The 203,869-nt window shown below is 44.4% G+C and overlaps 5 protein-coding genes across 8 annotated transcripts; 3 read left to right on the top strand and 2 right to left on the bottom strand.

The window, feature by feature from the left end:
* Positions 1–2,181: 2,181 nt before the first annotated feature.
* STK11IP (serine/threonine kinase 11 interacting protein) lies at positions 2,182–21,386 on the bottom strand. 2 transcript variants are annotated; one of them, XM_014888037.2, is made up of 24 exons: positions 21,215–21,386; positions 20,913–21,115; positions 18,813–18,887; positions 18,494–18,589; positions 17,465–17,572; positions 17,183–17,254; positions 16,088–16,217; positions 15,815–15,918; positions 14,938–15,027; positions 13,845–13,886; positions 13,175–13,342; positions 12,792–12,873; positions 12,330–12,683; positions 11,956–12,146; positions 10,888–10,998; positions 9,968–10,163; positions 8,086–8,574; positions 6,526–6,641; positions 6,237–6,334; positions 5,878–6,056; positions 5,545–5,629; positions 5,050–5,132; positions 3,318–3,544; positions 2,182–3,018 (listed from the first exon to the last, which is right to left on the bottom strand). In XM_014888037.2, exons 1-24 carry the CDS (start codon positions 21,267–21,269, stop codon positions 2,878–2,880), a joined length of 3,495 nt encoding a protein of 1,164 aa, XP_014743523.2. In that variant the 5' UTR covers positions 21,270–21,386; the 3' UTR covers positions 2,182–2,877. The 2 variants fall into 2 exon arrangements, 1 of the variants encoding a protein (XP_014743523.2); XR_015804895.1 differs by lacking the exons at positions 2,182–3,018; positions 3,318–3,544; positions 5,050–5,132 and having other exon boundaries at positions 5,563–5,629; positions 5,878–5,988; positions 21,215–21,363.
* Positions 21,387–21,637: 251 nt separating this feature from the next.
* Positions 21,638–55,256, top strand: SLC4A3 (solute carrier family 4 member 3). 2 transcript variants are annotated; one of them, XM_088168152.1, is made up of 23 exons: positions 21,638–21,705; positions 26,593–26,733; positions 27,941–28,097; positions 31,641–31,972; positions 32,392–32,534; positions 33,102–33,313; positions 39,148–39,299; positions 39,878–40,058; positions 40,607–40,742; positions 40,845–41,019; positions 41,432–41,528; positions 43,231–43,415; positions 44,968–45,181; positions 45,491–45,712; positions 46,049–46,197; positions 47,555–47,749; positions 48,192–48,398; positions 49,017–49,106; positions 50,686–50,852; positions 51,234–51,487; positions 51,737–51,906; positions 52,375–52,548; positions 53,265–55,256. In XM_088168152.1, the coding sequence occupies exons 2-23, from the start codon at positions 26,680–26,682 to the stop codon at positions 53,340–53,342; spliced, it is 3,744 nt and encodes a 1,247-aa protein (XP_088024278.1). In that variant the 5' UTR covers positions 21,638–21,705; positions 26,593–26,679; the 3' UTR covers positions 53,343–55,256. The 2 variants fall into 2 exon arrangements, with proteins under 2 accessions (XP_088024278.1, XP_088024279.1); XM_088168153.1 differs by lacking the exons at positions 44,968–45,181; positions 45,491–45,712; positions 46,049–46,197.
* A 9,419-nt stretch (positions 55,257–64,675) lies between these two features.
* LOC148223215 (unconventional myosin-X-like) lies at positions 64,676–92,780 on the top strand. The gene is made up of 6 exons (XM_088168151.1): positions 64,676–64,772; positions 78,743–78,841; positions 84,269–84,427; positions 88,055–88,242; positions 88,484–88,618; positions 92,611–92,780. Exons 1-6 carry the CDS (start codon positions 64,752–64,754, stop codon positions 92,768–92,770), a joined length of 762 nt encoding a protein of 253 aa, XP_088024277.1. The 5' UTR covers positions 64,676–64,751; the 3' UTR covers positions 92,771–92,780.
* Positions 92,781–93,918: 1,138 nt separating this feature from the next.
* Positions 93,919–154,563, top strand: LOC106855880 (unconventional myosin-X-like). 2 transcript variants are annotated; one of them, XM_014880862.2, is made up of 35 exons: positions 93,919–94,057; positions 94,653–94,737; positions 96,213–96,316; positions 97,644–97,773; positions 98,619–98,737; positions 102,312–102,458; positions 103,161–103,261; positions 105,133–105,199; positions 105,657–105,749; positions 109,372–109,440; positions 110,307–110,389; positions 111,946–112,054; positions 112,749–112,829; positions 113,757–113,881; positions 114,682–114,796; positions 120,550–120,656; positions 124,910–125,215; positions 129,158–129,197; positions 130,665–131,456; positions 133,431–133,554; positions 134,029–134,272; positions 135,067–135,162; positions 136,797–136,890; positions 137,504–137,559; positions 139,197–139,339; positions 140,715–140,909; positions 142,612–142,769; positions 143,955–144,078; positions 145,830–146,127; positions 147,462–147,669; positions 148,428–148,564; positions 148,735–148,858; positions 150,347–150,796; positions 151,571–151,762; positions 152,260–154,563. In XM_014880862.2, the coding sequence occupies exons 3-35, from the start codon at positions 96,299–96,301 to the stop codon at positions 152,371–152,373; spliced, it is 5,259 nt and encodes a 1,752-aa protein (XP_014736348.2). In that variant the 5' UTR covers positions 93,919–94,057; positions 94,653–94,737; positions 96,213–96,298; the 3' UTR covers positions 152,374–154,563. The 2 variants fall into 2 exon arrangements, with proteins under 2 accessions (XP_014736348.2, XP_088024276.1); XM_088168150.1 differs by lacking the exon at positions 93,919–94,057 and having other exon boundaries at positions 94,222–94,737.
* Positions 154,564–159,412: 4,849 nt separating this feature from the next.
* On the bottom strand, positions 159,413–203,029 carry LY75 (lymphocyte antigen 75). The gene is made up of 35 exons (XM_014880863.2): positions 202,883–203,029; positions 200,319–200,693; positions 199,298–199,471; positions 198,912–199,076; positions 198,246–198,356; positions 196,437–196,577; positions 194,716–194,904; positions 193,828–193,985; positions 192,870–192,980; positions 191,578–191,666; positions 191,060–191,232; positions 190,686–190,882; positions 189,542–189,684; positions 183,966–184,047; positions 183,303–183,374; positions 181,792–181,915; positions 180,897–180,932; positions 180,454–180,629; positions 179,814–179,878; positions 178,911–178,987; positions 177,655–177,791; positions 176,513–176,618; positions 174,506–174,666; positions 173,991–174,120; positions 171,389–171,615; positions 169,539–169,707; positions 168,333–168,494; positions 167,305–167,427; positions 166,671–166,865; positions 166,085–166,305; positions 164,865–165,039; positions 164,219–164,386; positions 162,878–163,000; positions 162,254–162,421; positions 159,413–161,279 (listed from the first exon to the last, which is right to left on the bottom strand). Exons 1-35 carry the CDS (start codon positions 202,962–202,964, stop codon positions 161,095–161,097), a joined length of 5,190 nt encoding a protein of 1,729 aa, XP_014736349.2. The 5' UTR covers positions 202,965–203,029; the 3' UTR covers positions 159,413–161,094.
* Between the last annotated feature and the right edge of the window lie 840 nt (positions 203,030–203,869).

The following is a 203,869-nucleotide window of genomic DNA, read 5'->3' as shown; positions in this document are numbered from 1 at the left end:
CAGCTGAGTGCTGGACCCAAGTGCACCCAGAAAAGGAAAAGAAGAAGGGGCAAAATCCAGATTGTTCAATAGCACAGCTAGGGGACTGCATAATCAAAACTGAGACAGGCAGAAGATATCTGAAGCTGGTTCAATATATATTGCATCTTTCTGCAAACCCCAGCTGTCCTATACAGCCCCAGCTCCCACACAGTCATCAGTGGGATGCCTGCAGTTCTGGATGGTGGAGTGTGTCAGGGGAGCCCTTGCACACAGCCAGCTGATGCAAGGAGACCAGTTAATGTAATCACTGCACCAGGTGCAAGAGGCCCTACAGCAAAGCATTTGTGATCATGGAGTAACCAAAAAAGGGTTAATCTGTAATAACCAGGAGAAAATGCTAAGCGAAAACAAAGCAAGTGTTTCATGAAGAGGCAGGGGACAGGTTGTGGCGGTGCATGTGAGCTTTCCCATCAGTGCAGCAGCCAAAGGAATGCAGAAAAGCAGGGAGATGCTAACGGGACCCAGAGGCTGGTGCTGAGCTGGGAGCACAGACCAGCACAGACATGGCAAAGAAGAGAAGCGAATGAGTAGTCACCTCTGATATAAAAAGCAGGAAGCGCTTGAGAAGAGCTGTGGAAAAGGCACACAACCAGAACCTTTGGTTCTGGCAGTCCACACTTTGTCAGGCCCCTCAACACATACCCAGACAAGTTCCAGGGATGAGTTTTCTCAGAGAATCAGCTTGAGCAGAAGAGACATCAATGAACTGGTCCAGTAACTCCAAATTTGACTCTTGCCTTTTGTGAAAAATGCAGCTACAGAAAGCGAAGACCGAACTTGCACAAGCTCCTTAAATGGCAAGATATAAAACCCTACTGGTGTTTACTGGCTCAACTCTCTCAGAGTCCTTCTCCCAGACAAAGCTGGAGACTGAGCTCACTCCCACTTAAGATGTGAGATCCCCAAAAGAACAGAGAGCAGCAGCCATATGCTGATGGAGGAAGAGGAGAGAAAGTGGAATGAATTGTGGCATCTGCCCCCAGACAGTACAGATCTTATCAATCGAGTCTATAGAAGGCTAGATAAAAATATCAGCCACTGTGGGCCTTCAGCAACTCAACTGCCTCTAGAAGTGACAGAAGAACATCCAATAGTACAGTGACCCCAAGAAAGAGTGGCCTTCAGACTCAGGATGGAAACTGAACTTCCTGCTCTCCTAAGGCTCTAAGGATGGCATAGATGGGTTTGAGCAGGAACGGAAACTTTATTGCATCTTTTCAGGGAAGCAGAAGGATGCAATGGGGCCAAGTCCCTGCTGTTTTCTCGATGACAGAAACTGAAGCCACAGACACCAATTTTGGGCATGTGGAAAGTTTAAATGTCATAGAGACTACTGTGAATAGCTGCCATATTCAGTATCCAAAGAAAGCAAGGCATCAGGTCACTGAATGTCAAATGCATGTCTTTATAAAAATGAAGATCACATCAATATAAAATACAGATTTGTCACTAAGGATTGAACAGTCAGAAAGCTTGAAGCTGTGAACATTCATAGGAAAACAGAGATGCTGTCCTGGGAAAAGTTACCATCAGTAAAGGTCCCTACTTAGGGTATCAGCTCCATTTCTGCCCATCCCCACAGAGAGCTCCAACCGCATCAAAATACCGCACATAGTATCTATCTTTGCTCTTCACTGGGCAGGGGCAGACACTATGACATAGCAAAGCCCTGGCCAGGCAGCAACATTTTTTGAGCTTTTTTTTAACTCTGTGCAGGAGAGACTGAGACAAGATAAAACCTGGTACAGGGAAGAACTTAGAGGCAGGCACTCCCAACATCCACAACAGCTCCTGAGAGAGACAAGCCTCTGAGGGTCTGTGCAGCCAGTGAGCAGTGTGCTGGGCTGGAAGGCCACAGGTGCCCACCTAAGGGCAACTGTCAAAGGAGAACACCCCAATCAGTATCTGGTGTCAGTATAATCCTGTTGAAACCTTGTTTCTTCGTTGCTGCTTGGGAGCCAGGAAAGTGAAGAAAATTAGCCCAGCAGCCCATTCGCACCCACCCTGAACAGGAAGGGGAGAATGGCTTGAACCCAGTGAGATGTTAGGGAACCCCTGAGGCAGCAGCAAAGCTAGCATGGAAGCCCTTAGAAAGACATTCCAGCACTGCAAAAGGATGAAACAAGGAAAACATGACAATTCAATAAATATAAGCTTTTATTACAATAGAAAATAGTAAAACTCATGTTAAAATAGACTCTTGCTTTTGGACTGCTCAGAAAAAGCCTAAGCCTCGCTTATACCTGCTGGTGCCCATAAAGGCCCTGACCCTAAGCAATGAGCAACACATTTCTGTGCTGAGAAACTCGAGGCTTCTTCCTCCCAGTGACAGTGAAAGACTACAGCAGCAGATTGAGCCATGCCCCACCAGGCAGACAGGTAAGGGCTCTCTGTGGGGTTGTGTACAACATGCTTCATCCCCTTGTGCAATCAGGCTCCTGTTTGAAACAGGTAGCTTGAGGGAAACCATGGACAAGAAGGAGGGAGAGGAAAAAAAATCATCAGCATATAATGATAGCTGTCCTGAGACAGCTAAGAAGGCAGCAAATGCATCTGCCAGAAATGGCACCTGACTGCCTTTGGGTAGCTTACGTACTATTACACAGAACACTCTCCACCTTCTCCTTCAGTGGCCAGTCCAGTGCAAATAAATGACTGTACAGTCTGAACTATCATGTGCTCCCCTCTTACTCACCAGAAAGGGCCAGGGGCAAGAGTAGAGTGGAAAGCAGAGGCCACAGAACAGCAAGGTCAGATGGGAGTGGGAAACACTTGTGCACCATTGCTGGCACAGCAGCACTTGACTCCAAGTCCTGCCTGCTTCAGTCACCAGGCTCACTCCAGTGCCTCATACACAACCTTCTGGAGCTCGATTGAGAACATCTCCTCCCAGGGCCCACGGATCCACTCCACTAGCTCTGCCAGGAGCTCAGGGCACTCTGTGCGGATGTGCCAAGTGCTCTCCAGCTTCAGTACCTGGCAGAGAGGAAAGGGAGGAAGACAAATGAGCAGACTAGCCTGACAGACACTGATCAGCCCTGAGTCACCATCCCCCAGCACAGCTGCCAGCTCCTCCTAATTCCTCTGTGACCTCCTCCTCTCCCTTTGCTGCCAGCAGTCGAGTGTCCCTTGCATGACTTGCATGCTCCCCTGATTCTGTGGTACAAGGCCCTAGGTTAGGATGGGAGATGACAGTCCCAAGACACTCTTGCAGGAACAGGATCTGAGCACAGTCAGCCCCCAGCATCCTGACCCCATGACCACCTCCTGGTTACCTCATCATAAAGCATCAGCTTGATGTCACAAGGACAGAGGCGATAGGTTATGATATTGCTAATACTGGTGATTGGCTGCTTCTCCTTCAACTGGATGTTGCTCCTAGGAAGCATTTCTGCCTCATGGTCTTCATCCAAGGAGGGCTGCACCTGCCACTGGTGACTCTCCTCCAGCAGAAATAGCATGCTTCGGGTACTCAGCAGGGTCACAGGGAAAGCAGATGTCCCTAAAAGGATATGAGGGAATAAGAAAGGCTTTGCTGAGAGCCTGAGTCACCACAGAACAAGCTTTGCTCTCCATTCCTCCTCTAGGGAAATCCTGTATAACAGCAGTAACTTGGGTGAACAATCTTATCCAGCTTCCTGACTGAAGAGGGGACCAGGCTACTGAAATGTGGCTGGGCTTGCCCAGCTTATCCAAGCTTGTTGTGGGAGCATGCATATGAGAGACCACTGCCCAGCAAGGCTTGTCCAGCTCATACCCTCAAGCGAGTTACTTGAGTCCTTTGACCTCTTAAACATTTTACTACTCCTTAGTTAAAATTTGGCAGCTGTAGCTCAAAGGCTGCCTTTTTTGGCCTGAATTTGTCTGGCTGCAGATATCTGATGGGTGGAACAAAGAGCACACACAAAGTTTAATACCGAGCTGGGATGCATCATAAATATGACAGGAAGGAAAGTAGTTTTGATAATCATTAGAGAACATAAATATAATTCAGAATTAAATATAATTTCAGTAGATGCAAATTAAAAGCACTAGAACTTGGGAGTAAGTTAGATGTGCAGTAATAGGGAACCATTAGCAAAACTGGCTGAGGTCACAGGGGATCACAAGCTGATGCAGCAGTATGTTGCTTTTCTCATCACATCTCACTCTTGGGAATTAGGAGACTAACAGAAAGGGGATGTTTAATTAATCTTGTCTGCTTGGTAAAGAGATCTCAGCTGGAACTGTGTCCAGTTTTGGGCATCATACTCTAAAAGAGGAGAAAACTGTAAAGTAAGGAAAATGCACTGTAAGTTCTCCCTCCCACATACTATTTGTTCAGCTTGAGGATACCAAAAAACATACTTCCCACAGATTCCTTCTGATCCTCACTCTCATACCTCCCCAATGGTCAATGGTGACCAGGGGTGCAAAAGCTTAGCAAATTGGTCAGAATATGATTAAGAGCTAGGTTGCTTTTTTCAGTGCCCCAAGATATGACGACACTGGAATTGTTCACTGAAGACTCAAACCCCAAGTTTAACACCTTTGTCCCTCAGCAAGACCTGGAACAAAACTTGAAGGGCTCCAGCAGGCTCCTCCTGTACTATCACCTCAGGTTCTGGACACCTACTACCGTTTTACCAAATGAAGAAGCCTTTCAGCAACTCACACAAACCAGCTGGTTTTATGACTCTGCATCTTTCCCTCATATCAGGGTAATGATCGAGTCCTCAGATAATCTCTAGCTTCTCGAGTTGTCACCAAAACTGGTGTGCAAAACCAGCTGCTCCCTAGAGCCTAGACTTCCATGTAGAAAGGACCGAGAGATTTGCTGGATGTACAGAAGCATGCTGCTATCCTACACAACCCAACACTAGAAAAGAGCCCTCACCCACGCCCCCACCCTATTTCACTGCTGGACAAAGGGCGCAGCTCTTTTCCCCCAGGCCGTACATTAAAATCACAAGCATGTAAGCAGACAGCACAACGTGTGGGACATCTGGCTACTGAGATCTACTGTACCTTGGATTAGGTAGGCCAGCAGGTAGAAGAAACAACTGTCACCTGCAGCTGCAGAATCTGTGGTCTTGGAGTCCAGCAGAGGCCTGGAGGAGACACAACAGTGGGCTGATAAGGAAGCACTCTGTTTCCAGTCTAGGTTTGCCATGAACTAGCTACTGTTCCCAGTTTTCTGGCGAAGGGAACACACACATCTCTTCCAGATAATGCAAAGTCCTCCCTCTCCTGGTCCTCTCACTACCACCTTGCCATCCAGGAGCCAAATGCTTTTTCAAGTAAAAAGGCCGCCCTTTGCCTCTCGCTTTTTCTCCTTCCATTATACGCTGCTCAGGGTCCTCCAGAAGAGCTGAAGTTGCCCCACCTGGCTCAGCCCATGACTCCTTTGCCTGTTCACCCTCTGTGCAGCAGGCACTGTTTCCAGCACCCTGCCTTCCACGGTCTTCTGGATAAGCAGACATCTGTTTCTACCTGAAATCCCAACCTCTCACAGGCTCTTACCATAGCCAGTGTTGGGGATTCATTTCCACAGTGGGGATTTCCTTCACCTTACTCCTGTGCTTAGCAGGCAGTTCTTGCATGAGATCTAAAGAGGGAGAGAAGGCAGGTGTCTTTTACTACAAACCCAAGGGCAGGACATAACAGTTCAGGACAATTCTCTACTGTTCAGAGAGGTGTTGCAAGTTATGATGTCAGTCAGAGTCTCTCCCAGCTTTTTTTCTGAGCTGTCAAGAAGGTAATTTCCAACATATATCCAACAATAGCTGTCCTGATAGTTCTCCAAGAACAAATCTTTCAAATCCTCTCCCGCACCCCCTACAGCTCTACTCTTACCTGTCAGGGTCTGCAAGAACTGGTCACAGCAGCTCTGGTTCCGGATCAGCAGATTGTAGGAAGTTTTTGGATTCTCAAACTCCATTCGCAAGCTCTGGTGGCAGAGTCCCACTTCCAGATGAGAAATATCAGACAGGTAGTGTGAGTCATTCTTCTTCAGCCAGTCTGCAGGTTGTCCCCTAATCACAGGACACAGCCCTCAGCTGCAGTAGGCTGCCCCATCTCCTCTCCCATGTCACACTGCAGCAGGGGATTTGCCAGAAGAGCCTGTGCATATCACCACCCCCCAGGGTCAGGGAAGCAAGGCTAGCCCAGGCTGGCACTACCCAGCAGTCACAGACTTGCTGCAGGGTCCTCACCTGATAGCTCTGGTGACTTCCAGCACATAAATTTTGACATCAGAAGCAACCAGGATTGAGAGGAACTCTCCTTGCCGACCAAACTTCACCATGACCACCTAAAGCACACAGAGGGTGGGTCATAGCCTTGGCCTGCCCCTTGACAGCACATCCACAGAAAGGCCAGCCTCAAAGACACTTCAGCTCCCTTCATACCCCACAGCCTTTGAGATGCCACCTCAGTGCAGAACTTGCAGGGTGGCAAGAGGGACAGCCGAAGAGTTGTAGGAGTGGTGCTGTGGGAGCTTACCTTGAGGAAGCACTGGAACTCCTCAGCATTCTCCTCAAAAACTTCCATGTCCAGGTACAGCTTCAGGCGATGATCCACTGCTCGGAAGTCCCTTGTGTTCAGGACGCTGTTTACAGCTGAGGAGAGCAAAGGGCAGCAGTGACACTCTGCCCACTGACCAGGGGCTGCCCAGGCATGCAGACAGGCACCAGGGCAGCAGTGTCACCCCCTCTGCACACCTGCTTCCATCAAGTCTCTCCTCAAGACAAAGGACCAAACACAGAGCTTTACAGGCCACAGGTCTCCATGTGCAGATAAAAGAGGACTCAATTGCTTCAACACTTGCTTTTTTTTCAGATATACAAAGCTTTGGTCTAAGCCAGCTTCAAACTGTGCTTGGCTGTTTAGTCACAGAAGGACACTGCTTTGCTGCTGGATTTGGCAGGAGGGCAATTCTTTATCACAAAGCCAGAAAGATATTTCTTATTTCAGCTGGTGTCAGCTCAGGTCAACTTTTTAAATCTCACTTTGATCGTGGCAAGGTTAAAGGGGCCTGAGGAAGACACCAATAAAATTGCTAACGAGTATAATTAGGTTTGTCATGAAATTGTATAACCAAATAATTTATACAACAGCCACAGTACCACCCAAGAGTTTGCACTTCCCAGTCGAGCCTGTTCTCCACCAGAAACACTACACTAGTCAACCACTCCTCAGCAGGAACTTTCCATAGGCTCAGTTTTAAATTGGGACCTTGAAATTTGACCCTAGAAAGGAGATTGCTTTATTTCTCATATTTCAACTGTACAAGACTGAACATAGCAACCTTAAAACTGTGATTCTACACTGACTCTTGAGGCACGGCAGTCTTGAAGAACTGGGGGAGACCTCTGTAGATCAAGAAACCAATAGGTTTACAAATCAGAATTACACTCAGCTGCAGTAGAGTCACTTGCTGGGCTAGACCAGCTAACCTCCACAGCTCCTCTCCAACTTGTTATTCTGTAAATCACAAGCTGATACCCAGGCAAAGGCAGTCTGCTAAATCAGAAATCCAAAGTCCTTCAGAAAAATCATTTGTGGACCTTCAGTCTTGCATGACTGCCCTCACAAGCCAGCATGCAGTCTCTTGGACAGGTTTTGTCATCTCAAGCTCACAAAATAAGTGAGGAAAGCACAAGCAACTGTAGATCCACAAACCAGAACCTCCTACTAGCACACCAGCCTCACACTGCACTTAAGCCAAAGAATAAATACAGAGAAGTTGTGCATATTGCTCTCCAAAGGTAATACTCCAGCTGGCAGCTCATGGATGCCACAGGAACCCAGTGTGACCCTATTACTCAGAGTCTAAGCAATGACAGGTATTAGGAGCTGACTCACTTTTCCTACCTTCAGGCATGGGGATTTAACAGAGAGGGGAATGAAAATCTCTACTCATAAGAACCGTAAGTTTATGGCTGCTCATACTTCATGTCCCCCTTCCCCATTCAACAGGAGGAAGTGTACCCTCCAAGCACCAGTGATAAAACCAACAAGCTCTCAACACCCTTAAACCCTGCAGAGCTTCCTCATACTCACAAGGACTGAGATTCCATGTTTCCTCGGACTCAGAGTTCAAAGAGAGCGGGGAAGGAGTGGGCCCCCGAGAAACACTATAATGGTAGCTTCCCATCAGGCTGCCCCCGTTGGTGTCTGTGTGGCTGAGGGACAAGTACTGGCTCTTCACACTCTGCTCTTTCCCACAGCCACCATCTGATCCATGGGGGGTGTGATAAAGGGTGCTGTCAGGCTCAGCGCTCAGCTCCGGGGTCCTGGTGCTGTTGCTGGTGTCTATCTCCGAGCTTTCCTCCCCACCAATGTAGAACTTCCCACTCTCACTGGCCAGGACAGATGTTTCCTCTGGGCAGTCCTGCTGGCTGCCTCCCTCCAGCACAGAGTCTGACAGGTCCTCACTCGTGCTGTCGGCACCAGGAGGCAAAGGTGTGCTGCAGCACTCCTCTGAAGGCAGAATGACCACATGGTCACTGGAACAACTGGGACAGGCTATGGGCTCACCAGCTGCAGGACCTGTGAAAGATTTTGTCAGGCATAAAGAAAAGCCAGAACACCTCCCCCCAGCAAGATTTTACTTCGTCCCACCTCCTCTGCAAACCATGAACCCTCCCTTTCAAGGTAGAGAATAGTTACAGTCTGACTTGAGCAGCTTGTTGAGCAACTTGTCCAGAAGCATATCCTACATACTTCCCCTCACAAATCAACCAGAAGTTCTGGATCAGGGCCACATGAAATAGTTCTGCTCAGATTTAGGGTGCCCATTGTGTGCTGTGGTTGCAACTGAGCCTGCATCAGGGCTTGGCTCACGACTTTCCTCCACTTCACATCTGCAAGTGCTCACACAACCTCTGAAGCCCAAGCTCATGACTAGTCAATCCAATCTTCCTTAGCCACCTCCATCTCCAGCATGCTGTGTCCCTTCCCCAGCTGTCCTCATCCCTTCTGACCCTGGCTCCCTTCACCCACACCAGAACAGACTCCAGCTGGATCACAGAACTCCCATTACTCTGGCAGGGAGAAGAAAGTGTCCTGGCGTGGAGAAAAGTGCTGCAGCCAGGACAGCACTTCTGTGTTCACTACAGTACTTCAGTCCCAAGATACTTTGTCAAACAGCATCTTCTCAGCTAAGGCACTCCCCACTTCAAATATAAGCTGAGCTTCAAAAAACACAGCAGTCAGAAGATGCCTATTCAAGACTAGCTACATCTCAGCTGAAATACCACATCTAGTTTTAAAAAGCCAAAGAAAAATGTGGACAAACGGGAGAAAGTACAAAGACCAGCAAGAAACTGAATGTACGAGATATGACTGACAAGTAAATTATCTAGAGACTTAAGCTTATTTAGTCTAGAGGACAGAAACCAGGAAAAGTTGCCGGGGTAGAACAATGGCTCTCAAGTACAAAGAAAGGAGTAAATTGCTCCTCCAAAGTGACAGCAAGAGTGGGCTTAAGGCCACAGACAGGGAGACTTAGACATCAGAAAAACAACCAGAACCCTAACCTAACAGCCAAAGTTTTACCTGAAATACTGGCACAGATTCCCTGGAAGCTTCTGTTAGCAAAAACTCTTTAGAACAAATAAAGTCTCTGTGGCAGAACTGACTACATGACCTTTAAGTCCTCTCCCACACTTCAGTTTCCAGCAGCCCTGTGTTCCCCCAGGCCACCCAGAATAGGAGTGCTGTATGCTTAACCTTAAACCAGTGCCTTATTCCTGCTAGGAAACAAGGCAGGCTCTTCCCAATCCAAGTAGGCCAAGTGAGAGTTCATCCCACAATAGGTCTTAAATTCCAATACAGCCAACTCATCTCCTATACATTCCATGCTCTGCACCACAGCTGCCACTCTGGAAATCTGCCTGGGCATTAATTAGCAAACATCCTTCTTCTGGGCACTACAGCCTACCTTGATCTGAGGCAACTAGGGTCTCCAGAATTTTGCTGTCTCCAAGCTCTGAAGGATAGGAACCTTGATGCCAGGAGGCCAGGGACTGTGAAAACTCCTGCTTGCATTTCAGGCACTGGAGTTTCATGGATCCTTTCTCTTGGTGCTGATTTCGCCGATTCTCCTCAACAACTGGGGACAATACTTCAAGGATGCACTAAAAGTAGCAGCACAAGGAAAAGGATGCTATCAGGTAGCTATGATTGCCCTAATAAAATCAAGCTTCTGACACTAGCAAATCTTTTCACATGCCTCACTATAGCATTTCAGAGAGTACAGGGTGCATTTCCCAGCTGTGCAAGACTTGCCAAGGGCATGGAGCTTCACTGCAGAAGACCAAGACAACCTTGTTTTTGCATGTCTGTGCCTGATAGCTACATACTGACAGGGTCCCTCTAGAACTCTGATCTCAAAGGTCCCATGTATTTGTGTCTTCCCTCTAATAACTTTTTCGAATGTATTAAACAATATCTTGAGAAAATGACTGGATTAGAGACCAGAGTCCCTACAGCAGCTGTGTGGACATAGCACTAACAGTCACTGTCCAGAGGACCAAGCACATGCCAGCACATCACTCAGCACCTACAAAACGTTACATTGCACACACATGCACACAATGATCACTAGCTTGACAACTTTTAATCTCAAGAGGGAGAAAACTGCAACACTCTCTCCTTAAGAGCACCGTTTATGCTACAGGAGCTCCACTGTGCATGGCCATGCTCACAAGGCCCTCCACAGGTCATCTGTGCAGAAGAAGAAATCCCAACAAGCCAGACATGGGCAGCAGGTGCTCATGTGCTCTGAGAACAGCAGCCCTATGCTGGCTGGAAGAATTCAGTGTCTTGCAGCAACCCTGCCCCCTCCACAAGCCTCCCCACCTGCAGACACTGCTCTGGGCAGTCATCAAGCACCACATATTTGCGCTTCTGCCGGTCCTTGCGAATGTAGCTGAAGTGCAATGTGAGGACAGGGAAAACTCGCTCCAGGTCCTGCAGGAGACAGAAAACACTTGTTCTAGGATGAGAGAGAAGCTTTCGCAGACTACATCTGCTAGTAAACAGATGTAGTTGAAACACGGCCATACAAGCACTTAATTTAGTGTGTCCTAAGCATCCCTCCACAGCTGATAGCATTTGGGAGTCTGGTAAAATGAGCAGAAATAAATAAACAAATATAAAGCTAATGAGCACTGACAACACTTACGCTGAGTGCTTGAAAAATTGCATGAGTGCTTGAAACTTACAACAGTAACTTTCAGGCCTAAAGCAAAGCATTTCAATTAAAACACCTTTTCATGAAGGTATTTCAGAAGAGTATCAAGCCACAAACATTCAAAAAAGCATAAGGGCAGGGTTTAAAAATGAGTTGGAGCTTTTACTGAAAACAGTATTAGAGAAACCTGTGAACATGTCCGTATACAGACTGAATATAAAAATCCTACCACAAGGAAAGGAGATTTCCAAACTCCCTTTCTAAAGAACCGAAAAAGACAAAAAGGGCTGGTAATGCTAAAGTGTGCACCTAGAGCAGACGGCAAACTGCCCACTGAGCTGCCAGGAGCTTTTTAAACATCACACTAGGCTCTGTGCTGCTCTAGAAACAATGCAATACACAAAGAATCCTCCAAGGCCAGGAATGGATGGGAAGGAGATCTCAATTTCATTTAAGTTCCTCTTGAGAAGTCTCTCATTCCTCCACACTGGAACAAGTCTTCAAATTCCAGCTTTGGAATAGATTTGATGGTGGCTTCTGGTGCATTATTGCAGGTAGTCTAAGCAATACAGATACAGCCATTAGATACACATGCATTGGGTTGAAGAGATGCTCAATCAGGCTTTGTAGGAGCTAGGAAAAGACCTGCAGGATTCTTGACAGGAGCCCAAATCCAGAATGCTGACATACATAGGGAGTAAGATGACAAAGGCTCACAGAGAAGTGTAACTCACCATCCTCTTCCAGGTCAACTCAGAGGTTTCCACATTCTTCAGGCATTTCAGCTCCAGCTTGTGGAGGACTCTGGCAGCCTTCAGTTCCACCTCAATCACATGCTTAGCTGTGACTCGCAGGAAGATCCAGTCTGGCTCTGGGTCCCCTTCACCTTCTATTTGGCTCACCAGCACTGGCTGGCACAGGTCCACTGCCAAAAAAGACACAATACAGGTCAGTACATGCAGCAGGCCTTCAGTCCTGCTAGATGCAGATCCTTAACATTCCCACAATACTGGGCATCATGATACAGCTTCAGATATAAATCACATTTGATTAATCTATTTTGTTGTCATCCAAGCTCTTAAACACAGTGGGGAAAGGACCTGTTTACCTTCTACCTTCTCCTCTTCTTCCTCTCCAAGCATTAGCTCATCTGCCTCCTCTTCTCCTCTCTGTTCTCCTTCCACAGGCTCATCCAGCTGTACTTCAGGTTCTTCCTCCTTTACAGTGTCATCCAAAGGAGGAGAGGATCCTTGGGGCTTTTCTTGCTCTGGGTCAGAGCTCTCATTCTGCAAGTCCATGACAGCAGGTCTGCCTGTGATCTCATCTGCAGAACGGCTGCGGGACATGACGGGTACTTGGTCATGCTCCTCCAGGTGTCTCTTGTACTGTAGCCAGTCAGCACCAAAGCGGTCTCTGAAGCTGGCCAAGCGCTTCATCTCCTTCTGATGCTCCAGGACCAGACCTGCAGAGAGAAAACTTGGTAAGTATGAAAGTAGTCACCAGCCGAGAGCACTACTCTTACTGTGGGCAGTTTAGCTGCTATGTTATTAAGGAAGATAACAAGCCTCACCAGCAGAGAGGGGTAATGCCTGGGGCTCGTGTTCTGTGTCACTTGGTTCTGAAATACTTGCCCTGCGCACTTTGACTTTTCCCTGGAAAAAACGGGATAAAAGTAGTTGTGAGGAACTAGAACAATGAAAACAGCACCTGATGAGGGGCTCTGACAAGCTGAAGGGTTTATAGCTATTACAGTGTTGAGACACACCATTAAACACTTGTCAGGATATATGATGACTGATATTAAAGCCCCTTAGCAACACACAGCAGTGCAGAGGCTCACTAACCATGCAGTCAGTGCCAGACCACACCTCACTGCAGGAAGCTTTCACGTCAAGGCATCCCCTTCACCCAACATGCCAGCTACATGGCTAAGAAGCTGTGTCAGTCTCAGACCTTGCTTTTCTTTCGAGGGACCCTGATGGCCACATTCTCTGATGGGGACTGACTGTCACTGAAGTCTGCAGCACAGGAGCTCTCCAGTGCACTGCGGTCCAGTGCAGTCTTCTCTGAGGTAGAGGTGTGGATGGACTGGGACACACTTTGCACACGTCTTGGAAGGTGCTAAAGCAAGAAGAAGGGAGTATTGCCAGCTGAGTGCAAAGGGAAGACAAGGTAACCCAGCCACAAGTCAGGCTGACAGCTTTCCTGCTCCTCACCCCAAACTTCCACCATTTCAGTCAAAGCACTGACAACAGATCCCGCCTGGTTGATTGGATTGTTTATCACAAATACTCTGATTTAACTCAATCTCTGCCTTTCTTAAAAATAGCAGATGGGAAACTGATAACTATTTTGCTGACATGTAGTTCAAGTGTCAAGTACCATACAGTACCTGAAGAGGAAACAGGCAAGGCTCCCAGTCCTGCAGGGCTACATAAGCCAGAATAAATTACACTGGCCAGTTCCAACAATTATTAGGAATCAGCATGAACTGAGACAAAATGATCTGTGTCAAAGTCAAGGTAGCCCATAAAGATTTAATAGAACACATGACAATGCAAAAAAACTGTCAGAGTTCCCAGTCCCAAAGCCAGTAAGATCAGTTTTTAACAATTATACTTACCATTAGGTCTGAGGAAGAGAGTGGCTCCCCGTCCAAGAAGAACTGTAATTAGAGACCCATTTGCAGTCAGATTCCATTTGGCTGGCACATACTCAGGACAACTTCTGCTGACTCCTACTCCCCTTCAGGCCACCCTAGGGTTGGGATCCCTGGCAAAAAAACTGCAAAGAAACAACCCTGTTCCTGCCTATCCACCACTCCTTTAGTTGCAGCTACCTGACCTAATAGCATGTAAGGCCAGAAGGGACTGTTGTGGTTTTCCTGTTTACAGACTTTACAACTTCCAGAAACGTTTCCAAGACAGTTTGCGGAAGAGGTACAATAGATTATTCTACAACAACTCAAATTGTTTTGAAAGGTACTCACTTTCACCTCAAAGCCTCTATCCTACTTCTAGCCTGATTCCACATAGCTTCCAGTAACTTGAGCTTAGTGAAAGCTTTTGCCAAGACGCAATTTGAAGACAATGAATCCAGCCATTTGCCACTAATATGAAGGGCAGACCAGCTCTGGAACACCTTTGACCCTTAGCAAGTAAGTTTAATTTACTAAATTGCCAGAACACTGGCTTTGCTGGCTTATTTATTTGAAATCAGATTACCAAGAACTGACCTAAGCATTGGAGTGTAAGGGAACAGTGATGACACCTGGCTGAGAGCAGAGTGAAGGAGACAAAGAGGTGGCCATGGCTGCGAAAGTAGTACATACTTAGGTAAGATGGGCCAAAACTGTGAGTTCCTTCTTTGCACAATCCATCTACATCATTACTATCTAGCAGGAACAGAGTTAAGTTCCATCAGTGAGCAAAACTGAAGAAGTAGACAGTGAAGACATATTAAGATCTGAGGTGGTATAAACCTGAGATCAGTATTCAAAGCTGTGCTGGCCAGCACGCATCACACAAAATTTAAGGTTAAATTACTTTACCACAGGTAAAAAAGAAAAAAAAAAAAAAGGAAGCAACCACAAAACAATCACCACTGTAACACAGCTGGAATAAATCTCCAAGTTTCTTTTCCCTCATTAGCCCCTGACTGTTAGAATACTCTATAACTTCAACAGCAGAGGCAGAAGGTAGGTGGCTAATACTCACATTGGCGAAGGCTGCCCTGGGAGACACATGGACAAGGGCTGCAGATCGATGATGTTGATGGAACCATATTGGGTTTCCCTCCAAATGCAGCTGGGTGAGGGAAACAGACAAGTAGTTACTAGAAGCAATATTCTCTACCCCAGTCTGTCCTGCCTGCAGGCTCCAGTCTTAATCTCTGCTTCAAGAAATATTCTTGCAGTGGAACAGTTATCAAGCCAGGAGAGGACGAGGCTTTTACAATGCTTCCTGAAATTACTTCAGCAAATAGAGAAGGAGATTGAAGTACCTCCTAGTCATGACCTAAATCATTATAAGCTTTTTCAGTATTTACTCTGAGAAGTGTTGAAAGAACAGTCCTTTGCAGGCCCAGAGAAGGGCCCCATTCCTAGGGGTGTTCAAGACCAGACTGGATGTGGCTTTAAGCAACCTGGTCTAGTGGGAGATGTGTCCCTGCCCATGGCAGGAGTGTTGGAACAAGATCTTTAAGGTCCCTACCAACCAAAACCATTCTCTGATTCCATGATCTTCTTTCACAAGCACTATAGTGACTGCCTTGCTCCTTCAGACCTCTCTGAACACACAAATGCACCACAGGATTATGGGAAGATCTTTACTGAATTTGACAGTGTTAAAATCAGAAAGGATAAGCAAGGAAGTGGGGATGAATATAAAAAAGGTTAGCTTGAGGAAGGGTCACTAAAAACAAAGGCTGAAACACAGGTGTCTGTCTAAGGCTCCCCCATCAATTTCCTGCAATAAAATTAAATGTTCGAGTTTAACTTATCTGTCAAAACTCTCTGGTTACCACAAAGTCTCTATCTTGCACATCTTGACCATGAAATCCCTAATCTACCAACCTATCAGGCTTTATGCTCACTTTTTTTAAATAGTGCAGAGTGGACAATGGTGCCAGCTGGGCATGTTCCAGAAGCAGGTTATAGGCCACATCTAGGTGCTGCAGATTCACAAGCTGTTCCACCCCTGTGAACAAAGCAAGAAGCCATCAGCATGCTAGAAGACATAACTCAGGAACTTCCCCCAAAACTGGACCCTAGTAAAAATTGTTGTGCCCAAGATTTCAAGTTCTGTTCATTCTCAAGAACAACAGGAAGGCTTCAAACTCAGAAATGCTCCTCCCTTGTGGGCTCACCATTAATACTGTCGAGCTCATTGTTGCGCAGGATCAGAGTCACCAGCTTGGATCGGCTGAAGATGCCAAGGTTTGGCACCTTGGACAGGAAGTTGTATGCCAGATTGAGGTATTCTAGCTCTGTAAGGGCCTGTTCAGAGAGAAGAGCAGCACTGGATCAATTGAGACCTTATCTGAAAGCCTGGCACTGAACTCAGGACAGGGCACTAGCTTCTACCTTTTTTTTCATCCCAACAAGGTTAACCAACAAAGTGAGTTTCTTGAGACTGTTTCTGCAGGAAGAGTTCAATGTTTACATCGGGAGTGGTTTGCTTAGGGGTGCTCAGCATCATCTAACTGCTTTACACAATTTGCCAGGAGCACCTTTCTTTTTCCTCGCCAACTTCAATGGAGCACAAGAAAGGACTGGAAATTCTGCCTCAGCAAAAGGAGTGAACTACCAACAGAAACCCTTTCTTACCTTTGTAAAGATGATGGGGAATGATACCTTGTGAACTCCACCAACTCCATAAAAAGCTGTTTCATAAATTTGCTTCAAGGAAGCAGACCTAGCCCAGCAAAGCATGGATTTCATTGCAGTTCCCCAGAAACACACATGCCTTTGTGATGGACTGCCCCTTTTCTAGAGTGACTGACTGGCTTCTGAGAGCAGGAAGTAAATGCTACTGGCAGCTTGAACAAACTGAACAGTAAGCTTCTACAGCCCCATGCCTGGCTACGTAATTCTCACCTGCTGCACAGATTAGAGCAAAGTCTTGGCCACAGTGGAGTGCCCACTCTGTGAGGGGCTGTACACAGAGTGCCCTGTGTGTTTCAGTGCATTTACCACTCGGCCATGCTGGACTGCCAAGTGACAACTAGAGCTAACTCTCTGTCTTAGAGGTGAGGAACACTGCCTTCTCTGCCTCAGTGGTACTTGGACGGCACATACAGGACAATGGTTTTCAGGCTGCAAGCACTAGCTCTAAGCCACACCACATCTGTGATTTCTTTTATTATACCTCACCTAGTAGGAACATGATGTCAATGACTACAGAATTTTAGCAGCATCCTCTGCACAGGAGGAAACTCTGCTGGTCAGCCCAAAATACTCACCGTTAAATAGTGCTCACAATCCTGGATCTTGTTGTGACTCAAATCCAAGACCCTCAGAGCATTCAGTAATTGCTGAGGGACAAAAAGATATTAGATCAGATCCTACAATTGTCTCTGTTACAGCATGAAAAGCTTCTCCTGCTGGGAGAGGCCAGCAAAATTAACACTGCTTGTTTCCTCCCACCCAGATCTAGCAGCATCACTAACAGAGGGCCTGGCTCTTGGCTGTGATCATGTCCTCTCTTCTCAGCCAGGCTCCTGCAGGAAGGATGCCCCACTCACCAGTGAGTCATCCAAGGTAGTAATTGAATTATAGCTGAAGTTCATAGTCTGCAGTTCCAACCACGGGAGAGCACAGCTCAGATCTCCACCACATGCTGAAATTATTTCCTAGGAAGAAGAGAGGAGACATTCCTTGGTGAATGCTAGCTGTTACAGTAAAAGCAGATGAACATAGGAGAACAGTCTAGAAGGTGGCTGACATACTGTGTTTTACAGACCTTGTCTTGCTTAGCGAGGCAGTGAATTTTCTGTCCCTAATTCAAGTATTTGGAGGTGGTGGAAATCCCATGGCCATATATTTGGAAAGAAGGGGAGATGCTTTTGTTTTCTACACTGAAGTGGCAATAGTTAACCTAATCTGTTAGATTTCTTAGGCTCAGGACACTGAGAACAAAAACTCATGTTAATAAAGTAATTTTCAGACCTCCCTCAAACAAAAGCAAGATACACAATTGCATCCTGACAGATTAAAAAAAAACTCTCAAAGCACTCCCTACCCTCAGCCCCTGTTCTCCAGCAGGCATCTGCTTCTATGTCCCAGAGAGAAGCCCAGAGGCCCATGGCCAACACAGCCCATGCTACTCAGTTCTCCATGGCTGAAGCTAGCCTTCATGTCTCAGAAATGTGCTGGGCAGCAGTGCAGGTAAGACACTGGGGCACAGCATTTCTTCTAACAATAAGCTCTAAAAGGGCTGCTGAGGTACAGTGAAATAAACCTTGACCAGCTGCAGGCCTTGAATGTGGAAACAGACAGATACACAGAGTTGTCCTAGCTGACACAAATGCTGTCTAGAGCCAGAAATTCTCAAGAAGCTAAAAAAAGACTACAGAGCACATGTGCTTGCAAGCGGGGAATCCTTCAAGTGCTTGACACAGGAGTAGGAGCAGGGAAGGGAGATGAAGCCATACACAATATGAATGAATAAAAGGGCTAACGCTGTCTCCTACATCTTCCCTGTGTGAAGGGCTGTGGGATCAAGACAGCCTTTCTCTTGCAATTTACCCCACAAGCTGTGTAGAGACACTCACCTCCAGTGTACTGATACATTTGCAACAGGTGAGAGATTCCAGCTGAGAATAGACAAATCGAAGTCCCCGAAGGCAGTGTGGAGGGACAGACCTCAACTGCAGCAGTGATGACAAAGAACAACATACATCAAACTATTACAGCAGAGGAGCAGATCCAAGTTTTACCCCAAGCAAGTGTTACAAGAGTTTAGTCTTAGCCTTCTAGGGAAGCCACAAAAGCCTACCCAGTTTTTAGGAGTAGAGGCATTCTGCAACCACAAAACTAGTCAAGAAAACCCAAACAGCAAGACTCAAAACCACTTTTGCCATCTATACTTACTTCCAGATGCCGGAGGGACTTGAAAGGGAAGATCTTCACAGCAGATTGCAAAACACAGTTTGGAACATGAACAAGCTAGAGAAATGACAAAATAAGTCTCATGTCAAGCTTGATTTGTGCTGCATTACCATCTTCTTGATGCACCAACTGCAGCACCTTGAACAGGCTGTCCCTCCAGCTCGGGTGATCCCTTAAAAGCTCTCTCCCAGTGCTGGTAGTGGCACCGTTTCCCCAGATTAATAGTACAGTAGAGGTGACAGAGAATAGCATATCAGCAAGTGTGGTCTACCAGCCCAGGGAGCTCCTCTTCATCTCCCCTGCTCGCATGGCTTCACCACTTTCAGCACCACTGGCAGACCTGACAGCTAGATTCCTCATCAGCCACAACCAGCAAATCTACTAAAGACAAAACTAACTGCTAGAGGTATGTTTATCAAGCAACTGAGTAGAACTAGCACGCTGGTGGGAGGTGTGCATGTGCATTTCACCACAAGAGGCCAAATAAGGCCCTGTTAGTGTTAGACTGAGGTGCCTGCAAACCTTTTCTTTGTATTGTGTAGAATAGCCACAGGCCCTTTCAGCGCAGGGCAGTTAGGCTGTGTTCTTGTACCATAAAGCAGCTTACTAAAACCACCTTCTTATGCTTTCTATGGACAGTGCATAAACAGTATTTCTGGCTGCTATTGAAAGTAATGAAGTAGTTACCACTTCCACTGCAGACAGCAAAGTACAACCAGAAAGGTCACCTCTGCCAGTTACATAGACATTCACAAAGAAGTGACTCATCAGGTGCAGAACAGACATCTCAAGACCTCATCACCACTACTGCTTCCACAGCTACAGCCCTGCCAGGAATGAATCACTGCCCACTGCCTGCCAGCACTAATGCTGCATGTTGAACAAGAGCATTTGCAAGGGGAGCTTGCACTAGCAAGCTCTAATGATCAGTTCTAGCAAAATTTATTTCAGATGCCATTCATGCTGTGGGTCTTGATCATCTTCTCTCCCTCCACTGGCTTAAAAATCTGCCAGGCTGATATAAATTATTAGTTTCACCAAGTAAACCAGTTAGTAGACATCAATGGGCAGCTTCTCCTTCTTTACAGATTTGTTGCAGAGAGAGCACATTTTCTAGTGAACAGGAGCACTCACCACAACATCCTCCTGATTGCAGTGTCCCCCCCTGCCTTCTCCTGCTGGGAGACCCATCTTTCTCCACAGATTCTGGGCCCCACTCCAACCTCCTCACTCACTACGCTATTAAAAAAATCCTCCCAATAACATTCTGATACCACTTCACTCTCACAAGGAAAACACGTTTTTAAAGACATCATAGATTTTACTGCTTAGCCACAATACATTTTGAACTCCGCTGTGGAACACAAAACAGCTGCTAATGCCTCTTCCCCTTTTAAGCTCCTTTCACCTCTACTACCCTCCCAGCGTGTCCCAGTGCTGAGCAGAATCATGTGTAGTACTGTAGCACATGCCACGTTTCAAAAACCTCTCTGAAGAATTCCTTGATCTGTAGTTTTATCTTTATTACAGCCTCTTTACTATAGCCTTTATTGTTAAAATTAATGAGGATATGTAACTAGAAATATCCTGTGCTGTGAAACTGATCAACTAGAACAACTGCTCAGGCTGCTGAAGTAAGCAGCAGCCTCAGAGTGTGTACAATATCTGACCCCTCTGCACAAATTCCCCGGCTCTGCTGCCTTGGACAGATCAATCATCACTCCCGGAGCAGTCAGCTGTGCTCAGGTGCCAGATACTGGCTGAATTGCTCAAACGAAATAATTATCTGCCCAACAATGACAACACCTTACCAAGGTCAGAACATAATTAACTCCTGCTGCCCCTGTTTTTAACTTCAAGAAACTTTCCGTTGAGTTGCAGGGCCGATCCTAGGTAAGCAGCTATAGACTATTGTGCTGAGCGACGACTCCATGCAAGAGTCCTGTGAGAGCCATTGGACCCAGGGAGCCCGCACGGCGGACGGGGGCAATGGGCACCAGAGGATGCTGCTCTGAAGCTGTGCCTGCCACCTCCACTGACCGGCAGCACCCTGCAGCACCCCCGGTCCCGGTATGTACGGACCTTCAGAGAGTGAGTCTTCTGCAGGACGTCGAAGAGGAACTGCGCCTGGAGGATGGCGGCTGTCTCGGCGGGGTGCGAGGGCAGCGCCACGAAGCCCCGGTTCTGGTTGCGGGAACCCAGGTGCTGCTCGAAGACCTCCGTGAGGTGCTGCAGGGTGGAGGTGAGCAGCGTCAGCGTGCTGGAGCCGTCCAGGACGAGGTCCCCTGCAGGAAAGGGGAAGGACGAGCCAGGCCGTGAGTGTCCACACACCGGGGGCACTGACACGACCCGGCCCAGCGAGGCCCACGGCGGCCGCCACTCACCCGCGTCCTGCAGCAGCCGCGCCAGGCCGCGCACCAGCGTCTCCGCCGCCGCCATCTGCAGCGGAGAGGCCGAGGGGACCCCGGACCGGCCCGGTTCGGCACGGCCCGGCACGGCCGGTCCCGCCGCCGCGCCGCCGCTCTTCCGCGTTACCGCCGAGGCGCGCCCTTCCGCCGCACCAGCGAGGCGGCCGCCGCTCACATCCGGTTGCCATGGAGCCCGCCCCAGCGTCCCCCTCCCGCTCGGCGGGGCCCGCGCCCCCCGGCTCCCGCCCCGCCGCAGCCCCGCGCCGCCGCCCCGCAGCCCCCCCGGTAAGCGGCGGCAGCCCGGCAGCGGCGGCGGGCGGTGCGGAGCGGGCCGGGCCGGCGGGAGGCCGGGGAGCAGCGCCGCCCGCCGCCAGCGCGGCGCGGCACGTGTCGGGCGGAGCGTGGCGGCGGGGCCGGGGCGCGGCGCGGCGCGGCGGCGGGCGGCTCTCCTGCTCCGGCGGTGCGAGGTACGGGCCGGAGGGGGGGGGGGGGGGGTGGGTTGTCCGTGCGCTACCCCGGCTGCAGCAGCTCCGCCTGGCTGCCTTGCCCCGGCCCGTCTGCGGGGTGCTCCGGTGCTGCACGGTGCGTGGCGCGGTGCGGGTGGCTGCCGGTGCGGAGCACGGTGCATGGCACGGTGCATGGCATGGCACGGTGCGGGGCGGTGCATGGCACGGGGCACGGCACGGCACGCAGCGCGGTGCTCGGGGCTGGATGCGGCGCGGAGCATCCCGCGCTCCGCACTGTACGGGCTTGCAAGGCACGGCACGGACATGGTGCAGCGACCCCAGTGCCTGTCTGTCTCCCTTTCCTTCCCCGGCTATACGTGTGTCTGTTAGAGCCGTCCGTACGTCCAGTGGAGGGTGGCTCATTGTTACTGTCTGGTGTCGGCACTTCGGTCTGGAGTGAATTTTGTTCCGTGTGTTCGTTTATGTGTCTGTGGACCGTGCAGGCTCCGTCCCGTCTGGTACCCTATGAAGGGCCTGTTGTGAGGGAGAGTCACGGAACAGACGGTGCTTCAGGAGTGAATGGCTGTGATGGTTCGTCCAGGGTAGTTCAGTGGAGAATAGGGTTCATTGAAATATTTAAGCCTTCTAAAGTGCTTGTGTAATAATACAAATTTCAACATAGCCATGTGGCAGGGAGATCCACAGGTTAAAACCTTCGTGCCGGAAAACTTTGTGTGTTTACTGTCTTATGTGTTGCCTTTTCATTCTGGTATGTGTATCTGTTCCTCGGCCATGACAGAGGGGAGGTAGGGGCTGCGCAGCCCACTCCTGTTTTGTTTGGCTTTGAGGCTGTGTCACAGTAGCATCCAAATGCTCTGATGTATGCAACAACACCCCTCCTGCTCCTTCCCTCCGTGGACATGCACACCAGTATTTCTTCCCAGGAAAATCTTCCAAGGCCTCTAATCCTTCTCCTTTGTGAGCTCTTCTCGTCTGTGTCTATCAGCCAGAGTCCCTTCTCCTCCCCTATCCTCAAACCAGCTTTGCCACTGTAGCTTTATCCCTATCTTAACATCCACTCCTAGTCTAGACACTCTACAGCTAAATTATTCTTAGCTGATGGCCAAGGGATTAAGGAAGTGCTGTGGAGATGGATGTGGAACCTGATGGCTGTCTCCATGCAGCCCCTCACCACGGAGCTGGGGCAGCCTGCCTGTAGTGCTACCAACTCATCTTTATGGCAAAGGGACAGCATGAACTGTTCGCCTCGGCCCTCAGAGGTGTGCCAGATTGCATTTTACTCAGCAAAACAGGGAAGCACTGGCACTGTGAAGCAGCCTTTGGGGATGAGGGGGTGCCCCGCTAGAGTCTCTATGTGCAACATGTGGGAGATGCTGTAGCTGCCAGCATTGCAGGGACATGCCTGCTCACTTTCCTTCAGAATCTGTTAAGCTTAGATGGTGAGTACGATGGTCAGTACAAGGTATGGTGATTCATGTGAGCCAGTTCTGTTTACTGATGTGCTTGTGGAGAGAGCAGGGATGTGTGAGTGCACACAGGTTGGCAGGCTGTGGATTTTTCTGGCTTCCCTTCGAATCTGGCCTGCTGGCATGATGCTTCTATTACTGAAAATTACTTCTAGCGGGAATGCTGAATCACGTACTCCCTATAACCAGGAGATACAGTAGGATGAAGGTATCAGTCATTTGCTTTTATTTAGTGGTTTGTTTTTTTAGTTTCCCATTTTGTCTTGTGCTCTTCTTATGGCAACCAAGGCAGTGATGCCAGCAGGCTGAGCACTTCAGCATCGTGCTTATTTGGAGAATTCTCCCTGATACTCCTTTTAAGTTTCTATTTTAAATTTTAACCCATTCTTAAGTCTCTTTATGAAGGGCTGGCTGAAAAAAAAAATCTTTAGTTGTGTTTTACACCCTTGAGATCTTTCCAGACTGCTGGCTTGTCCCCTCCCCATCTTAGTCATCCCATATTTTGCTAGACAAAATTAGCTCCTAACCTTTCCTTGTAAATCAATTCCTCTGGCCTACTGGCAAAATTTTGCTCTTCTCTGAACTCCATCTGTTGATGGTGGTAGAAATGCTAGGCAGGATCCCGGTAGATGGCCATCCTGCCTTCCTCCAGAGGTGGCACAGAGTAAGGGGCAAGTGGCCTCTAGTGGCCGTGGCCAGCCGTGAATGTGCAGAAGGGGAGCACCAGTGCTTTCAGGCAGTGACCTCTCAGTTCTTCAGAAACAGGAGAGCTGGTAGGGTTAGAATTCGAGAACACACCTCTCATCCTCACCTCTGTCTCGTCCCCAAAGCATCAGAGCCTTCCAACAGCTGGATCCCAAGTCCTGCTGCCTTGGGGTGCCCATACATCGCATCCTGCTTTCACAGGGTGATGAGTGGGGCATTGATGGAAGCCCTGTGCATATCTCCCAGTCCCTCTGAAATTTTAAAAGCAAGTCCCCAGGGCTCTCTTACTGCTACTATAACTGTCTGGCTTTTAGCTGTTCAGCCTCATTAGAGTGATGTCTTCAGCATAATTCTGAATGTGCTGCTTTGATGGGTAAAGAAAGACTAAGTGCTGGATTTTCCCTCTCTTTAAACTTCGTTTAGGCAGTCGGGGTGTAGTTTTAAACTCAGTGTAATTAATGTCTTATAAAGCTGGAGTCAGCAGAATATGTTGCACCCAGCAGTTCTCCAGGACGTGGGTTTCTTCCCTCCCAGAGCATAAAATGCCCCTGGAGCCTCTGCCTTGCTTCAGACATACCTAAGGTTGACCTGAAACAAAGCACATTGCTTCAAAGCCCTGCTGATAGATTTTAGTTTACTTTAAAGGCCCCACAAGGCATGTTAGTGACACAGAGGTGAAGCTGAGCATTAGTGTTTCTTTTGTTAAATTAGCTTTACCATTTTGCTAGGTCTTATGATTCTTCCTCTACAGGAGCTGCTGTCCAAAACCCCATTATCTTTTTACTCCCTAAGTTATAGTGCTTGCAACACATTTTTGCATTCACTCTGTAGTTGTGAATATTCTGTTCCTTAAAAGTGTCCAATCCTTTCTTTAACAGTGGTAATGCCATGGCTCTGCAAAATGAGGTTCCCCTGCCAGCTCTTCCCACTGGAATAAAATGTTCCCTGCCTTCAGTTTCAAATGTACTGCTGTTTGTTTTCATGGAATTATACCCTCTTCTTGAATTAAATGGGAAAAAAAAAAAAGGAAAAAAAGGAAAAAGACCCACCATGTATTAATCTTTTCTCTATCATGTCTCCTACTAAAAGGATGGCCTGGATGCTACATTTGCTGTTTAGAGGTCTGTCTTGGCAGCCTATTTCTCTTGAGCTGTTGAGGTCTTACTGAGGATGAAATTAGTGATGCGTCCAATGAGATGTGTTTCAGGGGTTTCTTCCATTATGTTTTGCCTTGTTCCTGATAATTAGGAAGGTGGAGTGAAGGAGCATCCTTCATCAGTGGTCAGATTAGCTCCTCAAAAACTTCTCTTACAGATGACACTGGGATTTTTGGTTTGAATAAGCTCTTCATGTAGGCAGAGTAAGAAGAGTGTAGGCCTTCTGGAGATCTTCAAAGAAAGAAGGTTTGATGAAGTGGCTTTACTGGTTTCATCCTTAGACAATCTTTAATGTTTCAGTCAGCTGTCTTGAACAGTGTCCCATGCTAGGTACTTCAGATCAGATAGTAAGAAACCCCTCAGCAGATAGCCAGGAGACATACTTGTCCAAAGCTTTCATAACTGGAGAATAGCTTGTTGTGAAAGATGAATTTATCTTCTCTTAATTTTCTTTGTCATAGATACAACTCATTACCAGAGACATGGCCAAGCTGTCCTCTGACTTTGCAGGTTTTTGCTCCTTGATGACATCACTGAAAAAAACCATGTTTTGCCAATTTTGAATTCATTTGTGTTCTACCCTTGTAGTTTTAACAAATGTCTCTTTTCTTGTGCTGGGAGCTGAGGACACTTTGCTTCTCCTTATGCCCAAATCTCTGTGTACATCTGCTTACATCTTCTCTATTTCAGATGAGTTTTGGGGGATCAGTGTCTTCCCAGTGTCAGGCTCTGTACCATCTCCAGTTCTTCCTGGGGTGCAGCCCGTGCTGCATAGGCTGTGCTGCTGCTGTAGATGGTTTGACCAGAGATGTTTCTGTGTTAGTCTGTATCCCAGTATCCCAGTCCTTGTCAGTGGCCCCTCCTTGCCTTCTTCACCTGTAGTTGGATATTGAGCAGATTGATCCTTTGTGCTGTCCTCAGGGACTTGTGTGTCCTTTAGCCCTGTCAGTGCTGACAGGGCGCAGATCTGCAGCCTGAAGGTTGGTCTCTTTGCCTGTAACACGTGTTATTTTGTGTGTGGCGTTTGAATGATGAACTGTTTGTCCTTGTGCTATCTCTGTAGTCTGCACAGCTCTCTCTGTGGTTCCTTCTGGCCATTTCTGGGATCTGTCCAGTTAAAGCTAGGTGCCACAGGCCCATTCTGCTGCCTGCTCCTGGTATGTACTCCCAGCACCTGATCTCTCCAGCTTTTTCTTTCCCTGGTGGTCAGTCACACCCCAGCTTTGCACAGGTGTGCTGCTGTAGAGGTGGCTGAGCAGGAAACCTTTCTTTTGCACAGCCCATGCAGGAGCTATGTATAGCTGCTGTCTCCATTGGCCCCTCTGACCTTTCAGAGAAGGACAGGATCCCATCTATCCCTGATCAGCTGGAGCTGGTGGACAAAGCAGCATGGGCTGGGCCACTTGCCTCTGCACACTGCTGGGGACAGGCCTGTTCTAGTGATGCCAGGGAGATTCTCCAAGGGCTGCTGAGGTGACCTCTGGATCAGGAGCGAGGGGCTTGAGGGCACTGGCCGGCAGTCTCCCACGACATTCCCTTGTCCTGCCCTCTCTCCACAGGTTATGCCACTCTCCAGGTTTGCTGGGTGCCTGCCGGTGAAAGAGAAGGGTTGATATTTTGCCCAGGCCCTTAGGTCCTGAACCAAAATGGCAGCTGGAGAGTCCCCTCCCGTAGGAGATGTCTTCATCGACTTGCAGCAGGTGAGGTGGGAATCCAGCAGCAGCGGGGCCGTCTCTTCCCCAGGGCCGTGCTCCTGCCGGCTGAGAGCGGGACTGGTGTCCTGGCAGGTGCTGCATAGGAGACACAGCTGTGTTTACCGGGGACAGGTCTGCACCAAGCGTGCCCCGAGGCTGCCATGTCCCTGTATCCTCTCCACACAGACAGCAAACTGTGGCCCAGAAAAGGCCAGAGATTGCTCTGTGAGGTCTCTGTGCCTTCACATGCCATTGGGTAGGGTACCCAAGTGCCAGGAGGAGCTGAGCAGCTTGAAAATAGACTATCCCCATTTAGACTGGGCTTGGGACACCTGTGCTAAGGTGAGAGGAGAAGCAGTCTTACCCACAGGTACAAAGCTGCTCCTAGTCCACAGCTAAGAACAGGGATGTGAGGAGATGGATCTCTCCGTTAAAGCTGCCTTGCTCCCTCTTTCTGCCTAGCAGATTTGTCACAGTTGGGCCTCCTTCTGTTTCCATGGAAACACGGGAGTCCACAACAGCTCCGCACTGGTATTTCGGCTATATTGATGGAAAATTTTACCAGCTGCAGCTGCTCAGGAGAAAGAAAGAAAGAAAGAAGGAAAGAAAGGCCAAGGGACACCTGGTGATGCTCATCTCAGGGCACTTCCACCAGCAGAAGGCAGAGAAGTTCCCATTGCCTGAAACAGGAGGAAAATGGGCAGAAAAGCCTGAAGAAAGCATTAAAGAGGAACAGAGAGTCCCTAGGTGTGTGGAGGGGAGGTGGAAAGGCACAGGGTGGTCACCGACCCAAGGACAGCTCACCAGAGCAGTGATGCTGTTTCCCAAGGGGAAATACAGAGGAGGTCTAAGAATGAGAGAAATGGCAAACTGGGCAAAGGGAAGACCAAAAGGCAGCAGTTAAATATGAGGAGAGAGAGATTCCAGCCAAGCAAAAGCTATGCATTTCCTCTGATGGGAAAAACAGGCACTGGCAAAATCTTGCCACTCAAGAGAGGTGTGGAGGACCACTAAGGTATCCCTGCAGAGTGCGCTGGTCTGTTCTGGCACTTGGTTTTGAGCAGAGCTGTGCCTCTATGTGAGAAATTGTGCCCCAGGCCTGTTGTACGGAGCCTGTGCTCCTTAGCAAGATGGCGCTATTGGAAGGGCAGGAAGATCCAGAGGGCTTTAGGGGTCTGCCGTGTTTGATTCTTACCTGGCGGTTTCTGTGCAGGGCAGAGATGACGCAGAGAAAGCCTCTCCTGGTGCCGAGGACGATGAGGACTTGGATAAGACTTTGTCAATCGAGAGATTTGGGGACCTGATAAGCAAGTCAGCATCAAGCAATCTGGAGAAGCAAAGTCGCAGCTACAGTGAGAGAGATTTTGAATGTATGTAGGTTTTGAAACATTGTACCCCCTTCCACCCTTACCAGCAGCCCTCACTCAGCCCCATGTGCTCTGCAGCCTTGTGCGGGGACTGCAGATTGTATTAGCCTGCTATTCACTTCCTTCCTCCAGAGTGTTCCCAAGGTGCTATGTACACACAGTTTAGCACCAGTGCCCACGGCCTGTTTCCAGTCTGTTCCTGTTTCCTCTGTCTCCACAGGCATAGCTACTGCACAGCCCACCCAGCAGTGTAGCTCAGCCCGGGGTGTTTGCTCACCTCCTAGACCAGCCTCTGAGACCTCTGCAGCTACTTCCCCAAGTTGAAATTTTCAATTTAAAACAAATTTTCTTCTGCTGCAAAGAAACATACAAATATGACCAGAAGCCAGGCTGTCTTCCCCAGTCTGAAAGCAGATGGCTCCAGTCAGACATGCCTGTGTATTTCTGAATAGCACTCAAGAATGCATTTGAGCTTATCTGATCAAAGAAAGGAGCTGCAAAATAAAAATGGGGTGTGAATTTAAAGTGTTGTAGTTATCTCACCTGAATTCATCTGAGCAGCATATCTATTCCTCTAACTGCTCTTTCATGTTGAAGGCAACTGGTCTGCCCAAAGTCACTTTGGGTGTTAAATGAGAATGTACCAACAAGAGTGGCCATAAGCTATTGCTTGGTGTAGGTGAGTTATGTTACTCTGTAGTAACATCAGTGAAGGGCAGGAAGAGGCCCCTGTCCAGCAGCCTGTTTGTGTGGCACACACGTGGCAATGGTTGGGAGATTTTCCCCGTCTGTGGCTCTCCACAGTCACATAATGCTTCTTTTCCAGCTTGACTTTGATGGGATACAACCTTGGGAACTTTATGTCCCAAGTACATCACCAGGCTGTTTTCTGCTTGGCCACTCATTTCCAATGGCTGTTATAAAAGCTTGCTGGTAAATTACCATAGTGCACCTCAGCTGCTGGTTTTTCACGTGTATCATTTCTCTACAGAGGCTCCATTCAAATAACACTTCCCATCTGGGCTCACAGTCACTCGTGCACATGGCTGCAAGGTGCTGATAGCTTTGCTGTGGGTTAAGTTCCTATCCTGTGCCCATAGGTCCTACCTGCTCAGAAGCTCTGCCTGTGTGCACAGGTGTGCGGGTTGGCTTGGAGGACATGGATAATCTGCTTGAGCATGCATGGCAGAAGCTTTTTGAAAATTTGACTAGAGATTTGTACTGTTTGGGGTTGGGGTATTTTTCCTTATTAATAGGAGAATCATTTTTCTTTTGTTGGAATCAAGCTTGTTTTCCTCTGAACTACTGATTTATTTCTGTTGTCTAGGACTACATCAACCCTGGTTATCAAAAGTTTTATGCAGTTCATATTCATAAAGCTGAAAGGTCTGGTTAGGTCATTAGACTTTCAAAGATAACATACCAGCCCATAGAGGTGAATGTTCTCTAGGCTTAGAAATGTTTCCTGCTCTAGTCGAAGCCAGGAATTCCTAATATGTAGGCTCTTCCTTCTGGGCTCCCTATCCAAATTACTTTTTCATATCTCTTGTATCAAGTTCACCAAGAAATGTAATCAGACATCTGGGACACTAGTTTGGCAGTAACTTTCCATACAGGCAGGCAGTGCAAGAAAGGAAGCAAGGAGGGAGGGTAGGGACTGGATGCACAGGAGGACAAGGAGGAAGAAGAGGGAGGTATGAATCCTTTTGTGTTTGAGAGATGTGTGTTTTTCCCACCTCCAGACCACCTCTGTGGAAATATGATCAGTTGACACGAGGAGGGTTGAGTGCAGGAGTGAAGAGAAGAGCAGTGCTCCTTCTTCTGTGCCAGATCACACCCATCACTGCCCTTCCCTGCAGCTAAGGGAAGTTTCCTCCTGATCCAAAACATAAATGTTTCTGTCTTGGGCTGAGGTGAACAAGCCAGAAAAGAAAAGATGGGCTGTGTCCTCACCAGCAGCTTTGTGCTGTTGAAAGAGCAACGTGTGTATAGTTGTGGTATTCCTTGCTTCTTATATTAGGAATTTGTTCCTGACCTATCTGTGGCATGCTATGGAAGTACAGAAGCAGGACAGGAGGGTCTTTCTGCCACATCTTGTGAGTGAAATAGGGTACACCCAGTTAAGTCAAAGAAAAAACACTTTTCAGAGAAAAGTGTTTATAAAGAGCCCAAACTCGTTCCAATTTGCAGACGTCTGACCATTCTAAATCTCCTCTAATCTTGCCACAAGCTGCTTCTGAACCAGGGGGATGTGTGAAATATCCCTGCTGTTCCCAAGGGGGGAAACAAGGGAGAAAAGACTTGAGAAACCAAAGGAAAGGAAACATGACAGCAGAACAATGAACCTGCCTGGCTCTCCCAGGGAGAAGGTTAAAGCCTACATTGAAAATGTCCTTTGAAGGTATTTTTCACTATAAACAGATTTTGCTGCCATGTCACAGGAAAGCTGGGAAGGAACCAAATCAAAACAGACTGGAAACAATTCCTCAGGAAGAGCTGCTGAGCAACACCCCCATGCCAAGTGGCTAGTGCCCCCCTGATTTCAGCCTCTCCAGGTGCAGCCCCAGGACCTGCGCATCCTGCAGACTGTCCGTGGGAGGCTTTGTGCCTGCAGCTAGCCCTAGCAGCAATGGCTTCTCTTTCTCTTACAGTGGAATGCTGAGCTTACCCTGTTCCCTGCCTGGAGCATTGCCTTTGTTTTGGAGTGAAGGCTCAGAAATGCCCTTAATTTCTTCTCATGCTGTAATTCCCATGACACCCAGGTCAAGCCTGTATGAATTTCTCTTTGTAGATTAGTTTAAAGAAAAGTCCTTCTGCCCTGTTTCTTTACCCTGGTTTTTAAAAGACAGCCTCCTAACTAAACCTGAATTTCAGAGGCTGGTAGACACATGCCCTCAACACAGAGGCTGGTAGACACATGCCTGGGATGTGACTTAGGTTGCATCTACACTGTTGTTCATATAACTGTGTAGAAGGAACTTTCTGTCAAAGCCTGGGGGATAAATAAGCCACATCTGTTCAACTCAAAGAAACATTATGCAGAAATCACTATCATTTAGACTGGAAAAGACCTTTAAGATCATCAAGTCCGATTGTAAACCTTACACCAAGTCCGCTACTATGACATGGCCTAACCACTAAGTAATGTTCGTAGAGAGTTTGTGAAGGGCCCAAATCATGCTTGTTTGAGGATGCAAGGAACATTTCCCCATGTTTAGGAAGGGGATGTTGCCTGTGGCAAGTCACTGCAGCTCTGCACAGCCATGCAAATGGCTTTTGGCAACACGAGGAGAGGAGTGCTGCCTTCCCCAGGGCAGTGCAGCTGTGTTGGGGTGGTTTGGCACTGCACAGGGGCCCTGTCCCTACCTTCCCCAGGCTGGACACAGCCTGCCACATCACTGAAAGAGCTTTGCTATGTCCCTGTGGGCTGGTGGCTCTCCTTGCCCTTCCTGGCCCTTGATCTTCAGACCATGCTGTTTCCTGGAGGGGCGCCTGGCAGGTTCCTCCCAGCCTCTTCCTGCCCCTGACTCTCTTTTTCTCTCTCAGTCCACCGCCAAACCTCGCACCACATCCATCATCCCCTTTCCACTCACCTCCCTTCTGCCCTCAAGTTCCAAAAGAGGCCACCTCGTGCCAGCAGGAGGAAAAAACGGAGGAGGAAAAAGAAGAAAACCTCAATACCTCCCTCAGAGGTAACCCCCACCATCCAGGAAGAGGACGAGGAGGGAGAAGAAGAGGAGGAAGAAGAGGAAGAAGAAGAGGAAGAAGGAGAATCTGAGGCAGAGGAGGTCCAGGAGAAAGAAATCTCTGCAGAGTCTGAGGCTGAAGCTCGTGGGAAGGACACATCCCCTAAGCTGGAGTCCCCAAGCAAACCAAAGGCAAGGCCAGGGCATGCCTGTCTGGATGGGGCTTGGAGTCTGGGGGGAGGTTTTAGGAGGGTGCCAGCAAGTGTGCTGATCAGGGATAAGAACTTGTAGCTGTGCAGTACTGTGGGAAGAGTGTTTTTGTCTGCCTAGCAGAGATGGCCACCAAAGGACAGTGACAGGTAAGTCATTGCTTGATGTGGATGCAGGGGTGGTTGTGCATGGGTGTTTTGGGGCTGTAAGACCCATGGGGGAAGATCAGTATATCTGTCCTTAATGTTTATAGTATAGTGGAGGGCTCAATATGACCAGTCCCAGCGTATGGGGCGTGTGGGGGAAGTCATTGTGGCCCATTCTGGGGAGGATCTGTGTGCCAAGGATTGGGGTGGAGGCTGTCTGCCTGGCTCTTGCTGTCAGGACTGTTGTCTTTGCAGTTCACCGTTGGCAGCGATGAGGAGGAGTCCAGCAGTGCTCTGGCTCCCGCACAGTTCCGTGTGGAGGAGGAGTGTGGCATCCTGTCCCCCATGCCTCGCTTTGCTGACCTGCTGCAGGACAAGGGCCCTGCCTCTCTCCACAGGTAGGTGAGCGGTGCCAAGCTGCCTGCTGCTCTCCCCAGCTCAAGGTCACTGCACAGAGTCTGTCCCCAGGGGTACTGGCTGTGCTTAGCCCGAACTTGCCTTCTGAGTCAGAAGGGACATGGGCCCCAGAGGGAGAGTATCTGTGAGCAAGAGGGCTGCTCTCTGATGGGATGATGATTCCGTGGTACTCCTGCAACCTCCCTGGGTCCATGGGATCCCCATTGTGCAGGGTTATAGGCACTGGGCTGCACACCTGGATTAACCTTCCTCCCAGCTAACTAGTGCTGTCATGCTGGGCTGCAAGCTGGGAAGCCCCAGGAGGGGACCATGAGGCCATCAACTCAGGGGTAGGTTCCCGATACTGGGCACAAGCTGATCCCACTCTGTGGTGGGGAAGAGGAGGAGCAGAAGGAGCATCATTCAGGATTTGCAGGAGATGACTCCTTGCCCTGCTCCTTCTCAGGGACTTGCTGGTCAGGCCTGGGCCATTGGACCCCAACCCCTGAGGGCCACTGCCCATTCTCATTCACCCTACTTACTATTGTCAGTTTTTCTGGTTCCTACAGCCCCCCTGGGCCTCGAGAGCGTCTGTCACGTGGGTGGGAGAAGCGCAAGGCCTGGGGCCAGGTGGCGAGTGGGCAGCGGGTCACGTATGACTTGAAGGAGAGGATGTGCATCGGCAGCATGACCACCCTGGAGAGTGCAGCGTACCAGCGCGTCCCCACAGACGAGGCCGAGGCCCAGATGCTGGCATCTGCTGACTTGGATGGCATGAAAAGTGAGGCTTTTCAACACTACCTGCATGTGTCCCTTTGTCCTGTGCTTCTCTTGCTCTCCCCTAACAGCCACAGCACCTGCTCCTCACCTTCCTGTTCCCCAGATCCTTATTTTCCAGCAATGTCTCATCTCTGTCAGCTTTGCATTGTCCTCAGCACTGATCCTCATATTTTCAGCATCTCTACTCCCACCTACCCCATGGATGCCTGCTCCTCCACCCACTGCCCTGTCCTCTCCAGTTCAGGGTTCCCAGAATTTCCCTGGGACCCAGCTCTCTTCTTTCCTGACACACTTTCCTAGCGATCAGCCCTCTCTGTGACACACTGCAAGCTCTGGTATTGGAGAAAACCTGAGACGAGGAGCCTCCCCTCTCCTCTGCTCTCCTGGCAGAGGCAGCTGCCTCCTCTGGAGCGCCTCAGAGGGGGACTGCCCCTGTGCGTGGCAGGAGGACAGAGAGAAGAGACGTCATGGAAATGCACGCTCCGGCCCGAGGACATGGAGAATTCAATAGGTTGCTCTGCAGGCTGGAGAGGGAGGGAGACACCAGAGGGGAGTGAGGGAGAGAAGCAGTGCTGCACACACAGCCTGGCCATCCCCGGGCCACGGGTGCTGCATGCCCGGGCATCTGGCACAAGACCCCACGGAAAAGCGAGGACCCTGCTCTGGAGGAGCTGGTGGGGCAGCCTCTCACAGAAGCATCCCTGGGTGGAGCCAGTCTTCCTGGAGCCTCATCAGTCCTCGGGGCTGCTGCAGCCGGCACCTTCATGCCCCGTGAGCAGGGGAGCGAGGCACTGGGACCGGCCTCAGGGCTGTGGTGAAGCCCCCCGGGGGGGCAGCTTGCTTTCCACACGTCAGCCTGGCTATCCTGGCTCCTCACCTGAAGGCGTGTCGCTCATGACACCTGACCCCTGACCTTCACAAGGACAAAATGACAGCCCTTCAAGAGAGAGAGGAGCCAGCGAAGGAATCAGAAGGGGGCAGCAGCCCGGAGGTAGTGATAAGCACCTGTATTCGCAACTCACTCGGCTATGAAGACTTTGATGAGTTTGCCTTCAATTTTGAAGACTTTGATTTATGGGAGGCCATCAGAAACCATCTGGGCTACCCAGGCGGGGAGCCCACTTGTAAGTACTAGAGCAGTAACTCCATGGTTGCAGCTGTAGATCAGAGCCCCCAGCTGCAGTGCATAACCCCCTCCTGTTTTTGTTGTCTGTACCCTCTCTATGTCAGGTTAGTCTTCTGGTTTAGAGGAAGTACAGTCAGCCCCACTGTGTGTCTGGGGACACCAGAGGAGCTGCCTGATGTCTGTGTAGCAGTGTCTCTGTGAGGTCTTAGTACCGATCTGTGTTGTAGTGCTGAGGTGCTTTCCTGTGTGCCTCTTGCTCAAGCAGCTCCAGAGGCAGCTGCATCTTGCTGTTGGTGCTTATCAGGATGTGGCCCATGCCGTGGGCAGAGAAAAAGCAGCTGCTCTGAGATGTGTATAAGGACAAAGATATTTCCCCTTCCATTTGTAGCACAAGGTGACAGTGTGCTGCTGCTCTATTTGCTGGAATTTGAGTCGAGGTGCGGATCTGACAGTGGAGGTGGATATCAAGTTCTCAGCTCTGCTCCATACCCTAATTGCCCAGAGAAAGAAAAATAACCTAGTCTTTGTATCTGCGTGCTTGAGCATGGCTGTGAAACTACCTGATGGCAGGCTCACTGGGATGTCTGGAAGGGGGGGAAAGAGGAAGGAAGAAAGCAAGAGTGGGAAAAGCAGAGAAGGAGAGGATAGGAATCATGAGAGTCAAGAATGTCTTCCTGTTCTCTGCATCTGTTTCTGTCACATCCCTTGCAGAGTGATCTCTGAACCATCTCGGAGACCAGGCAGAAAGCAGAGCCTCACTCCCATTTCTCACAGGGGTTCTTCCTTGGTACATGATGCTAAATGTGGCCCACCTTGGTAGTGACACTGTTCATAGCCATGGCTCATGGTTGTCCACATGTCCTCATCTGGATCATGTGTTAATTTTTCAAGGGATTTTAGGAGAGCACATGGGAGGCTGATGTCCCAGACCTAGCCCACTAAACAGCTTTACACTGAAGAGTGGGAAAGCAGTGATTTTAACAGGAGCTCAGGATGCCTCGGTTCGGCTTCTGCCTCTGCCACAGACTGTTTGATCTTGAGCAAAAGACTTAATTTGCCCTTCCTCCCAGTCCCAGCATCATGTTCTCTTTGTCATCTGTTCCATCTTTACAAGCCTTCAGGGAAAAAATGTCTGCCTATGTGCTTCTGCAGGGACCAGCAAGTGGGGATTAGCTTCTGGCTGTTACAGTAACAAGTCTGCTACTTGTTACTGTAAATTGATAGCGCATATAATAGTAGCAAAGTTCAAAATAGAAACCTGGAGCAAATTGATCCCATCAGCTGCCCAGGCTGAATGAACTGTAAATTAAAAGTGTGAAGAAATTGTTCCAGGTTCACCTTGGAAAACATGGCTATTCTTGAGAAGGTAGAAGGGGCAGATCACTCTGCAAGGTGTGATAATGCATCACGTACAAAGTGGGGAAATTTGGCTTTCTAGTAGTTAACACATTCATTGATTGCTACAGCTAATACTGCAGGTGCACTGTACAGTCAACTCTTAATTATTTCTGTATAATGAATCCACATTGTGAATTAATCCTGCAGAGAGGTATGGCAGAGTCAGACATGGCCGAGACACCAGAGTCTGTTTTGTGCAAAGCCAGTTCACTTTCAGCCAGTGCCGCTTGCCCCAGCCATTCATTCCATGGCAATGCCTCTTCCAAGACCGACTCAGATCCAGGAGGAATCCATTTGCTTTTGAACAGAATGGAGTCCTCGGTCTCCTTGCATTCTTTTAAGTGTTTGGAGCATGGGGAGTGCTGGACCTGGACACCTGGTTGGTAGCAGAGATAAGCCATCCCTATCACACTGAACTTAGCATCAACCGGGAGAGATGGGCTCTGTGCAGGACAGGGCAGTTGCTTTTGCCAGAAGCCAGCATAGGGCTATGTCTTACAGGGTGTTGATTAGCATTTCATTTAGTCTAGTTTTAAATATTTTAAGAACCTGAGTTTAAAATCTTTTTACATATTTCAAGAGTCTGAGTTTTAAGTCCCTTTTCTTGCTATAACTTAACCATTGGGGTATATGGGCAGTGTGCATTATCCCTGTGATGCCAGGATAGCAAGTTGTTTTCTAGTACTGATACAAATACTCTGATGCCTCTTTCTGGTCTTCCTTCATGTGGATTGAGGGAAATGAAAGGAGAGGAGCAGGAGCTATGGTGTAAATTGAAGGCAATTGCCTGCTAGCAAAGGCATTCTTGGGGAAGACTTTAACCAGTGCAGTCATATTTGTCATATTCATATTTAAGCTGGTGGAAAAGGAATTTGTTCATCTGAAGGAATCTGACTGTGGGAGCTAATGTGATGAGATTGTCTTCTGGAAGAGACTGTAAGAGATGCTGTGTGGGAGGGTAACATACCAGTTCATTGTAGTGGAGCTACCATATTGCTCTCTGTCCTCTGATGTTGTCACAGTCTTCACACTCAGATCCTGGGGAGCACTGAAGAGGAGCTACAGCAAGAACAGTACTCCCTGGGGAGTTTGGCTTCAAGCAAGGACAGACCTATGCCCTGAGCATATCACCCTTTGGTCTCAGTCTAAGATCCTGTCATGAATAAGGACCTCACATTTTGGTGCTCTATTGAGCTTGACTTTCATTGCGGAGAGCACCAATCTGACAGGACACAGAAAGGGTCTCCGTAGAGCAGCCTGGAGCACTTCAGCTGGGTTCTGTATGGGACTCCTAAACCCAGTAGTTCTCCTACATTAAGACCAGGTGCCCACCCTGCTCCTATGAGTTGTATCCTCCAGCTGGCATATCAATAACCACAAACACTGCTAAGGAAGAGCAGCAAAGCAGATCTCTCCTTAGTCTGCTGTAGGTAGGGCTCTGGAGATGTGCCTTCATCGATGCACTCTGATTCCTGTCGCTGGAGGTGCTGTCAGGAAACGTGGCTCCTTGCTTTTTATCTGTCCTCCAGCCATTTCTGGCTGTACACCTGTGGATGCTTTCTAGGGCTGTTGTTGAAGAGCACTGTGTAATAAGTTGTCATCGCTGTGAGGAAAGCTTGCTGAGCTGTCTTGCTGGGCAGAGTGTACTCTGCCCCCAGTTTTCCAGTGAGAAGGAGACTCAGTGTGCATAGGAGAATCAGAAGCTGCAGGGATTGGAGCAAAGGTGCCAGATACCAAGATCGTCTGCCTGGTGGACTGCTTTTTTATGCATGAGCTCATACTGAGTGTGCTGAAGTGGTTATTGTGCATGTAGGAACTGAGAAATCCGTGTGAAACTCCATGGAAGCCCCACACGTGCCTGGCTCCCAGAAACGTTCGTAGTGGTTATTGGGTAGTTATTGGCTCCTATTGACATTGCAGTGCAGTAAGTGGAGCAGGGAGGAGTCCCACCATCAGTAGGACGTGCATCAGCAGGGCAGCCAATGGGGGAAAATGCCCTGAGGCTCAGTATTGATTTATTTTATATTTAATTTAGCGACCCAGATTTCCAAGGTGCAAGGCCATGGTATGCCTGGCCTGATGCTGGGTGTGTCTCTCCATGCCAGAGGTGTACAGATATTTTTCTGCAATGTCAAAGAGACCATTCAGACTTAAAACCCTGTGCTTTTTACTGTCTCTCATACCCTGAAAGCTGCAGGTCTTGAAGCTAAGTTCAGAAAGATACGTGCAGACAGAACATTCACCCCAGACAATGGAGAGCTGCCCTTGCTCTGCCAGGGAGAAGACCATGGCATTGTCTTACAAGCATGACCAGCAAACCTCAGTGGACCAAAGCTGAGCAGAAACCCTGACTCCATAATCTAGTTGGGCAAGCCTGCCCATCCTGTAAGGAGGCTCTGAGGCTTTCTACATTCCTGTGGGTTCCTGTGGGTTGTCCATACTGAGAAAGATACACTTGCTGTCTCTGGGTAGTGTCCAGGGAAATTCTCCCTGGCAGACTGTTGCCCAGGTGCTATTTCTCTGGCATTGCAGAACATCTGGCATGGTTGTGGCTGCATTTTGGTGGGCACTGGCTAGCCAGCAGCACGGTGATGGGTCTGTAGAGCAGCCTTAACAGGCATTGTTAAGGCTTTTAAGGGAGGCTTTGCCTCAGCCAGACAGTCTCTAACACAGACCTTTCCCAGGGCATTACAGCAGCACTGCGGATCATCCAGAAGCAGCAATAGCTCTGCTTCACTGCCAGCCTCCAAGCCAGCCCCAGGCTGTAGTGTTATCCTACAGTCTCGTCACACAATTAAATAAAACAGACATTGATATTTCCTTATGTCTCCCAGACCAGCAGCTAAATATCCTTCCCTTTCACTGCCCTTTGTCATTGCTGAGCCCCAGGCCTTTGCCTGGTGCAAGAGGTGAGGCCCAGCCAGGTGCCTGCCTTTGCTGTGTGAGCGCAGAACTGTGCAGGCAAGGCTGCGGTTTGCTTTTTCTTGGGGGAATATGGGGAGGATTCCCACACCACTTGTTTGGGTACCATGAGTAAAAGCTTTTGTGATGAAGCCTCAAGTGTTTGCACAGCCTAGGAGGAAGGCTTCTTTGTGAAAAGGTTAGCTCACAGACATCTGGAAAAGATGAAAGTAGGCAGATGAAGCAGGAAGGATCTTCAGAGTTCTGGAGGATGATGGTGAGTTCTCCAGATGTCAGACTTTGGTAGCCTAAGTTAATGAGAGAAGGATGTGCTTGGATGTGTTTCCCTGCCAGACAGTGTATATGCACTAGACAAATTGGTGGCCTTTTTTTCTTTCCTATGTCTTCAGGTCACCGCTTTGAAGATAACCCAGGAGTGAGGAGGCATCTGATGAAAAAGCCATCTCGGAGTCAGATCACCAGGACAAGCAAAAAATTAGCATCAACACCATCTGTCAAGAAAAAGAAGAAGAAGAAGAAGTTGGATAGAAAGCCCCACGAGGTATCCATGTGCTGTCCTCCCACACTTGTTCAGAAGCCATAAATCAGGACTAGAAACATGCAATTTATAAAGTGATAAATGTGTTTCAATATAATTAATTCTTTACATGACCTTGAGGATGATATTTCAAGCTATTACCTGTTATCAGGAGATACAGATCAGGAAAATAGATTTTTTCAATATAAGTGGAGATTTCCCTGAAACCACAAAGCTTTGACCTTAGGAGAAACATTAAAAGTCACAGAAATTGTGATGTTGTTATGGAAGTTGGCAGCACAGTAGCCTCACTATCTTTGGTAAGTGTGGGAAATTTAGGGGGAAACTAAGAATAAGGCAGAGGACAAAATTACTGTAGTTTGGTAGAAAGGCATGCAACATTGCATCATTCTCTCCTTTCTGCCCATACCATGTGACTTGGAGCTTTCTGGTTCTCCATGTGCTGATGGAAGTTCCTGCCATGCTGTCAGTGATATTTATCTTGGCTACTTCTGTGCAGTAAACCTCTGGTTAAACTATGTCAGGTTCGTTCCAGTAGCGTGTCTGTATACATCTCATGTCCTCACTGTAATCCACACTAGGTGTTTGTGGAGCTGAATGAGCTTGTGGTAGATAAGAACCAGGAGATGCACTGGAGGGAGACAGCCCGCTGGATCAAGTTTGAGGAGAATGTGGAAGAGGATACAGCAAGGTGGGGGAAACCCCATGTGGCTTCACTGTCCTTCCGCAGTCTTTTGGAGCTCAGGAAGACTATTGCCCACGGTGAGTGAAGAAGAACAGTCCAAGGTTTGTCTCTTGTTCTAGGACAAGTTTTACTGGCTAGCTTCTGTCACCGTTAGGTCCCTCACTGGGGGCACAAAACAGTGTCTGTGTCCAGGCTTCGTGTAGGGTCTGTGGAGACAGACATCCTGCTGCCTGTTTGGCAGGGTTTGCATTAGCCCAAGGGTGCCTGTGTTGGTGCCACGCTCTGCTTCACTGGTCTCAGGCACATGGAAGCTGCAACACCCAGCTGTGCCTTGGCCAGCAGGTCTTGGACCCATCTTTGGTGTGGAAAGGCAAGTTTCAGGTCAGAGTGGGCGACTGAAATGAAAGGAGATACCAGAACTACCACTGCACCTTGGAGCTTTTGGGCTGTCTTGGGGAAAGGGTTTACAGAAAGGACATGGGGCACTTGGATTTGGGCATTTCTCAGCTGAATCTGTACCCCAACCAAAGCCTGGTTCCTGGTGGAACAGCTGTGTCCTCAGAGTGCGAATGCAATGGGGAGTGTTGCACTCTAGGAGCAGGGCTCTTCCCCTCATTGCTGGCAGGTGCCGTCCTCCTTGACTTGGAGCAGACCACTCTGCCTGGCATTGCTCACCTTATGGTGGAGACCATGATCATCTCTGACCAGATCAGGGCAGAAGATCGAGCCAACGTGCTGCGTGCCCTGCTGCTGAAACACAGGTGGGTGGACACGGATGTGGCCTCCCAGGGCCCAGGGGTTATCTGTGAACCCCAGGTGGCAAGGGAGGCAGGTCCCCTCATGGCCACCACTCTCCCCCTCAGCCATCCCAATGATGAGAAAGAGGGCTTCTTCCCGAGGAACCATTCCAGCTCCAGCATGAACTCCATCGTGGGGAACCACCATCACAACCACACCACAGACACGTGTGTGCCCCTCATGGGGGAGGAGCGCATTGAGATGGCTGACCCCAAGGCCAACGAGACTGAGTGCAAGGAGGTGAGGGTGATCTGGGGGGGTTACCGTGTCTTTTTGCACACTCTGGGGACTGCTACTGGCTGACAGCAGGCCATGGCATCCACCTCTGAGCCCCTTTGTGGGGAAACCTTGTAAGGTGAAGACTGAGCTCCCTGGATCACCTGGAGCGCTGGAAATCAGCCGCTGCATTGTGATTTTGGTACCTCATTTTGCCTATGCACTGTATGCAGATGTCTGCTTGAGCATGTAATGGCAGCAGCAGCCCTGGCACTTGCAGGGTGGCCTTTACTGTGAGGGTGCCTTGCTGTGAAGCAGGCATTGGGTGTGCAGCCAAGGCAAGCCCAGCTGCATTTATGCCAGTGGGATGCAAGGCTATGTAGGAGACCAAAGCATGGGGACTTCACCCTTACTTATTTGTATTCTTTCCTGGCAGAAAAACCCACATCTTCATAACTCCGAGGGCCATCGTAAATACTTGAAGCTGATGGAGAAAATCCCTGAAGATGCAGAGGCCACAGTGGTCCTTGTGGGTAAGAAGTGGCATGTAGAGTCCCCCACTGACTAGTGCAGATGGTGGTGTGGCCCCAGCTGTCTGTGCCCTCACTCCTAAGGGATATTTGGTCATCTCATACAAGCTCAGCTGGAGACTGAGTCTGGTAGACTCCCTCCTTTGGTGATGGTTCATGTTCTGTTTGTCTATAGCAAATATATGGCCTGCCAGGGTAGTTCTTTTCCTAAATTAAAAAAGAGGTTGATAGACGCTGCTGCTGGGAGCTGGGGCCCAACTTAGTGGTGGAAGTCCTGCCAGGCTCACAGAATGTCTGGTTTTGCAACTCAAAAGTACTTGTGTGGTGCCTGAGGGACTGATGGCCAAGCCATCACCCTGCCCTTTGGCCATTGCTGCTCTCTGTCTGGCCTCTTTAACACCTTGCCAGCATCTGGGCTCTGTCCCTGACCAGTGTTGGCTGCTGGCTGTGTGTGCCAGCAAGCTTTGAGTTAACAGAAGCAGGGCCTGGCTGGTGGCAAGGTCTCGGGTATTGACTGTAGCACTACCAGGACATATTTCTCTGTACATGAGGGCTGTGAGCAGGCAGGCTTGGTGCCTTCTGACTGCAAGAGTATTCCTTCTTGGCACTTTGCTGGCATTAACTTCTCAGCAAACCCTGCTATACTACAAGCAAAGTAAATGCCATTGTCTACCCAGTAGATTAAAAGCTCAGGCAAAGAGGCTTGGCAGCTCAACCAAACTATGCTTAATCACGATGAGCTCAAATCACGTTCATAAATGCACTTTTGAGGTCTCAAATAACTAAACATTGGCTTGTTTCTGAGCTAAGGCTATGTCTTGGGATTTGCTTTGACTCTCAGAAGGCCCAGATTTGCCAGCCTGACACAGAACACAGCTCTTTGCTGGACACAGATGGCAGAAAGATCAGTAATATGCCAGAGAAATACCAGCATTCAATAAACATTTGTGTTCAGTATGTGAAGGAAGCTGCTGGTGTGCTGGAGGATGCAATCTGTTAGGAACCAAGGAGACTGCCAAGCACTGATGAGATGCAGACATTGTAAAACAAAATGTGCAGTTTGCACCTATGAGTCTTTAGAGCACTGACTTACTTTTCTTTGAAAAAAAAAGTTTAGGAATACAGGGAACATATAAGGTAACAGAAGAAGCTCGTAGCATCAGTGCTCAAGGAGGGAAGAACAGTGAGCCAGTACCTATAGGCCGTTTAACCTGACATCCTTCTCGGCCAGCATAGTGGCAGAGCTAATATGGGATTCAATTAATAAAGAGCTAAAGAATATGAATGTAATTATTGCCAAGCAGTAAGGTTTATGGGAAATAGGTCATGTCAAGCAAACCTGATTTCATTCTTTGATGAGATTAGAAGTTTGTTTGATAAAAGTAACATGTAACATTTACTTTCCTGAGTGGAAAACAAACTTCCAATTTAAACTTAGCCCCTTATAGTGTAAGTAGAGCCACCTGTAAGGAATTGAGAATGAGCTTAACTGGGAGGCTAAAGACAGTAGCACTGCTTGTGAATGATCAGTGAAGCCCTTGGAGCAGTCCTCAGTATGAAGTTCAGTGCCGTGTTCATGGTCTGGAGAAAGTACATGACTGCAGGGCTGGTAGGAACCTCCAAAAGCCTTGTCTCTGCTTTTAAATGCAGCCCAGTACAGCTCACTCCAGTTATTAACTCTGTTCCAAACATTGCCCCCTGGTAGGTTGTGTGCAGTTTCTGGAGCAGCCAACCATGGCCTTTGTCCGACTAAATGAGGCCGTCTTCCTGGAATCTGTCTTGGAGGTCCCAATTCCTGTCAGATTCATCTTCGTGCTGCTGGGACCTAGCCAGGCCAACATGGACTACCATGAAATTGGCCGCTCAATCTCCACCCTCATGTCTGACAAGGTGAGGAGCCCATGGGCAGTGATGCTGTGAGGGAGCTTTGCTGGCTCCTTAGAAGACACTCCTGAGATGAGAGCTGTGCAAAGACTCAGGTGGGGTAGGCAGGTATGAGCACCTGGGATTTTTAAGATTAGCCTGGCTTGGCCAGGGTAGAATTCTCCAATGCAGAGGAAAGAGTAGGACAGACACTGACTTGGTTGGGACAGACTGGGCTAGGCTGGGTGAGGAAAGGGACCATGTGTAAAAGCAGAAGAAAAAGATGACTCAGGGTTAGAGGAGTGATGTTCAGTCGACATTTCACAGAGAGGTGGGGAGGCTGAGTGATGCCTGTGGCCATGGCACCTGGCCCAGACCACACTGACAAAAAGATCCAGCAGTTTCTGGGGACTGTTTTCAGATGTTTGGAGGAAGCTTTCTAGCTGAGTCCCATGGCTGGGGCATCCATGCAGAGGAGGACATCCATATAGGAAAGATGAGGAGGCAGGAAGGTTTTTCTGCCAAGCAAAAAGTCTGTCTAGATGGCAGTGAAATTTATTATCTTGGTAAGGAATTAAATGCAAAGGAAAGACAATCTGAGCATCTGCTGAAAACATTCAGCACAAGAGCATGAGAGGTTCACAGGTCCTTCCTGCTGGTGCCATGTAACTATAAGCAAGTTACAAACCTTCCTGTACTGCCACTATTGCACAACTTTTACTGAACTAGAGACTAAAAGGCTCGATCAGAAAAAGTGCATTAGAGGCAAGAGCAAGATTGAAATATTCTTTCCCTGAAGTTGTGCAGGGCTCAGCTGAGAATGTGTTTTTAGCCAGAAGAGGTGAGATGTTGTTCCAGCTTCAGTGCTGTGTTTGTGGGCTGACCTCATTCATTTGAGTCTCTGCTCCTCTTGGTGGAAGAACAGAGCCAGCTGCTGCAGCCGAGGCCGGCCACAGCAAGGTTACACAGTCCTGGCGCCGTGGAGAGAGTGCAGTATCATTTACATTGAAGCTGTGGCTCCAGGGAGTCTGTGTGCTGCAGGGACCTTAGCTGTCCCCTACCTCCTTTACAGGCTGTTCACTCATTCATCATCCTCCAGCCTTTTCTCTGGAGACATGTTCCAGAGGCAGTGCAGCACTTCTACCTGTGTGCCAGCACCTCTCTGCCTGGTCTCCTTAGTCCTTCCTTGCTAACCTGCTCTTGCTGTCAGAAATATCTCCCCTTTTCTGCCTAGTTTCCTTTGCATGGCTTTCCTTGTGCTGTAGATGCCTATTTTCTCGCTCTCTTTCTGTCTCCCATGTGGAGATTCCCAAGACTCTCTTATGCCTTCTGCTCAGGTCATGGTTCTTGTGCATTTTAACTGTGGTGCTTTAGGGTTCTACCAGCTTCTCCCTCAGAACAGGAGGTGGGATTCAGGAATGTGGGTCACAGAGTGGCAGTAGTGAGACGAGTAGTGGATGGAGGAGCAGAATGTTACTCTAAAGGTCACAGCAAGCCTTGTCTTTCCAGGCTGTAGGTAGCTGGATGTAGTCTTGATCTGAGCCTTCTCCCTCTCTCTTTTTCCCTGACCCTTTTCCAGCACTTCCATGAGGCTGCATACATGGCAGATGATCGTCAAGACCTCCTCAATGCAATCAACGAATTCTTGGATTGTAGCATTGTCATCCCCCCATCAGAGGTGGAGGGGAAAGACTTGCTCAAATCCATTGCCACCTTCCAGAAGTTGCTGCTGAAGAAGAGGAAGGAGAGGGAGCAGAAGTCCATGAAGGAGGGGACTGCTCAGGAAGCCAAAGGTCTCTCAATTCACGTTTGGGCAAGTTTGTGCCTAGTGCCTTGTGTGCCCCAGTGGGTCCTCTCCTCCCAGAGCCCAGCAGAGGGGTGAGCAGGGCCTGGCTCCTGCAGTGGAGAGTGGGGAGCAGTGCAAGGGGAGCAGGACAGTTACTGTGGACAGTTCTGGTGGCTGGGGACAGCTGGAGGCGGTGGGATGTGCTGTTGCAGGGAGCCCACCAGGCTAGTCCTGCTCTCTCAGGTACTGGGGATAGGGACAGCCCAAGGGCCCAGCTGTGTTCCTTGCTGAAGCCCTACCCTCCATGCACCAACAGAGCTGTGTGAAGTGAAAGCTGAGGAGGAAGAGGAGGAAGCTGAGGACGACCCTTTGAAGCGAACCGGGATATTTTTTGGAGGTCTGGTTCGGGACATAAAGCGCAGGTACCCCAAATACCTCAGTGACATCAGAGACGCCTTGCACAGCCAGTGTCTCGCAGCCGTTCTCTTCATCTACTTTGCTGCTCTCTCTCCTGCCATCACCTTCGGGGGACTCCTAGGTAATGGGCCTGCTTTCTGGTCTGCTCTTTGCACTCTGGGACACTGGCTGTGCCTGTGTGATGCTATTCTGGGGTGGGCTTTGATGCTGTTTGCTCAGGGAGAGTGGTAGTGCTGTGCCTTGGCGGCTGCCTTGTTCCCTCCCTGCCATTTGGCTTCTCCAGCCTCGGCTGCCCAGGCTCCCTCCATGCTCCCTCTATGCTCCCTGCCCAAGACAGGGCACCTCTGACTGATGGGATGGGCACCTGCCTCCTCTGCCTGGAGCTGTGCAGCCTGCTGTCTGTGGTGATGGTACCTATGTCCAGGCTATAACACTCATGCATTGTTCTCTTTCCCAGGAGAGAAAACTGAGGGTCTCATGGGGGTCTCCGAGCTGATAATCTCCACCTCAGTTTTAGGGATCCTCTTCTCCCTGCTTGGAGCCCAGCCACTCCTGGTCATTGGCTTCTCAGGGCCTCTGCTGGTGTTTGAAGAAGCTTTCTACAAGGTACATGTGAGGTAGTGTCTGTGCTTGGCACCTGCCCACTCTGTCCTTGCTCTGGAGAGAGCAGCTGGCATTTCTCAGCTCTACAAAGGGTCTTTGTTAGTGTGAACTCTTTGAGTCCTTCCAGGCTGCTCTCAGTTCAGCCAGAGCTGCCCTTGGCTCTGCTGACCCTTTGCAGTCCCACTACTGGGGCTTCTTCCTTCCGTTGTTGTATCCATTATCCCTTGAGGTATGACACTGATAACAGTACTCCTCTACATGCTGACTCTGAGGAGAGCACTGTCCCCCAGCCCTGTGCTGCAGCTCATTGGCATAATGAGCACTTGTAGCTGCATCCTAAAACTTTGTTGTCCTTTGAAGACCATTTCACCACTTTAACCTGTGTCCAGGTTTCCTTCTATGGGAGCTCAATAACATTCAGTGTACCACCCGTTTGGGATGTGTCATACATTATTCCCACCTCTAAGGATGAACCCAAAGGTGTGTGCAGAGGTATCCTGGCCAGCCAGGATGGATATGTTTCTTTTTCTCAAGTAACATGACCTCTTTGTTCTTGGAAGCATCCCTGTATCACTGTACCTTCAAGTAGTAGATCTAATTCTTCTCCTTTTCTCTGACTCCTAGCATGTCTGTGTCTTTGAAAAAAACATGGTTTTTTCTATAGCTGGATTTTCACCTTGTCAAGAGTTCGGAGCTGGTGATGTTACTGCAGAGTGGCAATCACTCTGCTCTCCTATGACTGCACTTCTCCCTGACCGCTTTTGCTTTGTCCAGTCACTGTGTACAGAGGAGTGCCTCTGCCTGTGGTGGTACTGAGGAAGGCTGCAAAGGGAGGGATGTGATTTGTCCCAGAAATAGTTAGTGTGTGTGGATGAGCAGAGGCAGTGGAGATGGTCTCTGTGGTGGTAGCCTGGGGGCTTTTCTCCACACATATACAACTGTCTATATGCAGGGTGCTGTCTGAGATCGTGGTGGGATGTAGCAGGATGCTCAGGATCTCCTTTGTAGGGAATAGGCTTGTGCTGTAGAGTGCATGGAGCAATGGAGAGCTGTGTTTGAGCAACGGCACCTCCATATGGGTGGGATGGGGAATGTTATGCATGGGCTGGCTTCAGCAGAGCATGAAGGAGGTACTGTACAAAGACTGGAGTGGTAAAGATCTGCTTGGTGTGAGCTGTCAGGTGTTAATACAAAGTCTGAAAATTTACCTGTGATTCTAGCCATGAATTCACTGATTCTGTGCTGGATGCCTGAGCAGATGTAGATGTTTTTTTCCAGGACAGTCTTTGATCTTAATGGGGAGTGGATGCAGGAGGCAGCCTGAGGAGCCATGAGTAACTCCTTCCCCTTTCCGTTTCAGTTCTGCCAGACACAAGGCATTGAGTATCTGACAGGCAGAGTGTGGATTGGTTTGTGGCTCATCGTCTTCATCTTCATTATCGTGGCAGCAGAAGGAAGCTTCTTGGTGCGCTACATCTCGCCCTTCACCCAGGAGATCTTTGCTTTCCTCATCTCCCTCATCTTTATCTATGAGACCTTCTACAAACTGTACAAGGTGAACCTTCCCTGGGGAGATGGGCTGCTGCATTTCTTAATCCCTCAGGAAACTGCTGCTTTAGCACACAGGAGGCGAGGGAACAGGGCCAGCTCAGCCACAGCTTTCCTAGACATTCTGCAGAGCAGTTCTTTGCTGGTCTCATGCCTCAGCCCAGCTGGCTCCTGTGCCACTCCAGAGGGTGGCAGGAAGAGCCCCAGTGTCTCCCTCCCCTTCTCTTCCTGCAGGAGGCATTAAAGAGGGGCCACTTTTCTCTCCCCAACCCTCTCCAGTTGGGTAGGTTGTGAGGCGAGGTGATGGATGCTGGGCTTGTCCGTGCCCACCATCTACTGCCCTCCCCTCTCCACAGAGCAGGACACCTCCTTCCCCTTGCCCCCAGTAGTGACAGTGGCCCCTGCCCCTCCTTGCAGTAACTTGTCTGCTGCTTCTCTCACCTGCTCAGGTGTTTGCAGAACATCCTTTGCTGAAGTTCTACCCACCAAACGTGCAGAGCAGCCTGAATGCCAGCGTGCTCCCTACGGATGCGATGTCTCTGGGAACCAGGATGCAGCCCAACACTGCTCTGCTCTCCCTCATCCTCATGCTAGGCACTTTCTTCATTGCCTTCTTTATGCGCAAGTTCAAGAACAGCCGCTTCTTAGGAGGAAAGGTGAGAACTTTATGGGATTCACATGTTAAGGGACACGCCAAACAAATAATACTTCTGGCTACAGACTTTAATTCTCCAGAACACTTGCACATCCTCCAAAGAAACACCAAAAATCCTTTAAATTTAAGATTTTAAATTTCAACTTAACCTTGCAGGAGGGATGGTAGCCCACCCTAGGGTGCAGACAAGAGCTGACTGTTGATGATGGTATCTGCACTGTCTTGCTCCAGTGAGGCTTGCTGGAAAGTCCTCTGGACCTTGGGAAAGCTTCTTGGACTGGGTACAAGTCTGTTAAACTAGAATATAGAAAGAAGAGCTTTCAAGTTTTTCTCTTTGGGCATCTCTCTACATGCAGGGCATCTGTGTGATACCTGGAGCACTGTCTAAATAGGCCAGCAGGAGCAATTAGCCAGTAATTTAAGAGCATGTTATGTGGGCAGTGGGATGCACAGCCCCATGGGTCAAGGCTGGGTTTCCTTGCCCTGCCCATCACCAGTCTCAGGTTTGGAGTGGTGCTTGGCCCCATATGGGGCTTCTCTTTGCCATAGGCTCCCATAGCAGGATACATGCATGGAGCTGGTCTGTTCCTTTTGCTGATGACAGGTCTGTGTTCTGCAGGCACGGCGGATCATCGGAGACTTTGGGATCCCCATCTCCATCCTGGTCATGGTGCTGGTGGATTACACCATCACTGACACATACACACAGGTAGGTGCCAGCACTGCCCTCAGAGCCTCTCCTGCAGCCCAGCATTAATCCCTGTGGCACTGGGCTGCTCTTGTGCAATGGGGAATTTGTATTTCCTGCCTCTTTAGTCATAACAGCACAAAGCAAACAGAAACATTCTCCTCATCCTCACTCCCACGCTGAAGGGAAGCTCCAAGGGTCTTGCTGAGGCTGAGGCCAGAGCTATGGGGACTGGAGTGCCCGCTATCCCTCTGGTCTTCCAGCTGTTGTAGGGGACGGTTTAGGGGCTTTAGGGAGATCTAGTGCAGTTCATTCCTTGTTGTATCTCTAAACACTTGCAGTCAATCAACAAGACATAAACTGTTAATGCACATTGAAGAAGGTGGCATGTAGAATGATTTTAGTGGGGTATTTGCAATGATTTTAGTACTCAGTGTACTTATTTTTAACTGTAGGATACTGATACTTTGGTTATTTTATCTCAGACACAATTTTTTTCCCAGTTCAAGCGCAAACTCAAGTTTGGTAGCTTCATGTTATTGAACAAACCTATCTCACAGGTTTCATTTTTTCTCCTTTTTCAGTAGATATGGAGTTAGATATTTTTGGTTTGTTTTTTTTTTTTTTTCCCTAAGATTGGAAAGAGGGTGAAAAGTATTTCCTGTTCATCATGCAAGCTTTTTATCAAAACAGCCCAAGGCTTGGTGGAATCCAAATGCATTTTTATTCATTTGAATTTCAATGAAAAATTTCAGTCTCTCAGACGTTAGTAAAATCATGCACTTTGTTACGTTCTTTTCATACCCTTCTACACTTCTACAGTTAATATCAAAAGCATTATCATTTTAGTATTAACTCAGCATATGTACAAAGCTTTCCGAGAAAATGGTACTTAGTTACACAGCTTAACTCAAGGACAAACATTCCAGAAATATTATTCATACTTATGCTGATTAACATAAATGCAAATCATAAACTCTGCCTGCAGTGCAGATAGCAGAAATTGCTGTAGAGCAGCACAGAGCCAAGGGTTCAAATGCTGATGAACGCAGGGTCAGGATGATGTACAGCTAGGAGTCTGTGTGGTCTGATGGGAGAACAAACATGATATTCCTTCTGAACATGGTCACGGTGAGGTCATTTCTACAGAATGTGGCCACTTCTGGGGTTTGCAGTTCAAAAACAATGCTGTAAAATGTCTCAGAAAAGCCTTGGAAAGTCTGGAAGGCCACCTCTGAAAATGGTAGGCAGTTCAGAACACTTAATTTGTCCAAGCAGAGATCAAGGAGCATTTTAACCACGGTCTGCAAAGACTGACATGGGGGTGAGGTTCCTGAGGGAAGATACTTCCTTGGTCTCTTGGAAAAAAATGACGGGAATTTAAGTAGCTGAAAGGAAATGACACAGGCCCATGGTAGGGAACATGGTTTTATTTGCAGTGAAGGGGATTATCCATGAGAAAGTCCTGCTCAGTTCAGGGTGGCTTATCCCATCATCTGCAGCATTCAGACCAGGGAGAGCAGGAGGATCAAAACCATGTGAGGCTATGGGCTTGTTTGTATTAATGAGTAACTGCTGGGTTTTGCACCTACACCACCAGAAGCTGAATGTCCCCTCCGGCCTGTCAGTCACATCCCCTCACAAGCGTGGCTGGTTCATCCACCCCATGGGCAGTAGTGGGACCTTTCCGCTGTGGATGATGTTTGCCTCTGCCATCCCTGCCCTCCTGGTCTTCATCCTTATCTTCATGGAGACACAGATCACTACGTGAGTACCTCCCCCTCCAACCTCAACCTGTACTAACCCCTAGACAGGCAAGGCCAGGATAGGTGCTGATTCACTTGGAGATGCAAGAGGCATCCCAGAGGAACAGCAAGAGCAAGATCCTGGCAATTTCAGACTGTACCTTGGCTTCTCCCATCATTTTTTTGCTCCCCTCTTGGCATATGGTGTGGTGGAGACCTGCCTCAGCCAAGTACAGGAGGAAACTTCAAACCTGAGGCTGACAGCCACCATCCCCCTCCTCAGCCATCTTCTTGTTATCCCCATGTGTGCTGTCTCCAGAGAGCAAGTGTTGTCCCCAGCTGCAGTACTGTCCCTGGGCACTGACCTGGGCCTTGCACTGAGCCAGGTTCTATTTTCTTTCAGGCTGATTGTTAGCAAGAAGGAGAGGAAGTTGCTGAAAGGCTCTGGCTTCCACCTGGACCTTCTGCTCATTGGCACTATGGGGGGGCTTTGCGCTCTGTTCGGGCTGCCCTGGCTGACGGCAGCGACAGTGCGCTCTGTCACCCACGTCAACGCCCTGACTGTCATGAGCAAGGCCATCGCACCCGGGGAGAAGCCCAGGATCGAGGAGGTGAAGGAGCAGCGTGTGACCGGAGTGCTTATTGCCGCCCTTGTCGGTGAGCCTCTGCTCAGGGAACGAGAGGGGGGAGATGTCAGGACCAAGCACTGGAATCTCCTGGCAGTGTCCCTGCCCCGTGGGCCTGTCTGTGCCCTGCCTGCTCACTGCAGGACTGCCCACACCTACCCATTTTGAGCTTCCTTTCCCTTGCACCCCAGGACACAGGAGATGGGAGAGGGACGGAGGCTGAGGTGCATTGCGGAGGGGCTGGTGTGGGACACGCATGCCCTGAGCTCTGTCTGTGCAGGTCTGTCCATTGTGATGGGGAACATGCTGCGGCAGATCCCCCTGGCTGTGCTCTTCGGCATCTTCCTCTACATGGGGGTTACATCGCTCACTGGCATCCAGCTCTACGAGCGCCTGCTCCTGATCTTTATGCCATCCAAGCACCACCCTGACCACATCTACGTTGTCAAGGTGAGCAAAGGCAGGTTGCACAGAACCAAGTAATGAGGAAAAGATGAATAAAAAGCAGGTGAGGGGAGGATGGTATTTTGCTAGAGTGATACTTAGCTTGGTGACCCTGCTTGGCTGCAAGTTTGTGCTAAGAAGTAAGTGCAAGGCATGCGCAGATGTGGTACAATGCTGGTAGGCTGCTCCCAGGAGTGTATTGCCAGGATATCGTATGGATGGACAGACAATTTGTAGGAGTGATGCACTGCTTGAGGGGGTGGAAGGACACTGCAGTGCCAGGGGGATGTGGTGCCAGGTAGCACAGAGGCTGCTGTGTTATGGTGTCCTGCCTGGCTGTAAAGGCAGGTAGACTTTTACAGCAGCAGGTACTTTGCTCTACTATGCTATGCAGAAGAGTTTTGTTTTGCCAGTTGGGTCTTTGTTAATCTGTGTGGAAAGGTAGTGTGTTCTTAGACTAGATTTACCTACTAGGTGAAGACCTGGAGAATGAATCTCTTCACCTGCATTCAACTGGCCTGCATTGTGCTGCTCTGGGTGGTGAAATCTACAGTGGCATCGCTGGCCTTCCCTTTTGTCCTGATCATGACAGTGCCATTGCGACGCTTCGTGCTGCCCCGCTTCTTCCACGACAGGGAGCTCAAAGCGGTGAGTAGACAGCTATCCTCAGTCTAGCTTGTGCTGGAATGAGATTGAAGAGGTTTGGTAGCCTGAAAGGCTGGGGGATCATGGGCCAGCAAAGCCTTGAGGGTCCTTGCTCAACAGCAGTAAGTGGGTGGATGGCTTCCTTGGGTCTTGTAACCCTGAGAGTGCAGTATGAGATGGATGGGCAGCCTGGGGCAAGGAAACAGGTTCCTACCAGGCAGAGGCCTGGAATAAGGATTTCCCCTTCCATCCTGTGGTTCATTCATCAAGAAACACACCAATTCCCCCACTGAACCAGTAGCATATCAGAGCCTATGGCTGTTGGCACTTCAGCATGTAACCACAAGTGCCAGGGTGCTGGCAGCTCTTTAAGAGCTGGCAGCTGCTCTGCTGCTGTCAACATCCTGAGCTTTTGTTGGGAGGAGAGCCTGGAGCAAGACCCAGAAGTAAGTGCTGCCAGCAGGGGGAGAGGAAGGAGCTATAGTGCTGGACCAAAGCCCCAGGCATTAGAATAGAAAGGGCATTGGGCTGGTGGCGCATGGATGGGCATGAGGGTTTAAAGAAGGAGCCTACGGGCGCTGGGGGAAGGAGAAAGAACTTTGCTTATCCCAGCACAGCCCAGCTGACTGTGTTGCTGTGTGCTGGTCCCTCTATGCCCAGCTTAACCCCACACTGGGGGCAGCTGTGGCCTTCATAGCCTGGTCTCTGCCTCTTCCCAGCTGGACTCAGAGGATGCGGAGCCCAATTTCGATGAGGATGGCCGGGACGAGTACAACGAGCTGCACATGCCTGTGTGAGCTGGGAGCTGCCCTCCCTGCTCATGAGACAAGCGGCTCACGCCTGCTCACCCCTCCCAAGAACTAACTGGAGACTTGCTGTGAGTCACACTGTCTCTTGCCTGGACCAATGAATGGCCGTTCCATAACCTTGCAGGATGCAGCCCTGGCTCTGGCTGCCCCATCGCTCGCTCAGCAGAGGCTGTGAGTCTCTCTCCTCTTGGACCTGGTGGGCTGAGAGATGCCTCTCACATCCCAAAGCTGTGTGGGTCCTGAGTGCCCATGGGTCAGGGGTCTGTCCCCTCCCTGCTGGAGGCAGCCTGTGCCTGGTCTCCAGGTGGTGAAGGGAAACCATGCCAGCTGGTGCCACTCCATTCCTCTCCACTACCGTGACACTTGCGTAGCTTGGGTAGCTCAGCGTGTGACACTGAGCACTCACAGGAATGGGCTAGAAGCTGCCTCTTCTCCCAGGCCAGCAATCTCCTTATTCAGCTGGCAGATGCCTTGCTCCTGCTCCCTCTGTGCCCTTCTAGGAGTGCTCACACCAGGCCTCTGCCACAGCTACTGGCCCATGCGGCTGCTGCAACCTGGCAAAGAGGGACTGGCACCCTGGCCCAGTCCTCCAGACCATCTTTTGTCCAGTCACTTTCCCACATGACCATTTTCAGCTCTTGCTTGACGTGGAAGAGGCTGTTTGGCTCCTCTCCCTCTCAGTTTTCCTAGCCTTATCTCCAAAGGCAAACTGCACAGGGAGGGAAGGCTGGAGACAAGCAGGTATCTTGAAACCTTCAGTGCTTGCCCTCTTGCAGAAACTAAGAGGAGTCCTCTGCCATTCTGCACCTCCACAGAGGTTGCAGGAGTAAATACTCATCAAAGGGCTGTATCCCAGTTCCTGATGCCCACATTCCTGTCTTTGAGAACAAACCTTATTTGAAAAGTTATACAAGAAACGTAGTGCTGGAACACAAACCAGTCCTTTGGTCCCCTCCCTTTCCCTGTGCAGTGATCCTCTCAGTCTGGCTCCCTGCAAGCCCACAAAGAAGTCACTGAAACCCCAAACCCAGTTTTGCTGCCATACTGAGATCATGTTTCACATCCAGCAGTGCCCTCCACGTGGGAAGGAGCAGCACTTAGGATGCCCAGCACTCAGCCTCTGGGCAGCTCCACAGAATCACAGAATGGGTCAGGTTGGAAGATACCACAGTGGATCATCTGGTCCAACCTCCCTGCCCAAGCAGAGTCATCCCAGAGCACATGGCACAGGATTGTATCCAGACAGTTCTGCAATATCTCCAGTGAGGGAGACTCCACAACCTTTCTGGGTAACCTGTTCCAGTGCTCACTCACTGCTCAGTAAAGTTCTTCCTCATGTTCAGGTGGGACTTGCTGTGCATCACACCTTTCCACCTGCCAGCTGTTTGCTGGGGTGTCTCCGAGCCTGCAGCCTTTCTTCAGAGGTGGCCCAGAAACTGTTTGATGGTGCCCTTGCTGCCCCTGGAAACTCCAAGTGTAGTGTCAGAAGAGAAAGGCAGCCCAGCCTCTTCCTGATGGTCAGAGCTGGACTGGTCTTCCAGGGGAAGCTAGGATGCTCACTTCATCATTCGATTTGGGAGACGACACTGCCCCCATTCCCACTTACCAGCCTGGCTCCTGCAAGAGATGGTGGGTGCTTCATTACCGGGAGGGTCCAATGCCTTCCTTGGGAGGCTGCAGAAATAATCCATCACAGAAAGAAGCCTCCCCTGCAGCAGGTCCTGCCCACAGCCTGGCCCCCTTACAGGGCCCAGGGTGGAGAGACGAGTGTCTCTGTGTGTCTGTGGCCATATATGTCCTGTCCTCCCTGTGTAGTGTAGGAGGCCTGTTGTTTCTGTGCATTGTGACTCCTCTGACTGTAGTGGAAACAGCTACACCAATAAACTCTTCACAGGAACTGTGCCTACGGCTCTACACTTTCAGTTTTATTGCCAATGGCAATTAACTAAATGTACTGAAATTATCCAGCACAAAACTTCCTTGCCCACCATAGCCAGCAAGGTAGCAAGCCCCAGCTGGAGCAAGGACTGTCACCATGTTAGCCACTACCAGCATGGAGGTGGGCTTTCTATTATCATCATCAACAAGCAGACTGGTTACTGTGGACTCAGCCTCCACATTGGCTGCTGGAAACAGGAGGCTGAGCCCTGTGTTTAACCAGAAATGCATTCTCCTGCCTGCTTGCATCCATGTGTATGTGCATGCTTGTGCCTGTGTGCTTGGCAGCACTCAGTGCCCATCTCCTTGTGCATTCTATAGCCACATGCCAAATGGCAGGCCCATGGGCTGAGCACAGAAGAAACATCTCATTAAACACGTTGTTTCCATGCTTTCTACCCAGGCAAGAACTGAGCCAGGTCCCTGTGAGCTACTGGCTGCCTGTAGCCCACGGTGGTGGATTGGGTGTCCTCCAGTCTTGCTCTCCAGGGTGCTGCTGCTGGGAGTAGGTGGAAGTCCCACCGCCCATGGTCAGTCACTGGCTGCTCCAGGGGCTGGCTGCTGAGGCAGAGGGCTGAGCCTGCCCAGGCATACAGGTGGTAGTCATCCTGTTTCTGAGCTGGGTGTGCTGTGGGGCAGGCAGTGCCTGGCCTTGCAGCACCCTCTCCAGGGCCTGGCAGTGCTGCAGAACCTGCAGGAGAGGAAGCAGTGTGGGTGCCTATCTCCTGAGAATTCGGTTGGGTTGGATGGGAGAATCCATGACCCACAGGCTGCTCTGCCATGTTAGGAAACATTTCCTCTCCCATTCCCCACTCCTCAGCTATCCTTCCTCACATCTGAATGTCTAAACCAGCAGGCCATTGGTTTGGACTGGAGAGATTTTGGCTGTACCTAGTCCCACAAGATTCACATCTCCACCTGGACATGCAGCCCTTCCTGTGCAGTGCCCCCGACTGCAGCAGTGCCCCCACCCACCCTGGTATGCAGACCAGGGAGCACAAGCAGAGCAATTCGTGCCCCTTACTGCATCAACCCTCCAGATGGGGATGGGCCTGACCTCCAGCTCCAGCAGCCAGTCAGGATGCTGTGGTGGTACTCCTCTAGCTCCAGACTCCTCTGCTGCTCCTTGGCCAGGGCAGCCTCACACTGGCAAGCCCTCATACCCATACCTGAGCTCTGCCCCTCGCCCTACTGCTGCAGGCACAGGAGGCAGATGCGCTTGGAAACACGACAGGCCTGAGCACGAAGGGTGGCTGCCCGCTCCCTGCGGTGCAGCAGAGCCAGCAGCTCCTCCTGGCTCTCCTGTAGCTGGGCTCGCAGCCCCCCAGCACTGCTGCCCGTCCCTGAAGGCTGCAGTGGGATCATTGGCTGAGGCAAGCCCAGGGAAGAGTTGGGCTGCTGGGGGGCCCTACTGCATGGAGGAGGCTGTACAGTTCTGGGAGCAAGCCCTGCTCTGCTCCATGGTGGTGGCTGCAGTGGCAGTGATGGTGACAGTGATGCTGATGGTGGCAGGGAGCGGCTGTACCTGCTGCGGTGAAGAGAGACCCACTTCTGGGCGAGATCTCCTGTGGCCAAGCTCTGATGAAAGACATCAGAGACCAGCCTCAAGACCTCGACAAAGGGCCTCACATCAGCAAAGCCAAAGAGGTCATGCAAGCTCTGGGGGCTGAAGACCCTCTGGCTGAGGGTCCCCCCCTGCAGCAGCAGCCCCCAGTTACGCCAGTGGGCAAAGAGCTGTGCGGCCAGGTGGGGGATGGATGCCAGTAGGGACCACTGAGTAGGGCAGGCAGCTGGCTCCTCGTGCGTGTACAAGTTCTAACAGAGAGGGACCATCACCCTGGCATCAAACCTCTCCTTCAGTGTGCTCAGGTGCTGCAGGTAGGAGGCCAGCCAGTCCACGTAGCTGCTGGCCACGACAGGGCTGCCTGAGCCAGGCTGGCAGTGGGCAAGCCTCTGCAGGTGCTGCCAGCTCTCCACCTGCCCCAAGGGGCTCCGTGTCAGCGCCAGCAGCAGCATATGGTACAGGCTGTGCAGATCAAAGCCCTCCTGGCACTGCTGCTTGTGCTTCATGAAGGTGCTGATCTCCCCTTCGAGGGCAGAGTAGAGGGCCTCAATGGGTGGTGACAGTGATGGAGAAGAGTCGACCAGGATCACAGCTCATCCACGTGGTCCTGGGCCCTGGATGTGCTGGAAAACACACTGCACCAGGATGCAATGTAGGCAGGATTGCTGCAGGGGCTCTGGTTTGGGTCACACATGTGGACTCAGCAATCAGTTCTACCAAAGGCTGGTGTGCTGCTCGAAGAGTGGGACATCTGTCCAGCTTGGAGGAGTCAGTCCTGGTTGCTCTGCAAAAGAGAGATAGTAGGTGGATGGAGAAGAGGGCAACAGGGAGGGACTGCAAGGAGTGCACTCCATGGGCTACCCCCACTTTAGTCAGACCAGAGGAGGAGTGAGGGGCTGCTGGGTGCTGGCACACCAGGACCCTCCTGGGTCACAAAATACTGCTGCAGTGCAGAGGGGGAGTAGCTGAGGGGCTGCCTGCAGATTCAGATTCATTCACAAAGCCCTGTGCTGGGGAGAAGACCCCAAATTGGATGTCTGCAGGCTCCCAGTTCTCCCGGGGGTGCTCTGGGATGGGGCAAGTGTTCACTTGCTCCCTGATAGGAGACTCATGCCAGACCAGGACTGCACTCCTACCAGAAGTTTCTCCCTCTTTGAGAAGAGGTTTATCTTTACAAAAGTAAGCCTGTCCAGAGACTTAAAAATAGAAAGTTCATTCCCAAAATTATCAAATTTATTATTTTAAACAACTATATTGTTTAAACAAACTGTTTGGGTTTCTGTTTCTGCCACCTGGGTTCAAGTACACTCAAGTTATCTTCTCCAGTTATTTTTGTTCTCTGCAGGCAGGAGGGGCTGGCACACCTCTGTTGTCAGACACCACTGGCACACATTCACACCGCCCTATGGCTGGGAAGTTAAGGAAACTGCTAGTTAAAACCATTTCTACAACAAAACTGTGAACAAGAGCCAGCAGAGTTTCCCGTTTCCCCTGTGTGTCTGAAAGTTCTTGCAGGAGCTTTTGTGTCTGCTTTTCAGACACTCAAACTTCATTAAAATAAATTGTGAAAAGCTTTTTTCCTCTTCTCCATAAGGAGGGGTTTGTGGGGGGTGTGGCAGGTAATGGCAGGAGACAGCAGCACAGTGCATTCTTCACACTGGCAGGATTGAGAGTGGCTCGGGTTTGCAATCCTTGACACAAGTGGGTTTGTTCAGATGTGAATTGCACCATTTTGGGGAGAGTGGAGCTGATACTGAGTGGGACAATGGTTCAGTGTAAAGCCCCAAGAGCAGCCCCAGCTCAGTGGTGCTGAGGTCCTGCTCGCTGCTGTAGATGCCAAGGACCACTCTGAGCAAGTACTGCTGAATATTGATGGCCTTGCACATCCCTGCCATGGCCCCAGCCCAGTGTTCTCTGTCTCCCGCCCTCCATCCACCTCCCCTTCATGGCACTCAAAAGAAGGGACTCACCAGCCCCAGGAGAAGCATCAGGGAGAGACGAAAGGACTGAGCAGGGCCCTGCTGACCGCCAGGGGAGGAACCTGCCCTCCTCAAACATGGACGCAAACCTCCCTCCCCATGGCAACAGCAGGTTTGGATGTGTCCCTTGTGCTGCAGCCAGCCTTTCCCAGAGCCAGTTGTCAGGCCTGCAGAAATTGCCATGGAACTACAGGGCAGAGATGAAGCTCTGTCCAGCACTTCTCCCTCGCACAGGTCTTAGCAAAGGATGTTTTTCTAGTAGGGATGTCTGAATCTTGGGCACAGGCTTGAACAGCATGTTTCTTCAATACAGGTGGGTACTCCTGTAATTTGTCTGACCTTCACTACTTTGCCCTGGGATGTTTGCTTCCTGCTTCTGCCCTGTGCCCCTGCCCCATCCTTCCCAGCGCATCATCCCCTCAAGGCTCTCCAGCCCTCTGGCTCTCTGAGGTGCCTGTGCTGGGACTGGTCTCCAAAGGGACTCTTCAGAAGTCATTGAGGCACTTCTGGGACAATTTTTCCATGTCTGTGTGAGGTTCCCCCTTCCAGGTGCACGCTTTGGCTGGGATGCACCTGGTGACAAGCTGCTGTGTTATTTTTCTGCAGAGATAGCTCTCATTAACTCCCGTGCAGAGAGGGGGCAATGCCGCTGTGGACAGGGAAGGCTCAGCCTGAGCTCTGAAATGTGACTGCCAAAGCTTCTTCCCTGGCAGGGAGCAGCAAGGAGGTGGGCTGGCACCCGTGAATGTCCTGTGTGGCTCAGAGGGGGCCATGCAGGAGTCAGAGCAAGGAGAAATGCTGAGCATCAGTGCTGCACAACATCCCCCATCTCTCCTATCACTTTGTTCTGTGACCCCCTGGGCTGCCAGATGTGATCTTGTCATTGAGCAAGACGGGAGGCTAATCCTCACGTGATTTCTGCAGAGAAGGGAGGACCTTGTGATCTCTGCTGCAGGAGCCCAGCTGGATGATTTCCTTCATCCATCAGCCCAGTGCCCCTGGAGGATGTCCCCCCCTCCAGCACACAGAGTACAGCAACCTCACAGGGGCTGGGAGAGGCTGGGGCGTGGCTGCCTCCTGCTGTGCCAGGCTCTCTTCCTCAGCAAGGACAGATGGCCAGATGCTGGTGCTCTGAGCTGGGGCTGCACTCACTTTTCAGCCCTGGAGGTGTTAGCACAGCCTCACCAGATTTTTTCCTTCGCTAGTCCAGGAGCACAGCATTTCAGGTTGCCTCCAGGAACTTATAAGGGACAAGCGCAACAAAACAGCAGGGATTGACATCAGTTGGGCTGCAGGTGCACAGCAAAAAGAGCTCTCTCCTTCAGCACAAAAATGATTTTGCAAGCTGAAAATGTGCAGGCAAGATCAGGAAGAGGAAATGTGCATGGATCAGGCTACCAGCACCCATCATCAGAATTCAGCCACAGCCAGGGGTAGTGATAGGACACCCATTTAACTTCCTTGCTCACTTGAGTTGCTGGTTGTGAAGGAGACAAAGAGCTCCCCTGGCAAAACAGCCCAGTCTGGGCATTGCCTACACTACAGCTGCCTGACATACTTTCTACAGCATGAATCACATAGTAATGGTATCTGCAAGCAAAGCCTTGCTTATGCATTTAGTCGAGCAGAATCCACAAAGCTGCTTGTAGCACAATCATCTGTGACCTCCACAGCATTGTGCCATTAATAGCAAGGTTTGGTCTGGGTCAAACAAAAGCAGGGCAGACTTAATAGAAGAGGAAATGAGGTGGATGCACTCGGCTGGCCTCTCCCCACATGCTCGTACTGTAATTATAGCCTGGTGCAGTTCAGCTCCCTCATTCAGAAGTCTCGTCACTGAGACTGCATTTCTCATGGCCAAGGTGTAAAAGCCACACACAGATACGTTGTGGCCCCAAGAAAACCAGCAGCAGCACAAAGGGAGCAGTGGTAGGGAACCTCAGCTTGTCACTGCCAAGAGCTAGATGTGTGGCCTGGGATGTGGAAGGGAAAGGAAGGAAGGGTTGGGCTGAAGGAACAAGGACTGCTATCTGCAGAGAAAGCTGGAGATACCTGATGATGGGTTTGGTTCGTCAACACGGCCAAGTGCTGATGGGCTGATAGAAAGTCCCAGCTGTAGTGCTGGCTCCAGTGATGCAGCTCAGGAGGGTGCTTCAGAGGCCACGGGGTGGCACATGGTCACAGGGGGGTGGATGTGCCCAGCATCCACCCTCTGGGTCCATCTGCTCCAGTGATCTGCTTTTGTGCTCAGGCTGAAAATGAAGACGACATCCTGTTTTCCTGACCTACAGAGAAAGGGCAGCCCTGGAGGGCATTTCTGTGCCTGGATGGGATAAGAAGCTTTTCCCACTGCGGTCAGACTGAGAAAGGGTGTAGCTGCCCTTGGCCTGAGTTCTGTAGTGTGCAGAGGCAGCACTGTGCATTGCAGTGAGACGGGCTCAGTGCTGGTGGCTGAAGTGATACCGAAGCCAGCAGGGTGCCCAGGACAAATAAACCCTCCCCAGCCCACACCATCCTCCCTTAGAAGGAGGACCCCTCCTCATGCTCCTGCTCTCTGGGGAAGCAGGTGCCGCAGTGCTTGGTGTGACCCTGTGAAAACCTCTCCAGACATCCTTAATCACATTCCTCTGGAACAGGGACACATCTGGTACAAACATGATCCTGTCCCCAAGGATCTTGGGCTAATTCCTGTCATAGAGCCTCAGAGCAGCCTCGGGCAGGGAGAGCTTTGATCATCACCATCGTCACTTTGCAGAGGATGGGGCTGGAGGAGGGGTCCACAGCTTAATGAGCTGAGTTCAAGCAGCCCAAGCCTGAGCTGGCCTGGCCAGACTGACCAAGTCTGAGGTGTGGCTGGGCTACCCACAGTCTGGGAATGGGAGAGGGAGGACCTGCCCTTTTCAAGTGTTGATTTATAAGTTGATTTCAAGGAATTGTGAAACTAGAACAAGGAGAGGGCCAGAACTGTGGGATCAGTTTGCACCCTAATGCATGTTCTGTGTGTCCACTTCCTCTTGCATGCATGCAGCCTGAGTTAAGAGAGTGCCTCAGCCTCTGGTGGTCTGCTAGGGTCTGGCAATGGGTGGCATGCCTGATTTTTGGCTGCTGTTCTCAGTAGTTCTCCATCTTTGGTGAACACATTCCTGGCTGTCCCGTGCTTTGGGCAAGGGGGGATTTGGTTGCCTCAGTGAAGCAGCAGGGCCTGGCAGTGGGCCAGGTGATGGTAGCAATGCATAGCAGAGCACAGGTTCCCTGCTTCTCCACCTGTGCCTTCGTCTGGTCCAAAGTATCCTGCCTCTGCTGCTGACTCTCCCAAATGAGATCATCCCAGGAATGACAGTGGAGGAAATCAGCCCTCCACCCTATGACCACAGTTCTGATGAGCCACTGAGGAAGTGGGAGTTGCAGCCAAGGTGGCACAGCTCGACCCCTCGCAGGCAATGGGAGAGCAAGTCTGTCAGATGCTTCCCACCCACAGCAGGGCATGCAGGCTTGCCTGCCTCCCAGCAATGTGCCAGACCCGTGGCAGAAGAGGAAATTAAGATATTGTCTGGGGTCCAAGAGGAATTCCTGCCTCAGCTTGTTTCTGCCAGTCCTCTGCCGACCTTCCCTCGGTGTGGAAAGCCCAGCAGGAAGCTGACTCACTGTCTGCTACTGCCATGGCTGGGTGCGGGGCCCTGCTGCCTGCAGCACCAGAGTTGCTCCTTTCATGGATGCAGGGATAGCTCACTGCTCAGACTCACCAGCACCTGCCTGCCCTGGCTGTCCTCTCCCAGAGCCCAGCACTCTGCTGACAAGCAGAGAACAGCCATGGCATCCTGGTTCTTGTGCTGTCTGCAGCTGGGCTGAGAGCAGGGTTGGAAGCTTGTTGGGTTGCTGACGTTGCTGCCAAACTCACAGTCAGCACTACTGTGCCAGGTCTGGGGAAGGAGGCAGCCCCGAGATTGTAGGGTAAGGAGTGGGGGGCTGATGGACTGGAGAGAGGTCCCAGGCTTCTCCTGCACAGTGGGGCTCATGTGATAGCGAGTCAGCAATCACCTGCTTACCATTCTTCTGTGAAGAAGCAGGTGGTCACAGTCACCCCTTCTCAGGAGCAGCACCTAAAGCCAGCTAGGAAACAGTTCAGATATTGCAGTTTCCAAGTGGGCTGTACAAATGCAGGACTAGTGCTTTAATTAAATGAAAGGAACAAATTTCAGGTGTACGTTTCTTGTCAAGATTCTTGCCACCTTTCCTACTAGGCTGATAGAGTACAGGGCTTACAGCTTCAGTCACTGATGCTCCATTTGGGGAATCCAGTGTTAATTGACTGAGAGATGGAAAATTACTTTGTTCTAAGGACTTGATCAAGGCGCCTTCTACTTCCCTCTTGGAAAGTGTCAGTCAACAATACTGTTAATGCTAAAAACTTTGCCCTTTTGAAATGTAGTATCCTTCCCTTTTACCCTGGATGACAGCAACCATGGCCGAAGTTTCTTGGAGAAATCTGGGAGAGGATGTCTGGTGGTGGAGGCTGCTGGCCGGCAGGCAGGTGGAGGAGAGAGAAGTGTACTCCAACTTTCCCGTGGTTATGAGGAGCTCCACGGCCCCCTGGTGACCAGCCAAAACTGAGAAGCTTAACAGCCAAAATTGTCTGCAGAAACAGTATCAGCAGGAATCCCCTCTCCTCCCGCGAGGAGGAAGCGGTCTGTGGCAGAAACAACCTGGTAATAAATATGTGGCTATAAGGAGGGCTGTCAAGGACACTGTGAGTAGATTTAATCCCTTTCTCTGACACAGTGATTGGCCTGGCGGATAGAAGTATTAGATAGGAGATAAGAACTGCAGTAAGGCTTCTGGCACCGTCTTGCAGGATGTTTTCGTAAAACAGGGAAAGTGGTGTAGATTAAACTAATCCAGCATAAGTAGAAAAGAGCCTGGATAGTCACGCTCAGGACAGCTCTCAATAATTTGGTATCAAAATGGAAGGATACATTGACAGTGACTCATATATCAGGAAACTACTAAAAGGGCCAGATAGTGATGGTGAGAGAGTGGTGGGGGTGGTCATCACAGGTTAGACAGTGGCCTCGGTGTGACTGTACAGTGGTGGATGTCGGACAAGATACTGCCATCTACGTCAGAATCCCCTCTGTGTTTTAAGTAGTTAAAAACTCTTCAATTATTAACCAAAATAATAATAATAATAAACTAAAAAAACTTTCCCCCACAACCCTCCATTAGATTTCCTCTCTTTCAGAATAATTTCTGATGGAAAGAAACACCTTCACAGAGCACTTGTGAACTATGATCTGGCCACACTTGGATGTGTGATCAAGTTCTATCTTTGAACTATGATCTGGAGAAACTTTGCCCAGAGTATTGCTCTTTGCCACCTGTTCCAGATGTCAGAGACATCATTTCGAAGCTCTATCAGGACTCTTGTTAACGGTCTCTCTCACTGCATCATGCTATGATGGTCTGCTGAAGGAACCCCAAACCCGAAATGTTTGCTATTCAGGATGATATCAATTGCCCTTACAAAGGACAGCACTTGGTTACTGTGGCTGTGTACAGCAGTGGTCCCCCGTCCCCGCCGCGTGTCTCTGGATGGCACCGACCGCTCGGGCCTCCCCCACCCCAATCCGTCTCAGCACCCTCCTCTCCAGATGCGCTCCTCTTCCCAGCCAGTCTCATCCCGCTCCTAAACGCTCCGGCATCGGCACAGCCCCGCCGCTGCCGCCGGAGCCGCAGGAGCTGCACTCCCCGCGCCCCGAGGCGGGAGGAGCGGGGCGGAGCGGGCGGCCCGGCCGCTCCCGCTGCCCGCGGCCGGCGAGGCGGAGCCAGCGCGGCGCGGGGCCGGCGAGCCGTGCCCGCCCGGCCGCGGCGATGCGGCGCTGAGAGCCGGCGGCAGCGCTTCCGCGGGCGTCTCCGCCGATGGACGCCTCTCTGCGCCAGGTGGGCAGCGGCGGGACGGGCACGGCAGCGGGGCTGGCCCCTGCTCGGGGCTGAGAGTGGCGGGTGCCGGGCGGAGGAGGCAGGATTGGGTCTCGGGGCGAGACGGGCATCGGGGTGCCGTGCCCCGGGCCAGGAACGCCCCCGGGGCCGTGGGAAGCTGCGCTCCCCGCGGGCCGCGCCGCGGCCCCTCTGCCCCCTCGCCGAGGCGGTCTCGGTTGCACTTTCTGTGGAGCGATGGGATGCGGAGGGTTTTGTCCCCGAGCGCTCCCCAGCCCGGCTCGGCACCGCGCAACCCGTGAGAGGGGTTGAAGGGGCTGCGGGAGCCGGAGCCCGGCCGATGTGCGGTGCCGGCAATGCGGACCGAGGGCTGCTTGCAGGAGGAGAGTGTTTGTCGCATGATAGTTATGGCTGCCCAGAGCCGGCTCCTTAATCCTCTGGAACGACTTCAGGGTCCGGAGCCTGCTCCTGCCTGCGTGTGCGTGTCACAGAGCGGCTGGTCTCCGGGGCACCGGGCCGGTGAGCAGGCGGGCAGCGTGTGGCGGGAGTCCCCTGCCCTCGCTGCCGCTGCCCGGTCACCGTCACGCTGGCGGGCAGAGCGTGCCCGGGGCCGAACCCGTACCTGTTAGCCGCAGGCTCGGGTCCCGGGGTGAGCGCACAGCCCTGCGGGCATGGGGCTGCCATGGGGGGCGAGTGACTGATGGCGCGGGGCACAGCCCAGATGCCCCGAAATTCTCTGTGCCGTTTTTCTTGCCTGATCATACATAGGTTTCCAGCCCAGCTTGGTGATGCCTTTGGTTGTGAGGGGCAGGTGGGCGCAAGGCCGGGGCCGCCCTTTCTGGACCCATGGGTGACAGTGGGTGCCCGTGGCACTGGCAGTGGGCACGGTAGGCACTATGGGGTGACGGGGTCTTCTCGAGGTCTGAAAGCCTCCTGCCTGGGGCATGACACATCTGCCCCCTCCAGCCCCCAGATGCTTTCCAGGCCATTAACCCCGGTGTCTGGCCCTGCGAGTTATGGGTGCAGAAGGGGAGCTAGCAGCGCTCCGGAGCAGCCCGTGGTCGCTGGGCTGGAGCAGCTGATGGGCTTGAGCCTGCCCCCTCCCTGGTGAAGCACACTTTCTTTATCAGAACAGATTGTTTTCCCAGATCTGGCCCCAGAGAGGAAGGAGTGGCTGCCCCCGGGCTGTGCGGCTGGGGCTGCCCCGCAGCATGCGGCAGCGCATCGCCCAGCATCCTTCAGCCATTAACTGATTAACCTGCTGCTCCTGGAAGTCTGGGCCGTCTGTATCTAATCAGATGAAGGCCGGGGTTTCCCAAAGGGCCATTTCACCAGAGCCTTTATGCCCACCCCTCTGTCAGGAGGAGCCTTCTGGCTTCTTGCAACAGGAGCAGCCACTGAGGAGCCTGAAGGAACCGATGGGATGGGAGTGGGAGGCTGGAAAGGGGATACCCAGAAGTGCCCGTCTCAGCAAATAGCACCCATCAGAGAACTGCCTATTTTGTCCAGCTCCACCTGTCCAGGCATGATTCTGCCATTATCTGAAGAAACAGGGATTTCCAGGGAAGGGCTGAGGGGCAGTCCTGGAGCTAGAGTCTCTCTAAGAGTCAAACATCTCTTGTAAACCAGACTTATATCCTGATGAAGCAAGGTAGGCAAGACTGGAGAACTGGGGTGAGCATGTGCAGGAAAGCATCAGACTTTGCTTTGCAGGAAAGGCAGTGGGGGTGGGAGAGAGGGAATGTGGCTTCCCCAGAGCTGGAATGTTTGGCATTTGCTGCACCCCAGCCACTCTTCCTCCTTCTCCATGGGGGGTTCTTGGTGGGAGGGAAAGCCTGAGTAGAGGGAGTTGCTTCGCTTCTTTCTCCAGCAGCAGAAGATGAGCTTGTCCCAGGGGATGCATGTCATGTTTTACAGTGAATAGCTTAAACCCCTGTGCTGTTGGTCTTGCCTTAGCAGGCTCCCATGCTGTGCTTAGCATTTAGATTATCATACTCAGCTATGGGATCCAGTATCTGGGGTTAGGTGGGGATGCCATGAGTCTTCACAACCCCCTTAGTTCTCCCTTTGACATGCTGGAGGACCAAAATGGCTTTGTGAAGGGTTCAACTTACTTGTCATCCTGGTTCTGCCAAGGGAGGAATAGTTTTGGCCATTTGTGCCAGCTTGACACTGTGGAAAGGTTTGCCATGTGCTGTGCCCTCCTCTGCCCATAGACCACAGGGACAGTGAGCTGCTGGGGTGTGTGCTGCTGCTACTGCTCTTCTGCAGCGTCCTAAGCCGGCCAGGTTAGAAAACTTTCATCCTCAGCGAGTGGTACAGCACAAAAATGTGTGTGTGCCTCTGCCATTGGAGGTCTGCTGTGCGGCATGGCTCAGAGATGTGACAGATGATGCCTTTGCTCCAGCCGGATGTGAGTGCAGGAGCCATGTGTGTGTGCTCCACCATCTCCTTGCTTGGCTGCTGCAAGTCCTGTGCCCAGGCAGTGAGGAGGGGCCCCGGAGGCCAGGGCTGTGGCATGGTGACAGATCATGGTTTCCCTGTGTGTCTGGAGTGTGGGCAGGATGTGGGGTTGACACAGAGGATGTGACTCGCTCTCCAATTCTCCCCTTCGGAGCAGGAATGTCATGGACAGAGTTAAAGGAGATACTTCTCCCATCCTGTCCTTCTGCACTCCAGTTGGAGTGACCAGTTAGCATGGTCCCAATAGTCAGTCTGCACTAAGGAGCAGCATCCAGTGGAGTCAGAGATGCTGTTCTCCTCCTCATGTGCCACTGGCCTAGAAATGCTGGCATTTTAAGCGTTAAACAGTTTTCCTCATTGCTCTTGTGATGAAATCCAAAGCTTTTCATCTGTGTTGTAAAATAAATCCCCTGAAGTTCTTAAGCTTTCTGACATGGGGAGAGAAAGGCGGGGTAATTCTGTCTTCATGTCCTGCATGGCTGTGGTGATTGGAATTGTCATCTCTACAGCTGTCACGGTCTTCACTTACTATTCCCCATGTTCCTCATCCTTCCCTGGCCACAGCCCTTCTCTTCTCTGTGGCCTGGGACATCTGCCATGGAGCTAGGGAGAGGATCCATCTCTCCTGGGGGTACATGCAGATCAGGAAGGAGCCTCAGAGCCCAGGCTGTGAAGGAGTACTAAGGCTACTGGAGTTGCCACCATGAATGCACCTGAGCTGCTTTCTTGGCCCCAAACTGAGGTGGGGAGCAAGTACCTCTGCCAGGTTTCTTTTGCTCTGACAGCTTTGCTCTGACTGCTGACTACTTGATGCAAGTGGAAAGTGCCTGACTACTCCACAAAACCATCAGGGAGTCTACAGAGTGTAGCCCTTTACTGGCCACAAGACACTCAGCTGAATTTGCTGTGCTTTGGCCATCTAATGGCTTCTTAGTCCCAGTGTAAAGTCATATGCATAAGCATCTGCTGGGAGGGAACATGGGTAAGGAGAGCAACTGAAAGGACTTGACTGTGAATGCAACTTTGCAGTGTGGAGCTTGCCTGTTTCATGGGTGCAGCAGGTACAGGACTAGCCTGATTTTTGGTTGCACATACAGTTCTCACCAGCTTTGGGCTCTCTGTTGTAGCTGCGTGGATGCATCATCCAGAGATCTGTGTCCCCAGGGACCCCAGGTTCTGCTGGGTGGGAAGGGCTTGTATATGGCTGGATTAGGTTTCTCAATAGCTTGGTTTGCCCTTCCCATGCTCCCTGCAGTTAGGAGAAGGAGGAGTTCCCGTGAGAGGGAAACATGGCCAGATGTCCGGGAGAATCTGTCCAGAGACTCTTGTCTGAGACAAGGAAAATGGTTCAGCTGACGTGGATGATGCTGACCATGAGTGATGTGCTGTCTTTACAGATAACAGTAAGCTGGATGCCCATGTGTTAACAAGCATTGTCTTAAGAAAATGCCATCTTAGAAAGAAAAGGTACTTAGAACATCATCTTCTTTAGCAGTGAGGCTGCTCTTTGAAGGAGTATTCTGGCCAGGCCTCTCTCCAGCTCTCAGGAACATGTGCTTTGCCAGCTTCCCCATATAACCTCCTCTCTGTCTACTGAGAATATTGTGACCTCTCAGAAAGAGGACCTGTAGGGTTTAAGAAGAGACAGCGAAATGCTGACTGTTACATCCATCTTGTATATGTAATGCTCTCTGTGTCAATAGCAAACAGAGCAACCCTTCTCTCTTAGCCTGTGTAGTGCAGCTAAAGACAAGTACCACTGTCCTTGAAGTTATCCATGCAGCATGAATGTTCCTGCACATGGAATCCTCCATCCAAGCTGTGTCTCCCCTAAACCATTCAGAGTGATAAAGAGGCAGATATAGGACAAAAGGGTTCGACTGCTCTGTTTAGGAGCAGCAATTGCAAGGAAGAAAGCTCTTGTGCCAAAGGTGACATGAAGAAGTGTCTGGCGGAAGAGAGGGAGTCCTGCTAGCTCCTTAGGGCATTCATCTGGAGCCAGGCTGCATGAGCTGCGACCTTGTCAGATCCCATCAGCAGCAAGAGGGTAGGCTGGTACAGGCTCTCAATGAGAGCCCCCACATGAAGGGAAGCCAGATTGCCCTGGGCCAGCCTGTAGCTGCCCCATTGTGGCCTCCAAAACCACCTTGTTCTGCTCTGGTTTCACTTCTTGCCACACTGACATTTAACATAATGATCACAAATGTTTTGCAATTTCTTTTTCCCGTTTTGCTTTAAGGAGAATGTGTGAACTATCTAAATGTGATCATTAAGACTGAAACTTGTGAGAGTCTGGATTTCCTGGTTATCTTTCAGTTACTCTAAACTCTGCAGTTCTGCCTCCTCATTTCCGTCTGAGATCACCCACAGTTCATCAGTGCTGTAGAACCAAGTCTTAGGAAAAACACCTATGGAGGGCCTATATGCATCACTTGGCACAGTGCCCAGGGGACTGAGAGGTCCTGTCATACAAGTGCAATAATTATCACAGCAACTGAACTGGTGGTGGGGCTTTAATAAATCCAGTTATCAGTGTATTCGATGAGAAGGTAGAAATTAGGGTTAGGATGAGGGCGGTGTATTAGTGCTGTTTATTCCTGTTACTTGCATCTTGAGCCAATGATGAAGATTTGGCTGAATCACACTTTCTAGAAGGCTTCTTATTTCTGGATTATCTCCTGCTTTTTGCAGTTTCTTCAAGTGGTTACACAACCTTGTTTTAAAATAAATCCTGCTTCATTTCTAAAGTGTCTGGCAGATCCAACCGTTTTCAGGTCCTACTTTTATTCTGCTTCATGAGAGTTGCTTTGTCCCAAATAACTTCTCTGTCTGCAAAGAATTATTTTCTGGCACTGGGTTGCCTCTGGGTTGCTGGCAAAGTTGAGCCAGCAGGTAGCAGAGAGGGGTCTCGGTGCTACTGGCTGCTGTGTCCTGTCAGCAGGGTTGAGCCAGTTGAGGATGCAGGGACAGAGATGAGGTTTGCAGCCCATGCTGGGCCACATGCTGCTCTTCCCCTCACTATCACTGTCTGGGCTAGATAGGTCGGCTCTGGCAAATCTACATAATGACATTAACATCTTCACAAATACTTTTGCACTACAAGGGATCTTTCTGAATAGCAAAAATGACTGAGCCTTTTATGTTGTTTCTGGAAGGCTTCTTTCTCACACCTCAAAGCATAAGTAAGCAGTAAACTTCCTTACTCCTGTTTATACATCCCAGACATGCATCAGCTCTTGTTGCAACCGAATGTCCTGGGAGTTTCTGCTCAGCAATTTGCAATCCTCTTTGGGTCTGTGACTTTCCAGAAGACATTCCTCTGTTTGAAGTACTCCTTGCATTCCTTCTCTCCTGATGATGACCTTTCAGTTCGGCTGTACTTTAATCCTGTTTTGTTCTAACAGGGGGTTGTGGAATCCACACTGCTCTGATGGTCACATCCTTGTGGGTACTTACTTATCTACCAGATGTTGGCATCTGCCAGTACTAGCACTACTTTAGATTTTAGGTCCTTGATGAGACTACAGAATAGTGCTGACCCTGTCACTGTAGACATTTGTTGGAAACTCCCTCAATTAGTAGCGATTTTCCCCATTCAGATCAGCAGTTTTGAGATCTCTTTGCAGCTGTTTGCTTCTCAAGAGCTGACTTTTACTGAAATACTGTGTTCTACATGGGCAATGCCATGAGAGTCAATCATGGTCCTATTTATCTTGTATGCTTAGATGCTAAGGGAGAAGAAGCCTTTTTCACTCGACTTCTTTCTACATGTTAACTGGTACTGGACAACAGTTAAAGCCAGAGTATCCTTAAGATGCAACAGCTGAGAGAAAACCTCTGTATTTTCCCTGGGGTTCTCAGACTAAGCAACCCATGATTATTAGGGATAGTCCTCCCATTTAGATTCTGACTCTTTCTTGGAATTTCCTCAGCATTACCAGACTTATAAAAAAATTAATATCAGCTGTTGAGAAACTTTATTGGGCAGATCTCTGGGAACTCTCAAACCTGTTGATTTGTAAAATATTTTATGTCCTTTCCATTTACTGAAAGCACTTCAGCATCGCAATGTGATGCAAGATGGGTGCTTTCCAGAGATGTTTGTTAAAAACTTCTGTATGTCTCCCTCATCACAGCACCAAGCCTGCCAGAGTTCAGGAAGTGTTTGGACAATACTCTTGCACACATGGTGTGACTCTTGGGGATGGTCCTGTGCAAGGCCAGGAGTTGGACTCGATAATCTTTGCAGATCCCCTCCAACTCAGCATATTCTGTGATAATTCACAGTGCTGCCATCAACATCTAGCAGTTGGATGCTGCTACTAGCACATGCCTTTGTACCCAGTGATTTTAGAAAACAGTGAAACACAGACTCTTCTGTCTTTCCTGTCTCCCAGCTTCTTTCTTGCATGGGTTGTTTGCCCCATTTTCCCCTACTTCCACTCTTATTTCAGATTGACTGACAGTGCATCCCAGCTCAAAGGCATTTCACTTGCTTTCTATGTAGTGTTTGAAGGAAGGACAGTGAGTACGAGCAAACACCAGGAAAATGTTTCACGTGAAGAGTTTAAAAAAAACTGAGATTACTTTATTAGTGAAATGACAAATAGGGGGAGACATGGCAAAAGAGCAGAAAATAATGGATGCGACAGAGAAGGTGGATTGGATTCCTCTGTGCCTCTACCTCTGACTGTAACCAAAAGGGATTTTCATCTTCACAGTGAAGAGACTGGTTTAAAAGTGTACGTTTCTGTATAATGTGTGAGTAGATGGTAGAACTCCACAAGAAGGGAATTATTGAAGTCAAGGATCTGGCGAGATGCAAAAAGGTATTGGACATAATCCCAAATTATGCATAATAAACATTGCAGAAGAAATACTGCTTCGGGGCTCTTGTCTGAGATTTTTACAAAGCACGTGGAACTGTGGCTGCTCAGTGACAGACCACTGTATCATTGTGGCTTCCTGAGGCCCCGAGCTCTATTCTGTGGATCTAGAAGACTTAAATGTCCATCAACCCAGCCTCACCCTTGAAGTCATTGGCTGGATTTGAGAGAGGGAGGGAAGTGCAAGAAAGCCACCTCACTCTATATTTGGTGGCAAGAGGGAGAGGCATCTTTGAGAAGCACTGCCCAAGTTGAGAGCAGGGCAGGAATGCCTTTTACTTGCTCAGTTTGGAGCTGCAAGCTGGTCAGGGAAGGTTTTGCTAGGGCCAGGCTGGGCTTTAGCACATGCCATGTTACCTCTTTTCTTCCAGGGCTACAGAAAAGATGTAGAAAAGCCAGTGTTGCTGTGATGTGACAAGGAATACACATCTGTAGATAGCCATGTGACTAATGTGCTTAGGGAATAAGTTGTTTTAATTCAGTTCCTAATTAAATTTTTAAGCAGGGAAGAGCTTGTAAAGAAGGCATGGAAGTGGTGTTTACTTTTATGAACATAATGAAATTCAGTATGCATTTTCAAGACTGGTGAGAATTTCTCAGATGGTTGCAAACTCTGTAGGACTACTACTTCACCTGAGAAGGAGAGTGGAATTGCAAGGAGCAGCTCATCTTAAACTGAGCTTGGAGGGAGTGTACAGTGAAGTCTGGAAGGATTCACACCTGCCTCCTTTCTGTGTACTTTGTGCTCATGGCAAAGGGCAGCTCTGAAGTATGTGAAAAACAGATGGGGACTCATTCCCTCCATTCCCATGACAAGCAGTTTGTGTGGTTCCTGTAGTGTGTAGTTGCTTCTTTGAGAAGATTAAGAATTACCTCCATGGACCAGGCATTTCCTGGGAGATATTTGAAGCTGGAGATGTTCTGGAGAGTGAGAAGCTGTGCAGCAGCCCAACTGGGGGAGGAGGCAGGAACAGAACAGATGGGAGGGGGAGGCAAAAGGGGAGTGGGAAGCAGTGCACATACATCAGTGACCAGAAGTGACAAACTGCTCTTAGATTATTTAAAATGCACAAACCTTTTCCTGATACTGCTATTCTGCAAAGCTGCTGGCAGACTGAGGGCTCTGCTCCTTAATTAGTGAGGAATGGGGCTGCTAATTGGCAGAATTAGCTTGAGTCATGGGCTCAGCCTAGGCTGCAACGAGCAGCTGGACCCATGGCTGCAGTTTGTGCCCAGCTCTGAGCCCTGCTGGCTTGCAGGGGCTGCCTGAGCTCAGTGAGCTCTGTGTGGGAATTGTAGGACCAGACAGGTACAGTCCAGTCCCTTTTTGCAGTGTGTCTTCCTCGTGCCTTACAAGAAGCAGGCTTTTGTTTAGTGCTGTTGCAGGTATTGTCCCTCTTCCCAGCTACTCCATGCTGGCTGCTGCCAACTGAGCTGTTGCTTGTGTCTCTCTTTCCTGTGACCTCCTGGACTGCCCCTCTTTTCCAGCAGCTGGTCCTAGTTTTGCTGATCACGTACAGCCCATGGCTTCGTTTCAGCCTGCTATCAGAAAAACAGCAAAGTTGCATTCCTTACCATATGGGTCTAGGCTGGCAGGGACTCCCCCTCCCCACCAATCTTACATCCATTAGCTAAAGCTCTTTATATTTGCCCTATCACTTATTCATGATCATCCAGATCAATCTCTTGGAAAGTGCATTTATTGAAACCTGATTCCGGCTTTGTCTGAATTGCAAGGGCCTTTCTAGCCCAGTCTCTGCCTCGTGGTTTGCAACCACAAAGCCCACTGAGGCTGGGAAAAGAGCTGGCTCAGCACTGTGCTGCTAGGAGAGCCTTTTCTAAGCCTAGGAGCATATGGATCCATCGCCAGGAGAAACACAAGGCTTGGATGCCCAGTACCCACCAAACAGCCTCAGTGTGTTAGGAGGACAAAGGTGAGTTACTTAAATAGCATTTGTAGTTGAAAACTTGTGGCACCCACAGAGGTTTTTGTTTCAGACTCTCAGTGCAGGGGTGTACATTTTTGAGACATCCCTGCCCCTTGCAGAATGGCTGATTTGGTATAATTACCTAAATCAAGGAAGGCATTGCAAGAGCCTCTTGTAGTATTGTGTTTTTAGGTAGATCTAGAAGCTGAGACAGCCAAGTTCAATCACAAAGTACTGGAAAAAGCAGACAATTGTGTGCTCCTTTCACACACTGAAAAGTATCTTCCAAGCAAAACCACTTTTCCTCTCTGAATAACCCCTGGAAAACTGATGCAGCCATCCTGGTTTAGTCCCTCCTGATCACGTTACTCCTGGCAGTTGTGTAGGTTTGTGCACAAGAAGGAATGAGATGTCTGAGTGCACTCAGAGAGGCAGCACTGCTGTGTCCTGAAGTTCAGCTGGGGCAGCTCATTCTTGCTTGGGAAGAAGCAGTTTTCAGAAGGCAGAGGACATCCAGGGAAAACGTGGAGATTCAAGGGTAGTCCTGAAAATGCAAGTAAGGAGAACAGAATATGAAGACTTGCTTCTGAAGAGTGACACAGTTGTGGAGTGCTTTCTCATGTCAGTCCTTGAATGTGTTTCCTGCTGGGCTGGGAGGCTCTGGAGAGGCCAAGGGACCTGCAGATGCAAAGTTTTGTGTCCTGTCCTCTGGAGCTTACCTTGCTGCCTTCAACAGCTGGATAACTGATGAGGAGGGTTTAGCTGCTGGCTACACACTCTAATGTGTGGATGCCTTGCTGCTGCAGTAAAGGCTGTGTGCTGCCTGTCTGCCCGTTCCCTGGATGCAGCACACAAGATCTCCCTTATTTTTTCCCTGCTGACACACCATACTCCATCTCCTGAGATGAGATACAAGCATGTGAATGCAAGAGAGAGCTTCCGGTTTCAGTTACTCTAAAAAAAAAAAATAAGCATAGAAGGCCAAAGAAATCTGTGGCTTCAATTGATTTTTTGATATCCTGAATAGCCGGAAATGTTATTTATTTCTGAGTCTAGGATCCCAAAGTGCCATGTGTTATTTGAACTGAGAAATGGCATCTTAGAGTTTACTGTCACAGTAGAAGGCATGATAGTGTGACCATGGGCCAGTACTGATGAAACACTGCTCTTTGTGTGCAAGCAACTTTATTTTCTAAATTACAACCCCATGGTACAGGATCACTTTTCAGGATTGTGCTTTGCTGTGCACTTTGTGGCAAGGCAAGTTCATGGACAGATGGTTACTGAGGCCATAGGAATGAGGATGTTGGTCTCAGAGTTTGTTTAACATCTGAATAACCTGCCCTTGATATAGGGACTGGTACATTATTATTTTATTCTTCCTTTCAGTTCCTGCTGTTGTTCACTTTAAAGCCAAAGCTATAGACCAGCCTAGTACTCCTAGTAAAAGAATAATTGGGAGGGGATAAGCTCATTATATAAGGGGCTTGAGTTAACTGTATGATCAGTATTCAGCCAGCTTTATATGATGGAAAGTGATTACACAAAATCATCACTGCTCTTCCTCCTCTGTCTTTTAAGGTGTTCTCTTCAAATTGGTGATTGCTTGTTGCTTCATTTTGTTAAACTGTTTTGTCTGTGGGTGAGGGTGGACCTTCTACATCCCAGAATGAAAGCTGAAGGATTTTTACTCTTGTCCTAGAAGAGCAGAGTTTTCCCATCATTTGTGGTGCCCTGTGGTAGCTGGGCCCCCCAGAGCTGGCACATTGCTGCTGGGCAGTGCTTGATCCTACTGACCTTGCTTCCCCTATGGAAGTTCAGCCTTGCTGCCTGGCAGTTTTTGGAAGTTTTCTGCTCAATGTAATCCTTTCAACTGATCAATAAGATGTGTGGCATTGGGGGAGAGGGGAGTAAATTGAGGGCAGTCTCCTTGGTGTCACCATCTGCTCCTGTATTTAGTCAAGGCTCCTTGGGGAATTTCATGTTTAGAAAAAAGGAATGGTGGAAGGAGATGCACTAAAACAAACTCTGCCTTTCAGAAATGGGGCTATGGGTATGCTGGGCAGAAGTTACAATAATTATTTACTCTGTGGTTCCTTTTCTGGCTACGTCAGCACAGTATTCCTCTTGGAAACAGCATAACTGGGTGCAGTTATTCTGCTGTGCAGAGGCAATTGCTGCTGTACAAACAGCTACAACGTCAGAGTAAATTGAAGTAAGTCATTCTGGGCAGCTGAAATACCACAGTGCCTGGGAGTTTCAGCCTTCTATTCCTTAGCAGCACACAGAAGGACCTGCCATAAGTTTGTATGGTGTTGTACAAAAGAACCGTGTCTCCTTGGAGGAGTATTTGTTAATACTTTTGCACATGGACTTCTGCTGGGAAAGGAGTCTGAATCAGTGTGGACTTTTAGATAATTTCTATGTGTTGAAGATAGGCAATGAGATAATTCAGCTATCTCCCCTCTTTTCCCTTTTAAGTGGTACCTATTAAGTAACAGTCTTCATGCCTATGGATTGTCTCTTCTGTGTCAGATTATCAACTGCCTGTGGCTTCAAGTTAATTTCTTAGCTCAGGGAGTGGAAAGTCTGTGTCCCCTCTGGTCTTCAGGGACAGACTGTAGGCTGCTGTGATCGTGGCACACTCCCACACACAAGGTGTGTGTGCAGTGGCATTGGGGCACAGTTACATGGCAGGGTGCAGACTTGTCTTCTGATTAAACTGCACTTGCCTCAGGCCCTCATCTCTGCCATCCTGGGTTACCTGTGTCTGAAGGCATTGAAATGCACTCTTGGAGATGTTTACACTAAGTGTCTTATAATAGGCTTTCTTCCACCCCACTGTTTGGAGACACAACCTTCCTGTTTTCTGACTCTTTGCTTTCTACCATGGTGGTAGTAGAAGTCTGGTGAAAGTAGCAAAAAAATCCTTAAACAAATATTGCTGTTCATATGTTTATGCACAATAATCAGAATGTGATTTGGGAAATTGATTTCACAACAGCAATGTCTTGCCCAGATGCCTCAGGACGCTTTATTTCAAGCATCCAGAGTTTTGGAAAACCTAAGAGGGTGTAATAAATCCTCTATATAGTTCCTCAAAATCTGTGTGTGTTGTATTGTTCATACCAGCTCTCTGGGATCTCAAATCTGTAACATAAGATTCCATTTTTTTCTATCACTATTGTTCACTGGACATGAGGATGATCTCTGCAGACCATCCATGGGTTTAGGTGCTGATCAGATGCAATGGTGCTTTTCATTCACTTGGTGAGGGGAGATTAATCTGCTTGGTGCGGAAACTCTAGACCAGAGCATAGCAGTAAAGCTAGAATTATGTACACCATTTTAATGTCATTAAACCCAGTTCTTTTATTGGGAGGACAGGAGGTTGGCCTATAGATGTATCTCCTTGAGTAAGGAAAGCCCAGGGTATCAAAGAGTTTAGAGTGACTTAAGTAGTTTAAAAAAACCCACCTAAACTAAAAACAAATCATTCAAAATAGAATTAGTGTTTCACATTTTGTATAATGTAATATAGAAACATTATTCAATTTCTTCAAACATATTAAGCCTACAAGCAAAAAGCTAATGATGCTGATGGGATTAAGAGGGTAGGAAGGGCTTAAAGCTCACGATCAATAATTTAGGGGCATAAAAAAATTAGGAAGAAAGTCAGTCGATGAAAGGCAGAATGGCCCTAATGTTACTCAACAGTTGAGCACTTTGGATTTTTCTCAATATTTATCTAAGCAGCGTTTATGTGATTTCTGTGGGAAGACATGGAAGTGATTACTTTGCAATAACTGAAATGTGGTGTGACTTCATGCCTAGCCCTGTAACTGCAGGTCATGCTTGCCCTGATCTGCCTTCATGCTCCTGCTCTTTCCCGTGTACCAAGTCCCACAGGCAGACAGGGCAGAAGAGGCCAATTCAGCAAACTTGTTTTCCCTACTATTTTGGTAGGCAAGTTATGAGATCTACCTGTCCTGCAGATCCCTGCATGTGTGTTACCAGAAATCTGGGTTTGTGCTCAGACTTGTCTTGAGGGACACGGAGCAGTTTAAGATGTTGTAATGTATGTGAAACATCACATATATAAACATATATAAACAGCAGTGCATACAAACATCAGACACCAGGACCATCATGTATACATCAGTGTATATATACATCAAAGAAACGCCCAGGTCATGTCATTTACCAAAGGAACTCTTGCCAGAGTTTGCAAACAAAGCTCTGTGAAATCCTCTTTGCTGGTGATTTCTGTAAGCATTTTGACTTACAATGATGCGTGGGTGTATGACATTGTAAACATGCTTTATTTGTATTTTCTATTATTATTATTATAGCATGACTTCTAATGACCAGCTATTCCAAGTTTTAAAATATTTAGATAGTCAAACTAACTATTCTATGTGTTGGTATCTTTCCGTGACAGTTTCTATAAAAATTGGTGTTTCCTTACTTTAGTTTCCGCATGAAGCTCATTAAAACTGCTTTTTCTTCCGCTCATGTTACATTAAGAAAAAAAAAGTTTCTCTGAAAATGTAAGTAGGAGTTACTTAAATATTTTAAGCAGCTGTAGCTTGGAAGTAGTCTCTGAATACTGTAGCTTTCCTTGGGTGTTTGCACCCTGTGTGCAGATCTCAGAGGCAGCAGTTCTTTCTAATGGGATGTCTCCTGGTTTTTGCAGGGTGCCAGAGTATGGCTGCGGGAGGAGGACCAGCTGCAGCCATGCACTGTTGGCTTGTGTGCCAATGGAACTGTTCTCTTCACCTCAGATTATGGCATGGTAAGTGAAGTTTGCATGAGGCTGTAGCCTATGCCAAGCTGTAAGATGGACTTCTTGGTTTTGCATGACCATCATGTTGAAATTTATCAATGGAAATGCTGCAATTCTCTCTGAAAAGTTTGTCTCTGTTACAAACTATGCCAAAGATCTAACAAATGTTAAAAAGAGAAGATTGTTCTTGTTCTTTTAATTTCTCTGCCTACCTCACTTTTCCTGGTTTCCCTTGTACCATATTTGAAGGAGTTGCCTTAACAGCCCATGAAAATCATTATATTGGCTAAATGCTCCTGGAAGAAGGCAGCTCCATCAACCAGGCAGCCCTTCCTGCCAAGATGTGCAAGCTGTGCCACTCTAGGGGTGCTTGCACTCGCCACCAGCCACTTCAGCAGTTCTGCTGTCATCCCTTTGGGCCAGGGGCACGGGGCAGTGGGTTCCCTGTGCTGGTCAGTGTGTAAGGGCAGCAGAGATGCACAGGACAGCTCAGCAAGGCAGCCAAGCTCCCCTGAGAGCAGAGCTCTTCAAAAGCAAAAGAACAAGCTTATTTCCCACCTGATTTCCAGCCCTGTGCTCCTTGTGGTTCCCTGCTGCATCTACTGCAGTACTCATGGAATAATATTGGTAGGAAGGGACCTCTGGGGATCATCCACTCCTCAGTGAGTCAGCTCGCCTGACTGACCCTGGGAAAACTATTCACAGCCTTCACAGAGTTCTTGGTGAGTCAGACTGGTGCCTCGGCTGGGAGGAGGATGGGGAAATGGGCAGGACTGTGCCCTCCAGCAGTGAGCAATTAGACCTGCTCAGCTGTTCTGGGGAATGGGCCCTGCAGGTGGCTGCTTTGTTACAGAAAAATGGACAGGTTTTCTTCAGCCTCTTACCTGGCAAACAAAGGAGGACACAGAGGGAAAGGAGATTTAGGACTCTAGTTTGTGGAGTCAATGGTAGGAATGTATTTTTCAGTATTGCCTTGAAAGGGCTAGATTTGAAGTCATCATTCTTTTATAAAGAGTCTGATTTGTTTCTTAGAGATAGAAATTCCCCTAGCAAACACATTTTTATATGGTTACTGTAGTCTCTCAAACCCCTTCTCGAGGAGTTGATTTGTTTTGGGAGCGCTGGATATCACTAACGCATTTTAAGGGATCACAGATAATGCAACAGCCTCCAGTGGGACAAAAACTGGTGAGTACTTCTGTGACTTTCCCAGATCTGTCTCTTCTGACATGCTGCTGGGGCCTTGTAAAATCTTTCAAACCCACCTGGCACCCCTGAAAGGACACCGGAAATCCCACTTTGGAGCTCCCTGTGTGGGTGCACCCACCTCCAGCCTGTGCCCTGTATGCTGGAAAATATGCTCAGGATAATGCTGGGTGGCTTACAGGTGTGAGAAAAAAAACCCCAACAACAAAAAACAAACAAGCAAAAAAAAAACCCACTGAGTTTGGGTTTTTTTCTTCCATGAAACAAGAAACCACTAGGCTGGAGTGGAGGAGCATGTGCTTTATGGCTTATGCAGTAAAAGCACATGGTGATCATTAATGGGGTTCCTTTATTCAGTGCTACCCACAAGAGCTGTGTGCTTCCCTTACCTGCCACATTCATTACTTCTTACCTGTACCTAACCTGGCAGTCCTAGCCCAGGTGAAAACTCTGATAAATGTCTTCACTTTGGATTGGATGGGGAAGTTGGTTCCTCTGATTTTTAGGACTCCCAAATCTAGTGTCCTCATGTTTGCTGTGGCCCAGCACCCCTGCAGCTCTGAGGTAAGAAGTCCAGTCATGCTTCAAAGCTTTTGTCATTTGTTTTCACTTCCTTAAAAACACTTCAAGCAATAAATCCATCAGAAGTGCGACTTCCTGGGAGGAAAGGAGGAGCTTTGCTTATGAAACACAAGATTGGAAACCACGATCCAGACAAAACAGCCAAATGCTTTATGGATAAATATAACTTGGATGCCAGGTGGGAGCGTTGCTTATGTGCTCAGGATGGCACTAATGGATGGAATTGAGTTTGAAAAGGAATCATTTCTCCCTTGCTGAGCCTGGTGAGCAGCACTGACAAGCCTCATCTTGGCTTGTTTACTGGCCAGATTTTGCTTTATTCCTGACCAATGCAGGGCCTTGGAGAGAGTCATGGTCATTTTTCTCTCACTTTGAGCTAAATCTGAGGCAAATTTAGTGTGTCACTGGTGAGAAAGAAATCTTTGGCTGTGAGGTGCCTGTTAGACGAAAAGCTGATTATTTTTCTTCCCAAAAATAAAGATCTACTTACTAACGCCTCTAATTTCGTGGTTTATTAATTAGCTTGTTAAAAAAGGGATATTCTAGGGGCAACTTTGCTGTGAGATCAGTTTGCCTGAGTTCTTACTTGCTTCAGAAAAAATCAGCTATCACATTCAGCTCAGTAGTGCTGAACATCAGCCTGGCATAACCTTCCTGGAACAGGATGATGGGGGAGGATCATTAAAATTGCTCTCCTGGCAGATTGCTGGAAGCGTCCAGGACTGAGCAGTGGGGCAACAAAAGCATGGGTGAAGGTGGAGTATCATCCTTTTTGTGTCTCAAACCTCTGAATTCCTTGAAGGAGTCATTTTGACAGTCTTGGGACGTGTGTCTGTGTCCAGGAGCAGGGATGATCCTTGCAGCCTGTTGGTGAAACACAGACTGGAAAAGCCACCCTCTTCCCTGGAAGGCAGAGAGCCAATTAAAAAGTCACCTTTCTTCCAGTGCTAGGGAGGACCCAAAAACTCTCCCACATGTCACAAGTGCCTTCCAGAGGCAGAGAGCCATCACCCCCCAAACCTCAGTGGACCTGGAGGCCCCAGCCTCTGCTGAGGAAGGGAGAGCTGCCTAGGCATGCAGTGACGTGCAGATGATCCTCCACATCCTCAGGGACAGGCAGGTGACAACTTGGCCTCGGCTGGGATTGCAATGTGGCATCACACTGCTCCTTCAGGGAGTAAATTTTACCTCTGCAGTGTTTGTGTCCCGAGGGTGCCAGAACAAATACTACAAATAAACCTTTGTTGCTGTCCTGCCAGAGCATCTGCTTAACTCTTTATGGATATTGGACCAGACTTTTTAGAGAGGGATGACTGAATAACAGCAATCAAGTGACTCAAGACAGGTATAACAGGTGACTATCTAAGCCCTACTAATCATTTACCTGTGTATTTAGGACGCCTGTTCCTCAAGGTTCCATTTTCTCCCATGTTGTTTACAGGAGCAAGGAAACAAGCTCTGACCCATCACTTTTTGTGCATAGCAGCCTCTGGGCACAGGTGCTGCCAGCTGCTTGATATCTTTTAGTACACTTTTCCACTCAGCTTTTTATCTAAATGTTTTCTTAATATTTCTCTTCTGGCCCAAATGGCTGCAAGTGCTGACAGAGCAGTAGTAAATGAGTAAGTACCAGGCAGATATAAGGAAAGACCACATCATACTGTTTTTCACTTGTCCTTTTCCAAGTTTTGTGTAAGTCAGCAGACAAGAGAGAACCAGGGTCATTTGTTGCCTCCTGGTTTGAAAGTGCTGTACTGATTTTGTTCCTGAAAGTCCAGTTCATGTTGTGCATCTGGAGCTTGCACTCCCTCCTGAATTTAGTTGTCCATTCTCCCTTTCTGCTCCCTCAGTTCTCTTGTGAACGTGCCTGAGGTCTCTGCTCTGAAGAAGAAGAAGAAAAAAGTGTTTTTATTTATTTAGGGTCATGCTTGCAGAGTAGGAGTCCTGCTGATGGCACCCAGGAGCAGAACTGGTGTGGAGAGGCCTGGAGAGAGCCTTTTTGTTGGACTGGGCTTTGTTTTACACTGATTATGAACTCTGTATTTTTGAAAGCCTCCTGGCTGGTGAAAGAAGTGGGCTGTGAATAAAGTCTGCCCGTGGAAGAGACTGAGTAGTCCTTGCCACACAGGTGTGACTGGTCAGAAATGGGGCAAACACACCTGAGAGACTGAGCCAGCTTCTCCTCCCCATCTCCCTTCCAGAACAGAGCTGCTCTGGTGCTTGTGCATCATGATGATCTTGTAAGGGATGCTGTGCTGGGTTGTTGCTGCCCTGCACTGGCAGGGTGCAGGCTCAGAGCCTGAAGGGGTGAGCACCTGCAATGTGCCGCAGCTGGGAGCCCTGCAAGGGACGGGCAGGGGTGGCTCGCTGGAGGGGGCTGGGTGACCTCATTCTGTCTGCAGCCTGCAGCTGCAGGGATGGCCTCTCCAGCAGTGACAACAGCCTGAGCACTCCAAGGAGATGGGCAGGAGAAACCAGCTAGATCGACACTATAGATTATAGTTTATTCTCTATGGAGCCCATCAATTTCTTGCTGGCACCCAGGAGGGCTGACAAGCAGGGATGGAAATGAGGTAGAGACCAGAGCCCTAGGAGGGGAGGAAAAGCACAAGATTCTTTGGAGGGGCTACTGTGGGACCAGTTTCCTTCTCCAGGATGCTTAAATGAAGTCTCCCATCTGTCTCTCTTTGGGTCTTACCACAGCTTTGGATGCTGGGTGGGAGATGGCACATGGCTGAATCCAAGAGTGGGAAGCAACTTAAATAACTTTTGTGAAATGCCAGCATCGTGCTTGAGGAGGAGGAAAGGAGGGCTGAGATGTGCATGTTGTGGAAGGGGAACAGTCACATAATCTTAGCTGTGTTGAAAGGGGGTGAGGGAGATGACCTGGTAACTGAAGAGTGGATTATTGAGGAGAAGAAAGCTCTGGCAGGAAGAAGGATGCAGCAATTGAGGCAAGATGAGTGCAACTGCACAGAGAGATGAGTACTTCCTAGAGCAATGATAGAAGTTAATAGGTGTCACTGTACAAATATTTTGAAAGCTGTATCATACACATACATGTCATCACACAGAGAGAATGTCACTATATTTGGCTCCTCATGTGCTTTGCTTTCCATTGCACTTGAGATGACAAACTCTTCCAGATGCTCTCTGGCTGCTTCTATGGAGAGTGCAGGGCCAAACTTGGAATGTCAATTAACTTTTCCTCTACTTCCCCAAGGTCAGAGACATGATCTCACCTGTGTTTTTTGTGAAAGACTGTTCCTGGTCTCTTGGGAGCAGCTGCCATCATTATTCACAGTCATGAGTGCAGTGTGCAATACCTATCCAGCCTACCAGCTGGAGGCTGGTGCCCTGCTTCTCTTAAGGGGAAATTAAGTAACCTTGTGTTGATTTGTCCCCATCAGTAGAGAAAATGAGAGATTGACTGTGTAAGCAAAAGAAGGGAATATGCTGTATCGTTTCTGGCCAGAGGGCTCAAATAAGTAGGAGCAGGAACAGAAGGGTGACTATAAAAGGAGGGAGCAGACCTGTGTTTTATTTCCTTTTCCAATGCCAAAGTATGAAGGTGCACATTTCTGATAGGAAATCAGGCCATGTGCCCAGGTGTCGTGAGCTAATTTGTCCTTCTCCCCATTCTTCCAGGTGTTCCAGTACCCCAAGGCCACCCTTTCCAGAGAAAAGGTCTTACCCATGCACCAGACCAGCGTTGATGGGGTAGAAGACATGTCCATGCTGGGAGATCTGCATGAAGCTGCCATCCTGCTTAACCTTCACCAGCGCTACCAACAGGGTAACATCTATGTGAGTGCTCATCCCTTTTGGCTTTGTAGTTTTTGTTTAGCTTCAGGGCTGCCACTTTGCATGTGAAGTACTGATGTTATCCTTGTCTCTTGTGGATAGGAATTGGAGGGGCTTTTTCTTCCTTGCCAGCTCCATCATCCCTGTGAGATCCTACCTTTATCAGGGGGACCTTTTTGCCTCTATGGAGGAAGTCCCAAAACATGAATGTTCACCTCTGAGTTTTGTGGTAATTGCATAGCTCTGTATCCTCCATGGACATCCATGTCTGATGAGCTGTCATTCACATTTCCCAGGTTCCCCATTATGGCTGTTCCATGCTTTATAAGGCCAAGCAGACTGGAAAGTGCAGTGTACACAGGTTGTTGCTGAGTATCCCCCCTGATCTAGACAGACCAAGATGCTGCCTAACAAAACTAGGAATACAATCATGTTGCCTAACTCTTCTGCTTTTACATGCAGTTATGTCTTTTAATTTAATTATTTTATATTTTTTTATTGCTCTGCTCTCCTTGCACAGATGAATACTCATAGCATCTCCTGACTTCCCTCTCGGGAATGAGACAAGTGTTAGGAAAGGGACTTGTGAGAAAAGTACACTTGGGACAAGACATCCCTGAACTGCTGGGGTGGCAGTGCTCAGCTGAGACTTGGAGAGAAAAAGGAAGATAGATTACAAAGACTGTCTTACCTTGCTTTACTCTTACCTTGCTTGTCCATGCTATGTGCACACAGAGTTTTCAGAATATGACAGAAAAAATGTCTCTTGTTGCATAGCAACTGTTATCAAGGCAACCAAACCATATGCACCTGTATTCCAGTAAATTATCAGTAAAGTGACCCTGTTTCTGAACCACCCCCTGCACTGGATGCAGAGGAGACTGTAAATTCTCTTCTTTTCTTTCTTTTTGCTGTAGACACCTTTGTCTGTCAACATAGCCTTGTGACCCTGTGACAGTACCCATGTGCATGCACTATTTTGGTGGCTCCTATCCTTGCTGCTCTTCTTGTCCTGTGTTTGACACATGCTATGTGTCTGTGCAGCTTTTGACCCATTTGGGTATATTCCTCCTGTTTCTTCTTCCTCACACCTTAAAATGTGATGCAGGTTTCTTTTCAGTCTGTGCCTTGTACCAGAAATGCCACAACACCAGCAGTGCCATAGCAGTCATATCTCCTTAAGCCTTTCAGCTAGCTCTGATGTGTCATTCCTTCTCTTATTCAGCATTAGTTCTGTGCCTTCTCTATCCGTGCATAAAGGTGTTAAAGTTTAACACCTTGTTTTGCCTTTGCATAGTGCATGAATCTCAGATGTGCACCTCGGGTCTGAAATTTTTGGAGATGTATGAAGGGGCCTGACCTCTGTAACATGCTCAGCATTGGGAACCCCTCAGTGTAGAATTATTAGCCCCACCATGAGCTCCTAAAGGGGATTGTTTCTGAACAGGAAGTGTAGGTAGCAGTAAATCTAGACTGGTCTGGCACCCACAATTAATTTACTACAGTAATACTGACAAGCTCAACAGTACCTTTTGTTTTCCAGATAAATACTATTCAAGCTCTACCCAGCTGTTGAAGGAAGTTATATTAGCCTGCATCTTCCTTCTTCATTCTTACAATTCCTGTATTCCTTAATAAAAGTAGACCCAACATAATGCGAGTGATGTAGAAATGAGCCAGGGGCTGTACTTCCATGTTTTGTATTGTCCTTAGCAAAGCCATGCCTAACCATCCAAGTAGGATCTATTGTCCTGAGAAGAAGACTTGCCACATGTGGCTTGTCCTGCTCTGGAGAGTTCTTTGGGGGCAATTACTTTGCTGATAGAATAGCTGGTATGTACATGGTTTTACTACTATTAAAAATTACGGATAGAAATTGTCTGTAAGGGAATGCATTTGCTGAGGAGACTGCAATTGGGTGGTGGAAAAGTCTCCTAGGAACACCTTTGAAAGAGATGGCTGTACTGGAAGAAGTTCTGGAAAGGGCTTTCCAGAAGTTCTCTGGAAAGGAGCTCTATTCCTAGTGAAACTACAATGGAAAATGCAAACTGAAACATCTGAGAAGAAAAGATGCTGTGAAGGTCTGGGAGAAGAGTTAGAATGGATGTTTCTGTCTTGTAGTCTCTGGACAATGCCTGTTCCTCAGCTGCTTGTGCAATACTTTTTCCCCAGTTCATGTTTTCTCACTCAGTGCTTTCTTCTCTCTCTCTCTTCCTCTCTGGCCAAAGATCATCTGCTTGCTTATTGCTTTCATTACCAATGAATTATATTTCTGCTCATAAATGTCCATGTCAGAGGGTCCTCAGGACTTGATCCGTGATATATCAGTTTATACTGATAATGTAATTTTGTCTAGTTGTTTTTTCCCTCCCCCAATGATCTTTGACTGATGCTTTAATAAATTAATTTAAAATATTTTGTTGACTACAGCATCTTATCACTCTGACTTCTGGCTTCAGAGCTTGGCATTGCTATAGCATCAGATTTCATTTGGCCTGCTGAGTCTTCCTTGTCACCAAGTGTTTAATTTACAGCTTCTCCAGCAGATACATTCAAATGCTTTTATATCTGCTGGGTGACTTGTAGTTAGTTCATGGCTTGGAAATAATGTTGTCCCTGACCACAAAGCTTGGCACCTCCTGCAGCATTTTACTGGGTGTTTACTGGGTCATGTCTGCTGAGAGTGGGTATTCCTTGAGTAGAGCAGTCCAAGATGTCCCTGTGAGGAAGGCCACCACACCAGCAGCATGGATGTTGACCATATTACAAAGCCTTCATTAGGAGAGAGGTGGCACCACTGCTCTGAACTGCAGCTCTGAGAATAACTGGATTTGAGCTGGTTGGCTGAACCGAAAAACTCATGCCCCAAAAAGCAAAATTAATTTCCTTTTGACTGCACAAAATAATACATTTGAAATTCAATATTGTGCTCTGGATATTTTATTTTAAATCATGCTACCTCTTTTTTTTTTGGATTGTGAGATTTTCAAAATAAATATTTTCAAAATAAAATGTTTAGGAAACATAGAAATGTTTTGATTTGAAATTCAGAGCTTCATCTTCGGCTGTCAATTTTGATTTGGTTTACCAAATTATTTAAGCTGCGCCAAACAGCATTTTTTCACCAGAAGAAAAATTATATGCTTTAGTGGTTCTTTGCACATGTGTGCAAAATGTGTGTGTGTTTGTGTTGTATTTAGGAGGTTCTTGAACCCTGCTAAGCCCCCTTTGCCTAGGACTGTGGATAGGGGCATTGAAGGTATCTCCTGACACTCTTTCAGTGCTGGCTCTGCTATTCAGCTTCAAGCACAGTGCAAAGTAGTTGGGTATGAAGATGGCTTCATAGCTTTTTTAATTGTGTAAGCTTGATTTAACAAAGACAACAGGATAAGAATGTTGTATGGTAAAGCAGCAAAATTCAGAGTCCTCCATCCATACCCAGCTGTACAGCTCCTTCTCTGGAGTTTGACATTCTTTGCCAAACTGTGGAGCTTTCTGCTGAAGCCCAATGTCCTTATTTAGGCTTTCTACTTCACCTTGACTTATTTCATTATCTGGCTTTGTTGTGATTCTTTTTTTCCCCCAGGAGCTTGCTTCATTTCCTTTCTGTGTTTTGTTTTTTCCCCGTAGACAAACATTGGTTCCATCTTGGCATCAGTAAACCCCTACAAACCCATCCCTGGTCTGTACAGTGTGGATGCCATAGAGCTGTACAGACAGCACCGCCTGGGTGAGCTGCCTCCCCACATCTTCGCCACTGCTAACGAGTGCTACTGCTGCTTGTGGAAGCGTCATGACAGCCAGTGTGTTCTGATAAGGTTAGAAATGGAGAACCAGCTACTCCATGGCTGCATCACACGCCTTGCTCCTGCTGTTCCATTTGCACTGACATCTGCCTGAATCCCCACACCATCCTCCCTGCCTGTGCCTGGTCCCTGCTTGTCACAGCGGAGATGTCACATGTTTATTCCTAGAGATCACTTCTATGCCGCGGGTAGGATGGTCATCAGCTCTGTCTGTCCTGGATTTGTCAATGAAATGTATGTTTTTTCTTAACAGTGGAGAAAGTGGAGCTGGAAAGACTGAGAGCACCAAGTTGCTCCTGAAATTCCTGTCAGCCATGAGCCAGACCTCCCTGGGGGCGCCTGTGTCTGAGAAGAGCACTCATGTGGAAGAAGCCATCCTGGAAAGCAGGTACAGTCACCCTGATGGGCACCTGGAGAGCCTGCCTTTGGGGCGCCCTGCCTTCTGGGCAGCCAGACCATGGATGGAGCCAGACCTGGGTAGAGAGGATCCCAGAGCTGGATGGTATCACATCAGGGAAATGTGAAGGTTGTGGTCCTGCCAGGATGCCTCACTCTGGCTGTTCTCCCAGCTGTCCATGGATGGATTAGGCTTTTTCCCAACAGCAATGTGGGATGTGCATGGCAGCTGGAGAATTAATGCTCTAACTCTCGACTATAGCTCTCCTCTCAGTGAGTCTCTGTCCTATTCCTGGTTTCCTCCCTGAGCCCCTGTTCTCCCCCAGCCTCCCTGTGTCTCAGGCTGCTGGTATGTCTTGCCCTCAGGAGTCCCATGGGCCACCTGGCAGCTTTCCTGCTGTCCTGGCAAGTGATTTCATGGAGAGCCATCCATGGGAGCTGGCACTAAGGAACAATCACCACCCACCTAAACCCTGACGAGGCCTGAATCAAATGTGTTTGAGAGAGAAGCTGCAGCATGATGGAATGGGAACATACTCCAGGGAAAATACTTCATGCCAGAAGAGGTCCTGACACCCCTGAGGGACCATAACCCTTGCCAGGGCAGGGAAACCCATGAGTGACCATGGCCCATAGGTGACCTATGCTGGAATAGAGAGATAAGGGAAAAAGTATCCAGAAAACCTGAAGAAGCAAAGTGTGGCTGACGAAAACCAGTAAGAGGCAAAAAACAGCAGAGAAAATGAGGAAGCAAAGAGTGACAGAGAGAAGCAGTCCTGAATGTGACCAAAGGCTCTTGTGCTGTCGTGTTGAGGGAGTTTTGAGGGAGTGGGTGTAACCTGAAGTAAAAAAGAAAGCTGAGGCTAAGAAATGGAGATCAGTAGGTATTTGACATTAGGTAAGCCTGGGGAAGAGGCAGGAAATACACATCCGTATTATTGGTTTTGTCCTTGTTTTCCTTAATACCTGAATGATATTTAATAAATTAGATTAAAATTTCCCAGCACAAGACTGTCTTGCCTGTGACTGACGGACCTTGCTGGGGGTTCTGCAGTTTGGTACTGTCAAGGCTGAGGCTGCAGATTAGTCCCAGATGGAGCCTGTGATAGTTGCAGAAACCTCCAGAGGAGGCAGCTGGGGGAGCATTATGGGTTTTAGGTCCTTATAAGCAGAGCAGCCTTGAGCTGAAGGGCTGCTGCCCTTGGACCTGGCGTTCCAGAGGCTGTTGTTGGATGATTTATTCTTTGCAGGTGTGCAGATCTTAGCAGGCATGGAGACAAATTGGAAAAAGCTCTGAAGAGCAGTACAGTCATGACTCAAGATCTGCAAAATCTGCTTTAAGGCAAGCGGCTTAGAAGGCTCAAGCACTCTCAGCAGTTAAGTGATAACTTGACAGTGATCCAGAGAGCTTATGATGGTCTGTGGGTGATTCCTGAGCCTGCAAGATGCCACAGCTGTGAGCTGGACTGAAGTAAGAGATCACAACCTATTCCGTGTACATCTCTAGTGCTACATGATCTATTGCAATATGAGTGCAAGAGAATCTGATTTGTCACCTCTTCTCTGAAGACAAGAAGCTGAAGGCCTGGCCCAGACCCAGAAGCTGCTGCCACTCCTATGGACCCTATCTCATGTGTTTGGAGTTCAGCTGCACTTGCTCTGACAGTGGCCCTTCTCAGGTTCATTTATGGTGGATTTTCATCCTTTCTCAGCACATACCAAGGAACAATGCTGGATTCTTTCTCAGTTTCAGACAGCATTGCAAACAAAGTGTTCATCAGCTTTCTATCATTTGCTTGTGTTGGAACATTTGTGCTTGGTGTATTTCTCACAAATCAGGCTCTCAAAACTCCTTTGGCACCGTTCATTTTGTCTCTTTTCCTTCTTGAAAATATTCATCAGTTCATTAAAAATTCTGCTAACTTTCAGCTCTTTTTCTTGCTTGCTTCACTCTGAAGCTCTCTTCTCCATGTTAGGTGCCACTGCTGACAGCATAGCTACCTTTCCTGCTATTCATCCCCCATAAGTATTCAAATCCTTTTGTCTTCAACTGTGCATCTGAAGCTTCATCTGGTGCAGTGCTGCTACTGGTTCCCATTATTTTGGATGGTGGAGTGCATCCTGCCCACATCCAGCGAGCAGCCAGCACGACTTTCCTGATGTGCTGCTCCTGCCCCAGGTGCCAGCTGGGATGTGCTGCTGGCCATTGGCTTGGCCCAGGCCCCTGCCCCCTTGCCTGGCTGAACCAGCTCACCACCCCATCCTCTGCCTTGCAGCTGCTCTGACACCCTCCTGCTTATTTCCCCCCTAAGCCTGAAAGTCTTCGCACTCATATGTGTGAGCCCATTGCCAAACTTAACTATAAAGATATTACTTTGTGCTTTTTAAATATAATTTAACATTATTTAGAGCCACAAAGATTGGCTAGCTGGCTCCTGCACCCTCACTGCATCTGTGGTGGTCATATAACATAACCCTGTCCTCCCTTCTTCTGGCTGTCCCCATTAATTTTGTTGATTCTTGGCAGTGGTGTGCTCAGCGGGATATTTCTGTGCAATGTCCTTATTTATGTACTTGTTTCAGAGGTGTAAGTGTTGGAGTTCAAATTCTCCAGGGCAAGGAACTTTCCTGATCTGTGCACCCAGATTTCTCTGGCATTTCTATGGTTGTAGTGTCTTCTAACAGAGGAATTTTCATTTATATCCTTGTTACTTGAAAGCAATTGTTTCAAGAGGTGTTACGAAAATACTGCCTGGATTTTCCTGAAGGTTGTTGTTTCCTTAACCACAACTCTCCCTTAGCTAACACTCGCTGAACCTTTCTGCAAGCTCCAGGGTGTCTCTAGTTATGGTTATTTTCTATGCTGTATTTACTAACTTGTGAATAATCCCATATCTGCCCCAGTCTCCAGTGAGACTGCACAGTAGATCTGTGGAGATAAAAGCCAATATTTCTCAGGGTAATAGCAGCAATAATTTTTGTTTAAAACTATGTATGTTTTAAAGTTAGATATGAAAACATAGAGGCTGTTCTTGTAGCATCTCTGTGATTCCTTGCTTGTCAGCCCTTCAGATTATTTTAGAATTGGCTTAATCGAGAAATGAATATTTAAATCCTGGATTCAGTGTGTCAGTTTAAGTGGTTTAGGCTTTTCCTGTGTACTGTTCTGTGAAGCATGTACCAAGCATTTTAACTTTTTTTTCCTCCGAAGATGGGAAGGTGACCAGCAGGCAAAATTCTTCAATTTATGGCTGCTCTGACATTTGGTGATAGATTTTTTTTGCGCCCTTTTTTTTTGACGTGAAGTGGATGATGTCACTCTCTTAGAATGTAATTTTCAAATTTATACGGTGTGTATAGTCTCTCTACTTGGAAACCATGTGGCTTATACCAGCCTAAGCAAGATTTAGGTAATGAGGGCTTGTGTGTTCCAGTATCAAATTTAAGTACCAAACAAATTGTTTTATTACTGTTAGTTTGTAGATGTTTGCGTGTAATTTTAAGAGATGGTTTATCAAAGGCAGAAGGAAAAAGGGTAGAATGAATATAGAAATATGTGGTTTGAAGCTACAGAGTGTTTGTCATATATGTCTGATGCTTCTGAAAATCCTTGAAAAAATACAGTTGCATTCATGGGATGTGCTGTGTTGGGGACACAACCTGGCTGGGTCTTGCCACCTTTCATTTCCTGAAGCCACACTGGTTAGGAATGCCCTTGACAGTGTGAGCACCAGCTGCCCATACAGACTGGGGACTGATTTAATTAACTGCAATCCCAAAGGTTAAAAATTTATCTAGCAGCGTGTTAAATTGCTCTTGCCATCCTTCCTTCCCCTTGAGCTCTTCCTGCTTGTCCAGGCTGGTGCTCTAACAAATAAATCTCTAATGGCAGAACACAGTGTGCAAATGTCAAAAGACTGGGCACATGCTTTGTTTTAATTGTATCCCATCATTAATCGTATCTTCATTGCCTTGTTTCTACAGCCCCATTCTGGAGGCCTTTGGAAATGCCAAGACAGTTTATAACAACAACTCCAGCCGCTTTGGCAAGTTCATCCAGCTGCACTTCTCTCGACATGGACACATCCAGGGAGGCCGAGTGACTGATTGTATCCTTTTCTGCACTGGACCAGAAATTGATTGAGTGAGCAAAGATGAGGAGGAGCTCAGTGTAGGCCAGGAAATCTCTCATCAAAGTTTTTCAAAGTCAATTTACAACTGTAGGCAAATTTGCACCTTAAAGAGAGAAGTGTTCATTTTGTGACTCTGCAGCACCTAACTCTGGGAACCTTTTGTCTCAGTATTCTATTAGGTAGGGACATAGTTTGACTTTTCACTTTGTTAATCTCAACACTTGGTACTTGAAACCCTAGAATTTTCTACCTTGGAAGATTCTTCCATGTTGATTTCATCCTGTTTGCTCCACATAAAATTGTTCACTTATCTTAGCTCTGCATGACTGAGAAAAGTGAGACCAAACTAAGAATACATATATTCTGCACAATACTTGGGTGCAGAAGAGAATTATGAGTCCCTGTTTTGGGCTGCCATCTTCAATAGACCTTGGAACTCTAGTCATAGAATGACAGACTATCTCAAGTTGGGAAGGACCCATAAGGATCATTAAGTCCAACTCCCTGGTCCTCTCAAGACTACCTAAAATGAAATCATATGACTTATGAGTGTTCTCCAGATGTTCCTTGTACTCTGATGAGCTTGGTGACATGATCACTTCTGTGGGGAGCCTGTTTCAGTGACAATAAGGACAATGAAGACTGGATATAATCAAACTGTGTTGTGCCATGATGACTTTCTTCCCTGTATGGCCAGGTACCCCTCTCCCAAAGGTTTGACATATCTTTTGTCTCTATGAGGCAGGTAAAGCTACCCTGGCTACATTTTTTGATGTATGTTCAAAGCTGCTGCTGACTGCAAACCACACCAATTGCCACTGGAGTAGCAGCCAGATGAATTTACTGCTGTTGTAAATGAGAGGCTTGGATTGTTTGGCCTCTTCTCTTTGTACTGTTATAGATTTAAGATAGTGGTCTCTTGCAGGAGCAATGAGAACTGATGCAAGACTTGCTGTGTGCAATGCAGACTTTCAGATAAGTGTGGCTTCTAATCTTTCTAGGTGTCCCTAATGTGGCTCATCTTTTGTTAGGTTATCTATGTTCTACCTGGCCCTGCCCTTTTAAATATCTCTGGCACATCATACCTCCTTGGACAGTGAATAGAGAAGATGATCTAAGATGATGTTTAAAACCACTCTTTACCTACTTTCCAAAGTGTCAGTTATTTCATGTTTTGTTGCTTGTTGCAGGGTTCATCCCAATGTGTCTAGAACATTTTTTGCCTATCATCAAGAAATCTGTGCTTCTGTCACTTGGATGTTTTTTCCTTAACATGCTGTTCAGATTTACTGGAAAAGGTAGGTACTGAGTGCTGGGTGAGCCCTCTCCTCATAGGAGGTGTGGCAGTGCCAGGTCACCTCCTGGATGAGGCTGTCTCCACTGCAGGGTGTAGACATCAGCTCCTCAGGTGTTACTACTGCACCTGTCCCAGCTGAGGAAGAGGCAGAGGAACAGTGTTTGTTCTGTGTCTATCACAGCCTGTTCTCCCATTTTTGTTAAAGTCTGTGCATTACAGAGAGACTCCAAGAAAGAACTGTTTACTGAGGAGAAAGGGAGAGAGAAGTACCTGGAAACACAGCTCCACAGAAAAGAATATGGGGTACAACTCCAAATGCAGGCATCTGTGATTGGATATAGTTTACTTTGGAGTCAGGAATTCACTGAGGAGCAGGGCCAGAACTGACAAAGTTCAGTTTGTTCATGTGTATGCTCAGTTGCACAGCCACAAAGATCTTGATGTAGAATTTATTTAGACAAAACCATCATTAAATAGCAAGAAGCCCCTCTTTTGCATTGGCACTGGAGATTTATCTGTATCCTGGTCCTCTCTTTGCCTTTGCAACCACAAGTCTGATCTTTTTCTGCTGGCTACTCTTTTATTCTTTGTTTCAGAACAGGGTGGTACATCAGAACCCCGGGGAGCGGAATTACCACATCTTTTATGCTCTGCTAGCTGGTGTGAGTGGGGAGCTGAAAGGTAATTTCATTTTATGGGATATGTCTCTTGTCCTGTTTCTAGTCCAACATGTGAAGCAGGTGTAAGTCAGTTAGAGCATGGTTATTTCAGATACTTGATATGTAGCTTCTTCTTGAAGGCCAGCCACATGGTGATTTTGAGGTGAACAGAAAGGAGAGTTATGAGAAAGAGGCTGAGGATGACAGAAATTCCTTATGAGAAAAGTCTTCAGGCATTCTGTGCTGAAGGAAGAAGTATGTGCAAAGTGATGAGGTAATGGAACTGGCCAGAGGCAGAGAAAGGATAGAGTCTTGATTCAATTGCTGGTGGGAGCTGTTCAAGGAGTTCAAAGGATGAACTGATAGATATATTTTTAGAACAAACCTTCGGTCTAGGTAATAGTACAGAGAAGAATTACAAAGACCAGAGACGTAGTGGAAGTACTAGAGCCAGAATATGTCTTCTGGCTGAAAAAAGGGTTCTGTACTTGGGGAAAGGAGACTTGGGTCTGGGAAAGTGCACACAGAGAAAGTGGCAGCTGTAGCCTGTGGACGAATCCTCTTTGTAGTGCAGCATCCCCCTAACAACATTTGTGTGTATCTGTCCCAGGCAATGCTGAGCAATGATGGTGTTTCTGAAGAAGTTAGATAGGCAGGCAGGATCATGTTACACTTGTACTGTGGTTTGAGGGCCTAGGGATTTTCTTTATGCTTTTGTTCTCTGTATGTTAGGATAATCAGATGGAAGATATGGGCCTGACAGAATAGAAGGGAGTAGCATTTCTGTTTTAGGGGATAGGTGCAGGAATGGCTGCTTAGGTCGATTCAGAGATCAATCTAAAGCAAAGGAAAACAGTGGGGATCATGGTTATTATGAATTGCATAGGGAAAACATACAAAACAGATTCTTTTCTTCAGCAGGTCTCTGCTATTCCTCCCCATCTACTTCTCTGAGCTGATGTCCCAGGCTGCTTCACCTCTCCATCTGTAATGTGGTTTTGGCTCTTGATCATCCTTGCCTCCTTTCTCCATTGATCTTTTAGTTCTCCTATGTTCTTTTCAAAATGGGGGGTCAAATCTGCAGATTGTGTTTACAATGTGGTTGCATAGCAGATATACAGAGACCTAATTCTGGTTTTACATTTAGTTTTGTGAGCTATGTTCAGTTTTTAACTGTTGCTTAGCACTGAATGTCTTTAGAAATCTGACTGTGACTTTCTGAACTCTGTGTCAAGTGATGATATCTAATTTAGAGGTCTTTACCATATGTATATAGTTAAGACTATTTTTCTGTATGTTTTTGGAACTAGAATTAAATTTTTTTTCTTGAGTCACTTCAGTGTCGAGATATTCTTCTGAGACTCTGCAGCTTGGGATTTGACTGTTCTAAATAATTTTGCATACCATCTGCAAGCTTTGTTGCAGCACACCCTTCTCTTCTATGAACTAAAAGACTGGTTGCTAAATAAATTGTTGTCTCTCCCTCTTCTGTTGCAGAGAGCCTCTCCCTCTGTGAGCCAGAGACTTACCGCTACTTGAACCAGTCTGGCTGTGTGACTGATGAGAACCTGAATGATGTAGAGATGTTCAGCAAGGTCATGGTGAGTCCATGAACTAACTAACTCCTCCTGAACTTTTGGGCACAGTCCCGTGGACTAAATATGGTCTGCTGCTGCATGGTCTAGATCTCACAAGCAGAATTGATTTGCCTTAAGCCAAAATTTGGTGTTCAACAAGTCCAAAACTCAACTAAAACAAGACTCCAAAAGTGGCTTTAGTGTACAGAAATGGGGGAAATTGGGAAACAGTCAGTATGAATAATAATTTAGAATTATAGAGAATTTGGGGGAGCAGAACCCCACCCCATAATGATTTGTGGGAGCCTCCTAGATAGCCTGATTCAGGAAAACTCACATTGACCATTAGAAGGGGAACAGTTTGGTCTGAAGGTACTCTTCTACAGAAATATTCCAGTAAAGTTATATCACCTGTGCAAATCACCTATTCTGAAATACAGCAGAGATTCAATGGACACCTGTTTATCCAAGGTTAAGGGATTAGCAGGATGAATGTGCAAATTCGTGTTTTATTTCATAAATGCTTGTTGGCCTGAAAGCTTTAATAATGTAGGTGAAACCAGATAGGCAGGATGAGTAGAGTCAGCTTACGATTTCAGTAGCTTCTAGTTAGGTGTGACTTAGGGGAAGGAAACACCTGTACAGCAGAAGTTTCAATGGCAATATGGCATTTATTCTTCAGCTGAAGAGATACTGGAGGAAAGAAGGGAACTAGAGCCCCAGAGTGCCTCACTGACAGGGGAATGCATGAAGACTAGGTCCTACCTCTCAATGTCAATTTATGCCCCAAGAGCCCTGGCCCACATGCAGGCACTAAGAGGGAATGTGCCACATTTCCTTATTATCTGATAATCTCTTTCCAACCATCTAGCAGTTAATACTGAAAGCCTGGTTTTAAATCTTGCTGCATAAATCTTCTATACTAAGAATGAATTAAGGGGGTTATGTGGATCAGAGTAAATTAAGTATCTTATATGGATCCATCTTCAGGAAAGAAAATATGCGAGAATGTGGAAGCCGTCCAGTAACATCTGCAACCTGTGCTGCCAGTGTTCAGGGTAGGATTTCCTCACACAGGCACAAACTTGTTCTTCCTGTGACAGACTGTCAATGGTGGCAGCAAAATCCATCCTGAGGATGGGCAAATGCCCACCTGCCTCGGGTGGCAATACAGCAAATGTAGGAGAGAATGGAAACAGTAAAGATCATTGACAGAAGTATAGCTCAGATAGGTGTTGTGCCATCCCGTTTCATTTGTATTCATGGTGACTATAATTCTGAGTTTTACATCTTACACACACTGGACCTTGGATGTACATACAGCTAACATTAGCTGCTTGGTTTTGCATAGACTGCCATGAAGGTGGTGGACTTCAGCACTGAAGAAATCAGAGACATCTTCAAACTTCTTTCTGGCACACTTCATTTGGGAAATGTTGAATTCATGACAGCCGGTGGGGCCCAGATTACAACAAAAGCGGGTAAGTAGGACCCTAGAAATTTGGTAGACCATGCAAAGCCCCATGAGGCCCCTAGTAAAGCCCTCTCCCTTTTCCTTTCTCTCTCCATTATGCTGGTCTGTAGTACCTTCACCAGCAGGTTCCCTGTAGTTTAACCATACAAAAACATTGCCACAGAATGCATGGCTCCAAGGTACCAGTGGGATTTAGTTGGTGTGTGGCCCTGTGATCCGTTTGTGCTCCTGGATATTCTCAGAGTCCACAGCCTCACAGTTTCTCTTTTGCATTGAAAGAAATGGAAGAAATAGAATCAGGAAGGAGTTTGAGACAAAAGTGATCTGTTAGAGATTTTCCCCCATCTTCATTTGAAGCAGTTGCTAGTGTGCACTCTGTTACAGTGATCTAATCTGAGCTGGTCTGCAAAGTGAGTCCCAAAACAGAAGCAATAAATATGTATTACAAGTGCATCAGGTCTTAAGTTAATTGCCTCTCTTCTTAACATCCAAGTTTAGCAATCCCATGCTCAGACTGCAGTATTGTGCTTTTACAAAAACTTATCTTCTCATGCAGTGTTTTGCTGGTGCTGAGTTTTGCGCAGGGTTTTGCTCTTCCTGTCCTTCAGCAGGAAGGCTGACTTACATGAGTATCTGACTGTGGTCCATAATGGGGGTGTGAACCTCACACTGGGTATGTGAACCTACAGCTTTGGGTATGCCCAAGAGAATGAAGTAAGGAGGAGTGTGTTTTGTGCTGGTATTTAGTCACTTGCTTTGTAGAAGTCCCTGGGATTTTCTCACCAAGCTGCAAAAATATCCCTATGAGTGATGGGGATTCATGCAGGATAAAAAAGTGTGTCTTCCTTTTAGTGCTGAATGTTGCCAGTGACCTCCTGGGCTTAGATGCCTTTCAGCTTTCTGAAGTACTGACACAGAGGTCCATGATTCTGCGTGGGGAAGAGATCAGCTCCCCTCTCACTGTGGAGCAGGTAAGTGTCCTAGTGTATGCTTGCACTTTGCCACTTCTGCATTTCCAGGCCCTGAGTCTTCCTCCTTTGTCACTCATTCCAGCCTAGAGCCTTCTGTTTACTAAGGTATTTTGCCCTTATTGGTAGCTCAGGTCCCAGTGTTGACTCTGCTTTTCAGGCTTTACAGGGGAGTTCACTTGCAAATGCCAGTGCACAATACTGGTTTTAAGTTATCTTCACTCACCAGGAACTGGTCATACTTGTGTCGTGGAGAGGGTGCATCAGATGCTTTGTGGTAATTGCACGTGTGCATGCTTTAACCTGCAGAACTCCCAGGTTATGCTGTGTTTAGTGGGAAGTAAAAGCTGGCACACAGTTCCCACAAAACATCTGGCAGATGTTAGGCTGTTAGCCCACAGCAGCTTCTTTCTGGATCCATACAACCACAAAGGAGGACTGAATAAACTGATATGTAGCTCTTGTGGTGTTGCTGATCACTTGAGGGCACTCTTGGTGTTTTAGGTCCATGCACAGATAACTGTAGAAAATCCTCTGTCATTAATAAAATGCAAGACACTGGAAGACAAGGAGTATTATTACTAGGATGGAAAAGGCATCATGTTATAGCAAAATGAACATCTGTAATGGAAATCATGTGCTGGCACAGACTGCAGAGGGTTATCAATGCAACGCCTACATTGGCAGAGAAGCCAGAGTTACTAGACTCTCTCTGATGGATGTCTGCCTAACTTTCCTTCAGATTTCCCATGGAAGGAATTTCACAGCATCTTTAAGTATCCTGCTTTAGCTGCAGTGGAGTATGGAGTTGAAAAGATTTTCCTCATATTTAGATTACCTTTGACATCCCAGCTGTCCACCTTACAAGCTTTGGCTTCTGTGAAGTTTTTCATGTGGTATCCTCTTTTCTAAGCTAAACAATCCAGTTCCTTCAGTGCTTCCTTGTAAGTAATTTTCAAAATCTCTTTGTCTTCTGTCTCTGTTTTCCCACATCTTTTAAGAAGTGGAGTGCTTCTAACTGGGCACTGTGTTCAAGCTGAAATCTCAGCAGTGCTCATTACAGTAGAGTAGTTGCTTATTTTCTTGCTGTGGACACACCTGCTAATATGTCACAAACTAAACTTTGCCTTTAAGAAATGGTCTCCATTGTTTGCATAGTCTGTGACCTTTCTTTGCAGTGAAATTGTGTGAAAATTATTTTTCAGCCTGTAGTCTGTAGTAGATATCCTCAGTATCCAACACCACAGTTTTCCTCTCAGCTGTCTGTTCTAAATAAGCTGCGGCTTTCTCTAGCAGTGTGGAAGGCTGGATAACAGATAATTCCAGAGGCACTTCATGCAGTCCACAACAATGGTATGCAGCTGTAGGACTTTCAGTCTCCCTGAACAGAGCCTTCCCTGATGGTATAGCTATTCCTGACATGTGTGTGAATTGGACCCCACACTTACTGCTTCCAGCCCAATGAAGTACCAAGAGCACAAGAAAATTGTGATAGCAAGTGGATGCTGCCATTTAGCTGTCTTCACTAGGTGAGCTTGCACTCAACACTGTTCCTGCCTAAGCCCAAGTGCTGCACCCACCCATTCCTGCTTGAGGTGGGGACAGAATTGCTGGGGATTTCTCATTATGTAATGGGCTCATTACCCATCTGAGCTTTGACATTTCAGTGGGCTGAATGGATGAACTGGCCTAAAGGCAGGCAAAGCTGGGAGGATGAAAGGCGCCTTTGAGAATCTCATTTGAGCCATATTGTGGGGAAAGTGGCTTTGCTTACAGCTGGATGAGGAGGTCCTGTTCCTGGAAAATGTGTCCAACTTACTGTGTAGCCAGATGCACTACGGAGGCATGGCCTTGAGGGCATTCTTAGTCCCAACCAATAAGGCAGATCATCTGATGGGTAGAAGAAATATCCAGAAAAGGCATGTGTGCCCATGCTTTGAAATGTTCTCTTCTGTGGAGAAGGGAGGTTATTCTGTGTTGACTTTGAGCTGCTGAAGAGGAAATAGTACCTAGGGAGAGAAAGGAGGAGAAGACCAGTGTGGTTGGGTGAAGAGGAGGATCTGGCAGGCTGGGCCTCAGAAGTTTGTTAGACACTGGAAAGGATCAGAAACAGTTGGCCTGTGCCATTAGCAAAGAGCTCATGTTATTTAGGGTTGTAAAACTGAAGGGGGCAAGGGTGCATTTAGAAGATCTATCATTGCTGGTCTGGGCTACTGAAGGAATTGCCCTGCTGGTGTCACAGATGAGACAGGGGAAACAATCGTAATCTATTTACTGTGGTTTATTTATGAAATGACAAGATTACAGCTTTCACCCTACTTGATTACTTAATGTACTGGCTCGCTCATCCCTCAGCATTACATTTTGTAGATATCAACTTCTTTTCCCAGTTGGGAGTTTAGACAAGTGGAGCTTGTCCAGGAGGGTTGGGCAAAAACTTTTCTGGTTTATACTGTGCAGTTGCAGTTATCAGTCTCAGTCAGGTACTACCATCCAAGTTCCTTTTCCTGCCCTGACATTTATCTCCATGTCTCCAATTTCCAGGATCTTTCCTCGCTTCCAGCATCTTTCTTCCAGTCATGATCTTTGCCATCTTCTCTCCTGGGTCCTTTTGCTGTCTTCTGAGATCATGTCTTCTTGTTAGGGACCCTTATTTTTGGCCTTTTCTTCTTTCAGAAACCTAAACTCTGGTTTCCCATTCTAAATAGTGTACATGCAGAAGGACAGTACATGATCAGACTCCTAATCTGTGGTTCTGTCTCATGTCTCTTTATTAATTGGAGGATTTAAGGCGTGCTGCTTTTGTTTGTCCAAGCGTTATCAAAATATGCAACCAGTCCATTCCTTGTGCAGCCATCAGGTAGCAGGCTTTTGCTTGAGATATCAAAAGTTTGATTTTGGATGTTCATCCATGCGCTTACACACCCAATTATCTACTGCCTGTTAGTGATCACAATTTAAATTACTTTTTCCACGTATGACACTTGGTTATGATATGGGATGTTGAGTCAACTGCCGGAAAGTTTCAAGCCATGAACTTCTGGGGCATGTATTCTGGCTGTTGGCCAGCCTAACTGGATTCCAGTAGCATAATGCTGTTTGCGGGAATGTTTTGGAAAGGGAATTTTTGAGGGTAACTTGGTGACAGAGCATTCTATTAAATCCTGCCCTACCAGTTTTTGAAAACTGAGCAGACACTCACTTGACAGCTCTACTAGGAGTACTGAACCAAGATATCTTGCCTGTCACTGCAAATGTTGGCTCAGATTATACAAATTACTGCCCTGGGATTGTTGTGAGGTATTTTGCCACCTTCCCTGTACCGGCATTTGTTCCAAAAAATGATTTTGTTACTTCCTTCACCCTCTGAACTGCAGTTACCCAAAAATTTGGGCTTGTCTGTGTGTGGCCTGGCTATTTCAAAACTTGTTACAAATAAATACTGTATCCTACACAGCCAGTACAGAGGCTGAGAAACCTGAAGAGGAGTGGAGGAACCTGAAGTCCCATAGAGATTCGTGTGGCCCTTACGCTTTCTAATCTCTTTGTGACTCATTTTTTCTCTTTGTATTTACAGGCAGCTGACTCCAGGGACTCTCTCTCTATGGCACTCTATTCCCAGTGTTTTTCATGGCTCATTAGCAAGATTAATACAAAGATCAAAGGCAAGGAAAACTTTAAGTCTGTGGGCATCCTGGATATCTTTGGCTTCGAGAACTTTCAGGTCAGGATTTTGTTTTTTGTGGGGTGGGTTGGCTTTGGAGATGTTGATGCATACTGGAAGAAAGTTTGGTGGGTTTGCATCCTGATAAGGATAACAGAGCATTCTGGAATCTCTACCCTGCCACTTTCCCCTGAAAGCAGAAAGATATATTTAGCTGCCCATTTCTGCCAGCCATATTCATACAGGCTGATTTTCAAGGTCTGATTTGTGATACAATACTGATAATATAATATAATACTGATAATACTGAATTTTTGATTTGTAGGAACCAAATATCCAAATCCTACATGTAGATTGTTTGTTTACATCTGCTTTGCATTGTGTAGAGAATCCTGCATGTAATGCTTCTAACTACAGCTGATGTGGGATGTATGTTTAACAGTCATAGAGTGACTGCTCAGACATTTCACAGAAGAGAAAGCCTGGTGACCTAACAGTTAGGAAATTTATTTCTTTCTTCCAGTAAGAGAAACATAATTGCCTTTGGCATGCTTTACTATTAATTAGGTTTACTGAATTATGCTTGCATGGGCTACAAAAGCTGTTCTACTAGACCTCTCCATAATGTCCTCCCCATATCCACCTGACACCACTATGTTCTCTGGCTTTACTCCAGGCCTGGCACCTTCCCTGTTGCTTGTATATATTCTCTTAGAGCTCAGGAACAAGAATGTAAAATTTTATAGTTGTTTCTTCTTGCAGGTGAATCGTTTTGAGCAGTTTAACATTAACTATGCAAATGAGAAACTCCAGGAATATTTCAACAAACACATCTTCTCCTTGGAGCAGCTGGAGTACAACAGGTGACAAACAGTGGGAGTGGGGCCCCACTGCTTTCATGAGTAGTAGGAGGAAGGACATAATTCCTCCTGTGCTGCTCAGTCCCTACCACTGAAGCAGGAGAGACAGCTGGGCCTTAGTACAGCCCTGACTGTGGTTGTGTCTTGTTAAGCATTGTCCATATGCTTTGCCAGCATAAGTCACTTGTCTCCAGGAAAAAGCATTCTCCATTGGAGTGTTTAGAAACTCCAGATTTCCTTCTGTCTCTCAGCTGAATGGAAGGTTCCTAGGCTTTAACCCATCAGAGCACATGGTCACTGGGTGTATTACTGACTTTGGTAATGATTTACCTATGGCAGTGGCAGTGTAATGCAGATGGAATCTTGGTGTGCAAAAAGCAAATTCCCTAAAGATAGACAATTAGAGATATGTGACAGCTCTTTCTGTCCTAGAGTTTCCTGTACTGTGAAAAGGACTCTTATCCTCAGCAAGATTTAGATCAGGCTGTTTCTTGAGCTTGAGGCTTTCTGCACAGCTTTTTCCTCTTCTGTGGGCTTCATATTAGATTGTATTTTGTGAAGTACCTGTGATGTTCTAGAGTATTTCTGCTTCTAGAGAAGGCTGCTAGACAAATACTTGAGTTGTTGCTCTGAAACAGAAGTCTTTATGATTGTGAATGAAGGAATTGAAAGGAGTCAGTGAGGGCAAATGAGAGCAGCCTTGTAAAGGGAGACAGTTGAATAGGCAATTCATTAAATTCTAAAGATTACAAAACTGCAAGGCTATTTATGCGCTCACTTCCCAGGCCTGTTCCACCACTGCAGGAATCTTATTAAAAATGGTACCATCATGACAAATGATTCTTTCCTGATGATTGCATAGAAGTTTAAGTTGTGTGGCTGAACTTTGGAAGGAGTGAGAGGATTTTTTGTTGACTACATATCAAATTATTCCAAGGTAGTGTACCTAAAGCTCATCTTTCACCATATAAGCTCTGCTTCCTCAGGCTTAGTAAATAGATTCATGTATCTCATCTTGATGCTTTGAACCTTAAAGTATGAAGCCTGGGCTGAAGCATTCGGAGGCAACAGCTTCACTATCTTCAAAATGTTAGTCTCCACCTGAAAGGTGTCTATATCAGAATGTCAGTAAGTAGCTTCACACATAACCTCTAGTCTTCCTTGTATTCTTAAGAGTTATTCTAGGCTTCTCTGAATTCTGGAAACAGACATATCCTGTATTATGGGAGTATAAGAAGATGGTAAGGGGGAAAACACTTTCAGCAGATTTACAGAATGCCATGGGTGATTTTCAAAGCACATTATTACACTACTGTACCTACATCAGTTCCTATTTTGAAATATGCAGGGCCACCCTGTAAGCTCCCTGCATGTCAGGCCAAAGCTTATCTGTGTCATCCTCTTCAAAACTCTTCCTGAAAACTCTCTCCAGTCTCTTTTCCTGGTGGACCTGTGAATTGTGGTTCAGTCTTCTGGCAGATGTACTTCAGGCCTGCTTTCCAGATTGATGGGTCAGCAGCTGACTCTTGAAGCTGTGTAGCAAACTGTCCATCATCACCACTGTGTGGGCTGATGCTCATCACTCCAGAAAGAGCACAGTCTTAAAATTCATGTGAAATTTGCTCAATGACTATAAGAAAAGCATCAGTCAAGTCACTGGTATGGATACAAAAGGCTGTCTCTTATTTCCATCTCCTGTTAGCAGTGCAATAGCTGTCCCCTATTCTTTTTCCTTAACCATGGCAAAGCCTAATTCCTGCAAATCACCTTGAGTCCTGGGACAGCTGCCAGGCTCAGTTACTTCTGCTTTCCTACACTCCAGGACATTGGATATCGCATTTCACAACTTTGTTCTGTTTGTTCTTGACTATCAGGGAAGGGATAAACTGGGAAGCCATTGACTGGATGGATAATGCAGAGTGCCTGGACCTTATTGAGAAGGTGAGCAGTTACCTGTGGCAGTTTGTGGGGATCAGTGGGGACTGCTGATTGTCTTGAGAACTTCCCTGGCATTTCCTGGTTTTAAAAGCAGATAGTTGCTAAGATTCTCTTCCCATAGTGATCTGGAAAAAGTATGAGCTGTTCTACTCATAGTCCTGGCTCAAGAAAGAAGATCTTGTCTTATTGTTGAGAGTAAGCTTAGGAAGGGTGTCATAGTTTTAGACAGGGATTAGCATTCAAGTAAAACCTTAATGTGAGTTTTTTATAAATAATCTCCACTTATGTTCTGCTTGCTGAATGCATTAACTGTCCAGACTTCTGCTTTTAGTTTGAGTTTTGCTGGGTATAACTCAAGGGTTATTGCTCAGTGGTCCGTTCAGATCTCCAGTTCTTGGCTTGGTGCTGTGTAGTTAAATCTTTTGCTGACTGTAAAAGCCTGTCTCTTGTTTGGCTGTAGAAACTAGGTCTACTGGCTTTGGTGAATGAAGAGAGTCGATTCCCCAAAGGCACAGACAACACCCTTCTGGAAAAACTTCACAGCCAGCATATGGTAAGTAAGAAAATAACCTGGCAGGCAAATGATCAGTATGTTAGCCCCATCAGCATTTCAAAACCTAAAGTGAAGGTTTTGTTGATGTTGAAATATGTGCTTTGTGCAGGAAATTTAAAATGCCTTGGGCCTGAACCTGCAAGTGTTTAATAGGGCTGCACTGAACAACAGTAATATGTAAAGCAACCTGAGAATGGTCTCCTATGCACATTAGAGAAGAGGGGGTGTGCATTCCACAGGCTGCAGGCAGAGGAGGTTTGAATTTGCAGCATGGGATGGAGTCAGGTTCTGCAGGTCTGCAATGGGACACGAGGCAGCACCCCAGGCACAGGATGTGGCTGCACAGTGTGTGTGGGTTTGTCCTGCCAGCTGACTCACAGCAGTCTGCTCCAGAGCATGTCAAATCTGTCTCCTGGGGCTGGGGACGGCTTTTGCCTCATGACTTTTAATGAAAGCTCTCTTATTGTTCCTAATTAATTAAATTCTTTCATCCTCTTTCTTGTGTTCTGGACACAGTAGTGGAATGGCTTTTCCATGCAGGTCAGAAAGCTGTCCTGGGGACAGAGAAACCCCACTGAGATCACTGTAACAATCCCTTACCATGTCTCTGCTACAGCCAACACTTTGTTCTAAATAGTAAATAGACTGAAAACAAAGCAAATTAAAGCCTGTAGCATGGACTTATGGGATAATTAACTACTTTAGTAAGAACATTGTCAGCAAATACGTTTTCTAGTCTTCTAATTCAGGCTTCATCCAAGCCTGCAAACACACAAATCTATATCCTTTATCTGAATTTTTTAAAATTGGCATAGATGCAGATATTCTCATTTTTCATATTTGCATTGTAACTCTGCTAGTAATACTCATGACTTCAAGTTAGAAGCAATAGCAATGACTTTTGGTTGGCTACTTACAGCTTTGAGGAAATATTTACTTTCTTTAGGCTTAAATCAAGGCCTTCAATTTAGTCTGCTGTGGCTTTGTCTTATAGGTCAAGAAATGTAAGAATGCCTGATTTACTTATTTTTAAAAATTTGTTTTTGGTATTTCTTAATATAGAACTAATGAATATTTTTAATGTATCACCTGTTATGAATTTTCTTTCTCAAATGTCCCAAGCTCTTCAGTTTGTCTCCGAATTGAGACATTTCAAAGCTCTCTTTCTGCTGTTCATTTCTGAATTTGTCTACATATTTTTTTCTCTATTCTTTTCTGAGATAAATAATCAGACCAGAATGCAGTTCCCTTGGTAAGAAGGTACCTGTGGTTTATTGTACAGCAGCATGAGACTGCCAGTATTATTTTGCATTCCTTTATGCCCCACTACATTTTGGCTGCAATTTTTGGTGATTTCTGTGCATTGAGTAGCCTTTTCATTAAGCTGTTCATAGTGTCACCTCTGTCTGCTTTGAGGCAATAGCAGTTAACGTGGAGCCCTAGGAAGCTTGCAAGAGATGGAAGAGGCTGAGTTTTAAGTGCAGGGAGGAACAGTGGAGACTGCTCTAGGATTTGCATTTGCTGAAGGAAAAAGCATTTTTCATACCAGTTAAAGTCTCTAGTGCTGGCTGGAAGAGCATTGGAAGACATCCAGCCAGCATTGCTGGGAAGCTGGAACAAGCCCTCTTCTCTGTATTTTCTGTGGAATGCTGTAGTCTTAAGGAGGAAAAGCAAAAAGCTGGGATTTAAGAGAATATGACCTCTGAAACAATCGAGAGAGGAGCAATAGGGAAGATAGCAGAAGGAACCAAAAGTGTTGTAAGCATGGGTGAAATATAAGGGCTTGGTAGAGAGGGAGAGAACAGGATGCCAATCCACATGAGAGATCCAGTAGCAGTCATGTTTGGAGTGGAAGTTTGTGGTTGTGAAAAGATGACTGTATGGGGGGAAGGGAAGAACAATGAAATGGGATCAATGTGAAAAGAAAAAAAAACATGAAAAAAATTTACAATAGTACTAACAAATTATCAGCATCAGAAGCTGTCCACCTGCTAAATATTGCTAAAAGATCTTGAAGATGAAAGAGCTGAATTACAAACAATGTCGTGCAACATGTTACTTAAAATTTTCTTAGTACTTCTATCTGAGAAAGTCGGGAATGATATTAATTTTTAGAAAGTATTATAGGAAAATATAGACCTGTAGTTCTGATTTCACAATTGTGTAAATTCACAGAACGTAAATGGCCAGTTACCTCAATGAAAGGAGGCCTGTAAGACACTCCCCTACAAGCACTGAGGTTTTCTGCTAACTCACAGGGCAAGGCTGGTCTGAGAGGGGCCTCATGAGATTCATTGTGTTGTAAAGTGAAAATGAAAATGAAAAGCAGTGTAGATAAATGTAAAATGCTGTGCCTGAAGGAAAACAGTCCCAATTTCATCTTTGAAATTATGGACCCCGAACTGACTTCAGGAATGAGACCCAAACAGAGGCTGTGATGAAACTCCATAGAAATACCAGCACAGGGCTCAGCAGTAATAAAAGTCCCCAAAAGAAGTAGTAAAAGCTCCCCAGAAACTACCAGTAAAAGTAGAAAGCATTGTTATGGCATTGTATAGTCTGTAGATCACCTTCACTTTGAACCAGGTACACCACGGAGCCCCTCCACTCAAGGAGGGCTTCTGTCAGGACTGGTAACAGCAGGTCTGGGACAGCTTCAGTGCTGCAGAAAACTGTGTTGAAGGGACCTGCAGGGTGGAGACAAAACAACTTGAGTGGGTGTGATGGGTTTAAAACTCACACGTGCCCTATAGAAGATTAATGGCACTGATGGAAGCCAGGCTTAAATCCAAGCAGCTCTAGTTCCCTATGGAGTTGGTTGAGAGCTCCCTGTGAAAGGACACTCTAGATACAAGAAGTCTGCATGGGTTCACTTGTGGAATGAGCAAGTATTTCAAAGAGAAATCCATTTGGGGTTACTAGTTAGGCAGGCCTCATAGAAATAATTAAGAGTTTGAGGGAATATTAGGATGAAAGTTTTATTTCCTTGCTTTGTACGCTACCCTACATAGCGAGTGCTAGAGCCAGAATACTTAGCTGGATTGATCATTGGTCTGGAGCAGTGTGGCTGCTCTCAAATAGTTAAAATGGTTTTCACAGAACAGGGAAAAGAGGGGGAAAATGAGAGAGTAAAAAGGGAAAAGAAAACTGAATCTTGATTATAGGGGAGGAGAGGTGCAAGGAAAGATAAAATACAGAGGAAGACAGGAAATTGGTATGTTATTTTCTTTGATGAAGAAAAGGTGTGGAGATGTTATGCAAAGCTGCCATCTTCCCTGCATCCTGATCCTGTGTCCTGCACCACATGGTTTGTTTGGAGCTCAGTCTCCTTGGGTGTCAGACACACAAGAATTAACATTTCATCCATGGCATGCCTCCGCAGCCTTGATTCTGCAAGCCCTTGCTCACATGAGAAATGCCTTGAAGGGCTGGATATTTCCATCTTAAATTTGAGTAACGTATTTGTAATGTAGCTGCAGATAGCTGCAGCAGATGTGGTCGGGCTCTGCAAGAGCAAAGGTCCTTGCCCATCTCAGCCTTGTCATAGTCATGGCAGAGTTCCTGACTGGCTATTTATTCTTACACCAGCATTATAAGACAACTTCTTTTTCTTTCATTTCAGAGCAACCCCTACTATGTGAAGCCTCGGGTGACAGACCATCAGTTTGGCATAAGGCATTATGCAGGGGAGGTGGGTGTTTATGATGTGTTTGTGAGATGCGTGGTATATTCTGAACTTGAGGTCCTCAATTCTAGATTCCAAAAACCAAGAATGTCTCTGAGCTGTGTGTTTCCACACAGTTAATGTCCTGTACCAGAGCACAACGAGTGTGATGGGCTTAAAATAGCATGTCTCTCTCCAGTACTACATTCTCCAGCTTGGATGTTTGAGTTTCTCAGGTAACGTTTTGTTTGAGGGATAAACTCCATACTTCTGTTATTCAAGTTGACTTTTCTTGGACATTCACAAACAAACAAAACTCAAAAGAAAAGTCCCTAGGAAAACTTGACTTTTGAGGAGGAGGAGGAGGAGGAAAGGCTGAATATCTTTTGCAAAAAGGAAAAGGTTCCTGAGCCTTCAAGGTTAAACGTTGCTCTTTGTTGTGAACAGATATGAAGCAGATGAAGGTGTGTCAAGGGAGGACACTTGCACATTAAAGAAAGGCTAACCTCCTCCCAGAATAATCTGTTGATCACTTGTGGTTGGGAAGTTGAGGAATGGGTGGCCATTCTCTTCACTGTCCTGAAGTGAATAGAGTACCTCACACCTTGCAGAGGATTTCCACACAGACCCTCTCCTGCCAGGAAAATCTTTGCAGCTGTTTCACTTGGCTCTTGTTTTTGAGAGTTTTTCTGTGGTTTTTAATTGATGGCTAAAAGCCACTTTCTGGCTAGTAACTGCAGAACTCTGTAGCTCTTTGACCCTAGAAATCCAGATCTTGGCACATGCCTGTAGTGTTACTGTGTAGCTCTGCTGGAGGCCTTGTACAATTTTATGTAAATGTGGAAAGACTTAATGATCTGTAGGCTGCTCTAGTGGCTGTGACTGTGTTGCAGGTGCTGTATGATGTGAGAGGCTTTCTGGAGAAGAACAGAGACACCTTTCGTGATGACATTTTAAACATGCTGAAAGACAGCAGGTATGCTTGTCAGGAGGCTACGTGTGTTGGGCAGAACTAAGCCACATTCGTGTAATGAACCAGACCAAGGAAAGCAGTTGCTTTTGCCAGAGCATCAGGCATCATTCTTAATCATTCTTCTCTTTGTGCTGAAGTGTCCTGATAGAAGAAAGGAGAGCTGGACAAGTCAGATGAGGCACAGATTGAATCAGGACTCATGTTGACCTAGTTTTAAAAAGAGCTTTAACAGTATGACAGACATCCCTCCAGGCAATTTGTTTTTTTCCCCTCCTCCTTTCACTTTCCCCTTTCCCCTTCCCTTCCCCCTTTCCTTTTCCTTTTCCTCTTACATCCCTATACCAACAATGGCAAAGTTTTCCCTGAATGAGTCAATGCTCTTTGCCATGCTGTCAATTGCCAGCCTGTGTACAGAGGCTGCTTGTTTTCCAGCCTGCTTGTTAGTGGAAATCATCTTATCCTGAGCCAGACTGAGCTGTTGCTGTGGGACTGAGCATGGACTCTAATGTTATATCCCAGAGCTGCAACATGACCTTAGAGAAATGAGCTAATTTTGATCTTGAGCAAGATCTGGGAAATAGAAGTGGGGCTTAGTAGGAGGGAGCTGTTTAATAACACAGAGGATCCTACAAGTCTTTGAGCAGCAACTCTACCATGTGCCTCTTACCACAGTCCATGTATTGCCTTTGGGCTCCAGCCTGAGGGGCTGTTTCAGAACTGCATCTTCTCTGAAGCTGCTGCAGAATGTGCACTGAGAAGCTTTGAAATAACCTGAGGGAGCTGAGACTATGAGCTGCTCAGAGTTGTCTTAACTTGGACAGTGGCATCTGGGGAGCATTTTACATGAGGCTTGAGGCCAGAATTGTGGTTGTTATTGTCCAGTATAATGGAAGGACTCAGGCTTTTTCAACATGCCAGAAGGGAAACTGGGCCAGAAGCAACCTAACAATAAACTGGCTCAAGCAGCTCTGAAGAGCTTTGTGCAGCTTTGTAAGAACTAGCACCAATGTCTCAGGAGTGTCAAAATGGTGGAAGATTCCCCAGAACTGACCTACATGGAGGGTAGCTCTAGAACTCCTCTGGCCACAGAAGAGCTGGGCTTCCAATTTCGTGATCACGTCGTGGAGGCTAATCCTGAAAGCTGGTTTGGGAGGCATGACAGCATAGGTCCAGCTGGCATTCCTTCAAGGTAGTTTTGCCTGGGGGCATATGCTTGCTCAAGAAAGGTGTCCCTTAAGCTTTCCCTCCTTGCTCAAGGGAGGTGTCCTAGCCAGTGCAGAATGGAGGTTTTCCTTTGTGTAATATCCTGCTTGAAAGTGTGAGATGGGGCTTCTGGCTTTGCAGCTGAGTGTGGCATACAGGGCAGCCCATGGGATCTGGGCAGCTACATGGGAAGTATTAATTTCCTCACTGAAGTGCCCTGCAGAACTGCTTCCTGCAGCCACTGTGGCACAGCAGGTATAAAAATGAGGTGTTTCACAATGGCCAGCTGACAATAAGAACCATCTTTTCACAGGTGGTAGTCTTGCATCCTCTTTAAGTCTTTTCTTCTCCCTTAGGCTGGATTTCATCTATGACCTTTTTGAAAGAGTCTGCAGTCGTTGCAGTGAAGAGACACTGAAGATGGGCACCCAGAGGCGCAGACCGACTGTCAGTTCCCAGTTCAGGGTATGATGTTTTCCAAGAGAGCAGCAGGCTTCTGGGGAGGAGCAGATGGGTAAAGCAAAGCCTGCAGCCAAGAGGAGTCATTCATCCTGTTTTGTGTCCAGCACTGAAAATGTGCAGGAATGTTGCAGTGCTAAAAAAAGACAGTGCCACTGCCCCAAGGATTTCTGTCTGGTATAAAATGTGAGATGATAAGACTGAGCAGGGTGGCAGAGGAAAAGACTACTTTGCTAAGTATATGAAGTTCTTGAGGTTCTTTGATCTTTCATATTGGTTGAGTGTTTCAGCTAAGTGTATGTGTCCTTTTAGGCTACATTTTTACAAGTATAGTGACAATTCCTATAAAACCTTATTAGGAGGACCTTGAAAGTATGAATCTCACACACTTAGATTGCCTGCAGACCTTCTGTTTATTGTACTGTTTTGTTTTCCTGTATGTAAAGTTCAAGAGACTTGTAAAATTAACTCACAAAAGCTATACAGCTCCAAGAACGCGGATGGCCATATAAACAGTCTTAAGAGCAAACTGTGGATATGTTTTGGACAGGAAGAAATCTCATGGGTTGTTGAAATTATGGTAGGCAGAGTCTAAGGACATTAGGAATGGGAGGGCTGCATGAAGACCTTATTGCATCAAATGTCGCCCCTTTCCCTTCTGTAGTGACTGATAGATTGGGTCTCTCCTGCTGGTCTTTAGGATTCTCTCCATTCCCTGATGGCCACACTTAGTACTTCCAACCCATTTTTCATCCGCTGCATCAAACCAAATACAGAAAAGGTAAGTCTGTCTCCCAGCCATATGTGTGCATGTGACACAGGCCTGCATGGGCATGCCCTTGCACAAATGCCTAACAGGTGCCTCAAACTGAGGGTAAGAGCAGTTCTTCCCCAACTTCCCTTTTTCATTCTAGTTATTTTACAGTTGAGAAAAAACACATCCTCCTCCTGGTAATCAGATGGAAAGCTTGCATGCTGAATATGAGATTATATAGCCATTCCCACCTCTTCCAGTGCTCATGAAGCCTGGAGGATTAACCAGGTTTGTGCGGAGTCCAGAGCTGTGGTAGAAGAAGCAATCACTCCTGTTTCTAGTTCCTGTAGCAAAATCAGTTCTGCAATGAAGGGTTTGTGCAGTAGGCACTGTCTCCTGCAGATCCCTGGCTCTGAGGCAGTGGAGGTGGACACATCATGAGCAAGTCACAGTGCTTAGGGACAGGCTGGCCCTCTCTTGTGCTGTGAGCTGTGGCAGGAGCACATGCTGCTAACTAGATTGGGTGGGGAGCTCTAACTGATCCTTTTCTTTGCATGTTTTGAAACCATGAATGATATGGCAGAAGACAGGCTGCTTAGGGGATTTATGCCAGAAAAGAATTCTGTAGTTTGTCTCCAGTTTAACTGAAAAGAGAGACTGCAGAGAGAACTGAGTCAGGATTCTGCACTCTGTAGGTGTTCAGACATTGTATCTTTGCTTTCCTACCATAGTCGAACTGTGAGTGCAGTCTGCAAACTGTTTTTCTTCCAGAACCAGCCCAATTCCCTTCTGTCTATTCTGCACTATGCAGTGTTGTGAAGTTGCTTTTCCCTTGACCCAAACTTCCCCTTTTTTACCTGGCATGCCCAAATATGCAGGCTTGGCTTTCTACATTGAAACAGATATACTGTGACTGCCTCAGTTACTTAGTTTTGATTCTGGATCATTATTTAGGCGCCGAACCTCTTTAATCCAGATGTGGTGCTAAATCAGCTCCGGTACTCAGGGATGCTGGAGACAGTGAAAGTTCGGAGAGCAGGTTTCCCTGTACGCCGCCTTTTCCAGGACTTTCTCAGCAGGTAATTGCTGCCATTGTATTGTATGCTGGAACAGCCCCAAAGTATAGAATTCTATATGACTGTTAACTGCTTCTTCTGGTGTGAAGCATCTGTGGGATGTTTTTCTAACCATGGTCTTAATGCTCATATCATAGACCGATCTGGGAGGCCTTTTGGAGACTTGCCTTTAGGATAAAAGTCAGAATGGAAAAATAGCCAGATGGTCTTTGGTCTTTTTTTCTTTGTCTTTTTTTTCCTTGGTAGCTTTGCCACAGATTTGCTAGTGTGATGCTGTGAAACCCAGCTGGTCATATTATGTAAAAGGAAAATACCATGCCTAAAACCGTTAGGCAGCTGAAGAAAATTCTAATGGACAGTATAGTTGATGATTAATATTGGAAGGAGTGATTATTTCTTTTAGTGAGCTACATCAAAAAGATTTTTTGAAGTTTAAGGCTAGAAGGGACACTGAACATTGCTTCCTTTGTCTCATGGAGCGCTAAATGCCACCCCTATACTGAACAAAATAACTTGTGTCTGATGAAAGCACATGTTTCAAAAAGATAGTTGTTCTTTAATGAAAAATGCTGTTGAGTTTGTATTCTTTTAGTGGGATTGCAACAATAATTGCCAGTGTGGTAGGAACAGATAAAGGTGGGGGGATGGAAATTTCCAAATTGGAAGGCAAACATGAAGAAGGAAGGTCCCAGAGGAAGAAGGACTAATGGGAGGAGGATAATTAAAGTTAAAAGATTGGGAAGAGAGAGGGAGGGGGCAGTTGCTGTCATCCATAATCTGATGAAATTCTGTTTTGTTCTTAGGTACAAGATGCTTGTGAAGGGGCCAAGCCTCCCGGACAACAGCAAAGCTCGATGTGCAAGTTTTCTTCAGATCTATGACAGCAGCAAGAAAGAATGGCAGTTGGGTAAAACCAAGGTACTTCATCAGTGTGGGGAAGGGTGTGGCTTTGCTCCAGCGGCAAGGGAACGTGATTGCATTGGGTCAGATTGCAAGCCACTGCAGTCATGATCCTTTCAAACACTGGCCTATGACACTGACCTCAGCATCTCAAATATTTCCTGTATTATGTAGACACATAGCAGGTTTTTTGGATTTTATCTAAACTCCTAATTGACCGAGCCAGATTGATTTTGTTGTGTCTGATCCAATTTAAAATTCAAGGGGAACAAGCATGGGTCTCATTTTATGTAACTGTAATGTGTGCCATTAACTCTTGCCTCTTGTGCCAGGTATTTCACTCTGCTTGACTAACTGAAATTCTTGCCTGAGGCAGTGAGCTGAATCTTGGTATATATCTAAGCTGTGAATAGCTACATCACCAGATGTATGACAGCTTTCTGTTGGGGAAGCTCAGATGATGCTTTTGCAGCTAGCCCAGATGCTAGCATACATTTTTATGAAGAGGTATCCAAATGCTCTGCCCACTTGCGTAATTCAGATCTTGCTTCTGTTTTGGTGAATGTTTAACACTTCTCTCTTGCCTTGAATAGTCTGGATTTTCATGCAGAAATAGATGTGAACATTTTGAGGTATATTGCTATAGAAATCTGGGAGTGTGAAGCTGTCTCTATCACAACTTTCCACGTATTCCAGTAAATTCTTCAAAGAATATTCCAAGATGGATGGTGTCCAATGCAGGCAGCATTTCTCAATAGTGGATATGCAGTCCATATCTAGAGCAGATGGTAGTACATCAAAGCAACTTCTTGCATTTTTTTGCCCTTAAGCCTTCAGGAAAGTGCTTCAGAATATTTCCAGTGCCACAATGAAAACAGAAGTGATTCTAGTGAACGCGCACATTTAATTTGTCCAGGAGATCAGATAATGACATTTGTTGCTTTGAGCAATTATTTCTCAATAATATTTATCAGAGCAAGATCTCTCTCTCCTCTTCCTTGAGGACTGGTGGTAGTCCGGGTAATAGTCTGGTCTATGAGCTCTATGTGACAATCAAGGAAACCACGGGCCATTGCTGTGAGAAGGACTTGTATTAATCTGGAGCTTGGTTGTTTTGTGTTTTTTTTTTCCCCATGCCTCCACTGATGTTCCAGAAAGAAGATTTTATCACTTAACTGTATTTCTGCTCTGTGATTAAAGTGTTCCCTGCCTTTGATTTTGGAATCAGGAGTCTCCTCACTGGTGCCTGCAAACCAGGAACCATTTTGGTCATTCCTGTTCCTGGCTAATCCACATTGCTTGGGTGACTGCCAGTCTCCCAGCATTTTAGTGTTAAAGCCTATGTGGAGAGTGTGTGTGTGTTGCAGAGCTGTCTGGAAAGCTTTAGAAAATGGTGTTTAGAGCTGGTAAACACAGAATTTGAACTTTTTTCCTAGCATGACAAGAGATGGAAGATTGCTGCACTACAGCAAAAGTGGCAGGATGGAGAACCAAACTCACATGCACATAATCAAATTTTAGAGTATGAAAGGTTATAAGCTATAGAGCTGGATTCCAAGGCCTACAGCAGACTAACAACAAGCAGCAAATCCAGGCTGCTCTGAGCCCCTGGAAGCTATATGTCCCTCTTCTCTTCAGTCCCCATTGTGCATCATAAAGGACTCAGTCCATCTGTCTATTTTCACTCACTCCTTGACGTGCACAAATTGTCTGGAAAGAAAACCAATATGGGTGGTAATTGTGGCAAAGAAAATGTGTGTGTATTTTGTCAAAATTCTGGATATACTCTAATGTATTTATTTTTTAATGATTGTGTCCTGTTATCTAAAACTTGACTGAAGAGCTGTATGTGGCATGTTGGTAAACATGCTTGGGCACTGATTGCTGTGACTCTGAATATTGTGGAAAGAAAGAAATTATTAAGAGAGGCAATTTTTGTATTCTTTATGCCTGAGAAGGAAAACTCACTGGAGCTGGGAAGCAGTTGAGCCATCTTGTTTGGTTGTAGAAGTTACTGTCTATTGGGTATGGTTTGTATTAGGGATGTATGTCCTGGTAGAAGGGAGCAGTTCTATTTATTGAAAGAATGGATTACTCCAAGGCTATTCTGGCATGTTCAACACTTGCTCCATGTTAAATGGCTGGACAGCCCCTGGCTGCTCCAAGGTGCTCTCATTCCAAGGTGTATTACCCTGCCCTCTCTCTCTTCAGATGAGTTGCTTGGCATTGTTTCCCATGCAAAGCCATTTCATTTCTCCCTTGGAGACCACTTTGCAACTGCCTCCAGAAAGCCTGTCCCTGGGAAAGCAGATGCCAAGATGAGGCCTTGCAGAGCAGTGGTGCTCCTGATAATACCTTCCCTGCTGTCTGCATCTAGCTGTTGTGCCTTGGATTACAGACGGCTTTGTCTGCATTCATGTTTCAGCTGGTGCTAGGTAACAAAGGCCTGGAATACTTGGGTTGATGGAGAAAAGAGCTTTAATTTTTCCAGAGTCTTTCAGGTGAAGGTGAAGTAAAGCTACCAGCAAAGGGGAACAGAGCATAGGTCATTGTCCTGAAAAGGAAGTCCTCTTCATGGCCTTACTGCCACTTCTGCTGCTGCAGGTGCAGCTCTGGGTACTCAGGTTGGTATTCCCAGAACTCAGCTTAGTTAGGAGTAGCTACTGAAAAAGGTGTGCCAAGCCTATGGGGATATAACCTAGGAAGAAGTATAAGGGGTGGGTGAAGAGCAAGGCTTATAGAAGGGGGAATACTTCCTGCAAGATGAATGGAAGGATAATTATATCCCTAGCAATTGTTTGAAGGAGGAAGGAAAAGACTCTGTGAATTAGTGCAGGGGATTGTGAAGCTTGGGAAAGGAAACGGAGGAGGAAGGGCAGGATGATCTTTGTGTTTTTCATTAAGAATAGAGCAGCTGCTTTGCTGGCAATTGTCAAATTAATGTTTATAAGAGGTATTAATGTATGCAATGCAGGTTTTATCTGGTGGTATGGCAGAGTTGAGGGCTTGGATGCAAACAAGCAATATGATGATGAAAGAGATTGTGCTAAGTTGCCTTTGCCTTCACTGGGGATGTGCTGGGATGGAGCAGCAGCTTTCATGACCCTTTCTTCAGTGCACCTGGGCCTTCTGCCATCCTTGCCCATACCCACAACACAGATTTCCTACAGTGGTTTAACACAGTGACCTTTGCTATTTGAAGGCATTAGTTTCCACATTTCAACCTGCTGGTTTGCAGGGCCTATTTGCAGGAGAAGGTTTCTGTACACTTTGTCATCCAGGTCACAGTGACCCACTTCCTGCTTTCCCAGTGTTGTCCCCAAGAATCATATGATCCCACTTATGAACACATGGGTGCCCAAGCAGTTTCGTTTGTGTCTGCTGATGTCTGTGAAACCTTAACATGTTCACTATCATAGTGATGGTGCATTGCAGGCTTTGAGGTTGTGTGAGGAACACTGTGGTGATGACTGTGATTTAAAACATGAGTAGGAGCAGAATGATAGACGTAACCTTGTATGTTTTGTTCAATCATTCTTTTCTCAGATGAAAACAATCTCATGTTTTCAGAAAATGACTATGAATAATGACAAAGAAACAGCCACTTTCCAGTTTATTTCTGCAAAGCATCAAAAATACTTCTGGATTTGAAATGCATGTTATTTTTCCTTGTCATCTAGTGGAGTCTGAAAAAACCTCCAAACCTTCAAAATGCCAACAGTTTATAACTAAATATTTTTATGTCTTTTTGAGATTAACCCCTCACTCAAGCATATATAGATTATATAATCCTATAGGATTAGGATTAGGATTGGGTCTCATGGAACTCTGCATGCCCTGAAGTTTCCCCCCTTAACTGGCCTGGCTCAGCAAAGACTGTGCTTGCTAGGGAAATACTGATGGCCTGAGTATTTTTGCAATTTGATGAAGATAATGGACCGAGACAGTGTTTTGCTGGTTGCATTCTTGAAATGGGTGACTGCTGCTTGGTTCTGGAATGTAATGGAAAGAGCAATCCCTGCCTCAGAGAAATCTTTAAAAGATTGTTGAGTTGACAGAGGGAGTGGATGTACCACTTGCAGGGAAGGATGCCAGCTTCATGGTTGGCAGTACCTTGATAATGAAGCTTCTTTTCAGGCTACCCATGGTTACTTAGTCATTACAAAACAGCTCATTTCTTAATGGAAACTGTTCCCCAGGAGAAATTCAAGTCCAGGAAAGGCACTGGCAGTGGGTACTAACTCAAGGAGAGGTGTCAGTACACAATGGCCATTGCAGGGGAAAGAAAGAGCCTTGAGGGATGAGACCAAAAGCAGTGATGGAGGGGAAGGTATAGAGAGACATAAAGGGGAGATAAGTGGGAAAGAGGAGAATCTGTGCAGACTGGATTAAATGACTCTTCAAATCTCTGGCCTCACAGCACAACCACATGGATCCAGTATATTTGTAAGGAGTTTCTACTGATTAATGTGGTTCTGAGTTCTGCAGATTGATGAATATCAGCACACATCCTGTGTACATGGCAGTGCTTTAACAAGTGGGGCTGCACTTCTCTAGTGTAGCCGGTTCTGCTGCTGGTCCTGGCAGGGATTTATCCAGTGCCAGGCTGCAGGTCACACGAGCATGGCCATATGGCACTTGCTGCTGTGACTGCAGCTTGTATGGACATCTCTTACCAGCTTATTCCAGTCTGGGTACTGCTAGCAGTGTACCCACTGCGCCGTGGAGCTCCGTGCAGGCTGCAATCCATCTCAAAAAGCAGTGCATTCATTTCAGGAATTTGTGCTGAATCCTGTGCTAACCTAATTCAAGCCAGCTGATTTAACATTGCTTAGATATGTCAGCACAATTCCTGTAAACATGGCCTTATCTTGCTTGAATCTCAGTTCTTTTTTCTTTAACATAGCGCCTGCATTCTTCACAAGTTTTTAGCACGGAGCAGAAGTTGTAAATACAGGTGATGAAAGATGCTTGAGAATTAAAATACTGGACACTGATGTGCCACTAATAATTGGAGAGTTATATTGTCTGAGCTCAGTTGACCCTAGTGCAAGCTCCACTGTCGAACCTCTTCAGCATGGAAGCATCTCTCCCCAGGGTTTCTGGAGGTCGGTGGAGGGCTTCAGCACCGGTGGGCTGAGAGTACGAGCAGCTTTGTGCCTCGGCTGGGCTTTTGGCTTTCTGCCTGCCTTCCATTAGGATTGCTGTTAAGGTTACTTCCTGGAGTCTAGAAATCTAAAAGTTCCTCCCTTTCCTTGAAACGCGGAGGAGTTTCTCTGCAAAATGTTTAATCACCCAAGCAGGTCCCAGTGCCTGCTGCAGGGAGGTACCGGATTGCGCCGGGAAGGCTGTCAGCTGGGAAAGAGTTAATCACAGGCGCAAACTTGGGCTTTCCTCCTCCCTCCTTCCTCTGCTCCCTCCCTCTCTCTTTTAAGTCTTGACCACAGAGTGAGGGCGGCGGGGGTTGGGCACGGAGTTTGGCTCAGCCGCTGCAGAAGTTTTGGCGGCGCTCGGAGTGCGGGCGCCGCGGGGCAGCGCCGGGGCAGCGCGGGGGCGGCGGCGGCAGAGCCCGGGCACGGAGCGCGGCCGGGCACGGAGCGCGGCCGGGCACGGAGCGCGGCCGGGCACGGAGCGCGGCCGGGCACGGAGCGCGGCCGGGCACGGAGCGCTCTGCCCGCGCCGCTCACCCGGGGATCAAACTGCCCGGCTCTCCCGGGGACTGACTTCTTTCCTCTCTTTGTGTTTGCTGAAACTCCTCCCCGTGGCGTCAGGTTTTCCTGAAGGAAGCTCTTGAGCAGAAGCTGGAGAAGGATCGGGAAGAGGAGTTGAGGAAAGCAGCAATAGTCATCCGGGCCCACGTCTTGGGCTACATGGCAAGGTCAGTGCTGGGGGCTGCCCCACCATCCCTGTGCTTGCGTGCCTGGGTTGCCCCGACACCCTGCTTTGCTTCCTAGTCCCCTAGCATCCGTCCCGTCTTCCCCTCCTATATTCTAAGGGAGAGTTGCAGAATCTGCCCTCCCTGCTAGCATCAGCTCTGCTGAAACCTTCCTGCACCTTTGGCATCTCTTTTTCAGTTATGTGCACGTTTGCACCCTCCCTCGACGCTGCTCAGCAGGCTTCTCGTGGACTTCTGTAGCCGTCGCTTGCCTCTGATGACACCTTTTCCTTGCCTCCAGGGCCCTCCTGGCTGGGCCCCACCTACGCTTTGGGTCCCCTCCTTTTCCTTGTGCCTGTCAACTCTGTTTTCTGCTCCCCCTGCCAATTGCTTCTTCCTCACTTGCAGTTCTGCCTTTGCTCACCCTCTTTCCTCGCCCTGCCTGTTTGCCTCGTGATCTCCCTCTCCTTTTAATTAACTCTTCAGAATTGGTTTTTGGCCAGCTCTGCAACAGTAATCTCCTCTTGCCTCTCCCTTTTGCACCTGACCAGAGAAGGTTTGGGAGAACCAACTGCAGACAAACTGCCCCCCCCCTCTGCCCCTCGAAGTCAGTGCAACAGCTGACTCCTTAATGGCTGTGGTATGCACACTTAATCCCAGTAAGATGCTCTTTCCTGGCTGGTCTTTGCTCCAGACACCTGTCAGTCAGGGTTGTGAGGAGGTGAAATCCCTGGCCAGCAGAGCTGTTTTCAGCAGACACTCTTCTTAGAGCTCCAGTTACACCAGGTAGCTCCTTTTGCGTTAGGAAATGTGTGCCTTGCCAGTGTGGAATATCAGCAAAATACACATTTGGTCTCTGGGACTTTTATTAATTTATTTATTTGCCTCTAGGAAGACAAATGAGCTCGCTCTATTGTTTGTACATGAGATTGCAAGTTCTTTGTGTCAGGGCCTTTGCTCTCTTATTTTGTGTCTAGCATTTGGAGAGAGGGGTTGGGATTAGCACAGGAAAATTGATTTGCTGGGAAACATCACTGCAGGCGTACCAGATTACTGCTTTTCTGAGTCCCTGATGAGGAAGCTGCTGCCCTGCAGGGCTGTGACGGAGACTGTGTGGCAGCAGTGTTCCTCTTGGTTAGAAATCTTGTGGTCCTTCAGCCTCCACACTTATGAATTCCTCATCCCACATATTGCTGTTATGAGTCTCACCCTTAAGGACAAGCTGTGCTTCTGCAGCCGGAGTGTAAATCTTCACGAGCAGCTGGAGGTAACTGGACATCACAGGGGAGGAGAGCAGGGAGTAAAGAAGAGCTGAAAAAGGGGTCTGTAAAATTTTATGTGAAGAGTTTCCAGTTGCACTGCACCTGTACTGAAAAAAGTCCAGCAGGCAGGAGTTCATCTGGGCAAGTGCTGAATGGTCTGTGCAGAGCTATGCAGGAATACCAGCATGTGCTGCCTTAAACTTGATACCATTTCTGTTAGTTTTGCAAGTATAAATGTATTTAAATTCACTTGGTCTCATGCAAAGTAGACTGGCAAAGGAAGGATTTTACTGGTTTCTCCCCCTTTGTGAACTTGTTCTGTGAGCCTGGAGAACCAGATTTTCTTTGCTCTCATTCCCTGCAGCCTATGCAACCTAGTATTTCTGATCACTAAAATGTAAGACAAGAAAATGAAGCCCATTGAAATGACCCCATTCTTATGTAGCTAATCTCTGGAGCTCTGAGATGCAGGTAACAGCTTCACCAGCTAAAAACCACATAATGCAGGATCCATGTAGGAATCTGGCTGTATCCCTGATTTCTTCAGGACTGTATTGCTCATGGGAAGAAGACAGTAGCAAATTGCTCCATAACTATGTGATCTCTAGTCCTTGGAGGTACAACTGCTAACTACAGCTCATTGACACAATGATTAAGTAAATTTCAAATACAGCACTGGAGCCTTGCAGCCTGCCTGCTTTCTCTGGTGTGATACATGGTCAGGAGGTCTCCCAGCTCCTTTGCTTGGTCTACGGGTTGAACTTCTTTGGCCAGCGCAGAAGGGTGAGTGGAAGCTTGAACAAGGGGGATGAAATTCACGGCCTCTGAGCAGCAATTCCAGCTGAAGGGCATCTGCAAGCTTGGCTGTGGTCATGAGGAATGAGGGGGCACTTCAGCCTGGCAGATTAGCAGGCAGAGCTGGCCTGGAGCTGGGCAGGGCTTGGCACATGTTGCACTTGAGAGAGTTTCTGGCAGATGCATTTTGTAGAAGTCAGAGTACTCTTTTTGATGCACTTAGTCTGCCTTGGCAGAGTGTGCATGTGCAGCTGTTCACACTCCGTGTGCAGGACACAGGGTGGACAGAAGGAGTGGGGATGAGGGGACTGCAGCCCAGGAGTAATTAACCTAAAACCACCTACTTCTTATCACCTCTTGCCTTTCCTTTTCTCTGTGCTTCCTCCCTTTGACTTAATACTTAGGGAAAAGAGCGTGACCTCTGCACAGTATCACTTTTAGCATCCCTCTCTGGGCTGATGTATCTGATGTACAGGGAGCTGTCAAGCTTTCAGCATGGGTCTCTGCTGCCATTTGAAGGGAATTTCCTTGTCAGGACAGGGATTTTAAGGTGTGTCTTTTCCTCAGGGTGTTGCAGAAGGTCTCTGGGAAGTTTATGTGAGAATATCATGCTATTTCCAGTGTGCTTCCAGGACTGTAAGACCTCAAAGTTTACTGTAGCCTGTTGGCCCAAGATCCTGTGTAACAGTCCCATAGAACTTCTCTCTGTGCATTTTGGTTTGGATTAAAGAAGTTTTTGATTTCACTAGTACCAGTGGTTGTTTCCCCAGTGCAAGATAGTAAGATGTCTAAATATATTAAATTACTTTATAAAATGTCTGCTTATTTTCAGCCTTAATAGATACCAGCTTCAGGTTGGTTAAATCTTATGGCCCCTGTTGGAAAAATAAAAATGTAGATACTCTAACTGGGGTAAAGCCTTTCCTTAGGCTTTTCTATTTCTTAATCCCTGCATGGAGCAGTTGCTCTCATTCTATAAGCCTGAATTTCTGTTTCCAATCCTTCTTCCTCAGAAATTACTTGAAGGTGTAACATTGTTCTTGAAATGGGGGTGCTAACACAGAACTCAGGATAAAAGCAGTGTTCTATGCAACAATATTTCTGCTTACAAGTATAAAAATGCCAGTAGTATTTTTTCTGTAGTGTTGTGGTGGGAGTTTGCCTTTGTGTGATGATCTGGGGCCCAAAAATCCAGTTTTGACTTGCTGCTTCCCAACATAGTCCCACATCAGTTGTGTTTGGCCTTTGATTCTTCAATACAAGACCTTACGATTGGCTCTTTTGGATTGTTTAATGTTTGCTTGAACCTAGCTTACAAATTGATCCAGATTACTGTGTAATGGTAACTTGTTATTTGCTCAGTTTGTGTATCATGTACAAACTTCTACCAGGAACTTTTTTCACGTCCTTGATAAAAATAGACTTTAATGCAGAAGAAAAACCTGACTTTTCTACAACTTTACTAGACTACAGGAATACTGAATGATGATTGTTGTGCTTTGGGGCCCTATCATGTTCTTAAAGTGCTGTAAAGTTGATTTTGATATCATCGATGATCCTTGTGGGTCCCCTGCAACTCAAGATATTCTATGATTCTTGTTTAGGCAAAATGTTGTGCAATGGAAGTATTTGTTTATGTGAATCTGTTACAATGTTTGATTCGGCCATCAATATTGTGGTATCAGTGTGTTTCCTTCCAGACAGTGTGAAATTTTTGTGACCAAATCTATTTTTGCATTGTTTTTTGCCTTTCCTGGAGTAATTTCCTTTTGACCACTTAAGAGATGCAGCAATATTTGTTCTCATCATAGTAAGGCCATTTGTATGTTGCTATTACAATAAATCCATACTGAGTTATTACGCTCACTGCACAGTGAATGTGTTTATGTGCAATGCAAGGAGACTTTGGGCCAGAGGGCCTTCCCTTTCCATGTGCCAAATGTCTCTCCCTCATCATCTGAGAGTCTTCACAAAAGTAGGTGCCCATTGAAACAAACCAGTGGTAGATTTAGGAGGGAGAAGAGTGAGGTGAATATGATTTACAGATAGTGAGTGGCAGGAGAGGAGCAAAAATCATGTCACCTCTGGATTATGTTTTCCAGAAGGACTTTCCTGTGGATGTGATCAGTACGCAAGGGCACGAGGAACGCAGAGCATGTATGACTTCGTGGTGCATTAAGTGTGTGGTTCTGTTTTTAGGAAGAAGTACCAGAAGGTGCTATCCAGTGTTGTTATCATCCAAAAGAACTACCGAGCATACTTCTGGAAGAAGAGCCTGCTGCGCCTGAAGGCGTCTGCCGTGACCCTGCAGAAGCACTGGCGTGGCCGCCTGGCTCGCAGCCTCTACCAGCACCTGCTGCAGCAGGAACGGCGGCGGAAGCAGGAAGCGGAGGAGAGGAGGAGGCAGGAGGAGGAAGAGCAGATCAGAAGAGAGGAAGAGGAAAGACAATGGCAAGAAGAGGAGGAGCGTAAGAGGAAACAGGAGGAGGAAGAGGTGAAGGAAAGGTACAAGATGGTATCTTGCATTCGGTCTTGGTTTTAGACAATTTATAGGGGAGCATTCTAAAATGGGTTCTCTCCCTTTGGTTTAACCAGTCCCTTTCCACCAGTAAGGAACAAATACAGATAGCTATAAGTGGAAAAGTAACTTTACTAACAAGTGAAACTGCATCAGGCAAAAAACGACAGTAAATAATCACTATATACAAAATTACTGAATCTCACAAACTCCCTGAGAACAAATTGAAACCCAAAACGGTGGAAACACCCCTTTCCAAGATGGCACCTCTGACACAGGAGTCAAAGGGAAAATGGCATCAGGCCCTCCCCCTCAAGATGACGGCCTTTGCAGGTGACTGGTTGGGAGACAAAGGGGAAGGATGGCAGGAAACCCCCATGAGCATGAAGGAGCTTACCCAGCAGTTCTCGTGGCAGATGAGAAGTGCTGCTGTATGTGGGGTCAGCACTGCTGCTTGCTGCACCTGCTGGACTCTGCTGGGTTTGTTATTATATAAATTTCAACATATAATTGTGTGACACTTCACTTTTTAGGAGTAGTTCTTCTAGGCTTTTGTTATGTACTTTCCCAAAAGGAGAACTCATCAGACTGTGTGGGAAGCATCAGAAAATTCTAAGGTTAGAGGCACTCACTTTGAGCCCTGTGTGCAGTTTTGGGCACCAGAATATAAAACAAACATTGAGTTATTAGAGAGTGTCCAAAGGAGAGCAGTGAGGATGGTGAACGTCTGGAGGGGAAGCCATATGTGGAGTGGCTGAGGTCACTTGGTCTGTTCAGCCTGGAGAAGAGGAACAGAAGGAGAGAAGACCTCATTGGGGTCTTCAACATTCTCATGAGGAGAAGAGGAGGAGTAGGCTCTGATCTCTTCAGTCTTGTGCCCAGTGACAGGACTTGAGGAGATGGCAGGAAGCTGAGTTAGGGAAGATTTAGATTCAGTATCAGGAAAAGGTTTTTCACCCAGAGGGTTGTCAGCACTGGAGCAGACTCCCCAAAGAAGTAGTCACAGCACCAAGCCTGACAGAGTTCAGGTAGCATTTGAGCAATACTTTTGGGCACATGGTGTGACTCTTGGGGTGCCATGAACAGGGTCAGGAGTTGGACTCGATGATCATGATGGGTCCCTTCCAACTCAGCATTTGATTCTGTAATACAAGGAAGTTTAGTCTAGTTTATCTGGTCTAGTCTGTCTAGTTTATTTGCTATAGAGTGTTTTTACCCTTTAGTTCCCAGACCATGAGAGATGTGTTCAGCCCAGCATCATGGCAGAGAAGTGTCAGTGTTTCTAGGAATCAGGCAAACTCCTTTTATTTTCATTTTCTAATTAATGTTAAATGGCATCTGAGTGAGTAGCCAGGACAGTACCAGCAGGCCAGCTTGGCTAACTTCTGAACATTCACTTGACCTGAAAAATGAGGTGAAAGTCCACAGAAATTGCAAATCAGCTAATCTACTGAGAATGAGCAAAAAACCCCAACAGAAGTGTAGAGACAAAATCAGAAGGACCTAGGTACAATATGAGCTGTAATGAGCTAGAAGTTGGCATGCAGTTATTGTGCATACACTGTTAGCAGGGGGAAGACATGGAACAATTTGGTCTTTGGAACATTCAACAGGAAGAAAAATAATAAAATTGAGAAAAATTAGGTATTTGATGCTATTTTTATCTTCCCCAAAAGCTTAACTGTTGGATATTAAATACGATTAGGAAGGATATACAAGAATTCAGAACATGTCATGGAAATAAAAGGTTAGAAAATGCTCAGATAAATGAAATTACAAATTATAAAGAAGGTATGGGGATTTGGTGAAAATAATGTTTGGGTACTTCAAGAGCTAGCTAAAGCAGTTTAAAACAGTAGCTATTCTCTTTGTTCTCCTTTGTGGATGAAGGCACCAAACAATTATGACCCTCTTATGGGGAAAGTAAGAATAAGGGAATTGTGGACCAGTCAGCCTGACCTCAGTTTCAGGAAGATAGTGAAACAAATGATCAGTTGTAAATGCTTGATAAAGTAATCCAATCAGTATGGATTTCTGAAGGACAAACAGCATTAGAGTTACCTGTTTCCTTCTGTAGTATCTTATAGCACATCTTATGGACAGGGAAAAGCTGTGGAGGATAGATAGCTTGACTTTGAGTAGGTAAAAGGTAGGTAAGGGCTTTGATATGTTATGATAATACTCTAGGATGCTAAAAGAAATTTGCTTTGGAAAAAAGTATGTGAAGAAAGATTAGTATTTGTGATTTTACTGCATTTAATTAATAAACAATAGTAGGTTTTTTGTTAAATAGAAGAGAACTCTTGAATGGGATTTTTCCATGATCTGTGCTGGATATGGTACTTGTGCAATGTTTTCATAAGAATTTGGATGAGAAAATATGAACATCCATATTAAATTTGTAGATAAAACGATCTGCTGAGGGGCTGTAGGCATTTGGCCTAGGATTACAGTTCAGATAATTTTGGTAAGTTAAAGGATTTGAAAAACAGGATAACTTTTGGTGCAGACATATGCAGATTTACAGTCAGGAATAATCAAATGCACAGGGAGTGGAGGAGAATGCTTAATTCAACAGCAGGAGGAAGGTCTGGAGGCTGAGTTGAGTATGTCACCAGTGTCATGCTGTGTGAGAGGAGAAAGCAAATGTTCCCTATAAACAGAATTGTTTCTGTAAGATGGGGTGATCCTTTGGTACCCTTCTGTTGGAGTACTGTCCCTAGTTATAGGTATCACATTTCAGGAAGAGTGTAGATCAACTGATGATGACTAGAAAGCAGGAAGAAATACCAAAGGTTTAAAAACTGTGAGGAACAGTTGCAGGAATTGGTATGTAGATCATAGGTGGTATTCCTGGTTTGTTTTAAAATGGTTGTGCCTTTGAGCCCTCTTTTCATTTACAGTAGTTACTTAACTCATGATGACTGCTAAGGATCTTTTAGTAGAGCTGGAACCATCTGTATCTCACTTATGTCAGCTTTCGTTTACAAATATTTCCTGGAGTTTTTTTTTAATTTTTTTTTGAGAGAGTGAGCACAAGAGTGAGAGCTTTAAGGACTTTGTGACTTGCAGCTGCAGTTTAGAATTTGTCTGGGAAAATCTGCAAGGCCTAGGAAATAAATATTGTTGCCCTCCTGTTCTCCCAGGGGTTGAATTACAGATTTGAAAATCACCACTAGCAGTGGTAATTTTCTTCCATCCAGCAGCATCTTATTCCTGCTCCCTGAGCATGACCCTGGCATTTTTCTGTTTGCTGGTCCAGTTGCTTGTAGCATACTTGCTCTGGAGAAACTGGCCATGGTGATAGCTTTGTTTTGGAGTATAACCTTTTTGATCTGGGTAGAGCTGCAACATCGTGGGAGGGTTTTTTTTTCTCTCTGCTCATGTTTGCTAACAAACTCTGACTCTTACAGTCTTCACTAATAAACTGGATTTTGCATGCCACTGCGAAGTTATGCGAATTGGGGCTTTAATATAGTAAAAGCAAAGCAAAACAAATCCAGTGCTGGTACTGAATAATTCTGTTCTACAAATATGAACACAGTTTCCTGATATCTATCAATTACACACATACAACCTCAATATTCACAGATTTATAGTTCTTCAGAAGATTCTGTTTACATTTATCGTGAGTCTGCTTTGTCTTTCTGCCACTGTTTCCAATGTCTTTCCTGGTGTGTTCCAACTAATCCAATTTTCTAATTGATCTGAAAGTTAAGTGCGTGGGGAAAATCTGTTACATCCACAAAGGTCATGCCAACCACATTGGATTGGATTTTTACTAAATTGCAAAAGCTTTTAAATCAGTCTTACAGCAAGTGCCTCATTTTAACCTTATCCATGGAGGGATGATGCGTCCATGTAATTCTGAAAACCTCACACAGGAGAACTAGATCTGTCCCTGACTGTTATGTCTTGTTTTTTGACAGAGAAAAGGAGCAGCTGAATGCACTACTGCAGGTGGCCCAGGTGAGTTTAACAGTTGTTCTTTTCACATGTTTTCTTGTGAATATCTGTGAAGAGTCCTTCATTGCCTGCACTTTGATACTGTTATTGTGGCAGCACTATTTAAAAAAATGGGCTTTGTTCACTCAAAGACTGCAGTTGTTTGGCTTTGGCAGAGGTGCACAGACTTAACGAGGTAGGGTTTTTTTCAAGGCTCTTCAGAGCTCTCAATGAGCTTGCATTGGTTCTATTTGAAAATTTCCATATTGAACATGCAGCATCCTATTTTTATCTCTAGGGCTTGAGCTTGTTAGATAACCTTGTGATGTGCTACACTGTGACACAGTCTGTTTTGCTGGATTGTTGCCTGTAACAGCCGAAATGAGAGTGCGGCCAACTGGTGCCATGGCTAAAATAGACCCCTTGTAACTGATCTAATTGTAGGTACTTGACATACCAAAGAGCAGACCACCTACCCTGAGGTGTGTGGAAATGGGTGTGTATCTCACTGGGCTTTTTCCCATACTCCTTGTTCCCCAGTTTCAGACCATCTTTGTTCAGGAGAGATTAGAAGCATAGAAATGTATTAATCCACAAGTTAGAGTCAAGTATAGAACAAGCAACAGGGTAACTAAAGAAAACAAGGATTAAGGCTTAAATGAGCCAATATATTGACTGTATTGTCATAAATCTTATAAGGAAGTACATGAACTCCTATTGGAATTTATTTTTACTTTTTCTCATGTGCATATCTGTTCTCTCATGTGTATTTTTTCAACATCCTCCTGGAGGGGAGGGTGACTTTATCCTAAATATCAGTTAATGTTACCAGTATCTTCCATCTTCCAATTATTATATATCTGCTAGAAATTTCCTGTTACTTCAGTGTGGAGAATAGAGTAAGACAGAGTCTTCAGCAGTCAGCCATCAGCCATCTAGTGATGCCAAAGAATTCCAAGAAATTATGGGTGGAGTTTTGTTGGGCTGTGGTTGGAGTCCTGCTTCATGCAAATACCCCTTCCAGCCCCAGATTCTGATTGTCAGATCCTCATTTCAGGAAACAATGAAATTTCCAGACCTCTTAATGAATTTCTGGGAAATCTTCAGCTCTTGAGTAGTCTGTGCATATATGTATTCATATATAGTTGCTTTCTCCTATATGTATGTGAGTTCAAAGAGAGAATGGACTTTCAGGCTACTTTTATCCAAATTGCAGTGTACAGTGGCCAACAGATAGAGAGGCTTTTCTAACAATTCACTGAAACCAGTGAGCTTCTTTGTATGATTCATAATGGAGGTAGATTGCTAGGAAAAAGGAGGTACCTGAAGATCCAGTAGTTCTACCTTTAGCTTTTACACCATGAATGATTGCAGGATGCTTCTTCCTTCTGTTGATGGTAAGTACAAGGCAAGCACAGGAGACAGGAAGAATGAAAGGTCTAGGCAAGGAACACAGACAGATTGCTTTAACACTGTTCTAAATTCTTTAAGGTGGAAACAGTAAACACTGAGGAGGTGGATATTCCCCTGCAAGAAGAAGAGAGACGTCAGATGGAGGAGATCTTAAGACTGGAGAAGGAGATTGAAAAGTTGCAGCAACAGAAAGAGGATCACATGTCTGTCGTCTCTGAAGACACCAGAAATGAAATCTGTCGGCAGCGAGAAGAAGAGATACAGAGGTTGGAAAAAGAGGCATCAAGGGTTGCCCAGGAATTCTTGGAGCTGCTGGATTTTGGCAATCTGGATGAAAGTGTGCAGAACTTAGAACGTTCACTTTCTAGTGAGGGGACGCTGAATATTGACTGCAGCCTGGTGGCACCACTGGCTGAAGAAGAAGTGGACGAGGGTTTTCATGCTGATGATGAAGGACGGCCAGCTTCCAGTCTGGTGGTCTCAAATCAGCATGGCACAAGAAACAGTGGTCGCTACTCAAAGGAAGTTGCAAACACAAGCCTTTTGTATCTCCAGAGGGAAGTGGGAGAGGTTGCCCCCGCTCCAGGACTGCCTGTGGAAAGAGCCACTAGCCCCAAGGAGCAGAGAGCCCTATCTGACCCAGCAGAAAGTTTTTACAGCGCTGTCTCTGATACACAGAGGAGTAACAGTGGAGAAGCAGGAGAGCCCATTTACACCTCCCCCCCGGATGTGGAGTCTGACTATGACCACGAGGAGTTTGATGGCTATGGAGATGCAGGTAATGCCTCAGCTGAGCCTCTGAATGATGAAGAGGGTCAGAGACACTCCCATGGTACCAGCCTGGACTCCAACCGTGGCAGCCTGGACTCGGTGAGAATCTCTCCCTTCACCTTTCTGGACATTAGTGTGACTTTGTTGATGTTTATAACATTTTTGCCTTCTTACTGTATGCCTGCTACAGTATTGCCTGGGTATAGTTACTGATATGTAACTCTCTCTTATATCAATAATCAGCTTGAAAAAAAAGGGAAGAGTCGTAGATAGGCTGAAGGCCACAGGGCTTGTGATTGTCTGCTGACACACAAGCTAGTACATGTGTACCCATTTTAGATTGTTTCCATTGCCATATGTTAATGTAACACCCTTTAAGAGGAAGGAAAGGAAACAACTTTTACTTTGTAGGCTTAAGTTCTACCTTAGATTTTACAGAAGGGGCCTAATGCTCCAGTGTGCAATGACAAGAGGAAATGGGAAAGGCTGGGATTTGATTTGTCTCCATGACTAAAACTTCTCTTGTTCTAGGTCTATTCAGAGTCAAGGGTTTCTTTTCAGCTGCTATGTACAAGTTAAGTTATTCTAAAGCTGGAAGAAATTACTTTGCTGCTTGGGCTGGGTCTCAGTGCACACAGCCAGGATCACTGGATCTTTTCATTCCTGCTGCAGGGACAATGACTGGGTGGTAAAGCTGGGCTATTGGCCTCACACTTTAGCATCTCAGCTTAGATCCCACACGGGGTCTGAGTGCTCTCAGTCCAGCTGCTTAATAATGCAATGATAAATCCCCTTACAGGACAGGATGTCAAAACCCACATAAGATTGTGAAGAGTTCAGGTGTGAAGCCAATGACAGCCACAAAAATACTTCCAATAAATGATGTCCCTGAGAAGAGATGCTTGAACTACAAAATATCTTTTAAAAAACTATTGAATTTTTATTTTTTTAGGAACTCCATTTATTTTCTTCAGTATGTTTTTCCAGTGACAGATTGTGACCTTTCTTTAAAAAGTTGCATGATTGTTTTGTTTGCATTTCCCTAATGTCAGCTGCCAGCCATCAGAATTTTTTATTGATCTGCTTGAGTAAAGGTACCTTCTCTGTGCAGGTACTCACAGATCACTGTCAGGTAATCTTCAAATCATGAATCATTCTGTCACAGCTTGGGCTGGTTTCTGCCATTCTTCTTAAAATGCACATAGAAGTGGAGGGTTTTGTTGGGGTCATCAGTGAGTAAGACTAATGAAAAAGCCAGTTGATAATTTGTCATAGTGTGAGCCACAGGAAGCGATAACTACAGATGAGTCAGGATTCCAACAATAGCTGCTGTTCCAGGACTGTCGGGTTTTTGGAACTTTAAACCAAGGGAGAAAATGAATGAGTGGACCAAGGATGAGGCTAAAGAAGGTCACAGAGAGAAGACAGAAAGGAAAATGAAGAGAAGCAATATGCATTTGAGGAAGGGAAAGGTCTAAGGAACTGCCTTCATTAGTATTAGGTTAATGAAGCAAATTGAAGGAAATTGTATTTAAGGTGAAGGAAATGATTTTGTGTGTGAAGTACTTTCTTATGGCTGAGGGTCTTTATCTAGTTGGAGAGCAGAGATGAGTAAATTCAATACTATTATTTCAGTAATTCAGATGGGTGTTTTTAGGGTTCAGTTATCCTGAATTTCCTTGCTGGAGTTAAATCACTGTTCCATCTTGTCTGGCATTGTGGCCTTTCTGCCAGAAAAATCAGAAAACTTCTCCAAAATGAAAAATTCTCTCTTAATCCCGTCAAATTAGATTTGGCAAGGTGGGCTCTGCCTTGAAACAGGAAGTTTTGTTGCTGCAGGGAACTGGAGCTTTCTAGCCATGTCCACTGCTCTCCTTTCAGGTATGAAAATTCCATGCTTTTGCTTTAGGCATTAATGGATAAGCCTCTACTTTTACCGTAGTGGTTTTTTGCAAAGGGACTGTGTGTAGTTTTGCACCTTCTGATCATGTTACTTCTCTAACCCTGTTAATGACTCCAGTCTTCCCATGACCAGGAGAACCAAAGTAGCCTATATATCTTCTTTTTCTTCAGTTTCTGGAAAGTGAAGAAGAAGTAGATGTTTACATTGATACAGATGAAGAGTTTTGTAATGGACGAGTCACTATCTTCAATGGCTCAGGGCCGCCCTATTTTCACAGTTACCTCTACATGAAAGGTAAGTGGATTTTGCCAAAACCATAGGTGGATGGGATCCAGCAAAACTGCTTTCCACTTCTCTTTGTCCAGAATCATGATCTTTATTTGCTCTTAGTTCTCAGTTTATTCTCCTTTTTCTTTCTTCCTTTATTTAAAACAAAGAGATAGGAGCCGGGTATCAGGGATATCTTTGCCACCAAGACTTAATTGTGCCTTCTTGGTAAGGGCTTCAACAATTCATTCTCAGCTCCGAAACTGAAGTCAGAACAAAAATACTTGAGTAGTGCATATGTTTCTTTGTGTTGCTTTTGTTTCACTAGTTTGTTCTGTTTTTTCTATGTTTGAAATTAGGCACAACTTTGTTTCTCTCCTTCAGTTCCTTTGTTTGATGTAGGAGCTGAAGTGGCAATGACTCCTGCCCAGGAGCAGGATCAGGATGGAAGCCTGGCCCCTGTTGTGTGTCTGCTGAAATGTTGCTCCCTGGCTTTTGCAGGAGGTCTCATGAACCCGTGGCGGCGGCGCTGGTGTGTCCTGAAGAACGAGGCCTTCATGTGGTTCCGCACCAAGCAGGAGGCCCTGAAGTCAGGCTGGCTCTACAAAAAAGGCGGAGGAATGTCAACGCTCTCCCGCCGCAACTGGAAACGCCGCTGGTTTGTGCTTCGGGAATCCAAGCTCATGTACTTTGAGAATGATAGTGAGGAAAAGTTGAAGGGGACTATTGATATCAGAAGGGCAAAGTGAGTGCAAAAATAAATCCCTTTGATCCCTAGTATTTGCTCTCTAAATCAGCAGGGAAGGGTCCAGTGCTGCTGTTCACTGGCCTGTGTATCTCCCATGGTGCTTGGAGAATCAGAAATAAAGGAAAGGACAATTACAGCATCTAGTTTTACTCTGTAGGGAGTCTGCAATTACTTGATAGTTCTTTTCCCAGTCTTGCATTTCATAATCCAGCAGAAGCTCTTTCCAAGCCATGGATGGAGCCAGACCAGGAGGGGCTAATTAAGTACATACCCCATGCATTCTCTCCTACCCAGACTCCATCTGTTTTCTGGCTTCTCCAGGCATTTCACAGAGGTATTATGAAGCTCACAGCGGGATTTGAATTTGGCAGCATGTACTGTGCCTTTTCCTGAGTCCTGAATGCTCTTTCTGCTGCCATAGTCAATTCCTCAGCTCCCACTCTAAGAAAAGACAGACTGGTCACCTATTAGCATTATGCAGACCTGTAAAGTACCAAAAAGAATGGCACACCCGACTTTATAAACAAAGTCCATATCAGCCTTCCTGTTATCTCTTCTTCCATGTCGTCTGCTGGTGTCTTGAAAATCCACGTAATGCCTTAAGCTTTGGTTTTTAACTGTACAGATCTTTTTAAACATCTTGTGTATTGGCAGAATGTTGTATTTCTGTCGGAGTTACAAGCGATTTCCCTTCTTTGTGGTGAAGGGTATGATGCAAAAGAACCGACCAGATGGAATTCAGACCTGTGGAAGGTTTTTAGCTTTGGCTCTTGTGCTTTCTTGTTTTCCAGAGAGATTGTGGATATTCATGAAAAGGAGAACGCCTTGGACATTGTGACAGAAGACAGAGTTTACCACATTGTTGCAGAGTCACCAGAAGATGCCAGGTACAACAAGGAGTTTTGTTAGGTTTGTTCATTCGGTGCAGGTCTGACCCAGCTACTCATGGGAGAGTTTGAGAAACATAATCAATTCCCTTTTGCTGGAGAAAAGGGGGGATTTGTTCCAGTGTCATTTTGTGCTTCCTGGGATGCATCGCACCTACTTTGGGGACTTGATGTCGCAGCTATCAAGGTTGTGGTTCAGTCTGCATGTCACAGGACTGCCAGCTTCTCATGTGGCTGTGAGCATGCTGAATTCAAGGGTTACTTCAGCAGACACACAAACCTTAATATAAACTGGAACATCTAATAGCTGATTTATTTATTTAATGGAATCTTGAATCAAACAGAAAGTCTATTCATGTTGTCTGTAAATGATTGCGAGAGCAGCTGGTTTTTATCCAGGAGACAGAAAAAAGGCTGCAGCTTATCAGAGTCTGTAGTGTCATCTGATAAAATCTTCCCAGTGCAAAGCAAACAAGTGACTCATGTCCTTCCTTCTCAGCATCCTGGCCAGACAGTGGGAATCAGTTGTTTAAGGGCAGGTTGGACAACCTGTCCTGGCTACGCAAAGCCAAGTTAAGAGGTTACTGTCCCCAGCCACTCCTGTCTTCCCTCTTTGACCAAGGCTTCTGCTCTCTCAGCCCTGTAACAGTGTAACTGTTTCTCTGATCTGCTGATTCTTTGAAGTTATTTAGCATATATTAGTGTTTTGGTGTAAGGAGAGAAAAGGGTAAGCTGCTGGGATACAATTTAACAGAAATAGACTGAAGAACAGCCACATGGACAAGAAACGGGCAAATTTAGGGAGCAGTAGTGGAAGGAACAGTAACTTCCTAACCCAGAACTTCCACAACTGCAGTAGGCATGCCCTGAGATAACACTGCAGAATTGTTAGGATGTGTGTAAACCAAACGTGGCCTCTGTCCATGCCCTATCAGTCTCTGTTCTGAGGAGGAAGAAGAAAGCACCAACACTTGCAGTAGCAAAGGGCAGATTAGCAGATGCCACAGATATCCAGTTTGAGAATCCTCCATGAAGTATGGATGTTTGCTGATCTCACTGGAAGCTGCAGATAAGAATCTGCTTTTTCTGCAACAGCAATTAGCCTCCAGATATGTCTGTAAGAGAAGCTCTTTTGCAGACAAAAACCTTCACTCCAAATTCACTTATAAACAAACCCATGATTAATTGCCAGCCATATGACTTTCAAGTTTATTAGCAGATCAGAGAGAGACTAATCAAGAAGGCTCCCAGGCGTCTCTAGGACTCTAGTCCAGGAAGATTCCCAACTAACTCTGTTTTTACAAGTGCTGTATGCTCTTCTCAGTCTGCTGACATGGGCTCCCTGTAAAGCCACTGCCTACTTAGAGTTCCTTGAATAACAAGTGGAAAACTGGATTTTGCAGGAGCAGCTGTCAGTGGGTTGAAGAACGTGCACAGAATTTTCATGGGTAAATAAGGAGGAAGAAAGACATTGGAATCTGGTATGATCAGCCCAAGAGATATTTTGTGACATAGTAGTCAGGAAATTGTGAATGAAGAAATTTTCCCAGTGGCATCTTTCCAGGTTCCTTGATCATGTTCTCGAGCCAGTTTTACTACTGAAAGTTTAACTCTGATTCTGTTTTGATTGGCAGTGGTTGGTTTAATGTCCTGAGCCGAGTACACAGCGCTACAGCACAGCAGCTGAGGGAAATGCAGGATGAACAGGCCAATCCAAAGAATGCTGTGGTGAGTTACTGTGCAACCAGTCTGTGGGCATGCTTGGAGCCCTCTGTGTTTAACTGTTTGTGCATTTTTTTCCAGCACATGCAGTGCTGTACTTCTTTGGCAGTGTAAGAAAGTTGGACATTTATAATTATAAAGAAACAGCAAAGCTGGTAGCAAAGAGGGCAGGCAGTGGGGAATGTGGTGTTTGTCGTGGGCTGCTCAGCTTGGTCACTGATAGCTCTTTTCAGTTGGAGGAGAAGAGGGAGGCTGCCTCATGCAGATAAAATGTCTTTGGATGAGACTAGTCTGGGTCACGGTTATTCCAGACAGAAGATAGCAGTTGGGAAGAATGGTGTATTTATGTGTTTTGCCAGTACAGAGCTAATAGCTAAGGTTATTTCAGACCTTCATAATACTCTCTGGAAACTTGTAACTGTTTTTCCTCCAGTCCTGTGGAGCCCCTTGCACATCTTATGCTGTTTAGGGAGTGAAGATGACTCACTTATGCCTTTCTCATGTGTTCATTTCTGCTCAAGCTACTGGAATTCAGAGGAATGGTTTCAATTCCAATCCTATTCACAGAGGAGAGCACTTGTTAATCTAAAATGCAATCTGTGTCTTCTTCACTCTGCAGGGAACCCTGGATGTTGGGCTTATTGACTCTGTTTGTGCCTCAGACAATCCTGATAGGTAGGTACAGCAATCTGACCATCTCTTAAATCAGAAACTCCCCACAATTTTTTGTGGGTAGGTCCAGGTTTCCTTTGGGGTTTGTATTTGTTTAAACTCATACATCTTTTTCTCTAAACAAATAAACATAGCTGAAATCTTTAGCTTGTTTCCAGCAATGTCACTTCATAGGCATGAAGTCCATATATGTATTGTCTTCGAGTCGAAGTTTCTCCTGCAGCTCCTAAAAGTGAAAACAGCATAATCTCAATGTCAGAAAATTATGGTTTTATCTATTACCAGCACTGAACAAATACGTCCAGCAAAAGCAGCACTTTCATTTTTTCAACAGAGTAATTTCCAGTTAACTTGTAAATTTACGGGAAAAAAACAGCATTGTGGAAGAATAATGGATGAATTTAGAGATCTGTATTATTCTTGATACCTTTGCAATGCAACAGAGCACAGACCTTCAGTTAGTTAGTTTCAGAGAAGAGATGATGGGACATTTCATATCACTTTATGTTAACTTTTAATTATTCCCCACATATTAACAGGTTCATCTGGGGCAAAGATACTCAGCACAGTGCTGAAGTAAAATGTTAGCTATTAAGTTATTTATCTCTATGGTCTGGGGACAGAGCTCTGGGCTCTGACACACGTTGCTAGGACTTTCTTTTTAGGAGTTTAGAAAATACATTTCAGAAGTGAACTAAGATTTCATTAATGAAAACATTTTAGGCAGTTCTCGGCATTTATGCCTCATAATTAATCTGTGAACCAGTGAAAACCAGGAACAAATAGTAAGCTGAACAGTCAAGATTTGTTTATGTATGTGCTGAGGTATGCTTTTCTGGAATATCAGTGTTTGAAGCAATGTTAAACAAATTCTGAGGAGAATGCTTTTTCTCAACATTTTTATGCAGCTTATTTTTATCTTCCATAGGTTTATGCATTTTTCTACCTGAGCTTGATTGCACCTTTTACTTCAAACTTGCATTCTGCTTTTCAATTTCTCTGTTTTCTCACAGAAATCTGGTTTTGTTTTCAAAGTTTTACGAGTCTATCCTCTTGGAACTGGTCATACTTTTATTTTTCTATTTTCCTGTAAAGCATCAATTCCGTACCAAATTGTGAATATTCTTTTGGTGAGATACAGTTGCAAGAGAAGGACAAAGTCATCCAGGAGCAACACAACAGTTTTTCTTCTATTTTGCCTGGATCAGCTCATCCTTTCTGAAAACCAATCTCTAACATGTTTTAGCTGATCCTACTGAGACCTGTATTTGCTACTGCATCACTGGTTCTAATAAAACGAGGAAAATGGCTGTACCAGCTCAGCCCAGTGGTACAAGCACTGGCTCATTCCACTCAGTCAAAGTCCTTTGCTAATGAACCAAGGACATTTTGCAGCTGCTTATTAGCTAACTAATATTTTCTAGTCTCTGGAAGTAGCTTTTGAAAGATATTTAATTTCATTTAGCTCTACATTATCAGTTGACAGAGCAACTGAACAAGAGATGATCTTAAGTATTTCTGCACTCCTCTGTAGTTTGTGTTCAGAAAGTCTTTCTGTTTATGGGACAGTAAGAAACACGACTTTGGGTGTGCTGTGAGCTATTTGCATGACTAATTTTAATGCTTTTGTTCTGTGGCAGACCAAATTCTTTTGTGATCATCACAGCCAATCGTGTGATTCACTGCAACAGCGACACTCCTGAGGAAATGCATCACTGGATCTCCCTGCTGCAGAAACCCAAAGGCGAATCCAAGGTCGATGGCCAGGAATTCCTTGTGAGAGGTGAAAGGAAATACATGCAATTACATGTGAAACTCATCTTCTGCTTATAATGTGACAGGGAGATTGCTAGCTCAGTCTAAGGTTTAGCTGCTCCCCAAAAATTGTCATTCTCTGCCCCCTCTATCTTCCTGCCTGCTGCTTGCCATGTCATGTGTGTGCTAGCCCTGGCTCCTACCTAATTCCTTGCCAGGTGGAAAAAAATAAGTGCTTCATATGTTTCATTTTCTAATGATTGTTCTAGCCTATTTAAACATGTCTAGCAAATGCCACCAGGGAATAGGAAGGAGCATGGCTGCTGATAGGAGCAGCTGGCTTAGATGGACTATGACATGACACTGTGGCTTTTGTTGGCAGCTCAGTTCCTTCTGACACCTGTCATGTAGAGAGGGAGGGAGAGATCTTTATGGGATTGCTGCTGTCCACAGCTAAACTAACTAACCTGGTTATGGCAGACCTAGTGAGGTGAGAAAAATTTTCTGAGGTTGAGCAAAAGGTTTAAATTACATCTTTAGTCACAACCTAATTGAAGATGGAAAAGCATGAGTAAGGGTCACATATTGTAAAATATTCACCCATTTGTCATAAATATTTTAAATTTTCCTCTATACTTTGACCTCATGGCGTGGTCTTAAATGTTTGAAGACACTCCTGATCTAGTCTATAGAAAGCAAGTGGATGAGCAAATTGCCTTGTATCTTCCAGGAACGTCTGTGAAGGAATAAAGGTCTTAAAGTGGTCATGGCAAGGCAGAAGGAGAGGAAGAAAAGGGTCACCAAAATGTGGGAAAAGACTTCAACCCTAGTCTTAAAAAATATTCAAGGAGATTGAATGATACAAAGGAGTAATAAGGAGTAGGAGTAATTGTTGTATAAGACAACAGTTTGAGTACCTTAACTTCAAAATACTTAACTGCAATACTTTTATCTGGTATTGTTCATTAGTCAAAGAGAAAAAGAAATTATACTTTGCAGAGTATGCTCTGCTCTTCATAAGAAAATGTCTGTGTGACAGCAGAGTAGCCTCAAAGGCGCATATATATATATATATATATATATATATATATACACATATATATATATTCAGGAAGGTTTGTCTCTATCTTTTCTTTATATGGAGCCTCTTGGTTCAGTCCCACATTTTTTGAACATTTTGCCTTGTGGGTGGACATTGCTTTTTACACCTCTGAGTAGAAAATTATCTTTTTGACAGCTTTAGCAATGCAGGCTGTAATTTTTTTCTGTTGAAGTACTGAATTTTCTTAATCTTTTTTTTTTTTCCTTTATTTTGTGACAAATCTAAAATGACAGTGAAATTATTTGTCCTGACCATGGGAGCAAGAGATGCACGTAATGACATGTTTGTGTTTGTGTGCTAGGCTGGCTTCATAAGGAGGTTCAGAGCAGCAACAAGATGTCCTCTCTGAAGATGAAGAAGCGCTGGTTTGTTCTGACAAACACTGCCCTGGACTACTACAAGTCCTCGGAGCGCACGGCTGCCAAGCTCGGGACACTCGTGCTCAACAGCCTCTGCTCCGTCGTGCAGCCTGAGGAGAGGGTCTTCAAAGACACAGGTGAGAGGGAGAAAGTGGCACAGAGCAGGCTCCGGGTGTGCAGCTCCTGCAGGGGGGATGGTGCACGGCTGTAGTGGTGTGTCGTGTTGGGAAGGCAGTCTTGGGGCTTTGTGTCTGGCTGCAAACATCTCTGCCCGTGGAAATCCCGTAAGGGATTTGCAAAGTGTGCAAGTGACTGTAAGTGCCTCACACGTGACAGAGATACACAGAGCTGGTGTTTCTCACTGAGCAGAGTCACTGCTTATCTCAGTGTTCCCCAAGCAGGGTAACAGGTGTGAGTTCCTGTAGCTGACACTAATTATTGGTACATCTCCAGAACTGCCACCTTGTAGCTTGACCTACATTTGTCTCTGGGGTCAGTGTAACTTCTTAAATAGCAGCCATCCCATACACTGTAAGGGATGTACAGTGCATGTGTTACTGCGTCACTCAACTTGATCAAAACAAAAGATGACAAAAGCCTGTGTTTGCTTTCTGTGCACCATGACAGAGTTCTGGGAAGGCAGGATCTGGCATGATCCTCCATTTCTTGCCTTAGGAGTTTGGAAGGAAACCCAGGTTATGGGAAAGAGGATGAATTCCTCATACAAAGATTGTGAACCTCAGAAAAAGACTTGAAAAACTGGACATTTAAGTACTAGAGTTGTTTGGGATACCTTTTAAAAGGGCTGGAAGTATTTCGTAAAGTGAGATGAGAGGAAATTTATTCTGCTCATTCACAAGAAAGTGTCCATATTTTTGGTATCAACAGATGTCCAGGGCTGCCTTCAGCAGATAGAATTGCCATCACCTTGACACATTCTCTCAGGTTGTCAAGCACATATTTTTAAAAGTTCTGAGAGTTGATTTGGCAATCTAACTAGGTGCTGTGTATAGAGTGGTCATTTTCCAAGTGATTAACAAGATGATGTAGTCCAAATGCTGTCTGTGAAAGTGAGCTGCCTGGTTGGCAGGCAAGTAGTCAGGTTACATTGCAAGATACTTGCATCTTGGAAAGCTGTCTTTGTACCAAAATCTGGACTGAGACTTTCCTATTGACAAATGTGTTTGGGGAATGGGGATGTTAATGTCTACCTAGTGGATTTTAACCAGACACACCATATGTTGCTATGAAAATAGCAAGGGTTTTTCATCAGCCACAAGCTACAGGCAAAAAGAGAATCAATGATCTCTTAATAATCAAGTCCAACAATTAGCCTAACATTGTCAAGTCCATCACTAAGCCATGTCCCTAAATGCCACATCTACACATTTTGTAAATGCCTCGAGGAATGGTGATTCAGCCACTTCCCTGGACAGCCTGTTGACAGCCCTTTCCTTCCTTCCTCTTGTCCTGTGGCTTGTTACTCAGGAGAAGGGACAGACCCCCACCTGGTTATATCCTCCTTTCAGGTACTTGTAGATAGTAATAAGGTCCCCCTTACTTTCTCCAAGCTAAACACCCCCAGCTCCCTCAGCCCCTCCTCACAGGACTTGTGCTCCAGACCCTTCCCCAGCTCCATGGCTCTCCTTTGACACCCATGATGATCTGCCCCATAACCTTCTCCGGTATCAAGGATGGACTGACGGACCTGTAGTTCCCCAGATTCTCCTTCTGGCCCTTTTTGTAGGTGGATGTCACATTTGCTAGCCTCTAGTCAGGTGCATAATGTGGAAGCCAGTTTCACCTCCCAGCTTTGTTTCCACCTTTGTTTCTCCACAGGCTACTGGAACATCATAGTCCATGGGCGGAAGCACTCCTACCGGCTGTACACCAAGCTGCTGAACGAAGCCATGCGCTGGGCCTCTGCCATTCAGGGCGTCATCGACAGCAAAGTTCCCATAGAAACACCTACACAGCAGCTCATTCGGGACATCAGGGTAGGTGGCATCCTGCTCATTCCTACATGAGTTGGGAGCAGCCAGACCACCACTGGCCTAACCCAGTCATTGCTGAGAATGTGGCAAGAAATGGGGTTGCTGTCTTAAGGGGAAAATCCAAAAGAGTAAAAAAAAAAAACGTACACCACTGTGCAACAAAAAAAAGTCAAATATTGCAAATTTTATTTTGTTAATTGATCTGCATAAGTCTAGACTACGACTCTGTGCAATTAAAAATTGTGTGCAGGATTACACCATCAAGTGTTTTCAAATCTCTCCTCCATCTTCTCTGCTCCTAATCATCCTCCAGACACAAATACAAAACAATCCATTCCTACCAGCCATCTGACTTCGATGTACCCTGAAGTTCTCTTCATACCTTAGGCCTGTGTGGTTAAATACCAGAGTAAAGGGTGGAAAGAGAATAGCCTTCAAAATAGCATAAATTGTACCACAGGAGTAATTTTTGAGAAGAAACTTGCCAGAAACTTGGGCAAATAAGCCTGGAATCATTTAAGAACACACACTAAAGCAAATTTCAGAAGAAATATGTTTGTGATGAACTCTAAACTTGATGTAATTAGATAGTTCATATTTAAGAAAAAAGATCTGAGAGTGATTGTAGAGAATAATCTTGGAAAATTTCAGCTCAGGGTTCCAGGACAAATGGAACATTCTGTATTGTTAGGGAAGGAGTCTAGGACAAAATGCAGAAGAATGTTATCCAGTGTGTATGGTAGTGACAGGCCCAGATTTTGAACCAGGGAGCATTTTGGTTGTTCATTCTGTAAACACATGTAGTACAACCAGACAAGTTGAGAACAGGCTCATTATTACACACTGAAAATGGTTGACCTGTGCTCAGAAAGTCCATTGACCATGTCCTGTTGAAAGCTTGAAGGACATAGGAGAGAGGGATCATGCCATATTTATTACCATGCTTGAAGGTAAGACTCTGTGCCTGGTGACCTGTGGGATGATGCAGCATGGCTATTCTTGTGTTTAATTTTCAGAAATAACCTACAGGGTAATTTTTAGTTATGGATTATGCTTTGATCACCTAGCCCCCCTAGACACCCCCAGAAATTTAGACAAAGGTTGTTGAGCTTGAACCTAAGTGTTTAAGTACATCCTACAAAGGACTGTGCCTCTTTGAGGATAATTACTTTTTTCTTTCTTTTCCAGGAAAACAGCACAAACTTTGAAGTAGTGGAACAGACTTATAGGAGGAACCCAATCCTGCGCTACACCCAGCACCCCTTGCATTCCCCACTTCTCCCACTGCCATACGGAGATGTCAGTGTCAACTGTAAGTATTTTACCCAAGTGACAGAATCCACTCACATTTTGAGGGTCAGTGAGGAGCCTGAGCTCCACAAAATGGGCCTGCAAGCTCTCTCTGTGCAGATGAAGTCTATTTGGGGCAGTGTAGCCCACAGGGTTCAGGGAGGGAACAGTCCCTTTCTCTCTTCCTTTCTTCTCTGGAGTGTGTTCCATGTCCACTGCCTCTTACCATGTGGGAACACTGAATCTTAAAGTAAATGGGGGCCGATACTTTTATCATCCATCCAGGGGACATGCAGCCTGCCATTCTTTAGCCACAGCTGGGTTGTGAGTGGCTCCAGTGGAAATACTACAACAGGATTACATCACACAGCTGGCAGTGGGGTAGTATTTCTACAGAAGCTGCTGTAAAACCAGGTTAAATTACTACTTTTTTCGAATGTGTCAGAAGCATGAAAGAGCTAGAGTGATGGGCCACCAGAAAGCTGAAGTGATTTGCTGATGATTACAGACTATAAAACTGTTAATAAAACTGAAAGCTGGTGAGGAACTGTAGAAGAATGTCTCATGTGGAATGACTGAGCCACAGAATCTTTTAAGACGTTAAATTCAATCAAAGCAATGTATATGGGAAAAAGAGTTTGCCACACAGGTAATAATCTAGCTGTGCTTAGGAAAGTGAACATCAATTTACATAGCTTTATGAAAATGTCAACTCCAGTGGTGAGTGCAGAAACAAAACAGCTAATGTAAGGTTCTGAAAGCTTAGAAAAGGAAAAATAAAGTCTTTGTGCAGCTGTAGATATATTGTGTACCTTCATCTTGAGATCAGGATACAGTTTTGCCTTCTACATCTCATCAAAAATATAGGAGATGTAAAATCCTACCCAAAGATGCTACAATTAAGTGACTAAATAGAGAGCACGATTCTTCAGCCTCAAAATTAAGTTTCTGGGGCTAGAAGACTGTCATGGAGAAAGTGAAAGGATATTAGGTCTGTCACAGTACAAGGATCCAATTACGTGGCAGATTAAAAGCACAGAAAAAATAAATTCTGAAATACAGAAAAAATTCAGAAGTGCTTACACTGTGAAACTTACTTTTTAGAGTTGTGTCTTTGTATAGTACAGTTAATACATGGCCACTGGGGAAGCAGTGGCTGTACAGGAGATTCAGCAGGACATAAAGCCCCAGAGATGTGCAAAGGAGAATGCAAGCTTGCATCTGAATGGTATCACATGCGTCTGAGCAGTTGAAAAAGCAGACATTTAGGTGCTCAAAAAACTCAAGTTTTGGTTTAAGCATTTTAAATCTAAACAATAGGTAAACAATAGGCATTTGTGGTACAGCAATTTGCTTAAGTTCTATGTCAGCCCAGGGTCAAAGCTAATACAGGCACAATACAGAATTTTGGAATTACACAAGCCAGATTTCAGTGGCCACATTCCATACCTCAGTTGCAGACACTGAAGCCTGAACTAGATTTCAGTGCTCATTTCCCTTAAAAATATTATTCTGCTTTTCTGCACAGTGTATCCAAAATGGATTGGCAGTGGTGACAAATCAGATGTTGGCAAATACTAACCAAAACTACGTTTGAACATTGAGAGAAGAAGCGTTAATGAACTTAAAGTATAAACTTAAGCTCAGAATACTCGCTAGTGCTCAGGTTGTCGTTGTTCCGTGGCAAATGAGTACAGTTGACTGTAGTGCTGCTGGGCCAGTAGAAAATGAGGAAGATGCTCACTTCTTGTCACCTTTGTGATTGTTCCTCAGTGCAACAAGAGAAGGGTTACAGCAGCTTACAGGATGAAGCAGTGAAGATCTTTAACTCCCTTCAGGAAATCGAGACAGTGTCTGACCCCATACCCATTATCCAAGGCATCCTGCAGACCTGCCATGATTTAAAGCCCCTTCGTGATGAAGTGTACTGTCAGCTCATCAAGCAAACCAACCACATGCCACATCCCAACAGTACTGGGAACCTGCACCACTGGCAGCTGATGACCTGTATGAGCTGCACTTTCCTGCCCAGCAGAGGGATCCTGCGCTACCTCAAGTTCCACCTCCGAAGGTAAACGTCTCTCTTGTTTGCAGCTTGTTTCCTTTTACTCTGCTGATCTTCCACTGCCTGTTGTAGTTACCTGTCTCACTCTCTTGCTGTGCAAACATCTTCCTGTGGTGTTCCAGCCTCCTACCTTTGCCCAATTCTTACCACCAGCTGCTCTGTGTATTCAGAGTCCCCCCTCCTTGCCACCCATCTGTTCTGTCAAAAGGATGTGGAATGAATGTAGGTTGCCCAAACATAATACCATGAGACTGTGTTGCAGTAGATTTACAGCTGATGACCTGCTGCTTGCTAATGTACATATAAACATTATCAACCTGCAGGAAAGGTGAGGACTGTACTTTCATACTCATGGAAATATGTACTACCTTGCAGCTGGCACAGGCAAAAAGCATACTGTGAAGTAGGAGAGATACTGTAAATCCAATTTATAATTTTTCAAGATTTGTTTAACTAAGCACATAATGCTTGCAATTAGTATTTTTAATCTGATTTAACCTTCCATTTTCATGAACGAAATAATTTATATTTCTTCTCAAGTTGTCTTCAGCATCTAATGCAGCTTTACAAAGCAGTCTGCACTGGGCCTGATCTGCAGCTGTGTAACCTTGGTCCATTCCTAATGATGAGAAAGATCAGTAAAATCTATTTGATTCCTTCCAAGCTAGGAAAGAGTAAGATATTTGTGTCTTACGTGGTGTAATACACCAAATAGCTACATCCATGGCCTGGGTCTAAGAGATGCAGATACTCCATGTAGCCATTTCGTTGTTTTATCACTGGAGTTGCAAGTAATGTTATGCTTAGACCTGCTGGTCTTGGAAGGAAAAGAACAGTGTACATGCATCTGCTTTCTATCTTCTTAATTCTCAAACGTACTGTAAAAGTTGCTCAAACACAGCCAGCAAATTTTAAAAAAAGCAACCGAACAACAAAAATATTAAGACTAAATGAAAAAAGTTTACATTTGATTTCACAGTTTTTATTCTCAGTTTTGTAAATTGAGATTGTCAATCCTGCTGTCTTCACTAAGCTCCTGAAACTGTTTATTTCATACATTGCTGAGAAATGCCACTGATGTGACTTTCAAATGACTAGTAAATGCAGATTGTATGGTTCAGGAAATTAGCTTTGTTTTTGTGTGGTTGCATTTGATAGCAGTATCTCTACCAAACTCATTACTTGCAGTAGTCTAATTTTTAGGGTAATGTGTCGTTCACTATGTAATGAGTTGTGGTTTTTTTTGTGTTTTTTTTTGTTTTGGTTTGGTTTTTTGTTTGTTTTTGTTTGTTTTTGTTTGTTTTTTGTTTGTTTGTTTTTTTGCTTCTCCTTACAATTAGGGTAAAAGATCTCTTTCCAGACTCAGAAATAGACAGGTATGCACAGTTCATAAGTGATTCCCTGAAGAGAACAAAGACAAGGGAGTTTGTGCCCTCCCAGGAGGAAATACAGGCTCTTCTCACCCGTGAGGAAATGACCACGACAGTGTATTGTCATGGTGGTGGCTCCTGCAAAATAACCATCAACTCCCACACCAGTGCTGGGGAGGTAAGGCATTAGTAGGATTAACCAGATGTGAGCACATCTGTGTCTGGAGAGTGGGTCTGTTGAAGGGATACCCTTTTCCCCTTTACTTCCAATTTCTCTTTTTTTTTTTTTTTTTTTTTTTTTTTTTAATTGGAACCTCTTTTGCTATATCTTTGGGCAAAGCTCAGCTTACTTTTCAAGGCCAGTGCCCAGGTTGTAGAGTATCACTTGAAAATTGTGTTGCAAAATCTAAACATTTCTGGCATTCTATCTTTTGTCTGAAACTTGCTAAACACAGTTTTCTTGACAAGGAGATATTCCAGTTCATAATGGAATCCTTCTGAGAGGGTTAGTCTACCAGTAACTTAATTATTAGCAGGTCATAAGCAGCATTCTAGGTTGCAGTAGTCATTTCTGTGAAAACATTAGTGCCAAACAGAGCAAAAAGTGGAATTGTTACTAGAGGAACTGAGAATGTCGTCATGGCATCTGAATCCATTACGTACCTATATCTTGTGCAGAATTCTAATTCTCCCATCCTCAAAATGGTAGTGAAGATTGAAAAGATTCAGAGAAGAAAAGCAAGGATGATCAACTATAAGTAATGACTTCATTGCAGGGAATGATCTTTTAGGTTAGAATTCTTTAATCTGAAAGCATGGTAATTCAGGGAGAAATGTGGTGGAGATGTATGAAATTATAGGTGTCCTGAAGAGGTACTGATGCTTCATTGTGCAAAGGGGAGTGATGCCTGCTGTGTGACATGTCTGATTTTGCAGGTGGTTGAAAAGCTGATCCGAGGGTTGGCAATGGAGGACAGCCGGAATATGTTTGCCCTCTTTGAACACAACCAGCAGGTTGACCGTGCTGTGGAGAGTCGGGTGATTGTGGCTGATATCTTGGCCAAGTTTGAGAGGTAAAAGAACGTTTCATTAAACCTTAAATCTCTTAATAAAGTTGGATGCAACACTGGATTTCAGAACCCAAGGTTACCTTCATATTGTGATTTGCACTGTGGACGTTCCAGGTACCATGGTACTTCTCCTAAATGTTTTTTCCCTTCTCATTCCCTTTTATATCTTACAGACTTGCTGGCTCTGAAGAAGAGGAGGAGGAAGGACAGTGGCAACTGTATTTTAAGCTTTATTGCTTCTTGGATATTGAGAATGTTCCCAAAGATGGTGTGGAATTTGCCTTCATGTTTGAGCAGGTAAGCTAACTCAGGGAGAATGATTTGGTTTCCTGTGTGGCAAAAGCACACAAGAAGATACAGAAAACTGGTTTACCTTTCATTACAAGTGGGAATGCTGGTTGTAGCAGAAGAATTTAGTCTGTTGGATTTTTGCCAGAATAGACTGTGAAGTTTTCTAGGGAAGATGAGTACTAGAACAAAAGCAAGAAAAATTAGCTAAGACTTTAAAAAAATGAAACACTAATGATAATTATTTTTTTTAAATTTGGCCTGTAATTTTAGAAGGCAGAGAAATTTGGGTAATGATTCAAGAGAATCATTAAAAGTAGATATTTGCAGAACATAAACGTAAAGAAAACTGGAAATTCTATCTGTCTATCTTGCAAGAACATCCTTGGGGTGTTACCAGAACTAAGTATGAAACATCTTTTGGGCAGTTTCCTTTGATTCACAGAGAGATATTAGAAGAGTACTGCAGACAAAGGAAAGGAGAATGTAGTAGACAATATTTATCTGCTGAGTAGTCTGTTATTCTTTTAAGTCACTGTACTCCATAGCACAGTGATGCTGTCAAGATCAGAGATCACACTGGTATGAAGGAGCCTTGCAGCTGGGATGTAAAACTAAACTGAGTGGAGCACCAGCTGTGTGATTCGTCCCATCTGTATTACTTCTAATGAACACTGACCTTGCCTTAGAAAATCACAGCTGTAGAAAATGACTGAATCTGTGTTAATGGCAGTCAGTCATGAGGACTGAAACTCACTGATAGTCAAATGCATGGCATGTACATCATTCAGACCATGGCTCCTTTCTTGAAATGAACATCAAGCATTCTTAGCTAGAGGATGTCTAGAAAACAGTCACAGCACATGGTGCTCTCTGGAACTTCAGTTGTACCAGACTCCCTGTTGACAAGGCTTTCAGTCTACACAGCTTTAGCTGGCAAAGAGAAGTAACAGTAGGAGAGTAGGCGTTACCCAGACATTAGATGGATGTGCAAAACACTCCATTAATAGATTTCATAGAAAAACAGGGAAAGGGAAGCAAGAAGATTGGTGGAGACATCAGGAGAAGGAGGAAGAGGTGGGAGGTGCTTTTGTGTAACGAAACAGATTGAGAATCTTGAATTTATTATATACGACTCTGGTGTTGAATATAATCTTCACACAGGAGCTGTAGCTAGTACAGCACAAAACCAATTTGCCTCAATTCTGGTCTCTCCCATTTGTTCCAGACCTAAAAGGTCCTCATTGTAGGACTTTCTGTACAGGATAGGAGCCCCTCAAAGATCTCTGTCATGTTCAGGCTTGCAGAAAGGAGTGTTCCCTCCCATATCAACCACTTGCAAATTTTGACATACTTATTACAATATCTGCTCTGACCTCCTGAATTATGTCTGTCGTGCTGGGATCAGCAGATGCGACAGGAGTCTGTACATGGACCCAAATGTGAATAAAGTATGCTTTTGCTTTCTAATGAATTTGGGGGCCTTTTTGTTTGTAGGCTCATGAAAGCCTCATAGCTGGTCATTTTCCTGGGCCGGAGGACACTCTGCAGCGCCTGGCAGCTCTGCGGCTGCAGTATCTTCATGGAGATTATTCCAAAATAAGCTGGACCCTTGATGGAATCTACCCAGTTAACAGGCTGAAATCCAAAATACTGAACTCAACAAAGAGCAGCAGCAGTACCAGTCACACTCTGGAGAGAAGACGGACCAGCTTCCTTGAAGGGACATTGAAGCGGAGCTTCAAGACGGGCTCTGTAAAGAAGCAGAAGGTAGAAGAGGAGCAGATGATGGAGATGTGGGTGAAAGAAGAGCTTTCAGCTGCTCGGGCGAGCATAGCACAGAAATGGACCAAGCTGCAGGGGCTCTCTCAGCATCAGGCCATGGTGAAATACATGTCCATTGTAAAGGAGTGGCCAGGTTATGGGTCAACCCTCTTTGATGTTGAGGTGAGTGATTAATAAATTCCTAAAACCACAGCTGAGGAGAGGTATCAGTCTGGAGAAGAGACAGAGCTGTGTGTAACGGAAGGGAATTTTGGGAACTGGATACATTTTGTCTTAATTACCTCAGGGAAAGCCTGCAGTATCAAATACCCAAGAGTTATGATACAGAGAGCACAGAGCAAGCAAGGCAGGGCATCCTGGTAAATGGAGACAATGGATTCCCTCTTTGTTAGAGTAACAGTGGAATGGGGGAGAAGAGAGAAGTTTAAGAAAGTGGTGGCTAATGAAAGTCAAAGTAAAACAAAGCTCTGGTGTTCTTGCCAGCAACAAGTGCAATCCTGTTCTGCAGCAGTACAACAGAAACTATGCAGACTGGGGCATGTACAGTACTGTGCTCAGCCTCCTAGGGTAGGAGGCCACAGCTCAGTTCTGTCAGTTTTGCTGCTGCCTAGGTGGATCACCATTGGAAATTGCTTGCACTTACTCATATCTGTAAATAAGAAGTGGAATATTGACTTGCTACATCACTTTAAAATCTGATGAGAGCTGTTCCCTATTTCAATTATTTATTACTCAACTAGTATTGACTCACAGCTGTGTCACTTCTGAATCTTCACAGCAGAAGTGCCTCCAACATAGTTTCTGCCAAGTATCCTGGTTTGTGTATGGAATTGAAATATCCTATAAGAGCTAGAAACAGAGGGCTTTTTCTTTTAATGGAAAATTATTTGATCCTCCATTGCATTTATGCAAAAGGTCATGTTTCTCTTTGTGCAGTGCAAGGAGGGTGGATTCCCCAATGATCTCTGGCTTGGTGTCAGCACAGAGAATGTGTCTGTCTACAAACGAGGGGATCCTAAACCATTAGAAACCTTCCAGTATGAGCACATTGTTTTCTTTGGAGCACCGCAGCCCAACACCTTCAAAATCACAGTGGATGAGAGAGAAATGTTCTTTGAAACCTCCCAGGTACGTGAAAGCACGCAGCCCTTTCAGTTAAGCGTCAAGGAATAGACAGGTTTCTGTGCAAGAGCTCTTGACTAATGGACTACACAGCCAAGGGAAAAGATGAAGGGAGTTTAAGCCTAAAGGAAATGGTACCTCTTCTTGAATACAGGGATGAAAAAAAAAATAGACTGGTTAGAAAGTGAAGGAGGTTGATTGGTGTTCCAGTGTATCAAGTTTTCAGTTCTGGGTGTTTTTTGCATTCCTTTCCGGTAGATGAAGATGAATGGGGAGTTTCTCAAACTCAAAAAAAAAAAAAAAATAGTATTATAAAGAGTTGCTACAGCAGAGCACAAACTTGTCAAGCCTTTCTCTTCTTACTGTCATTTAGTATTAACATGTAAAATGTATTGTGTCGTGACTTTGGAGAAGGGGAATCTCTTTCAGCAAAACGTCCTGTATGCCTCAGTGCACTGAGGTTTTCAAAGTGCTTATGCTGTGTTGCTGTGTTCTCTCTCCAGGTGGGCGAGATAATAAAGATCATGAAAGCATACATCAACATGATTGTGAAGAAACGCTGCAGTGTCAAATCAGCCACCAGTGTGGACAGTCATGCAAGCGTCTGGACTAGGTGATATGGATGAACTGGCACTAGTTTAGTCATGAGTATTTGCAACTTGCCAGCACAAGTGTAGCAAAGATGTTTTTTAAGAATTCAGCTGACTACTGTATTTAAAACCTGAAGTGACATCTACAGTACCATAGGATTTGCACCTCTACCCAAAGACATTAAACAGTTACAACTGTTAAATACTAATGACCCAAAACTTGTTTTCCCCTTGCTTGTTTGATGAACAATGTACCTTAAAGAAGCAAAGTCAGAAGCATCCTCCTCCTCTATGTCCTTTCTGCTGCTTTCACTATCACCTGTCATACTGGCAGAAAAATTTACAAGGATTATTTCTGCAGGAGAGGAGAGAGACTTAAGCTTCCTTAAGAATTTTGAATATGCAGACATCTGGGATCATGTGATCACAGCATGGTCTGCTAAAAGAATATTTGTTTTATTTATTTTGCAAACAAATCTAAAATACAAATCACTGTGGGTTTGATTTTTGTTCTTCAGGATGTACTAACGATCTGACCTGGTCCTAAAAAGAAAAAGCCTTTGTATAATTGAAGCCAAGTGGTCCCAACAGAGAGGTCAAACCCTACATGAGAGAGCATTAAACAAAGAAACAAATGAAAACACCTAAGGTGGTTGTTCACCTTCCAGTAAAAGTTCACGGGTACATGACTGTAAAAAGTGGCACTTTCAGTTAAACTGCTACATACTCCAGTCTAGGAGAAAACTCTGGGATTAGCACCACTGAAATAGGCCGTAAGGTGCCATTCTGGGCACACTGCAAGCAGTGCCTCTTGCATAAAAAATAATGACTGCTGTTCCCCTGTACAGCCCAGGAGGGAAGATGGTTTTAGTGGCATTTCCAGAAGAGCTGCTTTTCGCAAACTTCAGGTTGGAGGTTGGAGATTTATGGTGAGCAGCTTGTTTGTATTAAGATCCTTCTTTCTTTAGAGGAGATTTTAGGATGACTGGGGTCCCTGAACTTAGTTTTAAGCCAGCTGTTTCCTACTGAGTGAATAGGTGCCTAGATAAATTGTTATAAGCAAGACTTTTATTTCCTCTGTACTACAGTAAGCAAATGCCAAATCCTTCATCCATCTCAACTTTTAACAAGAACTGCTCACAGTTCACACTGCTCACTAAATTCCCAGATCCAGTCTCCTATAGGTACTTAGTCCTCGGCAGAACTTGAAAACAATGCTCTTTTGCCAAAAAAATGCTGCTTGGAGGTTTTTATAGCTACCTGCAATTTGAAGAAGCAGATTTATTTATTTTCCTCCATGAAAGACTACAGTCACGTTCAGTCTCTTGACTTCAAAAAAGTTGATTTAATTGTTTAAACAATATTCAGCATTAGTCTCATCACAAATCAGTTGCATTAACAAACAAGAAACCTGGTGGTGAGCCATTTTCCATGACCCTTGCCAAGTCTTGGGATCCCAGAATGCAAAGGCCCTTTCTGTTTCTTAATGAAACTGCAGAGCTGTATGGAATGTGGGCCTTCTTCCACATTTAAAATTGGTTGTCCCTAGTTTCTGAAGTAGCAGCAGCTAAGGTCTGTTAGCTATGAAACAGAAATTGCATAGAAAAATAAGTCAGTATGCAACAGGTTCCATTCCAATTCATCATCAAATGGTGCCATATCATTAATACTGTGTTGCAGAGCACTCGTTTTGAGGGTGACAGTACAAGAAGAAATACTGTACATAACCCCTGCTCCTCTCTCCTTTCCACTACACTGCAGCCTGTGCAAACATGCTGTGCACTTGCTACACGATCAGCTGAAGAGGGTGGCCACTGCTGTGCATCATCCCTTCAACTGGAGTTTTGCCTTAAATAGTGTCACTGATGGATCCTACAAACACCCCTTTGTTGTCACAAGGAATAAAGAGATGACCAGGTCACAGGTGAGAGAGAACAGGAATGCAGAGGCCACCTGGGAAGCAACACTTTGCATACACTGCATACACTGGCTTGATCTCTAATGTATCAGACTAGGCTTGATTATCCCTGTCCTAACTCTGCACTAGCTCTGTTCTGGCTCTTGGGTTGCTGCAGGCAGCTTGAACCCACCTGAAACAAAACTTCCACTACTATTTGTTGTAATTTTGCTCATTTCTATTACAGAATTCCTTCCTCTGTCTTTTTTAATTTGTAACTGGCTTTACAAGATGAAAGTTTAATAAATTATTGGATTGCACAGGCTGTATTCACTAGCAGGCATTGTGTGCCCATGTTAAGGTGTTTACTCAGAGCTTAACACTCAGAACTTGTAAGTGAAAAACAGGTGTCATTGGCATAAGGACACATCAGGCCTACCTCCCAGAAGCAAATTTTGGGGTCAGTAGAAAATAGTTTGCTGCAACAGTGGGGAACATTTGTTTCCAACTTCTGTTTTTCTCTCGGGCTGAGTCACACCTTTGCTCAGTGGGAGATGTCCCACTGGTTCTGAGACAGCAGAACAAGGAATTAATCATCTCCCAAAGTCCAGTCTGTGGGATCAACTCCATACCTTCTCTTCAGCACTTCAAAGTCACTAATAACAGAAAATCACTTCTGGCTCTAATAGGCTGCCAATTTTTACTTCCCACACAAGTGCATAGTTGGGCCACTGTGCTCACCTAAGAGCTGGTGTCACTGAAGTAAATTGAGACTGGGAGCAGCTGAGCTGTCAGCAACACAGACAAGACTAGCAGACAGAAGTTCCCTCAATCCATACACAAGTATAGAATCCAAGCAGTGAAGCACAATACCCATCATTATGCTCTCCTATATACCTTGGTCAAATGCTCTGAGAGCCTCGGGATCCTGGAGATTGGTCTATGCAATATCACTTCCAGTTGTTCAGAGATTCTTTTTCTCCATTTTTATCCCCTTGCATAGACTTTCCGGATCTTTATTCAAGGCTGCAACTGCCTCTGCTTACTGCCAGCTAGCCAGTCTCCTTTCTGGCCAGCCCTTGAATTTCAGACTGCACTTGATTCATTAAAACATCTCTATAAAGACAACATGCACTGCTGCAGGTCCAGTATGACTGCAACAGACAAATGCATTTACTGAGTGGTAGCCATGAATAACAACCTAAAGTGGCAGCCAACTAAAAGCCTTCTCTGACTCTCTTTTTAAATGTTTGATCACCCTGTCAGTGTGACATGCAGTCCCTCTGGGAGCCCACCAAAGTATTTCTGTAATAGTCAATTCAAGTTTGAATGCTGTTTATTCTATATGAACTAGTTTCGTGACAATTTATAATTAACACCTACACCATAAACACGAAATGGTTTAAACACAAAGACATTGCCTCAGGTAAGCTGTTTCACAAGTTCATGTGTCTAGTTATTATTGGCTGTCAACTTGCAACATTTATTTGTACCTGGTTTTAAAACACACAGCCTCTCCCTCTGTAGGCTGTGTATTCTATTATTACCCGGTGCATTTGCTTCAAAGTAAAATGCTCCCCTTGGGCCTATAAGCAAATCTCACACATGAATTACAGCCCTCTCTGCAAAATATGAACTCCTAAATCAGTGGGATGCAAATTTGCCAGGCTCTTGGCTACTTTTTTTTGACCAGAGATTCCTAATGCACAGCTAGTATACACCTTGCCCCATTCCAGGGTCAGCAGTGAGGTGAAGGCTGGTAGCTGGATTGCCAGTGACAGACACCCCAGTGCCAGCTCAGTGCTGCTCCAGCACAGCTGTGGCACCCAGCTGGGAGGAATCCATCACATGGAGCACCCAGGCTCCACCACCCCATTTAGGTCTGAATGCAACTCAGAGCAAATACATGCAGGTGGCTGATTCCTGGTTCCTGCCAGACATTTGCTACCCAGCACTGGCTTGGGCAGCTCAGCCAGGTACAGAACAGCTCTGGTGCTCCAGAGCCCAGCTCCACCTCCTGCCCACACTGCACCCAGGGACACATCTGGGACGCCTCACAGCCCTCGGGCACTGGCCCCCAGGTCTTCCCTAAAATGCTGTGAGGACTCAGGATTACCAATACAAACATGTTCTTACTGTAAAAGCAAACACTTAAAAATCCTGAGTGACTATCATAGGGAAAGCCTAAGAAGACAGACTCAATTGGCTCTGCACTGGGTTAGACACTGGCATAGTTTTTGCAGGGCCACTAATGAGGCACATACATTAATAAGAGCAATGTACCTGTCTTGTTCCTTTCTCCTGTTGCAGTGTGAGCTTGAAGGCAATTCAGCTGCCTGATAGGGTACAAATGCACTGAAGCTGCATGGGAAGAGAGACTTGGGTTAAAGATGATGTGAAAAGAGTCCCTCTGGACTGGAAGAGAAGTGGCTGCTGTCCACTGCAAATTCCCCATTGTTTTGTCATGAGTACTTGGGCCAGGGTCAAGAAAGCTGTTCTCAGCTTTCTTGCTTGCAGAGGAGGGGGACAGACCTACCCTGCCAAGGTTGTGGTGTCCTGCTGCTACAGGATGTTCCAAATGTTGCAGCCATTTCCCTGCAGACCATGGCAATGTTGTGGGGCTGTTGGCAGTGCTCATCCCATGTGTTTCAGCCTTGTGGCTGCTGGTTTTTAGAGGAAATGGTGCTTTCTGTTCCCTTCTCCTGGCAGCTTGTGGTGGTGTAAGGCTGCCTGGTTGGATCTTGTGTGTGTGGTGGTGTGTTCTCCATCTGGTGGCTTAATAGTGCTGCAAAGCAGGCATGAGAGAGAAGAGGTACAAAGAAGAAGGGTGTCTGCAGGAGACAACAAACGATGCAATTTCAGAAACACAGTCTTCTTCCTCAAAGCAGCTCACGCTGCAAGCCCTGGGCAAATGTGACTTCCCATTATCCACACACATTTATAATTCACACTGTCATTTAACACAGGATGCTCTTCAAATACCCAAATCATGTTTATGAAAAAAAAAAAAGACATTTCAATGAAAGTTCAGTTGCTAATGGTGATGACATTCAATCATGCATATTTGTAAGACCATCTCAACCCACTACTTTTTAAGTTTAATTCAAATATGCATATAAGGCTTGTTAGCTTTAACACAGTGTAAGCACCATGGTTTTGTACAATTACCTGCTCTGAATAATCTCCTGAAAGGGAACATGACACATGGCCTTTGTAAGGAGAAGTTTTATAGAAAGCAGGAGCAGTATTCTTACTATCCGTATGAGTGTCCTAAGACACAGCATTCAGAAAAATATCTCTGTTCCCATTTGTTCTAGCAAAGAATGCATAAGAGGCCAGCATAATTCAGGAAGCACATTTTGAAATAATTATATTGCTGGAATCCACTTTTTAAAAAGTCACCTTGGAGTAAATTACTCTATTTATGCTGAAAAGTAGTAAAACAAACAAAGAACTGTTGTGCTGTTTGTAGTTATAGTCTCTTCTGCATTGGTAAAGAGAGATCCATAAGGACTAACAGACTGTGTTGCAGTACTGTGCTATCACAATAAAAACCTCATCTGGTATCCTCCTCTATCCCAAAAAATCTGTTAAAGATCATAGTTTCTGACAGATATTACAATAGAGTGTACAGGAGTTTTCAATGTGCAAATACCATTGCTGTGGTTTAGCCATAAAGAATATACCCAAGATAACAGTATTCTATAAGGGCATTTATGCTATCCACCACTTGCAAGTTAATTGCTATTAACAGAATATTCCCTTTCTTGTACTTTATCAACTCTCATCGTAAAACTCCATAACTAAACAGGAAAGGTCCATTAGAGTGATAAATTAATTTTACTCTGCATTAAGGAGAGCTTTTCCTAAGCTCAGTTCTTTAATACTGGTCTTGCTTTGAAACTGTGCAGTGTCGTTCAATTTGGTCAGTAAGAACTTTATGTAATTCTTGACAACAGAATGAAAAATTGACTAACTTTTAGAGACTTGGGTGTTATATATCCCACTGTGCTCCATACACAGAGCAACAGCAGATGCATGAAGGGCCCAAATAGTAGTTCCAACTTGTAGGAACAAATTTTGTAATGTTTAGTGTTCATTTATTTGCAGCCACACACACACAAAAAAAAAAAATCACTAGCAGGCCATGAAATTTACTTACTCCTTTCAAAAATGTTTACATGTATAACATATGTCCAAAGCAACAAGCAGATGGTGCATTTGGTTAAAGGGAAAAATGCTGAGAACTACAACAAAAGCATCAAGCCCAAAGGGTGCTCATGCATAAAGACTTGTTGATTTCTATGTCAATTAAGTTACTGATGCAGAAACACTTTTAAAATAAAAACGCTGACTGGTGTAGGGGCAGATGTGGATTAACCTCTCCATGATCCAGAGTCTCCAAGGACTGGGTAAAATTCAGGAAGAGGAACTGAAGTTGTACACTTTTTGCCTAAAGCTACCAGAGCTGGCAGACAGTCTGCGCCCTGGGATGAAGGAATTTTAGGATGCCTTCTCAACTCCATTGCTCTGGGATCTGGGAAAGCATTTCTCTGCTGCCATTTCCCTGTGCATCATCTTCAGTTTTAAGATTAATGTGTGTGAAGCAGATGACCTTGTTAGTCATCTTGCACAATAGGATGTTTGTCCCAGCAAGCCATCACTGGAGCTAAAAATAACACTACCCTTTGACCAGCAGTCAGATTTGGATGTCTGGAATTCAGAGCTCAGACATCACCTAAAATGAACACATCTCATGCTTTAATTGCAAGTGTTACTTAGCTGGAAGTAGTTTAACTTTGCCTGTATTTTAAGAGGCATTATGGAGAGAGCCTTTATACACTGCCTTAATTTGGGCCTCGAGGTGCTAATGAACTACACCCTGATTAGAACAAAAAGGCGCAGAGGAATGTTCCCTGTGTAAGCCTGAAACAGCTTGATAAAAGCTGGGTATAACTAAGTTTTCGACTGCAAAAAGAAAATTACAAGCATTCTTTTTGAATACATCAAAGATATGTATTACCTCTCAAGTTTTCTTACTGTGGTAACACACACTTACTTCTTTAATTCTGATCACAGTCCCTGCAGTGTGTTTTTTTACCCAGTGATTAATGACCCATACCTTAACTCTGATAACTGCTTCCATGGAAATAAAACCAGTGTAAGCAGTTCAGTGTTTTATTTAACTTTATTCTTTCAGTAACAAGACTGCCAAATAATCTTCCTGTGTATTTCAAATGAAGTGGGTTAATTACCTGCACTAAGGCCATAATGCTTACGCAAAAAGGAATTACCAGTGATTAGACAACTTGGGTGTGATGAAACAAACATGAGAAATGGGGCCTGAAAAAATTATTTACATCATTTATAAGAATAAAATATACAATTTTTAATAAAAAGTATATATCCTTTTGTGTTGAATTAGGATCTTACTACTAATTTCCACTTTCCATTTCAGAGTCAAACCTAAAAATGCTCAGAGTATAAACATCTATAAAACTAGTAAATCTCAAAACATGAGAACTTCCAAATAATTTCCCCCACTTATTACTGTAGTTAAAAAAGACAATAACCAACATTTCTTTAGCCCATTAAGTTAGAAGTCATTTGGCAAAGCACTTAGGCATATAAGCTAAACCAGAAGATATAAGGAACCAGACTTTGCAATGTTTCAAACACTTCTCATACCAGGGTAAGTTAAAGAATGAGAATTTTCTTCATAACTACATTTTCTACAAGTTATCTCAGGAAAAGCAAATGTTCACAATTGTGCCCAAAGTACCAAACAAACAACAAAAGTGCTTACTTCTTTGATCAGTAAACTACCACAATGGCTCCTTTACCATGCCCCTTCAGGCTGCTCTTTTAACAGGCTCAAAATGGTATCTACAGGAGTTCTCAACTTCTCAACACAAATGATAAACACTTCCTTATCAAAATAGTGCAAACAGGAACAAAGAAAAGTGCCATCAATATAAGTAAACTGCAGGAAAAGAAGGCAGTTGAACACTGTGACCTTGCTCTGCTGCTTCAGAGAAATCAGTAGTACTCTTCTCAGCACACCAGGCCAATGTATTCCTATTTACCACCTCATGCCACCACATGCGGAATGGATTTGGTTTTTGGCATATCCTCCTTCATAAAAGTAAATGCACCTGTTCTTTGTACTGTGCATTAAAAAAAGTCAAAAGACTTTTTCAAAACAATAATCCATCAAATCACTGAGTAATTAATATATACAACTCTGTCTTCCCTTTTTCCCTTTAGAGCATTCTTTGGAGTGCATAGGAAAGGTTACAGTGACACATCACATACAAAAATCAAGTTTAAGTTTTATGAAAAATACTCAAGTATTTTTAGCATTTATGTACACAAGTTTGTTTACCATATATTTTCAGTCTTTCCTTAGATATATATTTTATCTTATTTCTTGGGCAGATGACATATTTACCTATAAAGTTTTAGTTTGATAACTATAAAAATCAGGCATGTAATCCTAGTATAAATAGCAGTATTGGGAGGAGTAAATTTTAAGTGTATTCATGAAAGTGATGTTGCATATAGTACTGTTGGCATTAATTTTTTCCATCAAAAATTCCAGTAAAGAGAGATAATACTATAAATTAAAAAATACAACAGAATTTTAAACACCTTGCATCTTAAAAGGCTGAGGCCAAACGTAAAGAATTAGCATAAAATTGAACAAAAATTGCACTTGTATATAAACATACTAATTTTAGCCCCCATTAATAACCTTGTTACTTTTCCAAAAAGAATAAAACATCAAGTAGCTCATTTCTTACGGCTTCACACAGTGAAGTTCATGCTTAAATTGATCAGAAGAAAGCTTTTCAATAGCTATCTTTTGTGAACATATCATCAGTTTCATCATCATTCATCCCTCTTTGATAGCGTACGGAAGAGAAGGCACTCCAGTGAAGACGCTTCTTTTTGTAGAGGTACCATACCAGTCCAGCAATGAAAGCCAAGATAATCAGCAGGACAAATGCTACAGCCACACCAGTATGATTAGAACCTGAAACAGAACAAAAGATAAATAGTTATTATTTAAGAGTTTTGGCAAGAATATTTTGTCAATAGGGTTGATGCTTAGGTAGCTACACTTTAATACTGCACAGTTATCTCAAGCCAAGGCAAACTGCTTCCTAGTAAAAGTCTGGACTTCATAACATGGGAAGTTAGATGTTGATTCATGTAGGAATGCATTAGCTTATTTTTGATCATTCTGTTGTTAATTTACTACTATTTAGGTTGGAAGTGACCTCTGGAGTTCAAAAATCTTACTTGCAAAGGCTGCACCCATTTAGAGGTATGTATACTTCATAAATCTAATGAGATCCTGGGCTCTTGGAAGGGAAGGTAATTATACTTCCTTCAGACTGAAAAGATCTCGTTGAGATCTTCCTTAGGGGCACGAAGTTTAATCTATTCCTGCATCTCCACTTCAGTGCAAATGTATATAAAATCAGAAAGATTCCACTGCTTCTCAGGAACTAGCTTAATGCTCAGTTAACTGCTTGCTTTCCTGTACAAAGCCAAGGATGAGGAAGGAAAGGCCTGAGTCTTTTTCTGGAGCTATGGGGTGACATTTCCAGAAGCCTCCCCAAGACTGAAAACAGTACCTGCTTACTCAGCGTCTCTTACAAGCAGAACTGTTTCTGATTCCATCTACACAAAGTCATCCATGACAGGTACCCTGTGATAAGAAGCAATAGCAACTACTCTACACTTTCTGGACATTTCAGTTCTCTTCCTCACCCTCCAAGTAGATAGTGAAAGCCAGGAGAAGCAAATTCCTAGACAATTTGTCTCTGAATGTAATTTTATGGCTAAACAACAGCAGAAGACTCTTGCTTGGGCAGCGGTACTTGATGGATTCTTTTGTGAATTGCACTTCCATTATTTCAACACAAACTTTATCCAATAAACCAAAATTCCTGAAAACAGTCTCTACAAAATTAAGTCTCTGCTAAAATAATGCTTCTTTACCTAAAGGAGCTTTACAAACCACTCTGCTTCGACTACGTGCACAGTCAACTTTGGACCACATGCCAGTTGTGGATAGGATAACGCTGCATTTTTCATTGGCTTCTGCAGTTTTATTCTCCCAGTTGACATAATTAACTGATGAGCCATCCAGCCAGTTCAGGGATTGTCCTGTTGATAAAAACATTACTTAGTCTAGACCATCAAAATATCCTGTAATGCTGCACAATGTCATTCACAATCTATTGATTTCTTTACATTGCTAAAAAGAAAAGGGCTGACTATCCATTCCATATATTAAAAGCAGTAAATATGAACACACAACTTTTAGCCACCACTCTTCTCTAGGCCTTTAGCAACTGATGCACTTGCACCAAACATTAGGCAGTAATAACAGAGGCAGGAAAAATTAATTTCAGGGACTCCTGACTACCCTAACTGTGCAACAGGAAGAGACTCAACTACAGTGAAGTCCAAATTGCTTTAAAATGTTAAATGACAGATTCTAACCTCAAGTAGAAGCTCCTGTAGTTTACCAAGACTACAGAATTGTTCTTATTTGAGGATTTATGCATTTATATTTATAATATGAAACATTCATGCTCATACATTGTTGCTACTTCTTACCCTTAAAACCATGATCCAGGCCAAGCCATACATTCCTGGTGATGAGATCATGTTCCTTTAGGTGTGTGCTCACAAATGCATTTTCTTCAGCATCCGCTATAGTCAGAAGGGTTGCTGAAGGATCTAAGGGGCAGAGGAAAGCAATCAGAATTGCAACTTCCACGATTTTTCATGGTGCTGGTACACTGAGTTTTCTGTGGGAACAATTACTATGGGAAAGGATTTGCTGATCTGGGCTTGTAAATTACCTTAGACTAACCTTCAGAATAAAGACATGAACCTCCCAGCCCCTAAAATACAGCATGTTTTATGAGATGGCTTCAGATGCCTGGTTATTCTAGCAGGTTATACAGAACAAAATGGGAGTAAACTTCCTGCAGCTGCAGACTACATACATGGAAAACATCAAGAGATATGTCTGTTGAGAATTACTAGTCTTGCCCAAGTAATAGGTTTTCAAAAATATAGTTGAATAAAAGCTCAGCATTTTGCTGAGTCAAATTAATTTCTAAATCAATCCTCCCACTGCAGCTCAGGTTTTTTATGTACAAAGTAATTAAGGAATAAGGAATAAGAGGGAGGAAAGAGCATGCTAGAGAAGTATGCTCAGAGTGTACCCATTCTCTACAATTATATATAAGTCAGATGTTTTCTCTTTCAACTAGCAGACCAAATTGGACTCAACAGAAAACTGCATCCAGAACTGGGTTTTTAAGATCCTAAATAGTGAGTCCAACGTCACACCATAAGATAATTCCATAAAAGAAAATTATGACAGTCACTAACTTCTACCTTAGGGTGATTAAAACTTTTGTCCATGAAACTGATTAACACTGCCTCTACAATGCAATTCCCCATGTAACTGAGCAAAGGGAGAAAATCAATTAATTTCACATAAAATTATGTTTTTTACATGCTTTAATATCTATAATATACATGCTCTTTGAACCATTTGATAGGCTAGCAAGCTCCTTATTAGCAAGAAGCTACAGCAAGGAGATAACAAGAAAGCCCTGCCAACAGCACTAACTGCAACGCAGATAAAAATGTTTTCTTCCAAACTGTAAGCACTAAATTTCTGAATTTTCTGTAACTGGCTACCTGCACTTTATCTGCCAATACCTGTGTGCCAAATGATCTGCAGCATGTTGCAGTATTTTATTAAGAATTTTCATCAGGTGTTCAAAGATAAAGCTTGCTATCGCCTTTCCTAAACTAAAGGAGCATAAAAATGGCAAAGCTGAGGTATAACCAGTGTAAGATTTTAGGTTGTTGGATTTTATTTCTTCTCAAATAATGGACTTATTACAAGTTGTAAGGTGATAAAGGGTATAAACCTACTCAGCTTCTGGCAGATTCTCTTAGCCTCTTCCACATTATACACGGAAAAGTTGTAGAATGCCATGTCAAAGGCGTAACAGTGATCCCTGTACTGTTCCCAGTGCAGGGAGCCACTGCTCTGAGGGCATCCAGAAGCTCTGCTTGCTTGCTTTGGCTTTAATTTTCTCTCTGCAAAGACAAAGAAATTGATGTTATTTCTGCTGCAGCAGTTTGCGCACAGTCTCTGGAATAACAGGACAATACAATAACAGGGCTACTACTCCTACCAACAACCACTATTCAATTAGCTTACAGGCTTTCTTCTTGTGTCATGTACAAATTTATTTAAAAATGAGCATAAGAAAAATCCCAAAGGCTTGGGAACATTTTTTTTGCTTTTTTTGTGGGGTTTGACATTTGTTATATATATTTGATAAGTACTTTGATTTAGAAAAGATACATACACTTGATATTCCTATCACAGGTGATCAAGAAGTAACCAGACTTGATTTCACCACTGGATTAATGAGAATTTATCTCCCTGAAGTATTAAAAAGTTGAAAACTGTTCTTAAAAAGGGAATCATGTGCAGTATTTCAACTTTAATTTCTACTTCTAAATACAACATGTAAGGACAACTACACAAAACCTTAAAAATAACACTTACTGTTTGGAGGGCTATAGCAAATGGCACCTTCAGCAACATTTGTACATTTTGTACGGTTCCAAAATCCTTTAGTATCCAACAGAACACAGTTCTCAGTAGTATTTGAGTTTTCCAATTCCCAGGGATAGTAGTCAAAGTCACTTCCATCTGACCATTCAAAATTAGTTTTACTTCCCTAATTGAAGAAAAAACCCACAACTTTTAAACTACATATGACTGTGCTTTAAATGTCATCCATCATGAATTAAGTCACGTAGCAATATTTGTCACTTGTAGAGTGATAAATTAAAGAGCAGGTGGTCTCATCTAAATTCACAGCAAATAAACGTACAACATAGTTTGCATTTTCTTAACATAGAAATTTTTATTATTTGTGGGAACTGAGAAGGACAGCATATTCACAAGTTTAAACCTGCAATGTGCCTGTTTTATCCTATGGGGAACATTTTACTTAGTTCCACCCTTCTGTTTCATTTAAGCAATCTGCCTTCTCTGCTATGAACATTAGTGGATACACTGCAAACTGCTAAACTGTTGAGATGGCCTCAGTGAGTAGAACTGGGCAGCTCAGGGATGGTTTGCAGTGCTTGCTCCTACTTCAGATATGTTTCTGGAAACCCATGACAATGAGGGGCCAGTTGTGAGGGATCCATTTACAGGTATGCATAGAAATAGCACACCTCTGCAGAGCAGTATTCCTGCCAATTAACTACTGTGTACAGGTCTGACAATTAGTGAGGGGAGCAGGGTTAGGGCTACAGGCTTTTGGCTCCACAGTAAAGAGGAGGAAGAAATCTGCAGCTGCCTCCTGCTATTGTGTTTCTGGGGAGAATGAACACTGAACTTACTGAGAGCTAGCTCCTGAACTGCTCTGGAGAACCAGTCCTGACCTCAACTAAGCAGATTCCACAAGCTTTGTCTGACTCAATTTGCTAATGAAATCTGATTCAACAGGGGCCATAAAGTCTGAAGTCTCTTAGGGGTAGCACAGCAAATCACACTTCCTTGTGCTGCAAAGAATGCTGAGGGAACACTATTTTAAACTGTCAGGTATTAGAAAGAAATATCTTATCATGCCTACATTCACCAAAATTTAGTATTAACGCATCACACAGGGTTGAAAATATACTACATGAAGAAGAGATTCTAAGGAACCGGGAAAAAAACCATCAGAATATATTTCGTATCTTGTCCAGATGTCCCCAACAGTATATACTTACATCATGAATTGACAACCCAAGCCACAGAGGATAACCATCCTGTTTGACAATATCTTCTAGAAATAACTGTTCTGATTCACTGTGTACACTTGCTAAATCACTGTTATTTTGTTGGCACAATCTCAACGCCTCATACCACGTTAATTTTTTCTGAAGGATCCTGTACGTTCTGTTTCCATGTGGAATAGTGTCAGGCAATGGAGGCTTGTGCTGTTGGTGCCCTATTTCAAAGAATAAGAAGATAAGCTGTGTGCATTTCTTTCATGTTACTAGGAAAAATACAGAAAGCATTAAAATCCATCAGTCTCAGTGTAACTCAAGCATGAAAGTGCTCAGTACAAGCCACTTCTATCAAGTTAAGTTTACTTTTGCTACTCAGAACATGGAGTTCAGCAGTTGCTGGATGAGCACAGCAAACACATTTCTCCTGATCAGAGTATTACAGCAGTGATGCAGATTGACCAGATGACACCAGATGCTCATGACAGCTGTGCCATGTGTTTCACTAGGAGCAAAACCAAAGCCTTATTCAGCAGGAACCATGATTTAAATTATGACCCTCATCCAACACTTCAATACTACTTACCCCTTTCGATTTTACAGGCGAGAATACTGTACATGTTGTAGTGATTAGCATGCCAACTTTGAGAATAATTATAAATATCCCAAAACCCATCAAGATTTACACCAGCAAAAAAACTGTTCTTCGTTATGATAGGTCTTCCCAGTCTCCAGTTATTGTAAGTCAGATGAGTTTCATCATACCACTTGAGAATTTTATCTGTGGAAAACATTGTTTATTTATTAAACCACTGGCATTATGTCTATAAATACCATTTAACTTTGAATATATTTATGGTATTAACAGATGTTCACTTTGGAAAAAATGCTGGGATACTGCAAGTTACTCTAAATCAGTTCCATATGCAATGCTAAATATGTTAGCATTACTCATCCTGGCCACTTTAATTCCTGCTTTCCAGGGAAATCAAATTTAGGCTAAACAGAACATATTGGATCTAATTATCACTCAAACAGAGAGCATGTCAGGTCAGGTTATTTTCTTCTAGAAGATAAGTACAAATACAAATCATTGTTGCAGGTTTGCATCCACTTTGACTTTACTTATAAACTGAAACATGCAAGAGACATGGACTTAATGCTGCAAATTTTGTCTCTGATCCAGTTAATAAGAAAAAACCCAAATCCTTGAATCTTACCACTGTCGTCATAAATCACACCCAGCCAGACCCACAGAGCCAGACCGCTGAATGAATGAAGCTGCTCAGTAACAAAGTTATTCTCCTCCTCATCTCGAACACTCAGAACATATGCCTCGGGGTCTGTTGAAAATTTTTTTACGTTACTTTCTTACAAATTCACCTTTAAGCTAAAAAATAAACATTTTTTTTCTATTACTGTTAACAATTATTACAGATAGATTAACATCTGTAAAGACCAGATCTTTACAACATAACTAATTGAACAGTGCAAAACCAATTTTCAAATGTATTCTCAATGGTCCTATCCCTGGTTTTATGGATAAGTGAAAGATTTCAGCTCCAGAGATATTTGTGGGCCCTACTGTCACTTCAAGTTGTATGTAGTAAAAATTATCTGCACAGATCATAAAAATACCAGCAAACTTTGATTTGCTTGAACTGCTCTAGTAAACAAACAGTACTAAAAGACTGAATCAATTCACAAAAAAAATAAAAATAATTTTTGGAAGGATGAATGTCTGAAGGTTTAGTGGAAGAGGAAAGCTGTTCCTAAGGTTATATGTTACTTAGGATGGACAGAAAACATCCATGTGCATTTCAGTCTATTTACTTTGTTCACCTAAGTGTTCCACACAGCAAAGCTGGAGGCAGCAGGAAACCACGAAGTAAAACCATAACGTTGCCAATGGTATAACAATTACCCAAACTATTTAAAACTGCCATATTATAACAGAAACCCCAACCAAACACAAAAACCTTGCCATATTTCCGAGATCTCAGAGTTCAGCAGTTCCAAGCTGCCTCTCCTTCTTCAACTCTCCCATTCACGCTCTGGCACTTTTTATCAGGGTAGTGCAAGGGCAAACAGCATCAGGCAGTGCTACACTACTGCATTCCTGCTACAGCCATTCTCAGCACTCACTCTGCTGTCTGTCATTTTAAGACAGTGACTCAGATCTAACACTCATTATCTCCCCCGAGCTGATCTAAGTCCACAAATACCTGCAGTATGACAAAGTACTTACTCATGTTCCTGCATAAATGATGAGCTTCTTGAGGCTTCAGTTCTCTCCATCTATTTTTTGTTATCATGAAAGTGTAACAATTGTTTCTAAATGATATCCAGGGTGTATTTTTAATTTTATGTGGGCACTTCACCTGTGTAACTTGTTCTTTTTCAGTCTTCTCTAAAAAAAGACAACATTAGGACATGAATTACTAATAAAACTACCTGACTTGGCACCCCACAAACCACTTTCAGGTGCCACTTAAAAATATGTAAGACAAATTAAGTTGTCATCCTTTAAATGTGTTGTTTTCAGTTTCCTCACAATGGTGATTTTTTTAAAGTAACAAAACAAGTAGTAAGCTCTACTAAAGAATACAGATACTTGCAAGTTTTCACAGTTACTTTAAATAGGTTTAAAAATAAAATCCCTACATAAAAGTGCTAAGTGTAGGCCAATAACTAAAAGCTCTTATTGCCTGTAGTGCAAGTACTAGATCACTATAACAAGTAAGCTACTTCACAGCTAGCAACATATCTTAGTTCTGTGGCTTTATCTAATACTTGAAGAGTGAGGACTCTTTCTGCAGTTCCAAATCATAACGGTCTCATAGGGAAGAAGTCTGTGATGATCTCTCAGAAAAATCTTTTTCTGAAGGATACACAACTACCACAGACCTTTCTGGAAATAAAAAACCTACATCCTACTATATCTCTGTCTCATTATAATTAGTAGATATTTAGAAGGGTTTTGCGAACTTCAGATGATGTTAATTTTCAACTCAATGTCTATCTTCTACCTTTGTTCTCCATATAGTCATGTATCTTCTCCCTGTAGAAGACTTCCATGTCTGAGCAGATGTCAGGAGGTCTCAATATTAAGATGTAAATAGTACAGAGGTATTTTAATCTTCTAACACAAGCAAGTGGGAGAGATTAGTATGCAACAATCTTAGAGAAGCAGTGCAAGGATAGAATCAGTTGGGAGTAAGGGTAGTGACCCAGTGCATCCATGCTGAATTTATTTCTAAGGTACAATTAGATCAAGACCAACAGGTGCATGCCCCCCGTTTTTGAAGTCAGGCTTTTTTTAAATGTGAAAAATCAGACTGTTGGAGGAAATGCAAGTTTTAAAAAGCTGTAATTTTGAAGTTACAAGCTGGAATAATTGAATATATTTTATATTAGAAGTCAACTTTTATAAAAATTATGGTAGCATACATACTTTCTGATGCATAGCAAATAGCACCTCGATTTTCAGAGGAGCAGTCAGAAGTTCTCCAGAAGCCATCAGTATCCAAAAACACACATTCTTCGTTTGTTTCTTCATCATCTTCAGACCAGCGACTAAAACTTACATGTTTCCCATCCAGCCAGCCATAATGTTTTCCACCCTAGCATTATTTAAGCAAAGGGATGAGCTTACATAATAAAAAAAATATAAGGTGCAGAAAATGATATGATAATATATTTACACAGGCTAGACATTTTCAGTGTTTGTGATGAGAACTGTAAGTGTTCCACTGTCCTCATGAGCTGATTTTCTGAGCTTTGTTATTTTAAGTTCTGCAGTTACAAAAATACAAATTAGCTGCATAGATAATTGTCCAAAGGTGATGTTTAATTACTGCACTTAGGGAGGAAGACCTAGCAATGGGATGTCCAAATTGCGTCATCTGCATCTGCAAAGCAATGGTGGATATAATCTCCCAGTCTTGGAAAACTGGTAATAACTGAGAAGAAAGTCCAGTCTCAGTTACTCTATTTGAGTTGAAAGTAATCTATGAAATACTTAATTGATTTAATATATCAGACATGTACCTGCCCTGGAGGATGCAGGAAGAAAAAACCCACATACAAGCAGCAAGGTATCCTTTAAAAATCTTACATTTGAAAGTCTTTGGGAAATCCCCCTACTGTTGTGTAATTTATCTTGTACTTTTCTTTTGTATCTGATTTCAGCACTGGAGTAACAACTTCAGTTGACCAGTTGCATTATAATTTCCTTTCATGTGACATTTTAATTGTGCCCATATAGTGAAGTGTTGCAATAGTGAAGAGTCGATGCATGCCTGAGCAATATGCCCCAAAATGAATCATTTGATCCTCACTTACCGATAAAAAAATCAAAAGAGATGAGAAAATAGGTTGTCTGGTTTCCCCATTTTCACTAAGATTAAACCCTTTAAAAATTTAAAAATATTATCCATAAAGTATATACTCCAATTTCTGTTTTCCCCTATTTTGCTAAAGTATTCAGTAGCCCAGAACTGACAACAGAAGAACATTACATCACAGTGCTGAGTGCCACCATACTTTGTAGGTAAGGCACTTCTAAAATATTTTAACTTTCTTCTTGCAATTATCTCCAGACTTATGTGCTTGACAAAAAAGATAAACCCTGCCAGCAAGCCCAAGAACTCTCAATCCACACTAAAGATTTTCAAGAGATCCTCCAGCTAAGAAAGATAAAAAGCAGCACTTCCTGGATTATTGCAAACTTTTTTGACCAGAAAAAAAATAGAGAGAAAGAAAAATCCACTAACCTGTCTCCAAGATGCTTCCCTCAAACTCAAAACATGGCACAAATTACATGAATAACAACAGAATCTAAGTTAAACTTCAGAAATGTATCTCCACAAGTATTCAATGATTCATTGTGAATTTTATTTGCCACTTCTAGTTTCTCCCTTCCAAAACAGATTTTTGGGTCATCTTTCTAGAGTGGTACTGTAAACAGTGCTGATGATATTCAATAGCAACACTTATTACTCATTTGTTAACAAAAGAGATGACTCAGTAACCTATGTTGCTGCCACCCTACAATATATCCCTTCATTACTGATCTTTTAAAAGAATTTTATCATCATCATCAATTCATCCAGTGGAGTTCAGGATGTAACTTGGAGAACTGAAGGTTTAAAACATTTATCTTGAGACACTCCAGATGGTTACCCCTCAATGAAAAGTTAGCCCAGAAAGTAATTTGTCACTGCATTTCTTTAACTCGGGTTTTGGTGCATACAACTGTAAAAATTACCTTAAGCCACAGTCTGAGGAAAAAACAAAACTTACATCTCTGCTGAAGAGTCCAGTCCAGAGTGGGTAATTATGAAGAGCAGCCTGAACAGCAAGAAAAGCCTGCTGGAACTGATCTGTGATGCTAACCAGCTGCATCTTGTTATTTATGCATGCAGCCATTGCATCATTCCAGGACAAATTCTTCAGAATTAACATGTACTGAACATTTTGATAGCTCAATGTTTCATTAATGACTTGCTCTGTCTGGTTATCAGCAGTTCCTATACATAAGAAAAAATCCAGTAATTAGGTAGTTAAATACTGTAATGTATTTTAAAGTCCCGATGTCTCTGTAACAATTAGTTAGAAAAACCTGTTTGACCACATTTGGGAAAAAAACTTTTAGATAGTAGATTATGCTGATAATTATAGTTAGAAGCAAACATCTTTGATATCTTAGATAGAAAAATATACATTAAAAAAGAATTATTTTCAGTCAATGTATTATTAAATATCTTTTTCTTGACTTAGGTTCACATCTTTTTATATGTTATTTTTAACTAACTGCTAAATAATTTACTGAATTAAAAACATATTCTATGATTTTAATTATACAGAAATGTGAGAGAGCAAATGCTCTCTGCTGTAATATAGCAACAGCTAAACTTGATTCATTTATCTCTGTGGAGCTGGAGCCTGCAGATTGATGCTTATGCAAATCTAATGAGCCACAAAACCTGTCTATGCAGATTTTGGTACACCACAGACCCAGAACTCCTTACTGCCATCCACGAATACAGTGAGAACTGTTTTCACCTCCACTTAACTAACTGCAGAAAGTCCAGCTTGCATAAGGAGGGATATAATTCACTGTGTGTGCTCTGAGCACGGAGTGTTATCACAGCTACCAGCACCACACCTGAAGGCACACAGCTCAGTGATGCATGGCTACTGCAGTTAATAGAAGATGCAAATACTCCTGTGGGTGGTAAGGTTAAGCATACAAATGGTAACCCCAAAAGCTTTATACACAACCAAAAATAAATTCATTCTGCAAAAGGCAGAACCCTCCTGATATTTAAAATGCTTGAAGTAGAAAAAGGCTTCCAAGTGGTGAGAGGAGGCGTCACTCTATAAATAACAGTATATGAATGGCTGATTGATAGGCTGACAGGGCCATTTTCCAAAACACAAGATGACAGAAACACAATATTAATTTGATATTTACAGCTTTCAATAGATCAGAAAACTGACAAGGCTTAAACAGACTGTTTCAAGTGTTTCTGTCTGCTGCCAAATACTTTCACTTAGTAAACAGCTACAAAAGAGAACCATGGAACCCAGGGTGCCATCACACATCAAGGGGTACTAAATTAGAAACAAGGCAGTAAGTAAAATGTTCATTTCTGAAAAAATAATTGCTGATGATTATCATCTCAATAAATTCTGCAAATCACAATCATGCCAAGATTTCCAATGAACATGAATCATCTTTTTCCAGGGGATAGAGCCCTAGACAACTTGAACTCTCTCACAACTGTCCCTACAACCTGCTGAGGTCCCTTTCAACCCAAACTATCCTTAGATCCTTAACACAGTATAAAACAGACCAGAAACCTTTCTCATTACATCTTCTACAGCTGTGGCAAAGAATTTAGTATTTAGTCACTCCAGACTAATAAGAGATTGATATAAACAGATACATTGTCAACCTTCAATTCATAAAAGTCTCCTTTTCACATTTTTATGGCATCTCTTCAATCCAGACTTCTAATCTTAACATTTAGAATTTCTGGAGTATTTGGCACTGAGTAAAGAAGATTTTTTATGTTAAATGGAGGTAGGGGGGTGGGAGGTGGAAATCTCTGCCTATTTGAGAATGAAAAAGGTGGGCGTAGTCTTGGGTGTTTTGTACACCTAGGTTTCTTTGTGTTTGATTTTTTTTAGAAGATAGCATGCTCATCACTTAAAAGGATTATTTATATAAAGGAACCTGCTCAGAAGTGGGTATGCTGAACATTAGCCCGTAGCAGTAATTAAATGCACATAATAACTGTATGTGTTTGATCTTATTCCAATAATTGGTACTGGCCAACCCACATGGGTACATCACAATATTATTTTTAGTTCAGATTAAAAAATCCCACTCACACCAACTCTCAAGTTTGCTCTGGGGAGAGACCAACTTCAACATTAAGACTCTATGATACTTTATATTCTCACAGAACTAAAAGACAGAAGATGTATTTAAGGAGGATATAAATATTGTGAGATTCCTTCCTAGGCTTCTCACTTCCACAGTTCTGAAAAGGCAAAAGGTTTCACTTGTTCCACCTCTCAGTGTACATGACCTCTATACCCACAGAACATTAAAGACCCATCTGCTGAAGTGTAATTCCACTGAAACTGCAGAAAGTCTCTCAGGAAAACAGATTCTCCCTGAACTGGGCTATGAAAAACAATAGGGAATACTCTGAATGGCTGACAAAACAGGCCACAGATCCTCCTCTACACTCTGCTTTTCTAAAATTTATCTGCTCAGTCTCTACGAAAATCTTACTTTTCAAGTGAAATCATTTACACGCATTAAATCTCCTGGCACATGCACTTTAAGTTTAAACTCTGGCTGCAATTTATTTTCACTCTTCAGACTTACCTACAGACCGCTGGCATATACCCAAGAAGTGCCTGTCAGCACAAGCAGTGAAATTCCATGTTCCAACATATTGGGATTTGGGATCATTGAGGATTACACCACACTGATTGTTAAATTCTTCATCAAAAAACTGAGAAACAGAAATATCCTTATCAGACTCAAATAAGGTATAAACATACTTGTGTAGAGGTGAACTAACACGAGTCTAGGAGAACCCCAGCTGTCTGAACTTGTTTAAGAAGTTTCAAAGGAGTGCTGCAATACAGCTTACCTGTTTTACAAACACTACCAGGTGTCTGGACTCAAAAAGTTTTCCTAAGCTAAATACACTTCAGAAGTTGTCATCCAAGTAAAGGTAAACAGAACTCCAGTACTGTCAACCACCCTGCTGGCCAATTAAAAGGACTAACTGGGGAATTTGGTCTGTTACATGGGGGCGGTTTTTTGACATATGGGGGACAACATTCCAGATTTCATTACTCAACAGGCAAGAGAAGTCAAAAGTCAGAACTTACATCCAGTGGAATTTTCCTTAATCTTCCTGTCAGGAGTGGGTGAAAGTTACTATACAACAGTCTACTCTCATCTATCCATTTGTTTTCCCTTGTACTGAACAGGAACTGTAAACCAATCCAAATATCTTTTGGCAGGCCAGGAAGCAAGGATGTTATATAATCTGTTGGACAGAACAGTAAATGTACATACTGTGGTTAGGAAAAACAGTAAATATCTGAAAGAACACTTCATTTAAGTAAGAAAATACAATCCCTGTTTGTATTAATTTAATTTTTCCAGCCCTTCATCACTGCCAAAGGCTTATCTTCTCTTCCTTCCATAGGATAACACCTTTCATATTGATTTTATCTGAAAGGAGCAGGCTATTGGTATTTGTCCTTCAAATTCTGAGTTGAGGAGAAGGTAGGGGATTTAACTTGCTCCTTTGCCCACTAATTTGGAGTCTTTTACTCACACACAAATTTAAGAGGCTGCTTTTCCACAAGCCTGCAAGATCTTCTATTGTCTCACTGCCCTTTCTGAATTGATGGAGGAAGTCTTAACTCTCATCTTTCTCTTTCACATACCATTAATCAGAACATTTTTTGGATTCTGGCAGAGTTTGTTCCCTCCACCATCAGACAAAGCAGGAGAGATCAAAGGAAGTCAGATTTAGTTGAAAAAAATTCAGTCAGGTAAACTTTAAATCAGACCCCTCTTAGTGCGCATTCTATCAAGAAACAATGGGCTTTGGCAACCCCCCAGGCATCAAAGGCATTCACTAAACTTGACTAGTTTAGGAAGACAAATTGAAGCTATGTAATTTGCTACTGCTGACATGTTTTAGCTATCGGTCACATGCCAGACTAGCCACAGCCTGTTTTCTGAACGAGACAAAGCCACTGTAGATTTGCATGTCAGGGGGAGTAGAGGCAGCTTACAGAAAGAAGTGCATTTTAAGAGGACTGTGTCTTCTTTCCATATAGGTGGTCTCCACAGAGAAAAGAAAAAACAAACAAGACACAGTAACAAACACTTTCAAATGCACCAAATCACACAAGGGATCCTGCTGTGTAACATTTCAGAATGGCTGTATTTTTCCAATCTTAAATGCATACAAAAACATGCATATGAGACATGTATATTCCTGTATATAACCCTATGCTGTTGCCTGCAGGTACATGCTTAACTTCTCTAGTCTACTTACCGTATTTTGTTTGGAAAGAGGTTATTTGCTTATAAAGAAAATATGCACTGTGGGCACTGCAGGATTCAACTGAGCTACTTCAAATACACCCTCAGAGAACTCTTAATTATCCACAAGAATATAGCTGCAAATTCAGCTATGTCATTCAGCAGTTTATTGTTGAACATTACTTGCAGCCAATGTGAACCCATTTCTTCCCTCACTGCATTTCTCTCACTGACTTTAGTTGATTTAGGCGAAACAGCTGTGTTTTCCAGTCCTCCTGCTTTCCATCCTCTCATCAGTGCCCTGAAGAGCTCACAGAGGGTCAGTTTGGACACATTGCCACATTAAGCTGCTTGGCACAAGCAGAAACAAAGGGTCCTGTGCTCCAGCTGGCATTGTATTTGCCACCTCATTCCCACACACAGAGCTCAGCTTCTCTTGGAAGCAGCTTCTGCAGTGGTTTTGCACAGTGCAAAGTCTACAGTCTCAGTTATGTATTAGCTTGCAAAGCCAAACAATTCTTCATTCAGTGATGACTCTTTTATACTCAACTCTCAGTGCAAGGTTTTGCAACCTTTTTCTTTTTGTAACAGGTTAAAATCATATACAGAAGCTGCTCTTCAAACTGGTTCAAATGTCTGCTAACTGCATTTCCATGTTATGTTTCCAATGATGCAAACAACAGACAACACATTTTTAACCAGTCCTGGATTTTTAGAATGCTCCTAGTATGCCTGTGAATATCCAAGAGATTTATGCTCAAGTTCTTAAGCAGAACTATTCTGAATCTGGAAGAGAAGTTGCATACTAAAATGCCCTCAGTTCACCACCATACCTTGGTCAGCTTGATCTGAGATAGATGGAAGAGAGCCTCCAAAAGTTACACACTTTTCATTAGCTGCATTAAATGTTAAATGTTCAGGTTTCATCTTTAGAAAACACTGCAAAATAAATATAATGAAAATTATTTTCACCATACCATTCTGCCAAAGATATAAACAGGATGTAAAGGTTCTTAAACCAACCCTAAAGACTCACTTCTCATTTCCTGCAATAACATATAACTATTTTTTGCAGAAATCAAGTGCCCTGATACTAGCTGCAAGCATTTATTTGGTTCAGCAGAGTAGCTAAACATAAAATGATCCCCTAACTCCTCACTCATATTCTCACCATTCCTCACTAATAAGAATTAGCAAGTAATTCTTATTTGCTACATCAGAATCATGTACTGCTTTAAGAATGCAGAGTTTATGTGTGAATTCTCAGTCAGACAATGCTGGTCAGGAACTTGTAACAAGCTACCTTTGGGGAAAAACTACATGGGAACTCCAAGGTCTATTCTGCAGTGATATGAAGTAAGTTTGCAAACCTTGGCACAACATAATGTGCAGCTTTGATGCACATGTACAGAATAATGGTGGAGGAAACAACAGTAATGAGTCTCACTAAGACTTTAGCTGACTGCCTTAAAACATAGTACTGAAATAATTAATAGTACTATGGCTTCTGACTTATTGGTTAATTCTTAAAAGCTGCTCACTAATTCTTAAGTTTAGTCATTAAATTAACTCAGGAAACAGTGTCTTCCAACTTCCTGCCTGCCTATGATTACTCTCCAAGAGACACAACATGCTTCTGCCACAGAAACTCAACCTCTCCCTTTCTAACCATTCTCTTCATTCAAAGTAGAAGCTCAAGATTAGACAATACAATCAATGTTCTTGGACCTAAATGTGTGGCGATGGGAAAGAAAAACAACCTGAAAACGAATGTTTTGAATTTAAGAAACCATTATCCTGAATAAAGGACAAAAGGGAAGGAGATTATTTTAATCATTACACTTTGTTTTCAAAAGCCCATTTCTAGTCTATTTCTCAAGAGAGGGGATACCTCCTCCTTTCTTTTAGAAAGGCATGCCAGCTTACTGGACTATGAAGAATAGGCAAGGATGATCAATCTGTATCATTGCTGTACCTTATTACGGAACTGATGCCAGCCTTTAGGGCAACCTCCACTGACTGGGCGGTAACTGGGATCATGTTTCTCTAGTAGAGAGGCATTATTTTTTTCACAAATGAAGGGCAGTTTCACATTACAGTTGACTGGATAGTCTGCAGAAATAGAAGTTTTAAAATACAGTTATGGTAATGTCTATCACACTCCATTTGCTATCCATACTTTATGACGTGACAAAGACCAATCTGAAGGGAAATCCTTTTTGGTGCAACCACAGTGAGGTACTATGCAATTGAAAGCATTAAAAGTAGCAGTAGACCAAAAGGCAAGCATAAATAATTTATATCAGACAATACACACACAATACAGTACAATATTCAGATTACAGATCCAGAGTCTCATTCTTACTTCCAGTATTAACACTTTGTATAGGCAGAGTGAACTTGAAAACAGAATATTATTGAAAAAATATATTTTTATATGAGGACTAAACTTGTATTCTGGCAAAGAGGGCATGCCTGAATATTAAAAAAGCCAAAATGAACCCTTCAACATCTACATGGAGAGCATCTGACCTGCACTGCTTTACATGACTCCCACAGTCATAAATGGACTGACTTCCTAGTCTAGAGCAATTTTTGGCTAACAGAGATAAAAAAAGTTCACACCAAACAACTGAATAATAGGGAAAACGTGCTTCAAATGGAAATGGTAGAAGACAGGAGGAGCTTTTTCTTCTCTGGAGGCTATATATTTTGCTCAACATAACAGTTTTGAAAAAAGGAAGTAATAAGTTCAAGTACCAGGTGGCTTTTTCACTACTTTGTCTATCTCTTACAATATGAGTAGTTAATTGAATTTGTATCTTCAGATATGTACACAGTTGCAAGTACAGTTAACCTCTCTAATGAACAGCTCTCAGACAAACTCCAGAGGCCAGAATATGTAGCATAAACACAGAAAGGTAGCCACCAAAACCAGATTTCACCTAATTAATTTGTGTTGCAAAAAGAGTGACAACATATCATAAAAAACTTGTCATTTGAATTCAGGTTTGCCTCTGGTGATTAAGAAATATTACCATGGCTTCTACCATGAAGAAGTAACAATGATTCAACAGTCAATCAGATTATCATGAAGAAGTCATTCACTCCAAATTTGGTATCAATTTGTATTTAATAGAAGAGTTTGGTTAGAACAGTAATTACTACTTTTTTTCTTTTCAAATAAACGCAACAATAGCAGAGGTGGTGAAAAAATAAAAACAGCCTTACCTCTATACCAGCTCTTTCTGGAAATATACCAGCAATCTCTCAGTAATCTATCATGGAAGCGTGGAAATAACTGTAAACTAGATATAAATATTTCAGAGTTAATCTCCAATTCAATGTGACCTTTATGGAGAAACTCTGATAGCAACAATGTCAGTGCAAACAAAAATTTGGGTTATTAACTGTTTCTAGATGCCCTACACAAACTAGGCTAGAAATCAATATGTGGTAGGTTCAGCAGTTATGTATCGTGCCCAAATGAACTGTGTTGAGATGTACAGAATGAGGTTATTTATCACCATACTGCAATCACAGCACTTTGTCAGGACAAGTGAAGGGAACAGGAAGTCGCCTTGGCTTTTTTTTCACAATAGTACATTGCTATAGCATTTTGGAAAGTGAGGGACTTTCCTTGTAAGAAGTCAGTCAATCTTCTCTGCAGCCAAGAAGGGAATGATGCAAGATTTGCTGTGAGTCATCCCAACTCTACAAGGCTATACTAAAAGCCCTCCGAGACTTTGGCATTACCTAACTAGAAAAGTGATGTCTTACGCCAATTTCCCATTCCCTGTTCTTCAGTATTCCTCAATCAACAGACCGGGCACTTTTTTTTGTCAGTTCTCCAAAAGTTAACAGAACATAGAAGTTGGCCCAAAACCCCAATAAAAGCATTTCAAAGATCAAGGGAATATTTTAGCACTAGGATCACAAATTTCAAGGATTCACACAAGACTAAGATGCCTAAGCCAAACAGACCAAAATCTAGAGGCTCTGGTAACACACACAAAAAATGCATTACTAACTCAGTTACAATAAAATTACTATGACTTAACTACTCTAGTCAACAATTCCTAAACAGCACAAAATAAAGCTTACACTAAAGCATCTCATAATTATTCTACATACGGTGAATGATAGCTGTAGCCATAATCGATAAACTTCAGCCACCACTTCTGTTCGCTGTTTGATAACTGTGAAAGTAAAGAGCAAAACCCAATATTTTACAACCCACAAAGAAAGAGCTTCTGACTCTATCAAAGATGAAGTAATGTGAAAAAATTAGTCACAGAGGTACTGAAACTTGACATGTTTTTCTCAGATGCCTTACAAGAATGTACTTTCATGCCATGAACAACACAAATCCCTTTCAATAAAGCCTATCAGATCATTATGCATTTCTAATTAAATCCTCTCACCAGGTGAAAAACTATATGCTGCCCTGTGCACAAAATTAAGAACCTGAACAATTGTTAATGAAATATTTGCAGACAATGGGATGCTTGCATGGTGGTCCTGCTATCACACTTTCACCATTCACAGAGTTTTGTGGTTTTTAAAGGTGTTAAACCTACTTGTAAATTTAAAATTCTTTTACCAGACTGTCATTAAAATAATTCTCTTTTATCCCATCTTTTCCTTTTAAGTACAATTGAAAACTGAGGCCAACAGGAAAAAAAAAGAAATTAGGATTAACATTTTCTTATATTGGAAAACTTGGCAAGTAAATTTCCCTGCAATGGAAAGTAACTGTAAAATACCGCCTTACCTTTTCTATTTGAGATAGTATTGTCCTGAGTTTTGGGTAAGACTCTATAGAGGCTAAATCACTATCATTTTTTTGACAGTAGAAAATAGCTTCCTGGTAGCTCAGGTTTTTATCTGGTACAAACCACAGCTCTGCTCCATCAACAACAAGTGGGGCTCCATGAATTCCAATTTCATCTACAAAAAAGAAATACCACATCAGTAAAAAATGAATTCTGTAAAACAAATCTTTTCTTTTTCTGAACGTATTAAGAAATCTCAATTTGACACTGGAAAGAGTCAATGCTCTGCATTTTGAATTCTCTCAAAATCAAATTCTATCAGTCATAACCTTTCCTGATATGAAATAGGTATTGCAGTAGCAATGCAACAAAACTAAGAAAAGATATTTAGTATAAACAAACCTACACACATAATGGAAAAATACAAAGGAAGTCCAATTACCTGGTATATACCACTCTGGTGTCTTTGGAGTGCTACCTGTCCAGAGGAAAAAAGGAAAAGTCACTGAATTCACCTTCCAACAAGACTGTGGCCACCAATAATAGAAGTGATGGTTAGTACTCATACTTCTCAATATTCATGATGAAAAAAAAGGAGAATGAAATCATACACAGGTTTAATAGTTTAAAATGAGCTGATAGAAAATTAATGGGAGTATTGCATACCTCCATCTTACACATCTGTGGTTCATTTTTTTTTAATCTCTCAAGGATGAAAGTGGTATTTATACCAGTATCTTACCCCAACAATAAAGTTTCATCCCAAGACATCTTTTAATCAACAACCCAAATGAAAAAGTCTAATTACATTTCATACTGCATAAAAAAACTGGATCTGTGCAGATATGCCATGCTATTCTTTCGTATTCCTACTCCTCTGTTTCTCAACAATGAGGAGCTAGTACACCAGTTTTACCAGAAGAAGGCTAGATCGCCTAAGATTGAAGCCAACTGTACACCCAAAATATTTGTGGTGATTTAGTTAAAAATATCACTAAGAAAGAGTAAGTCAAGTCCACAAATGCTGCAACTCGGTGCCTTATATCACCACACAAAAAAACACTTCTTACTTCGTGGGACTAGAAAGAACATGAGAGCTGTGATACTGCATCCTCCTCAGGGTCAGTTTCTGATCTGAGGTTTTATTTGTTTGTATGTGACATCAGTGAGACATTTCATGTACTGTCATCTTAGCAGTTCAGAGAGGAAACAATAAAATATTGTCCGCAAAGTTTCTATTATAGGGGAGTAATTACAACTCATTGTATTAAACTCTTTATATGAATGAATGAATGAATGAATGAATGAATGAATGAATGAATGTAATTGCAGTTTACCTTTTGTTATCTGGCAGACCCATTCAAGCTTAGCTTCACAATCAAAAGGCCTGAAGTAAAATTCCAGGTCTCTGCCTTCATGGAAGTAAAATCTCCAAAATGATCTCCGTGAAAACTGTGAGGTCTGCATACAAGTAGAAATGGAGAACCGAGTTAGGACAGCATAGGCCTTTGAAATGTAAAATTAAACTGTATTAAAAAGGTTCTTTGGCAAAGTTGGTTTATTTTACTGTGTTGTTATCACACAATTTATTTTGCAAATAAAAGAGCAGATACAGCTATAACTTCAACTGTAACTCTCCATGTTCGCTAATGCTGTGAAGCAATTACATAAAGGGCTTAAGATCAGTCTACATACAAATGTCTTAAAAACCTTTTCTAAAAATAATGTTTCTTGGAGTTTTTCTAGTGCCCAGCTTCTTATCGATGCTTATTATTAAAATATCTATTACAACTTGTTCCCCTGAAATGATTCTCATTTCTACTGAAAAGAAGAAACTATCTGAACTGGCACAGAAAGAATCATTCTTATTTAAGATTATTTCTTACAATCACGCTTGAAGAACAGACTTCACTCTTGCTGTAAGTAAGAGTAAGGAGAATTTTTTTATCATTTATTGAAATAACATGTCTATAACTAACAGGGAGGAAAGTTACTATGTTCACAGTATTCCCGTCAAAGTGCTCTCCTTTGTCTAAAATTCTAGGAGCTCAATGCTGACCAGCTTCTCAGTCTGGGGTCATGAACACAGGAGACACAAATGAGGGAAATGTGAAGAGAAAGAAAGGGATGCAATTATCCTTTCCCCCAGTAAATCCTAAAAGCAGAGGTGGTTCTATTTAGGTTAAAAGTGATGGTAGGTACTGCAAAAAGTCAGATGATACTTCAGAAAAATTAAAGGCTATTTTAAAAGTCATGCCATCAAGACTAAATTAAAGTACTGAAGAGCTTAATCAGGAATCAAGCTGAGGTCTGACATTTGAAATTAGAAACCAACAGAGCACATACAGTCTATTTCACAAGTAAGCAAGGAAACACACACAGTAAACACAAACACATGTTCTGCCCTGGCTACTGCATTCCCCTTCTTCAGGTTTCAAACTTTTTCTTAGTCTGTAGTTAAGAAAAGTGAATATAGATTTTTACAAGTTACTGGTAGGGCTCTCTGTGCTTTTTTGTTTTAGACTTCATGACACATCCTTAAGAATTATATGTAATATAAAAGAGACCATAGTACGGCATTATGCAACACAGAATAGCATTGTTACTGAAATACTTTGTAATTAAAAAGGTTCAAAAGAAGTCCTATGAAAGCTTATCATTAGCACGGTACTTGGCTCATAAAAAATGCTTGATTAAGGGGAAGTTGGTAATAGGTGCAGATTGATACTACAGCTTTTCACTATACTAAGAAAACATTTAAACCTAATTTCAGTATACAACTGGAAAGAGTATTTTTTCCAAGTACTTCCAAGTAAAAACACACATTATTCAAAACCTTGAAACTAACCTTTAATGCAGCACAGTCTCTTGTATCATACTCATCTTCCAGATAGTCGAGTGGCATAACAACGCTGGTTACCTACAGGATGATGGACAGGGTGAGAGAATCAGCATTTGATGCTTTGCTGTGGCAATCCCAAGAGATAAACATTTAAACCTGGGGCCCACTATGTTTACTACTGTTAAAATATGTGTTGAATGGCAGCTATTTCTTCAGTTTTGAGTTTGCTTTTGGGGGCGGGAGGGGGAAGAATTCACAATTTCAGACAATTAAAACAATTACAGTGAAGAAGACATTTTTGGAAAAGTCTGACATAACACGGAAATGAGCTGATAAACCCTCCCTTCTATCGTGGCACAAAGACACCTTGTTCTCTCCACTAGCTCTTGAATGTTTACTACTACATTTCTTTATTCTTTTTTTTCTGTTATTATTTCTGAAATAATTTTTATATAATGGAGACGGAAATCAGGTTAACCTTGTTAAAGATATGTTTTTAATTGGGAATCTGCTTGGATGGCAGCTCTTAGGTGCACAATCTTCTTCTGAATTATTAATCAGTTAAAAGACCTGACATATTTTAATTAAAATATTTATCAATTTACTTTCAATTCAGTCCTAGTTGGAACAAATCAGTATGTGACATTTCCTGGTTAAAACTTAACTTACAGGTTTGTTATCACTCCATTGCCAAGTTCCCAAAGAATCAGGACTCCTCTTATTCATTCCAATCCAGACCCATCTGTCATTGCTGTAAATAAACAGATAAAATCTTATGCCAAGTGTATGGTTCAGCTCATTTAATAGGAATACTGACCTGTGGCATGGCATTTAGGACCAAGCAGCAAAACGAAGATTTTACTATTGCAAGTCGTAGCAGTTCAAAGAGAAAAAGACATAAGGACTAGGACCTCTTCTGTACAGAAGAAAATTTAACTAAATCAGGACATTCCTTTGTGGGCTGCATCACCACTTCATCAGTTGTCACTCGACATAATGGTCTCCTTTCTACACTTTTCTTCCAGAATCACACACGGAGTGTTTATATGGTTTGGTCCCCTTTCTCTTGTCCACCTCGGGCTATCTCTCAAATACCATCAGGCTATCAGCTCAAATACACTCTTCTCAAACAACACTAAAGCTTCTACTCAAAGAACTGGCATATTTCCCTTAACTTTCTAAGTGGTATAAACACACTAAACATGGGCACCTATTTCAATTATGCATAAATGAGGCTTAGACATAAATCAGCACCTAACCTTGCTGACTTCAATGGTTGCATGAACAAGTGGCAGTAGAAGTTTTAGTCCAGTCAGAACTGTTTTTTTTTTCTAGATTTTACTTCTTCATTTTTCAAAAGCAACAGATACTTAAATCTAAAATTTCTTATTTCCAAGATACAAAATTACCTGAAAAAAACAAGTTTACAATGTAAATACTCAAATCTGCAGTAAGAACTTTTACCATAGTCTTTTGCTTATGACTCTAAAGATTCTATAACAAAGTTAAAGTTGCTAGTCCAACTGCAAGGTTAGTTTTGTACTGAAAATTCTCAATGATTCAATTTTGTGCAGGGTACTGAACTTTATAACTCACTCCACTACCCAGCCCAAGAAAGTCAATAGACACTTTTCTGAATGACAGTATCAGCTGGAAGCAGTAGAGGGGAGAAAGACCATGAGTTTTCTATGAAATCACAGACTGCATGAAACCCTACTGCAGAAGAGCTGTGGGAAAGGCACTCTCATCAAGGTGGTCTGACAGCAACAGTAAAGCACTGATACCACATTACTGCATCAGGAGCACTATCCCATCAGAATGCATCAAATACAGAGAAGGAACACAGCACATTTGAGGAAATTAAGGCCATTAACAAGGATTAAGGATTTTCTTGTCTAGTTCTCCCAAAGAAAGACTCGGAAAGGATAAAATTATTCTTTATAATATTTTAGGAGACTAAATCTGCAAGAAGAGGAGTGATTAGAGCAAAAAGAACATCACGTCTGAGGGAACCACAACTCAAAAATAAATTTAAGTTCAAAACTGGACAGGGACATCTGACCAGCAGAGGTCAGAGTTTGTAAAAGGCTCCCCAAGGATAATACTGACAAACTCAGTGATTTGAAGCCAGAACTTAGAAAATTTATGAAAATTACTTTATTACCTGGAGGGATGGACTCAGAATCAGGCTTTGCCACTAGCTTTCCACATGTATCACCACAAAGATTCTGAATAGTCTGAAAACACTGATGGTGCAGCACCAAGAAACAGCTTAACCCAGGGTATGTGAGCTAAGTACGTGAAATCCAAGAAGGGCAACAGTATTTTACTTGGTAAAGTTTTCTTTAGGAAGAAAAGTATCACCTGTCAACAGACCTGATTTTTTTGTTCTTTGTTCTCAACTCCAGCAATAGTTTTCTGACATTGGTGAGACAGTGTGATCACTCTAGGGTGATTTTATCATACTGATCAATCTTTAGTCTTTCAATGATACAACTAAGGAGCTTTTAAAGACCCTAAATGGCCCATATGACTGCAGAGGGAAAACTATGAGCCAAACATTCACAGCTGTCAAGAAACTAAGCAACTTTTGGCTATTTGCCTCTAGGACTTTATTTTTCTGTGGCTGTTCTTCCAGTTAAGTAGACCTCCCTTCCTAATTGTCACCTATAGACTTAGTGCAGTTTAAGCAGTTGATCACCATAAAGGAATATCTACTAAAAAGAAAATTTGAGACACTAATTTCAAAATGATTTGCAGTAATTACCTGAGGCTCTAGAGCAATTGTTCAAACTTCTTCAATTTGTATTTGGCTATTATATAATAAATAAATTAAAAACGCAAATTGTGCCATGTCAAGGATTTCTCCAGCTTATCTCCCAGTTTACAATTACTAGCCTGCAAACAGAACAATGTTTTCAGCTGACTGGGCTCTTACACATTAATGTACCTCTTTTGCTTCTTTTGGAATTGTTCAGACATGACCATGAGTAATTTAGTAACTGCTACACTACATTTGACAGTACTTTTAAGCTTCAGTAAAACCTTCTGATAACCTTCTGAAATTCTACTGTCATCTCATCACAGGAAAGAATTCCATCAACTATTTAAGACAAAGATGAATTAAGACTCTCTATTGCAATTAAGCCTGCAGCAAGGAATTTGCTTGTGTTTCAAGTATCTGTCTCCTCATTGCAAAGCATTTAAAATTGATTCTGTGGACTGATATCAAAATGGATTTATTGGTGACAAGGTATTCTTTGAGCTACACTCCTGGAACTGTCTCTAAAACCCTGAAGTATCCTGAATTTTAAACTAAAACATACGTACAATTCGTGATTTACAGTGGACTCCACACTGATTGACACTGAAAGACCCTAAAACTAGCAATAACTGCAGAGTACTGGTGGTTTTTCTTTTACACAGAGCTAAACATTCATAAAAGTCAAAGTACTACAGGAGCGAAGAAATACAGTTCAGATTGTGGAGGGACTATAAACGTGAAATTTTTCTGATCATATTCTAACTGCCAAAATAGAAAATTATTTTATCTGTCCTTTATGACAGCTCCAACATAAGATTAAGAACCTAAGTTTTTGGGGCTTGTAGGTCAACCTAACTCTTGACAAGAGGTAAGGTGTACATCTGGGCCAACTCCTTAATGATGCAATTTAAGGCATTATTTAATCTTAGGCAGTGCTGGCCTAAAACTGCATGAAGCCCATCTGGCCACCCTGTAACAGGCTACTGCACTAGCTAAATCACATCCTGCTAATTACGTGCTCTTGAGTGGAAGAAAAGAGAAACTGAATGCAATTACTACAACTTGCATCTCAGCTTTATTGCTGTTTTGGCTGTTCTGTTAAGGTGATTTTTTTCTTTCAAACTCAAGTGTTTGTGAGGCTTTCTAGATTCAAACCAATTACAGCAGCAGAGCTGCTCATATAAAAGGCAACCTGGATTTCTTTCCAGTAAGGCATCCTTGCTGAAATGTTACTTCTAACCAGTCCAAGTTATTTCTCCTCCTGTGTCCAGCACTGCTGCCAGCTATAAGATGCAGAATGCTCACAAATGCAGTCCAAAAGAAATGGAAGTAACTGAACCGGATCTGTTCTGCCTGTATCATGTCCCAGAAAACCAAAAGAGGTTATCTTCTATTTCTTCTAGACAGGGGAAGGCTGGCAGGCAAATTTTATTTTCCTTTCCAATGGCAATAGCATGACTTGGCTGGAGCAATTCTGGCTCTTATTTGACTCTAAGGTGGAATCTGAGTAAAGAACAGAATGGTCTAGGCAAGCTGCCCTTTTCCTGGTGAACCAAAATGACTCTTGCTAACATTTAAAAACAAACAATTCTCAATGAGTCACCAGAGAACTGTGCAAGGGGAAAAAACCCGAAACCAAGAGAGTTGAGGTGTGGCTCCTTCCCCAAGCTGAAATGAATGCACTGGATGAATGCTTTAGGTTGGAGTTTGCACTGAGTAAATACAGAGAATATGAAGAAAGTGCATGCCAGTACACTCCAGCAGCAAGTCACATCTAATATCACCTTAGCGTGATTTCTCCCAGTTAGCCAAAGTATTTGTTCTTGGTGAAATAATTCACATGGTTTCCTATCTCCTATCTCAAAGGAGCTTGATTTTTAGATTAACTACCCTTGACATTTGACCTCCAAAACATTTTATGTAATCAACACCTCTGAGTAATTTAAAAGCATAACTATCTTCAACAATTCATCACGTTATGTAAACAAACATTATTTAAAATACCTCGGGCAATAACAACTATGTAGTATTTCAGTTCAGAACATTCTGAAGTGCTGAAAAAGGGGTAAGCCCAGAAAAAAATACTGTGTTTTCAGTTGTATTTGATATGAGCAGTTACTGCAACACTGACTGCAGAGTCAATTTCTACCAGGCTCCATATATTGCCCCTCATTTTAAGTTCTGCTGGAATAATATTGAAATACTGGGACTTTTCATATTTCAGACCAAGTTCAAAATTTCTGAACTATGGGAAATGCAGGAGCATTGTGTCAACTGACTTCCTCGAAAGACAGAAGTCTCCACCTTTAAACTCCTAACAGAAAATATAATTAATACCTCAGACAGTCTGCAAGCTGAAAAGCAGTTCCAAGTACTTGTAGGAAAACAAAATGCTACTTCTCTTTTCACATTTCATAGTAGATTGGGTACACTAAAACAGAATTCCTAATTGCAAAACCATCTAATAAGGTCTATATCTAGAAATATTTTGTGCACTGATTTTTACTGTGGGACTTCAGCCAGTTTAGCAAAGGAATCACAAATGGCTTTTACACAAGCTAAACTATCTATATATAGAGCATACAAGTTTGGTTTTGTCTCTTATAACATAAACACTGAGTAATTTTCATGACTCGTGCACTTCTGGAAACAGTTCACTAGTTTCTCAAGAAGGCACCTCTTCAGTCATCAGGTTTAAAAATTTAATCACAGTGTTGTATGCTGGCAGCTTCTGCAATAATCTTGATTTAGTTTGTTGATGAAAAAATTTACATCACAACTGGCAGCATTTAAGTAGGCAAAAGTTCTGAAAAAAACAGACTGTCAATCAAAAAAAAAATATTACACAAGGATCTGACATCACAGCAATGCCTAATAAATCTTTGCAGTGACAGTTCATTTGATTAAAAATAAAGCTTTAAACTCATAAATTATTTAGCATTAAATCTGTTGATATCAGAACACTCAGCACACCCATCTAATGCCCATATAGTGTTGGTGCAGCTATGCCAAATAGGATCTGTGCCAACCAGATTGCTGGACACTACATTATTCACATTTTCAAAAGTTAGCACCCAGTTTAGTCAGGACGCATTTCATGAATAAAAATGAGATGTATCTGAAAAACTGAAATAATAACTCATCTCTAAAGAATGTACTAGTAAAGAATAAGTACATTTACCATCTAGCTGTGCCAAAATTCAACACAGAGAAGGAAAAATGCATTATAACAGACCTAGATTTGCTTTGAGCATCTTCCATTACATAAATTTCTCTTCCTGTGCTGCCTCTAGCAATGTGAAATATTTGCCCAAGCTGTACTCCCTTGACATTTTCCAGCAAGGCAGTTCAAATGCCACATCTAGCTGTTCTGTGGGAAACACAGTTGTCACACACTATCTCATATTTGCCATCTGGGGTCAGCAGCAGCATTTGTGATCCACTGCAGAATCAAAATTTTAGAACATGGATAGTTTGTTACCTGATTATTTTTCTCAGGATATAATGAAGTGCCTTGATTTCTTCTGAGTGGCTAAAACTAGGCAGATGGCCTCCAAGGGCTTCACAGAACCTTTCTGCCTCTTCCCAGGTCCTGGTTCGGAGCACTCTTTCACTGTGGAAGAACTTCACAACAGCCAAATGTCAGAGCAGAAAATGATACATGAGGCAGTATTTTTAAAACACTCCTGTTCTACTAAAATATGGCCACCTGAGATTTAATAACTGGTATTTCCATAGTGAAAGAACTTGACTTTTTAACAGTTTTTCTTTCAGTTTGTTTGACAATAGTCAGACTGAAGTTTAACTAAATTTGTTTCAAACACAACCTATTCCACATGACAGACTTCCTCTGTTTTTCTTTACAAGATTTTAGAAACCACCAGCCTGTTCATTCCACAACTGCAAGTCACGTTACAAGTTTTAAGAGACATTGTTCTTTCCAATTTATGGTGAACTACAAAGCCTAATGGTCACTGAAACTGGGCTCTCTTAAGTGCTGTGTGTGAAGAAAGTTCTTTGGCACACCCTTGGCTACCTGTATGCATCTGAGGTACAAGTTTGGCTCACACACCTCAGCTAACATAGCCACTTGATCTCCTTGGTTTCAGTCCAAGACAATTCCCATCAGCTGGATGTCTCTGCACAGACATGCTGCATTTGGTCAACAAATCTGCCAGGGCCAGCTGTCATGTCCATCAGCTATGGGACAGCTACGATGCACAGCAGCACAAGCTGATCCCTTTGGGATGCTTGCCCACAACCTTGTTATTCAAGCTGGGTTTCCCCACTTCGCTACATGAGCTGTTTACAAGAAACAGATCATTGCAGACACCGAGTCCAAAAATAAAGAATAAATTATCCAATGAACAGCCTCAGTTTTAACTTAATTTTTAATAGTAGGGGAAAAACCTGCATTTTTAAATACAAATTTGTTTAGTGAAACAGCACAGCTGCTTGTTTCCACTACTGCAGTCAATCTGAATCCCTCTCCTGGTGAGGAGCACCTCTAAAATGCCCTCCAGATCAGCAGTGGCCACAAAATGGCACCTGATCACTCACTTCCTCAGGGAGTAATGAAGACAGTAATGAACAAGTAACATCAAACAGGAATAACAACATTTTACCTTGTAGCAGGCAAGGCCGGATCCATTGTGCCACCCAGGGGGACAGGGATCAGTTGGCTTTGGGAGCACTTCTGGCTCCGTGGGCTTCCCAATATATTTTTTGCATACAGAAAATGCTTTAGTGGTTTTACAATCCTTAGTTTCCCACTTTCCAAGAGAATTTCCACTGGACATGGCCACACATCCTCCTGAAAACTCTAAAATTAAAGCCACCAAAACCACATTTAAAACCATTGGCTGGTTTTCAAAAAAACCCTGACATAATTGTGAACTACTACATTTTTGCATGCTTGGAGTTCTGTAACATGGTACTCCAGTGCTTGCTCAATGTAAAAGGACAGTATTTTTATATGATTTTTAGTTTTCAAATTTACCTGGTTGCATGGAATTCCAGTTAGTGTACGTCACAGCTTCAGGTGTTTCCCCATTCACTGTACCCCAGGAATATATTCCTGACTGGCTAATATCCTGCAAACCAGTCCAGAAGTACTTTTCTTCAACTTTGGTGTGTTTTCTAATTAGACTATTAATAAATTCTTGTTCAAATCTGAAAATTCAGAGATTAATCAGAGTCAATACTTGAATGATACCAAACTACTCAGACAATTAAAAAAACAGGGATATTACATGAGTCAGTTCAAGCAGTCATCCAGGCAGTCCCATATTCAACATGGGGTCAGCAGTCTGGGAATTCTAATACTTCCAAGAAGGTTTCACATTCTAGGTTTACCATTGTCTCATCGTGGAAAATGTGGCTTTCTAGTTCTTGGCAAAAGTAATTCTCTCTCTAGTTTTTCTTTATAAACCATTAGTTATCATACAGCAGTTTTCATCTCTGATTTTATCTCCAGGATTATATTAAACCTGCTCATAAATTACAAATGTGCTTTACCTGTTCATCACTGTAAGATTGCACTGGGCTCCAAATGAAACTTCCATTTTATCAATCCTGTAACAGTAGTTTCCATGTCTCTCCCATCCCTAGTTAGCGAACAAAAAACACATTTATACAAAACGACCTAATTTAGTCATTACCTACAGGAGAAAATAAATCATTGCCCAAACTGGCTGGTGCCCACAAGCTGGCACAGCATATACAAGAAAGAAATGCACTGTGTCACACACAAGGTCCACAATCATCAACTCTCAGATTCACAGTTGCAAAAAATAATGCAGCCACAGGAATAAAATACACCACTGTTTTAGCTTGCCTGAGCAGAGTCTTCTGACCACCATGTGCATTTAAAAGAGAAACACAAGGGCAACAGCCCAGTCCTATTCAAAACAATAGGAGTTTTGATGCTGTTCCACCAACGCCAGGATTCAAACAAGAATACAGGAAGGCATACACCAGTCTTTCTTTACTTCTGAGAAAAATACTTGATACTGAATATGTGCGAACTTACAAAATATCTCTATTATTCAAACATTTCTCTCCATATTTACACTGAAATTTCACAAAACATTAATGTGTTAACTCTTTTCAGCCTAGCAATGCCACTGGTGTCTAAACAGCACAGAAAGCTATAACTCTACACGCTGTAAGTCTCTGAAAGACAGAGTAAAAAGGTCACATAGAAAGAAAGATACAGGGTAAACATCTTTCCTGTTGCAAGAAATATGCCACACAAAATTGAACCAAATAACTCTGAAGTAGCTGGGAATGTCATCCCAGGCTAGTTTAAAAGACAAAAGCTTTATTTAAGGCATAAGATGTCACACTGTAAAAAAAAAAAAACAAACAAAAAACCAAAAAGCCCCCACCTTTATTCAAGACATAAAAGAAAAATGATAGCCAGTGAAGTGTAACAAACCTAATCCCAGTTAACAATCTCTGCACATCTTTATGTTGCACAGCGCTTATCCTAAATTTTAAAACATAATTTGAGCAAAACCAACAGAACAAATGGTGGTATCATTAACATTTCTTCTTTTAAATAAGTAAATAAAACACAACCTCTACTGGGTCCAAGCTCATAATACTTTCACCAATAAACAGACTGATCATATGTGTAGAGCCTGCTTAGAGAACGTGAAATTTGGTTTATGCTATATAAATGTCCTTTTTCAGATAAAATGTTTCACAGACTTTACTGAACAGACAAGAAAGAAACGGAAGTAGATGAAGTAAGTGATTTTAATCTGAGCCAAATGACAATAAAAGAAATAGAAGCTTCCTATTACCTCTTCCAATGAACAACTTTCATCTGATTTTGTTTCATTCAAAATTTCTCCTTTTTTCTTGCAAACATATTTCAATTTTTCTTCACAGGATTTGACCCTCCACTGTCCCAGCTGTGAGAATAAAAGGAAAAAAAAACATTTTAAATTCTAAAAATCTTTCCATTTCTATGTTTGCAGGGGCTGTTTCCATTGGCGAGAAATACAAAATGCCTCTAGTATAGATTTTGGGTGGGATGCCCTGGATTATATGCACAGGTACATGTTTGGAAGGGAGAGAGAAAGCTGACACATAAGGAGATGGGAGGATTCTGGATCACACCTAAAAAGGAAAAAATAGGCCACAGTGGTGCCAAGTCTCTTAGATCAGGAAGGGAATGAGTGCAAGAGGTGTGCTCAGCTTAATGTGGAAGTAGCTCAGAAACAGCTCAGACAAGTTGAGTGCAGCTCCAGTGACAGGCTGATGACACAGCAGGCAAATGCATGCTCCACTTTTCTAAGGAATCTGCAGGATGAGATAGAGTCTGCTCCCCACTCTTAGTGACCTCCTTCCTTCACCAACACCCTTTTTAGAACACTCCATCCTCAGACTGGGTGACCCAAATTGGTCTGGGAGATGACTGAACCCAGATTTCCCTTCCTTCCTACCTTTCTGCCAGAAATATGCAAGAATACAGTAACCCAAAATACAGAGTGACAAGGTCAACTGTCTGGCCAACAACGTGGTTATCTCAGAGCTAAGAGTAATTTCTTCCATTTTTTGCAGTACACAGCTACAAAGTTCTAGCTAAATAATTTTAAGAAATTTGCTTGTAGAAAAATGCATTTTAAAGATTATTCCAGAAACAGACCAGCCATCTGCTTTATCCCCCTTCTTGTCTTTCACACACACTAATGTTGCCTCTACTATGATGAAAAGATACAAACCAACAACTAAACCCAACACTCAAGGTATACCTACCTTGCCTGAATATGACACGCAGTTAGGAGTGCTGTTAAAGGGAACTTTTGGCTCATTCTGATCCCAGTAGGTAAAAACCACAGGCGAGTTATCTGACCATTTGAACAAGGTTGGCACATCGTCATTCTTGAGACCCATCCACATTTCCTCTTTAGCATCTGTAATTTAAAATTAGCACACATTGTCCTTTCAATATAGCATTCAAACTCATAAGAGAGCAATGTGCTGTCAGCAAAAATAAATTTTTTATCATACTGCACAGCTGTGAAAAATACTGTGCAGCAGTATAGTGATATTTTTCTTACAGTGAGAAAAGGTATTTGACACAACCATAAGGTATGTTTATTTCTTAACTTATATTCATGACTATCAGTAAGTTTCACAGAGAAGGAACAAACAGGAAAAAACCCAACCACAAACCAACAGAAATAACGAACACACAAGCAAAAAAAAAAAAAAAAAAAAAAACAACAAAAAAACCCCCCAAAAAACCAACAACCAAATTTACCAAATTTAAAATGTAGGCAAAGACATAACATCAAACACCATGGATACTATTTACTAGTTCAGTGACTCAGCAGTCAAAATATTGACCCAACTATCTACTATTCTCTTTGAATGAGCAAATTAAGCATAAAGTATTAAAAAACTAGAAGTAGGTTAGCCCAGTAAATAAATAAATTAACAGACTGAACCAGAACAAGTCCTAACACAATGGGCCTGGATCTGCACAGCAACATTCCACACTAGCCTGAGTACAAGCTCAGCATTAACACCCACACTTAAAAGCTAGATGTTATGACAACTGTATACTAGAACGTGGAATGCAGATTGTAATTTATGGTGTGCAGCACTTGGTGCTTGACCTTCACAACTACCCCAACTTACCATTATGAAGCTTTGTAACAACCAGTTCAACATCTGCTAATGAATGAATACTGATGAGGTTACTCTTATTTGCTCTGCACAGCTCATCTGCTGCACTCCAAGGTGCCTGGTTGTTTATCAGCATGTAGCAAAAGCCATCGTGGGGAAGCCAGCCGGGATCACAGCGAGTATCCAAGTGTCTCCAAAACTCTAACAATGAAGAGAAACAGAATTAGAGCTTTTGTTTTACATTGCCTAGTGCAAGGGGTTGGCTTTAAAGTCAGCAGCACCTTGAAAATAGCCAGAAGGCAGCAATCAGAATGTGTTCACATGTCTTCAGGGCTTATGTAAGAAAGGGTCACAGCTTAGTCAAACAAATAGACTTCAATGCAGCATTAGGAGAACTCATAATATTTTGGGGCCATGAAGTAGATAGAAGGAGAAAGAAATTAGTGGGAGCGAAAGTAAAAAGCAGGACTGGATTACATTAAACCGGTCTCAGTGTAAGTGAAAGGTTCAAAAGTAAATGTAAGCAAGATTTCAAAAGCAACTGAAGACAAGTTGATTCATTGCAGGACAGAAGCACACAACTCAACAAATGCTTAGTTTTAATTTTTTTTCTTCTCAAGATTTCTAACTAGTTTTAATGGCTGCTGAAAAGGTATATACTAATAGCCTTTCTGGTTCAAAACACACTATAAAATACTCCAACCACAGGAATTTTGTTTTTTAACTAATAAAACACTATATAAACACACTTGTAATAGCTCTACATACCCTACTCAGGAGCCAGAGAACACACAAGAATTGTTAACTGACAACTAGCTTTCAGAGCATCACTACAAAATTTGAACCAGTTCAGTTAAATTTAAACTGATTACCATTTCTTCTTCAAATGCACAAACCTCTCCAGAGGGAGCTGGAGAGAATATGCCTTAGCCAGAGACACTCCACACCTCTTATCCTCTAGTCTTCCCTGCCATTCAAGGACAATTACCTATTAGCGAAAGCTTTTGCAGGAGAGCCCTGCAAACTGGGTAAGGGAAAAGCACACACAGAAGTGTGGACATGGGAAAGGTTGGACATTCAGGTGTAGATAAATGGACAAAAGCATGGAAGCAGTTATATGACATGGCTGGACACTGGAAACACTGAAGGCCTCTGTGTGTGTGTAGGTGGGGATAAAGGAATTATCTTGTAAGAGCTGTTGTAGGTCCAGTAAAGATTGCACACTGAGCAAACTACCAACTCTTGCACTCTGATTTTCAGTGCTTGGCCTAGTTTCAGAGGACAGTAAGGTTATTTGACTACTTCCATTTGAATTCAACAGTTTGATCTAAGACCCAGGTAAGTCCTTTTTTATGTTAATACACACCAAGAGTGAGAGAAACAGGCTTAAAGCAAAGATGGAAAGGTTTGGGATGCAACTGCCAGTTCCAGACTTCCAGTAATACTTTAAATAAGGCACAAGCCATTGAGGAAAATGTGATGAAAAGGGCAGGACTGCTGCAAAATGCTTTATGTGTGAATGAGAAAGCTGCAAAAAATGAAAATTGTTTGTGATGCATCATCTTGACACTGAAGAAACAGAGTTTGCTTCTGCTCTGCTAAAAAACCCAAAGCTGTTGTGAAAATGTTTTGGCAGAGATGCCTTAAAAGGCTTGGGAGGGAAAATAAAGACTCCGTAAGTGAACATTATATTCATATTAGCATACAAAACTCAAAAATGTAAACTGTCCTACCTGGAATGCTTGAAACTTCATTGAGTGATTTCTTGCAAGCATATGGAAGCTGAGTCCCACAGTGGTAACTCTGCCACTGACCTGAAGCAGCATTCATCACCACACAACTCGTCCCATCCAGTGGGGATAAACTCTGCATATCTATAGACAGAAGCAAATAAAAGCAGAACAGCACAACTTAACAAACAGTAAGGCAGTGACTGCTTCTGTTTACTACTGGTTTTCAATACAAGAATAACACTCTTTAGATAGTACAGCACCTTGTATTTGAAGAGCATAATTTTCATCAACTGAGGGCAGCTGTTCTAGCACAGGTCTCACAAAATGTTTTTTGTCACAGAGGAAGTTTCAGAATCAAGGAATCTTGACTTCTTTTCCAATGTTTAATCATAGAACCAGGAGGAATGTTCTATTTACAATACAAGAAACCCTTGGCTGAGCACTTTCCCAGACTACAAGTATCTCAGGGGAGAGCCATTTTTGCAGCCCTCAGTTTCCTTTGGCAGTCTGATTTCACCCTCACTCCAAGCACAGCTCTGCACTTTCTCTCAATGATAACCATAACCTTTACATTAACAGAAACCTTAGACAAGGCCCCAGATTTGAAACAGCAGAGACAATAACTTTTTTTTGCAGTCTTCAGCTTCCCTTGGAGCCCCTTTCTAATGGAACTTTTTACTTTCTTTTTCTTTGAGCCTCAATGCAAACACAAGCTGTGACCTACACAGAGCACCTCAGCTCCCCCTGTACTGGGTTTGTTCAGGGTCACAGAAAAAGGTTCAAGGTAAATCTCAGTTCTCCATGAAAGAGAACAGTGGGATGGGGCCAGAGTCCTTTCAGAGGGGTAAAGTGAAAGGAAAAGTAACAGACTCAACTTGCAGGTATCAAAGCTCCTGTAAGGCACCAGTAAGTACTTTCACAAGAGGGTAGACATGAATATGTCTGCCGTGACTGCAGACTAAATTATGCCACTATATCTCAGGACAGTGTGGCCTCTAGCTCTGCATTACAGTCCTACAGAGTGCTCACAGTTCCAGAAGGTGCAGTTAATAGTACAAGTAGCAAAGTTCTTAACCTTTCCAAAAGACAGAGTACATTTGGAAAATCCCACAGAAATTTCTTAGCAAAGCTATCAAAGAAGTAACAGAAACCGCTTCTCAACTTTTCACAAAATTCCAGTTCCAGCACTATTCTAGAACTAAAGGAAAAAAAAGAATTCCACTTTAAAAAAATCAAATTCAGCTTGAATAACAGAACAACATTAGCTTCAGTATTCCTGATGACTATTACTCTGGGATTCTCATATACACATAGATTCATGAAATATTTGTGAGAACATAACAAATTAATCCTGAAAATTCCAAACAGTCTCACTAATCTTACTAGCACCTTTGGAGTAATTAAAAAAGGTTTTTCAAAGGTTTTATGCTTATTTCATCTTCACCTTGTAACAAATTTAGGCAACCTTGAAGTTTAAAAACCCAAGTTAAGCTTCTAAGTAACATCAGTCTGTGCACAAACACAAACAATTGGAATATTTGAGGGAAATCAGCGTCATTCTGTCAGTGGGAGGAGAAATTTAGCAACTACGAAAGCTGTGGATACTTTACTAAAATGGACTTCAAAAATACTATTTAAGATTTACCTTTTTAGAGATTTATTAACCTAATCAGCCTTAAATATAAAATGAGAACAGAAAGATTCGCTGGCTAGGAGGAAAAGATGCTTCTGAAAATGGAACGAGATGGAAAAAAAAGTAATACTCGTTACTGTTGAGAATATTGTCCATACCATCAGAAATATCAGTACCTGGATGCCAGTTGAGAAAATTCAAAGGTTTGTGATCTGACCACTGCCAACCGCCAGAAACATCCAGTTGATTTAAGCCAATCCAGAAGATCTCAGCAATGTCATCTTTGCCTACGGATATATTTTTTTAAGAGAAAACAATTAGTATAAAATACTCATCCTTTATTGGTCTCCTCTAAATTAAAAATGCATTTGGAAATAGCAAGCATTTCAGGAAAGAAAGATTGTTACTATAATTGGACATGCAAACTTTCTTGAATTGAGGAGGAATCAATCCACACAAGCCTTCCCTCCCAATGTCTTCAGATGTTTCTCCTTTGGTTTTATAACTTGGATAACTTCTCCAGGCCAAGACTGAACATCAAGGAGGACAATTTCATAACAAGAGAGTAACACGTTGCTAAAACACCAACTGCCACTCTGGCCTGTATTTAAGATTTTGGGGACATTCCTCATTAACAATATGAACAACATCTAACTGTTATATTGAAATCATACAGATAAATTTAAATAACTCCATAAAATGAGATTAGCACCTTAGTTTTGCTACACAAATGAAAGCCAAAATACAATAAACTTTTAACTCAGAGATTTAGGACTGAAACTAAAGTTCGCCTCCACTTTATAATGATTTCCCAATATTCATATGTGAATAATTGCACCTACCTTGTATGTAACTTAATTCAGATGCATTTTGGATGCTAAGTAAATCTCCTCCTTGCCTTTGACATGAAAGATAAGCTTCCTTCCAAGAAAGAGCAGTCTGTGTATTAAACTGATAGCAATTTTCAGATCCTGGATCATGTTCCCAGATATCATGACAACCATCCTCTGTTTAAAGAAAGCAGAAGGTACTTGTAACTACAATTACACAGAAACACTATGAAAGTTTCAAAAGAAAAAGTTTTGAATTTATATATTGAGGGTCTGTTGATTTTTATATTGGTCATCACAAATACTTGCAATGTAAGCCAACGCTGCAATGAAAAAGCTTTTACACAGATTAACAGCCACACGAAGGTGGAGGATGTCTATTTAGAAACCCAACGTGCCTGGCTGTAAGCAGATTCCCCATTTTCCATCGCGAGAATAATCTTCAGAAGTGGCACACCATTTCCCTCCTGCATGCGTTTCATCCTGAATGCAGTCATGATGCCACACTTCATTATATAGAAAGGGGAACTCACAGGGTTTACCATAAGAGTTGCCATCTTTGGTATAAACTTCTGCAGGAAAAAAAGAAAATAAAAAGTAAATACATCCCCCTTGCTTAGATGTGGAAAGTACAGCACATCAGTGTTACTGCTTGTACAGACACAGTTAACCTAAATGCATGCAAATCACACTTGTGGTCTTAAAATACCATATTTTCTTGTTACAGATAATATACAGCAATGCCAGAACTGAAAGAAAAAATACATTGAGAAATATTTTTCTGTACTTTTTCTTCTGAGAAACAGCAGAAACTTGTCTCCTCCCTGGCAAGTTACAGATAATTCATCGCCCTATTGAAATCCAGGTACTTTGCAGAATCCTACAGAACGAAGACTCTTAACAATCAACATATACAGAAGAGGGAAAAGTTTTCACCACTTTTTCCAGCAAGCATGAGATTTCAGATAGAACTGGCTTCCATGGCAAGTGCACACACCACCATATCAAAGCTCACGGTCCAGCAGGCTGTGAGCTGGCAGCATGCTCTGAATTTGACTGTATAGCCTACCAGCAAAGAAAACATCCTCAAACCCTGCTAACAGGAAAATTCCCATCATGGTGAAGAGGACAGCGCCAGTTCTGAGAGAAGATGGTTGGTATTTCCTAATTAAATAGGTTTGCACTGAAATATGAGGCAGGGGGGATTTAAACCTGCTAAGAAAGCCACTCAGTAACACAACTTCTGCAGTTGCGCTGTTACTTTTTACTGAAAGCCTTTAATGTTTCTCTCTACAGCACAACATTCTATTGCTTTACTGATCAATCTTTTCACATAACTAATTTCAAGAACTTATTGGCACAGACATACTCAAAAAGCCCTTAACTAATAAAAATTCTCCAAAGTGCAAACTTACTTACCATGGTAGGGATACCAACATATATCTCTGGAGGAGTTGTTACTTTTCCACTGGTCTGTTGCATTTATGCTTGCAGTCACATAGTTATTCTTGATAGTCACTTTGTACTGAGATGCACCAACGATGGAAGCATCAGCACATCGCCACCACAGCATTAATTCTGAGTTACAATCGACCATTTTCAGCCGAGAGAGTGATTTGGTGAATATATCAAGTCCCAGGCACTGCTTGGACCCCAAGTGAAAGAGGCGATTCTGGGATACCCATTTCCATAAAGCTTCCCTTGTGTCCCTGCAGTCATCTATGACTATCACCGAGTTTTTAACTTGTATGCACTTGTTCTGTTTGTCATGGCGAATGGTAAAACCATCATTGCCTGTATAAGAAAAAACATATGGCTATGATTCAGTATCATTTTAACAGGAAGCTAACTTTTTAAACGGTAATCACATTCTGAGAAATGCTTTCAGAAAAGTACCACAACTACCGTTCTTATGTTAAACCACCTCTTCTGTAGAAGCCACATTCAGTGCATTTTCCTGCTCTTTAGTGAGTCTTAACTTCTGGGGGGAAAGAGCTCTTTCCAAGTCTTTATAAAATAAGGAGAGACAAAATGAGACTTCTAAGTCCAATTCTAGTGATAAGAATTCTTCCTCGATATTTAACATATGATGATTGCATCAGCCCCTGATTAACTTGCAGGCTTACTGGGTAAAGAAACTTGTCTTCATGCCTATCTGCAAACACAGTAACACATACAACGGACACCATAAAATATAATTAATAATAATCTTCACTTACTAAGAACTTTAGTTAAAACTGTGTATCATTTATGATACCTAGCATGAGAGGTTCACATTTGAACCAGTTTGTGGATGCAACTGAAGTACTACTAATTAATTGGCACTACTTCGAGGAGAAAGTTTTAGAATAAGTATCCCAACAAAGATAGCACACAACAGATTAGGAGTATAATTTTTAAAATTACGTAGGGACCCTAGTTTCATTTTCAGTTATGATTAGTTTCATTTTCAGTTCTGGCGTAGTTTGTGACTAAAGAGAAAAATTAAACTTGATAAAGCATAGTATATAATTTTAACAGTATATGGATCACCCTACTAATATAAGCTAACAACTCTGTCAGTGTAAGAACACTTCTGACAAGCAGCAATAGGTTTAAGCAAACCATGAAAAAATCCCTGAAACTACTTCTATGCCACAATGAAGATGGCTCCACAGTAGAGAACTTTCACTAATCAGGTTGAAATGGACCTTGGCTGTCCCAGACCCACAAGGCTATTATTCTGCTGCTTAAATAAGGAATCTGCTGAGTAGCATTTTGTATTTAATAGTAACGCACTGTCTATGTCACATTCCTACTGCGTTTTTCTGTTATGACTTACTAATAGGTTTGGCTGAACAGGAAGGAAAATATTCAGTGATGTTATGCAGTGAATTTTACCACTACTTCCCAGTATACCCATGAATTTTCCACTGTGTAAGTGCCAAACAGTATTTAAATAGTACCTAGCTGATCTCACCCTAAAGAAGAATCTGTAAGTCACCCACCCACTACAGTGAATTTTTTTAAAGTAGCACACTTCAACCAACTGTCCCTTTCAGCCTATTAAGACATTTTAACAACCAAACCTGCTTTTGTGGTATCCTTTAACCCTGTGCTTTTCCAGCACTGTATCTGCTTTTACTTTTTATTCTTCCCTCATGACTTTCTTCCTTTTTTTTTTTTATTTCTTGACAAGTCTTTAGCCTCTTCTCACTTCTTCTTTTACTTCCGCCTCCATAACCCGCATGCTGATACAGACTGGAAAGTCACTTCTTAAAATTTCCCTGGGAAAACTGCTGCTGATGTCTCACTAAATCTCTCTGTGCAGTAACTTATTAATAATTACTCCAGTTTAATGCTCTGGCCATGAAGTTTTAGTGACCTGTTCAGCTCCTAACCTGAGCCTGTTACTATCACAGGATACAAAAAATATGAGGGGCAACTTAGCCAAGAGCTCAACTTGTTTCCCGGAAGCTCAGACCAGACTAACGGCTTTGACTTACAAGAAATTGCTCAACGTGAAACTTTTCCACCTGCTTCCTGTTGAGAAGGGCGAGCCTCCTTCTGTGTCTCCCTGCGCATAAAGCAGCGAGTAACAGCGGCGGCGGGGCGCGCTGCCGGGAACTGCCCGGGCTCGGCTGATTCCCGTCCCCGAGTTGTCAGGCCAAAGGCCGCGGCCCAGCCCGGGGCGGCCCCGGCACCGCGGGCACCGGAACGTGGCAGCGGCGCCTTTCGCGACGCCCCAGGCCAAGCGCACGGTCTGGGAGGGAGCTCCGGGGCTTTTTTCCTGCCTTCTTCGCTTCTCCTTCTAAGTTTCCTAGGTTGGAAACCTTCTAAGTTTCCCAGTTGGACTTTCCCACCGAGAGCAGCGCCCGAAGGAGCGGCCGGGGCGGAAGGCCCGTCACACCGCCCACGACCCGCCCAGGCGCCCGACGGGGGACTCAAGGACCCTCTGCACCCGCGCCCCGCCTCCCCCCTCGGCCGGCAGGCGCCCGGCTTACCTGCGGGGTCCCGGCGGGCCGCGCAGCACAGCAGGAGCCAGGCGAGGCCGCAGGCGCGCAGGCAGCACCCGGCGCCCGCCATCGTGCCCGTCCCCGCGGCGCGCAGGCTGCGCGGAGCGGCCGCGCTGCCCGACCGGCCGTGCCCGAGCGCCGCGCCCGCCGCTCCCCGGCGCCGCCCCATTGGCCGCCCCGCGCGCGTCACTTGTTGCCAGGAGGAAAGCGGCCCCCGAGGTTGGGGCCAGGCGGGGCCGGCCCGGCGGGAGCGAAAGCGTGAGAGGGGAGATGAAGGGAAAAGGCGTAGGGGAAGAGAGAAAAAGAGGAAAAGTAAAGGTGGGGGGGGGGGGGGGGAATAAAGGAATTAAAAAAAAAAAATAAAGAAAGGTGGAAAACCCGAAGAAAAACTGGAAAAGCAGATCGAATTGTCGCATGGTTATTAAAGCTAAAACTAAAAAGCAAACTAACAACACCAAAACACCTTAGAAGCTCAACTGGGGGAAAAGGGGAACGCGCAACTGCTAGAAGTGAAGAAAAGGCAAAAGGTGAATAGAATGATCTAAAATTAACAAACACACTGAAGTAAAATATTTGAAACGGTACGAATAATACACATCACGCTGCGATCCTCGATCCTCTTTGGGCGCGGGGCCGTGGGCCATGCCCGAAGCACGGAGCGGCTGCTAAAATTGCAATTTTCCTTGCGGGGATGGGCAGGAGGGGATGGCACTGCGCCGCTGAAGTAACTGTTGGTGAGAAAAGTTTGTGGGTGGCTACAGGAAGTTACAGAAAACAAAAGTAAAAACATGTACATGGCGAGAACTAGCTGGCCTGAAGGAGGAAAAGAAAAAGAAGGGAAAACTGATAGAAACTATGTGAAATGAAATCAGTTTATAGCTACGTGCTGTCTGATTCAATGCTTACCTGGACAGGTTGTATAGCTCAAGCTCCAGCTGTTTAAAAAAAAGATTTTCAAAGTCCCAAGAAAAAAGC

Source organism: Sturnus vulgaris, chromosome 7 (genome assembly GCF_052056855.1).
Source record: "Sturnus vulgaris isolate bStuVul1 chromosome 7, bStuVul1.hap1, whole genome shotgun sequence".
Lineage (NCBI taxonomy): Eukaryota > Metazoa > Chordata > Aves > Passeriformes > Sturnidae > Sturnus > Sturnus vulgaris.
The sequence above is the reverse complement of the archived record's forward strand: the minus strand, read 5'-3'. Positions and strand labels throughout refer to the sequence as shown.

What these genes read in the sequence shown, in the direction of transcription:
- STK11IP (XM_014888037.2), bottom strand. Translation starts at nt 21,269, where the DNA reads ATGGCGGCGGCGGAGACGCTGGTGCGCGGCCTGGCGCGGCTGCTGCAG. An exon ending in AATGTATCAGTACACTGGAG is followed by an intron (nt 17,573 to 18,493) that starts GTGAGTGTCTCT and finishes TCTTCTTCCTAG; the next exon opens with GAAATAATTTCAGCATGTGG. An exon ending in GCTGGCCTACCTAATCCAAG is followed by an intron (nt 3,545 to 5,049) that starts GTACAGTAGATC and finishes ATATCCTTTTAG; the next exon opens with GGACATCTGCTTTCCCTGTG.
- SLC4A3 (XM_088168152.1), top strand. Translation starts at nt 26,680, where the DNA reads ATGGCAGCTGGAGAGTCCCCTCCCGTAGGAGATGTCTTCATCGACTTG. An exon ending in TGACTTGGATGGCATGAAAA is followed by an intron (nt 33,314 to 39,147) that starts GTGAGGCTTTTC and finishes CTATGTCTTCAG; the next exon opens with GTCACCGCTTTGAAGATAAC. An exon ending in ACGAGACTGAGTGCAAGGAG is followed by an intron (nt 41,020 to 41,431) that starts GTGAGGGTGATC and finishes CTTTCCTGGCAG; the next exon opens with AAAAACCCACATCTTCATAA.
- LOC148223215 (XM_088168151.1), top strand. Translation starts at nt 64,752, where the DNA reads ATGGACGCCTCTCTGCGCCAG. An exon ending in TGGACGCCTCTCTGCGCCAG is followed by an intron (nt 64,773 to 78,742) that starts GTGGGCAGCGGC and finishes TGGTTTTTGCAG; the next exon opens with GGTGCCAGAGTATGGCTGCG. An exon ending in TCACCTCAGATTATGGCATG is followed by an intron (nt 78,842 to 84,268) that starts GTAAGTGAAGTT and finishes CCATTCTTCCAG; the next exon opens with GTGTTCCAGTACCCCAAGGC.
- LOC106855880 (XM_014880862.2), top strand. An exon ending in GAGGGTCTTCAAAGACACAG is followed by an intron (nt 140,910 to 142,611) that starts GTGAGAGGGAGA and finishes GTTTCTCCACAG; the next exon opens with GCTACTGGAACATCATAGTC. An exon ending in TGTTCTTTGAAACCTCCCAG is followed by an intron (nt 151,763 to 152,259) that starts GTACGTGAAAGC and finishes TTCTCTCTCCAG; the next exon opens with GTGGGCGAGATAATAAAGAT.
- LY75 (XM_014880863.2), bottom strand. Translation starts at nt 202,964, where the DNA reads ATGGCGGGCGCCGGGTGCTGCCTGCGCGCCTGCGGCCTCGCCTGGCTC. An exon ending in GGCATCAGTTCCGTAATAAG is followed by an intron (nt 176,619 to 177,654) that starts GTACAGCAATGA and finishes TTTATTTTGCAG; the next exon opens with TGTTTTCTAAAGATGAAACC. An exon ending in CTGGACTCTTCAGCAGAGAT is followed by an intron (nt 169,708 to 171,388) that starts GTAAGTTTTGTT and finishes AAATAATGCTAG; the next exon opens with GGTGGAAAACATTATGGCTG.